Below are 288,358 nucleotides of genomic sequence, written 5' to 3' on the forward strand. Positions count from 1 at the left end.
CATTATTTTTAAAGGCTTGATAGCACAATGAATTTTTCAGTGGGAGAAACAGAACAGAAAGTATTTAAAAATACATGAGTTTCATATTTGATTATAAGTCACGAAGCAGCAGAAAGAACCAAAAAAATTGATAGCAATGGCAGCAGGCACCAAGCTTTCAGTCTTGAATTAATGAGGTTATTCATAATAGGGAGGGAGTGACATAGTGATTAGTTAATTACTGTGCAGTAACATACAATTAATGTACAACCGAAATTAGGATACAATGAATTAGACTGTCACATAATGCAAGCAACAAAACTTGAGAAGGAAACCTTGATTGCTGATTGAAGTTGTTATAACAGCAAAAAGTCTATTGAGATCACAATAGTTTAGCTATCAAACAACATGTTTAACTTGTGTGATCTGATTCCAATCTACTAACAGGACTGCTGCGGCAGAGCGTGGCTTGTGCATCAACTGCAGACTTATATGCATATGGAGCAAGTGAGATTTAGCCCAAGAAAGTTCAAAGGCATAATGTGAGGAAACTTGCATTAATTGTAACAGGAATTTTCTATGACTTTTGACAAAACTAATAGATGTTCAGCCTAGCTTAGTGTAGCAGCTGCTCTGTCATCAGCCCAGGGATGTTGCATCCCAAGCACAGCCTGGCAAGGACTGCCCGGGCACAAAGAATAGCTGTTACTGCCTGTGGATCACACACCAGCAGCTCCATCGCAGCCGCTCAGCAGGGTGGCTGTTTCACTGGACCTGCAGTCTCTTGCATGGGCGCCGTGGTAAGGAATGATTTTGCACGTGAGCTAGAAGTGTCTAATCTGTATGATCTTTATGTACCATAAAGCAGAAGGGCAGCTGCCAGGTCAGGAGCAAACGGTGTTTACCAAGCCAGTCTCTTTTCCTTTTGAGAGAGTAGGGCTCAGACAAGCTTCTATCATGTAAGGAAAGGAAATATCTCAAAATACACCACATCGTAACTTAGAGCTGCCTTGGCTCTACTCCAAGTCATGTCAGTGAAAAAAGCCTTTTTATCTTGTGTATATATATAAGCTATATATATATATAGTGTGTAAGTATATATATATATATATATATATATATAGTGTGTATATATATATATATATATATATAGTGTGTATATATATATATATATAGTGTGTATATATATAGTGTGTGTATGTGTGTATATATATATATATATATATGTATAAAATCATCTTGCTATAGCATGCTGCAGGCTGCACTGGAGCTGCAGGCATGGTAACAGCTCCCAGCAGTTGGCAGAAGGCTGAAACCCTTGGTCTGCAGCACAGTGCGGTTTACTCTATTGGCAGACCATTTCTACAGTGGTTCAGATAAGAGTTTGCAAGTGCATACATTTTTAACTTAGATTGCAGAAAACCGAGCTGATGTTATTGAAAGATCATCCTAGCCTCAAATTTATTATTTCTCTTTCCATTTAGCAATGTAAATAAGACTGATATTTTTGATATAAGATCTGGTTTCTATCCTAAGGAATTTAAAATCTGAAGTAGAAAAGTAATTTATAATAGTGTACATAAAGATAACCTTGAGGGAATTAGGTGAAAGAGAAAAATTAGAATAGGAGCATTTTGCAGAAGGTGCTTTATGCATGGAAACTCTGAAGTTATGGTCATTGATTTATCTTCTAGCGTATTTATTATTTTCTAGCATGTATTGCATTGCTGATATTTTATTTTAACTGGTAGTGCACTTTCTTGGGACATAGTACTTCATCCTTGTACTTCAGGTGAGTTAAAAAGATCAATAAATCAATAGCAAAAACATTTTTTAAAAAGGAAAAAAGGTATCATCAGATATCATAACATGTCACTTTTATGTCAAAATTATCAAAATTATCAATAATAATTTTGATAATAATAATCGAAGTTTCATAATAATAATCAAAATTATTATTGTTATAGGAGTCTAAAAATGCAACCACTTCTGGACAGAGACAGAAAAACACATTATTAACTGTGATAATTTGAAGTCTCTGACTGAAAGGAAAAGGAAGCTTTAATCTTAAGAAATGGTCAAGAGTTAGCAAAAAATCCTAGCACTTTTCTTTCCTATCATGGGCCCCAATTCAGTGAAGTACTCAAACATTGTTAATTTAGTTGCTCATAAAGGCTCTGCTAGGCAAGTGAAGTTCTCTGAAAGCCTTTCATTATGTCACCAGAAGCTGTACAAAAGTCACTAATTTTTTTCCAGGTCATTTCTGAAGATGACCCTTTTCGATAATACTGTGTGAGAAAGTTCACCTTTAGTAAGTGCTTAAGTCTGACCCTATTAAGTTGAGGGCAAAAGTAGCACTAAATTTAATTGCCCAGCATTGGTGACACTGGGAGTTGCAGCAGGAGTCTGAGGCTCCTGGACTGTGTGTGACCACTGGAGCTCTGAATCTTCCTTTCTGTGCTTTTCCATAAGATACCACAAAGATTTCAACAAAAACAAACATTTAGAAATACCCCCCAGCACAATGCAGCAAATTGTCAGCTTTTGTAAATTGTTTTGAAAACGGACTTCTTCTCTTCATGGCCTGCTGAAATAATTTTCATAATCAGATGTCTCTTTTTTTACCCAGATCTGGTTAAAATTCATACCATGTCAATCAACTGGATTTACCAAATCAGAAGAAGATTTGGGTTTCTTCAGCCTTATCTTGGATTTCTTTCTCTCTCTCCTCTCCTTCTCTTCCGCTGCTGTTCCTCTGAGAAATTAACTCAGCCTTTCAGTCAGTGAGAGAGCCAGGTTGGGAATAACAGGAAAGCCTCAGTTACTAGGAACGGTATTAGTTTATAATAAAGTGCTGATCCTTGAAATGTCATTTTCTTGTTTGAGGACATAAACAGCAATAGAAAATCAAGTACTCTGTTACTTTAAATGGTTGTCTTTTTAATATTTACAGTATTCTAATAAACAAAAATATCTCTGCTTGTAAAAGTTCATCCAGCAGTATTTGCTGTGAAAAAGCCTAATCATTCCATGATATTAAGCAAGTATGGAATTTCTGGTGTTCTGTGCTGTAGCCGAGGAGCAGGGAAACCTCCCAGTGATTTCCAGCCACAGGCTTCTCTCCTCAGCGATAAAGCAAACTATTTACTAATAACTATTCTCAAAGACACTTTTGACATGGGTAAAGCAGAAGAGCTTGCTGCTCATTGTCAAAAGAGCTCTCCACCTCGCCTTTTCCTAGAGCTCTTCTATGTAAGTCACTTATGGAGCCTATGGAAACCAATCTTTTCTTCTCGTCTCCCTCTGTGCCAATAAGTGTGTTTGCTCCAGGCAGCTGAGCATTTGCTGGCAGGTACAACGAGCAGATACTCACAAAGTAGCATTTGGGACTACAATTATTTATGGTACAAAACATGTCTAGTAAAATGGAGACTTGGTTAAAACTATTTTTGGAAGGTTCACAGTAGAAGTGAATGTCTGAGTGGAGGGCATTATATGTACAATGCTGCTGATTGCTCTTATTTACATTACCTTCTGCATTAGCTCTTAGTGTGGGAAGAGCTGCCTTGCTGGGATAGGTGCGATTTCAGGCAGAAGTGGACCTGACTCAGTGATGGTGGTCAGGGACGTAGTAAAATCTAGATCTATGAAACACACCTATGTAGTAATGCTGACTTATACAGGGCCTGTAAGTTTTTTGGGTTTTTTTTTAATTACTCATTTTGATTGATGTTGGTCTTGATCATTGGCTCCCAAGCACTGATGACATTTGCCCCATAAAGTAAAATATTAATAGAAACAGCCAATCTCAAAAGTTGGGTTTGTTTGTTTTTAATTACTTACCATTTCCATGGCTGAGTTTCAGCTCAGATCAAAACCCCTAGGGAAGATAATGGCTAATTTCAGAGGTCTCGAGTCCAGGATTTTGCCAACACTTTCACAAGAGACAAGTGGTATTTCAGGCTGAAAAAACCCTTTCAATTTCAAAATGTGACAAAACCTTTTCTTTTTGTGACATCATCCTGTGTTACTTTGAAAAAAAATTCCTGTGTTTCATATATTTTACCCTAATGACAAACTCATAGTAAATTGCTGTGTGCTGAAGAGCAGACAGGGAGTGAGTAGGGAAGGCTTCTGATGTAGTTTAACAAGAATTATTTTAAATCAGTTCAGATGCTGGTTTTGGTACAGCAAAGACCTGCATCATAAAATACAAAAAGGTCTGAAGGGCTTGAAACTTTACACACCACAAAATGTGTTCCGCAGCTCCATCAAATGTAAGAGTTGTGCCTCTTTCCACCCTGTACAGCTAGGAGTAGGAGCTGGAGTTCTATCTCCATTATTCATCTGCAGGAGTACAGATAAGACCTGAAGGACCATTTTCATCTCTCTGATGTGAAGCTTTAGTTCCTTCTTCTGGAAATGGCAGATCTACAGGCAAATTTGGAAATATTCACCATTTTAAATGTTCTTAATTCAACATGCACTGAATATGTATTTGGCTGGGTGGGCAGTAAAACATTAGTTACTGAAGCAGTGGTTATGTGGTTTCGTTTGAGGACAGAAAGATTAACAGTCAGTGATGATGATCCATGTCAGAAAACCTAATCCCTTGCCAGCACTCACTGGTGTTTTAGTTGCAAGTATGAAATTGCACTTGGAGTTTTGTGTTTATTATCAGTTCAGTCTGCTAGTTTCATCTTTGCTTATGTATTCTTAAATTAAAATAACAACAAAAAACACCACACCCAACCCAGTGGTTCCTTTATTTGTTCCAAGACATTAAACACAAAGAAATGCCATCACCCTGCCCCAGCAACAGCACTGCATCAGAGTTGGTTGTAAGTGCTGCTCAGGCTTCATAAAAATTTCAGAAAACCCAGTGTGTTGTTTCTTCCGTGTTTTGCCAGAGTGAGTCTGAAAATATTGTATTCAATTCCCTGAGTTCTGGAATAATTACAACGTGTCATAAATAGATGCCTGGCAACGCGCAGCTTCACTAGACAGAGCGACATCAAGGCTGCCCCAGGTGTATCTCCTGCACCGATGTGTATCTCCTGCACCGATGGCACAGATACAACAGGAGGAAAGGGTCCTGTGCCTCAATAGGCGCAGATATTGGCTCACATGAAAAATTATCTACTGTTAGGCAAAGGAAATATAAAATTAAATTATCTCGGTGAGTATGTAATTTAGAAAGTTTTAGTTATACATCAAATGATTATTTGAATAACATCTAGATGTAGGAAAGTCCTCAGTAGAGGTCTATGTATTGAAATAGAATTTCCTATGTATTGAAATAGAATTTAATATAAAAATACCATTTCAGGGTTGTGGCACATGGGGATTTGTGAGTTTTTGATGCTGTACATATGTGACTATGTGTCTCATATATGGGGGAACTGAGTGCAATAGGAAGGAAATATTTACCTTCTCAGAGACTAATGATGAGAGACAGCTGCAGTGCCCCCTTACAACAATGGGGAGTGTACTGAAAAAGTACAAGTTTGTTTAACATTGAGGAAAAGAACATACAAGATAAGATGTTGAGAAGTATTGAATGGCATTTGCACAAGAGGCTCCTGTACCATTTTTGAAAAAGTGCTCAAGTGGTTTCTTCTTTCCCTTTTTTCTCCATTTCTTAATGTTTCTATCGTACTCCGTCATACTCTGCCATTCACTTTCCTACATGATGTATTTTATTTTACAATGTTGAAGGAATACAGAGCGAGTTTTCTATTAGCTTTAAGTCTTCTCCTTTCCTTGCTGTGTGAGGGCAGTATTCCTCTCACAAGATATTTTAAAACAACTGCAATGGTTTTCTGGATAATTCCATGACTGAATGCCTGCTCATATCCACCCCATGTTTTTCTTAATATCTGATATTTTTCAAAGACTGGAAGGCAACATTAGACAGTAAAAAGAACTGACATTTTTGATTTCTCTCTCCCCATCTCTCAGTGGAGGAGGTAGCATTTGCGATCCCTGGGCAGCACAGCTGTTACAAAGCTTTATGGTGAATTGTCCTTGTTTACATTACTTCAGAACAGCATTTTTGTAAATCTTTTCCTTAAATTGTTTATTGCAGAGTCCTGTCTTAAACTCTGACCATCCCTACACACTAAACTGAATAGAGGGGCAGGCTCAATGCTTATGCCTCGCAGTAAGTGGGGTCTGGTCAGAGCGCTGTTGCTGATTGTGGGGCTTTTTCCGCTGATCTCAAGGGGCTGCTGATCAAATCTTTGTATACTACGGACTGGAGCTCAGCTTCTCCCAGTGAGTAGCTTACAACATCTATAGTATTTAGGAGTGTGACTTTTAACCTAGATGATGTCCTCTGCTCCAAAATGTTTTCTGAGGATGTTTTTTCTAACATCTCTGTTTTTCACCTTGATGTCAGTCGCTCAGATACATTTGTATCTGCTTCTGGCAGAGTTAAAGCTTCATCTCCTGCAGTCTCACTCAAACAAGATTTTTCTCTTTTCTTTTGGGAAAGGTAGAGAGGTAAGGTCCTATGCTTTTGTCTCCAATATTCTATTAATGCTCCTGGCCATTTGGGCACTGAGGCATGACTTTGTATTAAGAACTGGCTTACTATGCAATGTTGTTTTCTTGGTTTTGTATTTTTCCCTGCCTTTTTCCTTCTTGGTTCCCAGACTACTAAAATGTATTTTTTTGTGCAGTGGCATTTTTTTTTCCCGTTTCTTTCTCTTACTGATAGCACTTTAACTTCATTTTCAGTGAAGTTAAATTCTAAAATAGGTTATGCTTTAACATGGTAGAGGTACTACTATCTGGTGGATATTATATTATTTACCTCTGAACTTTAGAATTCTACAACACACCCTCAAATATTTTTCAGTTTTCTTGGACTTATTATAAAAGCCTTTTGCTTGGCTAAGCCATAAGTGACACATGAGCAGCTCTGTTGGACAGACCTTCCTTAGTCTTGTGAAAATGCAGCATTATTATGAAATGCCCAAACTGAGACCAGCCTCCTGCAAGGGAGCAGCAGCATGGTGGAACCATATGCTGATGTTTTAGGTGAAGATCACACTGAATTGGTTTTCTTTAACTGATTGTAGTTATTTGTTTGGGTGGGTCAGGAGCAATTATCACATTAGATCTCCCTGTTTCTTTCTATAATGTTATTTTCCTTTCTTTCTTTGCTCCTTTATTTTCCATCTTCTACTGGTCTCTGAGTTGCCATCTTCTTAAGTGTGGCTAGCACAGACATACTGATTTTCATCTGTTCAAAGAGGAGAGAAAGGTGAAGGAATGAAGGAGGGTTTCTGAGGAACTTCGACTTCTCCATAGTCCATAGGATTAATCTAGGGAACTGTGGAAGGCAAATGAATTTTTGTCTGCAAGCAATGGCTGTCCCTGATAAGACTCTATGTGGATAAGCAATAAAAGGTTATGGTAAAAAACCACAATGATGAAAGTTCTTGTGACTGTTGGCCAATTTCCACAGCAAAAATTAATGCAAATATATGCAGAAATGCCATCAGTTCAATCCTGTGCTCTAGATGCAGGAGGATTCAACATGGAAAGGTTTCTGCTGGTTTGAGATCATGTGGTGGGATGTCTTCAGATCCCCTGGCTACATTCACAGAATCACACACAATCACAAAATGGCTATGGTTGGAAGGGATCTCTGGAGATCATCTAGTCCAAGCAGGTTCACCAGAGCAGATCACAGAGGAGCACATCCAGGCAAGTATTAAATGTCTCCAGAGAAGGAGACTCCACACCCTCTCTGGTCAGCCTGTCCCAGGGCTCTGGAACCCTCAGAGTAAAGAAGATTCTCTTTGTGTTTAGATGAAACCTCCTGTGCTTCAGTCTGTGCCGCTTGCCCCTTATTCTATCATTGGGTACCACTGAAGAGTCTGGTCCATCCTATTGACACCCACTCTTGAGATATTTATCATCATTGATAAGATCTCCTCTCAGCCTGCTCTTTTCCAGGCTGAACAGACCCAGCTCTCTGTCTTTCCTCCTAAGCAAGCTGCTCCAGACCCCTCATCATCTTTGTAGCCCACTGCTAGACTTGCTGCAGTAATTCCTTGTTGTTTTTAAACTGAGAAGCCTTGAAATTCAGGATCTCTCCTCTGCTCATCAAAGATTCAGGAAGGCCAATGGACAGGATGATCTACTGGCTTGAAGGCTTCTCTCAGATAGCAAATTTCCTTGCAGGACGGCTGTCCTTTCCTGCAAGTTTGCTACAGAATATTTTTCCTTCAGCTTTGTGGTACGTGTTTCTTTCTTCAAACTGCTCAGAACCAGAGTGAAAATGAAAGCATGAAGCTGCAGGTGGTGCTTTCAGTAGTTTCCAGATACATACTTGTCTGCCTGAGCATACATTCGCTCTCTTACTCTTCTAAAACCCATCGAGCGCTATACTCAATGCAGTGAAGAAAATGTATGGTCAAGTAAAGCAATCAGTGTTATCTGAAGCCTACTGAGTCTTTGCCTTTATGCAAAACTGTCACTGTACCATTAGTATTAAATGGCTGGTAGCTGCTAAAATGTCTATAATCGTCACAAAGTGGAGACACAGTGAGGTTTCCTGACTTCTCTGCATATTCCAGCATCTCTGCAGTATATAAAAAGCCTCTGTGAACACTCACAAAGGGCTAGTGCCTCAGCTGAGGCCCATTGACTTCACTGGCGCTTTGCCAGCCTCCACTAGCCGAGAACCTTTTTTCTTGTGTTTTCTAAAGATACTATTGGGAAAACACTTTTGAAATCCGGTGAACAAAGTTTAGTCAATAAAAAATTAGAAAAAAAAAAAGAGAGAGAGGGAGAAAAAACAGCATGTGCAGCAATGGAATAAGTGAAATTGAATTCAGAGGTGAGTGAGTGCTGCTGGTGGATGTGTTTTTCTGTCTGATAATACTGACTTAGTAAAATGGGAACATTTCACAAAAATGCATCCAGTTTTATCAGAACACTATGGGAAATCACTGAAACTTTTTACATCAAAATTAGAATGTAGCATTTTGTTTCAGCTGTTGTGCAATGAGGATTGAAAAATCCTTCTGGCAACCAAGCAGTTTGACCCTTCTGAAAGAAAATACTTCTGCAATCTCATTTTGCTGTAAATTGTGACATTTCAACATGTTACTCAGATCTGGCAAGAAAACAAATGCCGAATTTCCTCATGGAAAGGTGATTTAAGACAACTTTAATAAGAAGCAGTTTTAACAGGAAGTATTATCTTAGAAAACCGTGAAAGAAATAGGCACGCTTTTTGTTAGCAGAGGTATGCATTACAAGTTAAATCCTCACAATTGCTTTAGAATAGAAAGTGATATGATATTAAACAGTAGCACAGCATTTCAAAAGTGTCGGTTTCCTCTGCCTGTGTTTAACCACCACAAGGTTCACATGGTCTCAGTCTAACTGCGCGACTCAGGAACCAGAGCATCAACATAAGCATATCTGACTTTTCTTAACAAATTTCTAGATTAAATATAAGAATGCAATAGGCAGTGTAGATTCAGAGGCAAAAGGGTGTCTACATCTGCCAGCCCTGCCAAGAGCTGGGACAGGAAGAGGGATTGTTCAGTTAACATCCTCTATGGACAAAATTGGTTGGGATCGTTTTCTGGAGTATTCAGCACTTGAGTTCCTGGTATTTTGGTGCTGTTTCCCCACAGTTCATTTTCCTGTGGGTAAACAGTTGTGGGAGAAGATAATACATCACCTCTGCACAGTTATTGATGCCAGAAATTTGATCTGTTCTCTGAGACAGGCTATGCTGGCAAGGCAGGTATATTTAGAGATCTTATATTGGACAAGAGGTTTTTTTTCTTTGAATAATGTAAACCATTTATCTTTTTTTCTCTGCCTCTGGAGAGAATATTTTCTGTAACTTAAAAAAGGCAATAAAAATACTGATCTGAGAATGACACCACACCTTGGAGGTGTGCAAAGTTCTCTTTGTACCAAAGCTACTTTGGAGTTGTTCCACTGGGAGATTTCCCTAAAAACTACAGGAATGGGCCCTCTGTTAAGAACAAAGATAAGTCCAAAGTGCACTTGCATGACCTTGTATTTTAAGAAGCTTCATTCACTCAATTTGGGGATTTATTCCTCCCTTCTGTATTGATAAAAAGTCTCTTTTAGTTCAAATTAAATCGATTTGTATTCATGGTACTATTTCAGAGTTCTCAACTCATAAGGATATTTGCATACTGAAGTGGAGCTGATTTTGTTCTAATTCCACTGATTTTTATTTCACATTTTTTCTAGTCATAAGGAGTAAAAACTTCTTTAGATCAGGGGATCATTATAGAGAGAAAGGATCTTAATATTCTCCTTCTGTTTCCTACCTGCGGTGTGGTGGGAAGATGAAAGTTAATCTCCAGCCACTCCACTGGGAAGAGTCACTGAAGTGTCATTTGTGTCTGTGAGCCCCACCTGAAACAGTAGGTGACGCATCAGATTCCTTCACTTAGTGAAATTTTCCTAATTAGTTTTAGTTTTGTGCATATTTATTTGGTAGCATCTAAATGTGCATGGCTTGGTCTGCAAAGGGCATGGAGATAAACAACAGTACAGCCAAATCTGCTGTGGTGTCCCTGATTCTGCATTCACGTCCCATTCTGTGCTATTGGCGTTTGTGCTGAGGGGGGTATTTGAGAAACTGCATCTTTCTCTGAGCGGCAGAAAGGCCACAGAAAATGTGCCGAGGCTTTTCTTCTGATAACCTCTAGGTGAGCAGTGGTGTTCTGGAGATAGGGCAGACTCGGAACCTGAGCTCTTCACACGCTGTCAGCCCTCAGGACTTGCAGCTTACACTGTTCAGACAGAATTTTCTGAAAATATCAGGCAGTCGTCGTCTTTGTTATCCTGTGTGTTGAGGCAGGAGGGGTGTTACTCATTTTGCTATGCTTTCTGTGTGTGCTTATAGTAACTGGAAAAAATCGTGGGCCTCAGTAAATCCGTTTCTGAGTCAAAACACTAATCCTGGCCTCAGTTATAGATATATAATTTCACAACCTGTAATGTCAGGGTATGAAAAAATTATGCAGGAAATGAAGGACTTCTTTTGTTCAAGTGTCTGTTCTGACCCCAGGGCCCATCATAACTACGGGAGACAAAGACAACTGTCTATATAAATATGTCTTTTGTTAATATGTATTACCTTACAGAGTTAAATTTACATGTATATATCTGTAATGATTATGCACAGAGTAGAACTCCCAAATGCTTTTTTTTTTTTCACTTAGAAGGATGACTCACAATTTCCTGAAAAGTAAACTTAAGCAATAAAATCTATACTTATCCTGAATTTGGAAAAAATTGAGGAATATGCAAGAACTGAAGATTTGCCTTGCTGCTTCTTCCTAAACCCCACTGATAGGTACGATACTAGATGAAAAAATAGTAGAGTGACCTCCATTTTCCTCAAATGCCTGCGCTTAGATTGCACTGATGCTTGCCCTCAATTAATGAACTCTTTAGGGATTATGCAAAAATCAAACTCCATAGTCCTCCACTTCTGCCCCCCTCTGCACATCCTAATCCCAGGTTTAGCTACAGTCAGATTGGCCACATTTACCCATGAACAACTGATAACGAGACCCCTGTAATACCAGGTCCCATAGTAACTCTTGAAGGCTTCTGGCATTCCAGCACCCATCAAGTTCTTCTGTTGCCCTTATACCTTGAGCCCAACCCTAAACTAGTTTTTCAGACAGCATTTAGATTTTTTATTTCTTTTCCTTTCAAAGTTGCACCCAGTTGGGTCAAACACACTGTTTTGTCCCCCAGGTGAATACAGCCTTTTTTAGTGATTCAGTCCACTGAATGCAGTGAAGCTGACCCACATTGGTAGGACTGTGCTCACCTGCAGTTTTCCAGCCCCCCAGAGGACACTTCTGTTTATCGTGCAGGCTCTGCTTGGTGCTGCTCTGGATTAATGAAGATGCATCTCCAGCACCGAGTGTGCTGCCAGCCTGGAGGAGCCCACAGGGAAAGGGAACAGCTCAGGGACAAACTGTCCAAAGAGCATTTTACAGTGGCTGTATAGATTTGTCCCTAGTGCTGTGATGCTGGACTTGTGAAAGTGTCAGAAAGTTGTTCAAGACTTCTGTTGGGTTTGGTGTGTCAAACTGCCTTCCAGAAAATATACACTGGTAAGCAAATGCCAGTAAAATTGCAGATGCAGAATGCATTCACATGTGTGGGAGGAGGAATGCAACCTCAGTATCTTTAGAGTATCTTTAGAGTATCACTGTTTTTGTAATTTCCTCCATCTGTGCCATTTAGTTGTTCTTTGGGTTTGGGATTTTTTTACCCTGTCTATGTTTTACTGTCTCCTTGTTTGATTTTTTGGTCTCTTTAGTACTTGTGAGTTACCTTTGTCAATTAATTGGTGTATAAAATATTAAGGGAAAAATTCAAGAAGGTGGATACAGGCACAGATACTCTCCATTGTAAGAAAAGGGTGGTGTGAGAACAGGGTTGTGCCTGTTTGGCTTAAATAACATCTCCATATTTCTGTAAAACTATTATGTAGACAGGCTAAATATTGGTTTTGGAGCTGATAGACATACAGATTAGGCTTTCCACAATGCATTGTCTCAGCCAGCAACAACAGCATCAAATTCCCCAGGCATTCAAATTATTTGTCAGCCCAGGGGCTGACAAGAGAGCTCTGTGGTGAAAAGTGTGCCCTTCTCCCAGGGCCCTTTTCATAGCAAGTGAAACCATTCAGCACGGCATGTGGATCTGGGAGGGCCGTGTCCTCTGGGGAATAAGGAGTAGGGCTTTGGCAACAAGCTTCTGATTGTGGATTTCTGTGCTGATTCTTTCTGAAGGTCATTGTTGATGGGAAGCTCTTTATTAGGATTTTATTTTGTCTTTTTAAAACTTTTTTTCAAAAAATAGTATTTTATACTTTTAGGAAGTAAATGTGTTTTTTTTATACCAAGACAGTTATCTCAGTCTGCGTCTATTGGGAGCTGATTTTTCTCCCCTTGTACTTCAGTTTTGTCCTTGACTCTTCCTTCAGTTTGGGTTCTATCACTAGATTTTGCGTAGAATCTGTATTTTGTATCCAGTAAGGCCTGTCCATGCTTGCTTTATTTTCTACTAGAAAATGCCCTTTTTCTAATTGCTTTTGTGATTAAGTGAAAACTATTACCTGAGCAGTTCTGATGTGAGCAGAGATTTCTGTGAATCTTACAGACCTAAACTAGCGTGTGGTTCAAAAAACAAGCTGACATGTCTCTTTTGAGACTATCAGTGTAGATACTTCTTGTTACTTAGGTCAGTCTTGAAGAAGCCCTCAGCAAAGATTGTTGGACATTGTGGTATTATGAAGATCTCTGGTCTCAGGAGGCTGCGTAGGATGGGACAAGAAAGTGTATGTGGAAGTTGCTACAAAATGATGCTTACAGTGAGCTGATACCATCTCTGCTAGTTAGCTACGGGCTGTTCATTACACTGCCAACTTCCAGTGTCCATCAGAGCCCTCCAAGGACATTATTAAAGGGGAAGAGAAGCTGGAGCTGTTTCTCTTGACAGAGGAAATAAATTCCCACGACTTTTGTCAGATAAACCCATTTTAAATGTGAAACTTACTGTTTGGTTAGCTTGCCATACTCTTGCCAACTTCAGTATATGTTAAATTTTTTTACTCCAGGTGTGTCCAAGGGGTGTGCGAATGCACTCTGCCACTCCTTAGGAAACAATCTTTTATTTTTGTTCCTTCTGAGGCTGCACGTTGTGTGTCAAAAATAACAGTTTGGTGGTACAGAGCAGTGTGGTGTGAAGCAGATTGAAACTTTGTTGACTTAAGTGCTTTCCATATGAATTCAGAGGACCGCAACCATCCCCAAAAAAACTGTCTTCATAAGCAAGCAAATAAATTTAAGTCATCATATTTTAAAAATTGCCATGTTTTTTCTGTTTATGCAAGAAAGTAGAATAAAAAGAAAGGAGCATTTTTGTTTTACTTTACTGCTAAGCAGACTGTCTGACCTCTGGCTGACAGAAAAAGATGCATTTTCACTGCGAAAGAACTTATTTCATTCAAAAGTGATGAAATGTCATTGCTGGAAAATGCAGAAAAGATTGCATAGGACAGATTCTGGATGGCTTGTGTAGGGCAGTGATCCCAGATGGCCCTCGTCATTTTACAGCATCACAGCAGTGTTCATGGAGGGGAGCAGGAATCTTGACGTCCGTGTCAGCCGCAGATACAACAACTGCATCTGACAGACGGGTCATTCTCTGCAGGCCTGCAGTAGGTCACTGCCATTTTAAAATTCTTGAGGTGATTTGGAATTGCTTAGCATCCACCACTTGATAGGCTGGCTGGTTATTAAGTTTAGCTGCAGACACGCTTTGATTGAAATATGTCAGCACTGAGTTGTGAACTGCCAAAGTTTGTAGTTGAGATAGATGATCTTGCAATAATCAGTTTTTTGGCCTGGGCACTGACCCCTCTGTGTTTCGAATTGCCTAAGGAGACCCGGCCATTCTCCACAGCCCTCCCAACCACTGCAAAATGCTCTGGCTGTTTACAAGACTTTAGCCCTAGTAAGCATTTGGGCTGTGGCCTCTCTGCTTTCTCTTTTAAGGACAACAAAATGAAATAACTGCTTCTCTCCTTTTGTACTTCTGCATGGACAGTGATTAACTCGCTGACTTTTCTGGACTTGTGCTTAATGTATAATAGCAGCTCTCGTGCTGTGCAAGTGCAGTTGTTTTGGGCAATTCATGCAAGAATGCTAGAGCAACCTTTTGTAGATGGTACTCTAGGCTGCTTGTCTGCTATCAAAGCTCAATTTGTAATCAAGTTCTTTGTGTCAGAACTGAATCTCGGCTTCTCCAGCTCATGTTGGTTGTCCCACTCTTTCTCCCCTGAATGTGAATTTAGATTTCTTCAGACCCAGTTCTTGTGCCAAAGTTTAAACAGAGAAGAGGACATCACCAGCACACAGGACACTTGCTCCTCTAGCCTGGTAAATGCTTCTGTTTTGAGGAGTGGTTGAGAGGTGATGACCAAACATAGAGTGCAGCTGCAACCCTGGTCTCTTAACTGCCTTTCTTTAACCACCAAGATATCTGAAGAAGAAATACCTAAGCTCTCCAAGTAGATTAAGTAATAATGCTTGCCTTTTTTTTTTCTTCCAAATCTTATTTACTGTGATGATTAAAGCTAAAACCATTGAGAGGACTTGACCTATGAACTGACTCTATTATTGACTAAGCCAACCGACTTATTTCTCACAAAGCCAAAATGCAACATTTGCAGATGTTGTGAGTGTTCAAGCAAGCTGGAATGGAAATAGGAAAATGGTTCCTTTCCAGCACTGTTCAGGATCAAAACTGAGCATTTGCTATTCACACTGGTCTATAATAGATTATTGGCTTTGGGTGTCTCTCGCTAAATGTCCTGTAATTCACCAGTTTCAGTTTTCTTCTTTTGCTGCTCATCAATTCTCCACACACATGGTTACCACTGCATTCATTCTCTGCAGTTTGAAAAAACAGAGACTGTATCTCAGAAAGAGATACAAACCTATACAAATTTACAGGAGACAGTGTAATTACATCAATAGAAAAGAAATCTGAATCAGTTCTTGAATGGACAAGAAACATTTTTCAGTAGTTAAGAAGTGAAGTCCTTAATTCATTATTAAATCCAGCTGTGCCATATAAAGGAACAGATTGCTGACATCTAACCAGTAAAATAAACCCCTATTTTTCATGGCAGTTGTGGATTGATGCCCCATGACATCTTCTAAAAGTCCAGGTCTAGAAGCACATAACCATAAATTGTTCTATTGACACTATTAGTAGCGCTTTTACAGATGTAGTTAAACTGCTGCAAATAAAATCTTAATTGCCTAATTTTGTGGAAATTATGGGCCTAGATCCAGGCATCTACATCTGCAGTGTGGTGTTTGGAAAAATGAACTTATACTTCATTCTGTAGCATTGAGAGTAGTGTGAATTTGAGTGCTCTGCAGTTGCTAAGTCAACAAAGTTAGAAATCATTGAGATTCTTGGGAATGAAGGTTGGGAGAGCCTGGAGAAAAAATGTCTGAAGGAGTGACTGGGGAATAACAGGCTGAGCTTCCCCGGTTTGCTTCTAGTCCCAGCTGAATAGCAGCTTTGCATCCATGGCCATGCCTTTGGGCGCTGGTGGTGTATGTCTCCTGCTAATGTTGATCAGAGGTAGGGGGAACCTTCTTCTCCCAGATGGATGTCTAGAAACTCATTTACCTGGCCTTTAAGAGGATTTTACAAAGCAATTGTTTTGTCAATTTGTGTCATAGTGATTTCCAATTATTCATAGCTCATTGTACATGGAGATCAACTGCTTCACTTCAGGTAATTAATTATGTTGAAAACGAACACTCACCCTCTTACATGGCTTGGTTTTCCCTTCTTTCTTCCCCTTGTCCCCACTACCTGCTCTTGATCTATACTACCACATTTTGATGGATTTGCTACATTTAGCAGCTTTGTGCAGTCCCCTTGCGTGGGGCTCCTCTGAACCCCATATGGACACTCAAAGGTTATGTTGGGAATGCTTTCCTTAACACTTAGACCTAAATGTTTTCATTTTCTAGGGCATTCACTAGAACAGTTTTCCCTTGGAGGAGTCTCTGGTTATTTGTGCTTGAAGCAAAAGTTAGTAAGAAGTCTATTGACCCTTTAAGGCACCAATATTCTGCTATTTGCTTGTGGTTCTTTACTTGATAAATTGTTAATTTAGGGTGAAATCATACTCTTTAGTGGCTCCCTGTTCATAAATCACAATCTGACATTTTTTCTCTGGGGAAAGATAGCTGTTTTCAGTATGCTCTGCTACCAGAACAGATGACAATATTAGTTTATCAGGAGAAACCTATGTTTTTAAAAACAAATCCTGATGCAATAAATTCCCAGCTGTCTGTATTGCTGCTTGAATATTTTTACTGCCAGACCATCTCTGTGATCTTGAGCTCATAAGCCTTTGTGTAGAGAGTATGATCAAATGGACAGAAAGGGGAAACCAGTATTTCAATTTGACAGTGGTTTACAATCTGCACAGGTACTGTAGCAGATTACTTACGCTGACGAGAAATCACACACCACTTTCAATTAAGCAGCATTTAATCAAGAATAAGATTTTACTAAAGCTGGAATCCAGTATTTTCAAGAATCTGTTACGCTGTTCTTGTTTTTAAATTGCTACCACAAAAATCGAGGCTAGATTTTTAGAGGTGTGTTTAGACCTTGACTCTTCCAGAATTGGAACTTTATGTTGTATATTGATGTATTGCCTTTCTAACTAGCATACAAGGCTCATTGAACTTGTGTGAGGTCCCTACACATGTGACTTGCTATTGCTCTTTGCAGGAGGAGAGAGACAGAGAAATTATAGGGTTTATCCTCTGTCTCTTAGATGACAGAAATGGAAATCTTAATCTCAAGCCCTTGTGCTTAACTGCAGAATGTCCATCCTACCTCGCTGCTGCCAAGAGAAAACTAAGAACCTCAGCCTGTGTTTTTTGCTGGGCTGTTGGTGGTGATACACCTGTGTGAAGAGCAGTGGAAGAAGCTTCTTTCCCTGCTCCCCCATGCATTATGCTTTCCCCGTCTGTGGCTGGGTGGGTTTATCTCTCCTCCTCTTGGCTACACCTTGCCAAAATGGCTGGGAGGTTGTGAATGATGGCTCAGCCCACCCAGCTAGCTGAGATGCAGATGTGTTCCTAGCGAGGTCAGCTGATTTTGGAAGGGAGATGTAATGCACTGAACCTCCTCCATGCTCCCACATGGGCCTGGGCTCCCATGGGCCACCAAAGTTTGAGCAAGCAGAGAGAGTCTTTGGGATGAAATCCTTGAGCATCCCATGGGACCTTGCCACCCATTTCTTCATTGTAAAACAGAAGCAGGGTGAGACGCAGTACTCCAAGCTTCATTTTTAGCAGATTTGTGTTCTCTTTCCTCAAACACTTCTTTGGAGAAAATTGGGGAGAAACGACCAAAAAGCAGGAGGAAGGAAGGAGAGCAGTTCTGCTTCTGACACCAGCAACTTCTGCGTCTATTCCTGCCCTTTCTGCCCCCTTCCCTGTCTGCCCAGAGCTCTGTTGCTCACACCTTCCTCCTCTGCCATTATAGATGGTGCTGTTGATGGGCTTGTCCGCAATGTGTCTTCTGTGTGTACACCAGGATAGAGAACACTTGGGTGCGGTGCTCTCCACTTTCCCTGTGCCCTCGGCCTGGGAGGGACAGGGACTCGGCAGCTGCAGCAGCAGTGCTGGACTCTTCAGTCATGCTAAACACATTTTTAAAAAGTAAAAACCACAGGTTCTTTTATATTCCAGTAGAGTACTGCTGGCGTAAGAACATTGTTCCCATGGGTCTGTAAATGTCTTTACATCCTTAATGTGTCTTTACCTCAGAGAAAACAGGCATGTGCAATTAATTCTTATATGTATGCTACTTGAGCATATTTGAAATCATGTGTCTGTATGTGCAAGGTAATTAATCTCCATTCCTTAGAAGTAAGAGAGCCAGGGAGGTTTTTTCCTTTTTGCAGTGGCAGGGTGAGGATTCAAACTTAGGGTTTTTTTTCCTCCCTATTCTGTGCTGTTTTTTCCAGATCACACTGCTTGAGAAAGCAAAATCCTCATATAGAGGACCTTCAAGCAATAAAAATGTGAATGATAAAGATGTATTTTAATGATGACCGGTATATAGCACAAATCAAGGAAAATCAAACAGCAATTTCTGATAATTCACTTATTTCTAGAAGAGAAATTGTTTTTCCGAAGGGTGCTGTCATGATAAGAGCAATAAAAAATGGTTGCCTATTGAAACTAAGACTCATGCTCCAGTGCAAGTTGCCTCATGAAAATAGTTTGCAGTATAGTTGATGTGCACTGGGTTTGGTTTTCTCTATGGCTGCCTGTTTAAAGTGTCCCTCAGGATAAGAACTTAAGTGTATGGTTTTAGGGTTTGCAAATTTTATTCACCAGCTAGAACCCTCTTCAGTGTTCAGAAGGAAATACAGGAAAGAGAGAAGGAAGACAAAGTGACAGACTCATTTCTGTGCAGTATCTTCTTTAATTTTGCTTCCAAAAAATCATTTAGCTCCTCAGAAATAAGGTTAACATGCCTAGGCAGTTTGATACAATTGCTGTTACTTACCACTCATGATGTAACTCATAAAAATGTCTTGCACCATTTATATGGAGTCTGTTGTACTTGACATAAAAAGGTGGAAAGAAGTTGTTTCACGAAGACTGTAGTTTGTTCCTCTGGGAGTCATGAAACTCAGTTTTCCCTGAACGTAATTAATATCTTCCCCATTATGAACTCAAGGAAGGTCCATATAGCCTGAAATGGCAGCAGACTAATTGTCAGAAGAGACACAGGGCTGAGACAATCATATGCTGGGTATTCATTTAGAAAATGAACTTCAGGAAAAATAAGAGACACTAACGTCAGGTTTTGTGGCTGTGCTCTACCACCTATGCAAACAAAAGATGTGACTTTCCCTGACCTACAGCGTTTATTTTTCGGTGCAGTGGGTTGTTTCAGCAGCATCACTATCACATTCCGATTGCACACAGGGGGCCAAAATCCTTCCTTGGTGCAATCCCCTTCCCTTAGCTAAAGGAGCGCTGTGGCTGAATTTGGCTCATGCTTTCTGTGAATTGGGGCTTTTTAAAGGAGATGCAACTATTAATAGGAGACATCAGCACAGCATTTCTGCCCCATCTCCCCAAAGTATTTTTTCTCAATAGTTGTGGACCATGGCATTTATCACCAGGAAGCTGTGCCCGTATTTTTGTCAAGTGTGATGCAGGCTGGCCAAAGCCTTCAAGAGCACAGTGTCACTGGTGGCCCACCGGAAGAAGCATGGCCTGCAGCAGCTGGGAAATCCAGGAGGGAGCTTTTAACCGTTACCTGTTATTGAAAAAGGGAAAAGTGACCAAATGGGCCTGATGTGGTTTGCATTCTGTCTGTGTGACAGTGTGGGGTGACAAAACAGTACATGGCCTTTGTGTGAAGCCTGGATTAGCAGACTGAAGTGACAGTGTAGTTCCAGGGAGGAGATACTGCGTGATCATCTACCAGAAACCTGAGAATGTTGAACTGTCTTTTATTCTTGGACATTGAAACATGGCCATGGCTGGCAGGCATAGCAGCACAAGGCTAGCCTGGATTGAGAATTTCTGCCAGGATATGGTAAATCTCTGGGGCTTTTTCTTTTATTTCACAGTAGGTCTCTCTCCTGGGCTACCTAAGTATCACATTCACTTTCCCAGCAGACAACACAGAGCTAGATGTTCTCCAGGTTTGAGTGCAGTGGAATGGTGCTGTTGCAGTCACTCTGGGGCTCATCTGCTGCCCCTTGAGCATATTCTGAGTACCAGTTTCCACTTTTATCACCATTTCTGCTTGGGGACATTGAACAAAACATTATTTAGTGTTTCATCAAAACGAGTTCTCTAAAGAGGTTTCAAACTTGTGTCTGATGTCTTCAATTATTAGACTTGACAGTTTTATAAGAGAATGTCTTCTCTCTGTTGTTCTGGATGAACCATTTCAGACTTCTTCAGGGTTCTCTTCCTGCTGACATCTCTGTGCAAGCATGTGGGAGTGATGTGATGAGCTAGATGTAGTTAAACCACAGTGGAACACTCCCCCAACCCTGAGAGTTGGTTCAATAACACCCAATGTATTTACCAATGAAGTGAGAAATCAAGGCCTTTCCTGTGTGTTCTGACCAATCATCTGAAATGTTTTAATCCCATGAAGGGGACTGACCTTTGACTAAGAGCGCTCTGAGGCAAGAGCTGGAAAGAAAGAGCCTGTGGTGTGATGTGATCTCTGCTGTCGGAGTCGGGAGCTCATCAGCACACAAAGGGAGCTTTGGGAGGACTGATCTGTGGGGGCAAACCAGGCGGGATGCTGGCATAGAAGTATGTGCTATTCCTCTCATTATAGCTACTTCTCCCTCCTATGAGTTCATTTTCTAGTTGCTACAGGCAATGAACTTGTGAAGTGTCAAAACTTCGATAGGTTGTAGCATCTCAATGTGGCATAGGATACTGAACATTCAGACCTCCCATGAAAGCCAAGGAGAGTTCAGCATATTTTCTTCAGAAATTAAGACCAAGTCCTTCATTTACCAGTTATCTGCACTTCTCTGGCATTGACCAAGTCTGCTGGTGTTATCTTATTAGTATAGGTCAACCAGCATTAATTGGTTGTCATGCATCTTGCATATTGAGCATGCAAAACGTGGACTGTCTTGCCAAGAATAGAAGCAGAGGCAAATTAAAGAGTGCTTATGTTGAGGTAATCATAAGATGCTTCCAGGTAATTTTAATAAATTAGTTGTTCAAGTCACTCACATAGCACTAAATTAATATGTCTAGAGCAATGTGCTGTATTTTCTATCAATCATTTTTTATTTTTCTTAATTATATTTCCCCTGCTTTAGCTGTTGCCTTCTAGCTGTGGAACCGTTATGCTCCAGCTGCAGTAGGTACAAAGATTAGAATACAAACAGTGCATTTAGCTCTCAGCAGGAGACTGAATTTAAAAATGGTTCAGTGAGTGAGTGCACAACAATGTTAAAAGTGGAGAATACTGCAGATTGAGGAGTGGTTCCGAGGATCCTCTTCAGCTAATGCACGAGGAACACACCCAGGGCTAAAGAGTATGCAGAGGAAATACAAAAGACAGTCCTGGATACCTAGTGGGCTATTTTAGTGTAGAAAATTGAGGCCACTTGGCTTTTACTAAACATCAGAGCTGAAAATTTTTAATAAAATAGGTTATTTTCAACATAGCACAGTGGTATTATCAGAAGACTTTGCAGCTGAAGAAGCCATGGGAAATGTCACTTGCATATTCAAAGGCCACTTTTCCCTTTCCCTGCCACCGATATGTCAAGAGCAATTCTAGTGAAGTCCAACCGATTAGACTGGCAAAGAACCAGTCTAGATTGTCACTTCAGAATATAAAGCCCTGATCCTGCAAATCTGTCCTGTCTTCAAAGAGAGCTTCTGAGATTCTATGCAAACTTAGAAGGTACCTGCACTGTGCTCTTTACAGAATTATCTTCTCCAGAAACATCCCTCCAAAACTATATATCTCAACATGTGTAAGATAGGATTGCAGTCCAGAGAAACAGGAGGTTCAGCAGAGAGCACTGAACGATATTGAATGTACTGACACAGCTTTATTAGTTCTTTCTTACTTCTGGAGACAATAACTTGGCAGGGCACATGTAGAGAGATTTGGAAAAAATCTGGGAATGCAATGCAGAAGCCTTGGCTTACAGCCATGGCTCATCCAAGCCCTCCATTGGAATACATTTTCCTTGGGTGTACTCCAAAGGGAGGGGAATGTCTGATGTGCTTGGGTTTGGGGGAGGGATGTAAAAGCACAAAAATTGCAAAATTGGCACAAATGTGCTGAAGATACGAGTGAACAAATCATTCTTAACTGGCACCAATAAAATCTTTATGATGAAATAGCTATATTTAGATTTCTTCCTGCTTCTCAAAGCCTTTCTGCTTGGTTTTATTTTTTCCCTTTTTCTGAATCTCCGAAATTTTATATGTTTTAATTGTTAATAATGTTAACACTGGGCTAGTGCATCCTTTAAAATAAAACCTACGTGTTGGCTGAGCCACAGCAAGTGTCCTAGTTTTTATAGTTTATGCATAATGTCAGCTACAGTGTTGCCTCAGTATCAAGGTCCAGCCCTACAGTCTGGATTTACTGTTTGCATTTGCTGAATCACTCTGTATTTACACGTGTTCTGTTGGGTAGTACGTATTTAGCAGAATTGTCTTCCTGTTTGTATATTTAATAATCTGGCTAAAAGTAAGATATATAAGCAAGCTGTAGCAGTCTCAGTTCTTAAAAAAGTACTGTTTAACAGTGCTTCACTGGCATCTGTTTAATTCAAGTGTTATGTTTTCAGTCAGATTGCATGATGGATGTTTACGGGAAACACCAACCTGGTTTCAGCCAAAGTGCATCTCGAGTTTGAGTTTTCTTTGCTGTTTTTTCATCTTGCAATATTTGGGAGATTTGGTTTGGTTTGGTTTGGTTTTGTTTTGTTTTGTTTTGTTTTGTTTGTTTTTCCCCCAGTGTGTCACTCTGAAAAACATATGAATTCTTCCTATCATGATTTCTGGCCATCTGTGCAGTCTAGTGGGGATTTCACAGGCTATTTCTATTAAAATTTGTAATTTCTTGCACATTTTCTGGAGGACCAAAGTTGTATAGGAGATTCTAGAGAAATGCATTTGTAGTTCTGAAGTGCTGAAAAGAAGAGCACATAGAGAACAATATGACAAAACAAAAGCTTAAGTGTCAGTAGATTGTCCATAAATAGTTGATAAAGCCTATACCTTTCTGTAAAGCAAGGCAGTGTGTGCCTACTATTAAGATGAAGTTGCCTATTCAAAAAGTAGATACAGGTTATCAAGACAAATATTTTAAAAGCAATAAAGTGAAAAGCCTCTCAAGAGAAAGAGTGGAAGATTCTTCACGCAGATCTTTATAAGATGAGATTGGTCAAAAGTAATCAGTCTAGGCTCGGAGCTGCACTAACGAGGTAATGGAAGACAGCCCCAGGTCTTTTCAATGTCTAATTATTATGCCTCCATGAATATTCTCCAAATTCAGGTCACTCAAATCATTAGGTGCTGATCACAGATAACGCTTCCTAGCCTATTTGCATTTCACACTATGTGCTCAAAGGGTTAGTGATTGTGGATGCAAATTTAAGAAGACTTGTGGATGGAAGAGCTCAGATAATTCTGCATTTCATTGAAGATCTAAGGCCACCATCTGTCCAATGTGCCCAAAGCTCTTAGAAGCACAAATCCTAATTTCCCACAAATGAACTGTAAGTGTTAAATTTTAAAACAATGGTTCCAATCTTCTAATTTTAAAGCTTCTAAAATTTCTATTCACAAATAGAAATCCTTCTTATCTTTCTAGAATTTCTTATACTTAGCAAGAATAAATGAACTGTTCCCACAGGCACAGTATTTACAGCTCAGCATATTGGTTGTTTCATGAGCAGTGATGAAACCAATAGATCTGTTGTTAATCTAACCCTATCTGGCTGAAAAGAAGTTTCAAAAGTAGAGACAACAGACCTGCCATTGCAATGTGAAGTTCCTAAGAACCAAAAGACTAGTTTAGCATTGTAAATCCTAGCATCCTGTTTCAAGAAGCACTTTGCTTCTTAAAGATAGTTAGGCATTTGTGATATTTGTGTTACATTTAGCTCCAAGGATAACACTGTTAATGTAAAATTCTCCTTTATGTGCTCTTGTTGCAGGCTGAGTATGGGCTCTGGTAATCCAGTGGCAGACGAAAAAGATGCATGTTAACCTACAGCAGTTTGGCTTCTGTTTCTCATTATTTTATTTAGCATCCAAACTAATTTTTGTACCTGTTTGCTGTGGTAGTTGTTTTTTAATTTCTTTCTTGCAGGTTTCTGTTGTGAGAAAAAAAGTTACCACAAGAAAAAAAACAGGTTTTGCGTATTTCTGGTTTAGCCAAATCCATCTCTCACTTCCATTTAGTGCTGCTAGCTCTTGAAGTTTATAGTGTGGCCCTTGTATGCAGAGCATAAAAGCAGCTTATATCAATTGGGAATACCCAGGGGGCTTCAAGATATGTTTTGAAACTATCTTGAAGTTGTAGTTTTGCTGTTCATCTCAGAAGTCTTTAGTAATTAAGTGAATGCAGAGGAAGTTTCCTGTAACAATTAACAGTAACGTGGTCATGCATCAGAGTGAGAAGATATCACAGAACTAATATTTACACTGCAGTCCTTGTTGAAGACCTGTGGACAAGAGAAAGCTCTGTAGAAAGTATAGTTGTGAAGCTAAACATTCATCAAAAGGTGACCTTGAGAGTTTTGGTGTTGAATTTCCATTCACGAGGTGTAGAGAGGTTATACAAGGAGAAAAGGTTTGAAAGGCTCTTGGCTGCCAAGGCCATGAGTGCAGAGCCTCCTAAACACCTATTGCAGTGTGCAATTCCTCACTCTCTTCCTCCGCATTCAACATGAACACACCAACCTGTATTTTCTGTTTAGAATAATAACCCATAAAATGCCATAGGTATCTATCCAGCTGCTCTGTCAAGCCCAGCTATCTTGTCTGTGGCCCTCACAGGGCATCATTCACTCCAATCATTTACAGCTTCCCAAAGCTCTTATTTCTGTTTTGTGACAGGTTTTATGGCTTCATTTCAGACTATGAGACCTCCCCAGGACTTACTGACTCATCACTGAATGGTCTGAAAAACAATAGATAGATCCCCCAGCTTGCTCAGCCAGAGGTCCAACATCTAACAATTACAAAATTGCATTATGCAGCAATTCTGCAATTGCAAAGCCAGGTGATGTCATGCACTGAGTTGCTGCCACAAATTGAAAGGATGCTTTGGAAAATAAGGTTCTGTGAAAGTGGGTACTGATGATGCCTTGGGACTGCAAAAGCTCGCACTCCTCTTTCAGATCTAGCAGTGAGGAATGACACAGTATCTTGAACGATGATCTGAGCTTTAAAAACTAATACAAAACTCGTGCCGGGTCCATTTTTTAAAACTACTTGAAACGTCATGTATCAAAGTAACTGGAAGCTAAGCTGAGGAAAAACCTTTTGTTTTTTGCTAAGCAAATTCATTGCAGCTTAACTGGGAAAAGTTTGCAGGAACATTTTTCAGTGTGAGCCTGTTGCCTGAATTTGTCACGTTTCCTGAATGTGCTGTCAAGATGAAAAATGTCACCAACACATCAGCTACAGAAATTCAGGAACATGAGAATTGGTTAGTTTGGGGTGGGGGGAGCAGTTCCCCCCCCTCCTTTTTTTTTTTTTTTTTAATGGGAGGAGCAGCTAGGGTTTTATTCCTCCTGAGGTTTGTGTCAGCTGCTTCATAGTTTGAATTAGGAGCAGCAGGAAGAGCCAAGTCAAAGCTGGAGATGGGCAGAATACGTACTGTTCTGGCTCTGCTGGAATCAAAGGGGTTTATTTCAGAAGAACCAATATGACTATTTGATAATCTGTCTATATGTATCACCTAATACTTTGTTAAGCTCTTTGTACTCCCAATAGTGTCTGGGGGTAATGGAAACCTGGCTTATAGTTAGTGCCATTCTTTGGTACTTTCTTGGTGTTTTAGTGTTTTCCTTTGGCTCTTTGATGATTTCACCAGAAAAGAGCTTGGAAATTTGCTTGTGAAATCAAAAGACTTTTCATACTGGCCTTCAGTGATGGCAGTGACAATCTGGGTCTGCTGCAAAGTCCTCCTCAGGGAAGAAGCTGCTCAAAATTGCAGAGTCACATAGGATACACTGAAGGGGAGCTCTCAGCATCTTTTCCCTCCCTTGCAACTGCTATTGGGACTTTAGCATTTATAGCCTACATGCATGTGTTCTGATTGACAAGACTCACTGAAAGAGAGATTCATTTTAACTGGGTTAAAATGAAAATTAGCATATACGTTTTTGAAATTGCTGGTGACTATCAGAAATAATATCATTATGTAACTATTGGGATAGTTTGCCTTTTTTTTTTTACTGAAAGGCCATTTTCCCATGCAGACCTCTCCTATCACTGTGAGAGGCATGTCACATTGGGGCTGAGAGGGGCAGAGGACCCCTCAGTGTAGATGCTGTAAAGTTAATCCTATCAGAAAGATATATTTGTCCCTTTTAACAGGGACTTTCATCTGAGTGGAGACAGCTGCATTCTGTAAATTGACTCTGAAAAACCTTCAGAAGAGTATTCTTCAATTATTCACTGGAAAGGAACTTTTCCTACTGCAGTAGCTATCATGTCTTTGACATAAAGTTGTGAGAGAGTCATGTTATAAAGTTCAAGTATCCTATTTATATTAATTTTTTCTGATTTGTTTCCTCTACCTTCTGATTAAAACTTGTAGCCACTGTGATAGAGGTGCACTGCTGGAGCTGCTTCTTTCATATGAAGGTACCGATAATGTCAGGAAAACAAATGGAAGAGAAAAGCTGTCTGATTGAAAGTAAATACTTGGAGCAGTTTCAGCAGTCCTTTGGGTGGGAGCTAATATAAAGTTGCTTAGTAAATCAGTAAACAAGTTAAAATGTGCACAAAAAAGATAAAGAAGTAGAATACCATCTGAAATGAAGGGCTCCCAGGAAATAAATCGAACAATCAAATATGTGAGGAGTTGGACAGAATCTCAATCCCCTGTGCTGCAGAAGGCAGACACGACTTTCCTCTCACACTTCCACATCTCTGAGGTTCTTGGCCTTGATTGTAAATATTTTGTAGTTCTGTCAAGACTTACTTAACCTTTATGGCCCATATGCCTTGATTACAGTCTTTTCACTGGAAGATTGAAAATAATTTGAATCGTCACCACTAGCACTGTATCAGTACTGCTATGAAGCTCATGCTTATGTTTGCGTAAGTCTACAATAGATGGGGATAACGATAATTTTAAGGCTTTCAGAGCTCAAGTTTTCCAAACTTTACCACATGTATTTGTTTCCACTAAATAAATCTGTAATAAAATTATGTGTCTAATAGGACTTAGACTTACAAAAGGCAAGAAATTCGTAGTTTAGTTTCTGTGGAAACTGAGCACTTGGAAACCCACTGTGCATCTTTGAGAAATCTGTAATAATGCTTAAGCTGCTCCTGCCCCATTTTTTGCATCCCTGGCAGAGTCTCATAGTTTGGATTTGGCTTATGTATATCTTCTGGGTTGTAGGAGCCATGTAGTGAGTCTTATTTCAAGTGTTTAAAGCTAGATGCTATTTCCCATATTTATCTTACTAGAATATTCTCACATTAAAAGTCAAAGCATTAAGATGGAAAAATGTTTCACGCTCATGGTTATGAAGTGTTTTCAGTACCACAACACAGTTTTACCTGCTCCCATGGATCAATCCAGCACTACGGGAACAGCAAACTCAGGTTTTAAGCAGGTGACCTAGGTGTCCTGTTTGAAGGCTTATAGCCAGCAGCATTGACCAACAGCTGTTTAAAACATAGGATTTTTACTTAGATCAGAAGAAAAAAACGGCATCGAACTCCATGTATGTATGGTGTTATCCAGTCTGGTGCTTCAGTACATGCTGAATGGGACAGGCCTTCCTCTTCAATCAGAGGAAAGGTCTAAGCCGATTTGCAGTCTTCTGGGGCTCACCTGCTTACTGGTAGAAGTTGCACTGGTGAACACTCCCAGCAGAAATATTGCTGCTCAGGAAGGCTGGATAGACACAGTTTTAGCAACAACATTTGCCCTCTTGGTATCTCTTTAGACTAGAGAGCAGTGTGTCATCCCTGTGTTCCCAGGTGCCCCAGAGCACGCACCAGCTCTGAGGAAACTTTGGCAGCATATACCCTTCCATGCCATCCCCCTGCGCCCTCGTCACGGCGGCTGTGCTGCAGTGTGCAGTATTTTGGATCTGACCCCTTAAAAATCTTTCTGTGTAAAATTAGTTTAGGTGTCCGTTTCCTGCTTTGTGCCTTGTCAAAATACCAGTGTTGTTTTGTTTTTCTTCACTGTGTGTGTATTTCATATATCTTTCACACTCCAGGCAAAAGTTGTTCAGCAGCTTGTCAAAAAACGTTCCGCTTTGCTGTCCTGTATCCTGACCAGCCCAAAGGGGATAGTGCTAGTCCCTGTGTGTGCCGTGCTTGCGTCAGCTCTGGATAGTGGTTGGTGACCCCTGTGCTCACCATATGCATCAGAAACTTTTTCTAAACCGTAGAATTAAACTTCTGTCAAGCACTATGTGAAGCAATCAGCACCACTGAGCAATTCTGCCTGGTTAGCCCTTAAGAAAAGACAAGAATAAATAATGAGTTGGGGCATTTCAGTCAGCCATAACCACGCTCTGTGAGCAAGTCAACAAGACTAGGACTGTGGCTGAAGCCTTTAACCACTAATACAAATCAATTTTGTCTCTTCCTCAAACATTCCATGATTTGAAACCTTTTTGAACAGAGAATGAAAGTTTACAAAATACACCCTTTCTAATAAGTTTAACAAAACTCTCACAGCAAATATGAGTGATACAGTCACGTTCTCTAAGCCAGTATGATTTTGTGCATAAAATTGTATAGGAAATTTAAATCTTCATGATTTGAGCTGAACTTGAAAATATTATAATTACAAATTATCTTTTAGATGTAGAGATGGGGAAAGGAATTCCTTACCACTTGCTGTCCTTTTTTTTTTTTTCCTCTTGCATTTCAACAGGCAGCAAGAACCTAGATAATATGTTAAAACTATGCGTAGGCTATATAGGTGAGCTATATGCTCAACACATCTTGCTTTCAGAGAAGCAGTTAGTATAGGACTGTCTTCTATTTCTACTGTTATTAATTGTAGATCACGAAGCCGTGGGTAAAAGGCTTTGGAAATTTATTCTGAGCATATGTGTATTCTTTAATATTGAGTATGCAGACTGGACTGTTGCAGTTTATCATGTCCTACTTATTTTGACCTTTAAACTGGCTAAAGTTTATTCTTTAATAAGAATTTGGTTCTGTGATTAAGGAGAAAATAATTTTGTCATAGGATAGCTAATTTGTAGAGGTTAGTGATCATTTCTACAAGTCTTTTTTTTTTACTTTGGGATCAATGAAATGTTTGTAAACCAGTTCTACAATTTCTGCCTTCAGAAGCATTTAATAAATAGTGTAAGCAAGGATAAAGCTGACAAGCTATGGATTGTTTATGAAGCAAGTTTTGAAATTCAGTTTTCAGACTCTTCCTGTATACTAATGAAAAATAGTTGGTTTTTTAGTTAGTTAATAAGATCAATCACATTCTACCTATTAGGCAAAACTTAATCAACGATCACATGGTGAGAGAAAATATGCTCAGTTAGAGAAATCTGCTTGTGCCTGCTGTTGCTTCTGTTCGGAGCTCCAGGCAAGTTTTATAGCACAACCCTATTTCAGTATCACCTGAACATTGAATTATCTACATTTTAATCAGATATTAGCCAAAACACTTGCTAAAATCTTGCAATAATTTAGTAAACATAAACGGAAGAGGAAAATAAATTTCTAGCTAAGTATTGATGTTTAAATTGGCAACAGTTTTCTGAATATCACTTTTTTAAATGGAAATGAATCTTAAAATAGGAATTTGTTCCTATGAGTACATACTGTTTCATGAATTCCTGCTTTCTTTGCAGATCTTTTTTGCTGGCATAAGAGCTCAGCTTATTATCATGTCCATCCTGTAATGAGAAAGACAATTCTATTTGATAGTTACTTCTCTGTTTTCATCCTGTCTGTTTCAGAATTAATGCCAGTTCCACAGACCTGGGTACTATGTTCTGACATACAGTGTCTGGGTAATCAACATTTGGAGATAATCCTCTCTGCTTCAGGCCTTCCATTCAATAATATGCAGAATGACAGAGAGCTTGGTGGCTTTGCCATTGTCGGGTTTTTATCCCTTCCTTTCTGATGATACACTTAACCCTCTTGTTATTTAATGAGTTTTTAATTGCGTGTCCTGCCTCATCTTGCCTGCCCTCTCTGTTCTGGGCTACAGCTCTGCTTGGCTCTGGACCACAGAGCGGTGGAGGTTGGGTGGCCACAGCCAGAAGTACGGCAGAGATTGTCACCCCTCATGGGCCAGGCACCTCGAGAGCTGCTTTGCCTGTTGCACATTAGGCTTTTTGTTTGCATGTCACTATAGCTTAGCTTCATGTTTTAGGTCTTTAGAAATCGTAGTGTGTTTAGTGCTGATCAGATTAACATGACAAAATTAATAAAGTACTTTAATATACAGGGAGAAGAGACTGAAGGGAATTGCAATTAGGGAGACAGAAGAACAAAGGCAGTCCTTAAATGAACATTTTTAGCAGCAGCTTAACATTATAAAGATTAATAGGAATTAATTTACATATATAATGCAATGTACAGAATGCATTTCAAACTGACTACTGATTCTACAAACACTACTGTTGTAAAAGAAGAGCTACATAAAATAGGCGTATCTGTTTTCTTCCCCTGGCCCAGTAAACATGCTTGACTAAAACTGCAGCAGGTGCCAGTCATTCCAAATGTTCTTGTGTCACGTGCCTTCATCTTGGACTGTACAGTCACAGCCATCCCACACGTTGAATCTGGTCTGAGTATTCTTATTTTATAGCTGATCAAAGCATACATAGTCATAAGTAATGATAACGCAAATAATCAACATCTGTGATAACACTGGGCCAAAACAAGGTGATCAATAACCTACTGGTTGGTTCTTCAGAGAAGTAAGAATAAAAAAGCCTAAGGAAGAACCACAGAGTAAGACAGTAAGAAAATAACTCATTTTATGTAAGCCGGCTTAACTAAGACAGTCTCCAAGCACGTGAACGTGTAAGCTTGAGCCCAAAACATACAGGTCACACTGAATAGGTTCAGCCTCTGTTTTCTCTGTTCCTCTGAGCATTTCCTGCTCATCTTTCTCAATGTAGTGTGCTGTAGTGATATACCTGTTATCTGCCCAGTCGTAATGTTTATCTATAGTGCTATAGGAAGGCATAAGTCTGGGGAGAACACAGTCTAAATCCAGACTGAGAGCTCTCCTACAACCCATCAGCTAGGACTAGGATTACAAAAAATAATATGGGATTTCCTGTACTGTCTGATTGAATTTTATGTATTCAAAATCATCATAATAAATAGGATGGTATTTTCTGTATTTCCCCAACATCTGCTGTTTCCATATGTGCAGACAAACAGCACATCCTCAAGCTGCAAACCTTCCTGACATGTATACATGATAGGAAATGTCACTTCATACCTTGTCTGCTCTGGATGATCACTAGGAAAGAGGAGAGAGAAATGCCTGAGCGTCAAAGATAAGATTAAAGATCTTTAGAAAGGAGCAATTGCAACAGATCAGCAACACCACCTTCCCTCATCCCCACGCAAGCTGCGTGCAGTGGGACATGCATTGCTGCCTCCGTCAGCCCAATGTAGCATGTAATTTTGCTCACCGGCTCGCACTATTCTGCAGCAGCTGCAAGCTGCTGTCGCTCTAGGAAGTGGAGGCAGGGGCGCTTGCACTGCAGTGCTGCTGTTGGTACACAACACAGTGAGAACTGCCAGGATGGGTGCCCACAGTGTATTTGTATGAAGCACACTGGAGAGCAAGTGGTGGGTCTGCTTTTGTTTGTATCTGGCCATCTGTGAGCGTCCTCGCTTGCAACAACACCCCGTTTACAATTAGTTGTTTCCACATGGCTGCCTACTGTTTCCAAATGCTGTCAGATGATACAGTAAAGGAAATTGGTCATTACAGTTCACTAAGTCTCCTTTGAAAGCTATGCTTTGCATGACATCTGCATGCTGAAACCTAAGACCTGTAGGAAAGCAAGGGAATGCAGACTTTAATTCTGAAATCAAATTTGAGGGAGAGGGTGTATTTTAGAAAAAGGGAATAAAATTGCATTTCAGAGTTTTTAGAGCTCCCGCTGCTTGTCCTGTCCTAAACCTGGTGCTTTTAGGGCTGCACTCCTGAGTGCAGACCAGCTTGGCAGCTGCAAACTCTCATCAGGTACAGTAGTGACAAAATTGTAGAGTTACGCAAGGTCCACTCTGAAGCCCTGGTTTAATCATATTGGTGCATGTTGTCCAGATAAGAATATTGGCCCAGTTCAGAATCTGGGTTTTACTGTGCAACCAGCAAAATAATCTAGATAAATTGTTGTGTTTTAAATAATTAGTTATTGACCTTTTTTCTGTATTCCATCTATGTTACCTAATATCCCAGTAGACTCTTGATCAAAGACCTACATCCTACTCTTGCAGGAAGGTGGAGTTGCCGGCTTGATGTGTCCTTCCCATTTCTAGCTTCAAAGGCTGCTCCTGTGCTTCTGCACTGGCATCAGCTGCCTTGTTACCCTGGGTGGAGGGTTGTATAAAGATGTTACACAAAGAGCAGATGAAGGGAAACTGGACACAATCTCGGGAAGCTTCTGGCTGACACACAGGATGGCTCATACAGCAAGAGGCATGTGGATAACCCTGAAGGAAAGAGGCAATAGTGAAGTGCTGCTTGTAGGTGCTGTTTGTGTCAACAAACGACTGATAATGGGTTTGGGAGAGTCAATAGATTTTACCCCAAGGCACAGATAACATGCCAGTATCATGAAGCACTATTCAGTGGTGTTGGAGTGTCTACAGAGACATTTACTATCTACAAAGACCACAGTGTAGCAAGGTGAAGGCTGCTGCACCTCTTTGGAGTTACTGTGTGTTTGCTTGCTTTTCAACAGTATTCATTGTTCTGTGATGCAGCTCAGTGTTTATAGATAAAAGCTGCTTTGAGCAAAATTTCCTTTTGGATCATCACTGTAAATATGTCCACAAGTCCCGGAGTCCCTTGTCTTCAGCCTCTGTGTACAACAGCACTTGGAGTGGTGGAGCTGTGGTGGTGCTGTTACACTTGAACGTAATAGCTATGGGCTCAATTTTAATTTTTTTTGCATTATTTATCATCTTAGACAATGTCTGTGGGTTCTTCAGGTAGCATGCTGCCCTCAACCATTTTCTACTCTGGAATAAGGAATCCCCCAAATCCAGGCAAATACAGAGTCAGCAGATTGATCCAAGTTTGATCACACCATTAAGAATATCCTGTCACTTACAAAAAAGGTTTGAGATTGGTTTGTTTGCTGCAGCTGGAAACCTTCATTTCATTACGCAAATTATTTCTCTGAAAGCTGCTAAGAAGGATTGTGGTCTATAATTAGAATAATACCCCACAGGATTACGTTCACAAATGTAATTATATAATCATTTAGAACTAAATTGTGCTGTGAAACTACAAGGTTTTTCAAAGTGGTACTGGCGTTTCTGGAGGGTTGTTTTCAAGATTTTCTGTTGTAAAGTAGTTGCCACGGGCCGATTAGAAAGACTTTCACTTCAACAGAGAGCTCCCCCCACCTGTCCCTATTAAAAGTTTGAGATTAATCAAGATTGGGGTTTATGTTCATATATCTGCTGTAATTCAGAGCCAGTTAGCAGAAGTGAAATCAGACACAGGTGTTTAGCTTTCAGTACTTACAGTGAGATGGTGTAAGTCGGAGTGTGTCTGTTGAAAGTCCACAGAGGAATGCTGTTTTACACAAGCTCTTTTGGTACTTTAGTACAATTGGTACTTTAGTATTTCATTCATAAATGAACAATCAGTTGGTGAAATTGTTCTTCAGGGACTGTCGTGTCATGGCTCTATGGCAGGGAGGCTGTGAGCTGCATTTGTGTCCACGGTGCTCTTGGAAGTGTGAATACACTGAACTCTCCTTACTCAAACCTGTGTGAATGTGTTGGTGCAGTTCATGGACGAGCACCGATATAATACAGAACTATTTTGGACTCAATTCATGTCATTGTTCTTCTGCCTGAAAGGGTGAAACATAAATATGAAATTTTAAGCAGTTTTAATGTGTGTTTTTCTACTTCAGGTTTGCAAAGCCCATTTTAATATCTTTACACTGTTCATATGGCATCTAATCACAACCTTTTATACATTGGTTTATTCATAGTGCCTTGTCTCTTGCATGGACTAAACAGTACCAGAAACTTTGCTTTGTGTAGCACAGTGTACTGAAACTCTAGAAATAAAAAGCAGTACTCTGCCATGTTTTATCAGGAATTCATCCACTGTCCTCTCAGGTTGCAAACCCCTGCTTACTGAGCCAATGGGCAGTAGCAGGGTAGACTAACGAGGAACTGCAATATTTGCAGCCTGAGAAAGGCAAATATTTCACGGAGTTCTCCAATTATCTCTGGTAGCCTCACACACTTCTAATGAGCACAAGGTAATCAGCCGATCTCTTCTAGTGTATTAATGAGAGACACTTAAAATTCTCCAGGATTCCTGCGGTGAACTGATACATGGACCAAAATGGATAAATAGAGTGGTTGTGCAGTTGCTACTCCGATGCCTCCCATACTCTTCTCAGGGCTGGTTGTCTTTGCCTGCAGCATGTTTTGTTGATGCCTTTATTGTATGCAAACTAAAGACACGCTAATTTTGGAATTGCAAGCGTGCTTGAGCAGCAGCATAATCTGTCTGCTGGGAGACTGAAATCATTCTTCCCCAAGACAGGATCCATCTCCCAACAAGGACTACTCTGCGTTCAGCTACTAGCTCACATCTCAAGCAGTGCAACTGGGCAAGAAATGGGATATCAGAAAATGCAAAGCTGCAAACACCAGCAGTTACCAGCTGGGCTTTTACTGTCCCATCCCATGTCAGGAACAGCAGGAGTATCTCAGGAAGCAGCAAGCATGGCATGAGGGCCATCTTCTTTGGGAGGCTTCTGATTAGCAACAGTAGCTGTATTTATTCAAGATTTTTTAAAGAAAGGACAGGAGAAGTTGTTACTCAAATGGACTTTGCCTGTGAGGTTGGAATGTACGCAGATTTGTTAATACCCAACAGAAACTTGGAAAGGAAATAGAATTTGAAAACATTCTCCAATCCAAAAGTCTGTGCCATAATGAAACCCATTTAGAAGCAGATGTTTATAGGAAAAAAATATCAGTCATTTGAAAATGTAAATTGACAGCCAGTATCCTTTCTAATTCCCTAATCTGCAGCTGTGCTAAATTCAAGCGTGTTCTTTTGGATGCTCAGGAGATTGGTACTGAGAGACGTTCTTCCATGTTTAGTACCTCCTGGCCTTAAAGTTACACCACATGCTTGTATCTGCTTGCAACTCATATTACACAGTTTTGTAGCACAGATCAGTTTAGTATATTTGTAATCATGCTAACACCCTCAGCTGAACCGTAAGTTCAGTTGGGGGACAAAATGCTGAGAGTCTGTTGTTACTGAATGAGAATCAAAGTTGCACAGCTGAGTTTTTAACTAGTGTCTTTGTCTTGTGTGTAATTAGCATAGAGATAGCCTAAAACAACTGCCTTGAACCATGAGACAGAACTGAAATGTCATTGAGGTTTTGCACTCATTTGGTGGCTGGCATGGGGTTTGGGTGGCATTGCAGCTCTCGGTGGGCAAAGATCTGCATGGCGATACCAGCCCAGTCACCTCCTCTCTGTCCCTGCTGGCTGAGTGGCGCCCTGGGAGTTTCAGTTCTCACAAAACACCAAGAATGTCAAAATTCTGTCTAATGTGCAAGCAAAAAGCTTCATCCAGCAATGCAGCAGCTCCCGAATTTGCTGCTGAGAAAGCTGAATGCTGAGAAGCAGTCAGAGAGAGCTGGAGTGCTGTGAGGCACCAGCTCAGAGTGCTGGTGTTGGAGCCAGCAAGGGCAGCAAACTGAGGAAAGTAAGGGGAAAAATAAATATTAATATGAGTGAAGTGTTTTGCCTATGTATAAAACCTCAGTTGTAATATTGTAATACCTGTTCCTGTGGTTTATGATGGCATTAGGCTCTCTAAAGGTTTATTATGTGCAGCTGGATGTACATTAGTCTATTTATTAGTCATCACAAGGTTGTTGACATTATTTCCACAGTGCTTTTACATTAAGAGCTTACTGAAATGATAGATTTATGTTAGGGTACTGAAGTAATTTCCTCATATCAAGACAGCTTAGAAATACAGGGACCTAAGCTGTTGCTGTAATGAATTTTCTGCCTCTCACAGGGATATTTATCCAATCTGTTCTGTAAACAGAGAAATTAGTTCAGACTTGTGCAAATGCTTTAATTACACTTAACTGGATTAAATGGCTGAACTCTGAGGAAATGGTGTTTCTTCAGACAAAACAGTTTGACCAGGTCATCAGAGTACATTTTAAATTCAGCCTGACAACTCTGGACAGAACAGGCCTGTATTAGCTGGGCTGCTGGTGAAGAAGCCGCTGGCCCTGAGCAGTTGCGTTGAGATGTGAGGATCTGTGACATGAAGGGCTGTTTGGTATTAGAGTTCACGCCATCTCCTCTCTTCAAGCTTACCCCTGTTGGACAGAAATTAGTCTTTGGAAACTGATCCAAATTGTGGCAGTTTCACAGTCTCTTTCTTCCTCCATAAGTGAACGATTGGCTCCAAAGGTTTTATGGTGAATATTTGCTGATCAATTTTCTAAAGGTGCATGCAGCAAATCATCTTAAAGGCTTCAGGTCTCATTTCCTTGACTATGTTGTGTTAGGTTGAGTGATGACTTTTGGAGAAATGCCAGACGGCGTTGTTGCTTTGGTGGCATCTGCCTGCCATTCCCCTTAGAGCAACCTCAGCTGTGTCCTGAGTGAAACATGCGTCCCCTTGTGCGCCGGGGATGGGCTCCAGGCAGCCCGTCCCAGCCACAGCTTCCTGCATCCTCCAAAAACACTCTTTGGCTCTGAGAAGGATTTGGTTTCTAATACCACCCTGTGCTAAGCTCCTCATTGAGTTGCTACAGCCAGCTCCCTGCTCAGTATGGTCCTTGCAGGATTATGTTGAGGCATTTCTATTTCATTTTTCACCTTATTGAAACCAAATATGTCTTTGACAGGGGTGTAGGTCCTGTTGCAAAGCCAGGACCAAACAGTGATGGCTCTAGCACCTGATTCTGTTTAACCCCCAGGAGCTTAGCATCCCCCAGCCTCCCTGTGCACTCCTCTGAGCAAGCGCCTGGGTTAGCCCTTGGCAGAAAGTTGCTCATTGGTGCTGACAATCAAACCTGAGTGTAAAGGAGCCACCTCCTTTCTTCTCAGATGCCAAAATGGGCATAAAAGCTAAACTTGATGAGTGTGGTCATGGACATAAGGTAAAATGACACCTTGCACTTACACCCTTTCTCACCTTCTCAGCATTCTTTATAGAGGTGGTTTCTGTGCTTTCCACAGATATGCAAAATGGCAACACTGTCACCTCTGTTATTTCTATATGCTCTAAAATTTACTTGTCATATGGTAATGCTCAGCTTTACTGTCTTCTCCACTTCTAGCCATTGCAACTCCCACTCTTCCAGCCCTTTTAGCCATTTAGAGGTAACAGCTCAGCTTCCGATTTTAATTGCCACTGTCTGAACCAGAACTACTGGAGAGCTGTGGAGTTTCTCTGGTTTGCTGGGGTTCCTGAGACCAGAATTCCTTCTAAACCACAACTGCAGCACAAACATCTTCATGGCATATTTCAGCAGTGTCTTTGAAATTTATTCTAATTAGCGCTCTCTGATAAAAATGAGTCTCTTATAAATATTATATACGCAGGTACATTTCAGGCACAGTAAAGCGGAAGAATTTGAAAAGTGATTGTATGGCAGAGGACAAAAATATGTGTACATACTCTGCACAGACCTTCTATTTTATGCGGTGTCTGAGAAGCTGCGTTAAGTAAAGTATATACAATTTTAGTACATCCACATATCCACTTCCATATGATAAATGTTGACTTCAATAATTTAAAAAAAAAGAGCTTTTATTTTTCTCAGTATTGTAAATATACTGTTGCTGCAAGGACAGCTGTGATCTTTGTTCTGTTTAAGGTTTTAAATAGCTTTATGCACATAATGGGAAAAGGCCAGGATTGTCAGATCCTGCCAGAAAGGAAATCAGCTATAATCAAAGTGTGGCACGGCATTACATACCTCACCATGCAGACGGTGCAGGGCTAAACGGAATCCGTAAATTCAGTATGTGTCAATTCCGTGTAATTTAGAGTTCACTGCAAGTTGGCCTTGAGTCTCTTTCGATTTAAAATATTCCTGATTTGCACTGGTGCACCTCAGGAGAGGGAGACGTCCCCAGCTTTTTTAATATTAACAGTGAGTGGAAATGCCATCAGCATTTATCATTCAAACTTTGCTGAATACATTACACTGCAGATCTCATTGCTCCTTTTGCAGAACGGGAGAGGAAGGGAATTGTGTTAAATACTTGGTGGTTGTGCCAGGAAGGCTCTCAGTGCTCCTGCTGCCCGGAGCAGCTCTCCCCAGAGCACAAGTCCTGTCCCTGCAGTACCACACTTGGCCAAGCAGCCTGGGCCGGTGCTGGGGCGATGCCCGGGGTCACCTCTGTGTGTGAGCTGTGCCATGAAGCAGTGGCTCGCACTGCCTGTTGGGAAACAGGCTCAGGCCTGTGTTTCCTAGAGCTCCTCTAAGTATTTTGAACAGTATTGTAGCCAGTGTTTGGTTTGTTTGTTTGTTTGTTTGTTTTCAGCAGAGGGAACAGCAGCAGAAGTTGGTTATTCCCACAGCACACACATAGGCACAGAGTGGGTTTGTCCTCCCACCTCTCAGGCTGGAACAAACTCAATGGTTTGATTATAAGAGATTAAGAATATGATGCTTCCCCATTGCTCGACAGCGTTAATTCCATTTATCTCCGTCGGTGCTAACAAGGACATGTCTGACTTCTGATTTGGCTTTGTTTGGGTTCAGCTCCCTGACCTTGGTTCCTTTTAATGTTTATTTTTGTGAGATAATTAATCCTCTTAGTGTATGGTACTTTCTCACCTCAAAAGTATTGTTCTCATTGTTATTCCCAGCCCTGGGAACATTAGTAAATATTAAACCGTAGCCCATTGCTTCATTACAGGGAATAGTGACCAGTGGTGGTAGGACACATGGAAATGGAACGAAGCTGCATCAGGGGAAGTTCAAATTGGACATTAAGGAAAGGCTCTTCACTGAGAGGGTGGTCAGTCATTGGAACAGGTTCCCCAGGGAAGTGGTCATGGCACCAAGCCCGCCAGAGTTCAAGGAGTCAGTCCTATGATTCAGGTTTAGGTAGTCCCATGAGAAGCAGGGAGTTGTACTCAATGATCCTTATAGGTCCCTTCCAATTTGAGATACTCTATGATTTTATGATTCTATGAACAGCTGGATCACTTCTCTTCAGACCTTTTATTTTCTCTGGGCTATGGCAGCTAAACTTCAGAGTTTAAGCTAGCATAGAGAAAGGACCCAGCTTTCTTTGCACTGGTTAAAGCCCATGTGCACATTGCATTAGCAAGAGCTTCTTGGCATCCCCCAGTTTTGTCAGGGAAGCTTCTCTGGGAATAGCAGAGACAACTAACCATCATCTGTCATGTATCTGATTGAAAGGGGGCCTTATTCTCCTTTCTTTTATGTCAACAGTTTGAAACAAATGAAAGGAACTGCACTGGCACTGACTAAGGGCTATTTGGAAGTCACCTGCATTGCTTCTTGTCCTGGAGCTGGTGTGGGGGGAGAAGGCTTTCAGGTAAAAACTCATTTCAGACAAGTAGAGGACTTTTCAGCACTTGTTTGGGTTTAGAAAGTGTAGTCACTTGTATTATTACCATAAAATAAATATCAGGAAGATTTTGAGAATTTTTAGTGAGCTACTAAATGCTAAACCAGAAAATGGCATTAATGAGAAATAACACCACAAAAAAATAAAAGTCACTGCTGTCCATTTGCACATAGGCACTGTCAGAAAGAGCTAAATATCAGTTTTCATAGCAAGATTGCTGTTTGTTGGTAAATCATTTTTATGCATATAAAGAATGCTTTGGGATTTTGCTCCCTTGTATGTTTATTTATGAAATGTAAAGCAGGCAGAAATTTTGAATAGTCCCATGGTATAACCCAGAACTGAAATGTAAAGATGCAACAAAAAAAAACAGTGGTGCTAATAATAGAAATGCAAGGTCTCTGAGGGTGAGCGTGGTTGGTGGGGAATGCTAGTGCTGTTGTAATCAGGAAGGAAAGGATTCTTCTGCTTCACTTCTTCCCAAGAGTTTCGGAAAGCTTTTTCTTTGTTTTAAAGTTGTACTTCAGAAAAAACTGATGGCAGTCACGACCTGAAGGAGCAGGGCAGAAACAAACCACAAATGCAGCAGCACTGAACGTTTCAGGGCAGAGCGAACAGCCAGTTTTTGGCTTCATGACATTCAGGGGCAGCTGTCAAATTTATTCATTCTAGGTTGGCTTTGACTGTGCCAACCTGCACAGGGCTGAAGGGAAGCCCTCTGCTACCTCTACAATAGAAAACTGTGACTTCCCTTAACTGATGATGTGAAGAGTAAACAAATTTACTGGCCTACAGCATCTTGCATCTTAGCAGCAGTGAACTAGCACAAACGCAATGAAGCTCCCCTGTGAGGTGCCTTTCACCCTTCCTCTTGGACTGAGATTCTTTTGTCGTATTTATTTCAAATTCCAGTAGCTTATGTGCACTCTTGTATCATACAGCTTTGCCACATGGAATTGCTTCTGTGTTTGTCTTTCTGGCAGTGTTTAATGCCTTTTTTATGTGTAGTTTTCTCTCCTTTCTGCTCTGTTCCTATTAGTTCTTCAAGCAGTCTGCCATGTCTCTCCTCTAAAAGTGGCATAAGCGCCTTAGCACACTAAGCCTTCATGGATGGTTGCTTCTGTTTCACTGAGTGGAGGCGGAGATGATAGGGCCCCTCTTCCAATCCTATTACCTCCTTGTACTCTTCTTATAAAAAGTGGGCAATGGGGGTGAGCTGTCCACAAGCAATGTTGTGCAGGACATCGGTACAGTCATGATTTAACACTATCATTCAGCAGATATAAGTCACTAAAGCTTTCAGCAAAGCTGTAGGGCTTAACCCAAAGCACTCGGAAACAAGATAAAAGCTTAAGCATTTCCTCATCTCACATTCGCACCTGAAGATATGTGTGTACTGACCTTTCATATTGCTGGAATCAGCGTGTAGTGAAAATCCCTCTGTAATTTAGTGCTACAAGGCATGCAGTCTGACTCATCTCTGAAAGAACATTTTGTCTGCCACTCAGGGTCCAGAGTGGCTAAGTGTATTATTTCTCTATAAATAAAAACACCTTATGAAAAGTGCCTTCTAGTCAGGGAAAGCAGGCATATTTGATTCACGTGGTTATTTTGTCCACAAAATACAAAAACTGAGGAACTGTGAAGTTGCTCTGTTATCCAGGTCTATACTTCACCAACTTCTGCTGTTGCTTCAGTCCCATTGAGGTGTGAGGAGAAGGGGTCTGTGCTACTCCATGAATATTTCACACTGATTATTTCACTTTTGGGGCAACTCTGGAGCATGTTGAAGCACACTTTGTTGGGAAATGTTGACCTGTTATTCCACCAAGAAATTGTGGCTATACAAAATGGCCCATCTCTCTCCTTGGGTCCTTTTGCCAAAGTTACAGCTGTATCCCTGTTCTGAGAGAAAATTAATGTCTCTCATCTTTCACAAAGGATGGTATGCTCCTAAATCAGGGTTTTTAAATAAACCTTGGATAGATTTTGTTCTCTGGCCTGTATCCTCACTAAGCACTAAATTTTATGCCTAATGGGGCTACTATACATCTCCATCTAAGCAGGACTAGTAAAACAATCTAAAATTATTTCAAACACTTTCAAGTGTCCTGATGACATGTATCTTCATATAGTTACTGAAGTTTAGTCTCACCAAGAGATGGAAAATCTTTTTGAAATTAGTCAGCATCCATGTGGAAAGTAATGAACTGCCTGATTAGATTCTGTTCTCATTATCGGGGTATGAACATTGGCAGGAGAAGCAGAACCTGGGCCAGACTGGGCTGTTTTCTGTAACTCTCACTTCAGGTAACTGCGCTGCATCTGAAATCAGTGTGGCAGGCGTATGGTGTTCCTGGCATTAGACAGTCTGCAAGGGGCTTAAGAACAGCGGGGCAGAAAATACGGGATGATGTCCCATTATGTAGGCAGTGGCAGGCTCAGCATTGAGCCCTGGTGTCATTTGCTCTCCATAGCCACAACTTTTATTTACTGTCGAGGTTAAATAATTTTTGGTAGCAGCATCCATGATCATCTGTTGCTTGCAAGTCCTCGGCTTTTCTAGCGGGGGAAATATATTGGACTAGTCAGGTTGTCTTCTGTGATACCTGTCAGTTTAAATTGTATGACCTTTTAGCGAGCTCTGGACCTCAATTGTCTAAGTCAATTTAATCATGTGTCTTTGTAAGGCTTCACAATTTCAGAGTTCTTTCAGCTGAGAAAACTAATTGAAAAAAGTTGGCAAATACTTCACTTAAGAGTAAGTAAACTTGGAGGATAAATATATCTTCTTCTACATGGATTTTCCTATATTGTTCAACTTCCTTTAGATGCCTTTTGCTGAAAATGTCCACCCTTAAAGCAGCCCTTTATCTGCATTTGACTGGTTCTCAGACACCAAGATCTGTGGAAAGTAATTAAATTAAATCTTTTTTCCTAATTGAATTGAGTCAGCGCGGTTGTTGTCCATTTCCTTTAGGCTTCGCAACATAGAATCAACTATTTCCTCTTGGATTTCAAGTCTCCTGTTTTCAGTCACAGCTTCAATGTGTTATATTTCACCTTTTCATCCCAGGAGTTCCTGTTTGCTTTTTCCAAACCATGGTAGTATCCATGTTTCTCATTCTGAGGAGAAATGGTCGTTTACTGTGTTCCTTTTTGTATATGAATTTCAAAAGACCCTCTTTGGGTCCTGTTTTACTTACTGTAACCATGTCTCGCTCTTCTCTGGGGCTTTTGGCTTGTTGCTAGCTGTAGTGGTGGCACAGAGGGGAGTATCTGCCACCCCCTGCCTTTGCACAGCACCCAGTGGCTCTTGCACTCTGCTGTTCCCACCAAGGGTGAAGGTTTGGTTTGGTTTGGTTCTTCCATGGCGTATGCAACACCTGGCTCAGCACTGGGGTGGCATAAGTGGGGACAAGGAATTTGATCCAATAGCACCTAATGCAGTGAGAATGGGAGCCAGGGGAGATGCAACTTGTTTTGCTCCCTTTCACCACTCCAGCTTCCTCAGGGAATCCTCCTGCCTTATCTTCATTCTGAGTTGCCAGTCCCAGTACAGGTTACTGAGAGTCACTGCACATTTATCAAAGGTGAATGGTGACGTGTTAATTTCAGCATAACTGAGACAAGAAGAGTTTAGTCTTCAGTTGCTAATGGTATCACCAGACCAACAAGAGCCCCTGGATATTTCTTTTGTTGGAAACAGGTAATGCTTACCAAATCATTTGCCACCTTCAGGGGTTGGAAAATTTCTAATCCTAAAGAAAGGGCCTGAGAATATAAATTCACTCATAATGCAATCTGAATCTCTGAGTCCTTGTTTCATAATTTATTAGATCACATTTTGACTTGTAAGAAGTGTCCACGTGGGTGAGATTGGGAGAGCTGTGGCTGTAATGACGTGCAGCACTTGTGATTTCACTCCATCAGCAATCACTCAGTAGCTGCTCAGCAAAGTGAATAAGAAAAGGTCTAATGTAATTGACAGTAAAAGGCCTCTGAGTTACTCCTGCTTTTCCTTTTAAAGTTTCTGATTACAGTGTAATTGCTACTCAGTAGCAGTCTTCAACAAAACTTCCATTTTTATTCATCCATGTATTTTTGGATTTCTAATGCCAAGGTTACTCAGGAGCAGCTTGGTAATTCCATGCTTGTGGACTCAGTATTGTATAGGCCACTCCTGTTTGTAATGAAGCTGTTATTTCACCATTCCTGGTACTTATCTAGCTTACTTTAGCAGAAAATGTGGCTTTTGACCTAGAATTCATTGATGGTAACAAATAGGATGAGGTTATAATTTGTCAACTGTGTTCACTGGGCACAGGTTTTGTTTCAAGTGTCTGATAGATTTCATGCAAAGTTTGGGAGCCAAATGCTTAACGAGCAGTGCCCCAGGTAGGCAGCTCATCACCTGCCAGTTCCCCAGCAAATAGATTGGACACAGTGAAGAAGATGCTGCGGTGCAGCAGGGTGGCAGGGAAGGACTAAGACACAACAGGCTGGGAGAAACTCTGTCTGCAGCTCTGGCAGGTCACCGCGCAGTTACAACATATGCACTTAAATGAACTTCAGACAAAGCACAGTAAAAGTTTCTCTCTACAAAGGCATCCAAGTGCAATGAATAAAGAAGATAAATTGTCTTTTAGAAGGATGGGAGTGTTTCCAATATGCCTAACAACCATTATGGTCTTATGTCAAGCACAAGTGGGGGGAAGAGGAAGAGTTCTCTTCTACGAGATCTTTTCTTAAAGGATATGATAGATGATTAAGGTGCACAGAAAGCTTCAACAGTATATACGTGAAAGTTCTCCCTGCAAGGGTTCATTGTAAAACAAATGCGCTGCTTTAAGGATAATGGCACGGTATTATTTATGTAGACAGTTTCAGCAGTTCCCAAAGAGGAGTAAATGCTGTAATCATACCCATAAAGGCCTGCCTGCTTGCTTGCACATTATTTGGCATTAATTTTAGTACAGAATAATTATCAAAGGAACATTTGGATTTATTATCTGTAAAGGCAATTTTAAATGAGGTATGAATTCAATACAGTAAGTGTTCTCTCAGCAGTGTGAATCCAAAATAGAGATGTCGTCTTTCACCCGATAAGTCAAGCTGTGCCTCGGCATATGGAGATTTTCATAATATATTCTATTCAAGAATTAGAAAGCAGTAAATATTTGTGAAAGTGATAATCAGCAACTGCTTCTGAGGGTGGCGATGATATACTGTAAGATTTAGAAATTAGTCCCTAAAGTTAGTGATCCTGCGTTGGATGCTGAAAGCTCGGCTTGGTTTTAAGGTCTTTTTGAAGAGAGAATGAGACAGGAGAGTGAGGTGTTAAATGTTAAGAATACAGTTTTAAGATGAGAGCCTGAGTTAACAATGCTCAGTAGTATGATCACCTGTAGTGAAACATTCACCTAAAATTCCAGTGCTGCCATTTTTCACCTTCTAAAAGTAAATGGATTAGGAGATGGTGCAAGCCATCTGTACTGCTGCAGACCGTAGGTTTTATTGGGCTATTTTTGATCTCACTGGACTAAACTCTGCTCCTGGTTTGCTAGATAGCATTGAAAAGAAGTGTCCTTTTCCATCTGTCCAAGCCAAGTAATTTATTTTGCTCTTCAGGATCGAAATGTGCTTTATGCCCTCATCACCTCCAAGCTTGACAGTGCTGTAATGGGCCTTACACAGTGCTAGTCAGGAACACCACGTTCAAGAATCAATTTGGATCACCCCACTTTTTTTATTAGAGTAATCCAAAAAAAGTGTAACACAGCTTTGCTTCGTGCACTAGTGCTTGCACAGGAACCTATGTCACTAGGAAAATACTGCAAGTATTTCCAAGTGCCTTTCAGCAATTGCCTCTCCTCGAGTGGTCTCTTGGGATTTGGGAAGAGTTCCCTGGAGGGAGCCAGTGGAGCCCACTCTGGTCTTTCTCCTGCCACTGTCTGTCAGGTCATGAATTTGCCTGGTTTTGAACAAGACCAGATATTCTTCTGTCTGTACAACTGCTTTATTTATTTACTTATCTATGTATTTATTTAACAGGAGTGGTAGTAGTCTGGGCTGACAAATGTTTTCCCGTCCACATAAAAAGGGCCTGCACACATGTGAAGTTAAAGAATGGGGTTGAGCAAATTAAAACTGGCAAGTGCTCAGGACTCAAACTCCGTTTGGGACTTTTTCTAGTAATAAAATTAACTTTAAAACCCCATGGGGCATCATAACTTTTTAAGTAGGAGAAGAACAGGGGTATAGTGCTCACAGTTCTAGAGGTAGACATGGCAAAGTAATTGATAGAGAATCAGTTAACTCATTTATCTCTCTTCTCTGTCCATGATTTGCCTATAAGTGGTGAAGTATTTCCCAAGTGGGTGATCCTCGCTACATCCTCACATGTAGCTATGTACATGTGAACGTCTGCTTACGTGGTGGTCGTTGTTGGCCTCCAGGAGGCAAGAGGCTACAGAAGTAGCAAAAACAAAAAGTCAGCAAAGACCCTTCTGTAGATGGTGCTGTCATGAGCAAGATATTGGCATTTGTCCCTAAAAAGCAGAGCCAACAAGTGGATTTGGTCAAGCCACCACAGAAGATAATGTCACCATGAAATGGGAAGGGCCTGGAGGCAGTTTGCAAAGAGGATGGGGGAAAACTGGTAGCTGGACACCTAGCTGGGATGGAAAGAGCAATAGGAAAGCTTAGGAGAGAAGGATGAGGCAGAGAACAAATGAGAACAACACTGCTTCAGTGAACAGGATTTGTGGCATCATAAAAAAATAAAGTAACAGTCCAGATTTTAATGTGGTGTTACAAGGTGCTGTGACCATGCTGATTTTCACCAGGGGAGGATCTGTCTCACTCCTTGTAAAGGGGCTGGTGGGCTCATCCAGCTAAAAATGTCCTGCTGCTCAGTGAGCAGCGGTGGCCCTGACGCAGAAGTAACAGGGGGGTGTCCAGTCACCAGCACTGTGCTGGAGGTCAGAATTAGATGATCATAATTTTCCCCTCTGGCTTTAAAGTCTATTAACAGCTATTTTATGCTGCTGATCATTTATCAGCACACCACAGACTTCAAGACTAGGACCACCATGATATACTTCATAGTTAATTTATTTCCATTAATTCACAGCTAAACTTAATTTAAAAGAATTTCTAAAAATTGGATTGGAAAGGAGAAAACCTGGACACCTTTCAGTGTAGAACTAGGGGGGTGGGAGTGGAAAGAAGAATTTCTAGAATTGTGAGATAGTGTGGGGTCTCAGATGCAGATGTTTGTTGCTTTTTTGTGGCACTCATACCAGCCTGTTCCAGGAATGCCCCACATTTCCCAGGACATGATAAGGAACATTAACACATGTGCCCAGAGAGATGGATGCTCAAGGCTCCTTCAGCATGGCCCCTTCATGGCTGAAGCTTTGCTAATGAAACACCTTTTGCAACAAGGGCTGATATACAGCTTAATTACTTCTCTTTGTCCTTCTGGTGGGTTATATTAACTGTTCCTGAAAACAAAGCATGTCCTGTCTCTTCTGCAAACCTGTCAGAGCTGAGATACACCGAGTCCCTTGGTTCACGTCATCCCTGGTGTGTGGAGACAGTAAAGTGGGTTCTGCAGATGAAAATGAGAAAGGTGACTTGCCCTGTAACTGGTGCCGAGAGGGAATGGAGACAGGCTTGGTGCAGGACAAAAGGAGTAACTGGTTGTACCATTTTCCTCTCTGTTTTGCAGAATTACTCTCTTTCTTCACTTTTTACCTTTTCTCATGTCATGACCTTGCTGCAATGTGGGGAAAAAGGGATCCTTGAGGAAGTGGCCTGGTCGCTTCTCCGGTGTAGCAGTTCTTCTCCTAGTGCTGCTTCAAGCACACAAGCTTCCAGGAACAAGGTGGTTTTAGCTCCAGGTTAAATCTCACTACACACCACATGGCAGGATTGTGTCATAGAAGGGTGGGGAAGTTCTTCTGATGATATAGGAAAAAGTAAACTTTTTTTTTCACTTGCGTACTTTACAGCATTTTTTTTTTCTGAAAACCTAATCTTCTATATCAAATTAAGTCAAATAATCCTCTTGTCACTATAAAAATAATTACCATAGCTTTTTGAAAAGAATGTAGGAAATAAAAGGGTTTGTTCTTTTTTTTTTTTTTTTAAATAAAAAAAAAAAACAGAGTTTTTCTTTCCAGAATTATTTTAATGAGCAGAACAGTTTTAGATTTAAGACTGCAATTAAGATGAGAGTACAGAAATGACCAGCTTTATTTTTTACCATATCTGCTGTTGTTGATGCTGTTAATAGGTTCCGCAGGCACTAGTACTAATTGGCCTAACACCAGATAAAATTAGATCTTCTTTTAGGCAGATATTTAAAAAGAAAAGAAATCTAGAGAGAGTAAAATATCCTTGTTTTTCAAGTATAAGAACTCCAGATACAAGGAATCAGCTCCTTCAGGTCTCATCTCAGTATTGAATGTTTTCCTCTACTTTCTGTCATCAGTCCAAGCTCTGTCTCCTCCAGCCCAGACTGCCCTGCAGTGCACCAAGCACAGAAATACCCGCTGTGGGAGAGGAAGCGAAGACTCTTAATCAATAATATCACTTTGCATCTCTTAGAAGAAGTAGCACTATTCTTAGTAGTTTTCCTTGTAAGTATTACTTATATTCCTGTGCTCTTTGGCACAGATCCATTAACCAAATGTACTTTAATGTCAGATTTATGACCATTACAAAATACAAACTGAATGAACATGACAAGGTTACTGATTGCTGAGACATGCAGGACCAGAGTTTTAATCCCCTCTGGGTGAAACTCCCTATTCCCTGTGCTCAAGCATTTTCTGTATTGGGACCATAAGCCCTTAACAAAGCTTCCCAGTGCAGTCCCCATGGGGAAACATATAAAGCTGAAATCACTGACTGTCACCAGAGCACTCACCCTGGCTACAGGCAGGGCTGCTCTTCAGGTTTGCCAAGGCCAGAGTGTTTGCGTAAATCAGGGCAGCAGGAGTTGACCCAATATTTATAGGGATTGCATTTTGAATTGTAAAGTTTATTTTCTCTTGTAAATGCTCATTTACCACTGTTAAACTACAAGGACTTTATTGCACTGTTACTAATTTCACAATGGGCCTGAAAAGTATCCTGAGATCAGTTCATGTTGCTTATACAGCCCTTGCTGCCTTGCCTTGCAAAGTGGCTGGAGCAAACAGGTTTGAACAATGACTCAACTCGCGTGCTGCTTCCCTGTGTCAGGACGTCTTGGTTTATTCCCCCGCTATGGCTAATGATGTCTCCAACATTGTCCATGCAGCTCTGGGATTTGTTTGTTTGCTTGTTTGTTTACAGCAGCAGCTTCAGCGTCACACAGCTGATGTGAAGAGAGCAAGAGTCTTTTGTAATTCCTTGTAGCTCTTTCAAGTACATCCATTTGTTTGACACTAATGCTGTTGTATATTTGAACAAAACACACAAGAACAAAGATCCCAGTCTTGAAGCCTTTGCTTATTCGGTGTCTGAGAAAGAACTTCCAGATGTTGCTTGTATATATTTAAGCTCTTTCAATCTAAATTTGAATTTCGGATCTAAAATCAGTGAGTGTAGCTCCCTACCAGAATCTGAAGCCCTGAATCCTGATCTGGAAAGTTTCATGATCATGTTGTTGCCCCCTAGTAGAAGCTCTCCTGAGATATTTTCACATCCAGGAGAGGATGCCAGCTTTGTACTCCAATTACTTTAAAATATTCCTAAGCCTCATCCTGCAGATTTATTAAAGTGAAGGATAAGTGACAGTATTCACATTGGGTTTGTGGCAAAAAGTCTCTAAATGCAGAAGCAAATTTCCCTGCTTCTCATGCCATCATCTAGCATCTCCCATCATTTTCTCTCTGCATAGTATCACTAATTTACTGACCTGACACCCTTTCTATCGTTCCAGTCCATCGCAAACTCTAAACATTATGCTTGTGTGTATGTTTTACTCCTTTATTTCTTAACTAGATGTACACAAATGAATACTGACTTCAGGTCTAATACCCAATTTACACAGATGCAAACGGGTTATTATGCCTTTAATTTGCAAACGCGGTTACTATAATTAAAGGCATTTGTGCTTTTTAGCCACACCATTGCATATGGCTTTAAAAAAAAAGTCTTCCTGAAGGATTTTTCCTCAGTAATTAACATAATGATTGAGCATGAGGTATAGAGCCACTCAGCAGGCAAGAAAGAGATATTAGTGTAAAATGAGGTATATCATATGGATTGGTAGTTGCATGGTCTGAACGTAGCCTTATTACCAAACTGACGTGATTTTTGCTGATTGTTTTGACATCATACAGTCCTTTCTTTTGGGTGATAGAGGGGAATCTTCAGGAGGACAAACATATAATAGTCCATAAATATAACATTCCTCATTTAAGTGATCTTTCCAAAAAGTAAAAACTTGGCCTAAAAATGCTTTAATACCGTATAATCTATTCCACTTCCTATGTAAAAGTAGAAACAGATTAAAAATTTCAATAATTTTGTGTAAAATATGCCTGAGCTAGTCATTTGTATGCTGGATTTCCGCTTGATGCAATATGAAACCGCGGAGATACCTTATCATACTCTGAAAGCTGACATTATAAGGCACTACTGAAAATATTGCAGAGCTTTGCATAGCAAAGAACATTCAGCCAAGTAGCTAGTGCGTGCCTTATGTTTTTAAACACAGACACCTTTGCTGCTTCAATGCTATTAGAAGTTTGGGAGACGAGCATCTAGCCCAAAATATTTATATCATTTTTAAGTGTCAAGGGAAAAGAAAAAATCAAAAATGGAAAGGAAAGAAGGAAAAAAATAAAAAGAGAGGAAAAGCAATCTAGCTGGGACATGCCTACATGTGAGACACCAGCCCGGCTACCAGAGAATGGGAAGCACGAGGGGATGCCTGGTGCTGCATGCAGCGGGGCTGGCTGAGCTCGTGTGGTCTCTTGTCATGGGGCATGGCTTGTAACTCAGTACCTTGCTCAAAATTGTGTTTATAACACTGCTAAAGATCAGAAGTGCAGCCTGCCAGTAGCTCAGGTAATGTAGAGTGCTGACTTCTCTCCACACCCACTGCTGGCACAAGAACTGACAAAATACACAGTAATAAAAAATGAGGGATCGTCTTTAAAAACAGCTGAGTTTCGTACAAGATGTGGGTTGGAGCTTTTATCTTTCTGCTTTGTGTAAAACTTGATACTTAAACTGTGGCTTCATTAGGAAATGCTATACCTTCAGATAGCTCTTGTTTTCAAACAAGATCTCAGGCTTTCCTGCCTGTTCTTTTCTGAAGCCTTTGGAACTGGATCCAAATTTCACATGGAATCAGAAATAGTGTTTACGTAAATTAAAAAAAAAAAAAAAAAAAAGTTTTAAAACATCTCCCAGTGGCTAAATCCTTTGCTTGCTGATGATAAGGAAGCACTTTTTTGCTACCGGTTTACTGCTGTTTTCACTGCTTTGTAAATCTAAGCTTTAATTTTTATTCCCATTTGTGCTTACATCCAAAGGTGTTAAAGTTGAACTATTGTAAAATTAATTGATTCAGGAAATATAACATTTTTCTCCCATCTCTGATGTTCACGTTGCCACTGAAGGAGGGAGAGAGATGGAAGGGGAGGTTTCTGAATGTTGTAGTGGACAAGCTGCTTGTTTTTTTCACTGATAAAGAGAGTGATTCCTTTAAAGTGGAGTAGAAAGATGGTTTGGGACTTTGGCCGTGAATAACATCACACGCGGCTGCACTAGGAGCGGAGTCGATATCACGCTTTGTGGGCCACCGAGTGCCTGGGAATGAATGCTTTATGATCACGTTTAGAGAAGGCTGAACCAAATCTAAACAAGCAAGAGAGTTTTGTATTCTGAAAACTCAAACCTTTGGAGAATGTCTTGTATATTCTGTGCTAATAAGAAGTGTAGTAAAAAAATGACTCTGCAGATTTACACAGGCACATAAACACATGGAGATGCAAAGTTGTATAAAACACAATGGAAGAGAGGAGGTAGATTCAGATGTGAATGCAAGAAGGAAAAACTAAACACAGTCAGACTGTTGAAGCCAGGAAATGAATTAGTACTGCATTTTTCTGCCAAACACAGAACATGCATCTCATTTTTAATTGTCTCCTGAGCCATGGGTATATAACTCAATAGATGTGATAAAAGGTCAGGGGTGTTTTAAGCTCCACACTGAAACAATAAAAAAGACAGAATTAATTGTCCTGAGACCTTTTGCATTTTGTAAGGGGGACAAATAAGGTAACTTCATTGTGGTAATTTAGACTTAACCCTGTCTCACGGAGTTCAGGGGCATATTGCCCTTTCCATGTCCCGTAGAGGACCAGATTCCTTCCTCACTTAAACATTTATGAACTCTTTGCTCAAACCCTTCCCAGGCAGCGCAGGAGGTTAGAGCTCACCAGAGCTGGCAACGATGCTGGTGAGCTTCAAACTATTTACAAATCTATCTGTCTTAATTATCAGAGTCTCCAGACTTTTATTTGTCTCTTGATACCTGCTGTTTTCTCAAAATCTGAATCTAATAAATCCCACTCCTCTGCCAGTAATGACAAAACAACAGGGGAAAAAAAAAACAGTGTTTTCAAAAAAGTAGAGGACCAGAGTCCACATCAGCATCTGAGACTGTAAGAATTTCTTCTCTCTGCAGACAGATTTACCTCCATCTGCAGAAGCTCCAGAGGTGGTCTGCAAAAATCATCATCTGATTCTTCTAGTTCATTGTTGAGGGCTCCATCTGTCCTTGTCCCAATGGCCATCTCAGAGGGCAATTCCCATGGCTGGCTGCCTCGTGCTGGCCTGTGCAGTGGCCTTCTCCCTTCTCCATGGCCTTCCTCCCTCACATTAAGCTTTCCCCTTTCTACTGCCTCCTCAAGATGGCTTTATACCTTTCTCCTTCCTCCTCCGGATTTTGCCCATCCTTATTCATCCACAAGTGATTACTGGTTTCATCTTTGGCAGTTGTAGTGAAAGCAAATATCTTCCTGGCACTGGAGGTAGCTCATTGCTGTCCTGCTGGGCTGTAACCCATTTGGGTGTGCTGCCAAGGAACAGTAAGTTTTGGTAGACTCTGTGTCAGCTACATGGCAGCACTCAGGGCTAATTCTGCTCCAAACTACTCCCAATAAATATTATTTATGACAAGCATCTTTTCCCAAGATGGTTTTGAAGAAATATCTATATGTTTATGGACACACAAACACATCTAAAGCAGCCCTGAGATATTTTTTTTTCCGGACATCTCTGTGCAATTAATACACATTTTTTAAAATTTCTTTTTTCTAACTATGGTCAGATACCTTGGATTAAATTTCAGCATTACTGTACAGCATTTCACTTATCCTGTTTAGTGTTGGAGTGGTGTAGTGCTGAGATAAAGTTACAGAAATCTGAAATCAAGAAGTCTTTTCTCGATTTTAAGATCTGCTCAGTCATCCTGAAGTCAGGAATTGTGCAGAAGGTATATCCTCTGGAAAAGGAGCAGACATCTCACTGCAGTCTGTTTATTCCACTATGTTTGCAAAATAGTCTTCCTTTCACCTTAACAAATAGAAGAATTAATGAAAGCTTTTTTTGGCACTCTGGCTATTACTTTTATATAGCCATCAAAAGGAAATGTGAATAGGATTGACAATTTCATTTATCTTCGCAATAGAAATGCAAAGTAAAGAATTTCTAGCAAGTTGTGCACACATCATAATAAAAGGGCAGCAAGAACCCCTTTCCCAGCCAGTACAATTTATTTACCTCTTTTCAAAATCAACTTCTTATTGTGTGCCTACAAATCAGTCTGCTCTGAATATGCATTCAAAGAGAAAGAAAACAGGACAACTTTGAAAGGGTATTACATAGGAAATTGCAAAATGTGCTTTATAATTACTTGGAAGTTTTGTCAAATTGGACAGTGTATTTTTGTGTGTTTCAATAGGGTATAAAACTGCGCTCGGCTGATGACCATGGAAAGGTGGTGTGAGGCTGGTGTGGTGCAGAGGTCCATTCCTTCTTGTAGCACCATCAGTGTGTGTGTCAGTCCCCAGGGAAGCTGTGACTGCCTGCACAGGCTCTCAGCTGCAGAGGGTAAAGAACAGAGGAAATGGTGACCCTGAGACAGAATTGTTTTGTGTGTGCTGTGATTAGACACTGTTATGTGGAAAAGAGCATAAGATGAAGGGGCTGAAATTAAGACTTTGAAGGGCTTGTTTTCCTTTATCACAGGAGCTTCTCCGTTGTGCCTGTAGGATGGAGTTTAGTAGCTGTCTAATGTGGGTGGCTCCGTAGATTCTAAACCACTGTTTAAAAATATCCAGGTTTTGTAGAGCAATTTGGAAGAAATGGCCCAAATCTATCTACGTCTACCATCTCTGTCCCACTCAGTCAGATACACAGGCGTGTTGGCCCTCGGTCACACACACACCTGTGCCGCACTCCTGGCTCATCCCAGGTTGGAAGAAGACCAGTGGAGTTATCTTGCTAAGATGGTTGGGTAAAGAATCCACTCAGTTCCATTAGCAGGCCTCACACCCTTTACATTTACTAATCATAACAAATGTAAATAATAATATTTATATAAAAAGTAGCCAAGGTTTGTTACAGGGATGGAAGAGAAACTTACTCCTTGGGTTGAGGGGACTAGTATCACCAAAGGTGAAGAAAGAATTACCCATGGGCACAAGCAAGGCAGTTGTTTAAACACAAATGCTATAGTGCTCACCAAGCACCTGCCAGCAAATTTCTGATAATAAGCCATGAGAAATAATTCATGAATATGAACAGCTGGGTGAAAAAAACAGGCTCTCCATGGCACTCCACGCTGGTATTTCCATAATGTCCTACTCAAGGAACAGATTGCCACCATTGCTGTTTACCTAAACAAAAGGTTTATGTGGTTCTTTGTCCTGCAGATAAGATACAGTCTCCACACAAAAGAGTGTTTAACTAAAGACTCACAAAACCTCCAGTCCAAAGGCAGAGAAAAAAACCAAAACATTGTTGAGTCCAAGATAAAAAGGATTTTTGGCATTCAGTTTGGCAGCATTAGCATGCGGCATCAGGAACACCTTTGTCATTCCCTCTGTCTCTCAACACCAGCACAAGTCAAATGTGGAAATAACAATAATTCTTTAGTAGAAACAACGCTGTGTTTTGTGTGCTTTCTCTGTCTGGCATTTCATTGAATTTGCAAAAATCTGACAAATCTAACCAACCATTAAAATGTGTAATAATGATGACAACAACCAAAAAAAATGTGCTTTGAGGGAGCATACACGTGTAAATGCAGATGATGAAGAAACAGAAGTAGAATTTCTGACTCATGATGAAGAGATTAAATAATGTGGTCAGACATTTTTAGTAATTTGACATTTATTCATTAACTTGTACTGTAGCATACTCCTATTTATTTTGAGTGCAATGGCAAAGTACAGCTGCACAGAATGAAGGCAGAGAGCTAGCTACAGGATAGTTTTAGGACAGATGGTATCCTAGATTTGTAAGAAGACCTTTCTATAATTAACAGTGGATTCACCCCATCCAAAACATTTGTTCGTGTAATGTGCCTTCATGTATTATCAGGGTTATACTAAAGCCTATCAATTACTTTGCAGAATTCGTAAAGATATAGGGATGTAATATATTTGGAGAGAAAAAGGTGAGTCATTAGCTGCATTTTTAATTTAAACAAATTTAACTTTACAAATAAGATTTTATCCCTAGGCTATCATTTCTAATTATGCATCTATATAAATTCATGCTATAGTATTAACATTTCATAAACTAGAAAAGTGGTTTTCAGTCTGTGTGGAATATTGTAGAAAAATGTCTGTGCAATACAACTCAATAGCATATGAAGTTACAGCCCAAATACTTGTTCAATGTTTTTGGAAGCAGCACTATGTCAAAAGTGCAGCTTTTTTTTCTATCTGGGTAAGCCACAAGTTCAAGTGCAATCAGGTAAACATTTTAGTCTTAGCTTAACTTCTGCTGTTAGACAAAGAGTCTGGAAAGCTATCAGCTATTGCTCAAGAAAAGGTCAGAAATAACTGCCAAAAAGACTGAATTTTTTGTTGCTGGATATATAGGTCCATCCAAGTACAGCCAAAAAAAACCCAACACAACAACTAAAAATATCTTGCAAGAAAAGCTAAATAAACATAATAATATCTCAAAACCATGCATTATTATAGCAGTTACATTGGAGGCAGAAATCTACCTGCCTTTTTTAATTATCTCTGCTATTAACTTTACCCTTGAGGAGGTGAGACCTTTTGGAGGCGCCATGAGGGTGGTGCCCATGGGCTGCAGCTGCCCCATGTTCAGGAGGCCACCACAGCCTCCCTGCCTGTGCCCTCACATCCCCGTGTCCCATCTGTCATTTCTCCCAGCTGCTTCCCAGGATGGTTGAGCACAATGAAAAATTTCCCAGAGAGCAAATATCTTCTGCTCTCCAGGGCCTCACTCTTCCTCTGTGAGCCCTGGCTGTTCTCTGGGGTGACAAAGACCTTCCTTTTATTTGGGGGGGGGGGTTTAGTTTGGTTTGGGGTTTTTTGGGAGTGTTTTTTGGTCTTCTGAACAAGTTCTCCTGTCCGTCGCTCCCCTGGATTGTTTTAGTTACCGGTAACTTTCCATGCAGAAAGCCACAGATTATTCCAGCAGATCCTTCTTGCTTCCCACAGCACCTCTCTCCTTTCTGTAGGGCCATGCTGTAACATGGGAACTATTTTTAAAAGGAATTAATATGATTTCTTTTAGCCACTGCTACCATCACCAACTTCAGGCCTCTGGTTTCCAGAAATCTGATTTTGACTTGATGGTATCACGTCGACAGAGAAACAATAGACAACAGAAGAGCTTCCTAATGCAAAAAATGTTGCTTGCTATTGTCAGGATTTTCAATAATCATTAGCTAATGATTCACTGTGATGCACTTCGCCAGAGTCTCATTAGCAAAGCAATCCTGCCTATTTGACTTGGCATTTCTCATGCACAAAACAAGGCCATGAAGTTGGACTTTAAAAAACACCTTCTCTGACAGCAGAAGGTATTTGGTGCAAAGTCATAAGAAGCAGTGAGGAATCATCACCCGTAAGATAAAATGATACTCTATCAAGTAGATAGTGCACTGCTGATAATCAATATAAGATGAAGCATGGTAAGGTTAGGATTTTGAAAGCCAATTAGGAATTTCCCGTTCAAAGCTATCTTTGAAATTGTGGGGGAAGTGTTCATAGCCAAAGCTGCATGTGCCATCCGAGAAGCAAACACAGAAAACATTTTGGTGAGGATTTGGCTTTTGGGACAAGGTCTCATAGACACAGCCAGATAGCTCAGGCAGTGCCGAGCAGCGTCTCCCCAGTGCAGGGATCATCCCTGGAGGGCTGGTCCTTGCCCTGTGCCTGTTGCCCTCATGCCGAGAAACAAGTCGTGCTCAGCTCCGGTGTGCGGTGGCCGGTGCTGGCAGCGAAGAGCAGGACTGGTGCGCCTCACTGCCCAGCTATGCAAAAATGCTTCTGACATTTCTCCCCATTTGTTAGAGCAGCCATCTGGCCAACAGACTTGTTCTGAGGTGTAAAGCACAGCTCAGAGAGACTTTATTGCTAAGAAAGATGCAATAAAAATAGATAAGCAGAAAACATCATATGTAGAGCTTTTGTACACAGAATAATAATGCTGCGAAAACAGACTGAACTTCCACATACGGTGGCTTAAGTTGGAAGCACTGGAATAGACCATGAGTATGCGTGCAGCTGTAAGAAAAATACTGATTTTGCTGGGACAGAAAACTTTAATCAGTGCTTAGAGTTTTCCTCACAGTATTCATCTGCTAACAGTATTGTGGCTGAATTCATTCTGGTTATCATCTTCATGCAGTTAACATCTTCATAACGGCTTCCCGGTTTCCTCCTGAAAACCTGAACTCCTCAGTAGCAGAAGCTAGTGAGAGGTGGCAGGATCACTGCTGTATGCAAAGAGCTCAAAGGGAGAGAACACATATTATAGTCAACTTTATACAGGATTATGAGGATTACCTCCTAAAAAAGATCAAAATGAAGCAGACCTTCTGAACACTGGAAATCACTATCTCTAACTGGCAGAGTAGTCAATTTATTTAAACAAATATCTATTTTTACATGGTGGATTAATTTCAGATTAGTGAAGTAAAAGCCTTAATATTAAAGTAGCTGTAAATATCTGAATTCTAGCAATTTTATAGAGTTGTTACTGCTTCTTTCAAATACCTTTCTGCTTAGTGACATGATTTATTCTGTGGCTAATCAAATACGTACCTTCATCTTCCCGTCGGTTGCAATATACTTAAGGTGGGCGCTGATCTGAGCAGGCAGTGGGTCCCTGGGGTTGGGACAGAATGTGCCTGGGCACAGCTGGGCCAGGCTGCCCGTCGGTGGGTACCCTGCCCGCCAGCTGAAATACCTCGCAAATGTCATCCATACAGCCCGAGTCCCAGAAACACAAATTAATTCTGAGCATGCTATGAAGCCTGTCCTTTCCAATTCACCTGGATACCTGCCTCTGTGTTTGACTGCCTGCCTGCGGTGAACTGGACATGACTGAATTACAGCTTGAGAAATAATCATGCTGCTCAAAAATCTTCACCGTGCAGAAGGCTTAAATCAGAGCACAGTCACATCTGAGCGTCAGGAGTCTTACCTACGTAGGAGACGAGGAAAGGGGAAACATATTTACGCGTCCAAGTTTTGTTATCTACATGTTATCGCCTAAATTAGCCTCCTGACAGTCAGTGGAACTTTCAGAGGGAAGCATCTGAAATCTAACACACGCTTACCCCTAAAAAACCCCACTTTGAACAAATGTATGTTGCAATTTTTCTCTAAAACTCTGCAAATGTAATTATTTCTCCATGAAACACTTTGTTAGAACTATTTGGTTACCTCTAAGAATTCATTTCATGATCATCTTTTGTCTCAGACTCTCTTGCGAGATGCTTTTGCAGATTAATTGCTGGAACTTGTGTATTTCTATGGTGCTCATTATCATTATTTTAAACTAGCAGAACTTTTTTATTTTTTTTGTAAAAGTCAAACTCTCCTGTGCATTTTCTTGACTCCATCTTCCCATATGTTCAATACTTCATCTGTGTATTGGGCTTTGTCTATAGCCAGTATTTTCTGCCCACCCTCTTTCCACATGACAAGCTCCTGTCTGGTGAAAATTGATTATTAGCTACCGCTCTGTTATGTACAACTCCTAGTCCACACCTACCAAATGTGTTGCTTAGGTTAGGTTTTGGTGTTCCCTATCAGAATCTGTACAAAGGGCTGATGCAGAAAACCCCATCAGAAGTTAACCAGTTCAGATCTTGGGAGAAGGGAGGTGAGAAAGGATTATTTTTAACCTCATTTCACTGAGAACACTGAGAAAAACATCAGGGTTCACACACAAAGGATGTGGAATCAAGAGCAATTTGCCTTTCAGTTCCCATCTTTCCTTTGCTTGTTGCAGCCTCCTCCCAGGTCTTTGGTGCCACATCCTCTTTGGAGGATGGGGAGCGGCTCCTCTTCCTGGGCCATTCGTGACCAAGGAAGTAACTTAAATCCCATAAATTCTTCAAATGTTGTTGGTCCTTTAGAGCCGTGCAACGCTTTCTCTTTTGGGAAAAATTGCTTTAGGCTTATGGGCTGCCAGGAAAATTACCCAAGAGAAAATTCATCCTGGCTAGGAGCGGGTTCTGACCTTCCCAGCCAGAAGCTGAGAAGCAGAGGGAGTCATCACTCGTGTTTATCAGTTTCTCAGGTCACTTGCTGGAGCGATCCCTGTTTCCAAGCCCTTAACAAGTGACTGCCAGCATCTGCCGGATACACCCTCTGACTGGTTTATTTCAGTTTGGGTGGGAAAGCCATTTGATTTTCTGGATGGATTTTTCTTTGGTCTGGGTCCTTCCTACCATGTCCATAAAATGTTAATATATCAACAGGCCATGGCCAAATTTCCACAGTGTCACCTCCTAAATCAGCACTTACTCCTCCACGTGCATCAGGCCTCCAGCTTTCTAACTACAAGGAGCACTGAGGAAACACTAGTGAGTAATTGATCTTGCTTGAACAAAATAGTCATTTCAATTCTAATTTAGGAGCCATAGTCTCTTAACAGTCTTTCTGAAACAGCAGGCAGCGGGTTGATTCACCAACAGACTGAAGAGATCCATTATTGACGAAAGGGTTATCTGCTAACTGAAAAACACACGTTCTTGCACATCCCTGTTCCACAAACACATGCTCGATGAAAGGGGTGCAGAGGTGAACCCCTCTCAGTTTGGCTGCTGCAGGGATGCTCTGCTGGCATCTCCATCCAGGCTGCTTTCTCCTGGTGCCAGCATTGCTGGGAGGAATGGGAACAGAGTAGTGAATCTGGCCCAAAGTTTCTGTTTATTTCATATAAAGAAAAGTAATATAAATTATTAAGTCAGAGCATCTGATTCATCGGTACAGCATGAGGTCAGGTGTTTCAGCTGATAAATGAAGACATCAACTTATTAGCCTAGTTTTGGCAGAATTATTAAGAGCATGTTTACTTTCAAGCTCATTAAGGGAGACATCTAAAACCAGAAGCATCCAAAATTAATGGATGCTTTTTGAAACTGTTGGCTTCAATGAGTTGTGTTGCATTCTTTTATTAAAAGTGGATAGGTTTTTGTGGTTGAGGCAGAGAGGAGCTGCAAATAGTTCCTTAGGAAATAAAAATACAGTCTTGAGCTGTAAAGGAAAATTAATTGAATACTTAAAAGCCTTTCTGCATGTCAGCCCAGATATGGTGTGTTTAATACAAGATGTTTGTGCCTAATCTGATTTTCCATGTTGAATGTTTTATATATAGCATAAAATTCTTGTTCTACTTGAACTTTGCTTTTTCTTGCACTCTCATCTTTTATGCTCTAGTATTTATTGGAAAAATGGGGTTTCTGTACATTTTCTGATTGAACTGATGTAACAAAGGTCACGATTTTGGTTTTATCAACTTGACAGATTCCCACTGTCAACACCTTTTCTCTTGCTGTCTCACTCACCCGTGATTCAAAGATGTAGCACATTGGCATGCTATGTACTTAAATCCCTAACTGACAGCTGCAGTAACTCGCATCTATTTGGAGTATTCCCCTATGTTCTTTGAGCTTAAGTGGCATTTATAAAGGTATTTAATATAGAAAACTCATATAAATCATTTTAAGCACAACAACTCTGAATACTGAGTATCTATATATGTACACCGTATAAATAGAGGAATATAGATCTATATAAAATAAAATGTATTTTATGTTAAACTGTTATTAAAACAATCGGTCGTGCTGAAAGGCCCCCAGGTGAGCACAGGCAGGGTACCCCTCGTGCCAGGGTGATCCCTGTGGTGAGGCCGTGGTGCTGCAGGATGCTGCAGGTGCTGCTGGCTCAGCTTTCTTCCTCACTTCTCCTGTGCGAGCAGCATCTCCTCTGCCACAGCCGCTTGTCTCTGTGTGCGGCCCAGCACACAGATCAGGAAACCTACTGCAACGCTGTTTAATCACTAATGTTTTCATACCAGCTTCAGCTCTTGACCAGAGGAATGCAAGACGTGACTTTCTAAGAGCAATGTTTTTTCTTCCAGTAGTTTATCAAGCATTTATTATTAATAAACAAACAGACAAATCAAAATGCAGTCTAAGCAAATAAAATTATTTTTCCCACCCCTAGTTAATCAGGCCTTATTTGCTTAGTATCTGTGATGTTGCAGTAATTATACTAATTCTTCAGTCATCCATTGAGTCTCTTGAAAAACTGGATAGATGTGACTTGAATTTCTAAATCTTTCTATTTTCTAGCTTTGTACGAGTGGAAAGCCTAGCATGATGTGATCCTGGCAATGCAACTAAGAAAAAGGAGGAACAATCTCAGCTTTTTTAAAACGTAAAGTTTTACACATGGAAAACATGTATCCTTCTTTAAAATCTTGCACAGTAGCTTCATCTCCTCAGCCTTTACACTGGGAGCTGGCAGCTTGCTGAGGCACTTACATTGCAGCTCACACAGAAACCTTTGCAAAACTGAGGCCTCAGCATTTAAGAGGCTGCTGCAGATCTTGTCTGATCTGTTGGTTTCTTATGTGCATTTTTTTCCATAGGAGGTTCTGGGAGTTCTTTGAGGTCAAATCTATGTCGGTTTTCTGCACAGGAGATGTTACTAGTTTATATGAGCCTGGTGAGAAGTACAAGGTACTGCCTAACTCAGCAGTGTTCTATCTTGGACTTAATGTTCTTTTTTTTAGTAACATTTTTAGTAGTGTTCTTTTTTCAGTCTTTATTAATAATATTTTTGTTTCAATTCCCTATTACTTATACTACTTTAAGAATGCGACGAATCAAGATGTTGGTAAACAATTGCTAAAAATATTTTGTAGACCCAAATGTGGAGTGTTTTGAGTTTTATCAACATGTTTCTCTTTCAAAGGATGATTATATTACTTTTTCCACAGAAGAGGGACGAATGTTAATTTATAAAGTATAAAATTTTACTTTATAATAATTATCTTTAAAATGTAAGATATCACAAGATGGTGAGCGAGTATAGTTTATAAACATCCTTCTGTAAGTTAGACATGTTACTCAGGGAATAGCCACAGTATGTAGGTAGAGACACTTCAGCGACAAACAATACTCGCCTCCAAACCATCAGACACTGCCAGAACATCTTGGAGTCAGAGCTCCTCATGGTAATGTTGAAGCCTGGCTGCTTCCCTGGATTTAGTATACTTCTGAAAAGCGCAGGATTTCTTCTAATGCCCAAGACTGAGCTGAGTTGTCTTTGTCTCTGGGTGATCCACCTCGTTCAAGCTCTTCCCAATAAATTTACCAGGTCCCTTTTCCTATGCAGGGGTTGCAGTGGAGGTGCAGCATCTCCCACCTGCTGCAGGGTGAGCTGATGAACGGCAGCCCCTCATGCTGATTGACCTGACAGATGACGATTTTTATTTGTTGTCCATTCTTACCATCTTATACTATTATCTAAGTGCTGGGCAGCCAGCATCATGTCTTTTATTAAAATAGGCTTGTACGCCTTAAATTTGAGATAAATATTACAGCGTAATATTTTCTGACTGCTTTTGATTTTATTGTAAGCACAGTGTACTAGAAGATGAGCTATTGTTGTATTATTATGAATATATGTTGCCCTCCCTTTCCGTATGTTCTTGCATAAATGTCTCATACTGTCAGATCATTTAACAAAGAATACCAGATAAGAAAGCTAGATAAAGTAGAAACTAAAGGCAATTAAAAATTCTGCTGCTGCATAAAGTGAGAGCAGCCATTGGAATAATCTCCCTGGGGAGACCACCGGTCGATTCCCCAGCACTGGACACTTTTAAGATTCAGCTGGACAGGGTGCTTGGCCATCTTGTCTAGACTGTGCTTCTGCCAAGAGAGGCTGGACCAGATGATCCTTGTGGTCCCTTCCAACCTGGTATTCTCTGAACTGTGCCTAGCCAGAACGCAGAAGTGTGCTTTCTACCTTAATCAGTTTCATGGAAAGTAAAATGAAGCTTTTTGGTGGAAATGCCACTTGTCCAGAGTAAGGATGAATAAACCAAAGAGACAGCACAGTTTGACAGTTTAAACCTTGAATTTCCTAATGTAGGACCAATCAAGTCTTTCCCAAACACTGGGTTAGATTTCTGCCTATCACCTGGATCCTGGAATAACTTCAAGGCAGTGCAGCCCATCGCTTGCAGATGGGAAACAGGAAAGTCATTGTGCAGAGTGAAAACAATCCAGACGTTTGAACTTGCAGCTTTTATGACCTTTTACAGACTTCTTATGGGAACACAACACACTGTCAGTTTGGTTTGGGCCTGATCAGGACTGGAATTCAGGAGGTGGGGAGAAGGAAAGAAAAATGCAATTATACCTCTTGATTTGATGTTAAACCAGTGACATTTTAAAGACAAGCGGGCTGGCAGTCGCCAGTGTGTTGTTATGAGCTACTCTGAGGCAGAAGCTCCACAGTGAAGGTCACTGTGCTGGGAGCAGAGATGTGAACATTTCAGCATTATTGTTCTCTTTGGCTTTTTGTTTGTTTGTTTGTTTGCATCCAAGATTCGCTTCTGCCTCTCACCCATTTTCCAAAGGCAATCCAGTTTCAGCAGCAGTCAGCACGCCAGGAGCATATTCCCATTCCTGGGGGGGCACCCAGAGCCCCAGAGTTTGCTTGAACGCTGCGGCAGCGCTGGCTGCTCCCCCATGGGGGCAGAGGGCCAGGGCTGCCCTCCGCGATCACAGGAGTCCTGTGTAAAAGCATTTATTTTCCATCAGTAGGAGCAAAACTGGCCTCTGACTATGAAAACTTATCAGTCTAATGAGGAAAATGAGAAAAAAAAAAAAAAGAAAAACTAACAAAAATCTAAGAACAGAGTGTTGAACAGGACTTATTTTTTGCCAGACAATTTAAGGCAGAGATGAACGTTGCTTAAATATGTTAAGAATGCCACGTCACATCAAGTATGTTACAGCGTTTTTACACCAACTCAAAGTAAATGTCTCCTCACATACGCTTTGTGTGTATAAAATGGGATATTTTTGCAGCTTTCTCCTTTTCAAAGGTGACCTGCACTGTTTTAATTTCTGAATGGATTAACTCCAAACAGCAGGGTATGAATTAAAGGCTCCTCAAGCAGCCATTAGGAAGTATTTTGGTTATTCAAATAATGGAGTTGCTAGTCATTTAAAAAAATTACAGGGAGAAATGTTCTTAAATGTCATCAGACACACAGTGCTGGAGCCGCTTATGGGATTTCATGAGTTGCTATAAAACATGGTCCAGCAACAGCGAAAGCACTCGCCCATTACCAGTCCTGTGAGTCTGTGTCTGCTTAAAGCACCAGATACTCATCTGCTGGTAATCATCATCACCTCCTGAGGTCAGTGATGCTCCTGCATTTCATCTCAAAGGAGGATTTGGGCCAACAGTGAAATATGAGGATGGGAGTAGGAGATGACAAAGATGACTGTCCCTCCAGGGGAATTCTGCTGTTTTCATCCAATGGTCCTTCCAGATTTCTCCTGGCTTCCCTGAAAATGTGCTCAGGAGCCAGGAAGGGTCTTCAGAGCTTCTCCCTGCCACCATCTCCTTAGGGATGGCTTAGGGATTAAGTCACATGGATAAAGCGGCAAAGACTCCTGTTGCCAGAACAAATGCCACTGTGTTTTGGCATATCCTAGAGCAGAAGCAATCTTCTCTACTAAAGTCTGACTCAGAAGTGGAAAGCTATGGAAATCCAGTAGGATTTCTCCATAAGAACAGCCACTTTCAGCTTGCCTAGGTGTAAAATATTGTTACCTATCTGCCACACAGCTTAATGTAATATCTGAGTGATAGTTACAGAAAAAAAAAATATGCTCCTCAACAAAACACAGCCTTCACTTTAAGCACCTGAATACTTTCCCTGATTTCACTGCATATTGCTGGTGTGGATGATGCTGCAGGATCAGCAACTGCAAAGGGAGCTGCTCCCTGTGACATTCCTGCCGTTTGTCGCCCGTTCGGGCTCTGAGTGCAGGCTGGTGAGAGCTTCTGTGCTCTGCAAGTCCCGTTTGCTGGCAGGATTGAATCAATAAGTGTCTTCAAATGTTGTTATGATCCTAAGAGCAAAATGATTTGCACAGAGTACTTGCTAGTCAGAGCAGAGCACAATAGCTCGCCATTATAGTTTTAGTAGAAGAGGAGAACATAAAGAGTCTTGTTATTACTCTAACTTAAGATGGTGAAAACCACACTCGTGTTCCTAATTTCTTACTTTAATTGAATACAAAGATATCTGTGCCTTGGTGTTCAGCTGCTACGTATAAAATCAAATGAGGTGGGTAGTAAATACAGTAGAACTGAAAGTTTAATGTTATAAATTGAGGGATACGTTCAAGATAAAACTGTCTTCACTTCAGCAACACTATTACAATAACAACCTTAGATTTATTAAAATGGAACTAAGTTTAAATGCATTTGCTTTTCCTCTTCATTTTTATGACTTTTTTTTATATCTAAGAAACAAAACATGAACTGGGTATTTTTACATTTGAAGCCTTTAGAAATTTCCCCAATGCTTCAATTTCAGAAGAAATTTTTAAGCATCAATTTTAATAAAATCTTAAGTAAGTTTTTCAAATACAATTTGTCGCTAGTAATTTTATATAAAAATTACTTCTGTATTGATTCTGCTTATCCATTAGGAGATTTCTAATCAATCCTGCTACTGAGGGCATGAAGTTGAGGAACCGCCTCACTAGCAGAGGACCCAGCGAACCTGTTCTTGGGATCTGACCCAAAGTTCTGCTGCTCAGCGGGGTGGCTGCTGGGTTTACTTCCTCAGGTATGTCTGTCATGGTTGCACCACACGGGGATTCCAGCAAGCGGGTAATTAAACTTGCTGCAGTGCTATATGGCTTCAGGCCATATGCGAAAAGAAATCATGATGCTTGCTTACTGCCTGGAACACGCTGAGCTTTTGGGTGGAAAAGCAAAGTGTGATTATTAGACTATTTGATTAAATGGTGTTTAATGGAACTGTAAAAGCTTTTATGATTGGTGGGGGCTGACTCCACCTGCCTGGGGAACTGCGCTCTGCCTGCTGGCAGGATTTAGGCTGCAGGTAAAGACTATGGAGGAAGGCAAGGAGCTGGTCTTCAGGCGAGTTGTTGTAGACTTACCAGAGGACTCTCGCAGGATTTAAATCATGATGTGATGGGTGGGAATGGCTGAAAATGCTCTGAAGAAAAACAATTCTAATAGGCAGTATTGATTTGATGCAGTTTCAGTATTTTTCAGGATTGTGTAAATTTAATTGAAACTTTCTGGTGGAAACCATGTGGGTGGGTTTTCCCAGAGGGAGCCAGCAGCTGGCAGGGCCCAGCTGCTTAAGCCTCCCACAGTCTGGCTGGCTGGACAGGGAGTGAGCTGGGAAGCTGGATACTAGAATGCATTTATAAAGTGGTCTGATTTAGTTATTCCAGAAGTGAATGTTTCTAAATAATTTGTTTCATGGGAATCTTCGTGTATCCAGCTTTGCGTTCTGATACAGAATTAAACCATTAAAAATATAAAGGAAATTTTCTGTGGATCATAAAACACACTTCCCCTGCCATCCCAGTGATTGAATGAAGTTGCAGCTGAATGAAGTGGTGATTTTTAATGGAATTTCAAGAGGAAATAAGGCAAATATTTTCGAAAGGCACCTCAAATTTATTAAAATACAGCTCTCTCAAATTACTTGCTGCAGAAATCAAACTTTGCTTGTCATTGTAACTCACTGTAATGCCTTTACTAACTTGACTTTTGAGTGCTTCTCTTTTCTAATTGGGACATTTGCCTGAGAAACAGATGATCAACAGAAACATTTTCTTTTTATGATACTGTATTCTAAACCAATAGCAGGGTTTGTGTTTTCCTTAATGTATTTTTAACAAATACTAAACATAGCGACTTTGGAAGCCTGGCAGAAACTGAACACTCAGGTCTGAGCACACACCACAAGAGGAGACCCAGACTTGGATCAGGAGCCAGCAAAAAAGCAGCCGGTTTATTGCTCTTCATTCAAGTACTTGAATTACGTCTAGAGCGAGCCCTGGATGTTGAGACGAGCGGGAGGCAACACGTCGAGGGTGCCGCCGCGACTGGGTTGAACGGCAGAGCTCCGGGGCGGCGGGGATGGAGGGCGGCGGGGATGGAGGGCGGCGGGGATGGAGGGCGGCGGGGATGGAGGGCGGCGGGGATGGAGGGCGGCGGGGATGGAGGGCGGCGGGGATGGAGGGCGGCGGGGATGGAGGGCGGCGGGCAGGGCCGGGGCAGCGCTGCGGGCGGGCGTCAGGCGGGGGCTCCCCGCTGTGGGCGGAGCGGTGCGCGGCCGCGGAGGCGGGGGCCGGGCCCGCGGCTGCAGCTGCGGCCGGGGCTGCTCGTCGCCCGGGAGGGGAGAGGCGGGCTCGGACGTGCCGCCGTGCCTCCTCTGTGCAGGGGTAGAGCACAAGCCACGACGGGAACACGCCGGGCGCTTCCCAGGCTCAGGGAGAGGAGGCTCGTCCCTGCCGCCTCGCTGGACCTTGCTGCGAGCTCCGAGAGCAGACTTGTCAGTGTAATGGGGCTCGGAGGGGAGCCCAGAGTCGCTTTCTCGCTTGCGGACAGCAGGAGCCCCCATTCAGCGCAGGGCAGTTGAATCCCGCTGGCGGCGGAGCACCGAGTGCCGGAGCAAAGAACCGGGACGAGATTTATTGCTTCATTCCCAGGAACGTCGCTTTCACCTGCGAGCGAGTTTGAGCAGCAGGCTGTGGATTTTATATTTGCTTCCCCACAAACCAAGGTTAGTCGGGTGGCTTTGGCTTTTTGGGAAGGAGCCCTGACCCGGCCCCACCGTCTGCGATGGATTGAGGCGCGCCCGGCTGCGCCCCGAGCCCGGCCACCGCCCGCAGCCCACATAGATGAGATGGAAAATCGGGGGCTCTTCTGCACCCTCTGTTACCTGATGTTCAACGCACCTCTGCTCTTCATAGTCACCGGTGAGTAGAAAACTTCTGCCTGTTCTCGCGGGGAGCCGCCGCTCCGGACACTGCTCGGTGGCCAGAGGCTGCGGGGCTCCGGGGCCGGCGGGGATCGCCGCCCTGCCCGCAGCCGCGCTCCGTCTGCTTGGCTCCTGCCGGCAACCGCTCCAAGTCCCGTCCTCCCGCCGCTTTTTCCTGTGGAAGTGTTGCTGGCTGGGGGCAGGGAGCGCTGCCCGGGGAGGGATTTTGCAGAACAAGGTGGCTCTGTTGCGGCCGCAGCTGCCGGCAGCGCGGGCTCGGTGCCTCGCAGCTACCAGTGCGGAGGGAAGCGCAGCCCGGGACAGTCCCCAGGCCGGATCAGGGGCAGGGGGACACTGGTGCCCCGGTATCCAGCCGAGAAATGGAAGGACCGAGGGGTTTTAAGGTCCTCTTCAAACTTTCCCTTTCCGCTGGAGCCGCGGCTGCAGGGTGGCAGGGACCGGCTCGGCCCCGGGTGCGACGTCCTGGATGCTCCGCTTACCATGCGGTCACCGGGCTATGGGAAACCCGTGTCTCAGTCAGCACTTAGCCCTTGAGCTGAAGCAGCTCACGTTACACTGAAAAGCACTGATCTTGTCTTTTAATCTCTTCCGTTAACCAGCCCTTGTAACTCTGTCTTCCCCTCCCAGCTACCTTTACTGAAGTTCCCAAAGATGTGACTGTTAGGGAGGGCGATGATATTGAGATGCCTTGTGCTTTCCGAGCCAGCGGATCCACCTCTTATTCCTTGGAAATCCAGTGGTGGTACCTTAAAGAACCAGCCAGAGAACTTGCCCACGAATTTGCCATCAGTGTCCCCGGCAGCAGGAACAAGGTAATACGGTACTGTGGAGATACATCTATTCATCTGGTGCAGTATGCTCAGAGGGTGATCAAAATAAACTCAGCAGTCCCAGAGAGGAGAGCGCTTGCTCTACCCAGTGCCAGTGAGTGGATGGAAGCACTGGTGTCCCCAGGCCCCCCCGGTGACAGAGGAAGACAGGGCATGCACCATGGCAGACTTCACCTCAGGAAAAAACATCACTGCTTTAAGGATTGTACATAGAAAACTATAAATGTCCCACTGGAAAATCAGCAACAAGGACTGAAGAGAGGCAGTCAAAAATAGCTGTAGCATGAAGTGGGGATAAGCAAAAAGCAGTGCTTCTGTGAGCTGCGCTAGGAATCATAAAAGATGGGAGAGCCTCTGCTCACTGATAGAGCAGAGAAAGGCACAAGGGGTACACCTCTCTCTGTTGGTATGTTAAGTACACATCAGTCTGCATATCCAAATGCACACATTTTCTTGGGGGTGCACGTACATGCCTGTGTCCATATCTGCAGCTCAGCAAGGCATTTTCACACAGTCGGATATAGTAATTAAAATGCATGAAGCAGAGTTAAACCTTGCGTGTCCTTTCCCTTCCCCCTAGGAAGCCACCTGGCATGAGAGTAGGCTCTAGTCTAAATTTTTTATCTGCATTTCTCCAACATAAACCAGTTCATTCTGCAGCCTCCTCCCAACACAAGACACCTTGCTGGTGCCTAACAGTGCTGTACAAGGAGTGAGGTAAAGCAGTATTTCCAGGCTGAGTTCCCTGACTTTGCAGAGCACATCATCCTCACCAGCCCCACGGCCCCTCTGCAGGCAGGCTGCCCCGTGGCAGCCTCCATGCCTGTGCCAGCTCCCCTCTCTGTGGCACGCTTGTTTTCCTGCAGAACTCAAATAGAGATGCAAAGCATATAGACACTGAGCTAATGCGCTGCCGCCTAGCTGGGAAAAGTGTAAGTCAGTTGTCAGGCAGGGAAATAAATCGCTTGGATTTAAATGTCTTCTTTAACCTTATATAAAACTGTGAGTTGCTTTTACAATAAATGATGACAGGGCATGCCTGGAGAATGATGACCATCTCCCTGGGAGGTGCATCAGTGAGATCTGAGGCATCACTTAGGCTTACAGTAGTTGGCTGGAGACAAAAAAATAACCAAGGATGAAACCTGCTGAGCAGCACCTGCTCCCAGGATGTTTCAGGTCCAAAGCTCTGCCCTGAGCAGTGCAGATCCAGCCTGTTCAAGCACTTCACTGCTGAGCTAATACTGCTGGTAAAGCATCTTCCCCAGTGACTGTCAGTGACAGAGCAGCACAGCATGCAACAAGCATTTCTTTGGCTGCTCTTTGCACCTGTGGTAAAGGCAGTGCTGCTTTGAACACCACAGGAGCTTTACCAAAACAGTGCCCCAGCTGAGCACTGGTTTGCTGCCTTCCCCATCGCGTGTGGAACTCCCCCCCTCAGACACGCATGGGCTGCATGAAAGGCAAACAGGGAAACTTGCATCTGTCCATGTCCCGTCCTTGCACTGGGGTGGGAAGATGATCATCTTCTTGATGTGCTGGCAGAGTTGAGTCTAATCCCCCTTTTTTCTGTCCTTTTAGGTATCAAATAAGGATGCAACTAAAATCAGTGTAAGTGCAGCTCGAGCTGGGTGGTGCACACCCCTCCTCCCATACACCTGGGATTTACCGCATGCCCCCTCCTTTCCTGACACGAATGCAGCTGGTCTCGCTGGCAGCCCCGCTCCTGCAGCACAGCAGGAGTATGGCACGTTTCCCCTCCTCGGTGTGTCCTGGCTTGGTCAAAACGTTACCATCTGTTGCTGATGTAGCAGTCACGTCTCACTCCTCTCAAATCAAGAGGAGGTGACGCTTGCCTTCCAGCCCTTAGCCACGTTAGGAAAGGACTGTGGGCCGGATCGGGAGAGAACTTTACTTTTTTCCCTGCCATCTGCAAACCTTAGTGGGGACCCCCTTCTCTCCTTGTCCTGCAGGAAACGCGCCCCTTCCCCGTGGCTGCGGGCCCGGGGTTGGCTCTGCCCCGGCGAGGCGGCCGCTGGGCGGTCGGCCCCTCTCCGCGGTGCTGAGCCGTGCGGGGCTGCCGGGCAGCGCCTCGGGCTGGGCTTTCTCCACGGGCCGGGGCGGTTCGTGCGGGACCGGGCAGGGGGAGAGGGGACTCCCAGGCTTGGGGTGGGCACGCAGGGGGGAGTGGCAGAGCGCTAGTGGGGAGGGGGCCGCAGTGGCGTGGGCATGATGGGGAGCAGGGCCTGATTGTGGATGGTCCCTTGGGACCCCGAAGTGGGTTTTAATGTCGGGTGCATTCGCTTTTGGGGGCTATTAGCCCGGGTTCGGTGCTCTGGACAGCAAAAGCCGCGTACCCGGGGCGGGAACGAGTTCTGCCGGGGCTGCACTCAGGAGAGCGGGGTCGCTGCTGGCGAAGGGAAGGGGAGGGGGTCCCCGGGGCGGGTCGGGGGGAGCCGGTGCCGCTGCTGAGGCGGCGCCCCGCGGTGCGCTCTCTTGCAGACTGTCCGCGTCCAGGGCAACGACATCTCGCACCGGCTGCGGCTCTCGGGCGTGCGGCGGCAGGACGAGGGCGTCTACGAGTGCCGCGTGGCGGACTACAGCGACGACGAGACGCAGGAGCACAAGGCCCAGGCGCTGCTGCGCGTCCTCTCCCGCTTCGCGCCGCCCGACGTGCAGGCGGCCGAGGCGGTGTCGCACATCCAGAGCGGGGTGGCCCCGCGCCGCCACGGCCCCGCCGCCCGGCCCACGCCGCCGCCCGGTCCCGGCAAGCGCCCGCCGCCGCCACCGCCCCCGGCCGACGGGGGCGACTCCGTCGCCAGCGCCACCGCCACCACCTCGACGGCCGCCGCTGCCTCCTCGGCCTCGCCGCCGCCCGGGCAGGCCGCCATCCTCCGCCAGCAGCACGGGTCAGGTAGGGCCAGGAGCCCCTTTTCCCCCTTATTCCCCCTGGCCGTGCCGCCCTGAGTCCCGCCTTTCAGTTTCGGGCCCCTCTGTCATAGACAGGCATGTTGCTGCGATGCTGAAGTTAAAGCTAAAACCAAATAACTACACTGGAATCTATAGCAAATTACTTAAATTATCCCAAAATCCAGGGCTCCCTGCCCTGCCTGAAGTCAGCACGGAGGTGTGGGGCTGGGGAGATGGGTGTGAGCATGGCTGGGACCTACTGCCTCCCGGTAGATGCTGTGGGAGGCCCCACTTTCAGAGCCCCCTGGCAGCTTTTCGGATGGGGTAGCTGCAGTTTCAAGTGAGTAAAATGCTGTGGCTGTTCTGCAGAGAATTACAATTGGCGAGTGGTTACAGGGACAGGCGTGGGGCCCATGTGGAGCAGGGTGCAGGTTCGGAAGGGAAATGTCAATTGCTGTGTAATGAGCTCCGCGTTGGAATTACTGGTAGGATAAGAATTGGAGATACTACATTCTATAATGGCTTGCAAATGTAAACACTGTGTTAATACTGATTGTCTATCAGTTAATACTGTATTAAGTTATTAATGCCACATTACCATATTACGGCTAGTTAGAGAAGGCTGTTGTAGGACTAAGAACACAGAGTCTTAAATCTACAGTGCAAAGGTATTTCAAGCCGTGTGGTGCTGCTATGGCAGGGCTTTAGCTCCCTTCTCAGCCACTGTCACTTGGTTAATGTTGAACAAATGTCCCTGTCAAGTTATCTGTGGAAGAAGGGAAACAATTTAATGCCACTGACTGTGCAGGGAAAGCCCTGAGCTCTCCTCTCTGCTGGGTCTCTTCTGACGCAGCTTCATAATCCTCACACAGGAATGTTCACACATCACCCTGCTACCTCTTCACACTCTCAGGGCAAACAGTTGCAGGCCTGGCTCACGGTAATGGAAATCAGTTGTATGTGGGTCACTGTGACCCACTAATGCTTTACAGCTGCTGGGTTTTCTCTGGCTACTCAGCTTTTTGCTGTTATCTGAATAATTTAGTTTCTTTCTCATGGAGAAATATGTGTGAAAACTAGGGTTTACTGATTATCATTCCTAAAACTAAGCTGGCTGTTCACTGGAGTTTAGTAGAAGACAAAGTGATAATTCCTGAATTCTAATTACAGGAGCCTGTGGGCATATAAAAAAGTTCAGTTTGCTTTTGCTGAATTCACTGACCACAGAAATTAAACTGAATGCTGTAATGCTCAGAATTTTCCTATTGGAAAGGTCTGCTTTCCTCCTAGGAGCCCAGAGCTGCTGGTTGTTTTAGTGTTTCCTCTTTCCACTCACCCGTGGTGACAATTCTTGCTGTGTTTTCCGTGCTGACAACACAAGTTCGGTTTAGGGTTTGCAGCACTGTGCATCCTGCCTACTGAACCCAGAGCTTATGTTGTGCCTGTGAACCAAAACCAGGATGATGGAAGTGCAAATGGGCTCAGTTCCATCTCAACAGATGGATGTGACTTTGTGCCGCCGAGAGAGCATGTCACAGATGTCTGTTAGGGCAAGACCCCCTGCCCAGATCATCTAAACTGCTGTCTGTTCTGATTTTTTACAAGCCTATGATTTGGGAATGTGGCACTGCTGTATCGTTTCCAGGCTGGATTAAATTCTGAAAATAAAATATAAGTGTTGTGGCCAGCAGTAGAGATAATGGAATGATTTAAATCAGTGAAAAAGGTAGTGGAATGCAGAAAAATATTTTGTGGGATTCTCCAGATGAAGGCTGATACTAAAGGGGTTACAAAACACGCTGAACCAACATTTCCCGCTGTGACATTTCTCCTGTGCACGCTGGTGTCTGTGAACAGTGCCACGCCGTGGCAGTTTCCATCCTGGGAGAAAGCTGAAGGCAGCGGAGGGAGCACAGGACTCCTGTTCTGGGTCACTGTACTGGCTTAATCAGGCATAACCCAGCAACTGCTGTTGTCTCCATACAAGGGAGGCAACTAATTTTGTATTTTGGTATGTTCCTCCGTAAAAATAACATAATTTTACTCTGCCTTAGTCAAGACCCCCTGAATAACAGGCTTCTACTTGGTTTATGGCAGTTTCCATACCTGTGGCAGTTTGGAGCTGCCTGTAATTACTTATCAATAAAACATCAGCCACAGCATGGCTCAGGAGATGTGCAGCTGAATAACTTGGCCATCAAAGTTCCTGATTCAGGTGTCTCTGGAGCAGAACTGTCTGAGACTCGTTACCACGCGATGTCTCTCTGGTTGTTCTGTGAAGCAGGTGGTTGCCGTCCCAGTCCCCATCACTGGTGTGTTTCAGAAAGGCTGTCTGGGCCAGGCCCTTAGTTTGAAGCAGAAAGAGAGAAGCCTGGTGAAGAGGAAAGAAATGGATTTATCTCCCCTAAATGTGAAGTGTTGCTCCCTACCCAGAATAAAGATATATGGATAAAATACTAATGTGGAAGCCAGAGTGATGAGGACATGCAGGGATATCACCTGCTTTTGTCAGGAAATCAGAGACTCAGGTCTCCAGTGCTGTCACTTGCGTTGGATAAGCACTAAACTTTCTTCAACATATTTTAAAAGAAAATGGCATCCTTGAGCTTCAGAGTGCCCTATTTGTATGTTAAAGTGGTGTTCTTCAGAGCTATTTGAGTCACAGTAATTATTTTTCTCTGTAAGTAATGCAGTCTCTTTATGGGAAATACTTCTTCTCATTTTTTCCCCTCTGTAAACTAGAGGTCCTGTTTCAAGTCCACCCCCTCAAGGCAGTGTCATAGCTAATTTTCCACGCAGTAGGGCCATCAAATCAAACCAAATCTTTGCTCACATAGGAAGTATAACAGTGCAGGACCCAACCCTGTGTTGCTGTATGAAATATATATATGCATAGTAGCATAATACATATACTTTGTTATCCTATTTCGAGCTCTGTAACACACACAGATAAGTACTTGCACCAAATCTGTGTGTAATAATTGAATCATCTAATACATTTACTTTCAAAAGTCTTTAGCATTTGTAAGTCTTTTCATTGTACGCGGGGATATTTCCTCTGTATAAAAGCAGAAATGTCCTCAAACAATGGACTTGCCATCAGTGATTAAGAAACACCCTCATGTAATGCACTGGAGGGCTCTGCCTACAAGCTGATGGCATGGCACCAGCCGCAGTGTCCTGCATGAATTGGGTTGTAATCCTATTTTCCTTGCAATAGAAATCTTCCCAATATGTTCACTGCATTAAGACAGGGCCTCTATGTGCTTGTATTCCAATAAATGTGATTACAGATCAAATGCTGCTTTCAGATGTGCCTGCAGGGCTCTTGTTGACTACAGTTGGAATCCCAGTCATGCGCCATGGAAAAACAGGATTGCCTACATCTTCTATTTGAACTGAAAAATGAACTTATTGGAATAAATATGCCTGTTACTGAGATTCTTTAAAGAGCACAGAGTCTCATCTGGTATCTCTACCAAATATAAATAGAAAATCCATAGTTTTGGACGTGTTACCTGAAGTTGTATTTGGTAGGAATTTGTGATCAACATCATAGTATACAAGGGAATAGATCCAGTGTAACAGAAAAATTGCCCAATATGCCAGAAATATTAGCTACTCAAACAATTGTATCTGTAATGGTTATATTACCATATAAAAACTTGGTGCTGTGGTCTCACAAGAGATCACTACTTGTCTGCTGGTAAGGTAGGAAAGTGAGAACAAGTTACTGAGGCTGCCAGGTTTAGTGCTATCAGATGAGTTGCTGTCCATATTGTTCTAAATGAAAAAAATATTTGTCTTTCCGTTTAAATACTTGTCTGCAAGTAGAATCTTTTGCTGCAGGAAAAAATCAGGGTGAACAAGTGACGGAGTGCATATGTTGTTAATGTGTTTGGAAGTGTTCCTAGTTTGTGCTGAGTGAGCAGGGGGGATACAGGAGCATCCCTGAGCAAGACACGTGGTGTCTGCGTCCCAGAAAGCTCGTAGTCCAGATGGACGAGATGGACGAACGGCAGGGAGAGCAATGACCGCCTTTGTTGAGTCTGTGGCAGCTGTTGAATTGAATATGAAAACTGAATTTCAGTTCTCTTAATCTTAAATCCAGTGCCTTAGTCATGAGACTAACTTTGTTATATGATAGGTGAAGTAATAACCAAGGATCTTCATACTGACCTTCTGGGAGGGAAATCAGCTGTGTTATCTCCTATCAAACGGTCTCCAAAGTGAGTGCCTGTGTATTAGCTTGGGGGCAATTTTTAGTTTAACTTCTGAGCAGAATGTAGATCAGACATTGCAGCTTCCAAAATCTCTTTTATTTGTTTGATCTCTAGCCTCACAGCTCTGAAGTGAAAGCTTTAAATAAAATAAACAAAGATGGGAGTGTGAAACAAGAAACTGTGCTTCATTATGCTTAGAGTGCTCTAGGAAGGACACAGAGAGCCTCATGTGTTATGCAGAGATGAAGTGTTCACAGCAAGGAAGAAAATAAGTCTTCACTTCACGCCAATCGCCCTCTCCCCCCCACAAAGCTTTTATGTCTGAGGCAGAACTGCTTGTGGGCTACATGGCCTGAGATGATAAAGCACCAGGGCCGAGTTCTGCAGTCCCTGGGCATGTGCAGCTCCCGGTGATGCTCGTAAGACCAGCACATCTACAGAGTCAAGCTGTGACAACCTACCTCGAGGCAGGAGACCGTGTGGCAGAGTGTCAGATCCCCGTGGTGCACTCAGAGGCAAAAGGTATTTTTTTTGCAGCTTAGAGACGGGAAAGTAAATGAACACGCTGTTTTCTGGAGTGTAACGAGCTGTCGCTGGTTGGAGGGGCCCTCTTTGGAGTGGCTGTGGTTGAGTCTGGATTAACTTTGGGTAAGAGTTTGAGTCTACAGCTCTCCTGGTGGTGTCAGAATTTGAATGACCCCGAGTGCTACTTTGAGAAACAGCCTGTGGAGCTTGTTTGCCTTTGATAGATGAACATTACACAAAACAGCAAGAAAGGAAAGTCTGTCTGTGTCGCTGTTCAGCTTAGGCTCCCTGCCTTTCCCACTCGGTCTGGTCTGGGCCCGCTTCACTCCCCCTGTGCTTTTTATGAGGCCAGGTATGAGCTCACATTCTGTTGTTATTTGTAGTTAAATGTGACCTGGGTCTCATCACATTTTCCTTTACATTAAACAAAGTAGCAAGACAGAGACCATAACTGAATTATCAGGCTGACCTCCTAAATGTCACTGGATAATAAACATGCAAGGAGAAGTCTCATTAAAAACACATCACTAGCACTTTAATATCTAGGCAAATTAGACTGGTCTGGGGACAAGTGAGGTCAAATATCTTCTTTTGTGTGTGTGTAACATGGACTAATTCTCGAAGTGGACAAAAGCACGAGCTGCAGTACTGTGTCACCTCATTACCTAGGGCAGAAACAAGCTGTGCCAGGGCGTTTTTGTACTGTGGAAATGCAATTTATTTGAGTAACCTCCTTTCAGTGGTTCCTGCTTGTTCCCCAGAGGACAGACAAAACTGTAGTAACCTATTCTGCTAAATCCTGTGCAGTGTCCTTGAAGAAATCTGAATATTATTTGAACTTCTTTACTATCTTTAAGTTACAGATGAAAAAATGTTTAAAAATATTGCTGAACACAATGAAAGGAGTATTCCAAGTCTTTCTAATGAATGTGGAAGCTGTACCTAGCACTGGTCTAGATTTCTATATGATTGATGGATTAGTGAGGGAAAATTAGAAATTTGCATGAGGGAAGGCTGAGCGCACCCATGTCTTTTTGTGCATGAACAAACAGCATTTTGGGCAGGAATATACACACACTGCTAGTTCTTTATGTACCGATTCAATAGATGCTTTGCAAAACGGAGCCTTAGTTTGCAGTACTAGCTGACTTAGCCTGTGTATTTTACGAGAGGCAGGTAATTGTTATGTATTTCCCACCTCTGCTACATTGATGCAGCTTTACTGATGTATAAAGTAACACTGAAGTGTGCTGTGGATGAGGCGGTTCCCTAACCCTTGACATGATGTACTTCGCAGTCAGCAGAAAGAAATGTCGAGACAATCTTACTGCTGGTACTAGTTCTGAGGAGGACAGTGATGGTGCTGGTCTCAAGGTGGAAAGCAAACGTGAAGTAGGATCTGCTGGGAAATGAATCTTACAGTTGTTATGTGAAGAAGGTGTTTGTTCTGTACATGACAGAGCCTGACAGGTCTGTGCTGGTAATAACAGAGGTTCGGGCTGGCTTTTGATGTGGCTTTGCTAAGGCAGCGAGGATGCTGACAGATTCACTATTGCTGTTTACTATGTGGGTTTTTTTTAATTAGATAATGGCAGAGCAGTCCCATATGTCAATAATAAACAGTTCAAGTAGGTTTGTATTGGAAAAAATAGGGTTGTCAAGAGAATGGTGTTATTTGTCACAACAGCAGTTAGCAACCGTGTATTTTATATTGCAAGGCTGTTATCAGTTGGGAGGCAATTTTATTAGCTGGAAAGAGGAGCAGTTTGGCAGAGCAGCAACTGTGCTCTGTGGAGAAGTCAGTGTGATCGCGGCGCGTGGATCGTTGTGCCGCGGCTGGAGCAGGAGCTGCGCTAACGAAGCTTGCACGGGGTGCAAGTGGTTGCCGGAATATCTGGTCTTAGCTGGCGCTGGCACGGCCGCGGTGGGACGCTGAGCACCCTCGCGCTGTGTGCGGCTGCTCCCCGCGGCAGGAGGCGGAGCACAGCGGGTCAGTCCTCTAACGGACATCGTCTTCTGGGCCTGTCATGTTATTGGTCATGTGTAAAATTCAGCAATCTGGTATAATTAGAACTACTTTACTACTTCATATATTTTAAAATCGGCGTTCTGATCTCAATCCCCCTCACTCTGGGAAGCTGGAGATTTCACAGGTAAAGAGGGCACTGAGGAACAACCCCTGTCCATGGTTTTTCCAAATAGCCCCTTTCTGGCTTATTCTGTGAAGTCTGACCTCCCTTAGATCTAGGGCATGTCAGTGTCTTTAGTTAGTGAATATCTAGCACATATCAATCACAGGAAAGGTTTGGAAGGTCTTTGTGGGTTGCTCCCAAAATGCCGTTGTTTGTTTATACCAAAAGGTGATCCTTTCTGTATGAAATTACAGGCGCTCCTTTTTTTCAGGCACTTGCTCTCAATACAGCCATTTTCCTTGTGTCATCATGTATTCTGCTAATGCACTTTGCTCCGTCCTTAAGCATGGACAGGGTAGGGTTATTTTTCAAAAAAAATCCTCAAATAATCTGCACTTGGATCTGCTTAACTTTAGTAACTCTGATTGGAGTGATAATTACAACTGCATTGGCAGCTTACTCCTAATCCTGATCACGTCTAAAAGATGGTCAAGTGAGACCTGCAGTGTCTTATTTACCTCGGGGTTGCAAATATTTACAACTTGTATCAATTACAGAATGTGAAACCTGTGGTTCCATCCAGTGTGACTTTTATTGCAAGTCTTTTCCTAAAGTGTTGACTTCAGGAATTGTGTGACCATATTGGGCTTGCCAGCTTTTTGCAACATGGCTTTTTAGTCCTCCTGCTTATAATGAAAAATCTGAGACCATGGCCCAGACTCTCTTCCAAGCTCAGTAACTGAAACCCCACTACCATTATTCTTCATTGCCTCATGATTTGGGTAGTTTGAGTTGTGCTTTTTGCTATTTGTATGTATCAGAATGCTGGGACTTGCACACGTAGTGCTGAGGAAGGATGTGTAGGGCTGGATGCTCATTTACCACCTGAACTACCACTAATGTAGTTAGCTATTTTTATATATGTTTTAGTTCAACATTCAGTTTCCAGCAAATCACACTACAAATAATTTTGTATCTCTCATTATTTAGGTGTCAAAGAGTAAATTAATGGTGCCTGGTTTTGTTAAGTTAGTTTTAGATCATGGAACTGCAGAAAGTTCTGGAAATGAAACAAATCCATACTTGCATGTTTTGTTTCCCTTTAATAAGATATTTGGTGAGGAGAGATCATCTCACCGGTACCAAAGCAGAAATTTGTTTATGGGAATGTACTACAAAGCAGAGAACAGCTGCGGGCCTCAAAAGAGAAAAGTTATCGGCTTATTTAAATGCAGACCAATATAAAGTATTTAAGCTGTATAATCTATATAGAATGAATAACTCTTTTTAAGTATTCAGGGTACGTTCCTATTCTACGTTGACCCTGCCTATAGCAGTGTTTCCTTTCGGAGGTTGTTATAAATTAGTGTTGGTGTTTTCTCGAAGCACGTACTGGTGTTTCCTGGAAGTTTTTCCAAGAGCGGGTGTTTGGAGTGGCGGGGAGGTTGGTTTGGCTGTCTCCAGGTGAGGACAGATCCCAAGAGCAGCCCCTCAGGGGCCCAGCTCCGTGTGGCTCGGCTCAGCTGCTGCTCTGCTGGGCACTGGTGGGGCACAACCTTCTCTCCACAGCGCGGTTTTCCCAGCCAGACGCGGTGTCTCGCAGTGAGGCTCTCCGTAAGGCTGCGACTGCTCCCTGCGTGTTTGCCTACCACAGACGGCAAGCAGCTATATTGAGGGAGAGTGTACCAACCGTTCCCCATATTGTGTGTCCCTGCTTCTTGTAACTTTAGTGGGAGATGAGTTTTTACCAGCCTCTTGACAATGCAACTGCATATTTTTCTGGTAACTTAAAAAATAGAAATATTTTTTTATAAAGGTAGAAGAATTTCTTGCTTTCTATGAACCTCCCTACATTAATCAAATCCACTAGTTTAGCTACCCCTCTTTCTGTTTGTTAGTAGCTGTGTTTAATACAAAAATGTTTTGCCCTGCAGAGCTGCAGCAACTGTCGAACTGGATCAGATCAGTTGCCCATCTAATCCTGTAGCTTATGTCTAATAATGTCCTCATGATTTAGGAGAAAAATGGAGGAGCCTCCACAGAGGGTAACTGAGCACTTGACTGATCTGTGTACCAATGCATGTTTGGAAGGGATTGTTTGTTCAGTTGAAACACTAAAACCTGTTGAGTTTCTAAAAATTAGGATAGGAGCGGCTTTCACTTGCCCTCCTTACAGGGTATTATTTTGGCAATTCACTTCTAAATATAGGCCTGAACACAGCAGTGGGTATCTCAAGACAGAAGGCAGACAAACGGTGAACCTCAGGTGTAACTGAGAAGACCTAAAATAATAACACAGTTCTACAAAAATCTGGCCAGTGTTTTCCACTTGCAGTGGTTCCAGTTTCCTGGAGAGTTTGAGGTCACAGTGTGGATCAGGAAAGAGGAACATCAGCATTTTCAAGAAGGGTGTGGAGGGTAATTCTGATAGTTTCACCCAGCTGCAAGAGATTTACGCTTGACCTTAAAAACCTTGATGGTGTGGACAAAGGATGAGAAAGCAGGATCACTAGCTGATACCTGCATGGTTGTGTAGAAATAAATACGTGTGCTGACTTCTGTGAGGCATTTTTCTTGAGATGTGTTATGGAAAGCTGTTCCAAAATTCGGTGAATCATAAATAAAAATGTGTAGTGGGTAGAAAACTAATTTTGGCCTTGTGCCTTCTAGGCAAGTTCAGTGATGAGCAGTGCCTGTAACTACAGTGCTTGTAACTACATGGGAAGTCACCATTGTCACGCTTAGCAACTCCAGAAGGCAGCTCAGGAGCTGTTGTCATTTGCGCCTGGCATGATGAGCCACAGCCAGCTGAAAGGAGCATTGGGGACCCCATAATTTAGTGGGTTTTGCATAGATTTCCATAGTGCCACATACTTCTTTTAACAAGAGCACCTCACCTTACAGATGTTGCGCTAGGGTTAGCTGGGAGAATGTGCTGAAGTTCTCAGAGGCTCTGGCTACGCTTCCATACACCAGCCTGGAGAATTAGCCCTTGGTGGGGAGTAGGAAGTTGAAGGCAGCAGTTACAAAGCTTCAGGAAAAACCCTGATAGCAAAACTGCAGTGTGTGGATTGTGCTGGAAGTATTTAAGAGTGGAAGATGGATATATGCAGCTTATAAGCTCATGTCTCAGACTGTGGAGTAATTCTAATGCGGTGTAGCTTATTATCTCTTCGGTTCAGTGAGTGTATAGTGACTTTAGTAATGGTGTCTTTTTAATTAAAAACTTTGAAGAAGCTCTTAGATCTGAAGTTTGGTAAATTCCCTTCAATTCAGTGGAAGTGCTCCAAATGTGTGTTTTATCTAGGAGGTTATTGCCTGTAATGATCCTAGACCAATAACCCATATAAACACCTATGTTTTCCGTAGATACAAGATCATAGAAGCGGTTTCTCCAAGAATATGTCTCAAGTGCAATCTAAAGTCTCTGGACTGAGGGCATGAGGCCATCTATATGGTCAGTTTTATCCCTCACGTCTTAATGAAATGCCAGGTTTGAGAGTTTTAATTGAACAATGTTCTGGAAGGAAAGAGGCTGATGGGGCTCTGCGTAAAGCTGGGATGGGGAAACATCTCGTGCCCCTGCCAGCTGGGGTCCCGCTCCAGCATGAACAGGCAGGCAGATTTTAGGTGTTATCTCATCTTTCAAGGAAAATAGGCTACTGATGTCTTTCAGCTTTTTATTATATGGGCCACTGCATTTTGCCACTATCTCAGAGACATCAAGGGACTTTTCACATTCTTTTTAGGAAGAAAAATGGGAAACTGCTGGAAACTGTGTTAAATATAGCTTGTAAAAGAACCATCCCATTTTTTCCACGTGTCACAAGTCACTTGGTTAATTAATATTTGTTTTCAACTGGATTAACTGTTTTAAATCAAACTTTGATGAATGCTGGCACAAAACAAATTATTAAATAGAAAAGTACAGTAAAACATTGTGATGTTGTAAATGGAAAAGGATGAGTGATGCCAGAGAGCAATTCACCACACACAAACAGAACAATTTGTTATTGTTCTGCTCAGTGTAGACTTTCCCTTTAAGCCATGTGTATGTAAATAATCTAAAAGAAAAATTGTAAATCTACGTAGTGATAAATAAGCTTTCAATAACAAAGCATCAAATGACTATTCAAAATATAAATGAAATGTTTCCTTGTGTCTGTAGTTTGTAAGTAACTGTGTACTCCTGATTTAAAGTCTCTGGCTAGAAAATCTGTTCTCAAATCTGGGTCAATCGCATGTCCAGATTCTAGCGGTCAAGACCACATTCTGTTTAAATTTACAAATGTAGAAATTTATTAAGTAAAAGTCAAGACTTCCAGTACTGCAGTAAAAGCAGAACTGAGGACACTAAGTCCAGCTTGTTTATAAACAGCATTACCCATAATGACAAGGGCTTGGGTTAACTAAACAGGGAGAAATTACTGCAAATCACATTTCTGGTCTACTTGTGTTCAGAGGGAGAAGTCTGACACTCTGTGTATCTGCTTCTGCTGCCTCAAGTCTTAGAGCAGAGTAACACCGAATCAGTATGAAAAAAAGAAGTTTGTATTTGGCGTTCAGTAAGAATAACTGCTTTTAAATATTTTTTTTAAAACAGATTTTATTTAACTGCTGAGATTCTGTTAACAGGCTCTGAACTTACATTCTGCTGTCAAATTAAGAAGATGGAGAATCTAAGTTAAAAACAATGACAATTTATACAAGAGGAAAATATATTAAAAAAAAAATGACTTTTGCATTAATTCACAGTCCTGCAGGGAGGTTAAAACTAGTACGTAAAGGTAAAAGTGGCAGAAGAATGATCTTGGTAAGCAGACACATAGCTACCGCCTGGAGTTGTGAGTCATACTGCTTTCTGTTCACACCAGAAACAATCCTCACCTGGTGTCCTTTGCAGCCCTTCAGTCCGATGGCTCTAAGAGCTCTTGAGCTACAAGAGCTCATTTCTCCCAGTTCCTCACCATTTCCACAGGAATTCCACCTTTAAAAGGTACAGGTTTCTTTTTGGTAAGTGCCAGCACGTCCTCAAACTCCAGCCCTGTTCATTGCAAGAACAAGTTCAGCCCTGGCAGGGAAAAAGGAATTCTCACTGCCCTCAGGTTTGAGCATAAAAAAAACCATTTGGGGCTGGTGGTTGTCTGTTCCATGTGCTGGCCAGGAACTGAGCTTCAGCAGGTGTTGTGCACTTTCTGCACACACTTCTAGTGTATTTTTGCAATAATTTTACAAGTTACTCCTTTAGTTACCTGAGTTGTGTTTGTTAATGATTTTCAGCTTTAAAAAGAAAAATCCTGTATTCATCTGAATGCTTTGCTGTTGCTACACAGGCAGTCTTAGCCACGTGTTTGTGCGTGCACAGATTTAATTAAAACCTTAATAACTAAATAATCTCCGCCCAGTCTAGGTTTCTGAGATAGCACTATGGAGATACTTCTTGAGTTCCTCAGTTGCACATACCACATTACTATGAACTATTTTTTATATTAGATAATAATACTCTAGCTTTGCTGGTGAGGTATATATAGATTACGAGGCAGCCTTAACAGCAAGCCCAAGAGCAGTGGTTTACTCAGGAACTGTTCGAGGTATTTCCTTTGATCATGCCACAGCTGACAGACTCACATCTCCCAGAGACCAAGACTAAAGTATTCACATTAGGGTGCCTGAAGTGAGTTTCCTAAATAGATGTGGCCTGATTCCTTTTCCAGAGATACTGAACACAAAAACTTTTTGGTTTTTTAAAGCCTTCACACTTTGCAAAGTGGCTCTGACAGTCACTTTTTTGGGTGACTGTCAGTGTTTTGAGCATCGATTACTCCTGTATGTAGGGTGTTCAGCACTGATGAAGCCTCTCCCCAGGCGCCTCTGTGCACTCCAGCTGCAGGTCAAAGCTCTGGCTCGGCTCCTGCAATTGCATTCAACCCTGTGGAAATGTCCCATGGCCACATGAGATGTCAGTCAGGGCCATGTTGTCATGTGACAAGGTTGGTGACAACTGCATATGCTAGTCCATGTCACGGCTTTAGAAAGGTATCACCCATTGGCACTTGGGACCCAGACAGCTGCTGCTGCAGCCCAGTCCAAGCCTTGTTTGCGTGGGCCTGGGCAGCGAGAAGCTGCAATCCCTTGTCTGGCAGCCGAGTGTGACCTGTTCCAGAGATGGAGCAGCCCCAGTGCCCCACACCATGCTGGTGGGTCCTGCGTTCTTGGCAGAGCATGGCCAGCAAACCTAGGCCCTACCACACAAGGGAGAGGGGCTGCACCATGGTGGCACATAGCAAATTCCTCTCTTTTTGGAGCAGGTAACTAGAAAATAAAATAACTGAACCAAGTATCTTCGTGTAAGTGGATACGAGGCACAAACAGCCTTGCTAGCTGCAATATGGATGTGGATGCCATATCTTGCTGTGTGCAAAGGCACCAGTGTCTGCCTCTACCTCCTCCACCTGCAGCCATAAGGTCGCAGGCACCAGCATTCCTCTGGTAGCACGTACATAACTCCTCCTCAGCCCTATATTGTGCTGCATACGCTTACCTCATAGGAGCAGGAGCAGTCTTGCCCTCCCCGGGCTTGGAAGAAATGACTGTAACAGATGTGTTCCACATCCGACCTCTGTTTTTCTGTAGCTCCCATGCACATTTTTTAATTTAAAATTCTGCTCTTTCCTATAAAAGGTAAAGAAGATGTCAAGGTCTTGCTGTTCCCATTCCAAATGAAATGGGTTCATGTCCTGTTAATCAAGGAGAACAGCCACAGCATTTGTCATTTCCCTTTAAAGTAATGGGTGGTTGATACCTGTCATTTCTCAAGAAACTATATACCAGATTAAGGTGTATTTATAGAAATCTCAATTGCTGGTAACTTGGCTGAAGCCAAGTTTAGGCATGCCATTAGTAATGCATAATGAAATGACCTAAGTGGCGTTAGATTTGGGAGGAGGAAGAGAAAGCTATTTGAGTTGGATAGCTTGAGGATGCTGTTTTACTATTAAAATTAAGCTTCTGACCCCTGGCTCTGAAGTGATAAAAATAAATCTTCCCGTATTTCTCTTCTGCATTTAATCCTCTATATTGGAAAAGATAAAGAAAAAAATCTCTTTCTCTCCCTTGTCTCTTTCTTCTCTAGGTACAGGACCTATTTATGCTACAGATCCGTTCCTATATATGTCCCTGTTAATACTGCATAAGCTTGTACATTTATTAGTAAACCACTGACGGACTACTTCCTCCACTCCTCAGCCAAACAGAAAGGAACCTATTTAAAAACAGAACCTGACAAAAAAAAATACCTACAGTTTTAAAGATGGACAGAAAGAGACTGAAAGAAGCATGATAAATTCTACGTGGGGGGAAAACCTTATTTTTGGGGAAGCCACAGAAAGTAAACCACATAGAATAATGCATCTAGTTTCCAGACTCTATGGTGGAAAGCCCTGCTCTGTGCATGGCACTTTTGATTTCTCTATTTTAATGTAATATTTCTTTTCTTTTCTAAACCTTTCCTCTGACTCTTCATTTTGCACGAACTGTTGAGCAGTTATCTTTATGACAATATGTAAAGATGTTGGGTCAAAGCCCTTCCTAAGAAAGGAAATATTTTTAGTAGATTATTGTGTTTAGGTTTTTTGGATTTCCTTTTTCTTTTTTAATTAAATTATTTCTTTTGGAGACATTTTAATTAAAAAGGTACATCTTACCATAATTAATATTCACTGTCAATAATATTTATTTTTAAATGAAGATTGGAAACAAGGTAAGACTTTTGTTTATAAACTGTATTGTATATTGCTGAATAACAGTTGAATAAAAAGATTTTGAAATAAAGTTTTTATAGATGTGTCTGCTTTTCCCTGTGTCCTGAACCGCCCTGAGAAGGCTTTGTGACTGTGTTTGTTCCCCACCTTGTCACAGCACAGAGAACTGAGGAAAGGTGCAGCACAAACTTTAAATGAGTGACTTAATACACACCCCCATGTATGGCCAAACCACAGAGCAGAAGGTGCTGACAGCTCGTCACAAGCTATAGCTGCATTCTCCTGTGGTAACACCAGTTTTCTCTGGGCAGTTAATGCAAGATCTGGTCAGATGGACAGTGTGACAGCGTGGAGCATTCCAGGTCAGTTGCTTTGTTTCCTCCAGGCCTCTTGGGGAAAAGATGAATCAGCCAGGAATGTTGTATTCCCTAGAGCCGCTCCTAGTATTTGTTTAAAATATATTCAGGTTTTTTTTTAATTACATAATTGTGTCACCTGTCTTACCAAGTGACCTTTCCTCTAATGAAGCAAAAGCCTTTTTTACAGTAAATACAGCAGTTATTTTTCTGTTCCAAAATGCTTGGATTTTAAGTGAGATAATAGGATGACTCGGTAAAGAAACATGACCTTCTTTAGCTGAATTTAGTGAAGTACTTTGCAATTTCCTGTGTCTGACTGTGATTCTTACCATTTCATTTGTGTAGCATTTTAGAAAAGATGGTAAAGTGACAGCTACAGCACCGGCAGGACTCGGCACAAACTGTGGAGCAAAAGCAGGATGTGCTGTTGCCTCACCTTGTACCCGAGTCCCCTTCTAGAAGGAGGGTAGGAAGGGATTTTTCAGCTTCTCAGAAGGTCAGACTTTTTCTAGAACTGCCAGTAATACTGAGGGATTTGTGCCACTCGTCACTAGGTGTGAGACCAAACCACATCTGTATTTCATACATGCTACTACATTATAGTAATAAAACGCCACTTGGGCAAACTCACCACGGGCATCCAAAGGTGTTAAAATCTTTGTAAGAATATTCATCCCTTTAATGCCAGCTGTAGTATCCCATACATTGGGGAATAATCCTTAATCATCCCCCAAAAAGCAGAACTGCTCTTCCAAAGAACTCAAGGGAGATGGTTGTTGCAAACCTTGAAGTGCATCAGTGTGAAACACTGAAGAGCATGGTCCTTGGCTTCCATACGCACATGGGAGGGAGAGTCTTTTGTAACCTGAAAGGAAAAGACAGGTGGAAAAAATTATATTAATGTTGGACCATGCCTAAATTAATCCCAGCATTCATGCCTGGGAACTTTTTGAAGGACAAGTATTCAATGCAGAGGTACACATGGAGTCCATAACATCATGAGAGCTTTAATCCTTCACGTCATGAAGCTGATCGTGAAAGTGAGACCTGCCTGGGTTTGAACCGTGGGTCCTCTGATGAGTTCTTCATCACTGCTGCTTTTTCTCTGAAGGGCAGTGCATATTCCAGTGACTCGTCTTCCTTCTAAGGAAGAGAACAGAAATTTTTCCACAAGAGAAAGAAGAAAAGTCTGCCTAAATGTATATCTAAACAAATAGCCAACGCCTGAAGCAGTGGAGCATGTGTATCTAGGAGTAGTTATGCTTCTATTTCAATGTCAACCACAGCTCAGCAGTCTCTTAGTAAACACATCATCTGCTTTGCTCTAATACTTTTGTTTCATCACTCACGGAGTACATTATGTCTTGAATTGCATACTGTGTGGTTTGCAGAAAACATGGGAGGAAATACATCATCTTGCATTTGTCCTTCCCTATGTAATGTAGCCTGTTACCTGTGGCAGCAACTGCAAGGTTTGTGTGCAGTGGCAGGAGCAGAATTATCAAGGTCTTTTAAACTTCAATCACATAAAAGGTGAAAAAATATTAAAGCTGCAACTAAAAATAACTTTTTTTTATCCATTCTGAGATCAGAATTAAGTGTGCTACAGTAGGAATAACAATTCTTATATTCCAATTCACTATAAAACCTCAGAACTACTAAACAATAACCTGAGGATTTGATGAAAAATCTTGTCTAACAAGAGCAACAGGCATCTTTTATTTCCAGTGAAGACCTGCACACATGCAGAGATAATTCATTCCCAGCACACAGGATAACCTCAACAAGGGAGCAGATTGCTGAGATAACCTCGCTCTACCTTTACCTTGGCTATATTTCTGCCTTCAAAAATGTGCAGCATGAGTCCTCTAGGTTTGGGGTGCATTTTTGCAAAATGCACAACTTATGTTTGGCACAGTATTTGGGTAGTGCAGGGAAAATAACTGGCTAGAGATAAGGCTCCAGCTTTCAGTACAGGATGTAGTCTTTAAAAAGCACCTAAAGGAATGCAAAACATTTTGATGGAAAAATATAAAGAACATGGAGCCTTATTGCTTATGAGCATGAGACTTCTGCTAAAACATCTGTCCTTTGAGAGAGCTCTTCTGAAAAGGGCAACTGCCTCACTTCTGCTGATTGTATTTACAAAGGGCAAAGTGAGGTTTTGCCGTACCCTTAATGGACCGAGGCTAGTGGCAAATCTTGCTCTTTCATAAATCTCAGCATTCCTGGTGGTGTTTGTTGTCAGAATCCATTAGGAATAAGTGCTTGTACTGCAGGGCTGTGGAGAGGCAGCGTGTCTCCTGCAGTGCCACGCAAAGAAAGTGGGGTGGGGACCGTCCCTGGCCCTGCACTGGGGGACAGCACAGGCAGCAGCTCCCGCTCACAGAGCCAGCAAGCAGCAGAGCTGGGAAACATGAGGGATGGCTGTTAGGGACCAGAGCTGAGTCATCTATAAAACAATCATAAGGAAACACACATTCTTCCTGAGAGAAAATCAATAGAACTTTGCACTTTTCCTTGTAATATTTCCAGTCTGCACCATCAGCCATAGTTTGCTCACAGTTATACAGCTATAAATTCACTGCGAGTTAATGGATTTCTACAAATATGAATGGATTTACAAGAGTGTAACAGAGCCAATGCTGGAGCCATGCACATGTAACAATACATGGAACAAAAGTAGTTTTACAGCACACAGGTGACCTTCAAAGTACTAAGTAAAAAGCAAAATTACCTTGTTCCTGGTATGATCCTATTCTGGCAGAACTCCCAAGGGAAATAACACGTGCAGTCCTGAAACCATCGCTGTGTGGGCAGGAGGGACAGAGACGCACCAAAGGGAAGACGGGCGAGCAAGCAGCTTCACACTGTGATGGAGAATGCAAAAGAATGTCTGAACATGTCATTTTTCATTTCCTGCATTAAACATTTTGGAGTCCCATCTCACTAAGTAAATAATGTGCTCCCAAAGTTTTGTGTCAAAACTAGGTTGGTTAATGTATGAGCTGCCGCTATTCCATTTGTTACTACACAGTAAATTTCATGCTTAGCCAGAGGCTGGCAAAGTTCATTTATTCATTATCCCCAAACTTCGGGCAGTTATTATTCAAACTCCCCTAGTACATCTATTTAATAAGAAAAGAACAGAAAATTGATGGGATCAAAAATGTTAAAGTCTTAATTAATGCTTTTAGCAAAGACTGATTGAGGGGGTTGGGGGGAAGTTGTTGTGAGAATATTAATTGGTAGCGTGAGTACGCTGCCTCGTGTTGCTGGGAGAGCGAAGGGCTCTTGACCAAGGACGCTCGGCACCTGCAGCCTGCTGGCCCATGGGGACATGGGGACACCAGCTCTGTCACCCCAGGGCTCTGCCACCAGCTAAGGGAAAGCCAGTGCTACAAGCCATGGGAGAGTGCTAAAATACCAACCAACATGTACAAATTATTGCTTATTAATAAAGAGAGTTATTAGATGGTAAAACTATGCCTTACAGCAAAGACATGGGATTATTTTTTAACTGCTTTTTGGGCTTTTGTGGTGTGTTTGTCCCCCAGCAGCCTTGTGGCACTGCAGACTATGGGTCTGTGGTGCACGGGGTTGGGGGCTTCGCTCTCCAGACAAATTTGGGTTTTGTTCATGCAGGAGCAGTTATAGCTATTCCATAGGAAAATTAAGGGGCTTTAAACCAAAGAGAATGAGACCAAGGCTGGAAGAAGCCCAGCAAGGCAGGAGGGCGGCCGTGAGGGATTCCTGCATCCCCCTGTCCTGCCCCAGAGTGTTCTCAGCACAGCCATGGGGGTTTGGCAGGGGCTGGAGAAGAGGAATGGAGGGGGGGTTGTTGGTTTTAGGCCATATTTCTAAAAGCCAGCAATCTCTGCTGAGTAAAAAATTCATATTATTATAAATGGAGCCAGCCACGGAAACTATGCAGTTCAGACCTGCATCAATGACAATTCAAAATAGAGCACTGAGCAAGATGGCTTTTTTAGGGCTCCATTCTGATGTCAATGAATGGATTGAAATCTCTTATTTTTCCTCCAGTGACTGGCAGCCTTTTAATTAGAGCAATTATGGATATTCCAAGCAAATCACAGTTATATTAAGAGTCAAATCGAAAAGGACTGTGCTGTAGCATTAGCTAATGGATTTCCCTATTTGTTGCTTACAGATTTGATTTCCCGTTATTGTTAAAATGTTTCGTAAGTCTTGTATGGATAATCATCTGTAGTTTAGGGTCCAATATCTTGAAAATAACTCCAAAAATGCTTACAATTCAACAGAGGGTTACACTTTTCCAATGAACAGTTTCAGAATTTACTCTGGGGAAGATGGGAAAGAGGATGTTAAGCTATTTTTTTTTTCTATGTTATGACCAGATCTGTCCAAAACTTTCATTCATCCTGGTGTAAATACCCCTGAAATAGGAATCAACAGGTAAAACTTTAGGAATGTTACGCAGGATGAAAAAACAGATGCCCACATAACATGGGCTCTTATTTTGGGATTTTTTGTGTCTTGAAAAGCTGCAGTAATTGATTGGGGGTTTTTTATAACTAGAATACAAATTCTGCATTACAAGTCTGAAAAATATTTAGAATAATAGAATCACAGAATTTAATAAGTTGCTCTGACAACTGAGTGAAGATCATTACTCATTTTGGGGTTTAGGGTGGCCTATGTAGTTACTAGGCAGGTGTTGATATTTAGGCTGCCAGCTGAAGTCAGCTGTTCAGGCAAAAATTAGTAGGATACTTTTGATTTCCAAGTGCTGTGTTTTTTATAATAGTTTTTAATTTCATTTTTTTAACAGTGCTTCTGTATTCATAACCTATGGTAAACATGAAATTTAGCTCTAAATTCCCATGGCAGAGGCTCTTTTTAACACATATGCTATAATTTATTTACACTTGTATTTCACTGCTTCCAGAGTTGTCAGAGTTGATCCAAGTGACTGACACCTGTCAGTATATCATTAATCAACTGTCTTTGCAGTTTTAAAAATGTGTCATCAGCCCCACAGGGAGAGCTGCTCCGCTGTTAGGATGGGTAGGAGGAAGGTCGGTGTCAGGACTTTGACACTCACCCTGGGTTTGCCTCATCCTTCCCTCCCAAGAAGAGCAACATGGTGGGTTGCTGCGGCCTAGATGTGAGCAGCTTGGCCAAACATTAGCAAAGGGTCTGATCACTAAATTACCGAATTACCCCTTGGGACATGTGCCGTCTCATGGTCTGTGCTCCGAGACCTGCTCTCAGAGAGTCAACTCTCTGGAGCCTCCAAAGCCTCACAAACAAGCTGGTGGAGACTCTTAATTTCTCAGCTTCCTGGCATCCCTGCAAAAGCCCTGATGGCAGGACGGCAGGGGCTGGGCTGCCGGGCTCTCGGAGCCCTGGCCGGTGCAGCTCAGGAAACCTCCTGCCCAGCATCCCAGTGCACAGCCCAGCCTCGGGCGCTCTGCCCCAGCTTCGAGCCAGCAAGGACAGTGGCAGCACAAGGAAAAGCCACCCGGCGGCTCCTGAAGGGACCCTCAAGTGCCTCAGGATTTAAAAGCCTGCACTCCCTAGTTAGTCCTGTGTCTCTGACAGGAATTAGGATGTTGCTGACACACCCCACATTGTTACACTGAACATGCATTGCTCTGAGCTCTGGAAAGCTGTGAGTACCTTGTCAGTGTGCCTGGCCACAACTAAGCCAAGCAGCACATGAGCCTGGGAGCTGCGCTTGCTCAGGAACATTGATAAATCTTTGGAAAAGGACATGGTGCGCACATGTAAATCTGAGTCAGGCCAAGGAATAACTGTATTGAGTGATGACCTAGACTGACCCATGTCTGTCAGTGATACCTGATACCCTGAAGGGGATGTAGCACTCGAGAAAGTGCACAGGAGAAGCTAAAGGCAACAAATTCAAATGAGACAACGAAAAGGTATAGTTTGATTAAGGAAACATCAGCTACTTTATGATCTTCACCAAATACACTCACATTTGTGATTCATTTATGCTAATTCAGTGCAAGACAGTAAAAATACAATCATTCAGTGCTACAAATAATGATAATAGTGTAATCCATTTATAGAGGCCTTGCATATAATTTTGACTTTTATAGTGGTATGAAAGTCTCAAGTTAGTTAAATGCACAGCAAGGTGCTAATTGCAACCCTGGTTAAAATGAACCTCAGTTTATGGTGAAGTCCCTTGTTGAGCTAATGACTGTATCTGAGCTAGCTGAGTCCCACTGAAGTCAGCGACAGACTCCTTACATTGTGACATCTTTTAATAATTAATAACACTGGCATTTCAGTCTCCAGGGAAATCGGCAGAGTTTGACAAGACAGGAAGACTAAAACTGAGTACATACCGGTGCGTTGATGCTGTTGTGGGTTTGTTGATGTGGCCACCTTGCAGTTTTTTCAGCACGTAGAGTCAGTCGGAAGCAAGGCACACCTCGCTGCCACCGGGGCTGGGGGAGCTCAAATGCCGGCAAATGGTAGTTAGTAACACACAGCAGGCACCTGTCAAAATCTGAACTGTAACATGATTTAATATCAAGAGTAAATGCATCTAAATCCAGCTTGTTGCAGTGTCACATGCGAGAAGTTGAACTTGTTTGCAATATTTTTCAAGAGCATAAAATCTCATTATTAACCCAAGAGTTGATTATTTTAACATCAGAGAGGTCTTATTCTACTTGTGCTATACTAAAGCATTCCACTAAAGCAAACCATCTCAAAATCAAACGCGTGGAGCTCTGCTAGCTTCAGAAAGTATTTGTCAACCCGGTCATAAATGCGTGTGGAAAAGGCAGCCTTGTTTAGGCTCATTACCCAGTGTAATTCAAACCTTGCCACTGCAGGTTTGGAGCAGAGCAGCATGAGGGAAAGCACGGCTCATGTTCCATGCCATGAAAATGCCACGTGTTCACACAGCACGTTTCCCTTCATTCAGCGCTCATCTGTTGCTGCTGGCATTTACAGGGCTTGGGGAAAATACCCCTCGCGGTGGTTGTTTATAGCTGAGAGTGCAACTGCAGCATGGAGAGGGAGGAGGCTGGAGAAGCTGCAGGGGCTATTTACCTAAGGACACTAAAACTCACCGGCCGTGGGGTCTGGGGAGCAGGAGATCATCATGCTGCACAGCCTGCGCAGGGAAATGTGCTCAGTCAGTTCTGCGGTCAGGCTGAAGCCATTTGTTTTTATTTCAGCAACACTCTGTGTTCCCAAAACAGCTGGATGGAGCTCAAGGAGACAGGTGAATAAGCAGCAGCAGCACCATTCGCCACTGTTCAAAGTTTCACTCTGCTCTAAAATAAGCTTTTCTCAGTGGAGAGAAAGTGTTTGGTTTTTTCTTCATACGCTGAACCAAGTAGCAAAATAAGGTGTTTTCCCAAATAAACTCACTGATAATGATTTTCGTCATGCATCCCTAGCTAATAGGGGTGTGATAAAGCGCATAACTCAAATGCTATCTAGCCTGAGGGCTTAAAGAAAAGCTTAACTCTGCCTGCAAAGCAGAGTGGAGACAGCTGATGTGACAGCTGCCTATCAGTAGACTGCAGGCTTCAAACGAGCAGGGAACAGAGGTGCACTGATTGCAGTTTAATTCTGCCCACAATCGTGCCCGCTTGGTTCAGTGTAGTTACTCAATGGCCAATAAGGCATTAAATAGTCACCATGTACAGCTTATTTCGGGAGAAAGTATTTTAACAGCACAGGTGACTACTGTGCATGCATTAAGAAAACCAGGACACAGTGTACCCAATTTAGTTTAGCTACAGTAAAATAATTGTAATAGAGCAATGCTGACCCCAACTACTGAACGGTGACACTTGGCTTTTGCTGCACAGGAGAGATTAGGTTTTGCTGGTTTGTTTTCCTCCCTCTCTCTTTATATATATATTTCATGTATAAAGCATATATTTAGTATTCAGATGTTTGAGAAAAAACCCCGACATTTTAGAGACAAAAGTGCCCTTCAAGCCCAGCAGCACAAACCACTGTCTCATGGAAACAGCAATTGCAAGTGGAAAATAGCCCCTGCTGTGCAACACCTCCACTTTGTTATATTGCAATATATTTTCTTGTTTTTCATGTGCCTCGTTCGTGTGACCCTGCCAGTATAAAAAAATGGTTATTGACAGTGTCTTTGTTTTTGTTTTATTATAATGTAATTTATGGATGCTGAAAGTCTGCAAGTTACTTGTACTTGACTGACGTTTCTCTGAGAGTCGAAAAATTGCTATGTATACTTGACTGAGATTAAAATGGGTAGATTGTGTATAGCTGTATCCTGCTTTCAAAGCACAGGATTGGAAGGCTTCCATTAAATTGTTATTTTCAGTTATTATTAGCTCCTAAATCAGTTAATATAATTTCTTTCCCATAATGAATGCACAGCATTGTAAGCCTAAATGCCATATTTTCTATTGATCTATTTCCACAACCTGTTTAGTGAAATAATTAAAATGATTTACAAGGCTGACCCAATATCTTAGTGGTTTAGTAAATCATGTTGCTATGTGAGAGACTCAGCCAGTTTTAAACTCACAGCTCTTGGCAGCATCGGGACCTCGGAGCGAGTGCCGCGCTGTGTCTGATGGTGCGCTCAACACTGGCCTGTGGAAACGCCTCCACCGATGCTCAGGGAGAATAAGGGCTCCAACTGGTTTGTTCATTCATCACCTCTGTTCAAAGCACAAAAATATTTTGGTGCAACCAAACCAGAGCAGAATTTGAGCTGCAATCTGAAGGTAATACATCTTCACTGGCAACTTTAACATCACTGGTTTCTACCCCCAGAGCTGACACCACATGCCTGTGCAGGCAGCAAAAATGGGGGCAACTGTGGAGCCTGGTATTTTTATATGCAAGACGATGTGGGAAATGATTATTTCTATCTTTTTTGGTTGTTTTAACTCAGAAGAGGAGGACAACTACAAACACAATTTCTCTTTGAATGCCAGGGTTATGGAAGGGCTCAGCTGGATTCAGTGCTGTCAAGACAGAGACACTAAGACATGCCCCAAAGTCTCTCAAATCTCTGGCAGTCCCCTTGACAATCTCCAGTGACTCCTCAGAGGCAGGAGGGAGGGCTTCACTAAGACAAACTCCCTGGCACAGGAGCCCCTCCTGCAACGATACGGGCTTTCCTGAGTCCTCTGTGTCTCCCACAGCTCTCACAGGCAAACACACAGGGCTGATAAAGGCAGGATTTAGGAAATATTCCCAGGTTTGTTTCTAGCTCACTTCCCTAACAGGGAGCCCTCGAAGCAGGGCCAGAAGGACATTACAGCAGTGCCTGGGAGGAGATGTAGCAGCCAGTCTCTGTAGCAAGAGTGCTAAGAACAACAACATTTAAAGTGTTATTACAAAAAGCCAGTAGCAACCCTCTTTCCCGTGAAAAATGTACATTTTGACAGCTGCAGTCTGGAACAAAAGGGACTGAGGTGGCTTCTGTGTGACCAGGGCACTGGTGGCAAAGTAAAGGGTGTGCAGCCAGGGCCAGCCCTCATGGGGATCGTGGCCCGGGGGTCCTGCCCTGGCCAGCCGCGCAGGGAGGACATCCCCTGGGGACACACACGCAGGCAGGAAGGCCACAGACCTCTGTCCTGGTCAACAACAGCAAGGACAGAGCCCATAGCTCTGAAATCAGTCAGCATTTGAGACACCATTTATAATGTCTCCACTTGCAATCCTGAGCAAACCTTGAACTTGCTTTCAGCATCTAGCACATATTTTTTAGTTCTATTATTTTGCATAATTATACAAAGAAAAGAAAAATGTCCTATAAAAACTTAAAAATTTGAAGACAGTTGTTGGATGCACTTTGCAGCAGACGTCAATATCTTCCTTCCTGACCCTAACCTGCCGCCATTTCCTTTTTGCTTTAAATGGACCTGTAATTTCACAATGTGAATTCAGCTGGAACTATTCTTTTCATTAAATAAACTTTACCTTTGCACTGACTGCTCCAGGCTCTGAAAAGAAACACCCCTTGCTTGTCACTGTTCCAAAATGTAGGTCTGAAATTAAAAAAGAAGTGTTGGTAAATGGGCTGTAATCACACTGAAGGGCAAGTGAGTATTCCTCCTCTAAGGCAGAAGAAAATAAAGGAAAATCTGCTTTGCCTTCTGCTGCATCAATGCTGATAATTTTACAGATCAGAGGATTTTTTTTAGGAAGAAGCCTGCTGTGCTCACTATGTGTTTCAGAGATGAAACACCTATAGTCATGCTCTTAATGCCACACTTGGAAGTGTAAATCAGGGGCTCATTTCTACAAGCACCCCGTGCCCAGCAAAACCCGGCGCTGCAGCAGCAGCCAGCCTGTGCTGTGGCACACACCACAAGCCAGACCCGGCAACTCTGGATTCACCGCAGGGCAGAGCACACAATGTTAATGGTATATTTATCCTCTAATGTGAGCATGAGAGCTGTGGGGATGTTATATAAGAGCTTCATGGTGATGATATGATGGAAATGGGATGAGAGAGTCAAAAAGCCCTCAGAGAGGGACCATAACACACAAACACACCCTGCTGTGCACACAGCAGGGTCACAGGCCCCTCTTCTGCATCAGGTGAACATCCCACCCACTTCAATGTCTGTCTGGCTTCAGAATTAGTTGTCTTCCAGAACAGGACAACCACAAACCAGAAGGAGCTGGGCAGCTCTGTCAATGGTAAGTGCACATTGCTAACGCTGCCGAGGTCCTGAGCAGAAATGCACTTGTTGCCCTGAGTCTAGACGTGCAGTTCTGTCAGTGACTACCAGCCACTTTACAGACAAGTCAGCCCCTTCCTGCACCTACCAAAGATCCTTGAGCTTTCTGCACTCTCAAATAACTGCTGTTCTTCCCACAGGTGTGATCTGCCACTGCAGCACTCCTAATTTCACACTCCTGTAACTCTTAGAAATCCTTTTAAACCTCACCAAGACAGAGAGACTCAAGCTATTTGCTAACTGGGGCTCTGCACTTGCTGAGCTGTGGCAAAGCAAAAGATCCCCCAGCAGCTGCCTGCAAATGCAGTTCAGGTCAGTTATAAGCCTGTGATTAGTTAATTCTGTTTAGAGGATCTGCTTAAATTAAACATTTTCTCTTTCCCATTCTCACCCACCGTTCTGTTTTTAAGAAGTATAAGGTGCTTATAATCTCTACCACCTGAAATAATCACTGACAGGATGAAAGCTCTCTCCCTCCCACCCCCACCATTTTTCCCATTGCAAAAATGTATGAATTAATCTCATGCTAAAATTAACATATATTGCTGAGGCAAATGAACTGGCATCTCCATGTATATCTATTAGCTTCCAGCATTTCCTGAGAGGGGCTTTCATTTAATTACCAGCCTGACAGGCTAGCTCACTCCAGAACTGCAGACGCATTTATTACTTTTATCTCCTTGGACACCTGCCTCTCTCCAGGGTTTAACAGATTTCTACTGAAGAGATGGACAAAATATTTTCTATTCCACCAGGTTATTGTTTCTTTAAAAGGCACTTACAAGAGCACTGGCCTCAAACAGGGGATTTTTGGTTGGCTTTGGATGGACTTTTTCTTTTTTCCAATTACCAAAGCAATGCAGCATTAACCTCCTCACTGCCCCACCACACACCAGCAGTTCAGAAGAAGTCAGATTACAGATAGGGAGCTGCTCTGTGCGGGCAGCTGACCGCTGCTTCTTAAGACCCTGCCTGCGGTGGGAGTCAAGATCCTCACGCGCTGTCGCTGCTCTTCATCCTCCCATGTATGAAAACATCAAGTGGATTTGCCGGGAGACTCCTGAGCACAGGGTCAGTGCCCTTCATTGCAGTCTCATGAGAGGATCAACCTGAATTCCTCTTGAAGCTTTGGGCTTTATATTGTCACCAGCACCTCTGTAACTGGTTGATAAAAAGCCGATGTGGATACAGGGAACATTAAAAAGAAAAAATGCTGCCTACATGCATCACCAGCCCAGTGTGACGGGTTATACATAACCTGCATGACTATACACTGCTCCCAAACAGCTGGGCAAAGGCACTGTCACCTCACTGCCTTGGGCAGCAGTGCAGGACACTGTGAGTTCAGGTGCTGACTGCAGCAAAAGGGACAACATGAGATTTGTTGAGCCAAGTTTCAACACACAAATACTTCCTACTTGTTTTCTCTCTGGGTCACACTACCTGAATTCATGAAGACACACATGTCCTACAGGCAGGATTCACGTGAGCTGGGTGTTGTGACAGATACATTCAAACCAGCAGGATCTAAAGCTACAGGGAGCCTCAGTAGTTGAAGCTTTCACGTGTGTGGACTCAGCAATGCATCCCTTTGGAGGGGTGCACACTGGCTCATTTTATTAAAAAGAATGGTTAATTCCTGACAGCCTAATTGTATTGCTTTGAAATAGTCTGGCAGGAACAGGGCCTGCTGATAGTGATGCCTTTGAGAAAGATGCCTCATTACAGAGGAAAAATGAGAAATTTTTATCTGTTTAATTAATGAACCTTTTCAACTTTCTGGGGATTTCATCCCGGTTCCTAACTCCAGGCATTGGCTGGTCCAAGCTGTACAGCAGACGCTGCCCTGCACAGCCAGAGCCTCTTGCTTCTCCATGGGCTTGGGCAGCAGGAACAGCCCCTGGGCTGGGGGGTGCCCTTGTCTGGACTCTGACCCCAGCACTTTGTGCTTAAACACTTTCTGGAAATGCAACAAAAGATGCTTCAGTGAAACATAAATTATTTTAACATAAGCCTTGTGCGAAAAGTGCCTCTTCCTTCCTGTCACCTTAGTCCTAGTAAAAACCGTTTCATCTTACTCCAGGGCCCCAAGGCCAAGTTATACACAGTGTATGTAAAACCCTTCTCTGTGTTTAGGAGTTCACTGCGTGTGGTCATAGAATCATAGAACAGATTTGGGTTGGACCTTCAGAGCTCATCCAGTGCCACCCCTGCCATGAGCAGGGACATCTTCACCAGCTCAGGTTGCTCAGAGCCCCGTCCAGCCTGGCCTGGGATGTCTCCAGGGATGGTTCATCCACCACCTCTCTGGGAAACCTGGGCCAGGGTTTCACCACCCTCAGTGTAAAAAATTTCTTCCTCATGTCTAGCCAGGATCTCCCCTCTTCTAGTTTAAAACCATCACTCCTTGTCCTGTCATAACATGCCCTTCTAAAAAGTCTGTCCCCATCTTTCTTATAGACGCCTTGACAGGTGGATGTCCTGGCCCTGCCAGAAGCTTTGGAGGTGACCAGAGGAAGCACCCTGGCTGCAGGGGAGCACGAACACTGCAGCAGCCACTGCGCTGCAGCATGAAGCGCTCAGAGGTATCGCTTCTCTATTGCACTATATTACAAACAGTAACATACAGTACGCAGTAACACATTTTTGGCCAAAACCTACGTACCATGGGTAAAGTCCCAAGTCAAGACAACCAACCATGTCACACAGGCTTGCAGAATTTGACAACCCATTTTTTGAGAAAAGCCTAAACATTTTTAATTAAAATCCACTATAATTGATTTTTGAGCCTCAAACCTTTTTATTTGTATTCCTTTTAAATTTTAATGAATTATGTTAATTTTATAGAGTTTAACCAAAACTGAATGAAATATATTAAACTATTCAATCTGCAATAAATCCAATTACTATTATTACTTTATAACTTATCATTTTAATACCCATTTTGCATCATACATCCCTGTCACATATGAGCCAATGTTAATTATGTTTTAAAATAAAATATTCAACAAGACCTAAATGAAACTCAAAGAACAGCAAAAGTAACGACTGTAAGACAGACTGTCATGGAATAATACATGAATGCAGGATGCTGGTATTAATTAGCAAATACAAGCTGTTCGGCAGCAGCAGTGGTGTCTGTCATCCTGACACGTGTAGATCGTACATGATGTCAGAAAGCACAGAAACCAAACAGCAGCTGCCGAAGCCTCAGTTCTCTGACTCGCTTCTGTTTTGGGGAGCAAGTGTTGCTTTTTCAGTGTTGCTCTGTGAGGCGGGGCTGGGTAGTTCTAGTTTGCAGTAGTTATCTCCAGGTATTCTAGGGTTGCTCATATTTTTAATATTTCAAGAAGGATATAGCTTCTTACTTTGATGTAAGAATATATTGGTGTTTTAACAAGTGGCTTCCTTAACTTGTGGTGAATTGAATGCCTTCAAAATCCTCTTTCCACTGATAATTTTACTGTGAGGCAGAAGAGGTGGGCGTATGGGAGAGCTGGAGTCTTGTATGCTAAAAAAAGCTGCAAACAGGGAAATACCTTCCAAAAGAGCAAAGAATTTTTAAATTTAGACTTGAAACAGTTAAATTATAACCACACAGAGCAATATGCACAGAAAATCCTCAGCAGAGAGCACCAAGAAGCCCTCGGCAGGCAGGAGGGCCGGGCACGGGCAGCTCACCCTGGTCTCGGTCTGCCCTCTGGTGCCAACAGCCTCAGTGACAGGGCCGGGGCTTTGCAGCCAGCCTGCCAAAAAGACCTACTTCTTTCTTGGCGTTCACTTTAAAACCTGGGGTTTAAATCATTGAATCATTTGAGCATTATTATTTGCCTTCTGATTTCTGTGCTATTAAGTTACATCGGATTTTGTTTCCAAGCTTCTTCTTATTTTCTTCACGTGCACAAAAAGTCTCTTTTGTTTACCCTTATGTGGTATTTGCAATTTAAGATGACAAGGAGCCAGGACTGTAAAGAAATAATGAACCTTCAGCCAGAAAGAACAGTATAGCAGATGAGGGGGAGCACAGCTCTTCCTAATCCATGACTTAAAAGATGAGATGACAAACAAGAAAAAATTATGGAAAATATATGGAAAAGAAACATTTGTGATATACAGGGCACATCAAAACACAACGCTCATCAACTGACCACAGCCATCTAAAATCAGTCAACCAGACCCATAATATGCAAGAGTTTGGGCTGCCACACACAAAACTTAGAAACGTTCTTCTAGCAAATCTACGCTGACATTAAATGAAAATGTAGGCCGCTAATACCAAATACTCTGTCCACCCAGCTGGCAAATGGCAGGTCTCATCCTGCCCACCCCACTGTTACCCCCAGACACAACCCTTTCCTAGATGGGTTTTTCCAGGGCACCCATGAGTACAGAATCCCTGGAATCGCACGGCGCAGGTTTACCAGCACAGGTGGGGCGAGGAGAGAGCAGGGTCCGCGGAGCAGGGTCAGCCCAGACGCCCAAAACCTCTGGCAGGGCTCAGCTCTGCGCCCCCCGCAGGGCCAGAGAAGATGTCGGTGGGAGCAGGACCAGGCAGCCACCCAGGACAGCGGCGGGACCTCTGCAGGCCAGCAGCATGATGCTTCAGCAAAGCCCTGGGAAAAGGGGGAAATGGCATCAGAGAGAGGAAATCAGATCAGAAGTTTCTAAACAGAAATTCTTTTCACAAGTACAGATGTCCCTGGGGACTAAATTCAGCTGCTAATGTGATTTGGTCAAGAGGAATAAACAATACTGAGAGCTCAAATGTTTGCTGAGACAGTCCTAGAGAATTATGATATTTATTTCTTGTAGCAATGACAATTAGCTAAAGTATAACAGTTGTTATGGCTGAGTCACTTTTTACACACATCAGTTTACGTACTTCCGCTCATCTCTCACTTCAGTTCATAATTACTCTCTTAAGACCAAAACCAACAGAGAAACAAACAAATAAAACCCCAAAAAGCACAAACAAACAAAAAAAACCACACACATAAAAACCCAAACCAAACAAAAAAAAACAAACAAACAACAAAAAAACCCCAACCCACCAAACAACAACATTGATCTTCTATTCTTGTATCACACAAATATCTCTAAATACTGGTTTTGGGTCACTCCGCATCTTAAGTTTTAGCTTCTTCTGACTGTTGATATAAAGCTCTTCCTAGAATTGCTCCCTCATTCACTCAGCTTTCCCCAGGACACTTACCTAGCCTGGCCTCACCAATTTTTTTCCCCATCACTGTAATTCAGCAATACCTACAGGTGCAGCAATATGGCCCCCTAGTGCACACAGTTAGATTGCTTCAATTTTGGGGTCTTGCATAGTTTTATTTTTTGTTATTATTTCTAGAGAGAAACAAAGCCATACATAGATTTAATAGAATAAGAAATGCCAATCCTGGTACCTATAACTTGGTATTAATAAAATATATGAGGGATCTATATCACTATAAACCTATTCCAAGGTGATTTACTTGAAGCAAAAAGCTTCAGAAGTCTAACACACTAAGGCAGAGCAGGTGATGCTGTACATTCGGAAACATGCATTATACTAATTTTGTTGGCGTATTTCCGTCTCTGAGCCTTCTTTTTCTTATCTAAAAGCTGTCTTTGCATATTCCATGTTTCTCAGTTCCTTCACCCATTCTTTTTCATGTTTATGTGATGAGAGTCTCGACTCCTGATGCGAAGCGTTCTTGCTGGGACACACACTAACGCACTCATCTCGCTCCCTCAGACATCATATCTGAAGATAAATTGGGAAATGAAGATGTAGAGCTGTTGGAAGAGACTGGCTTCCCCAGGCACCAGTTTAGCCTGGATCATTGGATTTACAACACCAGCGCCGCCAAAACTGATTTGACTATTAATCCCTGAAGTGCCCTAGGAATTGCAGCATAAATCCAGTGAAGGAGCACTCATATGGCCCTAAAGACCCATAGTGCTTATCCCGGTACTCCATTCATGAAAACTGATCTTTTCTTAGTAGCAATGACAACTCAAGGAGTCCGTGCTTTGTAAAACCAAGAGATCCGCTTGCTGTGGCAATGTACTTAACTGCCAGGAGGCCTGTGACACAAACCAACCGGTGCTCACACTTAATACTCTGCAGAGACAGGATCTTTGTTCTTTACACACATACAGAGATCTACAATTTCATTCCCTGTCAGGGATCACTTTAGTGCCTTTGTGCTCCACAGCAGCACTCAACAAAAACATCCTATTTCCTATACCCTGTCTCAGTAACTTGCTCCCTAAGTATCCTTTACCAAGCAGTGCTTAATTTTATCTGCTAAGCCATTATCCCCCGTGACTAGAATATAAACCTCTTCTGTATTTGGAGCACCATCATGTCTGTGCAGAGGGCAACATGAGCTGGGACTAATCTGGCAAGGAAAAGTAATTGGCTGCTCTGGTTTCAAAGTACCTCTGTATTGTCCAGCAAGCAAGACGCTGTCCTGTCCCGGGAGGAGAGAGGCAGCAACATATCAGAGGAGGCAAACCCCACATTTGTAAATCCTGAGCAGGGGAGATCTGCAGAACCAGCAAGGCAACAAAAGGTAGAAGGTGAGGGGGCTGCAGGATGGAAAGGTGGAAATGGGTGAACTAACATCCCTTGTGGGCACAACTGCAGGATAAGGGAGAAGAAATGAGGGTTGACGTGTCAAGGCTGCCAGTCACAATGGGTGTCCAGATTCTAAAGCAGTGCTGTTACTATGGGGAGGACACCAACATTCAAACAACGTCCTGTTGCTGGGCACCACTGAAAGAAGTCTGTTCCCATCCTCTTGACATCCACCCTTGACATTAATAAACATTTATGAGATCCCTTCTTGGCCTGCTCTTCTCCAGGCTGAACAGATGGAGCTCTCTCAGTCTCTCCTCATAAGAAAGCTCTTCTTACCCTGGCCTCCTGTGTGGCCAACAGCTCAAACGCGTAGCCAAGGCTGGTGTGCTGAGCACCTGACTTGTGCCAGGGTCAGTTTTGAGTAAGTTCCTTCGGGGCTGAACTTGACCTGGTCTCAAACAGTGCCCAGGCTCCTGCTCCCCTGGGCTGGCGGGCCACAGCAGCACCATCCCCACAGGCCCGCACCCGGCTGCAGCACCTCGGGGAAGCCCTGCGAGCTTTACACGCTATTTTCAGCACATCACAGTATCACAGTATGTTTGGGATTGCAAGGGACCTCAAAAGATCATCCAGTCCAATCCCCCTGCTGGAGCAGGAACGCCTCGGTGAGGTCGCACAGGAACATGTCCAGGCAGGTTTTGAATGTCTCCAGAGAAGGAGACTCCACAACCCCCTGGGCAGCCTGTTCCAGTGTCTGTCATCCTCACTGAGAAGAAGTTTTTTCTCAAATTTAAGCAGAACCTCTTGTGTTCCAGCTTGATCCCATTACCCCTTGTCCTATCATTGTTTGCCACCGAGAAGAGCCTGGCTCCATCCTCATGGCACTCACCCTTTATATATTTATAAACATTAATAAGGTTCCCCCCTTAGTCTCCTCTTCTCCAAACTAAAGAGCCCCAGCTCCCTCAGCCTTTCCTCACACGGGAGATGCTCCACTCCCTTAATCATCTTGGTTGCCCTGCGCTGGACTCTCTCCAGCAGTTCCCTGTCCTGCTGGAACTGAGGGGCCCAGAACTGGACACAATATTCCAGGTGTGGTCTCACCAGGGCAGAGTAGAGGGGCAGGAGAACCTCTCTGACCTACTAACCACTCCCCTTCTAATACACCCCAGGTACCGTTGGCCTTCCTGGCCACAAGGGCACAGTGCTGGCTCATGGTCATCCTGTTGTCCCCAGGACCCCCAGGTCCCTTTCCCCTACACTGCTCTCTAACATGTAATTTCCCAACCTATACTGGAACCTGGGGTTGTTCCTGCCCAGATGCAGGACTCTACACATAACTGAAGAGAAGCTGCTAAATTAATGCATACCGTGATTAAGTTACAAAAGACATACCCATCATTAACCAATTGACTTGACAAATGCTTTCTGACCGCCTGCAAAACGAGGGGATATTTTTCAAGTTTAAGATTCTTCTGCATGACAACAGGGAGACAGAAGATTGAGTAATACACTGTTTAGAAGCAGAGTGCTTAGTTTATATCTAACTAATAATTAATAGAGATATTGTAGGTAAGAAACCAAACAATTCTAACTAACATCATCAATTATTTTTAGTATATATTGTAGGTTAAAAATTTTTTTAAATTGAAATTAATATGCGTGAATATAAGCAACGCCAAGAGCATCCAGTCGTTGGAGCACTTACAGAGGATGATCTGACAGAATAAAGAATGCCTGCTTAACAGTATAATTGACTCTGCTGTTACGTTTGTTTCTGTGTTTCATAGGCTAAAAAAAGAAAAAAAAAAACAAACCAAAGCAAAAAAAAAAATCAGAGAAAAAACAACAACAAAACAAACACACAAAAAAAAAACAAACAACAAAACAAAACAAACACACAAAAAAAACCACAACAAAACAAAACACAAACCACACACGGCGTCGCCCCCGCTGTCGTCACAGCTGCGCCGGAAGCGCCGGCGGCCGCCGCGATGGAGGGTGAGTGCGGGCACCGGTGGGCGCGGGGTCCCTTGGCGCGGCCGCCCCGCCTCACGCTCGCTCCCGCCGCTCTGTCCCTGTCTCTGTCCCTTGTCCCTTGCAGGGGAGCTGTACCGCCGCCTGCCCTACCGCCGGACCGGCCCGCAGTGCCGCCAGGTACCGCCTGAGCCCCGGCCCGTGGGAGAGCCGCGGGGAGGGGGTGGGGGGGGGCGGGATTTTGCCAACCTGATACAACTCCAACTCAGCAGCGAACTCCTGATTTAAATAAAATTTAATTTTGTAAAGTGTCTTTAAAAATATCTTTAGCCTCAAGGATCAGAAGAGGCCAAAGCGTTTGTAAATGCCTTCCTGAAGCGCAGCATGCCGAAAATGAAAGATGAAGCTATCCAGGACATGTTGACTCGGAAAGCGGTGGTTCTGGAGCATTACTCCGCAAAAAAGACAAAGCCAAAGAGGAAGAAAACAAAAGGTTTTACTGCCAAGCAAAGGCGAGAAATGCGGCTTTTTGAAATTGAACCTGAACAGCAAAGGTAAGATCCTGGTGGACAACAGGATGACCATGAGCCAGCACTGTGCCCTTGTAGCCAGGAAGGCCAATGGTACCTGGGGTGTATTAGAAGGGGGGTGGTTAGTAGATAGAGAGAGGTTCTCCTGCCCCTCTACTCCGCCTTGGTGAGACCACATCTGGAATATTGTGTCCAGTTCTGGGCCCCTCAGTTCCAGCAGGACAGGGAACTGCTGGAGAGGGTCCAGCGTAGGGCAACAAAGATGATTAAGGGAGTGGAGCATCTCCCTTATGAAGAAAGGCTGAGGGAGCTGGGGCTCTTTAGTTTGGAGAAGAGGAAACTAAGGGGGGACCTCATTAATGTTTATAAATATATAAAGGGTGAGTGCCATGAGGATGGAGCCAGGCTCTTCTCGGTGGCAAACAATGATAGGACAAGGGGTAATGGGATCAAGCTGGAACACAAGAGGTTCCGCTTAAATTTGAGAAAAAACTTCTTCTCAGTGAGGGTGACAGACACTGGAACAGGCTGCCCAGGGGGGTTGTGGAGTCTCCTTCTCTGGAGACATTCAAAACCCGCCTGGACATGTTCCTGTGCGACCTCACCTGGGCGTTCCTGCTCCAGCAGGGGGATTGGACTAGATGATCTTTTGAGGTCCCTTGCAATCCCAAACATACTGTGATACTGTGATATTTTCTTTGTGTAGTAAAAGTGGGAAGTAGCTCAAAAGTCTGCACAAGCAGCAGCACATACACCTGGCTACGAAACCCTCAGTACAAACAGCAGTTTGGGGCATTTCACCATGAGAAAACAATCATTTTGTCTGTATAGCCGGAAAATTAGTTTGTCTGTTACTGGTCGTCTTTCCTTTTCTGTAGCTAAATATGACAAGAAATTAAACCCAAATACAGTCACCTCTGATTTAAGCTTTTGAAGTTAAACTGCCTGTGACCAGAGTCAAAACTGCATCGGGTTCCTTGCACTAATGCATGTTGAATAAAGCCCTGGCTGTTGCCAACCTGAAGTGAGGAGGAGAAATCTCCTTCATCTGAGGTGCAGCCCGATCCTCTAAAACACATCACTGGTTTGGTTGAGAGCGAGAAACATATTTAGTTTGTGCTTTTTTATAAAGCAGACCTGTTATTTGGAGCGGGTTACCTCATGGGCTGAGTTACGAGAGCAGCCTACAGAACTTATGGTAGTCTTAACTCTGTTGTTAATATAGCTTAATTATTTAAAAAAAATCTATTGATTTCTGAAGTAAGTTCTTGTATAATGCTTTTTTTTTTTCTTTTTACTGCAGATACGCACTCTTTCTACCCCTGCACGAACTCTGGAAACAGTATATCAGAGACCTTTGTCATGGGCTTAAACCAGATGCGTAAGTTGAGATATTTTAAAATTAGTGTAGTTTTGATGTAGTAGGTATTTCCTGTTTTACTGAGTTACTGCTAGGAACATCACAGTAACTCGGTAAGTATGTAAGTGTTATTTCTGTAAGCTTTGGCCATTATTTCAATAATTATTGTAACATTTTGTAAACCTAACTTTCCATATAATTTTGTTTCCCTCTTCTCCAAGGCAACCACAGATGGTTCAGAGCAAGCTGCTGAAAGCCGATCTCCATGGAGCTATTGTTACAGGTACTCTGCTTGTTTTCTTTTACAAAATCACCTGAAATTCAGTAGACATTCCTATATTTCAGGTGTTTTTAAAAATTCCTTTCAGTACCATCAACTCTCGAGTCACGTAGTTGAGACTGTATGTTGATTGATTCTTTCTCTAATGACCAATGCTAATTACTTTTCAACCACTCATTAGAAACCTGCTGGTAGTTGCAAACATTAGCTGCAAGTTTTACCCATGATTATTGTAATTGCATTATTTCAGAATATCGCAAAGGAGTCTTTAAAATCATGAGGCAACTGTAGAAGAGCAAAGAAACTGCCTGAATCTGACATTTTCTAATACATACACACTTCTGTTCTTTCAGTCACAAAATCAAAGTGCCCCACTTACGTTGGGATAACAGGAATCATTCTACAGGAATTTAAACACGTCTTCAAAATTATCACTAAGGAGGACAAATTAAAAGGTATAAGGTTTTTTTTCAGTGCTTTTCACAACTTGAATAATCAGAAATTTCTTAAACACACTATTCATCATACACCTCTGACTACATTGTTTTAAATAAGTGCATTTAGTTCTTTGCATAGAAGTCAGTCCTTACTGGCCATGTAGCAGTCCAATATCTTACCAAAAGCTCTCTTATTAGAAATAAGCAATTAAAAAAGATGTGGCAAAACCTCAAGTCTATGTGTGACTAATACCCCCTGGTATGTCAGTATGTTTTCATAACAGGGATTTATGTTAGTCCACTTTTGTTAATTTCTTTCCTTTTGCATTTTCAGTTGTTCCCAAACTTAACAATGTATTTAGCTTGGAGATTGATGGATTCATTTCCTACATCTATGGAAGCAAGTTCCAGCTTAGAGCAAGCGAGCGATCTGCAAAAAAGTTCAAGTTGAAAGGAACTATTGACCTATGATTTCATGGAAAATCAGAAATATTAATAGAAATGTCTGCTGTTGTCTTGCAGTTTATAGACCAGGTTTCCTGGCAGCTCCAAAATGGAATATTTGTAAAGCATTTCTTCTTACTGAAGAATGACATATTTGTTTTCGTTAAAGCAGTCTCTCAGACTGTTGAAGTTTATTGTATCTGATTTGTTATTTGTATATAACATTCTGGCTTTTATTAAACTTAACATGATTAGTATTGATTACATGGCTTCTGTTTCAATTTATAACCGTAAATTTGCGCAATCAAAATTACATCTTGTAACTCTGGGATAAATGTTATTGTTGCCTTCTGTATAAACTGGGTTTTATCTGTCTATTATATGCTTATAACGAGACTGTAGGTGATGACAACCGCTCTTTTGTATCCTTGTTCCTGGGCCAACATCAACATCTCTGCCTGGTGCAAGCATGTGCAAGTTGTTTCAATTGATATGTTTACCTCTAATATCCCCTTCCCTATGGTTAATAGTTGCAGATAACATGTATATGTGTGAAAATAGAAACATACTAAATCTGTAATGCAGCTCTGCAACCTGTTTGCCTACCAGCAACATACTACTTTAAGATTAAAATTGTAGAATTATTTTGATTGGAAGAGACCTTCAAGATCATACCGCTCAACTGTAAACAGTCACTAAACCATGTCCCTATGAACCAGAATCAGATGTGTCTATATTAAATATATATTGTCATGCCAGAGTGCAGGCAACGCACCACGGTACATAAGAGCACACAAAGCTACAAATTGCAAGATGGAAATGATCCCCGTTCAATCTTGTGCTTAAATTACCCCCCAAAAGTGTCTAAGAGTAGAAGCTTTTCCCAATTAATTTATATCCATGAAGAAAGAACAAGATGTGTTAAAGTTGTTAGACCCAAGTTATTCTGCCTAGTAATCCTCTGTGTTCTCTGAAATTAAATGCCTTGGTTTCCTGTGAGACATCGGAAGGGAAAACAAACAAAGTGATGAAAAGCATAAATCAGCAGAAACTTTCGTTTCAGGACAATTACCTAGTTTTAATTTTGCTCATAGCCTTCAGTGTAACATCTAATTAAGGCATCTGTTAAATGCCTATAATATTAAATTAATAGGGGGAAGCTAATAGAACTTTATTGGCATAGTCCGGTTAATTAACATTAAGGGTCTTTAATGGATGTCTTAAACAGACATCATCGATGGGAATGCCATACAAATTGGAATCAAGCACAATCATGTTTCATTGTGCTGTGAAGGACACACCATATGGACACATAGATGAACACAATACAACTTCCCATAGCTACTGGCATCTCCGTTTTTAAACTGTTTCAGCAACCTAAAAGGACAAATGCTGCCTAGCATTCCCCTTCGATAAATAATACCAAGGCACTCATTATTTACAGTGAGGAGTGCTGAAGAGATGTTCAGAGGTCTCCGGAAGGTAATCACATGCTACCAGCACATAAAGACGGCTGACAAACGAAGAATAACAAGAGAGCTGAACAGCCAACATGTTCAAGATGCCTTTACTGCAGTTGGTAAATCACCTGAAGAGGCCTTTTTGTAATGACTGTGAGGTGCTCCAAACAGCCCCATAAATCACTGAAGCTAAATTGCTACCACACACGACTGGTATCACTGCCTGCCCATCAGCTCCTTGAACCAAACCCCCATCCCATCTGCTTTCTCCAGCACACAGCCCTGTGTTCACCTTTCACTACAACACATTAAATCCCCCATTGCCTGTGAAGAAGCTTCCATAGAAACTGGGTAACATCAAAACCACCACTCACCAGACCTCCCCTGCTGATTCATGGCCCCCCCATCTCCTCATTAGTTGAGGCAGTAAATACTTAATAGATTTAATATTAGAAAATTGGAGATCTAATCACAGCTGTCTCTAATATGCCTCTTCCTTCATATGTTCAGCTCTGAACTGCATGCAGCAGAGACACGTTTTTCATTATTTTTATACATAAACTCTCACTAAAGAAAAAGCTAACCAGCAAATAATGAACAACAATCAACAATATACTGTCTCACTATGTTACATGCATTTCTGCTTTCCTATTACTATGTATATATGTATTTATAACCAATCCAAAATGAAACAATTGTAAACAATCTAGCTACTGGATTTTGAATATTTAAGCAAGAATGGGAAAACAAACAAACAATTTCTGTTTGAAACCTCAAAATAATTCATTGTAGCAAATGCTTGAAATTAAAGCCAAGTCATATCCAAGAAAAGACAGAATTTTCTATTTGAGGGTTTTTTATACTTCCTCTAAAAGATGGATTACGTAGCAATACAATGGGAATCCCCAAACACCTCCCAAGAAAGTCATATTAAATCACTGAAACCACAGCAGCATATAGGTAACGTTAACTCTATATATTCAAGCCATCCAATGTTTTAGAGAAGCATAGAGCGAACATAAAATTCTGATTCGGACTAGAGCCTTTTAAAATGAATTCTCAAGTCCTGGACAAGGTCACCCCTCCAGCAGACATCGTCTATTTTAATGTTTCAGATCTGGGAAGACTTGTGTCAATGCAAGAGGTTAGAAATAATTTCTAAGCCTCTTGCAACGTTTGACTAAATACCTCTTGTTAAACAAACCTTAAAATAATTTGGAACAGCAACACATTGTCCTTAATAAGTAGCTGCATTTTGCAAAGGAGAAATCCTGGCAAGGGTGAACAGTATTTTTTACTAAAACAGCGCCCCTATCGAACTGCAAAAGAAAGGGCAGGGTATGGCTATACAACTGCTTGTTCTGAGGTGTGTACATAAAAGGTACGCAAACCTGGCTTACCTATTTTCAACGTAATTTACAAATCTCAGGTTTAGAAACCTCAACTGACGGCACTGGTGGTGTTTTCTAATAGAAAGACTTTACAGTCTATCCTGGCCTGCTCCCCAGCCTATTTCTAGGCTATTACTTTCCCTCCTCCCCCCGACTTCTGCTAGGAACTATTCCCATAGCACCCAACTATTGCCAAACAACACTGATTTAAAACATGTTATCTTCATATACTCTCAGGCACTGACCAATTTTCTAATAACCATCACCTTCTATAGGCAGCTGAACAGCACGTTAAAGATTTGCAGTACAGGCCTGTTAATAGAAATCTCTTCCTGGTGTATTAATAAATTCAGTCTTATTTCTTTCAAGTCTCAGAATGAGCTCCTGGAGTCATGACATACGTGCATACTTTTGACTGATACACTAATCTTAATATATACAAAAATATTTAATAATATATTACAGTTAGAACATTAATTATATTGTTCATGTAATAGTTTTTGGGAAGTATGCTATTACCAGAAATGCCAAAGGACTTCGGCTTGACCTCACAAATTTTAAATCAATGACCAAAATTGAATATAAGTGCCAAAGTCCTCATATGCTTGTCAAAGGCAAAAGTTAAGACTTCAAAACCAAAACCTCAGGCATGACTGCACTCACTTGTCTGAGTCAGGGCTCCTCAGCTGAGCCACGAGACTCCAGGAGTCCCAGGCTTGCAACAGAATGTTTAGGGCTCCCTGTGTACGTGGGTCCAGCTGCCAACACAGACCTGTGACCACACTCTGGCCATACTCTATTGTACACACACTATCAGCCCCCAATGGACTCTGCTTCATAGCACTGTTATTCTGGGAAGGAGGGAAAAAACAGGATTTCACATTTCTCGCAACTGTTAAAATAATCCCATAAATCTGAATAAAATGATTTTTTTTTTTTTGGTGAAATTGTCTGCAACACTCTGCCATGCATATTCTTCCTCTAAAGAATTATTTCAAAATTATGGACTCGGAAATGTTCAGCTGGATAGTTCTTGGGTGGCTGAGGTGCTCACTGAAGAATTTAAATGATGTAATAGCGATTGAACACCCCATTATATGGCTGCCTAATTAATGTAAATGATAGTTATGTCTCACTCACAGAGGATTATTTTACACAGAGGAAAATCTACTCACTGCCACAGTAGCCATTTTGATAGTTTTTATAGGAGCAGTTGCATTATGGCTTCATTGAGTAAAAGGTAAGTAGCCGTCCTAAATAATGAAGATTGAAGGTTTAATAGTCCCAATAAAGAATCCTGCAGGTTTTTTATTTCAAAAATTAGAGTTTGATTGCAAGCGTATGATAATGAGAGGGAAAAGAGCACTGGCACGTGGAATCCTTCTGCAGCCCATGCTCCTTGGGAACTTTCATTTCTTCAGCACGGAAAGATAGAAGAATAAGGACAGAAAAAAAGAAAATAAGCTCTTCATGACAGCACGTCCAAGCTCCAAGCCTCTCCCCGTGACAACATCTCAGAGGATAAGGATATGCTGGATTGTGCCTGTAATACTCAGAAGGCTGACATTACTGGAACAGCTGCATTCGGCTGATCACGTACACAAATACCCTCAAATAATGTGAAGAGCCCAACTTAGACCCATTTTAGCGATGATATGCAGACATAAGCCAGCCTTGCAAACTTGTCTCAGAATTGTAGCCTATTACAGCAACTCTCCTTTGTGAGGCAATAGCCAAGGGACTCGGCATTTCTGTTACAAGACCCTATTTCCAAGGTTATATATCAGAGATTGTAACAGCTATAAAAATTCAAATGAGATTTAAAACTTGACATGAGCATTCTCACTTGGGATCTAGTATTTTTTAAGCAAATCTTTGCCAGGAAAGCTGAAAGTTATCCTGTTCCACTTGTTATTTTAGGTCTCTATTGCTATAGAATTCTCCATCTAGATTCTTAAGCACTCTCCATCACAGTGCCCAAGTATTCTCTTTTCTCAGCTGCATTTTTGGAATGGCAGTTCAGAGCTAGGACAATTGATTTGACATTTGTTTCTTCAAGCAGCAAACCTCCAAGAAGGGTTTTAAAAGAACTTCTGTTCCAAGGCAGCCACTTTTTTTTCAGCAGTAAAGCACCACATGTGTTCTAGCAAGTAAGAAGTGGCAACAATGTTAACGGTACCAATGACTACAAAACAAGCTGGCTGGGGATTTGCAAACAATCTCCAGATGTCTGCAAGAGATCTGATTTATCAAACATACTCTAAGCAAGATTTGCTGTGGGTTTGTATAATAGTTCCTAATAAAAGAAGTCTGTAGTATTTATTTACTGTCATTGTCAGTGAAAGGTGCTACCCTTATGAACATCTTTCAGAAAGGTGAGTAGATCCCTTCAGAATAATCCACAGGATAAGGAGAGAGCCACAGACCCTAGAAATCAAAGCTTGGAATCACCAGTGAGCAGGCTGACACGATGATGAGAAACTCTGGCTAGGCTTATTTTTGTGATATGATTCCCTTCCATACAGGAGCTGGACTGACATGAACACATCCTTTCCAAGCAGGTCTCCACACAACTCTCCCCATGGACAAGCGCTGCACACAAGTAATTCACCACTCATGTTAGTGGAAGAGGGGCAGAAGCACAGGCAGAAGCCGTGAGGCCATTAAACTCGTGTTCTCTCACCTTCATTCTCACAGTTCTGCCATGCAGTAGTTTGGACTGAAAACTAATTCTTCATACATAGAATATGGTGTCCATTATATCATAGGCTCAATACCCAAGGCGGGGGGGGTTGGAATACATACTTATATAGGTGCACAGGAGTAAAATAAGTGAAACACATGACCCATATTTTAATTTTGCATTTACAGTGCAATACCTCCTATTTGCAATGATTTGTAACAATCACTTTACGAAAACACTGCATGCAGATAATTACCTCTGTTACTGATTTGTTGCGGTGGTGGTTTGGTTTTTTTTAAAAAAAAAAGCAAAGTTGGGGCAATTCTTTAGGATTACTTAGAAAACCCAAGGCTTACCCAGAGAATGATAACATCTTCTAGTTTTGAACAATGACTTCTGTTTAAAACAAAGTTAGTTACTAAGGTGAACAGATTGAGTAATCAAGCTCAATTAAGCATGCGCAATATTCACTGTAACGACATTCACTGTTTGGTGAATTGATAAAACAGCTTTATTTTCTTTTGACTTCTGGCAGCCTACCTCAAAGAACCATTCATTCCTATTTCTACCCAGCTAGCGTGAAAATGTATCAATTTTAGCTACTTTGCCAAAGAGATTGTTGGAGAAGGGGAAACAAAGAAAAACATCCTACAGCTGCAAGCAGGAGACAATCTTGGCATCTACAGAGACATGGAGCTTTGATGGTACAGTCCACGCTCTGATCAAACGTTGTGTTTGTGTAGGAGAGAGGTGGTGTGTGCTTTGGAAGACAAGCCACTTCTGGGGACACACATAGCATGTTTCAAAAGACAGTTTTCTCCCTACGCAGCACAACAGTTTGTAGCTTCGTGAAAAGTACATTAATATCTTGTGACTTGGCTCTGAGGCACAGGTATTATTTTAATTCATTATTACTGTTGTTGCTTTTGTTGCAGCTAATATAAAAACTCTATAGAATTCTCCTCACCTCCTGCTGTGCCCAGAGCAACACATTTTGCTTTGGTACCAGAAGATGGAGCCACATGCTCACAGTTCTAAAGTGACTTTTTTCCTGTTGTGACAGAAAAACCATCCGAGAAGCAGGCAGTGCCTAGAAACTGCTCCCTTACCTTACGTGAACTTGCCTTTTTACTGCGTCTGTGTGAACTGCTAATCTGGTGCATGCTTTACCGTATGTCAGCTGCCTTTCTCAGATGTCTCCATAACAACTGAATTTCCCTTACTGCAAATATATTTTCTGAATTGCCTACCGTGTCAAAATGAAATCAGGAAACAGAACTAAACTAAAGCAGGCATTTCCAACTGCTACAATATCACACTTTTCATCTCCTTCATGAAAGGATATACTCTTAAAAAGGAAGTCGTACATGTCCCAATACCTTCAGTGTAAGACACTCAACTTCTCTTATTGTTAACAAGGCCAAACAAATGCAGATAATGTTTTCTTGTGCCCTAAAGCTTAAAAGTATGTGCTCATATGAGAGAATAGGCTAGGTTTGTACTCTGCAAACCCTTCGGCAGTCACTCAGAGCAGGACACACATTTGATGTGACTGAGACATGCCTTTGCCAGCAGTACACTGCTGCCCAGTGTGACTAGTTGCCACAGGGTAGGGCATGGTTGGTTTTTCTCACTATGTTGAAGGCCAGTAAACCCCTGGTTCTGCTTCAAAACCTACTTGCCAAAAAAAAAAAAAAAACAAAACAAAAAAAAAAAAAAACGAAAAACCAAAAAAAAAAAACAAAAACCAAACCAACCCAGTGGCAGCTGCTGTACTACAGCTGCTCCCACTCAGACCACGCACCGGGCAGTTCCCACCTGCTGCCCTGCGGATACATCCAGGGTGCAGCAGTGGCAGGAGCGTCTCTGACCCCCCGCAGCTCCACACTGAGAGGTGGTACAGCGAGTTTGCTAAACCTGCCCCTCAGCTGGCAGCGTATGCTTGTCCCACTGCATACAGCCACCTCCATGATACATTAAGATGAAAGGAGCCTTTGTAAAACGACATCCAAGAAGAGAAACCCTTCACTAAATGTATTAAAGCCTATTAGGGCTTTTCTTTGTTGGCTATTTGCTCCGTGTCAGCTGTATGCGCAGACTGCCTGAGAGAGAGATCAAAGCAAGATAATGGCATTCCTAATAAAGCCAGCAGAGATCTCTCAGGTAAAAATGTTTATTGTTAAAGAACACTGTCAGATCATTCCATGTCCTTTCCTGACCTGGCAATGTCCCAAGTTACTACAGAACTGCTTTAAATACACAGACTTAACTGTTCATTTTGCCACTCTTTCAGACTGATCTCAGGCAGCAGATTCTCATACACTTCCTTAGCACAATGCCAAAACCTCTTTATAACAAATCCTCCACCACAACACTTCACATTTCTCTAATGGGATATTAAAAATGAAGTCAGCAAAGCATTCTAGCAAAGTGGCTCACCAAACAAAAAGATATTTATTTTTTACAAAATTTAAATACAGGACAAAGCATGCTGCCTCTGTAACCCTGAATGCTGCAACCTGCTATCAGCAGTAGATATTCACACATGGCTTCAGCTCCCACCAGCCCTTGGGGAGCCACCATTTGATGGGGAAAGAAAAGAAGGGTGTATGTAACACCGAGTGGAGACCACAGCAGGTGGGATTGACACAAGTGTCATCCTCTACACAGAGCTTGTAGATACTACAAAAAGGTTTCACCATGTGGAAAAGCTGGAGTAACAGTATCTATTTTCAGATTTAATTGAAAAAATTGTACTTGCAAGTTTATGTCTCACAATTACTTAAAGGCACCCTGAGCGACAAATCTGAAGAAAAAGTCATATCAAACCTTTTTCTCCCACCATTTACTTCAGTACTGCAGCCAAAAGCCCAATTACAGTTTTGGTTGCCAGGATTTCTGACCAGTGTCTGTATCACCCTCTGTATGATTTTTGGATAATCACTTAAAAACCTGCATTTGCTTCCTTTGCCTATAATATATGAACAGTACTCAAAGTCCTCAGGGGAGTGCTGCATTTGGGAATCACTTTGTGGCTAGAAAAGCAGTCTGTAAAGGCATAAGAGAGCTGTGGGTTGGGAAGCTGCGACAGGACAACCCCTCAACATCAACGAAAAGGACTTTCATATTCTTGCCATTTGCAATCTGGGTCCTTTGCAGAGCAGCCACAGCTGTAGCAGTGGTCCCACTCAAACTGCAGGAGGTGGAGACATCTCAGTCCTGCACCCAGTGCACTCAGAGGTCAGCTGTGCAGCAAAACCACCTAAGGTGCCTGTACCATGCATCTACCAGGTTTAATCTGCATTAGACTACAAAACCCACAAAGGACACCCAGGCAGAACTTGTGTAGCATGCTAGATGTATCCCAAATACAGCACCTGCACTGTTTGTGCTCTCTCTACTCAGAGAAAGATGGAAGTCCCAGAAAGAAATACAGCATTCCTATTGTAGATCTGCACTGAAATGAGGGCAAGCTGAGGAAACCTCCAGGAGGAAGCAGAACAGGCCACGCTCACACTGCTGATTGACTGCCATGCCTGCAAGATGGACAAGACTTTGAAATCCTTTGTAAGGAGACCAAACATATCACTTAATAAAAACAAGGCATCCTACAATGAACCTCCCTTTCCCATATTTATTCCTCTCTAAACACAGCAGTGCACAGATTATAGGAAATGGTTTTACATTTAACTTCAACCCCAAGTGGTAAAGAAACGGATTGTATCTCACAATGTAAATTTGCATCTACCATCATTTAATGGATGTTTTATACATGCTATGTACTACTGTGTTTTTATGGAAAGGCAAAAAAATTACTTGGGAATTTGTTTTTAATTAAGCAATAAGGCTCAATGGAGTACTGCTATCATGCAATAAAACCACTCCTGGGGTGTTGTGAGGCATTTGGTCCAGATGAGTGCTTCAAATCACCCCCAGATTGTGATTAGATGATTACTCCCTGGAGTTAATATTAGATGGTTCTCTCTAGAGTTGTCTTACTGCTATTATAAAAAGTCTTCAACATGGGGAAACTAAGTAGCTTTTGTGCTTGAAGAAGATGAAGTTCGCAGTTTCGACTGTTGAGTGGCTGTCTGAGCTGTGTGGGTCCCATAGATCAATTCACCTATTTAGCATGCGTGAAAGATCATCTCAGTGCATTTCCTTGACCCAAACAGTTTTACAATTAAGTGGCTTGCTTTCTTCTAGGAGAGGGAAGGATATAAAGAGCAAACAATGCCAAAATAAAGCAATCCCAAGACAAGAAGCTGAGGAATTTGATTCTGAGATATGTATTACTGGCTTTATCTGTTTGTAGGGAATAATAAATCCTAATCGCTATTATGCTAATTGTATTAATGAAGGCTAATGCATGCAGTAGCAGTAAGAGATTCTCCCAAGTTGGGTGCATGAGGAGGTACACAGCCTGAGGCATTTGTGGGGGTTCCCAAGCTAATGAATTCAAACAGCTCAAACAGTACAGTGCCAAACTGTGGTGTCCTCCCCTGCCTCCCCCTGATCCTCTTCAGGGTTGAGGTTAGAGAAGAAATAATCCATTCTAAGACACACACAAAAACAAACAAGCAAGCAACAAAAAAAAAAAAAACACCACAGAAAACAAGAAACAAAGCTTCCTGCATATTTCAGTATATCATTAAGAGAGAAATCTCAGGAAAACATTAACTCTTGCAGGTTCTTCCACTCCCAAAAAGGCAGGATGGTGGCACATGTACATGGACAATTTTTGCACAGCTTGAGATTAAATGCAGAGCAGAATCCTCAACTCCTCCTTCAGATGTAACTCAACAGCCCACAACACACCTCTTATTTCACAAAATCCCTCTGGTTTCTCAAGCAGGCAACAATTTTTACACTTCACAAATTAAGATGTGATCTTTCACACATCCTCTGCACCCTAGCCTGTACCACATCTCATACCCTACACAGCCCAGGCAGCAATGCACTCTGTAAAAGCCAACCAACCTCTTCCACCTGGTAAGAAATCCCCACAGCTTCTCCTTCAGCTCAGCAGCTCTCCATTTAAAGATCCAGCCTGCCAATGGATGGGAATCCCAGCCAAGCTGAGGCTTCCTCTCTTGGTTTCCAGAATGTCAGCAGAACACCTTGAAAAAAAACACTGCCTTTCTATTTTCCCTTATATTTGAAGACCATGAAAGGAAACATAGATTTTCTTTTTTTTTTTTTTTTAATTTTCCCCTTTCACAGAGCTCTCTGCAATATGCACTTGATGCATAAAACTTCCCCAGGCAATCACAGTAGATGCCTTCCTACAGAAAAGCCACTGAATGTGAGGCAAGGCGTGGGTTCCTTACAAAGGGATGATTTTTCTTTTCTGAGTGACACACACACTCATCCTGGTCAGCAGTTCCAAAGAAAAGAGGCCAAAGCATCTTCTTCACATAAATAGAAGCTATATCCATGGGCAAAGCAGGGCTTATGAATGAAGCACTTTTAGATGTCTTTGACTAAACAGTCAATCACAGGTGAACACATTTACATCTTTTTAAATTAACTGATGATTATCACACTCTTGTTCCTATGCTTTTTTTTCCCCCCACTTAAATATTTGAAATGCCTAATCTACCTAAGTTTAATGTTTGAAATACCTAATTGTTCACCATGATTTATACTCTGAATATGAGATCACTGTTTAAATAGAATAGCAATGGTAGGAAGAGTTCATCTGAAGAACATGCACAGAATGATGTTATTCTGAAAGGAGCTGAGCCCAAAAGGTGCTATACTCCCTCATAGCATGGTGCAAAACGCTTTCAGTAGCCTTTTTAGACACACTTCTTTTTTCCACATGAATTTCATGCTTTTTTTTTTCCTCTAATATTACATTCCTCTCTGCACTGGATACCTGCACATTCTCACAGTTCTGAGATTTCATACTCTGTTACTTCTTTCTCACCTCCCCCTTTCATATTTCAACTAGAACCTGCTCCCATTATCTGGGAACACTACTCAGAACTAGCTGTCTGGCAGTATGCCCAACCTACTGCTTGTTCATCAGTGTGTACTCACCTGTCCCCCTCCTCTGAAGAGAACAAACTTCTGAACTTTCCCCGTCATACGTCCCTGTACGGGGCAGCTCTTGGGTGCAACCTGGAGACTCACGGCGACTGACCCACTTGATCAATCCACTCAGAAAATGAACATGAAGCTCATGCTGTTAAGGATGAAAGAAAGCATGGGTTAGTGACACAACCTGAAAAAATGGAGACTACGTAACCTGGATTTAAAAAAAAAAAAAAAAAGCCTTTTCCACTGAAACAATACTACTCCTCCTTTGCTTGGATCCGCTCACTTTTCAGCTACAAAATGCCCTTCAAACCAACAGCCACATTGGAGAAGCCACAGAGCTGCCATGGGACATGTGGCATTGGTGCTCTGGGAGGCACAGAAAGGGCCATCAGTGTGGGATGTTGAGGGTGTTTCTGCACTGCAAGGCACATCCATGGGCCTGTCAGCAGCAGCTTCCCACTCACCACTGCACATGCCCAGCGCCAGAGGTCCAGCAAGCCCTCCTGACATCCACCATGCTCCTGCACACTCTCCGCTTGACCCCACGGGCATAAATCACTGTATTTCCTTTGCCCATGGTTTTTAGTTTCAGGTTTTACCATGTCTCCTGCTCACAGTATACTCTATCATGCAGAATGGTACACACAGATGACTTCAGATTAAGAACATTTCAGTGACAAAATACCCTGAGTATTTTACAGTTAAGAGGGAGGATATAAATGGAACTACATATTACATGCTGATCCAAAACAGAAATTAAAACTCTTGCCAAGCTTTACATCAGATCTTCTAACCACTTCTGTGATTACAGTTACAGACCACTGTGAAGAGAACAAGTTATTAAAACTGAAATTGGCTTAGCAGGGAAATCCCTAGCATTCTTCTCTCCCACTGCATGTTTCACCACTGCTATTTATCACTTAAAATTAAGAAGGAACAAGCAAAATACCTTATGGCTTCACAGCACAGAGATCCACAGTCAATTGCCAAAGCTTAACACAAATACCAGCTCACAGCCTAAAGATAGCATGGGTTTGAAACCCTTATCCTAGTGCTGACAACCACATGTGTCTTCTTTTACTGGGGAGAACACAGCCTCTTCTTTCTTTTTCCTAGGATCCATCCAAGAGTAAATAATTATTACGTATTTATACACAGCATTTAGACTTAGCATCTGCTGTTTACCTGCTTTGTCACTATTTGCTGTTCAAGATTTCAGATTCAACTCTACCTAAAGGCCAAGCACAGCACTGCACATGTGATCAGCAGAACAGGGCTGAAGGTCTGAGCAGCGAAGGGCAAAGCACAGCAAACACAAAGGCTCTTGCGATGCAAACTTGCAACTTTAGAATCTGCAAGGCTGAGTAGTTTTGTGCTCCTTGCACACAGCTTTTGCAATTATCACTGAGATTTCTGAGCTGGGACATGACCCTGCGGTGAGGCACATGGGGCCATGAGTCAGGAGCTCTGGGGGATGTTCCTCAGTCTCCCAAGTGATTCACTCTGAGCCAGAGCCTGTTGCTGCTGAAAACAATAGCAAATAACCCATTATTCCTACTTCAGCAATCACACTGCATATGACCATATGTAACTCTCCAAGTTTTTAGTTTTACTTCACTTAAGGAGGGTACAAAACCTCAAACAGTTCTTAGAATTTATGCTGCACTTCAAAATCCTTAAAGTGCTGCATACATGCAGAGCACAGTACGGCCATTGTAAAAACAAAAGCACATTAATTGTGCATTGCCTCATTATGCAAAAGACAGAGGAGCAAGCAGGTTTCAAGGTTGATTTCAGGAATATATTCATAATTCTGACAATTATTTTGCAGCCAGGCTCCCAGGAACAACTCAGGAAGTGCCACCTTTCCACACATGGACCCAGAGAGGCTGTAAGGACACAACGACACTTTGAAACAGGTTTGCCTGGAAGCAGTTCCAGCGCATGTGGACAAGTGATACATGAGAAAATGATGTTCTGAAGTTTCAGTCTGAGTGGGGCTCCAATTTCTGCACCATCAGACTTGTAAGAACCTCATTTCTAAAGCACACGAGTGATGCTGGTAGTGCTTGAGACACAAATCAATCACGGCAGTTCATACATTTCTAAAATAGGCTGATTAGTTGAATCCACCAGGAGCCAGACCACACAAACATTCATCCCTCCATGCACACCACAGTCTCACAGAGCATAGGACAGAGATTATTCATGCTTACAAGTAACCCTTATAAAGAACACACGTTGATTTATTCACTCATTAAGTAATAGCAGTATTCCAAGTTCAATTGAATAAAATTTCCATAGCTAAAACCTGTCTTGTCCGCTGATGAAATGCCCCATGTAGTCAATTAGTTAAAAACACAGTCTATCCTTTGATCGTGGTGAGTTTTTAACATCCCAAACTGAATCTCAATATTGAATTTTATTCAAAATAATTTTATAAAATGCGTTGGTTTGGGTTTTTTTTTAACATGCACTAACCATACACTGAGCTCAAAATGGAACAGATGTTTTTGTTACTATTATAATCTAATCTTTTCCTGCAGGCTGTTGTAGTAATTTTGCCACTAGAAGATAATAAAAAGCCATTTTCTCCCCTGCAGAGCTTACCTTTGGCTGACTCAGCTGAGCAGCTGCAGCTTTCTTTACTTGCTTTGAAATTATTGCATCCCAGTTAAGGAAGATATTTCTGCTACTGAGAAACAAGTGGTTTTGGAGAAAATGCCAGAGGCAATAGATCAGGTAATGCAACTGGAGCAAGGTAAAGAGACTTTAAAAAGACAGTAACTTGAGCTGTGGCTTCTTCAAGTGATATCACAAATGTTTCAGTTTTACAGCCAGGGAAAAAATGAGCTGCTGAGCCTGCCTATCAAATAGCTCTTAAGGTTACGGGTCAAACTCTGAGTTTGTATCTCAATAAGGCATTAAAACAAGGATGTAGCAGCTTCCAAAACAACCACCCCATCGTCAGCTCTCAAATGCAACTGGTTAATACTTACTGAATGCCCAGCGCACACCTGGGGCTTCCCTTCCCTTGTGCACCTGCTGCCTGAACACACCTCCACTTCTGACCCAAGAGGAGGAAAGCAGAAACAACCTTCAAATCCCATGCTGTTTGGTCAACCTAGTGCTACGTTTGGCTGACACATAATGATCACTGCCCAGGTGACCTCACTGAGAAACAACAAGAAAAATAAATCAAAGTACTACACCTTAATGATAAAGACTATGATTAGGATAACATGCAAGCAATTTCAGAATAGTTTTAGCACAAAGGAAAACAAAACCCACACACAAAACAAACAAAAAACCCAACTAAACAAACAAAAAGACACTTTAAGAGTAATAATCTATGTCTGGTTAGATGTGAATTATCCTGGGAGCTAAGACAAATTCTGACATATTTAATCCAGCACATTGTATATTTACACTTAGCTTTATGTAAAAAAGCACTTTGTTGAGAATTAATTTCTAGGCTGGGTAGATCTGCCCAGGCCTGGCAGATTGCTCACAGGGCAGCCAGGACAGAGATAGCTGGTGTCTGAGCTCAACGCTGAATGGCTCTGTAGTGAGAATTGGTCTGCAAAGGCTCTGCCCCTCCTTCAACCGACAGACCACTCAGTCCTGCTTCCCCACAAGGACAGAAAAGACTCCAAAGCCCTAGAAAAAATCTGAAAATCAGTGCTCAGCCCAGCAGCCTGCCCTGAGTAGCGAGCTCTCTTCTCTCAGGTTTTCAGAAGTCTGTTAACAACCCCACAGCCCTCTCTGTAACTCTCTCACACACCACCAGGGAGCCACGTACTGCAATTAGCTTAGTCCACGCTCGTCAGATCATCGGACGCAAAGCATGAAGATATAAAGTCTCGTGGAAACTCTTCTGACTGCCCAAGCACTTCAGTTCTGAAGCACACCACGAGCTTCCCAGCCCACATTATTACCAAAGAAAATGAAAACCTGGAGAAAAAAAAAAACACATTTCTAATACTTTGACAGCTCCATCAGTTCCCATTAAATATAGAAAAGCTATTACAGAAAGCGAGCAAGCATCTGAATTATAGACCAGCACAGGCCTGGGTAGCCAGGGGTTGTTTTACAGCACCAAGCAGGGCCAGAGCTCCGCTCACCCACATCTCCAGGCCGCCTGCAGCAGGTGCTAAGAGACAACCACGGGCTGTGCTCGCAGGCAGCAACGGGATAGACTGTGGCACACGCAGCCACCGAGGAGGCACAGCCACGGCAAAAGACCTCCTTGGGGTACCCCCGAGAGCACCAGCCCCTGCGCTGACCGGGCGTGAGCTACGGAGAAAATGCAGGAAAAGCTTAAAGGCGCCTGAAGGGCCGCACACCCTGGGTCAGCCCGCGGACAAGTGCTGAAGGGCGCGGGCGCCCCGAGGCAGCCCCAGGGAGCGGCTCCGGCCCAAGGAGGGACTAACGGGGAACTGGCCCCGGCCCAAGGAGGGACTAACGGGGAATCGGCCCATGGAGCGACTACCAGACAGCGGCCCCGGCCCGCGGCGTGACCGGCACCTCCCGGCTCTGAAGCGAGAACCACAGCGGCTCGCGCCGGTTCCCGCCCTTCTACTACGCAACCGCGCACCCCGCCCCACAGCGGGGAGGCCCCGCTCGCGCGCCCATCTGGCGGCGTTTAGCCCCGCCCTTCGCCGCTTGCTCTGCTCCGCCATTGGCCGTCACCCAGCGAGGGGGCGTGGCCTCCCGCAGAGCAGGGAGACCGAGCGGCGCCCATTGGCCGTCGGGCGCGGGGGTGGGCGGGGCCGTGGGAGCGCAGGCCGGCCCGGCGGCGGAGCGGCCGGGGAGCGCTCGCCGGAGGCGGCCGGAGCGGTTCCGCGGAGGTACGGGACTGAGCGGGGTGGCGGGGGGACCCAGCGCAGCGGCCCGGCGGGCAGCTTGTGCGGAGGGGGAGAGTTTTGGAAGAGTTGAAGCTTTCCGCCGCCGGGCCGGTGCGGCGGGAGGGGAGCGGTCTGGCGGTTGCGCTCCGTTGCTCCGACCGCTGTAGGGGGGGCTGGGGGGGCAGTGCTCGCCGTGCTCGCCGTCGGGGGGACTCAGCCCTGCGGGGTTCGCCGTGCGTCCTGCCCGCCTGGGAGCTGTGCCCACCCGCAGTTTTCCCGTCACGCGTGTGTGGTGTCCCGCCCGCGGGGGACCCGCTCTGCAGCACCCTGGTCTGTGCATGGCCCGAGCGCCGGGCTGAGAGACGGCTTAGTTATTTTTTTTGGAAAGGACTCGAGTTGCCAAGTTTGACTATGTACCAAAACCACAGAAACTGATCCCGTTGGAAAGTTGTAAGAGGAATCCCCCACCTTTGGCCACACATGTCTTCTAAATGGCACATGGGCTTTAAGGCATCGGGAGTGATGGACAGTTCGTCTCTTGCCTTGGTGATCACCCACCCTCACCAGCACTCCTGTGTATGTCATCTGTCACAAGCCCTTGTCCAGCCAGAGCCTGTAATGAGTGACCTGGCAAAATGCTATGACCTTAGTCCTATCACCTCCAGCTCCAAAACCCAAGAGTTCCTTATGGGGGTCTCTGGAGAGCAGCCGGTCACCAGGTTGACACTGAGCGGTGGAGCGGGGAGCTGCCCGTGGAGTGCTGCCTCACTGCACTGCTGAGCATGTGTGTGTGGACAGCGAGCAGGGGAGGGGGGATGAGGCTCTTCCTTGAGTTTCAGGTTTTCCTTCTCCCCACACAAAGCTGGATGCCTCTGAGCCTGGGTGGCAGGTACAAGAACCAACTGATGGGTTTTGTAGCATCACTCTGAGCCCCTCAAAACCACTGGTCAGCTGTCCCCTCATTCTGACCCTGCATGCCCTAAGTCCTGGGCATGCTGAGAAACAGCAGCAAGCAGCTCAGTAACTTGACTAGTCCAAATTCCACCATGATTGGCAGCATTTCTCAATCAAAAGCCTGATATGGCAGTCATTCCCCAAACCTACGTGTACTGAATCAGGTTCCTCATGAGCACAGCTAGAAGGGGGTTGCCTCAGCCTGAGCCCCTTGACCCCAGTGGCCCAGCGGCTACAGCATGCCAGGAAGAAAGGAGAGGCAAGCCGAAATCCCCTTGGGCAGAAAAAGGAGAGGAAGTAGGTTTTTCTTGCCCTAAATGCCTGCTCTGGCCAAAAAAAATGGCTGTATCCTGCTTACTGCACTTGGTGAGGAATAGCTTATGCCAGCCCTAACTCCAGGAGAGACTTCTCAGCTGAGCAAAGCAGAAAGAGGGAGTAAGGGAGAGCTGCAGAGAAATGAGGCTCGGGGGATTTTCTGCCAGCAGACCGCAGCAGTCAGATCTGCTGTCAGCGCACTAATACTCATGGACCATCCCTTGCCTGTGGTATGCGTTAGGTATGCAACGAATGCCAAGACTGTCAGTTCTGTTTGACAGCAGGAACTGAAGAATCAGGTAGAACTGCTCACTGCTTTGCTGCACCTAAGCCTTAGATACATACAGACTTGAAAAACATACCCCAGACTCACTGACCCAGGAGCTTAAGATGAAATGCTCTGCCTGGCATGCATCAACATGGCTGTTTATAATCACAAGTGAACAAGTGCTCATTGTTAAAAAACGTGGCTTGCTTACTTCTGGAGTGGAGTGCCAAATAGTATTTTTTTCCTTTGAGTATCAGTTGTATGCACTGAGTTACATATTCACTGCATAACATTTGATCACATGCAGAACCAACAGATTGTGACCAAAAAAAAAAAAAATCTCAAACTTTGCTATGCCAAAATCTCCCATGAAAAGTAGCACATTAGTAAAGTGCATCTTCCCACCCTCATATCAACTCTGTTAGCTTCTGCTGCACATGGTGCATGTGCATAAGCATCACTTGGTAATAAGCACTGTGACCCTGCTGACCTGACAGGACAAACTTGAACAAACGAGAAAAAAAAAAGATCAAATAGGTTAGAATCTATATCCTCATTTTTATACCTTATCACTATTGTTCCAAAGGGAGAGGCTCCCAGTAAAGGGAAATTTACCAGATTCACATAGAATTCCAAAGCCAAACCAAGTATTCTTTGCAGTGAGTCACAATATTAGCATGAAATGGGTTTGCATGTGATTACTCAAGCTAAGTGCTATCTGGAACTTGAGGCAGGATTGATCTCACGTGTGGTGGGATGAAGCGAGTCACCCTCTGCAGACGGCTGTTTCTCCCCACTAACTGAAAAGGGAGCCTGTAGACAGATGCAGTTAGTTGTCCAAGTTGTCCAATGTGAATCCCACCCCTCCCATTTTTTCACTGCTTAGTGTGTGTTTGTGCTGTTCTCCAGGCATTTGCGCCTGAGGGGACAGAGATGGAAGAAAAACGCTCTGCTTTTGCTTCCCTGGGAAAACTCCTTTGGGAAATACCCAGGGCTGGAGCAGCAGCTGACAGTCTTAGCATGGAAGATTTTCCCAGGACAGAGTTAGCTTCTCTTTGGTTAACTCCTGGCATTTTAAGTACATAACAAACCAGAAGGTAGAAGAATAAGGACATGCCCTGCAGGTGGAAGCATGATGTGTAATGAGATCTGGCTTTCATTTGTTTCACGTTGCAGGACTGTGTTGATATCCTGTCCACCCTCTTCTCCCTTTGCTCCATGCAGCAAGTCCAAGAGCTTTCTGGTCCATATAGGGGCCCAAATCAATACAACAGCTAAAACTGTCCCAGCAGCAGGACTTGCACTCCTCTGAAAATGAGCTTATGTTTCCTGGCTCTTTGCAGGCATGGTCTTTATATCTGACAAAATGTTTTAATTTCCACTGGGATCGAGTACACAGAGACCCCTAGAAATAGGGTTGTCTCAAGTGCCATACTCGCTGGAGAGATCAGACCATGCTTCTAAAATACATAAAGTAAAAGTAAGTGACACAGGCTGAGATCTGGGACTCCATAACCCAGAAACACGAGGAAGCGAGACTGCTGGGAGCAGGATTAACTGCTTGGTTTATTCCACTTGGTGTTGCTGGTGCCAGAAATTCTTGACAGTGTTTTCTTACATTTGTGGCCTTTCCACACCAAACTTCCCAAGCTGTAATTTCAGTTTTTCTTTTTTTTCTTTATTATTTTGTGTGCGTATCTTGCTGTTTCACTTAAAAGCTCCTCATCCAAGGATTTGTTTGCAAGGGACCTCAAGAGACCACATCCCAGGGTAGGGATAACTCATATTCAAAGTCAGGGAGTTTAGTGTTCAGTTCTGGACTGTAGTTTGCCCAGCTTGTTTGTTCTTCAGACTGATTTGTGTATTTAAGAGGGAGAAAAAACACATTCTACATTGTTGTAGTATGGAATAGATTTGAATATATATCCTGCAGCAGAGCAGCTCCTTCAGTGTGCAGGTCCACTCCGGCTGACAAATCAAGGAAGGGAATGGAGCCTTTCTCCTCTCTTGAGGGCAAGTAATAAATCCTTTCACACAACTTCTGCGTGTCCATACTGAAACAGCAGGCTGGATGGGGCATCACTCCTGCCACTGCTTGTGTCATAACACCCCATCTAGCTGCAGCATGGCCCTGCTCAGAGCATTGCAGTTGATTGTAAATTCCCCTCTACACTGGAGAACATGCACATGAGTGGATGTGCTTGATGCTGTCCAACTCCGTCAAATCTATTCTGGTTCTTCAAGGCCCTGAAGATCCGTGTCCTTCCAGAAGGAAACTGGAGGCCTTGGGAGACCCTGGAGAAGCCAGCTCTTCAGGAGCACTGGCCACACAACTCTTCTCTATGAAAGCTAATTCTGCGGGGTGAGTCACTTCATTCAGGTCCCTGGGGCTAAAGCAATGCCTTAGCTTTGTGCTGGACATCCTAACCTGCTCTGTAGAAGAAAATTCTGGCAACTTGGAGGAGTTGACTGGTCTATCTGCCAGATTGCTCAGGCGAGAGGTAAATGGCACATTGCAGCCTGAAGTGGTGGTTCTGTGGTTTCCATCTGGCATACCGAAAGGGCGATTTGAGGTGAAGGGTAAGGAAGAATGTAAATCAGCATTGTCCCAAATGCACAGGACCAGGTGTGTTGTCCTCCTCCTCTTCCCTTTTTCCTCCAGCCTCCATGGCTACCGGGACTCTGGCCAAGGAAGACGGGGACAGTGGTGGAGAGCAGCTCTGCAGCAGTGATTCTGTGAACCGCTAACCAGGGCGACACACGTCCCTGTGATCTCGCAGCCGCCTCGTGACGGCTGAGCTACCTCTCTGGAGGAGGAAATGACTCACGTTCCTGCGGCCGGCCGGCCTCAGGCAGCAGCTTTCAGTGCCGGAGGGGCTATGTGCAATGAAAAATGGGACTTACAGCATAGAGCACTTTCCTTACGGCAGACTACCAACAGCAAACATCTGCTTTCACTTCAGAGTCACCTTTATCTAGGTTTCTCTATTAAAAACAAAACAAAGCAAAAAACCGCAGGCTATCGAAACCCCAGATGGTATGAGAAGGAGGGTGCAGAGGTGTGGGAAGGGATGAGCTTGCTGCCTGCCACTTCCCCTTCAGCAGAGATCAGACAATTTTCACAATGATGTGTCTTGTAGCTGGAAGCACGGGTAGCCCCAGCGTAACTGGGGTAGTGGAGGAAGGGCTTGACTTGTGTGGGTTTATCCACATAGCGAGTGCTTTTTTCTTTTTTTCTTCCTCCCGTTTTTGTCACGCAGGGAGAACCAGGAGAACAAGTGATACTGCACTGTTTGTTCCTGCCTCAGCTCTGGCCCAAAATGGTGTGGGGGGTGTGTGTCTGTAACTAATCCTCAAGACAGCAGGTGTGCCGTCAGAAACAGGAGGCTTGCTCCCAAGGCCACAGATCTCATCCCTCATCCCTCGTCCAGCCCAGCATCACTTAGCTCTCAGCATCAACAGGGATAGAAAGGGGGGATCCTGGTACCCTTCAGCTGTCACAGTACGGTAGTCCCTGAGCACATACTTCTACTTGGAGAAGAGCAGGTTTAGACCAACTGGCCTCCTTTACTATGGGCACACAGTTATACTGGGAAAAAGCACAGCTATAATGGAAGAGCTGGCTCTGCCTTCAAGGGCTTCCATTGCTGCAAAATGAACTCTCACAGTATAGACTGTTGCAAAGTGGGGTCATAAAGCTTGAAGATTTAATTTAGAAAGGTAACGAACTAAAGTGAGGAGTGGTAAGGGGATTACTCCTAACCTTGGGTTGCATTGGGAGCGTCTCACCTGTGCATACATTTGCTACTCAGCCTCACCCTGGTACAGATGTTTGCAGCTTCACCACTTCCCTCTTTATTTTCCTCTCCTCAGAGCGAGCTGGAGATGGTGGACCATCTTGCAAACACTGAGATCAACAGCCAGCGCATTGCTGCTGTGGAAAACTGCTTTGGGGCTTCCGGGCAGCCCTTAGCTGTGCCAGGACGGGTCCTTCTAGGAGAAGGGATTTTAACCAAAGAATGCCGCAAGAAACCAAAGCCTCGCATTTTCTTCCTTTTCAACGACATCCTCGTTTATGGCAGCATAGTCATCAGCAAAAGGAAGTACAATTCCCAGCACATCATTCCCCTTGAAGATGTCACTTTGGAGACGCTGCCAGACACCTTGCAGATGAAGAACCGCTGGATGATTAAAACCTCCAAGAAGTCCTTTGTGGTTTCCGCGGCCTCCCTCACGGAGAGGAAGGAGTGGATCAGCCATCTGGAGGAGTGCATCAGGCACCTGCTGACAAAGACGGGCCGGCAGCCCTCCACGGAGCACGCGGCCCCCTGGATCCCCGACAAGGCGACGGACATCTGCATGCGCTGCACGCAGACCAAGTTCTCCACGCTCACCCGCAGGCACCACTGCCGCAAGTGCGGCTTTGTCGTCTGCGCAGACTGCTCCAGGCAGAGGTTCCTGATGCCCCGGCTGTCCCCCAAGCCCCTGAGGGTCTGCAACCTGTGCTACAGGCAGCTGCTGGCGGAAAAAAAGAAGGAGGCGGAGGCAGATCGCAGGCAGCCGGAGCCGATCGGCTCTGCCATCCCAGCCTACGAACCCTCCAGTGGTGATGACAGCGACAAGTCTGATGACGACAAAGCTGAGCAGTGGCCAGCAGACACAGAGTTTTATACCTCAGAAGTATCCTGGTCATCTTTCCATAGCTGACCTTCTTGGGAGCTGGTGGCATTTAGACATCAGGAAGCCAACTTCTGGCCTCCAATGTGTGTCCTTCTTGATGTTTTCTCTGGAGGCTGTGCCTGGGAAGGTGGATCTTGGCCCCTGTGCGTGGTGTCTGTGTGGGGAGCAGAGATGGGGTTACCCCTCTTAGAGCGTGTCTCATACGACACAAGCACAGAGAACAACAGCTCGGTGAAGAGCAGGGACTGCAGCAGAGACCTGGGAATCAGCCTTGGCCAAATGAACTCACCATTCAGTGCCTTAGTCTTCCCGTCTGCAAAAACAGAACAATGCTAACTTCTTTTCTCAAATTATCTTTGAGATTGGCTCTTGGGAGAAAAAGGAGCAAGAAATCCTGGACTTAAACACACTTACCTGCTAGTGGTGTGTTCCTCGGTCGCAGTGAGGGGCACACTGGATGGCATTTTCCATGAGCAGTGCATCTACATCAGAAATTCTCATTGCAAGCCTGCCAGCCTGAGGGGTAGCCTCTCATCCCCACCTGGTAAGGTCTGCACAGGCTTCCATGTCTGCACCCGCGTCTCTCGGCTTCCTAAGCACTAAGGAAATGGTGCTTCGATTGCAGGGACCTCATATGAGATTTGGTGTGAGCAGCCTCAGCAAAGTGCTGAGCATCCAGCTCTCTTGCATGGAAGGAAGCCATGTTGGTGGTACTGGGTCAGGAGGGAGGAAGGAGAGGGGAAAGGGACAGGTACAATTAGACAGAGGAGTGAAATAAGGAGGGAGAGGCTTAACCACAGTTGACTCAACTAACTGCAGAGCCCCAGATCTCAAAACCAGGCAGTTCTGACAGACTACCAGCAGTGTGATGAACTCAAGCCTATCAGGTAAAAGGATAGCCCAGGGAGGACTTGTTAAAAGTGTTTAAAAATCTAGGAAAATGCCCCAGATTGAGATCCTATGAAGCACAGCACTTCCACTTCCCTCCCGAGCAGGAGCCCAAGACATTGAATGTTCATTTGTGGGCTCACCTCACATCTATCAGTCTCATGAGTCCAAAGTTAAGGTCATTTATATATTTCCAGGATTGGAGCCTGAGACTTTACAGTTAACTCAAGATCAACTTTAAAGTTCAAATTAAGTTAGAAATAAACTGCATCTATTCAAGTATTCTGTCATAATATAGTGTGGGAGTAAATACATCAAGAATCAGACAACAGCAATTGTTTTGCAGCAGACACTTCTACAAACTCCGTTATTACTTTTAGTATATTTTTGTATTATGTATTTTATGCTCTGGAAAAGGAACATGGCTAAGAGTACGCTGCCAATTGTACAGGCTGCTTCCTTACCATGACCTGTTCCAAACAGTGAATTGCCTGCCAGACTTAGGGGTTTTTAAATTTCAATTCAAAGTAATCGTTCTTACTGCCTTTTGTAAACTGCCACTGTTCCGATGAATTTGTATCACTTGACTGTGTGTGAATAAAGATACAGCCAACAGGAAGAAGCCAAGAAAATACAACAATAAGGCATCTTGTTATTTAACGAGAGCCTTAATCAAGAGCTGGGATGTGTGCTCTGGTTCAGGCCCAGCCAGCCAGCACGAGTTCTGAATCCTCAGCTGTGGGGTGAATGCTCTGGGTTTCTCTTTGCTGCTTAAAGGTAAGCGTGAGTAAAAACATTGCCCAGTCTGATGCTGCCTTTCTGTTTATACCATGTTATCACCCAACCGGGTTTTCCCAAGTGTTTTGCGATCCCCTGCAGTAGTCTGTATCGATCGAAACAGTATTTTTCTGGTGGGGGCACAGCTTAGAGCAGGTCAACAAACATTATGATCTAAGCAGATGGTTCTGGGTTTTAAAGCAATAAGTACACAGAGTTCTGTTTTTCCATCCCTCTCCAAGCTTAGTTCATAAATCTGCGCAGTGGCGATTGTTTTTATAATGACTCCCTCCCACCGGAAGGGTGTACATGCTATGCAAACAGAAAATGACCTTAAAAATAAACAGCCGTTAGAACGGTTCACAAGCCAAAAATAGCCCAGCTGCTAAACCCACATCCATAGCTGACATTCCAGTTCCCCGCTCCGGAGGCAAAGCTCCCATTTTCTTCCTAGTAACTGGCTCCAGAAATGTATTCCAGTTTTGAACCTACTAAACTACTCCTTAATTCTCTTGGAGATCAGCTTTTCTTTATCTTATGTGTCCAAAGGTCCTACTATTATCAGCCCCCAAAGAACTATGAACTGTTTTTATCCACTAATGAAGGACAGACACGCCTCTGACAAATGTCTTCTTGTTGAGAAAGTTTTTCTTAATCGCAGCAGAAAAAAAAAACAAACAAAACCCAAAACACCACACAAAACCCAGACAAACAAATTCCACCGAAACCAACCCAGGCTCTTTTTTCTGTCTGTACTGTGGTTGATGGCCTCTCTAAAAACACACATACCTGCATACCTTCCAGCAATGGGTATGTCCCTGTTCCTTACAGAAGGTGGGTGTGGAGAAGAGTCAGAGTGGAAAAGCCATGATACTCTTGTGAATAACGGAGAATAAGGGGGGTTCACATCACATACACACGCTGCTGCTTTGAAACGTGGTGTTTTGGATTCGAGGAGGTGCACATGAGCATTTGCACTTCCAGAGGATTTTTACCTGTGTGTGTTGCGGTGCTTTCTCCCAGAGCCCTCCCCATGGCTCCATGTAGCTCCCAGCCGTGCCGGCAGCGTCGGGGAATCGCGCTGCTGCCGAATGGGGAGATCTGCTGAGGCGGGCATGAGTTCAAGAAGACATTTCACATGGAAGCCCCAAGTAACCTAGTGATTCTTAAACTGTTAATGCATATGGTGAAAGGAGCCTGCCCAGGAAAACATGGGGAAATTTAAACAAAGCCTCTCCCCGTCTCTCCTGTTGTTTTATTAGCCAAGCTGGGGAGCTCAGCACTGGGATTAGAGCCCGGGGCTCCTGGCTTCTGGCCTGCTGAACACATGGGTTTTACATCACAGGCTGTGCCGTTACAGTTCAGCCTGGAGTTTTCCAGCATGATTCTGTCTCCGGCATATTAATGGGGCATTTCCTGATGTTTTGGGTTTTGTTCTTTTCTGACCTAAATGAATTACTTACCAGGGACTCATTCAAGTTTGCAAACCCATGCAACTAGGAAGAGCAGTAGCTTGAATGCTCACTTTGGAAAAACGTCTGCAGGCTGAGGATTTTGTGGGTCACATCCTTCTCCTGCAAGGCTCCCAGACACGATGCATAGGGATCAGTTGCCACAAGGGCTTCCTTGCTCAGCCCCTGCCTGTAGGTGTCATGGCCCAAAGGCCACAGCCCTTAGCAGCCATCCCTGCTGCGCACCAGCCCTGGCACTGCCTGGCCCTGGGGAGCACTGGTTCAGGAAATCAGATAGCTGAAAACGGCTCCTTCTGCTCCCCTAGGTGGAAACAGGAGCCCAGGCACTTTTAGAAAAATGCAAGTTTTTTGGCTCTCAGAAAAATGGTTACTTTTCAGGTGCGCAGGTAAGAGCTGGACAACAGTCCCCAAAGCTGTCAGGAGCAAGACTAGTGCACTGAGCACGGAAAGCAAAACCTGGATGTCAGTTAGCATCACACCTGCTGAAATTGGTGGGGGTTCTCCAGCAAAGAGATGGGAGCACAGAGTTAAGAGCCATGCGGTGAGGCAACCCTCTCCTCTCCAAAGTTGGGAAGGACAGCACTGCTGCAGCAGCCAGTCTCAAAAGCAGAAATAAAGGTAATGGGGAGATTTGCCATAGAGTCTTAAAAAGCCAATTGCAGCATGTGTAATCTGTCAACAAAACTGAACAAACACTGACTTCAGGCTTGGCATAATGACAGAGTGAGGAGTGCCCACTTACTGCTCACTTCCATCTGTCTTCCACGTCACTGGAAAAGTGTTTTGAAGTGATGAGAACAACCACTGCCTGGAACTCCAGACACACAGGTACACTGAATTCATTAATGGCAACTTGCACCTGCAGTAAATTTCTCAACTGTAAGCAGTAGCAACATCCGAGTTTAAAGCATCACCATTTAAAGCTCAACTTCAAGAAACCTCACCACACACAGAGAGATGAATCTTTATTTTAGGGGAAAACTGAAATTATCAGAGCAGTTTCACTTGTTTTTGCATACAAAAGAAGGCACGCCTGCACATTGTTCTACTTACAGACTTGTCATGCAAAAATGAACAACTGGCTGGGCTATTTGCAACATGGCCCTTGGAGCTCACGGTGCCACCTGCAGCCGGTGTCACCCCACAGCAGCACCAGCTGAGCAGCCCAGGGCTGCCTCCTCCTCACAGAAGTCAATGCTGGAATGACCACCCTAATCCCAAGGACGATACAATGGTGGCAGAATCAAACTCCCCATTTTTAATTTTTTTTAAAAGAGTAAAATTCATTACACTGCAAAAAGCCTGCTCTGGAAAGTTTTATTCTGAAGGCTTTATATCTGCCCCTAGTTCTTTGGAGAAGTAATCTGTCAGCAATGCTATCAACTTCTGCTGGAGACTGGCATTTTCCATGACAAGAGCAATCAGCTCAGATAAACCACTCCAGTCAAAGGGGCAGAGAATAACCATGGCTTCATCACACAATTTCTTCTTCTTATGAGGAGGCAATTCCAATAAAATCTGAGAGACCGGCTTGAGCTGTCCAGTTTCACCACAGATGCAGTCATGAAGTACTGCTCCTAGAAAACAGAGATGTTACTCTTCACCAGTTGAATATTAAAACCTGAAATTCTATCCACAGCCTTCACCAATGTCCCCACCTTTACTAGAAAGCAATGCAGAGTTGTGTATGCCTGTACTTTAACTAGGTTTATGCACAGTGTTCAAAGCTCCAAGAAGGATTTTTAAAGCTTTCTACATCCACAGCAACCGCAAAGGAACTCCTGACACAATCCAAGCTAATAGTGTCCAGCTAGAAATCAGAAACAAAATAATGCTCCTTCTGGCACTGGTCTCTTTAGGATAAGCTCTCCTACTAAATAAAACCATGCTCAAGGAAAACTCGTGACCAACAACTGCCTTATCAGTGCCATTAACCCATCACCTCTTACAAGACATTCCCAGAACGACACAGCTTTCTGCTTCTGTGCAGCTGCACACCACAGTCTCCCCTTCCTATGAACCCACCCTGCAAAAGGTGTCACAGACACCAAACCCACCGGCTCCTGGGCTGGGCCCATCCCTGCTCTCGTCTGCCAAACCAACACCCCCCGCACCGCCCACCCCAGCGTGGCAGGAGACGCTCTGGGCAGGAGAGTGTCCCTAGCTGCTCAAGGTGACAGCAGGGACACCATCTGCAGCTGGTGGCAGTGGCTGCTGCTGAGAAACCCCTGTCACACTCCTGCAGGGCTGTTCCCTTTCAAGGGGACACCAGCCTGACCGGCAACACAGGGGCAATCCAAGAGGAGTTCACGGGGCTGATCCTGCTGCCCAGAGACACGGAAACCCTGAGGGAAGGAAGGACTGGTGCTCCCAATAGAGGGGCCTCAGAACTGACTCTGTCCCCAAAATCCCAACCTGCAGCCACTGCTCCAAAAGACTCATTTCTGCACTCACAGAGATGCAGACTTCCATTAGACAAGAATTCCTTGATTTGCACCTATTACTCAGTTGGCAATTTTTCCCATGATACCACAGAAATACTTGAAAGCCTACAGTGGCTGAATTTGTCTTCAAGGAGCTTTTATGAGAACATCAATATCTGATTCAGGGGCACTTAATGCAAAAGCCACTACAAGTATCGATATCCAAGTTCCTCATTTCTTGAGACACAATTTGTTACATGATCGCACTTGTTCCCCCTAAGCAACACATCCACAATCCATTCTTCTCAGAGCAAGGAGTCCTTAGAAAGCACCATATGCTGCAAGATTATCCAGTGACCACTGCAGATGGAAGGTAATTCATTCTCTGATTGTTGGTGCATGGCAGCAATAAGGACAATCCTGGCTGTCCAGTCCCACACCTGGCCCAGCTCAGAGCCTCTCCCTTCACTCTGCTTGTCCCACACCTGGGGCACTGCTCTACCTCAGCAGGTGGGAACCCAGCTCTACCAGCCAAAAGCAAATGGTTTGTTAACAGCCTGTGCAAAGCATTTCAGAGCCGCCACTCTCCCAGCCTCCCACCTCTGCATGGGTTCCCCTCTGCAGCACAGGAGCCAAAGTCAGCAAGGCCACTGTCACCCTGGAAAGAAACACTGACATGCCTTCCTGACACACACCTCGTTTCTAAAGAGCCTACATGTGAAATGGCACCTTGTAGAGCCCCCGGTGCTGCACACCCCTTGCCTTCAACCCACTGCTGCTACACAGACTTGCTAGGGAGTTAACCACATTTTTCCATAGCAAAATACACTTACCTATAATCACTCCAGGTGGACCTGCCAGCAGACTTTCAATAAATGCTCCTGCTCCTGCACCTGCCAGGAGATGACGTCTTTTGACATCAGCTGCCATTGCGTTCTGTTCTGAGAGATGGCAGAACAGCAGAATCAAATAATCAACATCAATGGGCATCTTGGTCAGTCAAATCCTGGAAAAGATGTTTTAAATTATGTTTGGATAACTGCAACAGGGACTAAACGTTGCTGCTAAACAAACAGAGTGCAGGAGTCTATGAGACTAAATGGTCAAAGGTACAGTTGATACAGGAAAAAAATACATTCTCTTTCATTTCTGGGAAAAGACAATCCCACTTGGAAACACCTGAAGGTTACTGAATCTGAAAATGAAATCACAGGGCAGACCTGAAAAATCTGTTTTTATGACAAATTCAGAAGAATAAGCAAGGACAAGTACCAGCAACGAGACACCTAAGAAAGTTTCTGTCTAATTCTACAGTATATTGGCTGTGACTCAAGCAAATGTCGTGCGTATTCAGCATTGCACACAGCTCTGGGAAAAAGCCAAGCAGAGCCTCACTCTACTGCAACCAGCAGATTAGAGTTGACAAATCTGTCTCGTATTTTCTCCTTGTCTTAAATCTTGCCACGAAACAGATTTTTGTTTTCACATATCACTTCTTCTCCTCATTTTGTTACATGCTTAAATACTTACACGCTGATTTCTGAAGACAGAAGGGCACAGATTTCAGAAGGAGTCAGAAGAGAGACCTGGGACTGGGAATCAATGGGGGGCTCTGGAGTCAGGGCATCAGAACCTCAAGGGTGTTTCCTGGGATGCCTTTATGAGCCAGGCAGCCCAGCAATCTTTCACTCTGCATGGCTTTCTTAGCCCAAAGCTCTTTCGTACACTCCTCTAAAACTTTGCACACCCTTTGCATCCCTTCCCCGCTCCCCAGCGGTACCCAGAGCAAGCCCACTGGTCCAGACTCTGTGTCTGGGGCTACAGAAGTGGGGGAGCCTCCCAAGAATCTTTGCCCAGCACAGCTCAGATGGCAGGAAGGAGCCTCACAGCACTTGCAGGGGTGTCTCCTCTCCAATGAGAGGCTGTTTTTACTGGCTTGGCAGGACCCAGCTGCTCTCCCTGACACACTCCTAACACAGCTGACCTTATGGAATCACTCCAGCGGTGCAGAGAGAGGAGTAGTGCTGTGCATTAACCCTGCAAGGGCCTCTGCAGCAGAGCTTTCTGCTGCAGCTCATACAGGGGAGACACCCCCCAAACCTCAACGAGACAGGCTGGTGGCAGTCACACCTATCCTGTGGCCAGTGGAGGACTTGTCTCACTGGGTATCCTGCTTCAGCCACATATCTCCATTCTGCTAACACCACATACAAGACAGATACAACGCCAGCAGGCCGAGCAAGCCTCTGAGTCCATGCTGGGTCCCAACAGGCACTCGGGATGTCACACGCTGCAGCCATCTGTTTGCAAGGGAACAGCCTTAATGATGAGAGGTTCTACATAATCCACTAGTAAAGAGCTACAATGTTAATCAGAGGAGGATGACAAGTAGCCTGTCATGGTTTGCTATTTTAAGACTTCAGCAGTACCAGCGCTGTTCCTCTAATACAGCTGTCAGAAGTATAAAACGGGGTCTGAAATGCAGCTGGTGTAGCCCCTGAGCAAGGGCAGAAATGGTGTGCTGTGTGTGTTTGGGATAATACATGAAAACAGTATTAATGAACCAGAGCCAGAGTTCACCTACCCCAAAATCATGAGAAACGGCATGTAAGAGGCACCTATAGAGGGATCCTTCGCTGGTTTAGTCTCTCGTCAGCCCAAGGTGACAAGCTTCTCGAGGCAGCGGTTGATTCTGGACAAGTGTGTTTAATCGTCCTTGCTGCCACCATTCTGCCTAGTTGCTCTCTGAACACATTTTTGTTTTGGCACCCAAAGTATCTTTTGCCAACCACTTCCATGATTCCCAGCTCAGTGGGTGCACCCTGCCTTCTGTGCCATGGTATTGTTCCGCTGTTCACCTGTGTGCCGTTCACAGCTGCAACCAAAACTCTCTCAATTACTGTCTTTTCCAGGTTGAGCAGTTCTAAAGTAGCCTCATCTCCCTTTACACAGATGCCCTCCCATACCGTGTTATCTTTCTCTGTAATCTTCCTAGCTCTGCAACACCCCTTTTGGTTCAAGAATGACTAACCAGAGTGGATCAAGCAGACTGCACAGACTATTCAAGTTGTGGCTGTGACCTGGATTTATTCAGCAGCTTAACAACATCTACTGCCCTGTTCTTGGTGTTCTTCCCTGTCCCTCCTAACCTTCTCGTTCCCTTCTGACCTGCTGCTGAGCACTGGGCTTGTATTGTCAGAAATCTGTCCACAGTGACCACAAGCTCTTTCCTGAGAGAAAATAGGTCACTCAGAACCCAGCTCTGTGACTGCACAGTCAGCATTATCTTTCTTCTGGGGGTATTTACCAACACTAACCAACACCTACCGTTCCACTGACCGCTGGCTCATGTCGATGCCGGCAGCTGGCGGCAGGCATGGCAGTGCTGTGGGCAGGTGGCTTCATGGCCCGGAAAGTCTTTGCAACCCTCAGTTACAGTCAAGCATCATCTCTCTTCCTTGACATGTCAGCAAAGCATGTGAACACAGTGCAAACTTGATTTCCTTTGAGTTCAATACACACCAGTATGGTATTATACGTACAACATGGCGCCAGCAGCACAGGAACTGGGGCTCTTCAGTCAAGCACAGCAATGCTGGGGTGTAAGGCGGTGGCACTGGGACCACATCCTCTGGAGTTAGGAGGCAGTGGAGGACATATGCATGGGTGGGATGTGAGCTGCTGCAAAACACGAGAGCCACTTTGTTAAAAACACTTGGCATCATGCTGCTTTGCATGAATGTTGAAGGTTCCCAAAGATGCGCCAGGGTTAAACAAAAGACATGGGGCAGCTTTGAAGCTGGCTCAGCTGTTGGGGTGTGAGCAGCCTGTAGTTGGTTAATTGAATTCCTGGTTGCTATCTGAAGGCACCATCCAATTTTGGTTTATTGCATAACAATACAGTAAATTACGCACAGTAGAAATACATACCTTTGTCACAAGGCTGTGTGGCAGCCTAATTATTTATTATGAGCAGAGCACTTTGAAGACATAAAGCGCTACAAGAGCGCTCCTTATTATCCTCATGGCTACTTATCATTAGTGGCACGACGTGAAGGCTCAGCTTCGCCCTGTACTCACGGGGATGTGCTGCTGCCATTGTCAGCAGCCCCAGTCACACAGGGCCGGGCTGGGGACATGAAAGCCTGAAATTAGGATTAGACTCAGCAGCAGCGTAGGTTCCTGCAGAGTTAAACTTCACAGACAGCAGAAAGCCTCAAGTATGCAGGCGGCTGCCAGACAATGGGAGGTTGTTCGCTGTGGTTATGGAACAAATATTTTTATACACAGATTCCTGGAGAGAATGGCTGGGAAAAAGCAAGCTTGCCCCTTTTATGGAAACCAACAAAAATCAGATCCAAGAGCCTGCCTTGCCAGCACCCTATTTAGCATTTTATCGCTGACTTTTTGCCTGCATAAGCAATTAATAAACTGCAGTTGGGTCAAAAGTCTGTTATGTGAACTTTAGCTTGTGGACAGGCACAGAGCAGGCAGCTGATTCCTACTGATACTCCAGCAAGTCTTTCACTTTAATGCAGTATTCGCCTGTCTCCCGCCTTCTGGAGTGACTGGAAGCATTTGCTCCTGCAGTCTCTCTTTCCCATGCCCAAATATTACATTCAGCCATTGATGCTGTTTGTATCCTTCACTGCTCTAAAGGTGAGCAAGTCTTCAACTTAGGATTTCAAACATCTGGTTATGTGGATCTTAAAATTAACCTTGAAAGGCAAGGTAGAAAAGTTAGATAGCATCCTCATTTTGGCCTGGAAGAGGAGGATTTTTAGAGTCAGAGATGTTTGAGTAAATGCAGGTTGCAGTCAAAAGTCAGAGCTACTCTGGCTGCCTTTCTTGCAGAAAACTTCTGCTGGTATTAAACAGCACTGCCTGCCAGGGAGAGGGCAGAAAGGTAGAGGAACTATCCATTGGCACGGTTAGCTGGGCAAGAACAAAAGATCACATTGGAAGTGCATACAAATAGAGGAATGAGCTAACTTACTTTTCTGCATCAGGATGGGCTTACACGCCCCTGCAGCAGACACGGACCTTCTCCAGCTGGGAGGGAACAGCAGTGCCTGGGGAGAGAGAGTCAGGGCTGATGGCACCTCTGTCCCTGCTCCGCCATCTCTCTCACCAGGAACCTTCCCATCTCTGTGTTCATTCAGGGGCCAATTCTGACTCAACTGGGTGATTCTCTGGTTGTTTTGTCATAACATCTCAACACAAGAAGCTGCTCAGGGAGCTGCAGTGAGGTGCATTAAAAATAAGACCTTCCAAGCTTTTGTTTTGTTAGATCAATTTTGACTCCAAATTACAAAGATTATTCATAATATCTTATTGACTAATACAAAAATAACAAAGCCTTCAAACTGTCATCACATTATACATACAAGGGAATATCCGAGTGTGCTCTACTCCAAAGCAGCATGTCAGAGCACAGGAAAGATTTCATTTCACCCTAAATAACTCCTGCCCACTGATGCAGAGCAGGAAATGAGGAATACTGAACATTTACATCCTGGTAGACACTCCTGTGAAGAGTCTAATTAGTTAAGGTCAAACACCAGTGTAAATATTTCATTCCCCTGCAACAAAGAAAGTAGCTACTTTACACAACCTAGCAGTTCCCTCTTCATCCCGATTGCTGTAAACCTCTACTAACATTCATTACGTTCCTTCTTCTTCAATGCTCATGTCCCGACCGCAGGGTCTGAGCATGGTTAGCTGCATAATAGTCCTATTACATTTGTGTAACACACCATTTCCTATGGAGAGATTGCAAAGTGTTTAACAAAAAAGGCATTCAGGAACGAGATGGGAAGTTACTCAAGGTCACCCAGCAAACAGGCAGAAGAGCCAGCGAAGGTGATATCCCTTCTCAGGCCCAGCAAAATGGGCTTTCCACCAAGCCACGCTGATGTACCTGCTGACAGCTGAAGCCTTGTCTTTGTTGGAAGATCAGCAGTGACACTAGATGAAACTGCACCATTTTGAGGGAATTGCAAAGGTACAGATGTTCGAACGCAGCGTCTTCACCAAATGTTGAAAGCCGTAACGTTCATGTTTGCTTAAATCCTTCCTGCTGAACAGTCATCCAAAGAAACTAATGCCTTCATTTTTGCAGACTTCAGAATGATTTTATATATTTACCTCTTAGGCTCTTCTGGAATTCATAAATCACACTTAATGAGAAGTATTAGCACACGCTTACTGCAATTACATGATGAATGTTTGATTTCTGGCTTACAGCCTGAAAAATACATAGATTTCTGTGATCTCTAGAAAGGTAAAGATGAAACCTCATGTTTTAATTAGGGGCTAATAGCTTTAGTTCACTGCAATGCAAAGGCCTTTGGTTTCTTAAAAGCTTTCCAACCCAGCTGAAAGTCTGCCATTCAATTAGTCTGGAGTTATATATCAGCTAGTCAAGCAATGACAGTCTTTCTAAGAAGGTAGTGCTTTCTTCACAAGAGCTTTTACTCTGGGGAAAACAATGCATTTCTTTTACATGCTCTGGCTGCACCAGTGCTGCTAAACTGCTGCTGGAGACCAGCCTCAGCAGGTCCTACCACTGCAGCTACACAGGATTGAACCCTTGAGTCTGCCTGTGTTTCACTGGCGAGTGCTACTGGAGCCGCTGCAACACTGCGAGGAGAAAAGGGAAAAAGGTAATTTCCACATGAATCTGCATAGTCTTTAACAGAAATATTAAGATTAGTATAAATGCTGTGTGACCGGAAATATGTGCATGTGAAAGCACCATAACAACAATTAAAAGAGAGGCCTGTATGGACAGTGAGGGATGCCATTGCATCAAGCGGAGGAATGTGTTGCTGCTGTCAAGCCCCACACTGCTGAAATCACAGCACAGATAGTGGGACAGAGGCAGAGGTTGCAGCAAATCACATATGCCAGTCCTCCTTTTGATAGCCCAGCAGGCTAACAGGAAGACAACAGCAACAGGATATAAAAGATATCCTTAAGGGTAGAAAGGATTTGCCCAAAAACTTAGTTCGTAATTGACAATCAAGAAGAACCCAGGAGAGAAAGTGAGGATTTGATTTGTCCTCTGCATTGTGCACAAGCAATCCCAGTCAGACCACTTGGACAGGTATATGAGAGTATGGCTGTGTAAAATCAATTTGCTTAGTGACTTTGAATAATACAACCTTCTTCCCCTACCATAAGAACTTCCAGTTAGTTTTGTAACACTAATTTCCTGTAAACCAACCAAAAGGGAAAAAATACATGCTAACCACCATCAGGTTGCAGCCATCAAATTGCAGTCATCTGAACAAAACATGGATGCTCTCCGTAGCTTTTTGTTGTGCATGTCAAAGAGAATTTCACTTCTAAAGAAGAGCTATCCTGGCCCACCCAAGTCCTTTGCAGCCCAAGCCATCCTCCCAAAAGAAGAGGTGAGTGTTACTGGTGTGCTGGATGCACCATTCATCCGTGACAACTGGGAGCAGGTGACCGCAGCCATGCCATCCCACCCCACCCATGTCCCACACATATATGGCAGAAGCTATAAATCATGACCTGTAAGAGAGGAAAGCAGTTCTGCCAGGGCACAGTGGCCTGTGATCAGGCTACTGAGGACAATACAACACACCGCACCACTGGTACCATCTTAAACAATATGGTCAGAAATAATAAAATGTTAATAACAAACTGCTGGTAGTATCACACCCCACCGCTACCCTCAGTCAGCAGCCGTCACCCGCACAGCCCACCATTGCTGGCCGGTGGTGTCATTGCCACCTCGCACAAAAGCAGCTGAAGGGGAAAGGTGAGTGACTGCCCAAAATCATCCAGCAAACCATGGCTGCAGCAGACCGGTCAGCTTCCTTCAACAAACTGCCCCGAGTCTGGCAGCAAAGCACCTCTGGAGCCCACCCTGCTCCCCAGAGCCCCGGGCAGGGGAGCAGCCCAGGCCACCAGCTCCCCCCAGCAAGGACAGATCCTGCCCAGAGGGTTGCACAGCTACCTCCTGCCAGCAGCCCACGCAGCCCTCTTGGAGAGATGGAGGCTGTTGGGGAACATTCTTCCCCAGCAAAGCCCTCTGTAGGTGGAAGGAGAGAGGTTGTCCTTAGAAGAACTGCCCATGTAATGCTAATCCATGCTACTTTTCATAGTTTAGTAAGAAGTGAGAACTGATGTTACACACACAATGTAAATGGGTTGAGCCAAGAGCCACCAGACCGTCTTCATGAGGGCATGTACTCACCCTGCCGAATCTCAGCTCTGAGGTTCAAAGCAGCTCCCTGCCTGAGCCCCGTTTTGGCAGATTACTGCTACCAGTGAGGTTCTCACTGCCTGCTGTAAACATTAGCCAGTTAATGGGAACTCAGAATTATCTGCTTTTACAGTTCTTTGTGCTCTCTGGAACTGCTAGATGTACAAGAGATGATCCAGTCTCACCCAAATCACTCCAAATCAGGAGCAAATCTGGGTGTTATGGTGGGCAAGACAGCAAGAAGTGCTGCGGTGTGGATGTGCCTTGCACCAATCATTTCTTCAAAGCAATCTGGAAAAAGGAATAATTTCAGGGAACCCTCTTCCATAGCAGAAGGATTTCACCAAAACCCTGTAAAACCTCCAGTTAGTGAGCACTATAGCAACTAATTAGCCAGTGTCACAGGCGCTGTGCTGGCCACCATGGTGCACCACCCGAGCACCGGCTCCCTGCCCTTAGCTCAGGATCTCCATTCCAGTTCCCATGCTCCCCCAGAGCACTGAGCCCAGGAGCCTCCACCATGCCATTGGAAACAGGACCTTTAGGAGGACTGTGCTGTGACAGTGACCAGCAAAACACCAGAATTTCACAGCCCAATGCTCCTCGGTCCCATGGGAGCAGCGGTTACGCACGGGCCATTTGTACGCGAGACGTGAGCACCGCTCCAAAGGTGGATAGAGCTGTTAGGGGTGCAGACTTGAAGGTGACAAAACCAAAGAAATGCAAACTCCCCAAAAACAAGCAATTATTCTTTCCTCGCTTGCCAATCCGCCTCTGATCAGTCTTTGCAAACTGGCGGCTGCTCAGCTCACAAAATCCACTTGTCCTTCTGTAATCATGAGGGTAAAACCACCCTCCTCTGCCTGATTGTGTATTTTCTCACTATAATTAAATGTGACATGCAGCTGCAGTAAATATTTGTGCAGTCATAGCTCACATATGATAATCATCAAAAACCAACTTCGCCAGAGAATGTGCATGAATTCTAGTCCAGTCTGTAGCTAGGCTGATATTTCTAAACTAACACAAATTCATTAAAGCCAGAAATGTAAAAGTCCACTAGCAAAAAAATAACTTACCTTTCCTTTTAACAGGAAAAGATAACTGCTATCCATATAGTAAGGCCGTCTTGATAACCTGAATTTAAGAAATAATCTGATTGCCACTAGGTGGCACATCTCAATTAGTAATCTGTGCTTGAATTCGTGATTGCCTTTTTTTTTTTTTTTAATATTCCCTATCTTTGCTAACATAACACTTTGTAATCATGCTTGCTTTCTATTTTTAAATCAGACAGCTCTAAGAAAAAAAAAATTAACTAAAAATACACCATCTGCCTGTGAAAATCAAGCTTGATTCTGTCACGTCTAAACCCAAACCAGGTTAATAACCAGAATCACAGATGGTTTCTTTATATGAATATGTACATCTCCCCGCAGTGACTCTTTCAGCTGCTTCCCAAACCGCTGGCACGGCATCACCTCGTTTCCTAGGTGACAGCTGCGCCTCGCACTCAGCCTGGACATTACACGGCTGGGATGCAGCTCAGAAGGTTCCATCGCTGCCTGCGGCGGGTCCCGCACCGCCCGGGATGCAGCGGTGGGCAGGCACCTCACTCCAAAGAACAGCAACAGATGGGTACTGATCCATTCTCATGCAGCTCCTCTTTTCCTCAGATCATCAACTCTGCTGCAGGATTCTTTTAACTTGTCCAAATCCCCACAACAGGCTGCACACCAGATATCATTGTGACCTCGATACGATAGCACAGGGCTGTAGTCAGAGCAATAAAGGCAGAATTTGATCTTTCTGCAGCACTCAACAGTAAGAACTGACAGAAACCACTGAAATACAAACAACGAAACCACTGTGGGCTGCTGCGTTCTTTATCTCTCAGTACTTATGCATCAGGATCTCCTCAATCAGAAGCGGTTCTTTCCTAATTCTCACGTGTCCAAACACACTTTGGATGAACACTTGAGCTGACTTCTGTTCTTCTTCTACTACCATCAGTGAAACGTGTTTCAGACCAAACTGCAAACCTATTGCTACCACTTCGAAAACAGGTACCTGCCATCTTCTAAGAAGTTCGATGAGAACTAAACCTGTTAAATGATACAGAGAATACATAGAACTCAATTCACTTCTTCCTGGTTCTACTTCAGTCATCTGAAAACCTATGGAACTTAAAGTTCACTGATGTCTGAAGCCACCTTGAAACCTGCTAATGATCTGTTTAAATACTGGATACTGTTATAAATAAATTGAAGCCACCATCTTTCCCATGGCCTGCTTTGCAATCAGATGCCAACTTCTTTCATGTCTGCGTTTGAAGAGCTGATGAGAAGGTGCCGGGCTCCATCCCACTCTGTCATTCAATCACCTGCTGTTGTTAGCAGTGGATCACTTTGCAAACAGTGCGTTTAATTAGTGAAATAACCAGAAAATTGCAACTAAAAGTAACAGGGTACCTAAAAATATTTAGATGGATATACAGACAGTTGTAAAAAGCCAACTGCAGCGTGTGTGATCTGCCAACAAAACTGAACAAACACTGACTTCAGGCTTGGCATTATGACACTTTGACAGGGTGAGGAGTGCCCACTTACCGCTCACTTCCATCTGTCTTCCACATCACTGGAGAAGTATTTTTAAGTGATGAGAACAACCACTTCCTGGAACTCCAGGCACACATGTACACTGAATTCATTAATGGCAACTTGCACCTGCAGAAGTAAATTACTCAACTGTGTGTAACAGCAATATTCACCATTTAAAGCTCAACTTCCAGAAACCTCACCACACACAGAGAGATGAATCTTTATTTTACGGGAAAACTGGAATTACCAGAGCAGTTTCACTACATACAAAAGAAGGCACGCCTGCAAATAGTTCTACTTACAGACTTGTCTTACAATAATGAACAACTGGCTGGGCTATTCGGCAACGTGGCCCTTGGAGCTCACGGTGCCACCTGCAGCCGGTGTCACCCCACAGCAGCTGAGCAACCCAGGGCTGCCCCCTCCTCACATTTCAGCACCAGATCTTAGAGTTCATCTGCCCTACAGCAAAACACAGGCCTCTATGATGCTTCTTATCTATATGTTAATGAAAACAGAGGACCAGCTCTTTGGATTCAGTCAAGAAGCCAATGCTGAAATGACCATCCTAATCCTAGGAAGAGCACAACAGGGGCAGAATCAGCTCCCCATTTTAAATTTTTTTTTAAAAGATTATTCTTGCCGTGCTTTCCCATTCTAGGACACCATGAGCTACTACTCATGCACAGGTTGGTTACCTGTTGCTTTATGCCCTCCTTAGGCATTGGCTTCACTTATTACAGAAAGGAATAAATAACTCAAGAGTTACAATAAAAATGTGACAATAAGTAAGTAAGGATTGAGATCTTTGAGTTCACAGTAAAACTTAAAACTTTCTTTTGAAGGACTGAAGCAGACAGTAGGTAAAATTCTTCCAAGTGCCCTGGCTGCTTTGGCACCTACGTGTCATTCACAGAATAAACTTAAAGCACTTTCACAAACAGGATGAAATCTCCTAAACAAAACACCATGACTTTGAAAATTGTAACTAGTGATACATTAGTGTAAGAGAACTGTAATTCCCTTCAGTGACTTTGAATTCATTCCTACTACAGTGTCAGTACGATGCAATCATCTAATACTATCCTTACAAAACAAACAAATACCCAACCCCAAAACACTACTTACACCTACCTACATTCATAATTAGTATTGATAACTAATAATTGCTATGTTGAAGAAACAACTGTCAGAGTAAAATTCTTTACACTGTAAAAAGCCTGCTCTAGAAAGGTTTATTCTCTATACTGTATCTCTGCTCTTAGTTCTTTGGATAAATAATTCATCAGCACTCCTAACAACTTCTGCTGGAGACTGGCATTTCCCATGACAAGAGCAGTCAGCTGAACAATATCAGTCCAGTCTAAGTTCCGGAGAATAACAATGGCTTCATCATAGAGTTTCTGCTGCTCAGCAGGAGGCAATTCTGATAAAATCTGAGGGACCGGCCTGAACTGTCCACTAGTCATCCAGGCGCCACACAATCCACCAAGTGCTCCTCCTAGAAAAGAGAGAGAGATGTTAATCTTTACCTGTTAATGTTAAAACCTAAAATTCTATCCACAGCCTTCATCAACAACGTTCCCAGTGTGATGAGAAATCAATGCAGATCTGTGCACGTCTCTAACTAGGTTTATGCACCGTGTTGAAAGCACCAAGAAGGATCTACAGCAATCAGAAAGGAACTCTTGACATAATCCAAGCTAACAGCTTCATGCTAGAAACTGGAAACAGAATAACGCACCTTAGGGCACTGGTCTCTTTAGTGTAAGTTCCACTACTAAATAAAACCACACCCAAGGAAGGGAAGGGGCCTCAGAACTGACTCTGTCCCCAAAATTCCAACCTGCAGCCACTGCTCCAAAAGACTCATTTCTGCACTCACAGGGATGCAGACTTCCATTAGACAAGAATTCCTTAATTTGCACACTTTACTCAGTTGGCAATTTTTTCCATGACACCACACAAATACTTGAAAGCCCACGATGGCTGAATTCATCTTCAAGGAACTTTTATGAGAACATCAATATCTGATTCAGGGGCACTTAATGCAAAAGCCACTACAAGTATCGATGTCCAAGTTGCTTGTCTCTTGAGACAAGATTTGTTACATGATTGCACTTGTTCCCTCTAAGTAACACATCCACAATCCATTCTTCTCAGACAAGCAGTTCCTAGAAAGCACCATACACTGCAAGACTATCCAGTGACCACTGCAGATGGAAGGTAATTCATTCTCTGATTGTCGGCAGCAATAAGGACAATCCTGGCTGTCCAGTCCCACACCTGGCCCAGCTCTTTGTGTCAGTGGAAGTGCACTTGATTGCAAATTCACCTGGAACTGCCCTGAAACCTACTGAAGACCCAGGGTCATTTACCTTTGTCATATGAAAAGTTAAATCAGGGTCTTCTGGTTTGGTTGGGACACAGTTTTTGGTAGACTTAGTATTTCTTATTCTATATACTTATTACTGTATACTTTTAGTATACAGTAGTAGGTATACTTGTTCCAGTGCCTTCATCAGGTGCTGAAGAACACTGAGCTTGACTGGGAGACATTAGGAAAGCTTAAACAAACAAACAAAACAAGAAAACACATCCAAGAATAACTTCAGTGTTTCTCTTCACCTTGCTTAAGAATGAAGCCATTTACATTTTTACTTTTACTTCTAATTTACAGCTTACAAACTTCTTACAAAAGTTTAATTTCACCACTTTGTTCCTGACAACTTCAGGCATATGTTTGTCAAAAATATTATTTTTGGCTGTTGGTTAACTCTGAACTTGTACAAGAAGTAAATATTCAGCTCCATTTTGCACTTATGGTTATCACTCCTCACATATTATTTGGTCATTGTTTGTAATCCACCTTGCCAACCCTCACACAGGCATACTGCAATTCACTCCTATACCAGTGAGCCTGTGAAATCGCTGGAACTGCTCACATGAGCAAGGAGCATTCAAGGACCAAGGCCCACACAAATTCAGTGAGAAGACAGCTTTCAAACCAGACAACTCTTAATTCAAGAGCTACAGAGGAGAGACAACTCTTTACTCTTAGTTTCTAGCCTTCCTGTAATTTTCCATACAAGTGAAAAAGCTAAGTGATGGGGAATAATGAATTCCAGAAGAAAAAAATAAGTTCACCAAGAAGTGGATAGCAAGTACTTCTAAAATAGAGAAATAAGTATTATTTTTAATAAAATCATGAGGAAGATGATCCTCTCCCTTGCTAAGGCTGACTAAGAATGCTCATTCACCCTCACTTTACACACAGAATCCCACAGAATGTTAAGGATTGGAAGGGACCTCAAAAGATCATCTAGTCCAATCCCCCTGCTGGAATTCTCCCAACTGCTTCCTTCACTCTGCTTGTCCCACACCTGGGGCACTGCTCTACCTCAGCAGGTGGGAACCCGGCTCTACCAGCCAAAAGCAAATGGTTTGTTAACAGCCTGTGCAAAGCATTTCAGAGCCGCCACTCTCCCAACCTCCCACCTCTGCATGGGTTCCCCTCTGCGGCACAGGAGCCAAAGTCCACAAGGTCACTGTTACCCTAGAATGAAACGCTGATACGCCTTCCTGACACACAGCTTGTTTCTAAAGAGCCTACATGTGAAATGGCACCTTGTAGAGCCCCCGGTGCTGCACACCCCTTGCCTTCAACCCACTGCTGCTACACAGACTTGCTAGGGAGTTAAACACACTTCTTGTTCTAAAGCAAAACACACTTACCTACAGCGATTCCAGGTGGACCTCCCATCAGACCCCCTATAAATGCTCCTGCACCCGCCAGCAGTGCTCCTGAGCCAGAGTGTTTGACAGCAGCTTTCATCCCCTTCTGCTCCGAGAGATGGCAGAACAGTTGCATCACATTGTCAACATTGAGGGGCATCTTGGCGAGATCCTGGAAAAAGATGTTCTAAGTTATCTTTGGATCGCTGCAACAGGAACTAAATGTTGCTGCTAAATGAACAGAGTTCAGGAGTCTATGAGACTAAAAGGACAAAGGTACAGTCAATACAGGAAAAAAATACTTTTGCTTTCTCTTTCATTTCTGGGAAAGCCAAACCTACTAAGAAACTGCTGGAGGTTACTGAATCTGCACAACGAACCACAGGGTGGACCAGAATAATCTGTTTTTATGACAAATTCAGAAGACTAAACAAGGTCAAGTGTGGCAGATGGCCGCGCCACTGGCACCCAAAACCAACAGGAACCTCCAGGTTGATGGAGCACCATGGTCATGCCCACACCCCCTGGTTGACAGACAGGGCCTTTGGCCAATGTTATACTTGTTTGAAAGACTTCTACAGTGCACTGCCTTTGCCTCAAGGAATTGCCGTGTGCGTTCAGCATCGCACACAGCTCTGGGAAGAAGACAAAGCAGAGCCTCACTCTACTGCAACCAGCAGATTAGAATTGACAAACTTGTTAGGTATTTTCTCCTTGTCCTAAATCTTGCCACAAATCAGGTTTTTGTTTTCACGTATCACTTCTTCTCCCCATTTTGTTACATGCTTAAACATTTCCGCACTGATTTCTGAAGGCAGAAGGGAACAGATTTCAGGAGGAGTCAGAGGAGAGACCTGGGAGTGGGAATAAACAGGGGGCTCTGTATACAGGGCATCAGAAACACAAGGGTGTTCACATACAGGAGTCTGGGCTCAGCAGACACGTGAGATGACTCTCATTATCTCACTCACTATGATTCACCACGTCGGAGAGCCGACAACCCGAAATAGCTCTCCCTGAGAGTTACCGTAATCTGCTTTTCCCCAAACTGACTGACTTCCACAATTTCCTAAAATAACTGAATCCTTATGGATGTAAAAAGATGTTTTGGGAGCAAAGAAACCTGAAGCTGAGGCATCAGGTTCCTGCAGTGTGTAGAAGGTGCTGTCCGCAGAAAGCCACCGCATTACTCCATCCGCCACTGCCAGCACCGCGAGGTTTCCTTAGGGCAACGTGGCAGCTCGAGCGGCGCAAAGGTGATCAACTGCTCCAGGGTTTCTCTGGATAAATAAAAGACTCTTTCACTATTAGATTCAAGGTGCAAAGCGCTTCAGAGCGAAAAAACCACAGACCATAATGAAAACAGGAATCACACTGCTACCTGGTGGTGTACAAAGTGCTTTGAACACACCAAGTTGTAATAACCTGGAATTAAAAAAGCAGGTAAGCGTTCAATGGGAATTATCTCCCTCCAATAAGACTAAAGGAAATTTGAGGCCTAACCTGTCTAGACACTTAGGATATCCCACTTACCTGGACTGCCAAATTACAAGATATATGTGAAATACTGGCCATAACTCCTTCAGCCCTTAAGTTTTTTTAGACCCACTCAATGTCTTTTTAACTTACAAATTGAGGGTGGATTTCTTTTCCATTTCCTAGCCAGCTCCTCCATCTTGAGGGCAGTATTCAGAAAAGAGTGAGTTACAGGTCGCTTGCATCAACCAGCTGATATTGAAGCCAAAACAACTAGATTTGCAGTTAAGAAAAAAAGAGCTGACACTTGGAAAATAGAGCTTGGTCCCCTCTAGAGACACTTGGCACAAAACATCTCAGTGGTATCTCCAAAATCTGACTAAGCCTGAAAATCGAAGGTGCTTTCCCCAACTCACTACAAAAACAAATACCAGCTCACTAAAATTAATCAAAGTCTCCTGAAGATTTTAAAATTTATTAAAATCTTTATGGCTAAAATAGACTGAGCATAAAATGTGATTATAAACTCTTTCAAATAGCTGAAATGTAATTACAGTTCAGATATATTTTTTTATCCTCCGACAACGCCTATTTCGGGTTTACTATTGATGAAGCGATGATTCAGCTGCAATGTAACTTGGGGGAAAGAGAAATCGGCAGTCAATGAAGAGGTCAAGCCGAGCCCAAGGTTTTTAAGCCCCTCCTCGCCGCCCCCAAAGGCAGGGGGTGCCCTGCCAGACCGCCCTCCCCGGGGCGGCCCCGGCACCCGCCGGGCTGCGGGCCCCGGCCCCGCTCCGCAGTGCCGGCTGCCGCAGCCGCACCCGGCCTCTACGGGAATCTTTCCGGCGCCCGCAAACGCAAACCCCGACACAGGGCCGGGGTGGGGGGTGCTCCCTGGGCAGCGGAGCGGACAGCGGGGCCGGCCCAGGCAGCGGGCAGAGCCGGCGCCAGGCCCCGCGGCGGCCCTTCCTTCCTCCCTTGCCTCCCTCCTCCTCCCGCCTCCCGGCCGCCTACCTCAGCGGGCAGGGCCGGCAGCACCCGCGGCTCCCGGCTCAAAGGAGACCGGGTAGGACACGGCTGCGGCACCGGAGGAGGAGCGCGGCCCGGAGACCCCAGCGCAGCGCAGCCTCCGGCCCTGCCCACCCGCGGTACCGTTCCGGCGGTGGGGCCGCCCCGCCAGGGAGTGCCGAGCCCCTGCAGCCCGCCCGCCCTCACCTCCGCGCCGGCCGGGCCCGGGGCGCGCTGGGAGCGGGGCGGTACCGCAGGCCCGGAGGAGCGGGCCCGGCTCCCTGCGCTGCAGCCGGGTCTGCGGCGGCTCCCGCGCCTGCTCCACGGGGAGGGCGCGCAGCCCGGGGCGCGTTGGGCAAGAAGTGCCGCCGCCTCCTCCCGCCTGCCCCCGCGGCGGCACCGGCAGCAAACCGGCCCCGGGCCGCCCTGTTCGGTCCCCGCCCGGCCCAGGCCAGAGGTCTGACGGGCGTCACCGCTCCCCCGGGGCTCGGAGCTCGTTTGGGTACATAACGACACGCCCCGGGGAGCATCTGCTGCTCCGGTGCGCGGACACGGCCCTTGTGAAAACCATTACAAGGTGTCACAACGTTTCCAGGTGCTCTGCTCTGGGAGAGAACCGGGGGGAGGAAGAAAGGGACTTCTGCCACAGGATGCTGTTACCCTGTTTCCCCAAAAGTAAGGCAGGTTCTTATATTAATTTTTGCTCCAAAAGATGCATTAGGGCTTATTTTCATGGGATGTCTTATTTTGCCATGAACAGTCTACATTTATTCTCAAAGCATCAACATTTATTCAAATATGTCATCACATTCTGGAACATCATCATAACTCTCCAAACCCTGAATTCCATCCTGAGTGTCTCGTGACTCTATTTCCTTTAGTACAATTTGCCCCAGTTTCTCATGTCTAGCAGTAGCACTTTCCTTGAACGAGCACCTCTTGTCCGTGTCACCTGCTCTTAGCACACTGGCAATGCAAGTGGCAGTTGCCTGTCAGGTGTCTGCTTTTCTTGGTGAAGGGTCTGTCTGTCCTGCTGCATTCTGTTGCCAATTAATTTAACTTTTTTTTTTACATGTATAGCTGCCTGGACACGATTTAAATTGACTTTTTAAATGCCCTGTAACTAGGACTTATTTTTGGAGTATGGCTTATATTTTGAGCATCCTCAAAAATCCTGAAAAATCATGCTAGGGCTTATTTTAAGGGTAGGTCTTATTTCTGGGGAAACAGGGTAGGACAACCCTGGCCCTCATCTGAGAATATAACCTGATAATACTTTTGCATACTTTTCACGCAAGTTTATTTCAGTCACCAGCCCGGTAAAGTGCAGCGTGCTAGTCTGGTACAGCACCATATGTGATCAAACAGGCTCTGCGCTGAAGCAGCGCTCAACAGCTGTGTCACATATGGCTCCTGAAATATCACAGTTTCTCAACACCAGTATGATCTTTGGAAAGTTACTGCGTAATGTTAAAAATGCTGCCGTTTCGCAAGAAGAGATTATTAACAGAGGTTTTTGTCAGCCTAGCCCTTATTATGATTTCATTTCTGATTTAAGGTAAAGCATCTCCCCTCGGTTCCTTGTTGAGAAGATGAAAAAGCAGGATGAGGAAAAGAGGGAGGAACATAACTCACAATTTTTGTCCCTTTCCTGTGGCTGCACTGGGGACTTCTTAACCTCCCCAAGCTTTATACGATCACATAAAATAACCCTCTGTGTAACAACTCAAAATGTTACAGGTCTACTGGTGCTCTTGATTTTTATGATTTGAATGTAAAAAGCAAATGTAATTCCTAAAATGAGCAAAGATCAAAAATGCCATCTACATTTTAAAAAGTAATACCCCAAACTCCAGCTGTAAGCAGCCTTCCAAGGGGCAAAATTAAAAGCAATGAAGTCTGTCAACCATCAAAAGAGGGAATTTTTATCACTCTATCCTAAAGTGAATCATTACTTCACTACTCCAGTTAAAAATACAAGTTCTTAGGGCTACATCAGCAGGTATTCATTAGGTCTCTTTTTTTGCTATGGTAGAAGTTACTAAAATGAAAATGTAAAATAACAGTGCAACATGTATCCTTCAAGGATGTACATGCTGCTGCCAATCATGCTGTTCTCTCAGAGAAATCCAACTCTGTTGCAAAGTCAGTGGGAACCTGGTTATTGCAATGAGCTGGTTAAGCTGTGATTCTGTACGTTGTGAGCGGCCAGCACATGATGGCATGCCCGTTATTCTCCTTGGCGAGCATTAACCAATACACGTGAATCAGCACACCATACATCCCACCAAGCATTCCGTGAGCCCACGCAAACAGCACAGAAATCCTCTCTCCAGTCTCACTGAGGCAGCAAGACCAGACCTGCGATAGTTTCTCTCCGGCCCAGGGTCGGTACCCAGTGGGCTCCATCACCTGCAGCCGGCTGGGAAAGCGCGTCCTAAACGTGAGAAAAAGATGCGAGAAGGGACCGCACTGCTGGCTGTGTTCTCATCTACAGGGCTGTGTGTTCTGGCTGGATCTGTCACTGTAACTCCAGCCTGTATTTATGCATTTTAGCATCTACTCTTAACAAATAATTAGCACCTGAGATTAATTTTCACATGCTTTTTAAATTCTAGGAGCTGGTGACATGAGAGCTGTTCAAGGCGGTCCTGCTGTAAATCTGATCCTGCCAATAATCTCACTGTACTTGCTGGCCTCTTTTAAGTACTAGATGTCATTGCTATTCTGATATCATAGTTCTCTTTCTGCCCTTTATCAGCATTGATTCACTATTTAATTTCCTTTATCAGAATGTTGTGCATCTTTTTACTCTTCAGGTTGCTAGGTCTCTGTACTTTTAAAAATCAAGAGTGGAAAAAAAAAAAACCCAAACCTTTCATCCCCCAAAAGCCTCAAGTCATCTGTCAAAAGCAAGTATCGGAGATCAACTACAGCTTCTGGTTTGATGAGCCACTTGGCAAGTTTCTGTCAAGTCCTTCCCTAACATACAGCAGAACCCAGAATAACCACAAACCAGTTCGGGATGTCCTCAGCACGCTGGGTTCGCTGTGTAACTTCACAGCTTTTGACACAGTAGGAGACAAGCCAGGAGGTGCCAGGAACGGTTTCAGCTGGAGAGGGGCTGTTGCTACCAACACAATGATTCACTCTGGCTTCCAGCCTGCTCCTTACGGCAGCTCAAGAAAATGCCACCAGCAGCAGGCGCCGTCTGGAGGAACTGTCCAGAAATACCTGATGCAATTATGTGAAATACCTGTTACCTTCACAGGAAACCTTTATTTTTTTCTTAAGACTAGGCACTTAATCTTGTTGGACAGAAAAAAGCTGTTTCTCTAAATTTTCTTCTGTGCCAGGACTGAGCAACTGTCTGCACACAGACTTAGTTTCATTATGTCATCTAGTTGCATTTCTTTCTCCTTAAAACTTCAAATTTCTTTCTATGAAAACGGCAGGAAAAAAACATGCGAAACTTGAGGCATGTACAAGTAATATAGATCCTTTTCTCTAAGTTTGCAAAGCACCTAAGAATAGTCCTGAGATTCCCCTTTCTTGTCAACTTGGATATGAGTGAGGATGATTTAATTTATAATGTTACATCAAAGCAAGGACAAGAGAGGAAAAAAGAAGAAATGTCATATGTTCCCCAGAATTCGTGATGGGAGCGGCCCACAGAGAGGAAAGGGCATAGAAGATGTGACATAGCAGGTTTCTAATCATATCGAAGTTTAGGAGGGTAAGAGATTTCTATTCATTCCCTCAGAAGTCTGGGAAACCCTACTCTGCACTGAAGAAAAGCTGTTTTGCTTATCCCTGTCTAATGTCTGGGGCCCTAGACAATATACATCTCTCCCTGGGTCTATAGAGTCCTGATGCGTGTGCTCACATAGGGTCACAGGAATAACAGCAGCTGTTCTGAAAGTGTCTGCCACTTCTGCTTCATATTATGTTTATCATTTGAACCTTCCCTTCTTGACAACAACACAGTTCTATAACTTCTGAGTTCCTCATATTATACTTCGGATTACCAAGAAAAGGGTGAGCTTCTCAAGATCAAACAAGGCACAACCTGTATTGAAAATGAATATAAAGTAATGCTATAGCATTTAAGTCCTTAAACAGAACCACTTAGTAGGGAAAATCTTGCAAGTGCAGAATGGCTGTTTAAAAGGAATGACAATCTCTCTGGAACTCTGTGCAACAAGGAGAGGTTACATTTCTAAAACCAGGAAAACTAACTCCAATTTTCACCTATTAACACTCTCCACCTCTGTGCATGCAGGTATAAATAATTCAAGAAAAATTACCGAATCACTACAGGAAGAAACAGTAGCAGGTTACAGAGATCCACTACAAGCAAAGCATATGCTTGATGGCAAATCTTTTCCCCATTTCCTACATTAGATATTCATCAGGGTCTGACTTCTAATTGAATGCAAATAAAGGATATAACAGGTTTTTGCATATGAAGTGAAGATATAGAACATCTGTCTCTTCACAGCCTTTCAATGTACCTTAGGTGACATTAAGCAAAGAAGAGGTTTGCCTCATCAGCTTGTAGGAAACGGTGAATGTGACTGAATTAAATCATTCCCCTGCTGCTGTAAAAGGTGCTGCTTTGGTCTCCCTGCATACTCTCAGGTGATAAAGTGCCAAGCTGGGCAAAATCAGTTTCAGTGCCAAAAAGATGGACTACTGGTGCAGAAGGTCACAAAACACTATGAATTGCCTTATATCATCTCAGTCTTGAAAGATGATCCAAAAATATAGGCTGGCGCTTTGGAATAAAGCACACACTGCTAGCTAGCACTGTCCAAGCAAGCAGTTAAAGATACTTCAGGCTTATCCTTACCTGCAAACAGTATACCTGTCTTCTGCTCTTTTAGACTTTTATTATACTAGTCATTTATTATTTGGTTTTTTTACTTCTTCAGCAGCGTAATTCAGTAATTGTGTTTATTGCTACAGAATAGCCATTTTGTGGCCTTTTCAGAAAAAGCTACAGCAAATTTAAATGTAAAAGTCGGAGTCCTGAAATTAGCTTACATATTTATATGTTATAGTGTGTATGAACACTGAAGTGGAAATAAAATCCTGGTTAAAAAATAGATACACAGAATACCTTCAAGGTTTCCAGAGATGAGCTAAAAAAGAACCAATCTTTACAACCACTTCTGCCACTCATCACTTTTGCAAAATGTATCTAAGAACAGTGAGTGCATCTGAGGTTCCTTCAAACCTGTAATTAAAGGCCATACATAAACCAGACAAAGTTCAAAATCAGATCTAAAATGCGTATTGTAAATTCAGTTAAGGAACAAAGCATTCTAGTACCAAGGATGGAAGGATGACATTTGAAGCTGTCGGTAACAACAATGACAGATTTCCATGCTTGATACTATTCAGTGGTGTGAGAAATCTGTACCATAACCTGGTGCTCACGGAGTCTGAGAACAATAGATGTTCAGCTACATATAATTCTGGCCCCAAACACACGGTACTTTGGAGACGCAAAGAGTAAGCACGAACAACCTGACTTGGGTCCTTGGCCAATTTAACTTCCAACGTTACAGCACATTGACGAGTTCTGAATGAGAGCCCAAATTTTACAAAGCTGTTAAGACAAAGTTTCCTGTTCTTCAGGGAACACAGAACAATTCTGTGCAGCCTCTTCAGGTCTGAGTTGTGGTAACGTGGCAGGCAAGAGGGAGCTCGCAGTCCGCTGGGTAGCAGGCTGGGAGGGAACAGGCCAGCTTGTACAGTTTCCATTGCATGACTTTCTTTCCTCTTGTGATAGGTCGGTGACAAGATGACAAAAAGGTGAATTTGAATCACTCTCTTCAATGATGGACAAGATCCAAAGCTTCCAGAAGTCACTGCCAGTACTTAAATGTGTTACAATGGAATTTTCAGACCTACACAGTTTAGCATGTTCTATTTTAATGTTGCCACCGGGGCCACCTCTCTGCTTCACTTGCAGTCACAAGGGTGTGATTTGGGATCACATAATGCCTATGTGGCTACAACAGGGTTCTCTAAAGAGCTATCGCTGAGCTAAATGAGGAGCAGGGCAGTGTTTATACCATATTTGTAGCTGTCCTATAACATGATTTAGACTTTGGAAACAAAAAGAACTGGAAACTCTCTGCAAAATACAAAGAGGCCCTTTGCTGGCTTTCTGCAGACCTCAATTTGGGAACCACTGCCTTAAAATCATCATAAATGACTGTCTTGGGAGTAAAATGATGTGCATTCAAACGGGCATAATTTATAAAGAAGAGCTAATGCCAGTTGGCTTTACCTACAACGGCGTGCATATACACAGTCATGAGATTCAAGTGGCACTGGAGTAGAAAGCATTGACCAAGCAGATGAATAGCAAAAGGAAAGAACTGGGCAGCCCCTTCTGTATGATAAGTTCCAGGGGATCTTTCATTCTGCCCTAAGTAGACAAGCATTAAGTTCTCAAAAGTCTGTTGAAAAGGCTCACAGCAGGATGTGCCAATCTCTATAACATGGAAGAATAAAAGACTTGAGATTTTGCTGCAATTAGAATAAACAACTGTCCTTAATTTCTGTCAAACAGTAGATGTCTCCCTTTGCCAGTATTTGAAACGTGTGTAAAATGTTAGGGTCCACATCCACAGCCAGTATTATGACTCTCTTTCTCAGCCTACATTCCCATCATGCCTTGTAGAAAAATCCATGGGGGACGAAAGATAACACTGAGTCCAAGCCCTGAGAACAGAGCCCCATGAAAGCAACAAATTATAAACTCTACTGAGGAGATTTTCTTCAGAAAGATCACAGGTCTCATGCTTTAGTCATGGCCCGTTCCTTTGCCAGCAGGTTCAGAGGGAGGGATCTGTGAGAGCTAAGTGATTTCTTTCAAGTAAGCTGCTCACGATGACTACAGAAACCTCAAGGATTACAGTGCACAAACAATGGGAGAAAAGCTGCTTCAAATAATACACCCAGACAATGGCGTTGCCATTATGGTAGCAATGCAAAATATGGACAGGGATTTAAATGAAACGGGCGATATCTGTATACTTTGGAGGGCTCACGTATGCCAAATTTGGCAGCATGAGTGTTCACATTGCTTGTTGCTCCACCCCTTGAACAATGAGGCTAAACCCCATATGTGCAGGAGTTGGTAGAGCACAAGCAGTTCTGCTAATCACACTGCATGCAAAAGCAAAAAGACAAAGGAAACTAGTAATGCTTAGACTAGCATTGGGGAAATAATTAAGCATGAATGAAATATTGTATGTGGATTTGAAATGAATGTTCTTGGAAACAATTGTGCTGTTTCAGTTGTGCTGCTTTCCCCTCTAAGTTTCACAAAGTAATTTGCATGTCATTTAAATAAATACCATAAATTAGTGCAAACTTTTTGTTTTTATTTACATAAAACAAAATGCTCATTTCCATTATTGTTTGGATTACCTGACAAGAGTGAAAGAGGTCTGAGAGGAAACTCGTCTGTCCCCCAAATATGACAGATTTCTCATGCGTGAGTGAGCCAGAAAGCAGGACCCCATTTTTAGCTCTTCCTTACACAGGCAAGTAATGCTCTGTACTGTAACAGGTACTCGATCAGATCTTCCAGCGGGCCCAAGCTGGAGCTCCAAGCTGGCCGAGGGCACTGGTATAGGCTGCCTTGCATTTGTCAGGGTTTCATGGCCCTTCGTGAAAATAACAAAAGCCTCAGCACTGCTTGTCTGCTGGACAAACCTGCTTTTTCTGGGGTAGCTCAGCTCTTCGCAGCCAACACACACAGCAAACAACAACCCCACCGGTATCCTGAACTTGCACAAGCGACGCGAGTGCTTGGCAGCATCTGCAGCAGATACCCAGGGCACGTTGGGAGGTCAGGGCACTGTTAACTTGAGTTTCTCTGATTAATCATCTGTTTTTCTTTGAGAACTCATAACTTGCAAGGCCTACACTCTTCTCTGATGCACATATTGCTTTTACTTCCATTCAGTGTTAATCACCTGTCACCAATTTGATTTAACCTCTGATAAATATTTACCTTCCTTCTTGACAATTTATTTACGCTTCTTTCTCTGACCTCTTCTCAAACCTCCTTTCTCTTCTTACCCTTACAGAGGGTCAACAGCAGCCAATTCACAACCCTTAATATTCTGTGCACTCTGACAATTAAAATAAAATAAAATTATTGAAATACAGAAATCCAGAAAAAGGTGAGTGCAAGGTAGCCTAAAAAGTTAGGAAGGTGCATGTCTCTTTGCAGGATCATATGGGGCCTGTTGGCCACTGAAAACTAAGTATAGGTACCATCACCTGAAAAACCAAGTGACCTAACCATCTGCAAAAGACGAAATTGAATATCTAGCATAAATTTTAATGTTCTAGCCATAAGACAGTAGATGATCACTCAGGCTTCTGACCTGTGAAGACTGCCTGCAGGTTTCCTCCACAATGCCTCAGTTGCATCTTGTTGCTCTCTCCAGTCTAAGAGGGAACTCAACAAATATTCTCTCTTCTCACAACCCTGGGCTGCTTTTCCCCATGATCTGTTGTAAAATACACCCAACATTACAGATTGAAAATCAGATGAACTCATTATACAAATGTTCTTTTCACAGAAGAATATCCTGCAGTCTCAGTTTCTAATATATATATATAAATAAACTAAGGGATTCAACCCACTTCCCATTTTGGATATGAAGGCTTTTACTTTCCTGGACTTTGCTTAATGAGTCCAAAGTTTTGCTTCACCACAAAGGAAGTAAAATTGATTTGATCTAACTTCATGATTTCCAAATATCACTAGGGTGTGCTGTAGATCATGAAATTTCAGTAAAGCACAGTTAACAGTGACAAACCTAGCTGCTATAGTAAATATTTTAAACTAATTACAAACATAGAACCAACTCAGCAACGACTTAGATTCCTTATAAAACAACATACATACTCAAGAGAGGTAATGTAACAAGTTAATAATTTTAAAGAGTTTTGTTACACAGGCTTGGTAAATTGGGGGTAGTACACAACAGAGAACTAACTAGCGACAGGCAGATAATCACACACCTAAACTGCACATAGATAATGAAAATCCAGACATGCAGTTCAGTGGGAATAGAAAAAAACCTGGGACTAGAACCAATATCCATAACAAACCATGTAACAAGCAATAAGGGACTCTTTGTGGAAAACTTAATCTGAAAAAAAAATTACGAGACTAAGTCACTGGAACTCACAAGGGTAGGGCCTGGGGATGCAGAGTCAGGGGCTGAATAGTAATTATTTCTATCAATTAATGCTCATAAACAATAGTGCTGAAATTCCCAGTGAGGATAACAGTAGAACTGAACCAAATCCATCACAGGAGACTGCACCTATTGGGTATCAGCTCTCAGTCCAAGGGTGCCCAGCAGTGACACCGGCCAGGGGATACAGCCGCTGGAGGAAGGAAAGCGCCAGCTCCCGGCTCGGGGCTTCCAGCCTTTGCCACAACCTACACCCAACCAGCTGCTCAGCTCCTGGGCAGAGGCATCTTCCTGCTCTTGCACCTATAACTTCAGCCTGAGAAAGAAACACACATCCTGGCACACTGTCCTTCTGTGCCCATCACCTCCCAGTATGGGCATGGGAGTGGTGGTGGGGTAACAACCCGTGCAATTAATGACAAGAGGTTTTTAACCACAAGCTTAACTTTAAGCATATATATACACTAACAACCACAGACTCAAATGCAAATTTGAGCACCTATTTAAACACAAACAAAAGCTTAAATGGTTTACTGTGCTGAGGCCCCAACTGTCAAGACATAGCCAGTATGCCATAGTTAGTGGTAACCACAAACAGAATTATCAAGTGATGCTTCAGCAGGCTGCATGAACTGAGTTTGGTAGTCTTACACTATGAACCACGTATTCATTATTATAACAACTTGTATTACTATTTGTAGCATCTAGGGAACCCCAATCAGGGCTCTATTGTGTTACAGACTGTACAAGCACTGAAAAAATAGGATGGCTCTTATAATGAGTACATCACAGGCCCCACTACCATAATTAACATTGATTAGCATCGATGCAAACAGCATGGGAAGACAAAGATGAGGCAGTTTGGGAGCTGAGGTACGCTCTCACCCTTTAAGGTGGCTCCTCTGGTTCCCAACTGCAGAACAGAGGGAGGCTGTTCCAGTGGGGAAGGCTGCAGTCTCCAGTGCTCCCCGTTAGCAGCTCCCATGGGCACATTCTAGGACACAGGATTTAAAGGGAAATCTTTGTCACTTAGTAATCCAACCTCTATCACAGGCAACTACTTCACACAATCCTGCCCTTAAAATTATCAAGAACCACTACAAACCACTTTCCACCCAAGGCATACGTCTCTCTGAAAACACCCCAGGATGGCTGGAGCAGTTGGATTAGACTGTGTATCTACGCATCAACCTAAATACTAAAGCAAGCCTGCTGTTCGCTGTCACAGATCAGTAGTAGTGTGAAATGCAGTGGCTAGAAATGACCTAAAACAAGGATCAGAGTCAGACTTTCAGGGTATATAAATCAACTGAGGTCAAAACCCCAGTGCTGAGCTTGTTCCCTCATGGCTGAATGGGATATTTCCCCACTTCCCCAAGCCCCCATACCCAGCGTATTTGCCCTTCCCCAACATCACCGTGAAGCCATATGATTGCAACCACTACCACCAATTGTGATCAAAAAGGACAGCTGGCAACCTCTGATCTACTTAATGTGTTAGAAAAAGACCCCAAAAAGCCAAATTCGCTTTAAATGAAATCTCAAAAGAGTGACCTTAATGGACATAGAATGTGGAGCTGCCTGCAATAAAACCTCGTCCCTCCAATACACAGCCCTTGCTAGATCTATGATTATCATATGTACCTTCGCATTGCAGGCCCATGGCATTTTCCAAGGTTTGCCTTGGATACTAAAGCAGTTTTTCCTTTCCAACTGTAGGAAAGTTTGTCAATAACACTCTGATGCCAGCAAAAAAGATAACACGGATAGTGTGAAATCATAGGGGTGAATATTTTGATTGTATAATGAAACTACCTTTGTTAACCAAACGAGATTCAAGACCTTGGAACCATCCTCTCCCCAGAATGTTTCTGCATGTTTTTATTGTGTAACCTTACAAAATACAGACACCTTTAATTTCACTTTCACATCCGGTACCATGAAAAATATGTTAATAGAAAATACATTCACGCTAGAAATTTTGTTCAGTTCTCCACGACATCATTCATATCATAATCTAACCTGCAATCTGGTGTATCCTCAGAGTTGGTGCACATCTCAAGAATCCTCACATGCACTGAACTGAACACATACGCAAATATTTGCAGGACTATACTGTAGCCAAAATTTCAAATGCAATTGGGATATGTTTACCTGCCCAACTGTAGTTAAGTTCTGGTGTTTTATTACTTTGTGCCATTCTGGTAAAGTTTTTTTTGTGTCTCTTGTTTGGTTGGTTGGTTTGGTTTTGTTTGTTTTTTAAGATACTTCCTGTCATTTCCCTGTGAGTGAAATTTAATATTATTCTATAAAGCCTAAAAATAAACTCGGATCTGCTAAAGAATTAATCATTTCACTCCCAGGTTTCCACCAGCTGGGCTTGTCTGCTTTAGGTTTGACACCCTTGAGAGCTACAAGCCCAGCTTACAAAGATGAGCAAGTTAACATCAGAAAGATGGAGAGATCATTTTTTTTCAATCTTTCCTTTGCCAAAATACTGTCTGGGGTACTTATGACTGGAAGATATTTATTTTTGGCAATTTCTCACTCACTTATAGAACTGTACTTATGTTATTTGCAAATTTGGAGGGTTAACGTCCAAATACATATGCTTCTCTATGTGTATTTCTTTCAGGTTTGCTCATTACATTCATTAAACTATTTAATTCTCAAGGATCTACTGGAGATACAGTGAAGACCCCCTGAACGCCAGTTAAGAATAAACTTGTAATGAGAATAAATTACACACACATATCAATTGCTACAAGTCCCGTAAAGAGTGAGACCTTTCTACATAAACATCTGCTGCAGAATTAAATCTGATACATTAATAAAAGCCCTCCCCACCCAAATCAAACAATGGAAGTAGAACAGTTACCCGATCAGTTAAAAGAATAAACCTTTTAAATAAATAAATTTGAGCTACACCAATTTATGTCACTGTGGTACTTAAGGCAAAACCTTTTAAAGGAATAGATTTACTGTGCATACAGATCTCCACTGGGTATGCGTAATTATGCAAAGGAAAGGCATTACTTTTAAAGTGGATGAATGGCTGATACTTTTTGATTTACTGCTAGAAACAGAAAAATGGTAATGGCATGAAATAAGCATTTGCAAAACCGTTTTGGCAGACAGAAAATGTTTGATTTACCTAGGGCATCCATCAGGTTCTATATTTTAGATCAAAGTAGATAAATGGAAAGGCAAATGGATATTTGGGGGAAAAAAATATCTACCGCTCTTCCATCAGCCCTGCAAGTTAAGTTAAATGCTTGGAGGAGGAAAAAGCCCAAGGCTCTTTGGATGGAAGGAAGTCATGATCCATCACTGCTCTGGCAGCTATAGCTTTCCGTATTTACCTGGAAAGGTGAGAATTGCATAGAAATACTTGTAATTTTCTGGGCCTGATTTGGAGCGGTGATTTCAAGGCGGCTGGCAAAGCTCAACAATTCCATCTGACATTGGAAATGCATAATGCATACCCTGGGCCATATTTTCCTCTCAACTCCAAGTTGTTCACTCCCTTTTTCTCTCCTCTTCTGGCTTGAATTCACATTGGTGAAGAAAATATGTTCCAGTCAAGATACACACACTCCCCAAATCAAAACCCACTGCCTTCTCAGATACTTTCAAAAGCTGTGCAATGGGAAAGCACACTGATGGTAGGATAAGGCTTACTAGACTGAGACAAGTCAGGATACTGCAGAACCAAAAATCAGCTTCTTCCTAGAGGCTCTCAGTGAAAAGCATGACTTCTGAGTGTGCCACAATCTTGTTCTGAACTCCTTCTATACTGAAATGCATCACCAGGCACTATGTAGTGTATGTATTGTGCCCAGCCCTTAAAGCATCACTAGAGGTGTGGTACATGTGTTGCACAGATGGTCTGAACACACACAGTAAATCCAAGATGTTTGGGACACACTCAATTTGTTGTGCTTGTGAAAAGCCACAGGAGGGCACACACACAAGAGCCCCAGCTGCATCAGATTTACTGTGAGTGTGCACGCCATGTGCAGGGAGCGTTTCCATAAGCGTCAGATTTGCGATACATGCTCGGGAGAAAGGATTTGCCCACGTGCCGAGAAAATGCTGGCATTACTAGACATCTGGAAATCCTGACAAACATACAGAATCCTTGAAAATAACCTCTCAACAAGATGTCTGGCTGGGGAAGGACACATCTGGAGAAATTCAACATATGTCCCTCTGCCCACTCCATCAGGAAATAACGGAGTGGGATGTGGCCTTTTCAGCTCTCTCCACATCGTTATGAACATGAGCAACAAATCCATCAGCTACTTCTGCATCCTTTTACTCTATGGAGGGGTTGCCCGGCTCTTAAGCAGCCAAAGAGCAATCAAAACTGGCATCTTTTTCCCACACAGGTAAAAAAACAAACAGGACTTATAATTACACAATAAGAGAGAGCTGTTTGCTCTCTGGGATGCTTGCTTAATACATTTTTTGTTACAAAATTAGCGGGTATCTGCTCCTGCTGACATACATGACCTGTGTTTTTAACTCAGTAGCTTATCCTTGAACACTGAAATACTAGAGCAGGTTACTCAGAGAGGTTGTGGAAACTGCATCCTTGCAGATATCCAAAATCTATCTAGAACCTAAGCAACCTGTTCCAGTTGACCCTGATTTGAGCTGGGGGCTTGGACTAGATGATGCTCCTTCCAGTCTCCACTGTTCTGTAATTCTGTGATTAAGATCTTTCCCTTTGGTTTTGTAGATGCACTTGCCTTCCAATAAGTAATTCATTGATCACACTTCTACCATAGCCATGGGTATCACTGTACACAGAGAGTTCAAAGATTCTGCATTTGTGGAGTGGGCCAAACACACTGCAGTGATCAACAAAAAAACCTGACAAGTTTCACCAACAAGAGAGAGAACACAGAAAGACCAAGGACAATGCCAGCCCTCTGCTGCATTCCAGTGTCTGTGACTGGTAAACAGCCCTTATACATAAGGCTTTAGGTACACAGCTCCACAGATGAGATGAAAACCAGCTCATCTTCAGAGCAGGCTCAGCCAGCAGCATCCAGACCTTTTGTGCCTATGTAGCCTCCAGCTTATCTGTAGTTACGCCTCTCTGAAACCAACAGCACCCCTGCTACAGACTCACGTGTACATGAACCCTCCAAATCAAGACTCAAGACTCTAAGACCACCAAATGCAAGATGCGTGTAAACATATAACAGCCAATGTACCTTTGCGAGCTTCAGATTTGTGCACATCCTGGGATATCTGAAAGTTATACACTCTGTCTGTAGAAAAAGTCACTGCAAGGTTCCATGCAAGAAATAAAATAAGTGTTAAAATATTGAGCTAGAAGTAAGGCCAGACTGTATTTCTCCTCCTGTAATAAATCAGCACTATATGTATATATTAAATCCAATCCCTTGATGTGTCCAGTTTCAGTGATAAAAACTTAGCGAGGAGGGCAAAAGTTATTGGGTAAAGATCGATATGCTTTCTTGTTGTCCTTGATTGGCAATAATGCGACATTTTCTCCTTGACTGTAAGAGGCGCTTTTGTGATTTGGGAGCATAAAGAAATTCTGTACTTGACAGATTTATATAGTAGGAATACGCTAATGTCCTTTGACCCGCTTAAGAATAAATACGACCTACCAAATTGTCATTTTTATGGGTATTTACAACTGAGGCACTTTGTAAACCTAAGAACTAATATTTCCCAAAGGAAATCTGTGCTCTTGAATCTTGATAAATTATTGAAAAATACAAGCCACTACCAGCCCTACAAATTTCCTCTTCTATTTCTCCTATTTTTAGTTACATGGGAGTTGTCAAAGCAGATTGGACCACTGATCTATTTCGCTGGGTATGTTGCTGCAGCCATGGCTGGTGCTTCAGAGGAATCCAATAATATTTTTGGCTATTTGATCAAGGCTGTGTAAAAGAAAAAAATACAAAAATCTTTCCTGAAACATGAAGGTTTTCAGTGCCCAAATGAAATATTAGTCATATAATTCTTTAAGCTCTCAAATTACTCTTAGAGAAGTGTTACAAACTATAATTTCCACAGCCCAAATGCCACCAGCTGCATTTGCTCTCATGAACGCTCCAGTTGATGCTTTAAACAGATAATGCAAGGAGTAAAATAAGCCATCCCAATTCACCCAAGCCCCAGTGCTCACCACCTCATGGGTGTAGTGCAGATAACCTGCAAATTTCATCACTCGTTACTGACCACCTACATCCCTGCTTTCTTAATTCTGCAGGCTGGGTGAGCCAGAAGCCTTCACTGAGTGCCGTGTCTCAGCTCCGCTTCATCTCACCTACCCACTCCACTTGCCATGTACATTTCTTCCATCACCTTTATGCTGTGTCAACCTTCAGAATCTTCCTCTGGAAGATGACAGCACATGACTATACCTCTATAGCTTGGTCTTAAGGAAACAGAGGTTTTTGACAGGATACAATATTAATATTGTCATCCATAAAAGAGCAGTTGAAAGCTATTTCCTTTTATTCTTATTCTCCAGCTGAAAGTTGACAAAAAGTCAACACCATTCAGGACAGTATCTAACAGATGAGGCTTGCAGTATTTTTCCAGCAGAAGCTTCGTGTTTCTCCTCTTGGTTATATCTCTGTACAACAGTACAGATCCTCTCAAAGACTTTCAACACATCAGATTTTGACTAAAGCATCATGACGTAGTGCTCATCTCTACTTTTACTACATTTCTAAGGGCAGCTGCTTTTCTATTTTTCTTTGCGCATCTGTGGACAACAAAATCTTTTTTCTATCACAAGAATGTCTTCATTAAGGCAGTTTCTGCCTTCAGCTTATTCTTAGTCTTCTGCATACTGTAATCTATCTACATGCACAAGAAAGGCTCGAGAGGCGAACTGAAAAAGCAGGAAGCTGGAATAAACAATGAGGCAGGAACTGCAGCAAACTTGAGCATCTTTTCTTGCCCTTACTCTGCTGCCTTCCTTTTCATCCTTGTTTACTGTCGAATTTGGGATTCCTCCCACACTTGTATGAAACATTTCAATGTCCTCTGTTTTGTCACCTCATTCTGACAGGGGTATGACAAAGCACAGCTAGTACAGGGACCGCAGCACAAAGTCGAACAATTCTGAGTTTAACTACCATTTTGAACATTTCATTTCATATCAGATTGGGCAAATTGAAATATTTAAAATTTCTTGTATGATTAACTTACATTTTTACACTTAATTTTGTTTGCTAACTAATAAAAGGATCCTAAACACCCACTGCTTCACGAACTCCTACACTCTACAGCGGATATTCCATCTCCCTTTGAACACACGGTAGGGCAGAAGTAGAAATTGCATTTTAGTATACAGAAGGAAAAATCAAGGATGGACAAGGATTCAAGAACCTGGTATTAATACCTGCTTAACCTGGTATTAATTCTAACCTGTTTGTATTAACTAACACGGACCATGTGCTCCCTCGACATCAACATTTCATTTTTTTGAAATTTTCATCTGTTCCTCATTCTGCTTCTACGAGTGTAGATGTTATTTTCAGAAACAAATGCCTACAAGCAGAAGAGGAACACCCGATAACTCAGCATTCCACACAACCAAACAGCGTCTCTGTCCCGTTCATTTCAAGGAGAGTGACGGCCTCTGGAAAAAGGAATTATGAAACACCAACACTTGCTGTCTGACACTGAATTTACTTTATGAAACAATGAAAATTTGACAGTGACAGGAAAGAGGGAATTTAAACATAAACAGAGAGTATTCGTTTCAGCCCAAATTGGCAAAATCCTTTTTTGACATATTGAAAGAAAACTACCTGTTAATAAGATCAACAGTTTTTTAATCAAGATAATTACCCTACACATCTTTTCCATTCCTTAAGTGTTTAATAAGAAACATCTTAGGCTCTCCTTACCTTTAATTCTTCTAAAGCTTCAAACTGTAAGCAAAGAAACAGACTACATTCTGAATTGCAACCCTTTTGCCTCATGTAAAAGGCTTTCCTATTTGCATTGCAGAAAGACTTCCTCCTTCCCCCCAGAAAAATCAGTTTATTAAAGATTGGGGTGAAAAAGCTCCTGTTGCCCTCAACATTTCAAGTAGTAACTTTGCCAGCTGAAGAATAATCCAAGGAAAGCATTTCACAGGTCTGTCTGGACCCGAATGAGTGAGTGTCAAAGTCTTTTTGACAGATGGAGTCAGGAACATGAGTGCAGTCAGGAAACTCTGCAACATTTTCGACTTCATATTGACCAAGCCTGGACTCTTCAATAGAATACTCCTAACCAGCCACCATAGGAGAACAATGTGATTGAAGTTATTAGTCCTAATACAGGTTTTTAACAGACATCCTAAGGGAAATAGGGTTTTACCTCTAAAACAAGTGTTCAAAGGATCAAATAATTCTTGTCACTAACAGTCAAACAATGGTTAAGAGTAGGGAAAATAATTGAGAGAAATTCCATAATGCCTCAACATAAACAATTTATTGCAAGCCCCAGTTCTTATAAAAGCAAGAAGCTAACTGGGTGGGTTTCCTTGACACCTCCAAGGCAGGAATCCAAGAATCCTCTGAAGGATTTTATGTTCTGATGGTATTTCTGCAACGGGGACCATAGAGTGGAGGGTCAATTCTACTACACACCATGGCATGTTAGTCCCCAACAAAGAATATCTCAGGCCAGTTCTCCTCCATTTCTAAACAATGCAGCATTTAGGATGCATAGATAAGCACTGCAGATGTGCAAGAAAAAAGCCACAGACAGTTCTGTCCTTAAACTCAACTTCTGTGTTGTTCAGCAGAGCAAACACTGACGGGATGCTGGGGAAAAGCACAGGGAGCAAGGGAAGTTTATGTAACGCAAACTTGTAATCTGCTCTTAAACCAAAGAGCTGCAAATTCCAAGCCTGCATTTTGCTACAGTTATCACCCCTTATTGCCATAATTATCCTGCAAAACTTCAGCTTTCCTTTAGGAAAAAATGTCTCCCTGAGCACATATATCAGCAGAGATGATCTTGGAAACATAACCCAGGTGTGAACTCATAAAGTCTTCAGTGAAGAGGCTGCAAACAACCTGAAACTACAGCAAACATCCCCAATCACTTCTCTCAATAGAACCGTGCAATGTAGCACCTTGTCATTGACTTCTAGGTTTTGCTAAAGCCAAGTATTTTGGTTTTCCTCCCCCTTCCTGCTCTGCCAGGACCTGCCTGCCAGTCCTTTTATTCCTCCATTTTCCACCAGTGAGGAGTTTGTTGGAGTAGGTGCAGGAAACAAGAACTGGACTCCAACTTGTAATCAGGGAGTCTGCAGAGCCAAAATAATGGGATGAAAGAATAGCCTAGCAACTGGATTAGCTGTCTGTATGACACCAGGAAGAAAATATCTGGAAATTATCCATAAATATTACAAGCTTACATATTTTCAGCACCAAAATAGGTAGAAAAACATTTGGCTTACTAGGTCCAGATAAAAATATCTAAGTTTTACGAGTGGAATGAAGTTTTATTAAGACTTATGCATTGACTTAGACAAAGCGTGTTATTACCAGTGAATTTTAATTATCTATAACTTTACTAAGGAGACCTCTCTTTTACTAAGTAGTTTTCCTGTCCTAAAGGTCATACTGAATCTTCACGTAAAGTCACTTTGTTACACAAACGGACACTTACATTCTCTCCTCTGGTTTATTCAGTTAACAGCAAGAACTACATGTGATGTTCAGGTGGGCAATTATTGCTGTATTTTCACAATCTATTTTCAAGTTTTTTCTGCTCAGCACAGAATGGATGTGAGTACTATGCAAGAGCACAATCTGAGAGAAGGAAGAGAACCAACAAGAAAGGGAGGCCACTAGCTGACATTTTAAAAGGGCAAATCAAAAGCAATCAACACCCAACAAAATGTTCAATGTAGGATGAGGTGATAGCTCAGGATATACTTAAGATACTGTAATGAGGCTAACAAGTGTGTGTTTTAATGTAAATTAACACAAGATAATCTCTTCACATATTTAAGTGATGCACTTCAAATTAATTAATACATATTTAATACAAGTCTTCTTGAACAGCTGTTATTTACTTCTGGAGTTTCTACACATTAGCACTTGCCTGCTTTGTTCTGCTCTGAAGTTATTCATGCTCCATAGTACTTTAACAACTTGGGCTGTAAAAAAATTGAACAGTCTTCCCAAAAGAGACAGCCTTTCTGATAACTTAATATTTTTACATTAAATATTCAAACACTTTCTGAACAAAAGGTCAGATTCTTCTTCCAGCATCTGTGTGAAACAGGCAAGCAGATGCTTAATGCTGCTAGACAAACACTTTCAGCACAAAGAATGATAAAGTCTTGGTGATCAGTCACATTTCCAGGCTTTAAATTAGCTTTCCTCTACTTCTGTTCCCTAAATTCTGCACTTACCACTCATACGTAACAATGCAGACCCAAGTTATGGTCTGATCCTTCCATAAGGGTTACACAGTGGGGTGTTAAATGAAATCCTGACAGTGAAAGTGCTGTCTACAGGATTCATTGCATGTCATGAGTATTACAGCAACTCATTAGCATTTTTGTCTTACAAAGACTACCATGTATGACACCATCTCATTCAGCCCCTGCATGCAGCACTGAGGTAGTTCTCACCACCCCCTCCATTCAGATGAGAGCCCATTTGAGTTCCAGTCACTTGGGAGTTTTTAGGATGTGAATGGGTAGAAACCAATTCAAGAAACATGCTGGTAACACATTATATTTTCACACAGTGATGATTGTGACTTTTGGCAACTGTAATCAGTTTCTTTAAAAATAATTATCGTCACTGAACAATCTTTATCAGTGTATTTGTTGTAGTTTTCAGCTGACTACTTGAAGATGTTTACTCTTCTTACGGCACTAGAGCACTGGCTAGTGCTCGTTGCTTGCATGTTTACTGAGAATAAATTTCAAAGTCAGTAACAATTGTAATAGAAAATATCTGTTGGGACAACAATCATTAAATCTTCTGCGCAATGATGTATGGAAATATATGCAACTTGTAGAAGGCCTGAAAACAGTCCAAAACACACAAAGATAAAAAATATGTATGCTACTCATATCTAAATTCATTCTTTTTTTATTTAATGTGATGTTTTTCACAATAGAGGATGTAAGAGAGAACTCATTACTCAGGCTGAGAATTTAAAGACTAAACCAGATCACAGAATGATTTTGGCTGGCAAAGAAGCTTAAGATCATTGAGTCCAACCATTAACCTAATACTGCCAAGTCCACCACTAAACCATGTCCCTAGGCACAACATCTACACATTTTTTAAATACCTCCTGGGATGGTGACTCCACTTCCCTGGGCAGCCTGTTCCAGCGCCTGACAACCCTTTATGTGAATAAATTTTTCCAAATATCCAATTTAAACCTCTCCTGGTACAACTTGAGGCCATTTCTTCTCATCCTGTTGCTTGTTACTTGGGAGAAGAGACCAACACCCTCCATGCTACAATCTCCTTTCAGGTAGTTGTAGACAGTGATAAGATCTCCCCTCAGCCTCCTTTTCTCCAGGCTGAACAGCCCCAGCTCCCTCAGCTGTTCCCCGTCAGACTTGTGGTAACCATGTGGGAGACAGACTGATCTAGAAAAAAGAAACCTGAAGAGAAGACTTAATCTCACAGTGTGATGTTCTGGAATCACCACCATGTTAATTAAACTAAATTTCTTGAAAATCTTTCTGCCTTTGAAAGGAGGATGTATTTTTTGTTCAGAGAAGTATGGGCATTCTGCCAGCTGACACAAAAAACGTGTTCGTACACTTGCTTTGATATCTACAATATAACTTTCATTAGCATCAGCAGAAGCCTGAGACAGAGATGTCAAGGAAAGAGAGAGAGGGAAATCCCAAAGGACAAACTGAGCTCCCAGTCCCCAGGAATGAAAACATATGCCCACATTTTATACAACCATGACACTACAGGTATTCTTTGGGTTATTTTAAGCTTCCTTAGAGCTAAAAGATCAAATTCACGTGGAATCTTTTACAACACACACAGTAAGACTGTCGTATTTTTCCTCTACATTTCACAGGAAAAATGAAAATCTGTGTTTGCTGTCAGCTTTGGTAGAAAGGTTTTCATCATAATTACACCTTGTGTAACTATGGAAGGCAAATGGAAGGAACCTGGCAGTTTTTAGCACCACTAATATCAGTCTGAAGAGGTACAAAGCTGTAGGAGCTTACTAAAAAATAACAAACCTTTATTAAAATTTCTGATTTTTGGAAAAACATTTTGATTAAATTCCAACTCTACTTAAAACGTAATTAAACATTTACATTTATTCTCTAATAAGTACTGTAAATAAATCAATTGCCCAATTATATTAAAATTTTGTATGGTATACAATTACTGCATTTTTGTAATAAATGCACAATTCTAATGAAAAAATAATGATCTTGAACTTTAATAGAGCCCTTCATTTCAGGAGATGAAAGCGCTGTACATTCATTTATTATGTCTTACAACCCCTTTGTGATGTAGGTACTATTATCATCATTTTACAGATGGGGAAACTGAAAGGCTAATTAACTTGTCCAATTTACAATACTCTTAGCTGTAAACTTAGGGCATCCTATTGTACTCGGAGGCAAAACAAAACTCAGCTCACCTGTGATGAATATTTGCTACAAATTCTTAAAGCTCCATAAGCATTTTACTTATAGGAGAGAACGTATTACACAAGCCTTTGGAGAGTTGGTTTTGCACTGGCGATGGCTTTGAGAGCCACAGAAATGTGCTGCCTAGAAACAAACATCAGAGCACCAGTTTATTGTAAAGTGTCACCATGTTTGCCAGTTAGTTACGGAGATGATTGCGTTTTCATTTAATGTTATTAGCCGTTCAAGCACAAGTCTGTGCATTAATTCCGTACGCTGTATCATACTGCACTTCTACACACACAGAAACACTATTTGCTGGCAAATTCATTCTCGCAGTTTACTTATGTGTTCCATAAACTTCTTTACTCGGTCAGGATCAACACCATTTGCCCAATAACCTTCTCTCTTGAAATACGAACCTATTATTAGAGCGTTTGCATCCAAATAATTCCTCACATTGTCCAGAGTCACTCCAGATCCAATCAACACAGGAATCTTCACAGCACGTTTAACCTCTGAAAGAGAGAAAAAACAAAACTAGGGTTAAGTCCCATCCTTGAAATTCTATTAAGACTCTAATTTGTGTAGTTTTTCAACAATAGAGAAAGGTGAGTATCAAGAAACTCATTATTTCTTCTGCTATAAACCAAAACAACTTCTCTATAAAAAAAACTGTTAGCTCTGGACAGCTGTTAAGAAAAATTTCACTTTTATTTTATTTTGCTTTCGGTTGTTGTATGAAACACTGCAGAGGAATATTCCTGGCCACATATCAGAGGATGGTTTCAGTGGTATGGAAGTTAGGTCTTGGTACCTGTACCCCTCTCTATTCTTAAGGAACAAGATTTAAGCAATTTTAAGTTGAACTGGCTGGCAGAGAATGTGCTGCCTTTTACTATATTCCTTATCCCTGATAAGAAGTTTTTGCACAGCCGGACCAGACCCTTTTACTTACTGTGATTGGTACTATCAGGCTTAGAGGCTTCATTGTGCTTGCAGTACTACACATACACAGAAAGGAGCTCTTGTTTACTACTGTCTTGCAGTAGCATCCAGTACAGATACCAGGCAAACCAGGTCCATCACCTTGGCAAAGAATTTACTGATGCCAGAGTGACCGTGTGGGCTCCCACGCCTCATCTGGAGTCTCAACTGTGTTCTCGATTTCCCTCACCTTAAGATGTGAATAATCATCTCCTCCAGTCTTTCCATGAAGTAATCAAAACACAGCTACGAGAAGAAGATGATGCCATTCTTGTTTCCATTCATTGTGTCAGCTCAGATTATTTTTTGCAGCTCTGGTGAGATCACTACAGTGGCAGAACTGTGCTCATTACAATTCTTCAGTCATCAGTTTAAATCACAATAATGGCAATTTGACAGGTGTGTATTTTGGCCAGGTCTCCTTGCTGAATTTATGCTATGCTGACAACTAGCAAAAGATTTTCAGTGAAGAAACAAGAAGGGCCTTCTTCACAGGGAACAGAAAAGGAATGTGTGCTCTACTTCATGATAGATTTCAGGGGTTTGGAAATAGGAAAGCAAGTAGTGGTTGTATAGACTACATTGGTAGCTCCAGCTAGAGTACCAGAAAGCAAGAGATAGTACTGATAACTACTACTTCTCTTGCTATGAATGGCAATGGAACAAAAAAGCCAATTATTTTTTTCTATATACAGTATGTCTGTCTTAATTATCTGACCCTTTACCTTGTTGCAAAGGGACAAATAGACAAAACATCAAAACAGGGCTCAAAATGTTACACATGCATTTCATTCCTAACACACAGGGGTGGATTTCAGCCCACAGTTCAGGTGGTCGTGTCCACTGTGAAATGTTTGTGCATTCCCACAGAACTGACTGTTCAGAGTTACCATAGTTCACATTTTTTAGAATAAAAAACCAAAAGGGGATGGCTGTTCTAGCCATGGAAAGGTTCCCCATAGATAAATAAAAGGTTATTAGAGTATTTTCTGCAGAATCTGGGTTGGTACTAGCTCTGGGAAAAAAAAAAATCCCAGTTCAAGAATTACTAAGTATCCCTCTCACCCTTTTGCTTCAAACTGACCAATCTAAGAGTCAATCATAGGACTGGATGCTTCATCCCTTTCTTACAGAGATGTTGTGAGGCATTACTTCTGATCTTTAAAAACATAAACTGCTTTAATTGGTGATAAGCTGAAGTAAGATGGTTAGAGTTTGAGGTAACTAGGGAAAGCATACATATAAAAGTCTGCTTCAAAACACTGTTTAAATGAAGTTCCATCAGAAGCCTAACTTATTAATTATGCTTCAGGGAGGACTAATTATTTTTCACCTTCCTACCTCACTGAAGAAAGGGGATCAATTAAAATGCTCTTGAATCGGTTTTTATGTCACATGCTCCACCATTTTTCCATCTAGGAACAATAACTCCTTCTTACAAACATTTTAACACAAAAATAAAACCATCCCACATAGTCCTTATTGATTTTTATTTTTTTTAAATGAGATGGATCATGCATATATGATTAAAACTATAGTTATTTCTATGCATATTTTATATTCTTATAGTCGCCCTACTTACAGCAACAAAATAACTCATTTTTAGTTATTTATAGCATTATTACTGAAATCCTGTTCTAGAAAAATCAGCATTTTATTTATATAGTATCTACATGCTTTTAGAAATATATCTGCTTTACATAGATACCGTTGCATAATTACGGTACTACAACTGACCAGAGATTTGTACAACAGTACTTTACTGAATTCCCAGAGGAATTGCGTTCTAAGTCAATATTTGTTTTCACAACAAGTGTATAAGGAACATCAGCAGGTAATTGTTTTAATTAAACAGAGCATGATCACACGGGTGTAAGACAATAGCTCAGCCCTACTAGGCAATGAGTAAAAACCAATGAAACCAAAGACTGCTGTGAAACTATAAAAACCCCCAAAGCTTTCCAAAGTAGCAAGGTATCCAACTCCTGCTGCGATCCAAACAAGACACATGGAGTCCACACACATCTCCTGTGCTGGAAATTTATTCAGATTGACAATGTGAAGAACAGCAATGAGAGTGCTCCTTCTGCAATAAGCCTGGGTTACTTAATTCAATATGCTACAGATGCTGCTTTTAAGTCATTTACAAGCATATCAAGGCCTAAAGTTGATTAGTAGAAGGTGATTCGTCTACTGTCTGCATTAATACAAATTCTAACTTGTAAAAGAAAAATAAAGCAACAGCAGTGAGATTTGATTTTGCGTGGCAACGTTCAGTCATTGTCAAGATGTCTCTAAACACAGAGCTTTGCCTTAAATCTCTCTCAGCTTTCCTGACTTTCCTCTTCTGATTATATTTGTTTTGACACAAAGAGAAAAGGAGACAATTTTGTGATGTTACAATAACAAGATCCTAAAGTTTATGCAACTTGCACATTTCCCTATTTCAATAAACCGTAACTAGAGGGCACTGTGCTCTTTCTTGTGACTACATCTGCAGACACGTCTTTAATAAGATCACATGAAATAGTGCTTGGTTGCAAAGCACAATGAAAGCATTTGAACTATGGTATGCACAAGTTACATGAAATAATGGCCAAATGCTCCTAGCTTGAAAACAATGGCAAAGAGCAGCGTAAAAATGAGCACCACTGTGCAAATAACTTGCTCGACTACTCTTCTTTAACAGCTTTTTCATATGCAATAATCACTGCAGCGTGCAGTACTGTACACAACACTATGTTTATGATAATGCTCCGCTGTAACACATTTTAGTTTTTTAATTCAAAGGATGTTTTCTCTGTCATTAAATCTAGGGCTCACAAAAGTACAGATCAGAGACTCGCATCTCCTGTTTATCTCTGAGGGTACCGCAAGGGCAGCAGCCTCTATTTTTGACCCAAATGTACCATTGAAAGGTAAGAGGGTGAACCAGTCTTGACACCCCTTTTATGAACAATAATTAAGGAGGCGACAGTCACAGAGAGCTGTTGGGTTTCACGATGTACCCCATTTTCCACTGGATACTGAGCTGAGACCATTTGCTTTGTTCACCCAGATAACTAAGCAGTCAATACACAAAGCTTAGGTCACTTAAAATACAGCTTGGATACAAAACAGCAGTTATACCCCAAAGAGAAAACCTGAGAGATCCACTCTCCAACCAAAGCACGTTTCACAATGTAGCAAACTGGAACAAACTTCTATAACCTCTTAAATGAAAATATGGTTTATTAAATAAATTAATTGTAATTCAAAATGCACAGCTATAATTTCTGCTCCTCGGTCACCTGAAGTTTGACTTTTAGGCCTTGTGCTCCATCGACCACTGATGCCCGGCCTGCCAGCCGCTGCGAGGAGTGATGCCCGCGGCTGCCGCTGAGAAGACGGCAATACAAACAACAAACAAAACCCACTGAAAACAGTTCTCTGGCTTGACAGGGAAACACTCATTTCCCACACCCCATCACAAATCAGTCAGTTCAACACAAAGGCAAAACCACTTCTATATTACTGCACAACAAAGCTAAAGACATGACAAAAATCTCATCTGTCTCTTGGTTCTGCTTTCAAGAAATGCTTTGCAGCGTGATGAAAGGTGCCCAATTGTGTGTATCATCGTAATACAGCACTTCCAGGGCTGCATAAATTCGTGAAATGCAAAATTTCACTCACATCAACACCAACTTTGTAGACTGTATATCTAATTCCTTTTAAGAACATGCTGACATAGATATGCCTAATTTGTCATTTCCTTATACCCTGGAATATTGATTTTTAAGTTCTTCCATTAACTGTTTTAAGCCAACATCCTTCTTATAAGAGGGCCTGCTAATGTCCAGACCCCTGTATATTAGGCAAAATAAATCTGTGATCCACAGATTCTTGCTTTCATAGCAGAAATCCAAACATAAAATTAATGTGTGTAGTTCATTACAGCTGCCAGCTCTGACTCATTTTGTTCTTTGGACCCAGAAAGAGAACAAGACTGAGACTGACATGTTTGTCCACACGAAAGAAAAGCAGAAGCCCCGGTGCTGTCTGGTTGGAGTCCCGTGGTGAAAAACCTGTGGGCCCAGAGGTCACGTTCTGCTCTCTGACAAAGGAAATCAGTGAAGGTTGCACGTGCATCTGTGAAAGCAGAATTTAACCTAGGATTTTGACCTAAGACTTATCAAATACCTTTTTAAATTCTTTAGTCTGCATTAAAGGTGGAGGAGGTTTTGATTGCAGTTAGGGCTGGAGCTCTAGATTACTGAAATTTTGTAGAGTCAAAAATATGCCTCGCTTTCAGGGTCACCTGTTCCATGTATCATTCCAGTTTACTGTACCAGAAGACCCAACTAATTCAAGAGTTCAATATTCACACCAAATCATCATCATCTTTTTAACATTGGTGATTGAAGCATAGTCGTTTATAACCTATTTAGCAAAAGTTTAATATGTATGAAATAAAACCCCATTTTGACAAGCTCAACATTCATTTTAAATGCTGTTAAGTGTATATGATATACGTAAACCCCTGAAAACATTGAATGATTTCATATTATTTCAAAAGATTTTTGAGGTCCAGGTATCTATGGCAAGTATGCTTCTCACCCTCATCAGCTAACGTGAGTTGAATACAATTCACTCTGCACTGGAACTTCAAAACATGTGAGGTTTAAACATGCCAGCAAAAAATACAACCCGAAAACATACACATTCTATTTTAGGTAGTTAGACCCTCAAATTCAAGTCATTAACCTAAATTTAAATTAGTGATGAATATCAAATGCCCCCATAATAGAATTTTAACTCTAGCATGGGGGTAATCCATTCTCATGAAGACAGCCCAAACTTATGCCAGTATAAAAATATGAACAATTTTATAAAACTTTTGCAAAGGTCAGAGTTCTTAGGTCAAATGACACTCTTAATGAGAAGTCCACACCATTTAAAATTTATTTTGATGTAATATCTTTCTGTCTACCAATTAACCTGTATTCTTCCCCAAAACCTTCTAAGCAGTATTTTCCCTGATATTCCTATTTGGCTTGTTTTCTTATCAAAATGCCTCTTTTCTTGTAGAACTTCCATTTTCATTGTGAAAGACAAAAATGCTTAACTCTTCAATGGAAAAGATTTGTAGTTAGTTAGTTTTCTAATAAGGCAGCTAATAAGGTAGTTTAATCTTATATTAAGACATTTTAGAAACAGAACAGCCAGGGTTTTTTACATATTTTACTTAGGTTTTTTTTACAATTTTTTTTCATTAAAGCCTCAGCATCATTCAGTGTTATAAAAGCTTGAAATAATTTTCATTTTCGTCCTGCCGAACTGTTGTTTAGTACCGTATGACAGCCAATCTGACTAGCCCCTTAGTGCACGTTAGTTCTGCTGTATCAAATCAAACCTTACAGTGAGACTCTCTTTCCTTCCGTCTTTATTTCTTCCCTCAAGGAACAGCATGTCTACAGATTTATTTCTACGTGACTCCAGAAGCTGATTCCTTCCAGTGTTGGCTCTCACCTGCCAAGTCCTGCGGCCGGGCGGGCAGCCCGGTGGCCGTGCCGGTCAGCACCACGCCGTCCGCCAGGAAGAGCTCGGCAGCCGCCGCGGTCTCGGCCACGCTGACATCAGCCGTCAGGGCGTGCGCACTGTCAACGGCAGGAACGGAGCCTGGGGTTACTGTCGGCACACACATTGGTTTATCCATCTTGGTGGATGCTTAGACCGCATTTCTTCATCCTCCCGGCTGCCAGAACAACCAAAGGCAGGCTTTGTGAGGGAGGGTAAGCATCTGGTTTTAAAACGGGAAGTAAAATTGAGATACGAACGAGAGGAAAAAAACCCAACCTTTTCCATCAGGGAACCATGATTGATTGGTCTACTGCTCTGGATCACCCATCTCTGAAGAGTGATTGCAAAGTGTGAGCCACCAAGTGTTAATTGAGACAGCTGCTTACACGAGGAGCACCTGTGTTTCAGACATGTTGAGCACACGCAGCTCTCCGACTTCAAGTGGGAGCTGTGGATGTGCAGTCATTCATAAAGCAGATTCTGTTGCCTAGAACAGAATTAACACCCTCCACTTCATTTCACAAAGTTCAACTAGCAGAAAGTACAGTTATTATTTATATAATCCCAGGAATCATCTTACACAGCAGTTACAAACATCAATTACCAGCTTTTCAACAGCGGTCTTTGATATACGGGTGACACACTTGGACTAAAACCTATAGCAACAATAGCTTTTAATTTCAACAGTTCTGAACTTTGAAAGAATTCCAGCCATTGCTGGTTTGACACCTGACTGTTGTTTCTGTATTTCTATTTAAGTAGAAAACAATAGCTATGGCCAACACAATGGGTGGTGATGGAGCCAACCTCTTTCCTGGACCAGCCTGGGTGGACAATGCTCTGCCCACATTCCGAGGCAGCACCCTGAAAGTAGCGTGTGGAGGGTTGCTGTAACACAGCAAGTACACTACAAAAATGATTTCTCCCCATTCAAACAACAGGAGGCAAGCAGCTCTTGACAGGCATATTTTTCTACATGAAAAAATTCAACCAACAAGTCCTTTAACATTTCCTTCTCAGCTTACAAATCTGCCTGAAACAAAAGCTTCTTATTCTTTCTTAAAAAGCAAACCCTTTGAACAACAGAAAGTATAATCCAAATATTAATACATCAATTGTCAAGACAAAGAAAAGAAACTCTATGATGCAATAACTTTTTTTTTTTTACAAAAAAGTCTAGTCCAACATATTTTTATATGTTTATATATACACACACATACATATATACAAAGAAATAATCAGAAAGAAACCACTCTGAAAGGACCTTAAAAGCTTCATTTGACCATGCTGCATTGTTTCCTTTCTGTTTTGAAATTTATTACCTGTTCATTAGGTATTTAAGATCTTCCAGACTTGATTATTCTCATGATTACCCACATACTACACACAAATATTTTAATTAGGTTATTTAGCATGTATAATACATAACACTTGAGCAGTTCTTCTGGAGAAAAAAACCCCAAAGAGTGACATCTAAATAGCTGAAAGTACCACATGACAGTTATGATAAAGTAGCAGCAGAAAAGAAAGTGGATTCATCTGTCATAAGTTCCTTCTGTTTGATAATCATAGAACATAATCCGTACATAGACAGCACTGATTTAAGTAAAAGAAACCGGTATTATTGGCAGGAAAGAGAAAAGAAAATAGCTTTTTAAAATGCCAAAATATTATGATTGGAATGCTTTTATATGGCAGCTGCTTGCATAACTAAAAATAACCTTGGATGCCTTGCCTTTTTAAACATAATAGGCATGTACACAAAGTCTCACCTAATCCACATGTAAAACTTTTACAGTCTGCATTTAACCTGGAGGTTAAACAATTGCAAACTTCACATATGCAGCAACCTGCAGCTTACAGGTGTAAATCTATTTTAAAATGGATCCTACAATAGCACTGCAAGACCTTGCTTGAACAATAAAGTTCACTCTATATAATAAATAGGCAATATATCATAAATAGACAATAAATAGGCATTAAAAAATCAGAAAATGGAGAAAAATATAAGATCATTATTACATTGATATTTACATGAAATATTGCTTGTATTTACCTATGTTTCTTTTTAATATCAGCGAAAATCTGAATGTTCTCTGCTCCAATTTGTTTTCTGTAACGTAGCAGGTCACCTGCACAGGCATTTATAATCCCTTCATCAGCAACATGAGAAAACACAAACCCTTCCGCCCGGATAAAATCAAGACCTGAAAAAAAAACAAAACAAAACAGTAATATCTTAGCTAAAACTGAAGACTGAAAATCAGAAATCCTAAAAATTAACAAACCCCACCTTACCGCCCCTCTTATTTGACCCCAACACAAGTTGCTCTACATGCTCTAGGGCTAACCAACCTTGCTTTTCCACATATTTTTTACATTCTCTATTTTCACCAATATTCTCTCCGACTTCTTTCCATCTTACCACCTTCAGCTCACGTCTCTCCCCCAGAGCCCACCGGTTCTCTCCTGTCCCCACGGCTCTTTCCCAGCCCCGGTGGGTCTGTCCCCATGCAGCTCACACCACTCTCGCCCTGACGCGCCACTGCACACGTGCTGGCAGAGGAGCAGGGGGTCAAAACACGGCTCCGTTGTCCTAACAACATGTCTTCGCTCCAAAAAGGGTCATTAACTTGGATCTCTCCCCTCTTTCCAGGTACTCTTTGATTGTATTACTTCTTTCCCAACATCTACCCTCCTGAAGTTGGTCATTGGGTGAAAAAGCAACAAGGATGAGGACACAGAGGAATAGCATTATGTCTTCTCTCTTTAGGAAATTAGGCAAGAAAACAGCCTGTGGCACACTATATACAACCTGTTTGACTCTCCATCTGAATGTAGCTTGTGTTGTGTACAGAGTACCACATGAAATTACTTTCAGATCTGTGCCAAAGGTACAAAAATATATGGTTTGGGAAGAGTGAAACATTTTCCACTCTACTCCAAACTGAACTCCAACCATCAACTCTGCCATGTCTTAGCAACATGGTTTCCACTGTATCCATTTATTTTTTGTGCTAGGAAGGTTTTATGGGTTGGATGCTGAAGAGGAAGCTTAGAAATAGCAATGATTTCACACAGGACATTCATCTACTCTCAGTGCCACCCCCCCAACCCCAGCCTTGAAATATCTGTGTCGAAATCTGTGTCCTATTGCAGTTAGCAATAGGACAAGGGGGCATGGGCTTAAACTCTACCAGGGGAAATTTAGGCTGGATATTAGAAAGCAATTCTTTACAGAGAGAGTGGTCAGGCATTGGAATGGCTGCCCAGGGAGGTGCTGGACTCACCGTCCCTGGAGGTTTTTAAACTGAGATTGGACATGGCACTTAGTGCCATGATCTAGTAAACGGACTAGAGTTGGACCAAGGGTTGGACTCGATGATCTCTGAGGTCTTTTCCGATCCAGTCAATTCTGTGATTCTGTGTGAAATACTGAAGCTTTGGGGTAATAAGTCCACAGTTGTGAGGCACAAGATTGAATTCTGACTCCCTTTCTGTAATCCCCTGTTCTCTGTCACTTAAGACAGGTGTAAAAGCTCTGCACTCATCTTGCGCAGCTTTTGCTGCTCCTTCAGCTTGCTTTAGAGGTCTCCTCCAAGCCCTTCTGAAGCTCTGCCGCTGTTCCAGCTTCACAGTCAGCTGCACATTTAATGAGAGCTGATATTACACCAAGAGAACCGCCGCTGTGACTGCAGCCATCAGGGATGCGATCCCACCCACCAGAGAACAACAGAGGCCTCACCTTAGCACGTTTCAAATATAAACACAAACGATCTTTAAAATGTATTTACCAAATGACAAGGTGTCTGTTTATTTTGAAATTTCAGTTGCATTCCAAAAGCCCTGAAGTTGCAGAAACAGAAGCTGATGTCTGACAGAGAAGAGCCTGTATTGCTTAGCAACACAGACTCCAGCTAACAAGAAACATCCCAGACAGGTGCCAAATCAAACACGAGCTGTCCTGCGCCTGGAGATTCATGGGTGGAAAGCATGCAGTGTTCTCAGGATCTGAAGACAAGTATAGTTACCACTATAGTTACCAAGTATAGTGCCACAAGTATAGTTACCAGCACTAGTAGACATTGGGCAGTAAATACAGTGCAAATAACTAGATTGACATATCTGTATCGAGGAACAAAAACTACAGGTTCTATTTACATCATCCAAGTTTACACTGCAATTCAGCGTTAAATAACAAAAGTTACTTCTCTAACCATAAGACTATCGATGAGTCTTGAGATATGTTACATTTTCACAGCAATCATAGTATCTAGCTCAGGACAGGGGCTATTCATTGAGTCATTTCATTCACTGAACTCACTGCTTACAGGTTTTTTCTTGATGCTTCGTTTCTGTTTCCTTAACTCAGTAATTTAAGACTTGCAGCTAAACATTAGGATTGTACTTAGTTTAACAAAGCTGCGCTCTCTATCTGGGTTTTTGAAGGCTGTGAAAATAAAAATTTTAACCAACTGTAATAGGTGCAGGCACCAAATCATTACCCTTCTGTTTTATGAAGCCATAATCAGATTCCACTAATGAATTCATTTTTATGCTCATAAAACTGTGAGAATTATACTATTGCTTACTTTCACATTTGGCAAGTTGAAAAGTAAAAGCCATTGAATAGCTAATAGGCAGTCCCATTTCTGACTTATATGGGAACAAAACAGTTTTGTAATCTCACTGGAGAACAAGAACAGGAAATTTCCAACGAAACCTAATAAATAGAACTTCAAGACTATGTTAAGAACATGGAATCAAGTAACCAGCCACTGCAGAGCCTGTTGAAGAAACTGGAGCTTGTCTCTTTTTCAGAAGTTAGCATTACTCCACTTTAATCCTACTTAAACAGCTTTGCCTAAACAGCTGTGGAGGTCTAACAACTGTAGAAAAAAGCTTTCTTTTTTTCCCTTCCCATGATAATTTATGATTGAAAGTAAAAAAAAAAAAAAAGACAGACTGGAACACCTCTTTTGCTGGGCAAGAAAATATTGCAAGACTGAGCTGATAGAGGAAATGGTACTTTTACTTTATCCACCTTAAATACTGCAAATGTGCATCTCACTGCATATTGACATCACAAAAAAAGTGAATTGGCTGCAACCATTGAGAAGCCCTTTCTCAGGTATGTTCATTCTTTGAGTTATAAAGCCAAAAGGAGCCGGGAGCTTGGATTTACTGCTTTCACAGATACGGGATCTGGCCTCTGCAAGGCAGCAGCTCCTGATTGCTGCTGAATTTTGGACTTCAGGCAAATGTCTTTGCCTTCACACAAAGGCAAGATGCTGCCGGTAACTTTACTGGTGGTATCTTGTTCTACATGCACAGGAAATCCTGCCTCTCAGCTCTTCTTGCCTTCCTAATTCAAAAAGAATCCAGAAGACTGATTTTGTGCTGAAAATGAAAACCCAGAGAAGCACCGACTCCACCTGCTATTGATGCAAGAGGCACACGATTGCCATGCTGCAAAGACCCATCATCACTCAGAACATCACCTTGCAGCAGCTCCTTCCACACTCGGCAGGAATGGCAGGCCTGGGAGAAGCGTCTCCAGTGGAGCTCAGAGCAGAGCCCGCAGTGCCCGCTGCCTTTGCTTCACAGCACCCATGGGTGCTCCCAGGGCATGCACACCCATTGCAGTTCTCAGCTCAGCTGCGTGCCCCCACCGGAGCGTTAACACAGTGACAGTTAAACAAAAAAAGCAGTATGAAGTTTTGCCCAATTGTATCCCACCTTAAACACTATAATGGGCTGTAGCAAGTGAATTCCTGTGGACGATATCTCTGCTGATGGGGGAGGGAAAGGAATGGTCTCAGACGGCTAAGCTGTTTTTATAATTAAAAAAAACCCGTGGAGATATCTGGGTACCTGGGATATCATTGGATATGAAGCATCACTTAATCAGCTGCCAACTGTGTCATTATCCTTGATGAAGACTAACTCAGAAATGGGATTTTAGTAACATGATCCTTAAAGTAAAAGAAGTGCACTCTCACAGTCAGGTGGAGGTGCAGTTAGACCAGATGGTTATTTTAAGTTCCTTCCAACTGAACTATTCTATTCTAAATCTACGAGATGACATAAGATAAACTTAAAAACTGAGCCCCTGAGGAGTGTAACACAGGCTCACCCAGGTGTAGAGAAGTTACATTCTCTAGTAGACCTACAGTCCTTGCTCCCAGGCACCCAGATGGGAGCTCTGGCCAGAACGCAAGAGCAGAATGTGCCTGTGGCCCATGTGCCTGGTTTTCCACCCCATGGAGTCAAGACACAACAGAGAGGAGTACCTAGAATATCAGAAGTGTTCCCATGCATCACTACAGAGATACAGCTTTGGGGACTGTTTTATGCCTCAAAGACCAGCAGATGGCCAGGCCAATATTTCTTGAAATCCTTCTTCTCACCATTAACTTTGTCTCCATTAGGTTAATGATGGGTCAGTTACGTTTTTCTTCTCAATCACTGCTACATGCTGGTAATGGAGAGCATGCAGAATGTGCAAAATAATAAAGGGAGCATCACCAGCATACGGTCCCTGTATTACAAATGCTCTGCACCTCCTCTGCAAAGACCTACACTGACAGGTTAGAGCTAAGCAGAACATCTCACTAATGCAAGGGAAAACACAAATAGCAGCTGAGGGCTCTTGTGCAATTCCTTTAGATACAAGAGTTTCCTCTAAGATGAACAGTGCTGCACAATTAGCAAACTTTCTAAGAAAGAAAAGACGCGTAATTTGGAACAACAAACACCATGAGTACATGAAATTAATGCAATGGTTAACTTCAGGAAACAAGACACCCTGGTAAATAAGTAAGGAAAACTAAACACTACACCTAAATCTGACTCAGACTTAGTGAACAAATTGTGGGCGTACCTGAGCACTGAGAAATGGTAACCAGTAATATTTGCTAAACAAAAATAAATAAGGGAGCATTTGTATTTTTATTTGCTCAGAAAACCTGCCTATACACATCATTCTCTTTCAACCTCAAGCAGATGTAGTTAATTATATCAGAAACTACAAACAGGAAATTATACACCTCTAAAAAACACATGGTACACCTGTTAATAATGAACCAATTGAAAAGTAGCTGTAGCAAACAAATTCTGACTTGCTTCTCCACAAAGAACATTTTAGGAAAGAAGGAAGATAACAATGTCTTTGGAGAATGTCATTAGAATGAACTGTTGTTCTGAGAATAAATATTTGAAATTAAGACGGCTTCAAATCAAAAATATAAATACAAAGTTGTACTATTCTGTATTGTCTCCATGTTTTGCCATCCACAGCTCCTTAGAGACATCACTGTATTTTAAATTAAAATGCTACATCAGAAGAATTTGAAAAAGTGAGCAGCAGAGGACTTCGGTATTAAGAAAGGTGTGACATGAATCTCCCTCACTGTTTGTGTATATAATTACACTAATTTTTGAGTGGGATAACATTGCCATATCTGCCCTTAGGAACAGAGGGAGATCCGGCAGCTTTCATCACAACCTTTGAGGACAACAGTGGAAGCAGAAGATCAGAGGCCGCGGGGCTGGTTTGTGGGGCAGACAGAGGGGAGGATGGGCCCTGCAGTGAGGCCGGGGCAGGAGAAGCCAGGGCCTGCCCTTGATGGATGCCCTTGGGCAACCACCTCCTTCAACCCCAGTTGGGCTGAGCCAAGAGCATTCAGTGCTGGTGTAACAGTCTGCAATAACCTTTTGGAGCTGGGAGGGTGTTGGCAACAACTGTTTTGGTTCAATAGTCGTTTTTTGATAACACGAGGAACTGCTTGTTTCTGTCAGAAAAGCAGAGACACATCAGTTCCCTTTTTCCTCAAGATCCCCCACTGTTTTCCTACTGCTGCCCATACCTTTGCTGAAGCACCCAGCACGAACACGTTTTTGCTGGCATTCCTTCCTTTAGGCATCTAATTGAATAAATAAATGCTTCCTAAACAACCAAATTAAATAATTAAAAAATCCTCAGCCTTCTTAGATCCCCTGATTTATTATTGTTATTTTCAGATTTATCCAATACTTTGTCAATATGCAAGGAAAATTCAGTAATTTCATCCATTACTATTAAGCTACCTACAACACATTTATTAGCCTAACCGCATGTTGCTGATGTTGAGCTCCTCCTAGTCACACTGTAAACCTGCTGACTTTTTTTTCCCCTCTTTACAAAATAAAATTATTACCTTCACCTAGAGACCACTTACAATCTCCCTGTGCAGTTCTCTTCAGAACAGTTATTTCTACTAAAGACAGGAGTTTCCACAGGGAAAATAAAACGACTGCATAGTAGCAGGAGATGCTTCATATGCTTTTTAGCTAAAATGCCTTCAGCAAGTATTTTTTGTAGTGAAAGTATACAGGGCTTGCTTTATTAATAGCCACCTATTAAAATTGGATTGACATTAAAGTCGCTACTAAGCTGCTACAGAAAAACTACTGAAAGGCTTGCTACCTGCAAAGTAGCACTCGCTTTACTATGGTTTCGCTTAAAGTGATTTTCCTTTCTTTTTGCTTTCCTGTTCAGTGAACTTCCCACAATCATTTTTAGCGAAGTGCAGTGAAATGCATTAAACATGGGCCTTTCCTAGCTGGTATTCTCCAGTTACAGAGCAAGCAGTGCACAACAGTAGTAAGGCTGAGAAAACCCAAGCCTTCCAGGAATTTTCTCCCTCATGAATAATTGCTGAGAAGGAAGAGAAATACATTGTTCCCACACTACATCCCTTATTTAATGATCAATTTTGCTCCTAAAAGGGTGCATAACTCACTAGCAGTTTGACTATTGCTTTTAAAAGTAAGATGTGTAAATATTTTTGTAAATGCCTACGTACCTCCAGCATCCTACACACATACAATCCCTAAAAACTAAATCTGGATTCTGTTAGCATCTTTAAGTTTTCCTATAGGTTATATTGCGGTAATAAAAATAAGGTTTTGGCAGTTTGTCAAGCAGCTAGATACCTTGAAAAGAGCAACTGCTGATTTTAAAGCACTCAAAACAAATCCGAGTTCAAAACACGACTACTAACAAGAATTCTCCCAAGAAAAAAGGAATTTAAGACTTCCGCGTATTCAACATACTTAAAACTGTCACTGTGGATAAGTTACCCTACGTTATATTACCTGAAGTATGGTTTTCAATTAATACCAGCATCTTTTAGTTTTGCATTCTTAAAAAATTCTCCCTGATTATAAAATTTGTACATTCAAAAATGTACAAACATACTGTAATCACATACACAATTTGGGTAAAACCAGAAAATAACTCTCAATTTATGAAGTATTTAGGAAGTACAAGCCTTCCATATTAAACCAGCATCCATCTTTAAATCATGGAATGTTACACATGAAAAACTAACATTGCTTCAGCAAGCAGTAGGAGTAGAAAGGTTAGCAAGTCTAGGATTCATGCAATAAAGACACATTAATTTATATTTAATTCCCCCAAATGCAATTTAATTTTAAGTAGTTTGGCTAGCTGTACACTCAATTTTTTGTTATTATATAAAAAGCTTCATTCCATCCATTCATTAAAAAAGGCAATGAAAACTTAGTTTTAACAGATAACAGTAGTAGCAACAACATATAATTAGATGCTGAAACAGGATGCTAAACCACAGTGGGTTAAATTGATCCTCAAATATAATTTAACTGAAGTAAATAGAGTTACACCAAAGGTGGCTTTTAGACATGAGAAGCTTTAAACTAATCATTATATTTAGACAGGTTTCACCTAGAAAGCTGCAGAAGCAGCCTTGGGATTTTCAGCTGCCTCTAACTGAAGCAGTGCACGAGTATCATCTATTATAATCAAGCAGGCATCTTTCTCAAAATCTAATTTCTGCTTTTTCAAGGTACAGTGAGCTTTTCATGTCTCATTTTTCATGGTATCTATGTTAGTACAATGCACAATTTGCAGAGAGTAAATGCCACAGCAAACAACAGCAGTAACTGATGAGTCATTTCTATTACCTGCGGCAAGCGCAACCGCCATCGCCTGTTGATTCGCAGCACACAGGACCTGGACGCCCAGCGCCAGGCGGGGACACGTTTGTCTCACCGCAGCGCTAAGAATCGTCATCGCTGCTGTTACTTCAGGCCCAGGACACAGCGTGTAAGGAACATCATGCATGTTTTCTACTATCAAGCCATCCTGTGGAGATTATTATAAAGAAATATGATTAAACATGGAAAAAAGGAACTTAGCAAAGATGGCTAGTTTAACATTACGCTGTTTTGTATTAAAACACACACAAGTTTAAAGGTTTTTCTTCAAAGGAAGGATTATCTACAGTAAGTTGTGTTGATGCACTTATAGAAGTGCTTTCATCAACAGCATGGTATCTGCTGGGAAATCACGAAGATAAATAAATGTGATTTTAATTATACACGCATCAGCCAGGTTCCCTTTGATCCATCCTAAAATGTGAACTACAGGTGAATGAGTTAAATCTTATACCTCATTAAAAATAGTGTAGAGTCAATCTTCAATTATCGAAGTGGAACACAGCATATTGAGTGTGTTTGGATAACAGAGAATTTAGAGATAATCAAGGCAATTTTCAATTCAATTCATGTCAGAAACTAAGTGTTATTTTGGATAAAGGAATTTTTTTGTTTGACTATTATTTAGCCTATTTGCAGTGTGCCTAATACCATAGTATTAACTATTGATATTTCTCCCATTCTGAATTCAGAATTACTTGAAGGCAGATGTTGCTATTTATTATCTACTATACCTCTCACTCCACACAGACATACTCTTAGCAAACAGTGGACTGATGATAAAATATTGTGCTAATACAATGTATGCAATTTATTGAAAAACCTTTGTGCATTATCCCATACCTTGTACTTTTCCAATCATTGTATAGTATATGCCAAAAAGTTTGCAATAAGTGCAAATCATATATAATTTTGTCAAGGAAACATGAAACATATCTCAAGCCTGATGTTTTGCATTTGCAGTGAGAATGTTCAAAACAGCTAAAAATTTCTCATCTGCTTCAATCTAAAAATACAAAAAAGTTTAACAGATGTATTAATTGTATCTCTAAAAAATTAATTCTGTTCTCTGGAGTTTAATTACACATCTAAATCCTTTAAAATGAGGGGTTTACATTTCAAAGATATTCTAACTGAACCAGAATGGAAAGAAAAACATTTGGGAAAAAGAAATACCACTAGAGATGAAACAAGGAAGTTTGGTTAATAATAACAGAGAGAATCAGGAAGGGGGACGAAAAAACAAAAAGTGTTTCCTTTTTTAAAAACTTACATATGTAACGCTGCTTTAAATTTGTTGCAATGTAAAAGCCCTTTTAGCAGTAAAAGATAAGACAGTGTATAAAATGCAGTCAGCATTTAATGGCTGAATTACAGGCTAAGCCCCAGACATCATAAATGAACGCCTAACATGGAGAACAGAGGAAACTGAGAATGGAAATAATCCGGTGGAGCAACAGTCAGTCCAAGCACAACCCACATACATTCAGTGCACCAGGGTACAGCTGCACTAACCAAATGACTGACAGCAGAGTATTTAAATACACAAAATACATGCTACCTTAAAAATGACACAACTTATTAATGGAAAAAGTGATCTAATATAAGCACTAGACCTATGCACTAATTGGTGCCATTCATCAGCATATTTAATTACAAAATTCCTGTCCGAGAAAACCTCAACTAGGCAAAGGAAAACTAGATATGATACCTAACCAAAACATCTGCGCTTAATTTTGTTTCTATGTCCAATTCAATGTATAATTTAACATCCACACTTTCTCTACTTGTGATGGGAGTTATGGATTTGCCATATGACAAATATGACAACCAGTCTTCAGAAAAAAACAGAGCATTTTCAGAAAGGAAGAAAGTCACAAACTTTTAGTCTATTTCTCTGGAATGAGGTTGTGACTATTCCAACAAAACCGAACTGACCAAATGGTCATCTACCTCAGGCACAACTACTGAATCTTTCATGGTACCAACAGAAAGTGAAATCCCTTGGACTTTTGTCCTCTGTACACATATTAGATCAATCTACACAAAACTGCAAACTTGGTCAGTAGCAGTACGTAGCAAAAGGATTAATGCAGGACTATAATATTTTAACAAAACAAACCAAACTCAAACACAACAAACCCTCAAAACCAGGTCATTTCTTGAGGGCAAAAACCTAGAAGACTTTGGTCTTTGGCTCAAGAATGCTCTACTTGGCAGAACTCACCAAAAACTGAACATCTGAGAAACTCCAAGCTTACCATAAGGGCAAGGAGCTGGGATCTGCAAACCAGAAGCCCCAGGCTTTCAGCAGCCAAAAAATCAACCTCAATAGGACACACAGGAAAAAAGATGTCAGGGAATGGGAATGGGGCTTCAGATGCTCAGCTCCTGACCAGCCATGGAAAGAGCCAAAAAAGCAGAACAGGCTGGCAGAAGTCCACAGGTATTCTGCAGTGAAACTGAGCTTCCTTTGAATTGCTACTACTTTGATAGCTCAGGATTTGTATAAAGCAAATTATTCCATTAGATACGTTAATGAATTAATTCATTTAAAAATTAATTTTAAACACTAGCCATACTACTGTGCATTAAAAGTACCTGATTGAATTCTAGTTCAAAATGCAGGCATATGGGAAGATTCCAACATTTCTCTCTCCCTTAAACTTACTATATTCACTTTTCAGCAGTTTTTGCTTCCTAGGGCCTCAAGGTCCCCAGTTACAGCGAACATTTTTGGTATCACTTTAATAATGCGTTATTCTTTTGGTACCATCTGATAGACTATGTTCTTTTGCATATTATGTTTTGTTTAATTAAAGAAGAACAACATATGTTCTGCAATACAGAGAACTGAATTACAGATGCATCAACTCAAAGCTTTCCTTCATATTTTATATAAAAATATAACACCACAGATTTCTATGTTTACTGAATTGATATGTATATAAAACAGACTTCAGTGCTATCAGACAGCTAAATCAAATGGTGGAAAGAAAACAGTCATGCTAAATTAAAGTTCTTGAAACTTAAGCTTATGATTTAGAGGTCTATGGGAATAGCTACTATACAGAAATTTTTTTTTGATAGTACAAGATACACTCCAACAAAAACCTTTTGTGCTCCTTTTCCATTGAATATTAAGATAACCTAAGTGTTGCTTATATATAATAGCCTTGTTATAAGTAATTCTCAAACAATATATTTCCTTTTTACTTTAAATGACTTCTGAAGTACTATGTATGTGCAAAGTGCCTCTTGTATCACAGTCAGCTACTGGAAAATAGGTCATTTAAATAGCTCTCTGATTATATAGAAAAATAATTTCCTTAGCTTTATTCCACTTATAAGAATGACCTCTCAAAACACTTCAGTTGCACGCACACATAATATCCCAGCAGGAAAGCCTCAAAAATAGTCACAACACTAGAAACCACAACAGGCATAACAACCATACAAGTTTTAACTCAGCATCTAACTTCTCTAACTTTTTCCCCCAGGATAACTTTAAGCCCAGTGTTTCCCCTAAGAGAAAGACTTTACCTGCAGACACATACATACTAACACAAGGCTTTGCAAGCTTAAAACAACTATTCATTCCTACAGGAAGAAAGGAAGCTTTAAGGAGGCTTTTGCACCATATGCATTATTATACAGGTTCAGGTGTGCTCTAAGATGATTACAACCTTTCCCACCCCACAGCCATGTGCCCCTTACACAGGAAACCAGGTGCCTTTGCAGAGCATTTATTTGCAGTGCCCAGGCACAGCTGCCTTGCAATTCCTTTAAAAACTCCACCTCCAGAGCAAGAGATTACAGCCTTAATAGATAAGTAGATATCTTATGTTCTCCTGCATATACCATGGGACACAGTTGTGGGGAGGTTTGTCTGCTATTTTACTCCACTGTAATATAGGTAAGATTTGAAATGTTAACCTTTGTGATCCAAGTAATAACCACCTACATGTTTCTGTGCAGAAATACTAGTTATTAAACTCCAAGTAATTTGAATTCCAACTATTATTGTAGATATAATAGACTCAAATATCTTCATTTTCTAAAGGCATCTATATGTTTGTATGTATGTAAAATATGTACTAGCAACTCTCCTTCCAGGTACAGAAACAAAAGAAGAGTCAGGAGGATCAGAATAACAAATTTTGTGTGGTAAGGAGCATCATAATATTTGCAACTCAATGTAGTATTATAATTTTGGGATATTTTCTTAAATAAAGTAGCCTTACTTATGTAACTCTGTCTTTAACATCAGCTACACAAGTAGCTACAGCTAGATAACAGTAACTAGTAGTGAAGTGATCTATATCAACAAAATTAGAGGGAACCTGGACTTTACTTTCTGGCTGCAAAGTAAGCATTACCCAGGTTGAACAGAATGAATACAAGCCTATTTGAATATATATTTTGCATTTTTCTTAAACAGATACAAACTGGAGGGATCATAATACCTCATAGCTTGCTGCTTATAAAATCTTGTCTGGAGAATTTCATTGTTTAGCAACACACAAGTACAAAGCACAATACATTTTGAGCACAGATGGCTTCCTAACTGAGCACTCACTTATTTTCATTACTGTGTTCTAATATCACAAATCTTTCATGTTTATTATGTTAAGCTGCTAACGTGCCAGACAAGTCACCTTTTTCTGAATATACCAGGATTTAAAGTGCAATGCATATTGAATGAGCAAGATCATATACTTTAATGTTAACACCGATTCAAGCAACTTGAGACAATATGTAAACATGTAGCAGCAGCAAGATAGTTACATATCTTCAAGGCTGTTGAAGGTAGCACTTGGAACCTCTGTCAGAAGAAACACCTGTGGAAAAAATCTTTACATTTCTAGCTCTTCTTCCACAAGAAAAACAGACAGCTTAACAGTTCGCTTGGAGTACTAAGGGGAAAACCCAAATATATTCCCATTACAGAAGCAGGATAGTGAGTTCAGAAGAGTGGTGATCTCTGTGCAAAAGCCAGGAAGCTCCTGAAGTATCAATCACGAAAACTTGCGTTTCTCATAAAGTACCAGGGAAAACAAAGCAAGTGAATTGCAAAAACTATGAGGCAACCATACTGGTATTTATGGAAGCTCTCCCGATTATCTCTGACTTGTTTGTCACATTGCTGTAACACTACTGTGTACAGGCCTTTAGAATGAAGATTGGTGTGGAATGTATACTGATGTTCTTGTGACTTCTACAGGAAATAGACTAAGTGTAACTTTGGGCCTTGAATTTCTCCAAAACGTGTAAAGAAATGACTGCACTCCCCTCATCTGATTTAAAAATACATTCAAGTTCAGAGACAGCAATGAGGTAGGAGAGAAGGTAAACCAGTTTGACCTGGAATAGAACTTACTACAACTGTTAAAAAGACAAAGTATAAAACCCAAATTAAAATTGTTTGTTAGTAATGATTCTAAAGTTTGTCTTAAAACTGTTAAAGCTTTGTGCATGTGAGCAGTGAAATGCACTGTTTCTGTACCCTCCCTCAACTTTAGAGGTACTTGGTGTTTTCTCCTAGATGCTAAAAGCTTCAATGTGTAGTTACATAAGGGAAATGGGTAAACAAGCACTGGGATGTGGGGCAATGGCTTTAAGAGTTACCACTTGTGTAACCACTTCCTCTAACACAGGAAGACAGAGACTAGTCCTTGCCACTCTTCTGATGTAGATCAAATCACATTATACCTCATGTTGATACTGTAACTGTAAGGAAAAAATATACATTCACAGTATAGAACACAGAGCTATTACACACCTGTTCTTTCAACAGGCATGCAAAGGAAGAAAACTTACCCATTCTGTACAACCTGCCGTTATCCTAACTGGGTGGACATCTTACATGTGTTCATTTGGGTCACAGGCACTGAAGCCTGCCTATGTGAATATCATTCTTCAGCATGGCTGTTCATCGTTCCAACAGTTCTGTTCTCTGGATTCTTTCCTAATTTAGCTTTACTAGCACTCTGCTCATAACCTACTTTTTGTAGCTTGTCTTGCATTTTAACCTTGATGTTCTATAATTTGGACTAAGCTCTTATATTTTTTATTCAGCCTGTAAAGTATCATTCTAACTTATGCCATTTAAAAGATTTCAACTGGCTTGTTATTAAAGTTTTACAGAAAACAACAGCTCAGAAGAGTGGCAACTTGTTCATTTAAGACATTTTCAAACCTCAGACACTAGGACACCACCTTACCATGCCAGAGAAGTACATAATACTGTAAGCCGGTCAAAGAAAAAGCACATCAACACCTGAGGACAAGGTGCAATGAAATGTTTAAAACATATCTGACCTTTCAAAAGGACATACACTCTGTTAAAATCTACTGACCTATGAAGATTACTACACTACTTTAGGTTGAACAGCAATTCAGTACCTGCCTCCTCTTGCCTCTGGCTGAGACTGACCTTTTGGGCATTCTATTCTAGATGCACAAAGCAGGCGTGCTTGCTGCCAGGGGGCTCAGAGAGAAGGGTTGAAGAGCATAAAAAGGGCCAAAGTTGTTTTATTTTTTTTAGTCCCTGAATAATCTGTGCTGCTTTGTTACAGACACAAATGTGGGACAATTCTGCAGCCCACAAGTGACTGAGGTTCATATGCAGTGCCTCAGCTGTGTGCATGGCATTCCTCTGTGACTTCATGAAACCAGAGCACTGTACAGAGCTAAAAATATACAGCCAGATATCTAGAATGCCAGCAACCATCCGTGTTGCGGTCAACTTTCCTTTTTTCTTACCCTTAAATTGACCTAATTATTAGAAATTGATGGTGATCCAACTTAAGCAACTTGAACAGCACAATTTGCCCCTACACTTTTTCCTTTGTTTTGGGCACATGTGATGCATATTTTAGGTCTTGTAATCTAGAAGGCCTAATCATTATGCTGAAATAAAAGATGAGGAGTTAAACATCCTCCTAAACAGTGTGTTTTAAGATGCTTTTGATGAGTTATAGACTCAATTTAAAATATTTGCTATACAGAAGTAGCTTCGTGTAAATGCTGCCATAGGAAGAAGGAAACCAAAACTTACAACTCCAGCATCCCTGTAAGCTTCTGCCTCTTGACAAGCTTGGTCAATGATCTGGGTCAATGGAAGAGAACTCCTTGGTGTCCCTGCAAGAATAACACTGCTTACCCCAGGACACACACAAACCAAAACTGCGTACAGTAACAGCTTTCAGGCAGGACAGCTATAGAGATTGGCACACTGAAATAGGGAGAAACAGGGTAAACTTACAGCAGCCGTTTAGCATCGTGCCATTGTGGCATCTCGTTCCTTAGCTGAACTTGACAGACCTGTTGTAACCATTCAGCTCGTAAATCTAATTCACAAACTTAAGGAATATCTGCTACCATCTCTTATTGCACCAAGTCTGCTTGTTATTCTTGTACATATTATAGCTTGTCCTGCATTACTGATGTTCCACACAATGCAACCTACAGCAAGACCAACCTCTAGGTCTGCAGAATACTTATGCTAAACACCAGTCAATTTAAAATTAGTTAAAGCTATCTTAAACCCTAACCTTCAAGATTAATTGTATCTGGTCTTAAGTATAAGTACTTCACAGCAGAAATTAGCACACATGGGTTTTGGTGGAGTTCAAGGAGTTTCCCTTAAGATCAGCTCCAAAGTCTTTCCTGACACTTGGGCTCCTAAAGCCAGGAGTCTGAAATGGGGACTGTGAAGAGCCTCTGACAACTGTGTTTGATGATTTGATTTAACAGCGTGGGGAAAGCTGCCCATTGTGCCTGGAGGCTGCTTCTGGGGCACGATGAGCTCTGGACACCAACCCATCACCGGGAAGGTCACCGGCTGTAATCAGCTCTGCTACCCTGAGCCGTGGGAAGGGCGGACGAGGAGGTCAGGGTGGAACAGACCCTGCCTGTGGTCTGAGCTTCCCACTGCCCCTCAGGGCCTGTGAGAGCTCTGTCCGACACCCACCCTGGCCCAGTGCCTATTCGTGTATTTTCCTCACCTGAGACACAGCAGTGAAGAGCTCACTAAAACAGAACCCTTGCTTCCTCAGCCCAGCTCCCAACACAAAGCGTCTCCTGCCTCCTTTGCCCGTAGAGAGAGGAGGCGCCCGAACCTGCGGCACTTCGTGCAGGGCGGAGGGAGGGGCAGGGCACGGGCTGCGGGGAAGCGGCCTTTGCTCCGCAGCCGGGCTCCCGGTGCCGGCCCCGGGGGCTGCCCGTGCTCGGCAGGCGCCGCTTACCTGGCAGCGCTCCCACGTGCACCACCCCGACCACCGCCGCCTTCAGGCGCCCGAAGAGTGCGGGCAGCCGCATGTCCTGCGGGAGAGAGGAGCAGAGGGAGGGGACCACGGCCGGTCAGCGGGGCGGGCAGGCCCCGGACAGCCATGGCGGCGGCCCGTTCGCGTTCCCTCTGGCGGGCAAGGCAGGGCAGGGCGGCCCGGCCTCTCCTGTCCGCTCACCTCAGCTCACCCCGCCGGGATCCACCTGCGGCGGCCGCGCGCGCCACTGCCGCTGCCGCTTCCGCGTCTGCTCCGCGGGCCCCGCCCCCAGTCCCGCCCCGGCCCGGCCCCGCCCGCCGGCCCCGGCGCGGGATCCCGCGCCCCGCGGCGCCCCGCGCGGCTCCCCCGGGCCCGCCGCGCCCCGCCGCGCGCCCCGCCGCGCCCCCCGCAGACCCCGCCCCGGCCGCGCGCCGGCCTCCGGCGCTGCGCGCGGGGCCACGTGTGCGGGCGGGCGGGGAGGCGGCCTCGCGCCGCCCGTTTAAATGTCCCGCGCGGCGCGGGCCGCGCTGTGCGCAGGGACGGGAGCGGCCGCGGTGTGAGGCAGGAGGCGCCCAGCGGAGCCCGCCCGCCCGCGCTCCCGCCCTGCCCCCGCGCCTCGCCGCCGCCAGACGGGCACCCAGCGCCTTCGCCCGGGAAGGTCCGGGCCTGCCGGCGCGGCGGTGAGTGAGCGAGTGTGCGGGCACGAGGCGGCGGGCGCCCCTGCCGCCTCCTGGGGTGTCTGGCTGCGGGGTGAGGGGAGCCGGCGGGGCCGGTCCGGGGCTGCGGCCGCCCTTTCTGCGCTGTGCGCCCGCGCCTCTGCGGCCCTTTGTGGGGGCTGGGGCCCGGGCCTGCTCGGCCGCTCCCGCACGGCGTTCCGCTCGCCCCGACCCGGCCCAGGCGGGCACCATGCGCCGGGAGAGGTGAGTCTGCCGGCCGCGCTCTGCGCGGGGCCCTGTAGGCCGAGGTCTGTCACACACCCCTGGGGGGGCTTCCGCGGCTCCTTCAGCCTCTTCTCTCTTGGCAGCGACTGCGCGGAGGAGAAGGCTCCCGCCAAGGGGGACGGGTGTGCGGAGGGCGCCATGCGAGCCCGCAAGAGGAAAGCCGATGTGGCCACGGTGAGTGCGGGCCCGGCCAGGCGGCCCAGCCTGGTGCTCGCAGGCCAGCGCCTGCCCCGCCGCTGGGCTTGGCCTCCGGGCCCTCGTCTCCTTTTGTTGGGTGGCTGGGGCCCATGTGGTGCTCTGGGTGTTGAGTGGGCCCTGGGCTGCTGCGGGCCTGTGATCCTGATGGGCTGGGCGGGTGTCACAGTGACCAATGGTCGCTTGTCCCATGCTTTGTACCCCTGAAATTATGTGTTGCTCTTTGTAGTTCTTACAGGATCCGGATGAAGAGATTGCCCAAATGGAGATGACTAGAAAAAAGCAGTATGAAAACCAGGTAACTCATTTGGCTTTAGATCATACTCTTGTAATCGTACTCAATCCTCTTGTTATTTTGCAGTACCTTATTATTACAAACATGGTGCAACACAGATACCTCCAGCTATATAGCAATGGGCAAGGTGGACTATCAACCCTGGCTGCTGAAGTGTTCAAAACACTTCAGTTTACACATGTTGCTTTGGAGCCTGTGCAAGAGATGAGGCCTGATCTGGTCTAAAACGTTATGTTAATGCTTTAATATAGTCAGCCGTCCTAGGATTGCAAGGGTGAACTTTACAAAAGCTTTAATGTGCATTTAGACCTACATGGAGGGACTCTGCATTGAATTCTCTAGAGGGCTGCAAGCATATAGTCATGAGCTTACGTGCTCTACCTTGCAAGCCAAAGTATGAGACACTTAAGCATCCAAACAGAATTGTCTCTTGAGGTGATTCTCTTTGCAGTCATGTTTCCACTTGTGTGTCACCTGGGAGAGAGGAAAGATCCCCCTTCTACTGTCAGCTCTAGTCCCATTGGCAAAGGTCATTATCAGAAACAGAAACTGAGAGGTTCCTGATTACAACTTTGAAGTTTATACCAGATGCTAATGGGGACATAAAATAAGCTTCATTTATCTGCAGAACAAAAGGATAAGTCACTTACCTGTCAAAATCAGACCTGCGGTGGAGGTTAGTAGTGACCATTGCTGGTTTTGTCAGCAAGACATTTAGAATTATCTGAGTGACAAAGTCAAAACTAGCCCTAGTAGTGTGCTCTAGTTCCCTTAGTGCCCCTTCTATATTCTTCAAAACAGCGATGCTATTGATATCTCTATTGGATGCTATATCACTGTGTGGTAATAAAAATACTATGCTTTTGTACATAGCAATGCCCACGCTAAACAGAGTCGCCTGTTTTTTGAAATAGGTTTATTCTCATCCTTTTATTTCTGCACGCACACGCTTGGGCAGTCGCTGTCACTGGGACTTCAGCCTCTTAATGCACATGCAGGGTGATACTTAAGCTGCAAAAGTCACAACTGGGGAGTACAGACCGCGCTCATTTTGTACGCAAGGCTGTGCATAATGTGGCACATCTAACCAGAAGTGGCAGCTGGAAGTTCTAAGACTAAAGTGCTACCATAACAGATGGGCATCATTGTTTGGAATGGCCTCTGCTTGTTGCAACTGTGTATACCAGTTATCAGTCAACATATTAAGCAGGGCTCAAATGGTGAGCATTTAATGAGGGGATCTCTCCTTCCCTTCTGTCTTTCTTTTGTGCAGTATATTAAACTAATTTCTCACTTCTGACAAGGAAGAGCTGCCCGTCCTTCACCACAGCTCTCTCCTTTACCAAAAGATTCGTTCTGTTTGAGCTGAGCAAGGGCTTCTTGTGTGTGTTTATTGCATAATAGTAAGGTGTTGTTAAAAAACTCTCAATGGGCACTCAATTGTACCTTCTTCCAGAAAGGCAGTGGAAAGAAACTTGAAATAAATTTTGCATACATTGACCTTCCACTTCGAAAATAGATAGTCTTCCAATTTTATGTTCTTCTTTGTGTTCCTGGTCTGGTGGCCCTTCAATGTTACTTCAGGAATGATAGGTAAATTAAAATTTAAATAATTTAGGGAGTAGGCATCCAAAATATTTACTTGGGAGTTTTTCAAGTTAAGTTTAGCATACTGTTGGGATTTGGCTCTTTGATTCTGTAAACCATAAATAAAATGGGTACCTGTGTATCCGTTGCTACATAGAGAAGGTTTTTTGTTGTGACAAAGTAGCCAGATTGTTACAGATCTGTTTAAAAAAGCTAACATTTGGCTGCACAGCAGCAGCTCTTCAGTCTATGGTGTGACACAAGCTATTCTCTGATATAAATTGCCATGGGCCACTAATGAGAATATGTTTACGATTCCAGCAGCAGTATAGCAGGCTTGTATGATAGCCAGTGCGGTAGTTATTCTGTTGAGGCACAGCAATTCTAAAATGCAAGTAGCTATAAATCCAATGCAGCCTATACCACATGACTTCTACATTAAATAAATTGTTTACTGACGCTAGTTTATACACAAGGCAAAATATCGTAGTCACATCCCACTTTACGGCATCTTCATAGTCAATTCATTAGTTTGCTTCTGCTGAACATAAGGCCTGAGTTCTTAATTAGGATGCCGTTACCCTTTATGTGATGAAAGGGTGGCTATATCATCAGGTTTGTGACAGCAGAATATTGCATAAATTCTGTGTTTGAATTTAGAGAACTGGCACTACTGTAATTCTGCTAGCAATTCTCATATTAATTCTGGCCACTTTCTGTGGATGGATACACTTCCAAGGCTCTGTGTAAAACAAAATTCATCTAACTAGATTAGAGTCTTCTATGCAATTGTGACACAAATACATGGCCACCTCCATCTAGAGTGGAGAATTGAAAGTTCGCTTCTTTAGATGAAACTAATTAACATTTTCAGATGAAAATAAGATGGAGTAAACTATCAGGAAATAGTTTTGATCAATTTCTCACTAGACATTTTTCCAGAATCTGGACTTACTGTTGTCAAAATTTTCCACTTAACTGGTTTGAAAATATCCTCAAAAAAGTTTCTTTAGTCTAGGTTATTTTTGGAGGATCCAGGTTGAAATCTTGACTTGGCCTTTGTCTGGGGGAGGACAATATTCAGTCTCTTTAGAAAATTTAAAGTAGTAAAAGCTCCTGTGCTATTTGGAAAGAGTTGCATCAGCTTAATAATGTGAGTTGTTCTCTCTCATATATTAATTCTGGAATCTCTTTCTGATGGCAAAACCCACTAAGCTTCAAACTAATGCATTGTGTCAGTGAAAAATGGCTAGAATTATAGTCTTACTATTTCTGACTGGCAAACTAAGGCTGGAGTCTATTAGTTGATATCAATATTTCTCTTCTACAAGGTGCTGCTTTTTAGGGTGAGACAAAGAGTCCTGTCCCCTTCCTCTTCCTGTGTCTTTGATTTCAATACTGAAAATCCTCTGACCTTGCTGTTTGAATGCAGTTCTGGGTCACCGTCTTCCTCTGCGTTCCTGCTGCCCTCCTTGTCCTCAGTCTGTGGAAGTTTGTTCTGGTGGCTCCCAGCTCACGTGGAGATGCATGAGTGTCTCAGCAGCTTGCGTTTTAGTGGTGGCTGCTTCACCAAAGGCTCTGCCTGGCCTGTCACCAGTAGCCCCAATGGTTGCTACCTGCTCCGTTTTGTGTCTGGCTTGTATGCCTGAAGGATTTCCAAAAGATCTGTTTAAATGAGCGTTAGAGATATTGGTGAATGATGACATGCTGCTGAAAATGGAGGTGTGGGAATGTTTGAGCTTTAAAAATAACCCACCTCTGAAATCCTGGCTTTTCGTTCTTTGGAGCTGTGTGGGCTTGTCTGCTCTGATGGACTTCTTTGGTCACCTCCCTTCTGCCCTTCTCGGTGCTCCTCCTCCTGTCTTCAGTTCAGTTTCTCCAATCTTTATCTTGTTCTCAGGTCTGAGATACAGATCTGTATCTCTGGTCAGTTGTTCCTGTATCTGGAATGTTACTGCAGTTATCACCAAGCTTTCTTGCTAGGTTCCATATAGATTTGAAGAGTCAGTTTTCCCCACTGATTTTTGGCTTGCATCGTGCTTCAGCTCCTGTTTGCCTCAGAAGTAAACCCAGGACTGTAGGATTTCCTTCATTAGGCTGCACAGATTCTCTATAACATCTCCTGCTTTTTGTCAGCTCACTGCTTTATGGTTGGCTCTGTCCAAGCCCAAAGGAAGTTCTTCATGGTTTCCTCACACCTTCCCCACCTTAAACTGTTTCTTTTTCAGTGGTTGCTCCTGTTTCCTTACAGTTAGGGTGTGATGTTGTGCAGTTTCTTGATACTATTTCTTAGTTTTGGTTGAATGTCTCGCTGAATCTGCTTGAAAGACTTGAGTCTGATTAATACGCTCATTCCCTCAACTAAAATATGTGGTCTTCCCTCACCTACACTTATTCAGACTCCTGTCTCCCTTCCAAATAGCTTCTTTCTTTTGAGGGCCCTGCGCATTTGTTTCCTTCTCGTCTGAAGCTCAGCTAGATTCTTTTGCTCTTGCTTGCATCTTTTCCTCAGTCATCTTGGTGAGTGACATTATCTAGTCAAAAACTTTTTTGCTGCTTCTCAAAACACCCAAGAGGCTCTCGACCCTTGATTTATATTTCCTTATAGAAGATCAGGGGTGGCAAAATCTCTTAAATCAATTGTCGTTGCTGCTGCGTAGTATGTGAGGTACCTGCCTTGGTTGAGAGCTCTGTGGAGCAGCTCCCTTGTCCTTCAGAAGCTGGTGGTGTAGTAAGCACCTTTAAATATATGTTATATAATTTACTGCTTTTCTGTTGGTTTGCTGATTAACTGATAAGACAGCACTTCTCTGAAGGCTGTTGGCAGCTGGGCTTGCCGTGCAGTTTGGAGGACAAAGTGTAACTGAAGTCTAGTTTTGAGGGAGGACAAAAATTAACTTAAAACAATGCTGATGTGATACTTTCCAGACTTTCAGTTTGTCAGGAGACTGTAATTTTTAAGATAAAAATGCTATTCCTTCTTTTTGCATTCCCCCACTCAGATTAAATTGTGGCATGGCTTGGTATGTAGCTATGCTAGGTTTCAATGTAAAGCTTGAAGAAAAAAAACTGCCCATCTGTGTGTCAGTAACTCAAAGCACAAAGCAGTCTTAGCTGCGGGTGAACTGTGAAACGTGGTTTCTGTTTCATCAAGTTGGTGGTTTCTGTTTCTGAAGCCGGTGCTAGGAGGTAGCCATTTTGGTGGAAAGCGATGTCATTTATAGCAAGGACAGGGCAAAAATCAGGTGTGAAGCTTCCTGGCAAGAAGCAAAGTTTCATGTAAAGCATTTTAATTGCTAGCACTTGATGATTCTTCAGATTTTTTTTTTCCCCCCACCCTCTTAAGAACCATAAGGGAGTTCTTGTCCCTTTAGTGGTGCAGAACAGATCAGTTTGCAGCAAAATGGTAGACTTCACTGTTAAGCAGAAATGGCAGATTTTAATTTGCTTAGGCATGGTGACTTGGGGCTGGTTCTGTATTCTACCAGAAAACAAAACAAGTAGTATTTTCCTGGGGAGTGTGTGGAGTGTACACCAAGATGTTGTTTAACAGAGTTAGGCAGGAGAAAAGTAAACTTAAGTTCTGGTCCAAACAAAAGCAAAAGAATATGATGGGTGAAGAGTTGGATGTCTGATGTTTGCATACCTTGGCAAAATTCTTTATATGAAATGGTCAACTTGATACTTTAGTGGACATTGCTTAATATGTACTTGCTTTATTCTGAAAACAATTGGATCGTAACTGCGTTGTTTTTTCATCTTAGCTCTGCTAGATGAAAGAGTAAGAAAGAATTTCTGTGGACTACTGTTTTTCTCTGTTCATTGTTAAGCTTGCTTTGCATGGAACCATGACTTCAGGTGTTCCATCTACATGTTCCTTACCAGAAATCCTAACCTTGTATTTGAGTTTTGAAGTTCCTTCTGCTTATTCTTTACCTGAAGGCACACATATTTTGCTAAAAACAAAGTGCAACATGACAGTAGGAGACTCTGACTTGGATATTCTTCCATGAAACAGTTGTGGTCCTTCAAAACGAGAACAGGGTAGCAACATCCCTCTGCCCAGCACTGGTGAGGCCACACCTGGAGTATTGTGTCCAGTTCTGGGTTCCCCAGTGCAAGAGAGACTAGAACATACTGGAAGGAGTCCTGCAGAAGTCCAGTAAAATGAAGCATTTCTCCCGTAAGAAAAGGCTGAGGGAACTGGGACTGTTTAGCCTGGAGAAGAGTTAGGGAGATCGTATCAATTGTGTATAACTACCTGAAATAAGGGATACAAAGAAGATGGAGCCAGGCTTTTTTTCAGTGGTCCCCAGTGATGGGACAAGAGGAGATGGACACAAACTGAAGCACAGGAGGTTCCCTCTGAAAATGAGGAAACACTTTTTTTAGTGTGAGGGTGACCAAGCACTGGCACATGTTGCCCAGTGAGGTTGTGGAGCCTCCATCTCTAGAGATACTCAAAAGCCATGTGTCCATGCTCCTGGGCGACTGGTGCTAGGTAGCCCTGCTTTAGCAGAGGGGTTAAACAAAATGACCTACAGAGGTCCCTTTCTGTCTCTAACTCTGTGATTCTGTAGTTTTTTGTCATAATTTCTTCCTAATGACATGTATTTTATTTACAGCTAAAATGATTATTTGAAAAGACATAGTGCAAAATCTTGTGTTTCATTTAACAGCCATCCTGGAATAACGTTCACAAAAATGCCCATATGCTGCTTCCTACTCCAGATAAAGATGATGATCCAGTTGGTGTTGATTACTCTCCCTTTATACATCTGAGTGTTGTTCAAACTAGAGCTTCACCATTACCAGTTCTAGGGTAAGTGAGCTGTTTTTCTGCTGCTTGTCTGCCTGAATTTTGTCTTATAATTCAAGACTAAACATAGTGTTCTGTCTTAGCTGGGCAAACAGAGATGACGTATGGAAAAACATGATGAAAAAAGAAGAGACGTATGTGAGGGATAAACTTTATATGCAAAGGCACCCTCTCCTGCAACCTAAGATGAGAACAATCCTTCTAGACTGGCTAATGGAGGTAAGCTTTCCCCTGCTTGTGAGTATTTCAAGTGTGCTTTTCTTGGTGTATTAATAACTTAATGTATTTATTACAGTTATCTTTGGATAACCCATTGGCACCAGACACTTGTCCTCGTCTTAAAGTTTGTCAAGAATGGCATCAAACTTCAAAAAAATATATATATGTAATGGCTGAGGTGATGTTGTGCAAACTGACAATGTAACCTGTTATTCATATAGATTGCGAGTGGATAATAAATTTATTCTTAAAGCTCCATGATGTAAGATTTTAGGGTCACACTGCAGAAAAAAGCTGCACAAATGATTATGAAAGTCACTGTAAGAAGGAAGGTGTGGCGGCTTAGAGATCGGATGTATCTCACAACCCGTCTAGCCATTATTGGCATGCAGAATGTGCTACAGTTCTTCTCTCTGTATGTGAGTCTTTTTTGCTGTTTGGATGACTTGGTGACATGGTCTCTGTTCTTAATTTTAAAGTATTTGTGAGAGTTTTCTCTTTTGAGGTGTTGTAATGGTGCATCTTCACAAAAATGAGGAACCGATGTTCTGGCATTGTTAGAATGTGTGCTTGCGTTTCCTAAACGGCTTTGCTCTCTGATCTCTTTTTTTGGTAGATACTGTCGTGGCTGTCACCTTGTGTCAGAGGAAACTGTTCAACTTGTACTCTTAGTTAACATGTTACTTCACAATAGCAGTGAAGCAAAAAGCCAATATGAATTTCATGTCTAGCTCTTTTTCTTGGTAATACATCTGTAGCATCTATTTTTGACTCTATAACTGTTCTTGACCTTTTATAATCTCTAATGTCTCTCCAGGTTTGTGAAGTCTACAAGCTTCATAGAGAAACTTTTTATTTAGCACAAGATTTCTTTGATCGGTTCATGGCAACACAACAGAATGTTGTAAAAACACTATTGCAGCTTATTGGTATCTCTTCTTTATTCATAGCAGCAAAGCTTGAGGTAAGTATCTCCAGCTTTACTTGAACATAAAAATGTGAATGGACAGACAGCACACTTATTGTACACTGGATTAATTTTAAGTTATTACTGTTTGTCTTTTAAGAGGGCTATTCTTCAATCTGTTCTTCACCAGCAAGGGATAAAAGGCCTTTTCTTTAGGATGTATAAAAAACACCTTGATGTCAATTATGATGCCATCTTAGTGGTGCTATAGTAAGACGTAAGGTGTGTTGTACTGATCCATCAGAAGTGAAAGGTGAAGGCTATGAGCAGGAAATTTGAACAAGAAATCTGGATATTAAAGGCAGAGGAGAATACCATGAGTTAGGGTGGGGCGGTTGGTTCTTTTTTATTTTATTTTTTATTTTATAGCACATGTAACTAGTTACAACCTATTCCACAAATTAAATACTTGATCTCCTGTCTTTCAGGAAATTTATCCACCGAAGCTGCACCAATTTGCCTATGTTACAGATGGAGCTTGTACGGAAGATGAAATCCTCAGTATGGAATTGATCATTATGAAGGTAATATTTCAAAGTGGAATTAGTTCTACTTCAGTTTTTAAAAATGCATAGCATGATCAGACTGAAAGCAGAGAGCCTCAGTTAATCTTATGTTCTGCTAAGAGGCACAATTTCTCTTTCTAATAAGAAAACAGTGTTCTCTAGGTAACAAGTGATTTAAAGCACCCACCAGTGTGTGTGTGTGTGTTAACAAAATGAATTTTTCCCCCACCCTATCAGCAGGAAGAGGTACAGGAGAGGATTAGATTTGTGTGTTTCAAAGATGTCCTGACCAACTGGAGTTGCAGTTTCTAGTCTGGAGTAAATAGAGTTTAATGGTTTAAGTTAGGAACTCTTTACTAACACTGAAGTCTTGTGCATGTCTACTCTTTCAGGCTCTTAATTGGAACTTAAATCCACTGACAGTTGTATCATGGCTAAACATTTACATGCAAGTTGCATATTTAAATGAGCTTTATGAGGTATTGCTGCCACAATATCCACAGCAAATATTTGTACAAATAGCAGAGGTAAGGCTGAATTCTTCCTTCAAATGCTATTTCACCTGGGAGAAAAAGTGTTCTTGTGATAAACTTACTAAACATCTGTTGCTTTGTAGCTCTTGGATCTCTGTGTGCTGGATATTGGCTGCTTGGAATATACATATGGAGTACTTGCAGCTTCTGCTTTGTATCACTTCTCCTCATCCGAGTTGATACAGAAAGTTTCAGGTATTGGCATTTATAAACGAAGTCTAATGTGTTTAGAAATGTTGAGTCTACATTCAGGCAGATAAGCATATGTCTTGTCATCCAGGTTATGAATGGTGGGAGATAGAGGAGTGTGTAAAGTGGATGGTTCCGTTTGCGATGGCTATAAGGGAAGTAGGAAGCTCCAAACTTAAACACTTTAGAGGTATAGCTCCTGAAGACTTGCACAATATACAGACGCACGTAAACTGCTTGGATTTGCTGGTATGTATGTGGGTAATTATGACTAAAATCTGTCTGTAAAATCCCATAAGTCTTGTTTCTTCTTTGGTTGGAACATACAGTAAACCTAAGTGAAACATTATCAGATTGAGATGGTATTCAGGTGATAAAGGCATAATGTTGTACTCCCGTTCCAGAGTTCTTGGGACAGAGACTTGTCTTGGGACTGGCTTGTTGAGGATTTAGTTTAAAAAGGTGATTGTGATTTAAGCCTCTTATCTCAAATGGCAAACCATTACACATTTCTACTCTTTAGGTTACTTCAAATACCATATGTTAGACCTTTGTAGGAAATACAGGTGATGCAACCTTGTCTGATGAAAAAGAGGAAATACAGACTGATCTTGTGGGACTGTTACATGACAGTGGTGGTTGACAAAAAGTTGAGCAACAGTGGTTTTTAGGATAAGAAACTCACAGAGGATCAAAATGTTGTCCAGCAAATTGGAGTTCATGTAAGCTGTGGTGTGTGGGGTTTTTTGTTTTGTTTAATTTAGGTTATTTAACTGCAGAAGAGGTTAAAGCTCTTCTTGTTCAGTTGCTTCTGAATTTTGCTTTCTTGAAAGTACAAGCACCATAATGCTGATCATCAGATTCCAAAAGTTAATACTGTAATACTGATCTCTTGGGGTTCATACTCACTATTGTGTAACATGTGATTTATCAGTTACTGTTAGGGGTCCTAGATGAAAAGATACATTTCCAGATCAGCAATCTATCAGGTTATAGAGCACTCAGTTATATTGATGTGTTGCATAGATTTATCAAAGTGTAAATATTTCTTTTCTTGTGCTTTCAGGACAAAGCTCAAGCAAAACAAGCCATATTGGCTGAGCAAAATAGGACTTCACCTTTCCCCACTGGTGTCCTTACACCACCACAGAGCAGTAAGAAACAGTGTTCTGGACCGAAGCCAATATGACTTTAGAAACTGTTGACAGACAGTTTTGCTGAAGTGCCTGTTCTGCTGGTTCTAACTCCTGCTCCATTATGGAAATGCTGCCAGTGAAGTTCATAAGCTTTTATGGAATCTGAAAAGGAAATCTTTTTTTCATGACAGAAGAATTTTTCTATTTGAAATATTTTATTGAACATTAAAATATTTTAAGTAAATGGATCGAGTACACCAGCCACTTAAAAGAACACCGAAGAGTGCTCCAAATGCTGCTATGGAGGGTGATGCTTGATGTGACCAACTGTTCAGAAAAAGGGCTTGAAGTTTAGATTAGTTGCTGTGTCTGCTTGTCCTTTGGATAATCTGCAGTCATACTGTCCCCTGTTGACAAATGTGCAAAAAGTGCTGTGGAAGACAACATTTCAAAGCCTCTTTTTTCAAATGGTTGGCTTACAACTTGATGCCTTTTCAAAAACTCTTTACTGTAAATGCTGCTATGTCTCTGTGTATCCATTTTTAATAAAAATGCTGTCTAAGACAGCCGGTTTTATGTATATTCCTATTTTTCTTTTAATTATGATCAGCTAAGGTTTTTCAGACTATGACCACTAGTAGTGTGGGAGTTGGGGATCAATAATGTAGTAACTGTTGTTTTATTTATTTACCACTACTGGCTTATCAATTAAAACTTCCTTTTTGGATACCAAGATAAAGTTGTCATGTTGGGCTACTTGGATTTCCCTTAGCCAGATGCAGGTGGCTGGGGAGGGGATAAGAAACATGACAAGTATCTGGGGAATCCTTCCACAACTCACTGCCTGATGATATTGTGAAATTCTTGAATCAAATTGTCTGGATTGTTACGCTGAATGGCATGAAGTGATCGGTGGGAAAAGCTTACCTTTGCTTGAAACTAATCATTTAAACTTTAGGAGTTTGGCATGTCTTTGACAAGTAATTGTCCTCTGTGCAGAACTCAGTTCTGGAATGGTGTGTGCCTTTTTGCAGGAAGAGTTGTCCTTGACCTTTGGGGAGTCTGAGAAGTCACAGTAAGATGCTTTATGGGAAGTGATGGTTCTGGAGAAAAGAGGAATAGCAAAATAAATGTAAAAACTGTTGCTTGTTTTTTTCATCATGTTCACTTTGAAAGACTGTTCAACAACACTGAAAACTTTTGTGAGACGATCAGGATTCATCACGTTCTCCTGTAGATAACTTATATGCTACAACACTTATATTTCAGGAAGCTCCTACTCTGCTGTTGGTTAATTTTTCTAAACATTAGTTCCCAGCAAGGCTGCTTTTTATTTTTAAGTTATTCTCCTTTTTACTCTTCCCTGACCCAGTATTCTGATGAATGTTAAAGCTTTAATGTAATAAAAATGCCTATGGTAACTAATGGTAAGCAAATTTTTTTGTGCTGCTGGCTTTTATTTTCTATTTGCAAATGAATGGCTTTAAGTTCAGTGCTAACAAAACAAGTGTAAATGTTAGCTGAACAAGCTTGGTGCCAGTTCAGAGAGGTTTTAATTTCTCAGAAAACTGGAATGTTATATTTGCTTATTATTGAAGGAGTTTGTAACGCTGAAGGAATTGCTAAGACACACTTTGATTATTTGTTCTTAAATTTAGAACACTAAATGGGGGGCGGGAGGTCGGACAATAACCCTCTAGGCTTAATTCTGAAATCACCAGCCAAGCTTTGGTACTAGTCCTTTTAGCACTTCTCAGTGCTTAGTATGTGTTAAATCTCTTTCTAAAAAAATGTTTGAAATAATAAAATTGTAATTAGCCTTTTATAAAGAAAATGTAACCCCCATTACATTCGTTCAAGAAATGATCTGTAATAGCATTAATCTGATGAACTCTCTCAGTTTAAGCTAAATATGTGGTTTTGGTTGATACCTAGGAGTGAATGCAGGTATTCTCTGCATTGTCTGGGCTGTGTGGGAAACCTGTATCCAAGAGATATGTGTCTATGAATGAAACTTCAGATAACAGGCCTCTTTCTAAATTGGATCTCTGCTTCAGATGGTAATCCTGCTAATTTTATAACTTTTTCCCCATCTCCTGAAAGGTCAGCCTGCTTTATTTCCCTGGGAAGCAGCCTGGTCAGAGCGAGGAGATGTCACCTGCCCAGGTAGGAACGCAACCACGTGCCAGAGATGCGGTCCTTGCCAGCAGCAGTGGCTTATCTTAAAAGCTATTTTCTTTTTCATCTTTGCTTTAAGAATATTTGCTTCTGGTTGTCCTGCAACACATCTGGATACTTGTGCCTGAGTATGCTGTCTTTCTAGGATAGCTTGTAAAAATTATGCACTGGTTGCTACAGGCTGAAAACCATCTTAAGGAGGAATAGTGCAGCTCATTTTAAAGAAGATAGTTGCCTCCATTGGAGGAACAAACCAAGCAAACAATAAAAAACAAAACCCTGGACCAACCTGGAGGCAAATTTATGGCAGCTGGGGAGAAGCAAGTGAGCAGTTCTGCTTGGCTAGGAAAGAGAAAAAGGTTTAGTGTGTTTATGAGTGGGCTGAAGTTTGTGCCACCAAGATGAGCTAACATCAAATGATGTGTCCCTACCTGCTGTGTCTGACTTGAAGCCACATTACCCTGTGCAGTGGGGAGAGGGCTCTGGGGAGGACGGCCCCGGGGAATGTCTGAGGCTGCTGCTCCTGGTGCAGGAGTGCAGGGGCTTGAAGGCCCAAGGAGCCCTGAGAAAGTAATTTAGCTGTGTGCTGCTGCACACTCAGCTGGAAACTGTCTCTCCCTTTAATAGCTACAGACCAGCATAAAGCATGCTGCAAAGTAAATTGAATTCTGCAGTAACCCAGGTGGCATGTGATTATCTTCCTCCTCCTGAAAGGTTTGTCATAACTATGTATCAAAACCTCACCTTGGCCTGAAAGCTGGGGACACTGGAGAAACTTTGAACAAGAGAAATGAATCAATTGCTAATTTTGTATTACTGCTGTTACAAAATTGAAAGTTGGTGCTACCTGTGACCATATTGAAGGAAATAGCCCCCCAATGAGCAAGCTGAGGCTGCGGTTGTGAGCTGGGGTTGGGAAGGAGGAGTGCTGGTGAGCAGAAAGGATGAAGATACAAAACTGCATCACGAGTCTGCCAGATGCTAAGCTGTTGAAAATGCTGTAGTTAACTAACAAGAGTTCACAGAAATAGTTCTGCGTAGCTTGTCTCCCATGGAGTGGTAGGATGATCTGCCTGTGGCTATCTGTCAGTTTCTAGGTGTCACGTCAGCATGTCTTGGTTCTCAGGAATTACAACAGGAGGGCTTTTATTACATCCCTGCTTGCATGAGGTGGAGTTAAGCAGCCGGTGTGAGTTCAGCAGAGTGCTTGCACAGGTACTCAGCCAGGCATCCCATGGGAGCTGCAGGCTCTTCAAGCTCTCTTGACCTGGCTCAAATTTCTCTCAGTTCCTGGTTGCTGTTTCCTTTGTGTGCAGCATGGCTGGCTTGTCTCATAGCAGCAGCCTGAGTTTAAGGCAGCTGGCTCAAATGCTATTCAAGTAGGCTGTGAAATCAGACCATGGTGCAAGTGGACAAGGCTTATTGTAGCATTGCGTCTTGGCAGGGAGGCATCAACGTTAGGTTGAGAATTGCTAAAAGCTACAACTGGCTTTCCTCTGGGTTTTGATGGGACTAACACCCAGTCTGGGCACTGCAAGGTTAGTAAAAGTCTGTTAGGAAATAGTCAGGAGGGCAGTATGCAGTGCAGCAGGGGAACTGGTTGTGCACAGGTTGATATTGGATGGACCTGCTTTACGTTGTTTGTTGGTATAAATCCTCTCCTGTTTGGGGAATGTGCTGCTTCTAGGTGTTTAACAAAATTTATTTAAAGCATCAAGTTACTCATACCCGCATCTTCCAAATGTTCCTGCTCCACAACTTTCTATCCCCATAAAAGGGAGATGCACACACTGTGAAATAATACAGGTTAACTCTGACTTTGTCTAGTCTTGAATTTGTTGGGGATTAAGCACAGCTCTTCCTTGCTGGCAAGGCTGAGGTCACCTTCACCTGGGCTCTCATAGACTCTCTGAAGAGATCTCCTGCTTGGACTTGACATGTAAATCGGTGGTTCAGCTCCATGCATGATGCCTGTGGTAGGAGTCAGCACGATGAAATCAGCAAGGCGAAATCAAAAGATCGAATGTTTGTTTTTTTTATAGATTATATACAGTAAAATTCCATGAAATGGAAAAGATACTGGGATTAATCATGAGCTGAACTATTTTCCTGACAGAGAAAAGCAACAAGCCTAAATATTTTCTGGAAAATCATGCGGCTAAAGGCTACACCACAGACATGATTTCCTGGTACTCAAAGCATATATTGGTATGTTGTATTTTTTTCCATTGGAGGTAGATTCTTCTATTTTCAATAGGGTCAAGTGTCCAAAGTAGCTTGTGTACAGGTGTGAGCTTTCAGAAGGAAACGTGAAATCCACGAAAGCCAAGAGGGTGAGACTGCTGCTGGCTGGCATGAGCAGGCAGCACACACCGCTGCACTCTGGAGCTGGGATTGTTGCTTTTTATCTTAAATACGGATGGAAGAGGCCTCACATAGAACTAAAAGTAAGTGGCTTGGCTGGAAATAAAGCATTCACTGCAAAGTGTGTAAAAACGTGATAAAGCTGTGTAGGAAAGGCTTTGGTTTGTGCTCCTCTCTGCCCCCCAATGCAAAAGGAGAAGCAGGGACAGCTGTGATTTGCCAGGTTATTGTGTTCAGACTCCAGTTACATGAACTTATCCATTGCATGCCCTGCGTGTAACTGGGATGAATGGTTTGAGTGTTCTTGGATTGAAGCCCAGAGTAACAGCATCGGACAGAAAAGAGTAATACGGTGCTTTATTTTGTAATTCTGAGTAAGGTGTTTGGATTTTTTTTACTTCAAGGGGAGTACTCTATCAAGATACTAACCTCTGCAGCTGAGTACCTCAGCCCAGTTTTTCTATATGTTAAGAATCATTGAACATAAGAAGAGTTGAAAGATAATAGGTATGGATTTTTTTCACCCCAATATTAATCTTCTAAGTACTTTCCAGATGTCAATGTAATATTTGGACTGTATAGCTCACAGTGGTTTGGTGGTTACACTTTGGTTTAAGGTTGGTCTGAGAATAAAAGAGTTGCTTTCTCACCTCAGCCAAATCTGCAAAATGTTGCTTTCATAAAGCTGATGTTTCTGGGCTCACAGGAGACATCCACTCTTACCTACGCCAGAATGATGATGATGTTATTTGGGCACAGCAGAATGCATGTGTAAAACTTTTTTCATCTTGGTTTGGGAAGTCTGGTTGTCAGCCACGGGCTTGTGAAAGCAAAGAAAAATGTTTTAATTTAGGCCAAAATCTTGCAGAATGAAGAATGTGCTGAGGAAAGGTTAGCTGATCCTGTGCAGTTTTATTAGTATTCTGAGCTTCAGTCAGGAGATTAATAATTGCCACAGACAGTGTCTCTTCATATTAAAGTGTCTTCACATGAGTAGTTTGGGTGAGTGCAAAAGGACTGCAAGGCACAAGCAAGCTGTCTTGTCTCGCCCCAACTGATAATGAGTCAACACTTTAATATAAAGAAGAGACAGTTGGTAACAGTCATTAACATAACAAAGTGCCCTATAGATCACTCGAAATTCATCTGACTGCTTTTAAGCAAATGTTTTCCCCTGAGAAGTGGCAACAGAACAATTTGTTGAATGTTTCACTGCCTGGGCCACCCTGTTCTGCTGGGAGTGGAAGAGATGCTCCTGTGGGCCGGCTGGTCTTGAAACCTCCTAATAGAGGATGCTATTTGTTTGCAGTGGCAGCGTGCTGATTTTTTTCTTTTTTAGCCTTATTTCCTATCAAAATTGGACTCATGGGGTTTTTTTGTGTGTTATTTTGTTTCTCCCCTTCCCTGTCTGTTGGCTTCCTCCATTGGACAGCTTCAAGAAGATCTGACTTCTGCTAATATACGTAAGAAGAAACAGGAGTCAGTCAGGCTGCTGGTCCTCCATGTGAAGAAGAGACACAAGCTCAGCGGCCATGCTCTCTGCTTGGCCAGACCCCTGGACAAGTGACAGCTGGGGCTTCTGTGCTGGCAGGATGAAAGGTGGGAAGCAAGAGGGAAGAGGGGAGGAAGGGATGAGGGAGTGTAGCACTGGCAGCCATGATGTACATCTGGCATTGAAGAGTGCTCAGTAGAGGCTACAAGTAGGTTCAAGGAAGGAGGAAATGCCATGCACAGGAGCAGGTCTGTTAGTCTGGTGCTTATGGAGAAGTTTGATTGACTTCTTTACGTACTATCATGCTGGGACAACACAAGAAATGTATTGGCTGAATGTACCAAGAAGCCATTGTGCACCTGCCCAGAAGAAGCTGGTTTTGTCCTTGTAACTTGCATATGGTCTGGAGCCATGGTCAGACTACAGGTTTCTCCTGCGGTTTCTGAGATCTGCCTGCCTGTGGCAACAGGGCTGGTGTGTGCTGGCAGTTCAGCAGGTTTAGATCTTCCTGCCTCCAGGTGGACTTTGCCCCCCAGCAGCCTGCAGAGACCCCCTTCCTGGGACAGACGGAATGGAAAGGTTCGACTCCAGAAGGTAAATCGTGGGAGCTGAGAACATGTTGCTGGCTGGCAGATGAGTGGTACCAAGGGTGGAGATACCAGAGCAACATGGGGGAAGTAGTTTTGAGAGGCATGACTTCACTGCTGATACTTGCATACATGACTTAGAGTGCCTGCAGATGGGTCACCACCACGAGGGCAGCTGCAGGCACGTGGGACAGTGGCTTTGGGGTGGCTGTGTGCATTTTGGGACCTGTTGCTCACGAGCATGAGAGAATTCCCTGACTCTCTGCCAGCTGTTGGTGTTGGAGGGAAACTGGAGGCACCTCTTCCACTTCTGCCCACCCTGCCAGGGTAGCTATGCATGCCAGACACTCGTCTTTGGGGTGCAGGGGGAGCATGAATGTGTCGCTTTGTGCCGGGCTGTGCTGGTGGCCGTGTGCTCCTTCAGGGATGCGAGAGCGGGTTGGAAGATGTGCGGGTGGGACCTGTTTGGGGAAGGGCAATGGCGGGAGCAGCTCAGTGGCCCCACACTCATTGACTTAATTGGGGCTGCGCGGCAGGGCTGGAGGAACGCAAGATGGCCGGGATTCTCACGGCGTAGGGAGACTCGCCGGCGACAACCGGGACCCGGCCAAATCATTAACGTCAATTAAGTACAGAATGTGTAGATTACTGACATGTTATTGTTAGGGCTCTAAAGGAAATATAATTAATAAAACTCCGCCAGCCACACCGAGAGGCAGCCCTTTGTGTTCCCTGTGCCTTCCCCTGCCGGCAACGTCTATCTCCTCCTGTAGCCCCATGCTCCTTTCAGCAGCCTTGGACAGCATTAACATTTGAATTAACATAAAATCACTTTCTGAAATCTGTTAACATTCATACTGTTGCTGTACTTTGCCTGATCACTGCACTTTTTCTGTCGGTTTGAGCTCGGTGAGTTTTTTCAAGTGATACCAAACATAGACATATTATGCTGCAAAAATCACGTATTTGTTTAATGATTTCCCATTGGTATCTTTGTTGCTATGAACTAAAGCATTAAATAGAAGCTAGCACATTAACGCTTTGTTGTTCTACATAATAAATTTGAATATCCCCGGATGAATATTTTTAACAGGAATTTTCTGAATAAAATGCATACGTGCCAGGGTATTAGTAATTACTTCAAATTGGTTTTTGACATTTAACGTTGACATCTAAAATATCTCCTTTAATTTTTGGTTGCCTCTGCAAACAGAAGGGATGGCATTCGTCCTGGGGAAGGCTGGGTGGACAAATAACACTTCTACTCATGATGAGATGAAAAGCAATAAAGAAAATGTGCTAAATGTCAACAGTAAAGCATATCTTCTCTTCATGTGTTATGAAGAGAATATACCCCAAAATGTGCCTACACACAAAAAAAATCCTTTAAGTGACTTAATATGTTTGAATATTAATGGTTTGAATGTTAATCCATTGCAATTTTTTGAAAATTGGTTATTCAAATACATTATTACCTCAATAAATTCTCTACGGTCACTGTGGTAGCCATAGTATGAAAAAAAATAATAATAAATCTGAATTTACAAAATATATCCAAAACTGCATGGTTTTGCTGAGAGAAACAAAAGATGAAGTATATATTATCTAACTTGGTCTATTTTGTCCTTGCAGGAGTTGCTTGTCTGAAAAACCAGCAGATGGAGTCTGTTGGAGGACACGAGGGTCTGGCAGCAGCCTAAGAAACCAGCTTGATTTCATAAGCGAGCGATGACTGAAAAGCTTTACCATGGGAGATGCAGTCTGGAAACCTCTGCTAAGGAAGCTGATGCTGAAGCTTCTGCATTTGCAGAAAGCAACTTTGCTGGGAACCTGGGTGAGTGGCTACGGGATCCTGTGCCCCTGGTAGAAGGGATTTGGCCAGCAGCGGTCAAAGGCGGTTTCTACCCCTGCTGCCGCTTTCTGCTGGATGGTGGAAAAACCAACAGGCTTTGGTTTCAGCACAGCCAGCTGGTATTTTTCAGCGTTAGCAGCTTTGCATTCAACTGCACAGAAATAGAGGAGCGAGGGTGTTCAAGGGGTCCGGCAGGTGTGCTCCACCACAAGCTGTCCTGGGATATCCGTGACAGACAAGCATTGGTGGCCTGGGGGGAGCGGGGAGGTGGGTTTTGGGTGTGGGAGGGCTCTGGGAGCCACCCCACGGCACAGCCACACTGCAGGACAAAGCTGCTGGGGTGGTCTGAAGGGAAAATGGATGTCACGCTCTTATCTTTCTGCACAAGGTGCCATTCAACACTGTAACAGGTCTGAAGGCAGGCTGTGACGTGTCATGTCAGAGAGCATCTCCATGGACGCTTGGGTGCAGGAGAGGCCAGGGCAGAGGCTTGTGTGTGCACAGCATCAGTCGGGGTGGGAAAGCCCCCTATCCCTTCTCTTCTTAGTTTTTACAACATTTTGTTGAAATAATTATGATGAAAATCATGAAGCACCTCTATACTTTTGTGTCCCTGAGTGTCTCTCATTATGCACAAACACATGTCTTTGCCCCTGAATTCCCTGGGTTTTTTAAGAGGAAGAGGTTTGTTATTTGCAAGTGTCAGCAATTGCTGGGTTCTTTGCATGGAGATGGCCTTTGGGGCAGCAGTGTGGCAAACCCAAGTGAGAAGAGAGAATACCTGTGATTCCTGAGGGCTCCCCGACACTGTGCCATAGCAGAAGAAGGGTCATGATCAGGGACTTTGCAGCCAGCAGGACCTGCAGGAGAATCATAGGCATTGCTTGTGTCCCACAGCTGCAGTGCTTCAGGGGTTACGTAGTAATAGCAGTAATTCTAGGCAGAAGAGTGAATGAAGACTGCTCCACCTTTGACTTTGTCCATTCCCATGACATCTATTGCTCATCATTTTCAGCTTCTGCTCCCCTCAAGGCACCTCTCATCTGTGCCTGACGATCCTCGTGTGGGCATCTGGGAATGTTACTGGCTTTTGAATTTTTTTGGCTGCATTGTGACTCAGCTAATAGCATTCGACAACAGTAGACCTCGGTGAGGCAAAACTTGATAAGGCTGATAGAATACCGACCCATGTAAATCAATGGGAATTTTTGCCATTATTCTCTTATTTCATTTGAGCTCTTACGACCACAGTAACCTGTGCATCCCTTCTTAGATAAATGATGCATCCATGCTGCTCAGTCACGTGTGTTGTCCAAGGACAAGGAAAGAAACCAAATGACTCTTGAGTCCCTCAGGAGCCCCGAGAATGGGGACATCACAGCTGTATGCCAAGGAGCACACCCAGGCAATGAGTGCAGCGCAGATCCCCCCCTTTCACAGGCTGCAGAGTCCCGACACAGGGACCGACCCCAGGGTGCTCTCATCCAGCTCAGAGTCAGGCATCTCTGTAAGTTTAGGAATACAGAAACGCGATTAACTTCTCTGCTCAACCCTCAAAAAGCTGAGCACCCTAACTGTGAATTACAGCCTTTGCTTTCGTATCTGCAGCTGAGTTTGACATGTGTAGCTGCAGCTGGCCCTACCTCTACAGTTTTATTTGATAAATCTGATTGATGAGGGTTTTTTTAATTCCTCTCAATCTCTTTAAATTAAAAAAAAAAAGAGGGAAAGAAGTTGAAAAGAGATGTAATTGCAAGTAAGCACTATAGAAATCTCCAGCCAGCAGGCATGCTTCAAAGGAAACAGAACCAGCCTGGACCCTTTAGTTGCTGGTGAGTGAGGGCTTCAAATGTGACAGCGTTTTAATTTTGATCCCTACCAAAAGAGCTTAATTGGGAGATACTGGGGGTTTTGATCCCTATGGCCTCTTCAACCCGGTGAGCAGAGGCTGCTGTTAGCTTGGGTTTGATCAGTAACAAAGAAAAGTTTCCTCCTTGAGGGGCGAGAGCACTGCTTGGTACCGTTAAAGCCCTGATGCTACAGAGCAGCCTGGCTGGGCCATGTGGTGCTGTGAGCCCATCTTTCTTGGGTTCTCCTGTGCTTGCCATGGGCACCAGGCAGTGACAGGGCTCTCCCCTGCCTTTGTATGTAAATAACTTGTCCGTGTCCTTCTGTTTGCTCACACCACAATGCAGCTGCTGCCTGGGCTTCTGGGCATACACAGGCAGCTGCCTGCACCACCTCCTGCTGCCTGTCCGCATCAGCCCCCATCCCATCCTGTCCCATCGGTCCGTGCCCCAAGGAAGGGAGACCAGAGAGCTGTGGCTTTCCTCTGCTTTCCCATCACCTTCCCTGGCACATTCTCCTGCAGGGCCAGGGAATTAAGCAACTTATTTTCATTAGTGTCAATGCACCTCGCACCTAGCTCTAAACTACCAATTAAAGTTATCGATTCCGATCAGCAAAGGTACTAAATTCCAGTTGGAACTGAAAAAGCAGGTACTAAACTTAAGGAGACAGTCGCAGCCATGGATTAAAGCAACTGATTTATCATCTTTGTATCTTTACAAACACTAATCCTCAGGATGTGGGTCTGCACCAACTCCTGTGTGTTTGGAATCTCTTATTTCACCCGAGCGGGACAGATTTGAGCTGCGAATCTCAAACTGTCACCCTTGAATAGCTATCTTCCTCAGAAACTGGTTGACTTTTTGGTTCAGCTGATTAATTCTACAGGATGATTAATTATTGTGTAAAGATAATTTTGTGTTTATCAGTTTGGGACTTGAGAATTTATTCTTTTATTTGATCCTGCAAGCACAGTAGTAAAGTGTCGTAATTTTTCACCAACTTCTGCTGTGGATTCTCATGTGGCTTTTCTCGGTCTGCTCACTGTATTTAGTCCTTAGCTTGTGGCGTCTCCATAAGGCATTATCAGTCCATACATCTGTGCTGTGAAGAAGGCATTTAACATTTTTCTGTTCTAATTTCATCTGAATGAAGGATGCATCCAAACAGGTCACTGCCAAAATTAATTGATTGTTAGGATAACTTGTCCTTAGACCTTAAAAACAAAAAAAAAAGCTTCATCCTGTCATAGAGTTGATTCAAGAGGCATGAATGTCTGCATTCCTCTGCAGCAGGAGTGACCTGTGTCGGCTCGATGCATAGTGCTGGTTTAAAAAGCTAATAGTATGGTTGAACTGAGAGTGAGAAAGAATATGAAAGAATATTATAATTGTTCATAACAGAAATTTCTATAATTAAAAATGGAATTCTCTGGCATTGGAGCAGAAATAGCAATTTTCTACCCAGTGAAGCTCCAAATTATTTTAGAGGGAATTAGATGTATTCTGCTGGACTGCGATCACTCTGAAAGATTTTTTGATGCTAAACTGTATCTGAATATTGGAAAGAGTAAGCTGTGTTGTAGTTTCACTTGCTGCTAGCTTGGAAGTGGAAACTTCAGAGACAAAAGTGTCATAGCTTTTGTATTTGTTACACAGTTACGTTCTCTCTTGGCATGGTTCTAATGTGGGAAATACCTTCTATAACCATTGTGTAGTCTTGTATGCACATTTTTCACTGTGTTTGAGCCAAGATAGCAATTGGCTTTACATGCAGTTGCATCCTGAGAAGCTAATTCTATGGGCTGGTGGTTGAAAGGTGCAGGAGGTTCCTATTACAGGACAGGCAGCTCTGAGCAGCAAAGACCTGCGGGGGATTCCTAGATGGGACATCTCTCAGTTTCCCCAACACAACAGCAAAAGTGAAGATACCCTTTTCTTTTAATTTTTTTTTCCCTATTTGTTTTAAATTGACTTGTGCTGTAATCAACTGTTTCAGCATAACCTCCAGTGCTTTTCTGGCTTTCCCAAACCTGATCTTCCACATGCCAGAAGGCTGCCTAGATGGGCTCTGGAGATAAAGGCAACAAAATATTCGGGATATGTGCACATGCTGGCCCCAGCATTAGGTTGCCCTCTAGTTTTATCTCCACTTCAGTTCACTCCAGGCCTTTGCCAAAGCCCAGTTTGTCTGAGCAGTGCTCTGGTGTGTCTTCCAGGCTGGGAGCCTCGTGTGGTCACACCTCAAATATCAGTCCTAAGATAAACTACAGTTGTGTGATTCATTTTACTGAATGGGGCAAAATTCAAGTGAACACTTGTTTGCGTGAGAAAACTTGCTGGCACGGTGACTCCAGCTCAGACCCATTGGTACGTAGTGCTGGTATTTCTGGGCATGGCTGAGCATCCTTTGGAAAGGTGGCAGAGGGACCAGCTCCTCTGCCTGAGCTTGGCTGTGGTATATTCAGTGTAAATCATAAGAAAGCGATTGGTGTTTGTCTCCATTAGCTCTGATATAAATATTGCTGTTCTGCCCTCGCAATTGACAGTGAGCGTTTTTCTGCTCGCAGCCCTGTGCCAGGCACTGACAGGCTGCTCCAGCACAGAGGATGCCTGACCCGGCCTCTGACCTGGTGCTGGGGAGAAGGAGGTTGAGTTTGTGCTTAATGTACTGGGCGGGCACCCAGGGGAGCCTCTGCAATTCCCAGTTCTGTCACAAACTTCTACAATGGCCTTGGATAAATCATTTAATCTCTCTTTCTGCAGCAACTCTCCTTTTGGGGAGAGAGGTGGGAGCAGCGATAACAGCCACCTTCATCTTGTCTGTTTTTAGGGCATGTTTTTAATGAAGTGTGGCACCAGACATCTTCTGTTTACCTCTTTGCCTTCTCAATACAGGTGGGTTTTTACTTGGCACCTAAGACTTAAACTCACACCTGACCAGGGCTTGCATGTAAGTTGGGGCAAGGTGATAAAGCACATTGCTGCAAGAGCCCATTGGTATTTCTGGTCCCTCCGCCTCTCCCCTCGCTGCCCATGCCCTGCTTTCCCCAAGGAAGCTCTCCAGCTGTCCCCTGATGTCTGTGTTAAAGCAAGAGACAGCCAAATGCTGCCCTACCTAGCAGCATGGGGAAGTCAGGCAAGGGAACATATTTTACTTACAGAGCTGACATAATTGTTTAAAGCAAACAGACAGCTCAACATTTTTGCTAACTTACAAAATCTGGCATCTCCGGAGAACGTGTTTGGACTCAGCAAGGCCATTTTCACAGGCAAAGCATTGTCATTAATCTGCGTGTTTGGCATTGCTGCTGGAGAGCCTCCTTTTTGCTCTGAATGAGATGTATATTCATGGACTGAAAGTTGCCCAGTTTTGTTTTTATGCCGGCCGCATGGTTTTGATGGGGCGGGATCTCCGTGCAGGCGCTCGGCTCTCCCAGCTGCACCGGCACAAAAGCTCTGGTCACTGCTGCTGGATCGCCCAGCAGAGTGCGAGCTGTGATTGTATCCAGGCCAATGCAATCATATCACCTGCCAGTCTGGGGAAAAATAGGGTCTAAATACAATGACGACTGAATGATGTGGTCAGAATTAAAAAGGATAAACAGTATCTTTCACTTAACGAGCTCTGTTTAACATGTGAGAAAGCCACACATGCTTTATCTGTATTCTGACCAGCGAGGACCCTTACTCAGACTTCATATAACAATTCATCACGGCCGATTTGTGCAAGGCATATTTGAGATGTAAGATGTGTGACTCAACCTCTTTTATTCCCTCATTAATTTTCTATTCTGCCTGAAATGGGTTCTTACAGCGCTCATTGCCAGGGTATGAGCGCTGGTGAAAATGGGGCGTCAGGATTTTTGCTCTTATTTTTGTCGCTGTGGTTGGATAAAGGGGCAGATGTACAAACACCTGGGTGAGGCGGGCTGGGTGTCCTGAGTCGTCAGCACCTACTTCTCCCTGTGACTGCTGCCATGCCAGTGCAAAGCTGATAATAAGGGCTGGTCATTGCTGTATTGTTAACAGCATTTCTAAGAAAATTGGTGGCTGAACAATTGGAGTTTAGATTTTAGATTTTAGCTCATGTTGATACTTTTGAAGACTTCTCCTGAAAGTGCTTGAAGATCTGGTTTATTTGGTCAACTTGGATGCGCACCTGCTGAACTGCATGAACTACATGCAAATCTCATGCAGATTTGCTTTTTCTGTCCCAGTTCTTCTTGCTCTTTCAACACTTCTATACATGCTTCTCACTATATCTCTGTATTGTGTGCTTTATATATCTTTCTGCTATGATATGTATTAACTATTCAGACTCCCAATGGCCTCAGAAGATGAACAGCTTTATCTATAAGATTCCAGTAATAATCCATTTGTGTATGAAATGTGTTCTTCAGTGCATCACAGAGGGTTGGCATTATCTGGTAGCTGCAGAGGAGGCTACGGGCAGCTACTGTGTTCTGAGCTGTGCCTCGGGCTCTCCCACTAACTCCTGACAAGTCACTGAAATTCCTTGCAGTTTGCTGTATCCAAAAGCAGACATTTCTGAGCTTGAGGAATGCACAGGCTGCTGTGTGGCTTCCTGAGCAAACACCTGCAAAGCACCCCAACCTTTGAGGAAGTGCAACCTGTAAGTTCATACGCTCCAAGCAGTGATTCCAGGCACCTTAATGGGACATGTGGTGGTGGGTGGTGTAAGAGAGCTTGGTGACACCAACCATGTTGTGTGGAGGTGTTAGAGAAGAGCTCACCCGCCCTCTTGCAAATCGCCACCTCTGATGGAAATGGGCTTTTCCAGGTGTTTCGGGTAATGCATGTAGCAGCACAGCAGCTCACTCCAGCATGCAGTGGTGTTCTCCAATTATCATCCACTGGCCTCTGATTTAATTTCAGATTATCTTAGTCCAGGCAAAAAAAATGCATTCTGTACCAATCAAGAAGTATAGAGCACACAGTAAGTACAGTTCAAAAGCTGCATTACCCTTATCTATTAGTAACGATCAATTAGCATGAAGGTCAGTGGGTAGCTTGGAAATGAGTCAGATAAGAAGGGCAGAAGGAGGATTGAATGGAAAGGAAATTCTTGATTCATATTCGGCGTTTAAAGTCATAACTCTGTAACAGTGGGGGCGGAGGGTAGCGTTAAGTAGTCCTGCTGTCACACTGACTCAACCAGAGCATAAATCACGGTGAAGAGGCTGCTGTGGCTTTTTTCCTGGTGCTAAAACATCATATTGTAGCACAGAAGGGATCATCACAAGTTGCAAGAAGTCATCCTTGTTCTCCAGACCACTCTGAGAATCCCACAGTGGTTGCAGGGAGAACAGAACCACCCCTGATGCCCATGGCTGGGCTGTGTCACGCAGCCCTGGTGGGGTGGCCACTGCCACCTCGGGGAGGGGACCTTCTCCCCAGGCCAGGTAAGAGGGAGCTTCCTCAGAAGACACATCAAAGCTGCTCTTGACTATGAGAACTGATGTCTGAGGCAGCTTCTCTGCATTAAAACAGACAAGCAAACTGTGGCGTCTTGCCACAAATTTCAGACAGGATGATATGATCTTTCTTGTTCTCTCAGGTTTATGTATCCCAGGTTTTCACTGTTGCTGTGGGGCAGGTTGGTGGATGGGTAAAAATAATTCTGTCTCTTTTTGCTGTGTGAAGTTTATTTCTGCTCATTTCTCCCACGCAGACGTACATATACATGTATGCCGAGGCTTAACAAAACATATCACCTCTTTCTGTGCTGGGTGTGTGAAGGAATACACGTGCACTGTGCTTCCAGCTTCTGTTCCTGAAATACCATATGTTCTGGCCTGCAAGCTTAAAATGTCCCAATGAAGTGATGTCTTAGAGCATGAGAGCACTACATGACGGGTTTCTTCTCTGTTCTCTGGAGGCTAATTAATCCCCTTAAAATAGAGAGATAGTAGTGAAATGGGTGCTCTTGGTACCAAGCAACTGCACTGCCTGTTGAAGATGATGAAATGTAAGTACAAAAGAGAATAGGTAGGGGTAGGTTAAAACCAGTGTTCCTGCCTCTGACAGTTTACTTTGATGAATGCACTCATTCACTCAGCTTCACCATTTGGATCCTGCATAATCAGAGATAACAGGCGGATGGTTTGCATGAATAACTAAGTTTGTCATGTTTAATTTTCTTTAAAAAAAGAAACAGCAGTTGCTTTACCCTCATCCTTCAGGCCCAATACATATTTATAAATTGTCAGGAAATGAAAAGCCTTTTAACAGCACGCAACAAGCATGCAAAGCTATCAGGAGAAATAACTGGGAGAGCAGCAAGTGCAGGAGCAGCAGCCGCCTGCAGCTCAGGCGCGCTCACCTCGCTTCGCCTGCGAAGGTGATGTGGGCAGGGGATGCTGAGCGTGTTGTCTGAATTATTAGGATGTGTGGTCACCGGTATTTGTTTTGTGTTCTGCAGATGGTGTCTTCTGATGATGTTGTGCAACAAGAAGCATTAAAACTGAAAAATACAATACACCTGTGTTTGGCAGTGAGTTGGTAATTCAGCGACTGACTGTGCTGCTTAGTATTTGATAAGGTGCTTGCTTTATAGCATCCATCCCATCACTGGCAATTTCTTAAAAAACACAGAAAGTGCAGCTGGAGTTTGCATGGAGCAAAATGGTGGAGGAACGTCTCCTGCAGAGCAGTGCTCCCAGCAGCCACGTTGTCCCCTCCAAAGCTGGTCCCAGCTGCCCCAGGAGGAGCACATGAAGGTGAAAGATGGCTTTAATCCAGGACTAGCCCTTCCCAGCCTGTGTCAGGTGTAGATGTGGGCATCGTGACTGCTATTGAACACTGCTAATGTTACAATTAAAAAAAATCCAGTCTCTTTATTGAGCAAATGATTTCTGCAGAGAATAGTGTGATATATTAAAATGTCTGTGCAGAAAGCTCCCAAGGGAGAAATTCAGAAGAAGAAAGATTGGATCACTAAAACTGAGAGAGAAACCAGGAGTTGCTAATGTCAGGCTGAAGGAAGAAGACCAAATCTAGTTAGAGGGTCTTCTAACCAGCGTGGCTTTTTCCATAATCATCCTATCAAGAAGATCTTTGCAATGGGTGACCTCTGACTTCAATACCAATATATATGTCACCAGACACAAATCCCTCAAGAGCTAACTCAATGATATTTCAAGTAAAAACTACTAGGCAGAAGTGCAATCTGATTATCGGCGTGTATGCAGCCTGGGAGGCGCAGAAGATCTATGAATGCTGAAGCCAGGGAGAAACTCGGTGCAGGAGCACGCTGAGTCCCCTCCATCAGTCCTGCTGGCTGCCCACTGCTGCCCCTCCAGAAGTCCCTCTGGTGGCATGTGGCATGTTACAGCAGACCCCCAAAGAAAAGGAAACTTGAGATCACTTTGCTGGGTTTTAATTTGACTTTAGCATCATTTTAAACAATCTTAGAGTTGCTTTAAATTACAACCAGTTTATCACTCCCTGAAAAGCCCCGGGTTTGTGGGCAGAGTGGGTGCCAGGGTCACTCGCCCTCCCCAGGGAGCCGGAGTCCCTTGGGCGCCATCTGTGCTGTTTGTGAAATCACTGCTGAGCAACACGGCAGTGAAAGGAACTGCGGATATGAACTTGAGTGGGGTTTTTTGATTTAATGGTAAAAATGATAAATCTTACCAAAAATACTACTGAGATTAAAAGTATTATGTGTTTGCCACTCGTAGTCTTCTAGGGAATAGAGAATAATGCAATTGCAAATTCAAAACCACAAGGGCCTGTAAAACTTTGTTTCCCTGCTAAAAATGTCTTACGGAAAAATCTTTAAAGCATCAGTCCCTCTCTTTTTTATAGACTTCACTTCACCCAAGCGCTTACACACATTCTTAGTTTTCAACGTGCGGGCTGTTGTAACGATGCTACGGGAAGAGCACACGTCTGGAGCACTGGCATGTGGGAATGTTTGGCTGGACCAGCCCATGGCAAACGCTTGTGGGAATCTGGCAGAGGGTGGGTGTGCGGAGCCTGATTCTCATTTATGGCGAGGCGGCTGTACGCGGCTCCCCGGGTGAGCGGGGCTCTTGCGGCGACTATAAGTGTGTGTGAACGCTAAACCATGTAATCAATTTTAAATCCCCTGAAGTTATCCCAAAATAGTCCCACATCAGTATCATGGGGCTGGCAGACCACAGGCATCCATGTGCTGCGCTCTTGTCCTTCCCTGCGAAGCTGCTGGTGGGTGTCCCATGGCTGTGGTGGGACGATCTCCAGTCGCTGCCTTCCCACCCTGGCTGCTGCCCCATCCGTTGCCCAAGGGGCTGCATCGCACCCCTGCGCTTTGAGCATCTCATCTGCTCTCTGGGCTGGAGAGCTTGGTCTCAAACAGAGACATTAACATTTCTGTTAATAGGGATTTCTGTGTTGCTACATAGTCTGAATTGGCCTCTATTACTTATTAATGAAAATCCAAAAGTGCATGTACTTAAGACCTTGCTTAGCTAAGGGGAGTCTTCTAGGGCCAATTTGTGTCCTATTTAATGACTAATGGCTATTGAGACATAATGTCCACTAAGCAGATATCACATCCTATTTAGTATTTAGTGTTTAAATATTTAATTAATTAAACACTGCCAAATATTTAATTAAACGCCATCAGAGCCATCCTGACACTTCCATTATGCATAATGCAAAGGAAATCAGGGCTTTCCTTATCAGCCCCACAAGTAATGCAAATTCAACCTTACCCAGAAATAGCTGGGGTCTGTGTAGCCAAAATACCTGCAATCATACACAATAGAGAGGGCTGTTTTTTAAAAAAACTTCTTTTTTTCCCCTTTGGTTTCAAATGAGCTGAGCTAAATGTTTTCTTAGTAAATCAGGCTCTGAAGTGACACGTAGGCAAAGTGGTGGTACTGTATGCTGCACTGCAACAAGAATACTATGCTTGTATATTGACTTTTAATTATTTAAAAGTAAATGACTGCTACTTAGCATGGCATACCTGCCAGCAGTTTACACTAGTTTTGCTTAAATATTTACTCTGCTATTCAATAAAAAATGAGTCTACTGAAGCAAAAAATGAGAACCTACCATATCACATGGTCCCTCTCCTACCTGTGGCATGCCAACTTCACACAGATTTATCCACAAAGAGATGCTAGATTTTGATGTTCTTCCTGTACTCAGCCAAAATATGGGCTTAAATTTTCCAGTTAGGTTGCCTGCTACAAACTGGGTCATAATTATCTGGTTTTGACATTTGTTTTCATTTTTACTTGGGAAAACTTGGCACTTAGAAATACAGAAAACTTCAAATCCCAGTTTCAAAATCTGGACACCCAGCAGGTACAGAAACATTTAGGGCTGAATTGCTTATTTGAATATTTTATTACCAAGCTCCATCCTCCGATGCGTGCTGAAGCTGCTAGATCGTGTTTCATCGTTTCCAGCCTGTGTGGGGATGTCTTATTTTAATGCTCCCACATGGGATCTCTTGCTAACAAGGAATGTGGCTACCAGTTGGAGAAACCATTAAAGTGACATCGTTTTTATGCTTGGATTCAATCCATTTATTAATGAAATGAGGATACATATTTTGGTCTTTCTTTAGAGGATCTTACACAATCTTATTGGCTGCTCTGGCCAAATTATCTTTCACTGTAAAGAGCTGATGTTCCACTTGCTCAAATTGGGTTTTACTTATATAAACAGGCAAAAAAAAAATTGGACTCACACTGTAAAAAGCCTCTATTGTTAGGACCTTTATCTCTCAAGTTCAGTGATGCTTCACGTTGTCCGTTTGCATTTATTGAATAATCAGTTGCCTGAATAGCCAGGCATTTGCCTACATCTACAGGCTGCTGGGATGTTTTGAATTTTCATGTTCTCCTGCCCACCCAAGCAATAACCTCAAACTAAATTTGTTCCTTTCACTTCTCTGCTCCTTACAGCTTTTTAAACAAAGGTATACGGCCACACATAGTAGGAATAAAACGCCATCGTGCCCACGCTTTTCCCAAAAATGAATGCTAAATCTGAGCAGGATGGAGGACTCATCCACCTCATTTAATGTAACAGATGCTTGATGGTCTTGCTCGATGTAGGTCATACCTTTTAATTAAGTTTTACTTTATTCTCATATGTATACATATAACCCCACATAATTCATTTAAAGCGATCTGTGTATCAAAGATGCAGAGGTGGCAGGGAACTGGCAGCTGTGAGCAGAGAGGGGAAGGACAGGGATGGTGGGATGCTCGTGTCTTTGGTCTTGGTCCTCTCCCCAGCACTGTAGGCTCCCAGAGGGGGAAAGCACCAGCTATGGGGAGAAAGCTGGGCTCTTTGGAGAGGAGCTTTCCCGGCCAAGTCAGGGCTGGGGACGCTCTGCCAGTGCAGCGTGCACCCGCTGCACTCGCCGCACTTACCCAGGGACTCGGTCCCAGCTGCAGCTGAGGCCTTTCTGTGCTCATTTATTATTCAGCACGTCTTGACTGCTTAATTGAGGAGATGTGTAGCAGTCTCTATTAGCGCGTGAGCTCTTTGGAGGGGAAATCAGTGCGGACAGTGATTCCATGTTTGCATTTTCACTTTATAAAGAAAAACTCCTTCAGCCATCTGCCATCAGCCCGCAGGTCCCCAGATACAGTTACCAGCCGCTGAATGTTGATGGTGCCCTGTCTGGGTTTGCATTGCTGATCGTGCCTTGTAGCTGTAGCTAAAACCAGCCCTGCTTGTCCCGCACAGCTGCAGGGGCCTCCTGCGCACCCAGCCCCCAACACACCCATGTCTGTGGTGCCCGACGCCACAGCTACTGGAGAAGGGCTAATGCAGGGCTTGTTTGTGCCTACACGCCTTGTGGGAAATGCCTTCTTTTCCCCCAGCAGGAGAGAAACCTCTCTCTGACTGTGGCATGTGCGGTGGTCGAGAGACCTTCTGTGCTCCAGCAGTGTCATTGCCCCAGCTGTGCTTCGCTGCCCAGCTTCACCTTCGGCTGAGAGCTTTGCAGGTCGCTCCTGCTCCAGCCTGCCTCCCCTGGAGGATCTGTTCCCGCGAAGTAGAGATATTTGGGATACAATTTTCTCCTGTTGCTACGTTTAAAAGATCTCAACAACATTAAGTTTCTTATCGCATCAGTAGCACACCAGCAAGCTGTGCTGAGCGTGGCAGAAAAGGGCATTGCTGGGTGGATGGCAGAAGTGGGTTGAAACGGGGCAGAGCTCTGAGCAGCGCACACCTCCAGGGAACCCGAGTTACCGCCTGGACACACTCTCCTGTCGCCCCAGCCCTGCCAGGAGACGTGTCCCTGGCAGTCCTGTCCCGCCGCAACGCAAAACCCATGGAAAGGCAATTCACCCCACAGCCACCTCTTGGCTCTCCGGCCCGGGGCAGCTGCGGGCGGGGAAGGCGCAGCAGGGGCCGGGCTGTCCCGGCAGAGCCCCCGCCCGCCGCCCGGCCCCGCCGCCGCATTGCAAAGGGTCTGCTGCCACCTCGTGGGCAGCTCCCCGTGCTCCCCGCCCGGCCCCGCCGCTCCGGCCCCGCCGCTCCCCGCCGGCTCCAGCATCCTCCCGCCCCAGCATCCTCCGGCCGCGCCCGCTCCGCATCCTCCCCGCGGCATCCGCATCCTCCCGCCGCACATGCAGACCCGCGCCCGTACCCACGCCGCTGCATTCCCACCACCCCAAAATAACAAGTTTCCCTTGTTAATAACGAGTCACCCCCCGGAGAATCCCACCTGCCTCTGGCCAAGCCACCCAGTCCGGCCCTGCCTCCGCACGGACACCTGGAAACTCTTGGTCTCTCGTGGGATTCTGTTTTCCACGCGAATAAAGTTTGGATTTCAGTCCCCACAGAGTGTGAGCAACTCAGAGAGGCACAACCAACGTGTCCTGTAAAACAGCTGCTGCAGCTGTGGCTTAGGATTGTCTGTGTCACAGAAACTAAACTGAAGTAGCTCGTTGTGTTTTGTGTAAATATGCAAAGCTTAAAAACTTTTCACTAATTTTGGATTAGTGTTGTTTTCCTACCCCTGCCCAGGTAGGTGAAAGGCTACTGGAAACACCATGTTTTTGGCCGTATTGGTTTATGGACAACAATTTTGTGCTTACACAAGGACCTGAATCCATATGTAGGTGGAAAAGCCCATTTTTTTCTCTCCACAGTTTCAAAATGTATATATTTCATTATCTCACAGAAGATTTTATCAGGCATGTTGTTTTCACTGCACATCCTGACTTAATGCAATGTGGCCTACAAAAATTAGTCATAACACAGTACATCAGCCAGGAAGAGACAAACATTTCCATAAACCGCATGTTCCATCAGCACGTTGGTGCAACCTATGGGCAGATGGTTTTGTCCAAATTCAGCGGAAGCACATGTTTTCCAGATGGCTCCATGTTCACAAATAATGTATTCCCACACAAGTCTGACCCAGACATGGGTCAAACTCAGTTTTGAAGCAAAGGTATATTAGTAACAAATGTGCAGTTTTTTTTCTCCCTGCCCCATTTCTGGGTGAGCACGCTATGAACCATTGGAAAGAAAGCTCCGTATTTCTAAAAATAGGCTCTAGAATAACTGAAGAGCCATCAGCTTTTATTCCGATGTGTTGGTTACCAGCTGCTGTGGTTGAGCACAGTGCTGACCACGCTGGGTGAGCAGGGGGGGCCACGAGCCGCAGGGTCTGTGCTCACCCCAGGCTGCTGCAGCCCTGGGAGGCCCCACGAGCTCCATGAACAGGGCGAGTGCTTGGTGGGAGTTCAGCTGACGTCCTGCTTCTGGGAAGCCCATCCAGCCACAGGCCCCACTTTGCATGAGCGCAGTGCTTTCTGTGCACAGTGCTTGTCTCCCAGGAGGTATCTTTGGGGCACTCACCAACTCTCCAGCCTTGCCCCCCATTTTAAAGAGGCAAAATACCAAGCGGGTGCGCTGCTCTGGTCATCACTCAGCACTGCATACCGCATTCCCCAAGGAAGCTGGGCACTGCCCCAGCAGGGCCAGTGGGACCTCCAGGCGATACCGGGGAGGTGCACAGGGGCCAGTAGCTGTAAGGCCCCCATTCCTGGCCCCCCCTACACTGTGTCCTGCGAGTCAGCTCTGCTCCTCGCCCTGGAAATGATTGTCAGTTGATCCTTCACTACTTCAGTGATGCCGATCAGCTTTTGAACTGCTGTAAATGAGGCCAATCAGCATTACTTTCGTTTCATTACTTCAAGAGCTTACTCATAAATTTCCTCTTATCCTGCTTCCCCTTTGGTCTGGAATTAGCCACAGCACTTGCTACAAGCTGCTGTACCCAGTTCTCCTCCACTGGAGCCGTTTGATCTTTCCTAGGTTTAGTAATCAACTGGCAAACACACCTTATTTTGTTTGACTTGAAGCAATACAACTTCTTGCCCATTTTTTCTCTGCATTGCACACACGGTGCTGCTGGGGAACAGGGGACAAGCTGCAGCACTTAACTGACCTCAGTATAACACGGGAGAGAATGAATTGGCAACAAGTCCATAAAATAATTAACAACATCTTTAATTTAGCTGTGTGAATTTTATGACTTGGATGTTAAAAGTGGGGAGGATGGATTTAATTGCAGACGAACGGGTGGGTCCCCCCTGTTACTGCTAAGCAGCCCATGGCTCAGCGTGCAGAGAGGATGGGTTTGACAGCAACATTCTTCTGGGGAGAAAACTAGCATGTTTCTGAAAAAGTACAGCAGGAATGTAAATCATTTCCCTTTTCACACCATTTCATTGGTGTTGGGGTAAGTTGAAATGAGGTGAGGGTTGGCTCCAACCATGCTCCTGCCCAAAGTGCCCCAAAGTGTCCCTGACTTGGATGGTTGGTTCAGGGAGCTGTGGCAGCTCTTCCAGCCAACAGCAGTTAATTAGAACCAGGGTGGGTGTAAAATAGTTGCAACAAATGCAAAGCCCTTCAAACGTATTCCCCTCTCAGGAGAGAGCACAAAAGGGTCATTTTAAGAGATATTTTCCCTTTATTTTCCTGACACAAGGTAACCTAAGGTGCTTTCAGCAGAAAACGGGCAGCAACTGTAATTTTTTTTTTTTTTTTTTAAACAATTAATTTTGCATGAAATGCAAGTTAAAAAATTACTTGCCATCTTAGTTTTGGAATCTCTTTTAAAGGATTGATGAATAAAATTAATATTGAAAGTCTTCAGAGCAAATTATTTGTGCGAGTGCCTGTACTTCTGGTGCTGAGCTTGAGCCTCCCTGGCCACCGTGGGCAAGGCTGGTGTGGGAGCTCTTAAAGGCCTTCCTTCCCTCCCTCCAGTCTCCATCCACTTGCCCTGTTGCGATGGACCATTTCCTAGCTAAAGACAAATGGCTCCACCTGTCATAAATTACAGATTTTTCTGGGGATTTTAAAAATTCGTAGCACCTGGAGGAAACCAAAGCTGCCCATAAAAGAGTCCTGTGCTCTTATGATGCCTTTTGGGGCTTGAGTTCTTGCTCTACACCTCTTTGTTTTGCAATCTCTGCTTTGGAGTAGACCCAAGGCAAACATTATTGCTTTGTGCTGTGCTGATGCTGGAGAGGTAAGGTGTGATCTCATGTTTTCTCTGTGTGGATCTGTAGGAGTCATTTGGGGCAGGAAAGCAGCAAGTGGGAGCCTGGTGCTTGCTGTGTGTGAGGGCTGGGTCTGACAGTGCTGGGAAGTTTCCTGCCCTTCTGCTGTTGTAGTGTGATGGTCTTTCCCAAAAAGCCTTTTTTTTCAAAGTGTTGCTGTGCACATGTGAAGTGAGAGCTGGAGCGCAGGCTGTGGGCTCTGCTCTGGCCGTGCTGCTAAACCACGTGCCCAAGGGAAGCAGCATCCTGGTGACTCCTGTTTATTATGTGTAAAATGGGGATAATAATAACCTACGTCACAGGGGTGTTGCAAGACTTAATTAATTAGTGTTTGCAAAGAGCTTTCAGATAATTGGATTAGAGGTGTTATATTAACACAAACTGTTATTGTTATTATTTATTTATTATGTACTTGTAGAGTTCATCTGCGCAGGATGTTTTTGCTGAGTCTAGCTTGCAGATGTAAACAGAAGCGATTGCATGAGTTAAAGGGAGCAAAAGAAGCAAATTCATGTTTTAGTTCTCGCTTGTCACCTCCCCAAGGCAAATACACAGAGGCTGAGCAACAGTTACAGAGAAGTTTTGAGTGGTGCCTCCTGCTGAAACTGAGAGGATCTCTACACTTCTGGAAAATGCCCAGAAAATGGGGTGGGGGAAAGGTTCCACATTTTGGGAGGCTGTGGTACAGCATGGCCCAGGCTTAGCTTTGCTTCCCAAGTGCCTTTCACCCCCTACTGACAGGCACAGGCTGATGTGGAAAGGGACTGATGTGGGATCCCTACACCCATGTGTTCATCCCTGGGTGAGGTTTGCTGCCCAGCAGCAGCTGGGCGTGGGAAGTGTGCACTGTTATGTGTGTGGCTTATTGAGGTTGGGTACCCTGGCTACTTTTTTATAAGTTGGAATACATTTTTAGGACTCATCTAAAATGGAAAGACATGAGACTAACAGAAATGGTCAGTGGAGCGGCTCTGTGGGGATCTGGTGCTGTGGGAATGGCTCCTGTCATGCTGGGTCATGGCACGATGTGCACCAAACCTGCACTTGCTTGCACAAAAATGAAGTTATTGGTTAATATGTAAAATATGCTTCCTAGAGCTGCAAATGCTTTTCTGACTCCAGCTTCTCTAGGTAATTCACCCCTGAGGTGAATACTTGGGTCAGAGTTAAATACAGCTGCTTTGGGATTTTGTGGGTATGAAAACAGACTAATTTGGTGCATAAGTCATTTTTAGTGCACTAATTTCCTGTTTTACATGCAGAAATGGTCCATAAATGGCAGAGAAGTCTTCAGGAAACTAAGCCTAAAGCATCTTGTTCAGATAGACTGAATGCTGGAATCTTCCTTGAGAGCATATTATATGAAAACTCTTGGTGCTTCACTGGTACTAGAGACCAGCAAATCTTTATCAGTGGATAGCTCTGCATAGGTTATTAGTTGTCCCAGGCTTGCATAGCTCTGTTTTTCTTCATTAATATTAGGCTTTTATCCTTTCAATTTTTTTTTAAGAGCTCCAAGTCCGCAGCTGAAGATCTGAAGTCTTTCTTCATTAAAAAGAACAACAACAAATACAGTCTGCAAATGAGATATTTAGGGAAACAGAGCAGGAGCTGCTGTGTCTGGAACCAGCAGCTCTGGGCTAGCTCTTCTGCTGTGTCCTCAGGTGCTGCTGCAGCATCTCCTGCTCTGTCCCAGGGCTGGGCACACCTGGCAGGCACTTGGTCCTGCAGAGGGGCCAGGTGCTGCCCCACAGCCCACCCGTGCCCCAGACACTCACATCTGCCAGCAAAGCTCCAATCTGAATCCACAACAAAGGCTTTTTGTCTGAATCACTGTTGGATTTGCTGATTTTGGATTTCACTGACAGAATTCTGCCTTGTGTAGTTGTGTCCCATACACAAGAGCAAAGCTTGTGCTAATGATGGAACTAGAGCTTTTTGGGCACCTTCTGCCTGAACAGGAAGGCATGTGCCAGACCTTAGACTCCTCTCTCACCTCTTCCAGGCCCTGATGGAAAGGCAAGCAGTCCGGGTTAAAATCTACCAAATCACCTTGTTTTGATGGCTTAGTCTCGACTTCCATACATATGGTTTGGGGTTCCCTTTAACTGTGGGAACTTTTCGCCTTGAAGAAAGACCCCAGAGGGAGGGACTGTCACATGGCAAAGGCACTGAGATCTGGAAAACTTGTGAAAGTTCTGAAGAGCAGCCAAGTCTGCAAGAAAAACTTGAGGGTAAAGTTCAGTTCTAGTTGCTGGTTATCAGCAGAGGTGAGCCGTTGGCAGGGGCCTGGGTTAGGATTTCATCACACGGTGAGTGAAGCAGCCTCCCCATCGGAGAGGCACTGGCCCACCCTTCAGGCTGTAACCCATTCTTCTCATCTCCAATTTATTGGCTGTGCATCACTCTGTGTTTTCTCCAGCACATCGCTTAAGCTTTCAGCCATGTTCTACAACAGCCTGCAGTACGGATTGTGACATGAAGCAGTTGCTGCGTAGATGGGATCCCGGGGGTAGCACCAGTAAGATGCAGGTGTGGAGGGCTGGGGGGCTGGCTCGTGTGCCACGCGGGCAGAGCAGCAGCAAGTCCGCAGCAGGATTGGCGTGCCCAATTTATGGCCATTTACATGTGAAATTGCTCTGATCTAATTTGCATATGCAGTCATAGTAATCGTGGGCCAATTAAACTTGTGGTTCACAAAAATCTGGGCCTGAAACCTTTACAATTCTTACGAACATACTAATCTGAGTGTATATGTCACTTCATCAAATTCATGAAACCATAAATTGCTCCTGTCTGGCATCGCCAGCTGCACGCGGGAGTCGCTGGGGCTGGGCTGAAGGAGCCATCGGCCCCATGCAGCGACTGGGGAAGATATTTTTAATGAGCTCTTCCCTATTCAAGGATTGAATCAGCGCTGTTAGGATGTCAGTGTAAGATTCATTGCAATATCTATGGGAGATTTATCTTTATGCTTCCATTTTTTTTTTTTTTTTTAAATGCTGTTGTCCTGGAGGAGTTGTTACAATGTCAATAAATGTGTCATCTACATTTGTTAGTGCAAATGCAGTTATAAAATGTCAGAGATTTGTCTTAAGTTTTTTATTTCTACCTTATCATTGACAAACAGAAGTGGCTTCAAAATGGGTGGTGTGATGGGCCCATGGGTGTGTGGGGAGCGAGCCTCTGGACACCCTGTTTCCCTGCTGAGGTTTGGGTGGTGGGGTATTTTGGGTCTCTGACCACATGATTGGGATGGTGAGGGACTGTAGAGGTGGCATCCCTGGGCAAGCGGAGCTGGCACTGGGTGCTTTCCCCGGGTGCTGCACTGGTACCGCCCCAGGAGCTGCCTCCTCCCCATCTGGAAGCATCTGCAAGCACCCAGAGAACTTCTTACCCCTGTAAGAGCAGATTTGAAACATTAGTCTGTCTACTCAGCTTTAATTATCCTCTTCCTGACCCAGCAAGGCACATGCTCAATACCTTATCCGGCCTTCCCGGAGGACACCTACTGTGTCTTCACCTACCCCTTTATGTAGTTCAACTTCTCAGGCACATCCTGTGAATTTAGCAGTGCATCTCTGACTAGTTGGTGTTGGAGTAAGGCTTTATCATCGCCAGATGCTGTTGACGACTTGAGGTTTGGCTTTTATTCAGTGAGAAGAGCTCTAGCTATTGAAGCACTGAGTCTGGGGCTGGCTATCGCGGAGCCAGATGGTTTTGTTCCAAATGTTTAAAATCTATAAATCTTTAATCTATAAATTCTGTTGTCACTATGAAAATGATAGGTTAAATTTTGCAATCCTCACAGATAGTTACCCTCTGAGTAGATATCATCAAAGATTAAAAAGTCATTATTTCTTGGCTTTTTATATATTTTTCCTTCGTCATTTTTGTGTAAGTTCCTACAGGGGAAAAAATATTCTAAGCTCCGAGTTGAAGAACATCAGAAATGAGCCTCTCTGAACTGGAATTGAAAGATTTTTTTCCAGTGCATCACTCCTCTTTGGTCTAAGCTGCAATGTTGAAGGCCTTGGTGTGTTTGTGAGATTTTTATTTATATTCCAGCCAACCACAGATTTCATTCTCTCGAAGATATTTTACACATTTTGCAGAAAAGCAGTTACTCACTTAATTTTTACCCTTGTATTTCTGGTTTTAGGTCTCTAAGCAGCAATATTTTTCTTCTCCCTTAAGTCTTGGTAGGGGCTCTGGTGTGGTAGCTCATTGCCTGTGGTTGACTGTTGAGGTTTAAAGGCACCGTGCTACATCTCTGTCACCTACATAATTTTTGCAGAACAATGTGGTTTAAAAACCTTGCAAAAGTCATGTTTCTGCTCAGACTTAAGCCAAAAGGCAAGAGGTTTCTGGTGGGGGATGTCAGGATGATCTGCCTGCCCTGCTGCAGGGCTGAGCTGCAAACAGCTGACATCAGGATGTGTCATGTGCATAAGGAGCTTGTGGTTTTCCTTGCTAACCCTCCATTTCCCTCTCTACTTTGTTTTACCTGGTCCGTATCAGTAAGAGAGTCTTGTACCAGTGAGACAGTCCTTTCTGCAGGGATAGTCCTGCTATGGAGCAGGTTATACCAAAGGCAGAGAGAATGCATCTCTGGAGAACACAGCTGAGAGCCAGAAAACCTGATGCTTTTAAAGCAATCTCAGTGTCTTTTATACCTGATCAGTTATGGATTTGGGAGATAAGAAACATACCTTCTTGAAAAGAGAAATACTGGATTGTAGGTTGCTGAGGGAGCCTGGAGTAGCTGGACTAGCAGATCTGACTCAGAGGCTTAGTTCAAGGAAGAAAGGTTTGTTAGCCTGCACAAGTCTAAATGTTGTCCAAGTGTCAAACCACATTTTTGTGCACACCTGAACTACCTGCTGCTCAGTGACTGTTACAGATAGCATGGGGCTGATCAGCACCTGATGCTGGGCTCCAAAAGGTGAAAGTGGAAGAATAATTACAGGCTACTCTAGAAGTCTGAGCCTGAGAACTTAGCTGCAGTCACAGAACAAGTCTGGGCTCTTATTCTACCACCAAATGATTGCTTTACTTCTAATTGTATGAAGTTAAATTTTTGGCCACCTAGCAGAGTGTAGTATTTTGAATACAAGTGTACATATGTGCTGTGCTGCAGCCAGGGATGTGCCTGTTCTTCCCACGTGTGCTGCCAGGGCAGGTCCTGCTCCCCTGCCCAACTCCTGCCCTGCACAGGGGGAATTCCTGCTCACTTTAACCAGCCTCTCAAGGCAGCTGCTTACAATGAGCTCTTGACGCTAGCATTTTGCTCCAGCATAACTTAAAAAATGTTAGGGACAAAGCTTTCAATGTATTTGCCTGAGTTTATGCAAATTTATTAAAATTAATGCAAATTGCAATCTATTGATTTATTATTATTTTTTTTAATTATATTGGCAGGCATGAGTGAGGTAGAAAGACACTGCACTGATTTTTCACTATCTTGCATCTTTTCAAGCACTTTACTCTTGTGCACAGTGAACAGAAGTGTCTGAAACTCTGTTTCATGCTCACTTCATAGAGGCCAGAAAGCTGAACACACAGCGGAGACGAACTGACCCCGAATTTATTAACCATTTTGAAAACGAAAAGGATTACTGTCACCAAATCCGCATATTGGTGAACAGAAAACACATGCAAAGGGGAGCAATTTGTGCTCAATGTGTGAGAATCAGAACAGTAGTAACTTGTGTATGCTGGCAAGAGCCAGCTTGGGAAAAATCCCAGGAGGGGGAAGAGGCATCAGGCAGGCGGGGAGGCTTTGCCAGAGGTGCACGGCGAGCCAGCAGCTACCACAGCAGCCGTGGTGGATGGACGTGGGGAGACCTGTGTGTTGGGAACACTAGCAGCTTGTTGTAAGGCTGGGAACAGAGGAGAGGCAATGGGTAAGGGCAGCCTCTTGGCCAGGGCACGGACCTGTGGCTGAGTTGCCCAAGCCTGAGGATAGGCATCTGAACCAGAGCTGTGGCTGTACACCCCAAAGCTCTGCTCCTCCTTGGCTTGTGCAGGGGGAGGAGATGCGGCCCTGGCCCCCAGCTGTAGCTTGTAGCAAATGACTCAGTAGTTTATTTTTGAATTCCTTTTTAGTTTACAATAACTGGGCTGAACCTTGGATTCTATGTTTCCTCTCTATGTTGTTTTTTGAAGTCTTTGTTATAGAGTAATAGTGTCTATCAATCCCACATGGTTTTTATTTACATGAGTTTGCTAAAGGGTACACAAAAAAGGTGACTCTTGATGTATATAGGGCGGGCAGGTTGGGTGGGTGCTGGTGGGGGTGTGATTGCTGCCAGGACTTAGCTGCCTGCTGAAGGGCACCAGCCCTGGCCTCTGCTGGTGGGTCAGTACACAGGAACATGCCTAAAGCTTTTTGACAATTTAACTGTAGTTTCTTTCTGTTTGTTTGAAAAACAGTCCTGTGTTTTCTTTATACAGTGGAAAGAGTTTCCTTTGCAGTTGGTTTGAAGCTTGGGGAGTACAGCACAAATCAGCCTCTTTCCAGGGTCCTCTGGAAGGTTGCAGTGAGGAGCCCGGCAAGTCCAGGAGGTCACTGGCTGAGGTTGTGCAGCAAAACCCAGAGAGCCGGAGCAGCTCTGGGGCTAACGCTGAGCTCGGTGTCACAGGCAAGCAGCTCTTTCTGTGACTTTCCCATTGTTATGTGGCACCTCTCACCTTGCTGCCCATTCCAGCCCAGCTTCTGCCAGGTGTGGCTGGGGACCGGTGCCACATGATGGGGGCTTGGTGACCTGTGCAAGCGTTGCAGTTCTAATACATTCCTTGATGGATAAATATCTGCATTGCAACTAGATTATGATTTTTTTTTTTTTCTTCAGAAGTCCTCATAGAAATGCTTCAGGGGGAATGGGCAGAGAGGTCAAACTCTGTCATCTGGGAAATTGCCTTTCAGCATTGGAGTGCCACAGGAAAGGGAGGTTTGCCCTGTTTCCAGGCTGCATGGGCTCCTGTCCAGAAGTTTTCATCACTATTAAACTTTTGTGGAAAACTGAACTCAAACATTTGAGTGGGGCAAAGCATGGGAGACATGTTTGGTGTCCTCAGTGTAACAGATCACTGCTGGACATGGTGAAAATAACACGATAAAGAACTGATGACCTCTATCAGAAATGTTAATGGAACATTTCTGTTAGAAGGGAATTACATGGTCATGTTTGTATGGCTTTTCATAGGAAAGTATTTCATATTAATTGGCTACAGTACAAATCTTAGGATAGTAAATTCCTCCTCATGTCTGGTTCTATATAGAAATCAACGAGGTAGAGCAAATTTGTTGCTAACCTGCAGCTTATACAGTATTTCATTTATTGGAGAGTCTAGTTAAATCCTAAACCTGCTGTTATATACCCTTTTATGGAGCAAACACTCAATGCTCTTCTACTGGTTTAATATACTATTTGCTTAATGGACCATTGACATAATCATTTGATATAGATCCCAGTCATACCACGTTACCAAGCCATGATATATTAATATAGCCACATATTAATGGTGGAGGGCAAGCATGTTATATTATTATCCATGACCAATTAGTTTCTGTCTATCTTAGGGACATGGTTATCCAGGTGTTTGTCTTTACAGGCCTGATTTTTAGAAGCCCGAGTATTCCTGGCTTCCATTGAAGTGAATTGTATTTCTTGATGGATCCATGATTCAGGGTTACTCATAGCCCTCTGTCTAATGTAATCTGTAAGCATGTCACTGTAATTGTATATTTCCCCTTGCAGTTGGAGGTTTTTATGTTTAATTATTAACTGTTTTCTTCCTTTTTTTTTATCCAATGGATAAATCAAATAAGGCTTTTCTTCCCCTTTTTAGCTTTCTACTTGATCAATCAGAAGATGGCCTATAAAGTCAGACAGGATTGCTTATGTCAGGAAAGCATGATGCTTTACAGATCTTCATTAATATAGATGCATTTAGTTGCTCCCAAGCAGAGTTATTGTGCTACAGTTACGGTACCTAGTGTAGAACTGTACAGCAGCAAATCTGGTCTTTCTTCTTTCACCTCCCTCATGCTCAGATTATTAATAACAATACGAAAATATGAGGGACCAGCATGCAGATTCTGCTCTTTGTGGGATGCCAGCAGAATTAAATGATCATTATAAATAGGAGGTGAAATTGGCATTTTATCTGTCTCATACACTGTAATTAAGTAGCTGATTTCTTCTTGATGTGGCAGAAATAGTGACTATAGAGAGAAGAAGAAAGGGTAATAGTCTTCTCGATCAGTTCTGGGAGGCTGTCTTATGCAGAAAAATAAAGATATAAAGTATGGAAAGTGCAAGTGACCGGGGAACAGAACAGTCAGTTTTAAGGACTAAAATAAGGGGTTTGATTTGCAGAGGGATTGAAAAGGCTGGGATGCTGAAATGTTTGGGTGGCAGAAAAACAGGATGGGATGGTCTGGATGCTCCAAGCGCTGGAGGCCGCACGTCTGGGCTGAGCGGAGGAGGAAGGAACTCGGATACATGAGGAGCTCAGATGGCTGTTTGGGAGTAGATATTTTTAATATTCTGGACTCATTTTAACATTCAAATTCACATCCAAAAATAAAGGAACAGACTCCTTGAGGAAAAGCAGGCAAATTTTTTGGGTAGTTGCTGAACATTTACCAGAGAAACTACCCCCTGCCCATCTCACCTGCTCCTATAGTGATGCTTAGAGGGAGCAGCCAGGCTGCTCTGTGTAGCAGTCCTATGTTTAGCCCGAGTGATGAGAGGCACCTCCTGTGTGAAAACTGTCCTGTGTTCCCTGCTAAAGTCCTGCCTGTTTTCCCTCAGGTATAATGGGGACTCATAAGAGTTCCTTTACAAGAGGCTCTACTAAGCATCTTCAGCTGTGTACTTGCACAATGTCATGTGTAGATGTATGTTTCATGCTTGCTAATTCAGCAAGTGCAGTGCACAGGATAATGTAAAATCCTGTAGAAAGTGTAGTATGAGAGAATATAATTAAAACTATACGATGTGGCTGCACCAAGTAACCAAACTGAGGTCTTGAGGGAAACCTCAACTTTGCCAGTTTTTAGCTTCCTGTGCTTGATTTTTGTAGCACTATCATTTATTTCATGTTGTATTTGTAAATAACTTTCTAAGCTTTTCAGATGTAGGAAATATCCCTTCCTTCTGGGGAACATACATCAAGCAGGATCTGACAGGCAGCGAGAGACGAGGCTGCTGCAGCTCTGTGCTCCCAGGTCCAACCAGCAGCAAGGCTGAAGATGTATTCCCAGTAGGCACTTGCATACACCACATATATATATCTATATATGTACACACACAGCTGGCAGCACAGATCAGGCATGTATAGAGCACTCGCACAGATGCAGGCACCACCAACAGCTTCATCTTGCTCCATCCATGGCTAAGCAGGAGTGAGGTCTGCTAGTGAGGATGTGTGTGTGTGTGTATAGAGATATCTATATCTACACACGTACAAGGTGTAACCCTACAGCAACTGCACTCAGACGCCCCTGGAGAGGACGGCATCTCTGTTCCCCGAACCCTCTGCCGGGTCCTGCCCGGCTGCTCCACTCGCAGAGTCCTCCTGGACCAGCCCTGGGATGGAGCCAAGACAGCCCGAGTCCTTCTCTGAGAAGTCCTCGAGAAGGCTGGGGGAGGAATAAGGATGAGCACAGATTATCACGCTCAAACTTAGACAACTGGCAGCCATATGTGTAAGCAAACAAAGTTTTACTACTTCTCTCTAAAAGAGATCGCTTTAAAAGCTTTATTTTCTTGCCAGTTGGCTAAGAAGCGAGCAAGGAACAATAGATTCAAGCTGAAATAATTTGCATTTATGATGAAGACAAGGAATATCTACCTTGCATTTCCCTAAAAAAGAAAAATTAAACCCCATTTTTAATTAACTGATAAACTATTAATCAAATTTTTGCAATGTTAGGTGACACATTATTCATTTAGATAGAATGACTGTGAACTTAAACTAATCAAATCTGATTTGCCCACATATGCTTGATTGAAATACATTTTAACTAGCATATACAAAGAGAAAATCTTGGATTTCTTACCTAATCTTCAGAGTATACTGCTGAGTTAATAAGGGCAGTTTTTTTAAATGAGACCACCATTTCTTAATCTGCATATCAAAATCAAGAGCAACTTAATTGCAAAACACATATTCCTGAAATCTAATCATTATACTGCTTTAGGGTATTTTATTGAAGCATGTTAAATTATGGACAGAATATTAATGATGAAGCTAATCAAACCCAATTAGTCACTTCTAACAATAGTCACATAAATATACAAGTCAGGTACTAAAGTACTGTAGGTACGGTTTTAAAGTTTTTTTTAATATAAAATTTATGTGGTATATATGAATTATATACTCGTTACTTTTAATCTAAAAATCTAGGACAAGTCATTTCAAAGAAAACATGATATGCCAGAAGACAATGGGACTTGTCCCTTAGCATTAGAACTGACACTCCTGATTTTTGAATATAGAAATGTCGCTCCGATGTGAGGCTGATGGGCACATGGTTAATAGGAGAGAAGGGCAGATCTGCCCAGGCTCCCCGATGTGGTAAAACGGATGCACGCACACAGTTGTCTCTCCTGCTTGTGCTGTGATTACTATGACTGCACAAACCAGTCATCTGCACGAGCAGTCTCGTCTCATGCTGCAATGTACAAGATTTGCATATGCTGCTATAATAATTATAGTATAGAATAATTACAGTTGTATTGTTTCTGCATTAAAAACCAGCATCTTCCTTTAAGCTCAGATACAGCATCTTGCAGAGATTTAAGCGTAATGCTTATCTTTATGCTCATTCCATTTGAGCGTACTTTGATATTGATATTTTGGGTGGCTTTCAGTTTGTTTCAGCTTCCTACTTGATAATTACATGAGGGCAGCTGTCATCTTACTTTAGGTCTATCTAGTCTATCAGAAAAAGCCCACACAATGCAGGGGTCACAAATGACCTTCTACTGATGTGTCTTTTGAAGGATGATGTGTTTTGAAAATCAATTTAAATTGCAACTCTTACAGTTTCCATAATTATTCAGGTCACATAAAAGAATGACTTAACGTATTTATAACCCCTTTTTTTGCACTTTCAGATTGAAGGACATGTATTTTCTAATTTGTAATAATCTAATTTCAAAAAGGGGTTTCCATAAATAATAGGTGTGGTTTTAGTGCCAGACAGGGAAGCCCTGACAGGATTTGTGATGCTGTCAATGCCTGTGGTTGTGCTGTGCCAGGGAGCAAACAGAGTTTTCCTCCTACGAGCTGTGATTGCTGGTGGCTCAGTTGTGTCCCTTCTGCATGGTCCCATGTGGAACTGTCACAGGCCAGGTGAGGCGAGGGTGCTGGGTGTATATGTGGGTGCTTGTGCTGGTCACCAACAATACCATGCTGGCTCTTGTGTTCAGAAAATAGCTCTATATCAGATATCCAGGCTACCCCTCCAGAAGATGCTGGTGGGGGGAGCAGCCCTGTCCACCGATGACCAACAGTGAGCCCTTGCAAACAGTCTGTGATGACACTGGGATCTGCAAAGGGTTTTCTCAAATCAGTGTAAGATCAGTTGAAATCCACTACTCAGTGAAACAAGAGCTGCTAGAGGCAGCACTAGAGCTTTAGATTTAGACAAGATTTAAACCTCTACCTGCTACGCAATTCCAAATTGGCTTGTCATAAGTAGTGCTCATGTCCACAAAAGCAGGCTGAGAGACCAAGGGCTATCTGAACTGACACATGCTTGTGTGCTTTTTATTGTGAGTATACAGCTTTTTCCAAAAGGAATCAAAAGCTTCTGGCAAGTTTGAAAAGGGAGATGACTGATACTACATTGCAAGTGGTGAAATTAAGACTTCCTCTACTCCTTCATAAACTCTTCTGGAAACCTGCCTATGCTCTGAAGGCCACAGGCTGTTTTATTCTATCTTTTGTTATAAAAGGCAGATTGAGAAGTGACTCAATTATAATATATAAGCACCTTCATGGGAAGAAAATACAGGATACTAGGGAGTGTTCTCACCTAGCAGGGTAATGTGTCAGATGAACCAATGTCTGAAAACTGAAACTGGAAATAAAGCGGCCTTTTCAGGGAACTCACTGGAACCCTCTGCTTGGATTTGTGATGGGTTCTACCTGTCTTGGTGTCTTCAGACCATCGCAAGATGTCTCTGAATGATATTCTTTAATGGAAGCTGTCATCCGAAGTATAAGTATTAACACAAGGGTATTTTGGTGGTCTAGTAGCTCTTGCTGTGTGAGTTGAGATAGCTGATCTAATAGTACTTTCTTGCCTTAACAACCTCAGAACTATGTATTACAATTCTTTGTATGGCACAGTTGAATTGCAACAAATATTTAGTGATGTCTTTTGAGTGCAAGAGGAAATTACTGGTTCCTTGATTTTTTCAGTATTTCAGTTGCATAGCAAAGCATTGTCCCAACCCAAAGAACGCTTGCAACTAAATAATTCAGTATTCGTTTCCTCTCATTCCTAAATAATATCTGCTTGCTCCTATTATTGCTACATTAAGAGTTAATATTCTCTGAAGTCTGAGTTTGTAGCATATTGCAAACATACTACAACTGTATGTACTCAGAGGGTGGCTGCCCTCAGCAAAAGGGACAGTGGTGGCCTGTGCAGTCCCATGGACAAGGGCACATCTGTCTGGTGCAGACAGTTGAGTGTTTGGAGGTGCTGAGGATCTGCCCTGGTGGGAGGGAGCAAATCCGATCATAGTGTAGGGCAGTTTGGGGGAAGATGTGCTTCAACCACAACTTACTATAGTGTTTTATAAGAATAAAATGGGACACTGCTAACTAGTTAAAGCTCATTAGCTGTGTGGTTATTACATCATGCCTATACTGGAAAAAAATAATCCTCTGCTGCAGCTAAACTACTTCAGCATGGCTTGAGTACAGCTCGGCTCTCGCGGTGTGACTCTTTGGACCCAGCAAGCTGCGTATAGTGGTATTTGAATTTATCAGTGCTTCAAAAGAACATTAAAATTTAACAAGTACATTTAACTAAAAAATCTATATCTAAATAGCACGGAGGTAGTGATAAAAAGGAGGTAATACAGGCTAAGATATTGCATTAACTTCCCTGTGAATGAACCTTTCAGACAGAGTGGAGCCAGGTTGAAGTCACTCAACCATTGCCAGTTTCTTTACTTGGAGCCTGTGCCTCAGTTTAGAGGGGTGTCACAGCCTCTTCAGCCTTAACATGGTGGGTGATTTTTTTTGACAAATAGGGCTAACCTCAAACCCAGCTCCCCACTTTTTAGGCTACTGAACTCTTTGCTAGTACTTTAAAGGTATTTTGCTACAAGAATATTATTTCTGGAAAGGTTTTTTTTTCCTCCCCAACAGGTCAATCAAACCTGGGCAAGAGCATAACCAACCCAGGTATTATTCCAGCTTTATCAGTGACTTTACTAAGGTTAGTATCCATGTCTGTAATAAGTGAATTTTATCTATTTTAGGTGGGTGCAAATTCTTAAATATTAGAAAAGTAATAACTCCCTGTAACTTTGCATGATTCCTTGAAAGTGTCTACTGCAACAAGAATGATGCTTGCCCATTGCTAGCTTTTTCCCTCCTCATGCTCAAAGACATCCAAAGTGCTCAAGGAACAAAGCCCTGATCCCTTGAATTCTTTTAATCAAAGATGGAATTAAAGTGCTTAACACAATATTGTAGGGCACTCTGCAAATACTGAGTCACCACAGTGAGTTGTCAGTTCTCCTATAAAAATTACTGAAAACCATTATTGTGATTTATTTCCCTGGCAGTATATCTAAAAATAAAAACTGGGCCCAGATTTCCTCAAAGCCTCCACTTCTCAGCTGTTTCAAAACCGAAAGTCAATAGTGAGAGCTGCTGCCTGACAGTTTTAAAGCTCTTTTCCTGTGCGAGCCAGGGGAACGCAGCATTTACGGTTCCTGGGGTGTGCAGCAGTGAGCTGAGTGTGGGCATCGGCGTGGGCCGTTCTGTCCCAGCACTCCTGTACTGCTGTGTTTCCACACACCTTCAATCTCAGAAAAGCACTGCAGAATTGCAGGTGAGGTATCTTCCTCTCTTGTAAGAGTCTCCTCCTTGGCTTTGGGGTGACAGCAAGCTTAATTAGAAGGGCTGGCTATCAAGAAAGGCTGGAGAAGGGTTTGTTGCTGCTTGGTGTGCTGCTGTGTACAGCTGTGCGATGAGTGACAAATCTTCCTCCTGAGAGCAGGGCATTGATAGATGTCTACACCCAAGTTTCCATAGGGCAGACCTGTGGGCTATAAAGATTTGTGTGCACTTTCTTTTGGGGACATACGGGTTAAAGGAGAGACTCAGAATAAAAGCCTGACTCTATTGAAATGAGTGGCAAAACTCCCATTCACTCTGGATTGTCAAAATGATCTGTAGAGCCCCCTAAGATTTGTGTTCTGTTAATAATTATTACTTCTACATAAAAGTAAGCTTCTATATTTAAAACTTATAACTTGGCAACCACAAAATGCACATGTCTATAATGAATAACTGTGTGAGCCTATTACTCCAGCTCTCCTCCATTCTCATCCCCTCCTACGTTTTACCTGCTATTCATCTGTCCAAATTTCAGACTGGAAGGTCTTCTGGGCAGAGACCATTTGTTTTTTCTGCTGGCACAGCAAAGCACCTCTGTGGCTCTGTGCTAAACAGGCAAGTATTTTAAATCTGGGGAAACAAATGTTCATGCGTTTGACAATTTCAGAACATGAATGCAAGTGATCAGGCATGCGTGTCTAGAGATGTGCTTTCTACATACACATATTGTTTCCTTTTAAAGACATCTGCATCTATTGAATTCCGTCCAGAATTTGGCCTAGAAGTTTACCGTTATTATGCCTCAATCCAGCAAAGCATGACTGTAGGGAGACTTAAAATTAAGTATACATGTAAGTGCTTTGTTGGATGGAAGCCTTAAAGATTTTGTGCATTTGTGCTCTTGTAATTTTAAAATGAAACATATTATTGAAAATCTTCAGTTCCTTATTCTGTCACTTCCTCACTTCTTTTGATTTATTGTATATAAATATACATCTCCTAAATTCTAGATCCTTTTGGAAAAACATAACTCAAAATACATTGAAATCAAATAGTAAAAATAGTATCTGCTCTTCACTGAACTACAATAATATCCCCTCTGTTCATCAGCATTACTTTTGTAAGCAAACAGAAGTTGCACTGTCACGGCCTTCCCATGTCAAAAACTTGTTTTAGAACACAGCCTGGCTATTTTTAGCAACAGCAAATGTGTCTGCTCCAAAGTTGGGGCTTTTTCCCACAGAAACAGCCCTAACCTACTTTGCTTCCTGAGCACAGTAAATACTGTTGCATCTCCCCCTCGCTTTCCTGAGCACAGTAAATACTGTTGCATCTCCCCCTCGCTGAACCAGCACCACTGATCAAACATCTTGTTGAGTGGGTGCTCTGAAGTGTTGTCCTTCCAGTCCTGCCAGCACGGGCAATGATGTCTTGGCTGTTGCTGGGCTTTCCTTTGGGCTAGCTACAATTTTCCATGTAAGTTTTAAAATATAGAGATGCTGCTCAAGGATGCCTGCTAGCTGTTGCTGTAGCAGAGCGGACCAGGCGTGCACAGTACTTTGAAAGAGAGCTAAGATGGCCAGGCAGTAACTTTCTTGCAATGTAATGCAATAAGTGCATGTAAACACACATAGATTAAGGCTCAGCTTGTAAATTGATATGGTGCCCAGTTCAGGTGGATTAAAATAGTTTATATGTCTCCAAAACTATTAGTCAACTAGATCCATTCCATTTGATATGCTGAAGGATGTGGAAATACCTGTTTATTTTTTGCATAGGAGCCTAATCAGTCCTGATTTGTTGTGTTGTATAAAATCACATCTAGTTGTATATGTGTCCTGAAAACACAGATGGCATCTTTGGAAGCATACGCCTCTTTGGGGCCCGCAACTGCTAGCCTAAATGGTTGAGGTTATCTCACTGAGATTCACTCAAATATTTGTAGTTTACATCATTCCACACAACAAATGCATTTTTTAATTTTTTTCCCTCCTTTTTCCTTTTTTCATTTTTTCTCCTTTTTCCGTTTTTTCCCCCTTTTTTCCTTCCCCCCCCCCCTTCTCTTCTTTCTTTTTTTCTCCCTTTTTATTTTTTCTCCCTCTAAATAGTAATGAGAAACATCTAGTGGCAATCTTCAGGGGTCAGAAAATAGAAAGCTAACTGACTTTGTTTTATTTTCTAAAGATGCTGTGTGAAATCAACAGTGGTAAAAAGCGCTGGATTTACAGGACTGAGCCGAAAGACCTCCGCTTCAAGTGCCACCTGCAGTGGTGGTTTATGAGATGAGGTTTGCTCTCCTAGAAGTTATAATGAGACCACCCAGCCCCGATTACATATGCCATGGATTAGAATTCAGATGGTAATGATTTCTCACTATTACCAAGGCCAGATTGTGCTACAAGTCTCCTCAGCCTAGAGCCTCCAGAGGAACTCTTTGACAAGACATCTGAAATTTGCCCTTGAGGAGAGCCCATGATCATGGAAGCACTTCCACCAAAGCCATGAGGACTGTCTCAGTAATTTGGATTGCATGCTTAAGAAAGGGCATGCAGGAGTGAATTGTAATATGCTTTTGGTTATGTAGCAGCAGAAGACAGTAGTTTCTAGCTTCCTTCAGTTTGCCATAGTCCCACCCCAGTTGTTTTCTTAAAAATGAATGTAATGCACAATATATTTTGACATTTTACTGAGAGGAATTAAACAAAACTGGTAGGATATCAGGGAAACCAAAGATGTATTTAGCAACAAATGCAATATTCTAGAATAGAATAAATGTCAAGAAACTAAATAAAGGGTGAAATGAAAAGGAAGTTGGATGATAGGGAAACAGGCTTAAGCTTGTCAGGGAAATGCCCTGTTTTCATATGAGTACATCTGCTAAAGTATATAAATAAGTATATGTAAATATATGTAAATAGTTCCCTGAAGTGAATAAGAAATTACAATTAAAAGGATAGACAAAGTTATTAACTGAAAGTAATGATAAACCAAACCTTTGTAGTTATAAGCTTTACTTCAGCTCCAGAAACTCAGGTAAAAAGTTTGAGAAGCAGTTTAAGGCTGTGATGCTGGCTTGCTGCAGTCTAGAGAACCCACTTCTTCAGGAGAAATGCCACTTTATCACTTTGAAACAAGACAGTGTGAAATACCCAATTAGCAGGCACATCTCCTTTTGGGCCTTCAAACTGGAAACCAAAGGAACAGCTTTCTGAGAGTTTAACAGTGTCAAACTGGCTGTCTCTGCTACAGCAAAAAAAAATAATGGTATATGACCTGCTCTTGATCAGTAATTAGCAGAAAAACACACCCACTAACAGAGTAGTTAACAAGGCTGCTTCTGGTTGAGAATTCTTCATGGGTCTGGTCCAGGTGGCTCATGTCTGAACATGATGCATGACCTGTATCCAACACACTGTCATGAGCCAAAGTCTGACAGCCTTCTTTTAGCTTGTGAAAGTGAAGTGCAGACCTTCATGCAAATTTTATGCACTGCCAGCTTTGGTTTTTGTGTGTAGTGTGTGTGCATGTTTGCTGGTGCCTGTACTGAAGAGAGTTTGTGTCCAAATGCTAGAAAAGTTGTGCATTTGCATTGGGAAGACCCTTAAATCTGCTCCCTGGGTCTGTATGAACACTGCTCTAGCTCTGCCACCCTCGTCAGCACCTTAGCAAACGAGTACAGGAGTAAAGTTTTGGAAAAAGACATCCTGAATGTCACAATCTTCTTTTTAATGTAAATGGAAATCTGGTACTGTCTAACAAACTAAAATAACAAATTTCATAGTATCCCTCATAAAAAACCACTCAACTTGATTCTGCTTTCACTTATGCAGGTATAAATCACCACTGAAGTCAACAGAGTTATACCAGCTTTAATTCTGGTACATATGAGAGGAGATGGAGGCCCTTAAGGTATTCAGCTACTCAGGCTCTCTTTACTGATGTACTGCCATGATCAGAAAGCTCTCCTCCTTTACAGAGAAAAGATGAGGGGGGAAAAACAAAGTGACACTAATCTTTTCTGAGTTAGGCTTTCCTCTTGGGTGTGACTACATGCAGAAGAGCTGGGACTTCCAGGTGATACTAATCAAAGATGGCAGAAGCAACTACAAAGCATACAAATAAAGCCGCCAAGTTTCATGTATTCAACCAACCAGGACAGTGCTTGTGGTACAAAGCTGGGATACAGTCAGCTGTGTTGCTGCCAGGGGCCTGGAGCGTTATTGCGTGATAGTAGCATAAAAATAAATTATTATTATTAGCAAACACATAATAAGATTAAAACATATTGCATACTAATAGTTGGCTATCTTGCCTTCTAAAGATACCACGTATTTCGCATAGATGCCTTTTGGATTGGGAAATAAAATTTCTATAGGTGGTCCCACCAGAAAGCTTATAGCCTGCCCCAGCTTTTCTCAAATACCTGCTCCCTTGTATGTGTGGTAATGTGTATATGTGTGTGCACACACATGAGTAATTTCTGACTATCTTCTGTATCTTGACTGAGTCCAATATGCACATTTGGGCTCCTCTTTGTCACTACCAATGTAGAAATGCAACATACTGTATTGATGGGTCTTAAGGTCCAGTGGCTTAAACCTTAATGTAACAGAAAATCAGGCTTCTTGCTCTTTCTGCAGAGGAGAAACAAATGAACATCAACCTACTAAACACATGATCCTGCTGAAAAACTGAACCTGAGGGTGCATCAGTTTGGTCATTCTCAGATATCACAGTGTTGAAGATGGGATAGTTGGGTGGATGGATGGCAAGGGTAAGGGCAAGTTGGTGACATGGAGCAAATAAATACTTAGCTGTCACCTATTGCCCCTAAAACTACATTTTAAGCCTAAGTTCAGGTGTTTAAGTACCTAAGTGAAAAATGAATAGTGTGTTGGTGTCAGCCCTGAAGCTTTGTACGTTTCTCTAATGAGAAAAGGTGGGAGAGAGGAACATGCTAATGTCAGTATTGTGTGCTGATGTTTTGGACCAACAATGACTTAAAAACCTTGCTTGTTCTAGGCCTGGACAATGGAAGGTGTCTAGTAGTTTGACTCCATTGTCATCACCCAAACGCAAAAAATAGTGGCCCTTTAAAACTGATTGGACTGAAGGAGATGCAGGCTTTGACTATGGTTCTGCAAGCATTGCAGAGCTTCACTCCTCTAACTAGTTTCACTGAGCCCAGAGGGACTGGGAGGGAGTTTCATGGCCATATTTTTTTGCAAAATGAGGCTCCAAAAGGACATATCTGCAATCTTAAGAATATTTGTTAAAAGTTAATAGTGGTCTTGTTCAGAATAAAACTTTTGGATAGAAAGAAATTCAATTATTGCTGGTGGAGCAGAGACAGTTATTCTTAAATATTTGCTGGTGTACTTATCCTCCTGGCAAGTCACAGCAACAAAGAAAGGTTTTTAAAAGGAACTTGAAAGGTGCTAAAAACTTCAAAATGAGCATGCATGGTGAGTGTTGCATCCAGAATTATATAAAATTCTAAGATGGACCTACTGTTTTGGCATTTTGATTATGAGTTGGGTTTAACATGAGAATACTGAGGTGTGTTTTTTTTGTTCCAACTGCAGCAATATCTTTCACAAACTGTCCATTAGGATTAGTGCCATGCCTTGTTTCAAGTCTTGTAGTGAGCCATGTAGAAAGCAGCTTGCCTACAACCACAGTGATGTACTATGGTGTAACAGTTGTGGTTAAAAAACCCAAACACCTGAAAATATTTAGTTCAGAATCAGAGCCAAGAAAAAAAAAAAACCAAACAATTCTAGTATGTTGATTTCCTGCCTGAAGATGGAGTCTGAAATTCTCCTGAAGCAGATGAGGGAATTTTCTGTTGGGGAGTTCATTTGCTATTCATGTTACAGACTGTGTGCTGACAACAGAGGTGGTCTTTGTAGGTTGCATCTTGTTTTCTAAAGATGCATTCCTCCTGCAGCAGGTCTGTCTCAAGATCACTTACTCTCCAACTTGCTAACGATAAGCTCCTTTTTGTCACTTTTCCCCAGTCCTGTTACCTGTTTTCCACCCACTCTAAATGCAACTGTGCTTCTTTGTGTAGCTTTGCATGTACATGCACACACACGTAAGCTCCAATGATGACCTGGTTCTTAACCCTCTTGTCCTCATCCATGACTTTTTATTGCAATCTATCAATCTATGTTTTCAGCCTCAAGTTTCTGATCTTGCAAAACAGGTGTTTGTTTGGTGGTTGGTTGTGTGTGGTTTGTTTATTTATTTATTTATTTATTTATTTATTTATCTATCTCAGCAGAAAGACTGGCTGGGGGGTTTTCCCCCCATCTGTCTACTCTTTTTGTCCTCTTCTTATTTTCCTTTTCCCTTGGCTTTCTCTGCTGCAAACTTAACCTGACCACTCCAAAACTTTGCTTCTAATCCTCTGTCCTCACAGATAGAGTTGATCCAATTATACCAAAACCAAGGATACGATACTGATCTCTCATTCTCAAAAGGCCATCCAACCTAGCTAGGCTGGGTTTTGATAAGAGCTCTGCCAGCAGCCACATCTTCGGCTACAGAACAGGCGTATCTGCTGACTGCTAAGCCATCCACTTGGAAGAGAACGTGGCAGCTTTGCTTGTTTGCCTTTCCCCACTTAATTACAGAGAGTTCTCCAGAGTTTTCCCCAAGGTTTTATGAAAATCATCTGGTAGGGCATCTAAAAGATTTAATGTAGTAAACAAGTAAACAAAAATCTGCAGCTTAGAAGTCCAAATTTAAATTTGATTTACTTTATATTTCATAGAGTTTCACTGGTGACATTGGTTTTGTACAGGTTGTAAGTGCAAAAGAATGTGACTCAGAGACAGGCTTCGTGCTCCTCTTTGGCAAATGCCGCATCGCATCTGTTTGTCACTATTAGAATGATTCTTTGTTGGCAGATGAGAAACAAAATGTACAAAAGGATCCAGTAAACTATTCCATACTATTGTCACTACAACCGAACATACACAGTCATTTCTCTGATAATGATGCAGCCTCTTAGTTTGGCCAACTCTCAGAAGTCTTCAATGCAATCGTGATATGAAATTCCTACTTTGTGGCTTCTCATTTGTTAAATGCTTTTTTGTTACATCAGGCAAAAGAATAAAATCTTAAGATATATATCTTTATGTTGTACATCTGTTTTGTCCTCCAATTGAGTTGAGGTGAAATAGGATCAAATTAGAGCATTTAAAAATGATGTGTATTTGTAGTATCTCCTCTGCAAGCCCTGATAACTGGAGAAAAGTTTAGAAGAGGTTCTAAGCAGGCTGAGAGTGAGCTATTTACTATGAGCATTTAGAAGGATCACAAGATTTGTATAACCTATTTAAACCTGAGATATTCTTTTGCTGGTGAGCTATTTTCTGTTGACAATACACAGATGTCTCTTGTCCACTCAGAGGACCCAGAATCCCTTGGTGACAAATGCGTGCCAGAGTTTTCAGCTAACTTTCAATTATTCTTGAAGATTATGGATGTAGTTATTTCATAAACCAAACTACCCAGCTGCAGTTGCAAATTTTTATATGCAATATTGGAAGCTGTATTAAAGTCTGGCTAAAAGCTAACTTCCAGCTTGAGTAACCATGCTTTGAAAATTGTTTCTGAATTCCTCATCTGTGGAGCTTTAACAAGCTCTTTAAGGGGGATGGGAACCTGCATTTAGAAAAGTGCACAGCACATACTGTGTCATGTACATAACATAAACAGTTGTTTTGTGGTGTATACAGAGTTAGTCCTGCTCACGGAAATGCTTCTTTTGTAGAAGGAAACCATTGATATGAACATAGGGAAGATGCAGCTTTTTACCTCCATCTTAGGACATGTCTACCAGTCCCCGACGCCCCTCTGCTTCACTGGCAAATATATATGGTGGGTGTTCACAAACCCCTGTTCGCTTAAGGGAAAGGTGCAGCAGTAAACACAAGGTCGGTCTATAACTGAACCCGCCTATGGGGTTTTTAGTAAGTAGAAATTAAAAATACACCAGGTAGAATTGCAGCAGCCAGTCAAGCACCAGGGAGGTTCCTCAGGTCTGCAGCGGTGCTGTGACCCAGCGTGCTGTTCAGCATGGCTCCGTGCCATTAGCAACACGTTACTTTGGACATGTCTAATGCCATTCACGAAATCAGCTAATGAGTTTACCGCACATGAATTACTCCACGCTACTCCAAAAGTGGCTGTCTGCCACTCTCTTCCCATGCAGTAACTTTCCCATCTAGGCAAGCCCAAGCGCTGCTCCGAGTGATTTCAGGGCATCTAAAAATATTTTGCAATCCTTTAGGTCATAATAACCTACTGTTTATTCACTGCCAGACGTCCTGACAATGTAAACTACAGAGCAGGCAGCCCGAGACCAGTTACTGTGACATCACCTCCCTACTCTTAGAGCCATGTAGGTGTCTATGCATATCAAGGGTTATTGTAGGCTGATCAAAACACTTTATAGATGATGGTTCTATTTTCTGAACCAAGGCCTGTGCTCCCAACACGTGCAGGGCCAAGGGCCCCAGAGCGCTGTCAGGCCGCGGCAGCGCCGAGCCGAGGCCCAGGCCGTGCCCCTGGGGAGGCCGCAATCGCCCCCGGGGGATCTGCCCGACCCCATGGCGGGGGTCGGGAGGCGGCGGCCGTGCCCCCCGCGCTCAGCCCGCCGCGGCGGCGGGGGGAGCCGTCGGGGCCGGCGGCAGCGGCGCCGGGCAGGGGGTGGGGAGCGCCCGCCTCTCGCGGCTCGCAGCCGGGTGCCTCCCGCGGGCGCGGCGGGCCGCCTGGCTGGCTACCCAGAGTGCAGCAGGCAGGCGGCGGCAGGCGGCGGCCGGCACCGAGCTGCCGGCGCTCTCCCGGCCCGCCGGCGCAGCGGGAGCCGGGCCCAGGCGGCGGCGCGGCCCAGAATGCGAGTGTGAGATGCTTCTCCCGGCAGCGGCGCCCCGGGCCCAGGCGGCGGCGGCCCCCGCGTGGATGCGGCTCTGGAGCCGGCGCTTCGCCCTCCACAAACATTTCTATAGGACTCATTCGCCCTGCTGAGGAGATCGGCCCGGCCCGGCCCGGCCGCCTCTTCCCCTCGCTGCCCCCTCCGCGCCGCGGAGCGGCTCCGCCAGAGACCGCCGGCCCGGCCCGGCGGGCATGGAGGCCCCCGGCGGCGCCTCGCCGCTCAGCCCCGAGCTGGTGGGCCGCCTCCGCCAGGAGCACCAGAAGGTAAAGGCCGCGGCCGCCGGGCCGGGCCGCAGCGTGCGGAGGGGGCGCGGGCGGGGGGATGGGGGTGCGGCTCCGCCGGGCGGGGGGGGTCGGGGAGGGGAGCCCCCCCCCGGCGTGGCGGGCCCGGGGCGGCACGCGCAGGGGCCTGCGTGCGGCCGGGGGCACGTGACGGCGCTGACGTCACGGGTGGCGGTTGAGGCGGGTCGCGGCCGTCGCGCCGCGGCCGGGGGGATCCGGAGGAGCCGTCGGGGGCAGCGGGAGGCTCTGCTGCGGTGTTGGCAGCGACGGCCGTGCCGAGATGGCCTTTGAAACGACGGGCGTCGGGCCGATGAGCGGGAGTTGGCAGGAGCGGCCTTGTGAGCGCTGGGGAGGCACCGGGCCTGTCCGCGCCCGGCCTGCGGGCTGAGAACCTGCCCTGACGCTCCCCGGGGACCGTTACAGTTACATAAGCGTAAAGCGTGTGTACGCAGCTCTGCCTTGAGCGCGTGGTTTTGTCCCTTTTCCCACGTGCATGTGTTTTTTCCAGTCACCTTTCTAAAACCTGGGCCTGCAGGTAGGCCCGGCACAGCGCCTGGTGCGTGTCTGAACTGGGGCATCTCATGGGCCAATGTGAAGAGTGGATGTATCAAAACTTAATTGTGACTTGCCTTAAGGAATACTGTTTACATATGAAGTGCGTTTGAAAGAGCCAAACTCTTCTGTGAAATGATTCCCGAGAGTTCAGAGGCTGGTTTCACCTGTGGCCGTAGTACAAAACTTGAGACATCTTTTCCTGCGGATCACACTCGTGATCTAAGCCCTTCTGTAAGCAAGTTTAAGACACAAACACTACCGAAAGGCTCTCCTAATTTAATGAGTGTGATTCTGGGCTTGTAGGTCCCAGCCTTGCGGTGGCCTCTGTGAGTGCAGGAGTCACTGTGAAGCTCATGTCATGTGCGCTGGCACAAGTACATTTGCCACAGTCTGCACGCTTTTCCATTTTTCTGCTCATTTTTCTCATATGAACAGGGTTTTTTAAAGCTGTTTCTGAAACACTTTAAGGCTTCTCAGTTATAACAGAGGACTTCAGTGTGCATTGCTTTGTCACACGTTGGTTCAGTTACGAGTAAGAAAACTGAGTAACTCACATGTGGTCTAAAAAATGAGGGCATGCAAAAATGTGTGTACTTTGAATAACACACTAGATCTTTACTAAAAGATTTACGTAACCAACTGACCATTAATCTGGATGAAGAGTAAGAGGATCTGCCAGAGCACTCTGCATTGTCTGTTCTGCACGGATAGTAACCCATTATACCGATAATTGGTGATAGTAACGTGTCTGCTTGGACTCCTTCAGTTAATTTTCAAGGTGGTAGAATTTAGTGAAGAATAAATTCTCTGGTACATTAGTGTCAGTCAGGCCTGATGTGTAAGCGGATGTCTGTCGTAACCATGTAGAATTATTCTTGGTTCATGGCAAGACCTTTCTGTAAGCAAGTTTAAGACACTTCTTAAACTGCTCCAGTGGAAAAGAGGCCCAGGAGACCATTAATTAAGCCTCTGTTAGGCTGATGTACCAAAATGATATTTTATCTTAGGGAAACTTTACATAATTTCTGCAAATTGGTTAAAAAAAATTGAACACTTCAGTTTCAATATGAAATTATAGTAAAGAACTACACATCTTGGTTACAATGGAGTGTCATGATGAAGATATAGTAGACTTTTCCTCTGTGCAATGAATATATATAATTGTATTACAACAGTATTTTCGGTTATAAAAATATTGTATTTTAAGATGGAGGAGGTCTTTCCATTTCAGCAGCCTCTTTTCAGAGATTCATATCTTTCTCACAAAATTACTGAGTTGAAGGCTTATGTTTTGGTCTTAGCACGAAGATGAGGGAGAATTAGCTAGCCGGTACTTTGGTAACCTAGTAATCGTAGGATGAGCACTGTAACAAATAGTAAAGTTATTTAGCCAGAACTATACATACATACATATGTATATATATATTGGCATTTAAGCAGGCACATCTATTTCTTAAGCAGGCACATCTATTTCTTTTAATTACTGTGATGTTGTGCTGTCTCAGTGACACTTAAGTATAAAAAAATCTATTTATTCCTATTAGTCCGAAGGCAGCCTTTCGTGTAGTGCTGAAATACAGCATTATATGCAGAATTAAAGATAATATTTGAATCACGGTGGATTATTTTAACATCCAGGCCTTTGTACAACCCTGGTTCACCTACAGGTTTGAGCTTTTAAGTGCTAAAGAGCTGCCCTGTAGAACTCATGAACTGAGGCTTCCTTCCTGTTTAAAAATATTAAAAGAACAGGATGTTCATGACTTTCTATCTCTAATCTGATTGAGGCTGCAACTTCTGAGTTTAGGACCCCTGGTGAAAAGTAATTTTAATTCTTGTTTAGGACTGCTTGCCTGTTGGACAGATTTCATCTTGTTAATTTGTAGTGATAGTAAGACCAAACTGTTAAAAGCAATTTTCAGTGCTCCCACTAAAGGCACTTTGTATAAAAACATGACTTAGAATGTGTATCTTGGGGATAAATTATAGAAGAATATCTAGTAATTTTCATGATAAAGACCATCATTGGAAGCACAGTGCCTGCGTAAAGTTTTGAGTATTTCTGTAAGAAGAATGTGATGTATGTATCATGGATTACTTGCAAAAGCAATATATGTTAGCTGAAAATACTGTGTTAAATCTATTGCAAGTTAGTACAGAAATTATAAAATGAATATTTAAATAGGTGGATTCTCATGCTATAGAGCCTGCGTTTAAATATAATATTTGATATACATTTACGCCTACAATCAAATGGGTTTGGATTACTAACTGATAGGAAGTTGACAAGTTGAATCTATGTAATTTGGTGAGACTTGTGTAACCAGTGGGCTGATATGTTCTATAGTTTCTGAGCAAGGCAATGAAGATATGTGTAATGGGAGACATTAGAGAACCAATTAGACCCAAGAGACATTTGTCGAGTGCAAACACAGGCATGGAAAATCTAAAGGATTCCAGTGTGAGCTGGTAACGGGATTTTTTCTTCTTTTTCATAGCACTGACAAGCACTTTCTAAAAATTTTCCTTCTAGGAAAATTAGGACAGGGAAGTGACTTTCCTGTCACTCATCATGACAACAAAGCACAATTAGATTTAGTGTAGCTATTATTGTAGCTCATTGGCCAGTGTGTATTATGACATATTCTTAATTTTTATGAAATTATATGTTGGAGCTGTATGATCTTTAATTTCCAAATTGTTTTCAAGATCCTGGTTACTTGGAGTTTTTAAAGTTAAACAACTTGTGGGTTGGTTATGGGGAAACAAGTCACAGAATCCTACACTTATGTCCTTTTAAGTTGTTTTCTTCCTACACAAATTACTTCTGAGGCGGGCTGCTTCTAAGTCTATCTGTGCTATGAAATCAGCAGCTTGTCAGTTTTAAAACTGTTTCTACAGTCTGAAAAAGGGCAGTGAGACTGAGTGGAGTCTGGTACACTTCACACTGCTGCAGGAGCCCCTGGAAATCTGGAATCACTTGCCTGCAGGCTCAGCAGATGTGATTCGGTGTGCTTTCCAGTGCAGCATCTCCCAGGGTATTGCACTTTTTCCAGCCTGCATCCAAGTGAGCAGAATCTATAGAAGTCTGGGTATGAGATACCAGTGCAGTAGGACCTAATTTTGGAATGTAGCTGTTGAGGAAAGTTAACATAATATCTGAAGCTCGGTTTGACACACTCCTTTTTAAAAGGTACCTGGACAATAACCTCATCAGAAACCTGTGATGACATCCATTCCAACCTGCCCAGTGCTTTTTTGTAGTAGCAGGTTCCACTAATGTTTTATCTTGTGCTGCTTTCAAGTAAAAGGGCTAATTCAGTCATTATCTGAAAGCTTTCAATGTAATACTTATTGTTCCTCCAGTGTTAACTGATCATCGCGTTTACCTTTTGTAGTGAATATTTGTCTCTGTTCTTATTAGTATGAAAAAATACACACTGGTTTATGTAGGATCAAGAATTGTGAAATAAACTAACAGATCTTAAATATTTTTTAGTGGTACTTGAAGTGAATCTATTCACAAACACATTCATAGTGCATTTGCCTTTATTCTGGAGAGGATAAGTCTGTTCATCTCCTGCCTCATTGGCAACTAAGATATGCAGATGAGATTATATCCACAAAATCTAAACGTTAATGATTTGTGCTGCTCTTATATGTGTCTACAGATTTTGTGAGTAGAAGCAGTGGCCAGGGCACTGTTTGGGAATCATCCTTAGCTTCTCCAGCTTCTTGGCAGGTCTCCGTTCCAGAAGTCACGCTCATAACCTGTATTCCGAGATCAGCTTGGGTACCCCCTGCCTCATTTATTTCTTTCCTCCTTTGCAATTGTGAACTTCTATTTTGTTTGAATCTAAAGCTCCAGTCTTGCAGAGAAGCTAGTTTGGAGCTTGCCATCTTGAAGCCTTCAGAGCAGCAAGTACACTAAGACTTCATTTTTTCTTGGTGGGGCTTTAGGACACTGGGCTGCACTGTGCAGCTGCTGGTTTTGTGGTTCCTCTTGGTGTTAGCGTAGGCTGCAGTTTCACTGCTGTAGAAAGGCTGAATCCCTCCACCATGTATGCACAAGCAGTTATGATCAGATTGCTGTGAGGTAAGAGGAATCCAGTGATTTGTGCCAAAATGGTCGTGTCAAATGCCAGCCCAGTGTGACAGGGGACATGCAGAGCCAGCAGCAGGTGAAACTGGGCTGGCCCTTTGAGCCATGGTCATGCTTGTACCAAGTTAGAGCTGCTGCGAGCAACAGTCTCAGTCACTTGTTCAAAAAATTTCATTAATGTTCATGTGAGTTATCCAGGAAGGAGATTAATATGTTGAACAACTTTTGAATCTTGGTTTTCGTTGCAACTGCTTGGTTCTGCTTTTGAGGAATTTTAGGGTGGCACATTTCTGACACTGCCCAGTGACCTGGGTTGGGATACAGCTAAAAACCAAACTTTTATTGCTGATTTTTTTTGCTGCTTTTTTTCTTCCTGGGTTATTTTTCAGCCAGTGTGGTTCCCTGATGTGCTTGATGCTGCAGCAGCTCAAATGTGTGCCAGTAGATTATGTTGGGGCTGGAAGAATAAGGCGGTGGGATTGAGTAGCTGGGGACAGGGAGGGACGATGACTAGTTCATTCAGGGCTGCAGCTGCATGTTGAACCACAGCCTGAAGGTATGTCTATGAGGCAGGTGCCAGGGCTCATGGCGGTTTTAGGCTAGTTAACTCCGGTATCGCTGGCGGCATCACTGTTGCACCATAGGCTACATAAAAACTGGCAGAACTTGCTGGAGGTGTTTGGTGGGTGAGATCATGGGAGCGCCATGCTCACCTTGGCCGGCTGCTTTCTCAGTACCTGAGCTCGCTTTGATATTGTACAGCCACATGAATATATTTACCTGAGTCAGCTAAAACATTAAGTTACGAGTTCCTTAGCTCTGTCTCCAAATGAAGTTACATGACATGGCTACCGCTCCCTCCCAGGAAAGGCGATGCCTGGCTCCAGTTTGTTCCTCAGTTGATTCAGAGCTAATTAAACTCACTAACTCAGCGGAAAACATCCTACTGCCTTTGGGGTTTTTGCTGGGTTTGTGAGTTGAAGTGACTCCCAAAGGGGACTGACAAACAGCAAAACCATGTGAAGTTGTTGGGAACTCATGGTTGCAAGCAAGGTGCTGGCTCCTGGAAGCCGGGCTGCCTGTCCCATGGCTGCCGTGCTTACGTATGTGTGTGTGCACTTACTGCAAGGGAACTGCAAGTTGTTTGTCTGCGGGACATGTAACCACAGCAGTGGTCACAACATAAAATAGGATTGAGAAGGCAGAATTTCCCAGCTGGCAAAGGAGAGATGAGGTGTTTTCTGTCTGCTTTTTAATTCTTAGATGTCTCAAATAGAATTTCTAAGCTCCCAGAAAAATTTTTGGTCAAAACTTGATTTTTATTTATTGATAAATAAAAGTTATATACTACTTTTTCTGCAAAACTGACCCACTTGTGTGTATATAACTAATATACAAATAGTAGATCTTCACTTTCTTTCTTGTAGAGAAGGGTAAAAATTGTTGTTATATTTTTAAATAAGATTTTTTTCCTTTAGAAATAAATGTTTGCCATGATGAAAATTTCTTTCAGTCTCTCTTTTAATTCAGTATTCTTTCCAAACATTTCTTCAGAAGGCAAAGATTTGCACCCAAAGGGGGATTTATGTTAATACTTTGTTGAAATGTAGTGTTTTTGAGTAATATGATTTAATAAATGAATATGAGAGCTCAGAAATGCTTTCTTCCTTTTTCATTAGATCATACAGTATGCCAACAGACTGAAGAACTTTTAATAGTTTTATTTCATTTTTTGATTGAAAATGGGGCTCTAGGAAAAACAATTGTGCAAATGTTAATTCTGTCTTTCTCCATCAGTGATTGCTCTGTTTTAGGCAAGTACCGTGTAGTTTCCTAGAGGAATAAATGAAAACTCATTTTAAATGTTTATTTTGCGTGTGTCTTGTTACATCCTTGTTACCAAGAGCTGATTAAATATTTGACCACCCATTAGCGTTCTTCTGTAATGTAAAGTCATATTGTGAACTGGTTATTTCATCAGTAAACTTTTAGGGTTTTGGGGAACGACAGAGAAATCTCATGCATGAGTTGCATGGCAGAGTGGGCTTTGGTACTGCAAACATTTACAGATGGAGGCAGCTCACATGTGTGTATCAACTGCAATAAATACTTGAATGTAGAAGGTTAAGCAGTTAAAACTCTGCAGAGTTGGAGTCATCTGAATTAGGTCAGTAGTGGAAACTGTCTTGGATTTATCATGAGCCTTGCAAACGTGGCTCTGCATTTCAGAAAACCAGTGTACACTTCCACTGTAACTTGTGGAAGGTTCTGAACAACAGAACCAAGGTCAAGACTGAGATATTTACACAGCCCCAAACAGCAAGGACAGTCTCCTGAAGGCAAATCGTTGGTTTTAGACTTTATTAGACCTTTACTTTAATTACCACCTCATTACTTGCTCTGCTTCCACAAAAAGTATTCCATACTGTCATTTTCCCCAAGTAACTGGAAGTGTGATTGAAAGGGATGTTTAAAGTGAGACTTAATTCAAGATTAAATAGTCACAAATTATATTATTGCTACATGTAAACAAATTACTTGCATATCTGATTTTATTCAGATTACTTTTCAAGTGGTAAATAATGCTTTATCACTTATATAGTGCTCTTACATCTTTAGAGTGCTTTTCTCACATTAATTAATCATCATTAAACACTCTGAGGTGGGTAGGTTAATACTATTATCCCCATTTTGCAGATGAAGAAATGTAGACTGAGAGGTTGTGATTTGCTCAAGGCCATATAGAAGAAATAGAATCAGAGCTGGGATTACATCTGTGTCCCTGGCTTCTAATTTCAGAAGACCAGCCAGATTGTGAGGCACAGTTTTGAAGCAAAATACTCAAGTGTGCCTGTAGAAACAGCACACGTTTACTTGGCCCCTTAGACGCCTAACTTGTGGTTTGTTTAAACAGAAACTTTGCTTTTGTGCTGTGCTGCGTATATTCCCATTCATACCCACAAGTGTAGAAATAGCCTCTTAATTCATTTAGGAACTCTTCCTAATCTAATAGGGCATTTTTATTTTCAGCATTTTTGTTGAAATTAACTTTCATCTTAAAAACACCAGTTTCTAGTTCTTTCAACTTGAACATCACTGTGTGATGCGGATACAGCAGGTTTAGCATCGGTATCCAAAACTGTCTACAGATGATACCTGTACCAGCTCTGTTGCTTATAATTTTTCATGAGCTGAGACATAAATAAAATTCTGACTTGGCAGTTTGCCTTATTGCTGTTCAGAACAGATGAGAGAGAGGAGAATCGCCCTCAACGTGCTAAAACCATCACCTTTGTAGGCAGTGCCTCGCTGCTTAGGAGAGAGAGACATTCGCACACATGCACTGCACCTTGGAGAACGACCTCAACAAAACAAAATAGCCTTGGACTGGAGAGGAGAGCAGAACCATTTGTGCATCACCTTGATAATCAGAAGCACCACAGAAAATTATATTCAGCTGTTAGTAGTGGGAGCACGTGCAGAAGCAACAAGTACAGAAAAACTAAGTGGAAGAAAGGGGTGCCCTTGTATGTGAGGGTGAGGACCTGCTGGGGAAAGGTGGGTGATGTGAAGAAGGTTAGAGACGTGTGGGCATGTACAGGTAAGAGTCAGCTTTGTGCTGCAGTGTCCTCACCTGTCTTCATTCCCAGGGAAACGCTGCAAGTGATGGTAGTGCCTGGCTACTGAGTTAGGAGATCTGGCTTCGGTTTCCAGCCCCATTGCTAGCCAGGGTTAGTGATGAAGTTACTCAGCCTGCAAAATCAGTGCTGCACTCTTTAACTCATGGAAAAGTTTTTGAGCTCTTCAGATGGAAGATCCCAGAGAAGGTAGGATCTAAGCAGACTGGAAAGAAAGTATTGCAGATGAAAGGAATTTTCTGCCTTGAAACAGCTAATGAAGTCTTTGATTGAGTGATATGAGTTGTCTGGGAGTGATTTGGAGTCAGTGCCCTGTGCTCAGATTGGGACAGTGGAACACCTGGGAAGTGACTGTAGGGCTAAAGCTGACCCTCCTGCTCTGCTGAGACTCTGTTTGTGAAACCGAGAAACAAGAGATTCCCTAAAAGCAGCAACAGACGCTTCTCTTTAAATAGTTCAACCGGTTAGCAGGGGAGCAGAACCAACGTGTCATCTCCTGCTTTCACGGTTTGGTTTTTACTCCAGAAGGAATTGCACGTGGGGTCTTGGGGCCAGAGGTGTGCTCTCCCATGGGCACTCAGGGAGCTCCCAGCTATAGCTCTGTCCAGCCAGAGGCTTGAGAAGCACTAAGTTTTAACAAGTTGCTGATGAAGAAAATGAAGGGAACAAGGTATTTGCCCGTTTGCTTTCTTTTAAGACCATGGAACATGTTTTCCAACAGTGGAGCTTGTTTTGATAACCTCAACCGTGATTAGGTAACGTTAAATTTGCTGCAAGACTAGTTTAATAAATATTTTAGTATGCAGATAAGCCATTGATAGCTGTGTGCATTCACAAACTCTTAAGTTTTTATGCCTGAAAGGGGAGAATTCAGTTTATTGATACCGTTTCCACTACCATGTCTTAAAAGTAATGCATAGTTGGTGGTTGGTGGCACTAGGTGTCCAGACAAATTGAACCCAAATGAACAAACAAACAGGTCATTTATTTTGTTTACCCTGAAAGGAATTTTCATTCTTTAATTGTAACTCTAGATATAAATTATGTGTGGAAGATAGACTAATGATTTTCCTGTGTTTGATTAAAGGCAAAGTATCAAAGATTTGTTTATGTATTTATCATCTATTTGTTTCTTTGCTGTGATAAGATCAGTTGTTATCCAAACAGTGGGACTGACCTAATAAAGGACATATGCATAATTGATCTCCATCTGTTTTTCAATATTTATTCTCTATTTTTTAAATAGAGTTCAGTTCCAGAAGTGCAGCCCGAAATATTTTTAAGGTGGTATATTTTAGCACTTCTGTAAAAGGTCTCAGTTTATGCTGGCTACTGAAATGAAAATGTTTGTTGTTGGTTCCACCCTTTAGTATCCCTTCAAGAGAGATTATATCAAAGAAGAAGAATTAAATTAAAATTGATTGGTGTTATTGATTTTCCCTTTTTTTTTTTTTTTTAAGGGGATAAAGGGTGATGGAAACGGCATACGCCTATATGCTGTTTTACTGATGGACTATTTTTTAAAAACATAAAAAGCATATATGCCAAATTTACATATTTACTAATTAAAAAAGCTTCCTGGAAACATTAAGTAGACTATCTTCTGTAACCTTTAACATTGTAGCTAATGGATACAGCCTCGAAGATTTCATAGAGGGTCCTCTAAATAATGTAAATGATTATGAATATGTAACTAGTTAATATGCAGCTACGAAAGGATTATCATGTAGAGGTTAATGAACATGCTGCTCTTATGGTTTGCAGGGCTTTTCTTTCTGTGCTTTTAGCTCACTTCATGCATGGAAAGTCATGGATTGGGAACAGAAAGCTTCCTGCCTTTGCCACCTTCATCTGTATCGGGGCAATCAAACTGCAACGTTTTGAAAGGATTTCATAAACATTTTTGTGTGCTTAATTGCATTGTGTACTTCGCAATCACTACCAAGTCTGAAAGAATGAAGGATATTGATAGAATAGGCTCTGGCTCTTCTACTTTTTAGTGGTGGCTCCGTTGTGTGTCAGCATTGTTACCAAATGCTGCAGAAACTTTACTCTCAAAATGGGGTTAATATTAATAGTATGAATTAGATTTCTGAGTTGGTGTCCCACATAAGTCAGTACATTTATTCTTAACCTTAAAAACAGTTAGCTGGCATATTAAAGAATATATTTGCTAGGCATTTGATTTATAGGAGTTTAAAGCAAATGATAAATTTAAACTTGGCTTATGCAGGACGAGCTACCTGGCTGAATTTCCTGATGGATTATGAAATAGCATAACCACAAATGTAGAGCTGATCCTTTTCATTTAAGTACTTTACTCTGTTTAAAGAATTATTAGCTCGCAAAGTAGACCCATTTTTTTTTCGCTCCATATGAGTAGGAAGTGCAGGGTCTGAGATCTGTTCTGCAATAGCTGCACATATGCTAAATAAAAAAAAAAATTGTGTTTCTTCTGTTGTTTTGAAAAAAGAAAAAAGAATTATCTGCTCCAGTGATTTCAGTGGTACTTGAATGTATGTTATTGTTTTCTCTGCAAATTTACTCATTAATTGCTTTCAAATGTTAACATAATTTTGGCTATAGGAAAAAAACCAAAGTTTGTAGAAAAAAAAAAATCTAGAAAATGCTTATCTCGAGAAGATGTCTAGACATATTTAATTGCATCATGGCTTCATTGCATTTCGTATAATTGAATGAAATTGTTTGTGGTATGTTTTTGGTAACCATTATTCAGAGATCAGAATATGTTTCGAAAGACAAAATCTCCACGTAATTGTGGCAGAGAAGGTCACAGGTTTCAGCACCTTGTCTGTTTGCTATATCTGTGTAGTCTAAGAGACACACAGTTGAATAAGATTTTCATTTTAACAGTGCGCTTTATTTTGTAAATTATTTTGGATCTCTTGGGAAAGCCTGTGGCATAAAGAAATAAGGGAAATATTCACATTAAAATGTCCTCTTTTTTTGACACCCAGAGAGAACAGAAGGGAAGACAGCAGCCCATAATGATGTAAAATATCCTTGCATTTAAACGCCACAAAATTAATATGTGCTTTTTCAGATTAAAACGGCCAGTGGGAACGTTGGTTGATGTACTGATAAAGGAAAAAATGGTTTTGGTGCTGTGGTGTTCATTTGTTTTTGTTTTTTAATGAGTATGGAAGTTACATTGATGTGTTGCTATAATTTATGTTATTTTCTTATTCTGCAAACGTTTAACAATGGAAATAGATCTGCAGATTGAACAAACTACTACTTATCTTGTGTCACCTAATAGTTATGGAGCAGGTATTGTACCAAAATATGAATTGAAAAGCTGTGATTTTTTTCCTGTGGTTATCAGTCTGCATTAGTGTGTGATAAAATGTGCAGCTTAAGAACTACCATTCCCATGCCTTTGCACTGACAAATAAAAATGTATATAGAGACACCACCAAATCTGTAAAGCTACTGTTCTAGTTTCTGATGCATTGACATTGCAGCTGTGTGCTTAGCCTTGTTTTTTCATGAGTAGTTATCTGTTTTAATGACAGGTGGTCAGTAGCTGCCAAGAGAAAATCCAGCACTGGTAAGTGAAAAATGTTTGATTACATGCCTAAAATACTGATGAGTAACCTAGTTGTATTTTAGTAAAGTACTGCAATTATTCTAATGACAGCCAAATCCTACTAGCGTGTTTTGAGGGTTATAGTTAGCGATAGCTCAGAATTATTGCAGTGTACTCACTTTAAAGTGTATATGTTTTCCACTGATACTATTACTTCAAACCACGAATATACTGAACCTTAGTGTTTATACTTCTGTTATAAATATCCCCGAGTAAACTTGTGGGATGAATGCTGAATTTGCTTGGTTGGTGAAAAGATACTCCCAGGGTGGAATTAATTATTCTTCTTGTGTTTTTTTCCTAACTGTGGAGCAGGTGAGGAAATTCTGCTCCCACCTGCCCCAAGTGTGCTAAAACAATCTGAAAGTAATGTTTTCCTCTTTCTTTTCCCCCAGTAGAATGTATGATAAAGCTTAGTTTGTTGTGCTTAGAAAGAGATGGTTTGTTATGTAAAAAATTATCTGTGGGCACTTTTTTCTCTGTTGGCAATCTATGGTTAATAGAAAACATGCTTAGTAAATAACACTTTTGTATGGCATCTGAGGAAAATGTACATTTAATGGTGAATGAAATCTTATATTATGAGTTACTGTGAGATATAGCAGTTGATCTTACAGATAGCAAATTACAATATATCCATGCTGTGTTTACCATGATTTTACTGAGAGAACAACAGGAGCTGTCTTGATTATTGTCTGCAGGGTTATTGCGGAATCGCAGCAACTGCCCCTTTAGTGGTGAGATTAAACCTTTGGTTATACACCATCAAGCATATAATATTTTAAATTTATTTTAAGAGGCTTTTTTCTTCATGCCTGAAAGATCTCCAAGCAAATAATTTATATTTAGTGTGTATCAAATATTTTTAGTTTAAATGCACATAGGCTGCAAGCACTGGATAAGAGGAAAAAAATCAAGGCAATCTATACACATCATCATATTAAATTCTGACTATTGGCTCGCAAAAAATAATCTAAAACTAATATGTTTCATTTATGTTTAAAATTCAGAGACTGCATTAATTTTCAATAAGGGAAATATTATTGAAGTGCCTGCTGGTGTTGCTGTGGTGAAGTCAGCACACGTATTTTCTCAGAAGCTTTGTGGTGTCACTACCAATTTGGTCCTGTGTGGAATTCACAAAATCATAGCATGTCCTGAGTTGGAACGGACCCACAAGGATCATCGAGTCCAACTCCCGTCCCTGCACAGGACACCCCACAGTTCACACCGTGTGTCTGGGGACGTTGTCCAGTCTCTTCTTGAACACTGTCAGGCTTGGGGCCGTGACACCTCCCTGGGGAGCCTGTTCAGTGTCCACCACCCTATGGGTGGAGAACCTTTTCCTGATGTCCAACCTAAACCTGCCCTGGCACATCTTCCTGCCATCCCCTCGGGTTCCGTCGCTGGTCACCAAAGAGAAGAGCTCAGCGCCTGCCCCTCCTCCTCCCCTTGTGAGGAAGCTGCAGCCACCATGAGGTCTCCCCTGAGCCTCCTCTTCTTCTCCAGGCTGAACAAACCCAATTCTGCATGTACACTCTTTCACTAAGAGACAGTATTTTTGCAGAAGTAAACTCATTGACAAAAAGCCTTAAAATTCAAACAGATTTTTCAAAGTTTGGAAAGCTGTGACAATTATTTTCTCTTACAAAGATGGCTGAGGTTTGTGGGGTGGGGTGGGATGGTTGGCTGTGGCAGGAGTTGCTTCAGTGTCTGCTTTTATGCAAACTCTGGGCATGGCCCTGTGAACTTGGGGATTTTGAGCACAGAATGTCAAAAGGAAAACCTAACTTACTGATATCTTTTATGTAGAAAAGCAGTTTATACAGCATCCATACAATCTTTACTTTATAAGAAAATAATTTAAAATTTAGTACCCTTACTTAGATCTTGATTGTGCAAGAGCTGAGTGCTCTTGTTTCAACTGAGTAATTTGTTCGTATAAGACCTTTTAAGTAGTCAGTGACACAGAAGAATGTTAAATAGAATTGGGTGAATAACAATAGGGTTTTAAAACGCTCAGCTTCAATATATTTCCATTAAATTATTTTCTTTTTCATTTTTTAGTACACTTCTTGAAGTGTATTTCTAAAGCTGTGAATCTGGTAATGGGTCTGGTACGGGATTAAACATCTAGACACGCGTTTCCCCTTCTAGGGACACATTTGTAGCTGGAGCCTCAATGTTCATCCTCCCCGTTCCTTTTGGCTGTTCATTGTGGATCGAGGCTGAGCATGGGGCTGGCACACCCCAGAGCTCGGGGGCTGTCAACTGTAGGTGAGAAGGGAGGTCAGCTTCCTTCCTTAAGTAATGCTGTTTCAGGTCAATTAAGGATTGATTTTAATTCTCTTTATCTCGACGGTCCAGTTCCAGATGTGGCAACACTTCTAGAGATTCCCACGGTTTGATCAGCAAAGAGCCGTAGTCCCACTGAAAAGAGGAAACATACTTTGCTTCATAAAGCAAAATAGGTTTTAGCGGGTGATTTATGCTGTACTGTTCAGTACAGACTGTTCAGTAATGGGCAGCAGTCAGACCTTAAAAGCAGTATCTTCTTTTTAGATTAGTGAAGAGATGTTGAGTGACTTTCAGCTGTGAAACGATGGGAACATTTAATCCAGCTGTGACTGGGAGGATTTTTGTATCATTCTCTTCCCATGAAGTCTTCTCTTGGCATTTGAGACATGGGCAAGGCCTTTGGCTGGGGGATGGTGTTCAGTTGTCAGCGAATGGTTGGAGCCCATCACTGCCCATTCCTCAACTACAGATCTCTGGCAGGCAGAGGCTGGACCCTGTAAATATCATTAAGCAATCGATTTTTATTGGTGACACCAAGTTGTCATTATATTGCTTCCCCCAAAAAACATCTTAGTGAATTTTGTTCAGATTCATGAGTTTGTCCTTCCTCTCTGAAGGAAGTGAATTGATGTGGGCAGTGGACAAAGAAACTTGCCTAAGATGCCTGGGAAAAATCTGCTGTCAAACCAAAGCAGCAGCAAGGTTCTTCTGTAAATCAGTTATATGGAATATGGTTTTAATGTCCAAGTTGCATAGAAACCTGAATTCTCTTTTTCAGGACCAGTTCAGCAACTTAAAGTATAAAGTACTCCAGGTATAAAGTAGGGCGATTACAGCAAAGTTGAGCTATGGAAGCAAATAAGTCAAAACATAGGAGTATCAGATAATTTTTTATAAGGTATACTGAAGATTTCACTCTGCTTATGAATCTAAGAAAATCAATGCTAATATTTTGAGAGTTGTGTTATCAAGTCTGACATTCATTTTTCAGCACGTTTATAGATTGCTTTCCTGAATCATCCTCAGAAAACCTGTAATTTGCATCTTGGGTCAGCTTTGTTAAACGTGCTGCTCTGTGCTTTCAGTTGCCTTTTTATTGCAGAATTTACTACCACATATATGTTTACTATTTTGAAGTACAAGTAAACAATATCATCAAACCTGACATTTATTTGCCAGCTCCTTCATGCAGGAGCTGATTTCTGGCCTGTTTTGTCCCTGGTCAGGGATTGAGGGTAGGATGGAATCCTAGCGGTCGAGCCATCTTTCAGGCATGTTGACTCTTGGTAGGAACACAAAGTTCACATGAAAATCAGAATTAATTAAAGTTTTGCCCATTTACATCAGCTCAAACCACGGTCTTGAATCCTTTATTACATGTGCTACTTTGAAGAATTTGCCTCTTATAAAGTATAAACTGGATTTTCAGTTATTTTTCTGAATATTGATGGTGGTATAACCATTGAAATTGAACATGGAGTGAGATATGCCAAATCCTAGTGAAATAACATATTCTTTGCACCATGCGTGATCTGAAAGAATCATGCCCCTATTTTAATACACATTATTCTAAAATAATCTAGCTATTATATTCGTCATCCCAAGTCTTTTATTAAAAAGTTTAAGAGTAAAATAGTTTATTTTTTCTGTATTTTTTGAGTGTTGAATCATTGCTTTTAGATATAAAATTAAATCATCTTGAATTTGTCAACAGGAAGAAGGTGGAGAGCGATTATGAGGCTCTTCAGGAACGACTCAGTACGTTGCCCGATAAACTGTCCTACGATATCATGGTATGTATGCTGGAGAGTTAACACAAGGAAATGGGCTAAAATTTTCATTAACTGAGGTATCTGCACTGGCAGTGAGGTGTTATTCAGGTTGCCACAAAGTACTTAGTAATGTTACATTTATTATGATTATAGTTAAGTCTTTTGTTTCTTTCTCTTTTCTTTGAAATCCATTGCAAATTACAATGTTACTGACAACTGATAACTGATGACATAAATGCTAACACAAAACCTGACATGTTTGATATGTAAATCTATTATATAGAAAACTATAATTATGGCTGAATTACAGTACTTAGTCATTTCCCAAGAAGAAAGTGGCCGTAGTATTTCCTGATTCATGGAAATAAACCCTAGAACATTGATTTTTACATAAAAAGGTGCTGCTAATTTTTGTTTCACTGATCTTCACATTGACATAGTAATCTTTTCTGGTGCTTTGAATCTTCCCTAACAACTGCAGAGCTCCCTCAGAATTTTGAATTCACCAGAATTTTGACCAGATTGGCTTTTCTTTCTTTCTTTTTTTACCTCCTTCCTTCTCAGGTCCAATTCAAGATAAATCTTGGAAGGGAGGGAAGTTCTGCTCTAGGTAGCTAAATGGCTAATTTCAGCACAAAGTGCCTGATGACTTTCTTCCTTGGCAGTCTGGCTCAGCACATAGAGTTGAGTTGTAAGATGGCATTGGAGTATTCCTACCATGTGGGAAAAGAGTGTTTCCCTTTCCTGTGCTCATGATTCAGCTCTGGATTTTATGTGTGTAGTCCCACCACCATGTGTGTTTGCGTGGCCACATGATGTAAAGCAGAAAGATTGTGTTGTTTCGAAGCATAGAAAAGAAACTGTTTTAAAAAAGCTAGATAGAGCGAAGTTAAAGGAGCAATGTCAGCTCACATCTGCTATTTTGAATGTATATAAATAGTTCCCATCCTGTTAGCCAAATGTTTTCGTATGTTTTCAATTTTGCTTTCTGCATTTTGGGGGAAGAGTGAACAGGCAAATGGTGCAGTCTGCTACTTGAAATCCAAGTCAGGAAGGGTGCACGGGTAGGAAAAGCACATTCTGCATAGGCTTAACGTCAGGATCCTGCCTGCGGGAGAACTGTTTCAAGCATTGGTACCTCCTTAAGTTGGGGAAGATCATTTTCCAGGGAAACATCCACTATGCCAAGCGCTCTGGTTCACCACAAACACGATGAGAAAGCACGTGGCTGTCCTGAGGAAATGAAGATGGCAGCGGAGGAATAAAGTAGAAGGAACTGAGACAAACTGGTTGAGACAGATCTCTTTCTACCTTAAGAAAGAGAAAACTTGACATGGATATGGTTCTTGGGTTTTTGTCACCTCCATGTTAATTGGATTTTGATCTCCTAATTCCTTTGCAAGCAAAGCCCAAAGGTGGGTGGGCAGGTGGTGGTAGGTCCAAGGGTAAGAACTCAGGAGACAACAGTGAGGACGGCCAAGGCTTCTTCTCAGCAACAGCATTGTCTGTAAACTGTGGGCTGTGGAAGGTGTCTTAATTCAAAAAATCAGTGTAAAGGCATGGTAAAATGGGGGTTAAATGTTTTAAAAAGCACCTCTTGAAGTTACAAATGATGTTTCTGGCCAATGTCCTCCTGTCTAAAGCATTCTGGCTTTATGTGTTGTTCCTCTGCCTGGGGAGTCATTAGAAGATGGGCACTGCTTGGTGGAGCATCGCCTGAAGGCTGAGGTCTGCATCGTGGTGAAGGATAAACCAAAGAGAGATTAAGCGCAGTCTGTGATCCTGCCAGTAGCCCTGCAAATTCACACTGAGGTTCTCGGAACTTACTATTAGCAGGACAGGTGTTGAGGAAAGCAATTCCGTCTTTGAGTTGACCATACCTATTTAAGTATCTTAAACATTTTAGCAAAGCTAAACTCGCTTGTATATGAAATGAATGTAGTCTGTATAACAAATATGTAACTCATCTAAATGCTAATATTTTTATTATCAAGGCTTGCATATTACAATTAAGTGAATTTGTTTTCCATGTGAGCATTCAGCTATACCATAGTTTTATATCATAAAACAACTTGTCTAGTTAAATACCACTTTTCTGATTTTGTAAGTACAATACTAAATTCAAATGGATCTGGTCATTTGAATATTTATGAAGGGTTAGTCATTAAATAACTGCTGTAGAATTTTTATTTCTTTAACTCTGTATTTCACTATTAAAAAAAGATTAAGATGAATGACTGTCTAGGTTTTATTTTCATTAGTGGTTTTCAGCAGTTTCTTCTGTGTCTTTGACAGGTACCTTTTGGTCCTCTTGCCTTCATGCCAGGAAAACTTGTCAACACCAACGAGGTTACTGTTCTGCTTGGGGACAATTGGTTTTCAAAATGCTCAGCAAAGCAGGCGGTTGCACTGGTTGAGCACAGAAAAAAACGTATGTATGTTTCTGAACATAAATTGATAATCAAAATTATGTATCTTTGTATTAATATATAAAAGTAGCAGCATGTACACTGTTCTGGTTTTTTTGTGAGCTCACTGACAGAAGTCCTGTTCAGATATAATATCAATTTAGTACCTCATTTTCCCTTCACTTGGTATTTTATTGAATATGTCTAATTTTTTTTAAACATTTAGCCAGAACTTTTTCTATTGACACATCAGCTTAAGTTACCAACAAGATCAGTCAAGATTTGTTCATTAGTTTATTATACACAAAAGTAAAAGAAGAGGAAACAGCCCAAACTAAAAACTCCCTTTCACTTTTCTTTAATGTGAGAAATGCTGTATTTTCTCCCAGAAAGTGAACATCACATTGTACTTTTGCTCTTAGTTACTTTATTACCTGTATTCTGTTCGCTTGTCTTAGCTCGTATTTCTTTACTGCCCTGTCGCCTGTTTGTTTCTTTCTTTGTCTATATCATTTTCCATCTTTCTTCTCTACACACACTTTACTCCTCTTTGGTGGGTTTTTTTTGTTTTGTTTGTTTTTCTCATTTTCTGCTCAGCTGCATTTCTGCCTCTTGCCATCCATGTTCCTTTCCACTCGTGAGGAGAGATCCACTGGATCTCCCTTCATCAAGAGCCATTGGTGATCTTGCATAGCAGCACATCACAGAGGCAGAGCGGCAATTCGTGGCGATTCCTATTGAGTTGGTGGTGAGATCTTGGCTCTGAAGAGCCAGGACCACCAGCCAGGACCATCACCAGCCTCTGTATCATAGCAAGAATGAGAGCCTAAAATATCGAACGCAAATGTGAAGGAGGGAGAAGCACAATCAAACAGAAAATAAATTGGTACCTATTAGCTTTTGCTATTTGCTTCAGATAAGCATTTGAATACGTTATTTTCAATTTGTTTTTACCTGTAATTTGTCTCATTCATACATGAGCACTCCCTGCAGCTTCACCCTGTGTGTGTGTTACAACTACCGCAATTGTTGACACTGGAGTTTGGAGTTCAGCTACCCATGTTGCTGCCTGCAGCGCAATACCTCACAGCTTCCCCATCTGAATACATTGTTTGGGGTTTTTTTCCAATTCTGTGCGAGCAATACTTCTGTAAGAGAAGGTTGTGTGTTGTGGGTTTTTTTTAAATTCATTTGCTGTATTCCTTTAAAATATTCCTTTATGAAGAACATCGCCAAAAGTATGTAATTTGTATTTTACCTATTATCTTTCTCAATCTGGTTCTCCTGACACAACTTTGCAATTTTCTTTCTTACTGAACTGAATCTACGTTACTTATTGTGACTCTTGTGAGATCCCAGGTCCATATCTTTTTCCTCGATTATCTGATATTTTTTTCAGTGCTGCAGAATATTTTTGTCACCGTTACATCCAGTGAAATCATTTGACCTTTGCATAGTAGATGTTTGAACATTAAGTAGTCTGCTGGGAGACACACAATAAATGCTGGATTCTTTCCTTTATGATCTTTTAAATTGCATTTAAAATACGAACTCAGAAATACTGATTTCTTTTAAAGCAAAATAGTCATTGGTGCTGGATATAAACCTTCCATTCAGCTGCTAGTTCACTTCAGCTGTGTGATGGCTGCCAGTGGGAGGCTCCAAAACACTGATATTAACTAAAAACTTTTTATTTCAGGACTATTTTCAGTTTTGGATGATAAAAGCCGTATTAGTAGCTCTGATTCTGAACAAAAGAAGTCATTCATAGATACACTTTTCTCCTTTAAAAAATACAACTGACTTAAACTCCTTCAACCATTTTCTCACTAAATGAGAGCAACTTAGAGGAGGATATTGGAGATTTTATTAGTTTATTCTAACTAGAAAAAAGTTATGTACGTGAAAGACCTGTAGGCCATTGCTGTGTATTGTGAATTGGCCACTTGTGGCACAAATGTGGAAGCCTGATGTTTCACAAGTGTTAAAAGTCTGTTTTGTGTATCGCACTGTAGTTATTTTCACAGGTATAATTTCTGATTTCACTGGCATTTTGTGAGCATAGGGGCTTCATAGTTTGCGGGGTGATCTATATTGGGTGCTATCATTACATTGACACAACATGATTTGATTTTTAGTACATAAGCTTTTTGTTTTGGACATAAACATTGTGAGTAGGTGACCCTGGAGAAGAGGCCGTGCTCACTGCAGGGGCCGGCACTGCCAGCGGTGCCCGGTGGCCCGACTGCCACTCGGAAGCTCCTGACACAGCCAAGCTTTTTAAAGCCTGTGCTTAAGGCCAGCGCGTGCTTAAAGGCTTTGATACATAGGAATTGGGGTCTGGACAGAGCAAAGAAAAGCTCATGCTGAAATCGCTTCCTGAACAGAGAGCTGGCAATATTTGTTGATGGTTTGTTTCTTCAGTGACCTGCATTTTTTTTTGGTCCAATATTACTCTGTTTAATTTAGATGGGAGTTATTTTTTTCATAACTAGCTGGTCAAATCCGTTCAGATAACCGAAATGAACTTAATTTCATCGCACTAATAATTCAGTGCTGTAACAGAAATGAAGAGTTATAAGGAAATAAGTGCAAGACACATTTTCACTGCTTGTGTCCCACTGTCCGGAGTAGTGAGGAGTGGGACAGCATCCGTTTGGGGGTTAAGGTTTCTAGTGGACCTGGCTCTTTGGGTAGAAAAGGGTAAGTGATTGCTGTAACTCACTCGTTTCTTGCTGCTTCTGGGGAGCTTTCTTTATTGCCTTTGACTAGTTTTGTGTGGTCTGGCCATGGAAGACCTCTGGTCACCCAGGGTGACCCTCTTTGCCTTTGAGGACACCACTGCCCTAACAGTTAATTTAATCAACATTCACAGAACACGTTCTTTACAGTTAGATTCCTTCTGTGTATGTTGGATGCATAGAAGAATGGACAATATGAATTTGCATGCTTAAGCAGTAATAGTGCCAGATAAATCAAATATCAGTGAGTATAAAGCTTTGGAAGACGGGGGTGTGAGTATAACGGCATGGAAGTTAGGGGTAGCAATAAGAGTATGCTAGATACAAAAGCTTTAAATCTTACTTAGTACTAATTAGGTCATCTTTTTTGTCTTAGTAGTTTTGTTGAATTTGCTTTTTATAGGAGAATAAGTGAAAAAATGTTTGCTTCTGTGGAATAGAGAAATGTCCAGCCACAGCAGATTAATTTCTTTGTTAAATTTTATTTAATTGAAAGGAATAATTGAAGGGTGACTGTACTGAATTTTAAAAGTAGATGCACTTCAGCTGACACAGCTGTAGAAAGCCCTATTTTGGGGATACATTTTTGTTTGCTTAGCTTTTGATGCAAACTGTTCAGCATTGTGATTGGTTGAAATGTATTTGGTAAAATTTGGGACAGTCACTCATGTCAAATGTTACTTTTTCATAAAATATTGATCGTGTCTTCTTGAATAATATTTGAGATGCAGTAGATCTTTAATTTGCCGCCCATTTTGGTGACAATCCTAGATGTTCAATTAGTTCCAAAACTGTTACAAAATAAATCTAGTGAAGTGTATGGAATTGCCAAGTATGTTTTTAATTGTTTTAAATTTGTTGCAGTTTGTTAAACCAGGTAGTACAGGTAACGGGAAACACTTTACACGTGTGTTTGTGTGTAAAAGTGTGAAGAAATAGTGAAGTAGATTAAAGGATATGCACACCAAATTCCATTATAATAAAAGAAATTAGCTTTTTAAGTATGTCACAGTTTAGCACAACAATAATGCAATTGTAGTTTTTTCTCTTACAATTATCTTGCTTAAGGTACTTCATAATATTTCTGTTCTCCTCAAGGCAAGACTGTATTGTCTCAGAATTCAAAGAGGGAATAAAGATTCTTTTTGTGAATATGGGATTATATTTTTTACGTGTTTGTGATGATATAAATTACATTTTTTCTCTATATCAGTAATCGCATTAATTCTTTAAGATGGGAAATTTTTCATTACAATAGTCCCTGTGGTAGTTACAATAGAAAGAAATTAAATAGATTTTTCTTGTAAATATTTGTGGATTAATTCGGTGTGCTAGGTATTCCAAGTGTCTAAACACTTTAAAAGGTGGGAAATTAAAACATGCACAGAGAACTAGGAGTGGTTTTATTGTGTTAAAGATTTATCAGATAGCAAAAAATCCCACTTAAAGGAGAATCGTTGAACTACTTAGCAATTGTGTCTTCGGTATATGTAAGAATACCCTTGCAGTGTCATGCTGCAAATGAATTCATGAAATGAAAATACTGATTACATTAACATACAGTATTGTGATAGTACCCAGTTGTAAATTGCAGTATGTAACCTTTAATACAAATATTTGTGTCAATCAAAATTGACCGATAGCTTACTATACAGGGCTTAAAAGATACCATTGTTTTTAATAAATAAGATGATCCAGGCGGATGAGGACCAGTTTGAATTTGTTCCTTATCAGTATTTCCAGAAAAAAGGATATTGTCTCCAAAATATATGAGAGGAAGGCTTTCCATTTCCCATCTGTGCTAGAGTGAGGCCTTGAGAGGTTTTAATGTTTCATCCAAGGGTGAAAATAACTTCCTTTATATTTTAAAGAATGTAGCACAAACTTGCCTACACTTTTTTGGGGGAAAAAGAGCAAAAAATGCAGGCAATGTTACCAAAAAATCTAGCTGTTGCTTTTCTTTATTAAAAAAAAATATATTTTTCTGCCCTTTTTTTTGCACGCTGGAGAATTTTCTTTCACTGTGCTTTCAAACATCTTTTTACTGTTTTTTTGTGATTATCGTGTTTTAGTTTGATAACCTCCATCAGTTCGTTCCTTACCCTTGTTAGGTTAGGGCTGGTTCGGTGGAGTGCTAAGTGCTCTACATTTGCTCTGCAGTCCCCAGGAGGTGTTTGGTTTCTCATAGGACCACAGGCTCGGTATTTTAACCAGAACACAGGGAGGGAAGTAAGGAGAATACATGCCTTTCTATGAGTTACATATTGTGACTCAAAGAAGCCCCTGCCTTTTTGTAATTCTTGCTGGGCAACAGTTGTATGAACACCACCCTTCTTCATTTAGGAGGAATTGGAATGTTTTAATACAATTCTAGCAATTACACAGGTGCGTAAACCTGAAAGAGAAATGTATTGCATTTCCTTAGTCTTCCTAAAGCCAAATTATCCATACACATTTCTACAGATTTTGGTACTAAGGGAACATGGAAGACAGAATGAAGGTTGCCTTTAAAAGGCACAAAGCTACTGCACAAAGGGTTGCATTGCATTTTAAAGAACTAGTGCAGTTGATGTTATAAAGAATGAATTTATTTATGTTGTTGCAAGCACAAAGAGAGCTTAAATCCGTATGCACAAAAAGCAATCGGAATTCTCTTTTGAATCTTAAAACAAATGAATCTCTACAAAAATGAACAGAAAAGAATAGAAAAACAGAGAAGGGTATTTTGAAAAGCTCTTAGTAGATGCTGCTTTCTGCAGAACTGCAGGTCTCTGCTTTCAAGTAACTTGTGATAGTTTGTTGGAAAATTATTGGCTAAAAAATGTTTTGTTGCAGATTAAATATATATTTATTGAAATGTCGTTAAAAAGCCTCAGAGGATTGATCTATTTATGCCTCTTAAAAACAAGAAAATAAGTAGTGCAGTTGAAATAGCATGCCCTAACTCAACCCATTAACAATACTTGTATTTGTACTGTACCACTGTACTTTTGCAAGGGAACACCTTCCATCTCCAAATGATTCAGCAGCGGAGTATGTGCATTAGATTGTGTGATACTTTACCTCCAGCCTCAGTAATATTAATGTGCTGCGTTCACAGACTGCATGACAGGTATTCTTGTTTTGTTTGGGGGTCAATTGTCATTGTGGTAGAAGTGGCCGATCTCAGATTTGGCAGCACAATGATGTTCTGTGGTTCCCCCATGAATTTCCCTTCTGCACCTGCCGTGGGACAGTGTCAGCTCAGCTTTGCCATGGTGGGGAGTTGGAACGGCTGAGGTGCTGCCGTCAGGTGCAGGTACTCACTTCTTACTCTGGAGGAATGGAGCTGCTGTTAGTAATTGAGGTTGGTGGTTGTTCCCTGCCTTGTATAAACACTCTGTGTGTATATAACCATCTTGAGACTGGTTACCTTCCACTTGAGAAACGGTGTTAGACGATGGAGAGATCTTAACTCTCAGTCTTAATTGCATACAAAATTCTTTGTTATACTTAATGTAAAATTTCTGTCCAGTCATCTATCCTCAAAGGAGATTATTTCCTTACTTTCCAGTCTTTTTCTTCTATGCTATATCCATGAGACTCCCCTGAAGAGTAACTGAGCCTAGCAAGGTAACCCAGGCTTCAGCTTCATTTCAGTTTGTCCTGTTTCAAAAAGTCTGACTTTTCAAAATAGATCAACCTGTTCTCACTGTTCTTGTCTGTTCTTACTATTTAAATCCCAGTGTAACACACAGTTTCCAGAAGTAACTAAAATAATGTCTATGATTCCCCAAATCCTTATAGACAACACTCCAAGGACATTAATGTCAAACTCAGATAATTAAAATTTGTATCCAGCCAAGCTAATTAACCCATTAAAGCCAAAACGCATAGATGAGAATTTGTGTCAGTTTGGCATTAGTACGTTGTCATGTCTTGTAAAATCTGGCTTCGGTGGACTTCATTTCAACAATATGAACTATGTTCCCCAATTATATTTTTGCTCTACCAGTGTATATGTAGCAAGCAGAGGGCTGCTGCTTAAAAATGGCTAATCACGGCGTAAGGAAAGCCAGTCAAGTCCTTTCAGACTAATAAGGGAGCTGGGAAAGAATAATCTAAACGTAAAGAAATCTTGCTGCCTGTAAATATTCAAAGGCTGCTCTGCTAAGGAAGTGCACATATCCCGATTTCTGATTAAAATACCTTTTGCTTTTGGTGGTCCAGGAAAACAGTCCTGGACTCCAGGAAAACAGTCCTGGACTCTGGCTTGTCTGTGGCACTGAACGGTTGTTCCAAGCGGTTTAGCTGAGACATATAAATAGGAACTACTCGGGTTCACCTGAAAGCCATGTCAGACTTTTCTCAGGTTATTGGATGTGACAAAGTTGGGCAACAGCCTCTGGTTCAATCCGTCTTAAAAGGCTCTAAGAAGTTTAAACCACAGGGTAGTAAGAGGAGGAGACTACTCTACTGATAGTTTTCGGAGGGTCCCAATGAATTAAAAAGCCCCTGTAGTTTGTAAAGTTAATTGTTTCTCGCTAGATACAGTACATTTTAAAATGATGTCGGAGGCTTTTAGGATGCATAGTGGCAGGTTTAAAATGGGAAACCCTGAGCTTCCCTTGCAGTTGGGTGCATGAGCTGTTTTGCAGGAGACCCCTTCTTGCTGAGGACCAGGCTGCGGGAAGGTCTCTCCTTTGGCCAGGGACATGGGGATGGAGTGTCATGGTAATCTCAGCTGGCCATCCTGTGTGGCCCGAGGCAACTCACTTAAACTGTCTGTTTCTTCATCTGTAAAATAGGAGAGAGTAATACTTAACCTCCCTCACAGAACGCTGGGCAGATTAGTTAATGCTCGTACAGCATTTTAAAATAAAACACAGTGTGTAACTGCTTGGTGTCTTTACCTAACGGAGCAAACCAACGTGCCCCTGTCCGGAAAGCAGCATCGTAAGCTGGTGCTCCAGAAGCAGCGTAACCTAGATGGCTGTTGAACAATATTTAGATATATAGGCAATGACTGAGACACTCGTGGTGTTTAAGAAACAGCTGAGCATCACATTTACTGTGAATGTAAAATAAAAACCTGAGGACAATTGGTCTCAAGCTAGATGTTTATGTGTATTGAGACTACCTTCAAGAGCTGAAAGCACAGATGGGAGCATTTCCTATGAAAACTTGTCTTTGATTTGGACTTTGAAGGGTGTGTTACACACCAAAAAAAGCTGTGGACGATGTTGATAGGAATTAACTGAAGAATAAAAGCTGTGTGTGGGAAATGGTCGCTGCTGTGTCCGGTGGAGGATGAGGTGGCTCTGGAAGGAGCTGTGTAAGGGGAGCAGGACCCTGGTTGCGTGTGGAAGGAGCTGTGTCCTCTGAGGGGTCTGTGTTGGCACCGCTCAAGACATCAAATATTTTTTGGAAATAGTATTTCATCCAGTAGGAAGTGCAAATGCAGAGCATTTTTCAGGGGAGAATCTAAAGCTGTTAACTACACATTTAACACATAGGTTATTGTTTGGTTTAAAGGCTCATGCTTTTGAAATACCCCAAAAGTCTGAGCTGTGTCTTTGTGCTTCTTGTTGGATAGGATGGACATTTGCTTGAGTAGCCGTTTCCAAAATGCCAAATGTTCTTTATAAACTACATACTGCAAGTAATATAGTTTTAAAGAATTGTATTTGATGCACTGTGAACTATCAACAGGGAAAAAAGCACACAATACTGAATCTGTTAAAATGAGGATGAGAGCGTTCTCAGACGCTTGGTGGTAGTTGTGTTTTGCCTCGGCTGTTTCCTGCGTAATTCCCTCTTCTGTGTGTGCAGAGGGAG

The 288,358-nt window shown here is 42.6% G+C and overlaps 7 protein-coding genes, 1 long non-coding RNA gene and 1 other non-coding gene across 20 annotated transcripts in view; 6 read left to right on the forward strand and 3 right to left on the reverse strand.

Annotated features, from left to right (window-relative positions):
- Positions 1 to 68,014: 68,014 nt before the first annotated feature.
- VSTM2B (V-set and transmembrane domain containing 2B) lies at positions 68,015 to 87,241 on the forward strand. The gene is made up of 5 exons (XM_065029262.1): positions 68,015 to 68,757; positions 69,408 to 69,592; positions 71,192 to 71,221; positions 72,113 to 72,524; positions 86,533 to 87,241. Exons 1-5 carry the CDS (start codon positions 68,685 to 68,687, stop codon positions 86,619 to 86,621), a joined length of 789 nt encoding a protein of 262 aa, XP_064885334.1. The 5' UTR covers positions 68,015 to 68,684; the 3' UTR covers positions 86,622 to 87,241.
- Positions 87,242 to 106,752: 19,511 nt separating this feature from the next.
- On the forward strand, positions 106,753 to 110,100 carry POP4 (POP4 homolog, ribonuclease P/MRP subunit). Its single transcript, XM_065029263.1, has 7 exons — positions 106,753 to 106,812; positions 106,916 to 106,968; positions 107,119 to 107,342; positions 108,622 to 108,699; positions 108,900 to 108,961; positions 109,312 to 109,413; positions 109,730 to 110,100. Exons 1-7 carry the CDS (start codon positions 106,806 to 106,808, stop codon positions 109,864 to 109,866), a joined length of 663 nt encoding a protein of 220 aa, XP_064885335.1. The 5' UTR covers positions 106,753 to 106,805; the 3' UTR covers positions 109,867 to 110,100.
- Positions 110,101 to 126,154: 16,054 nt separating this feature from the next.
- Positions 126,155 to 134,002, forward strand: PLEKHF1 (pleckstrin homology and FYVE domain containing 1). The gene is made up of 2 exons (XM_065029266.1): positions 126,155 to 126,268; positions 131,676 to 134,002. Exon 2 carries the CDS (start codon positions 131,688 to 131,690, stop codon positions 132,507 to 132,509), a length of 822 nt encoding a protein of 273 aa, XP_064885338.1. The 5' UTR covers positions 126,155 to 126,268; positions 131,676 to 131,687; the 3' UTR covers positions 132,510 to 134,002.
- Positions 134,003 to 136,569: 2,567 nt separating this feature from the next.
- LOC102091399 (uncharacterized) lies at positions 136,570 to 142,968 on the reverse strand. 4 transcript variants are annotated; one of them, XR_010465980.1, is made up of 3 exons: positions 141,370 to 142,968; positions 138,876 to 139,048; positions 136,570 to 137,196 (listed from the first exon to the last, which is right to left on the reverse strand). It is a non-coding gene; the product is annotated as an uncharacterized LOC102091399 (transcript). The 4 variants fall into 4 exon arrangements; XR_010465979.1 differs by lacking the exon at positions 141,370 to 142,968 and adding an exon at positions 139,573 to 141,329; XR_010465981.1 differs by lacking the exon at positions 141,370 to 142,968 and adding an exon at positions 139,263 to 139,535.
- Positions 142,969 to 149,082: 6,114 nt separating this feature from the next.
- C13H19orf12 (chromosome 13 C19orf12 homolog) lies at positions 149,083 to 155,421 on the reverse strand. 2 transcript variants are annotated; one of them, XM_065029265.1, is made up of 4 exons: positions 155,305 to 155,421; positions 153,737 to 153,893; positions 152,614 to 152,785; positions 149,083 to 150,379 (listed from the first exon to the last, which is right to left on the reverse strand). In XM_065029265.1, exons 2-4 carry the CDS (start codon positions 153,749 to 153,751, stop codon positions 150,114 to 150,116), a joined length of 453 nt encoding a protein of 150 aa, XP_064885337.1. In that variant the 5' UTR covers positions 153,752 to 153,893; positions 155,305 to 155,421; the 3' UTR covers positions 149,083 to 150,113. The 2 variants fall into 2 exon arrangements, with proteins under 2 accessions (XP_064885337.1, XP_064885336.1); XM_065029264.1 differs by lacking the exon at positions 155,305 to 155,421 and adding an exon at positions 155,104 to 155,278.
- Positions 149,083 to 202,136, reverse strand: LOC102098201 (uncharacterized protein F13E9.13, mitochondrial). Of its 6 annotated transcripts, XR_010465977.1 has the most exons (9): positions 202,017 to 202,122; positions 201,798 to 201,873; positions 200,609 to 200,691; positions 193,516 to 193,696; positions 185,585 to 185,735; positions 183,478 to 183,605; positions 177,402 to 177,497; positions 152,614 to 152,785; positions 149,083 to 150,379 (listed from the first exon to the last, which is right to left on the reverse strand). XR_010465977.1 is itself a non-coding variant. In XM_065029260.1 (8 exons), exons 2-8 carry the CDS (start codon positions 201,868 to 201,870, stop codon positions 163,591 to 163,593), a joined length of 762 nt encoding a protein of 253 aa, XP_064885332.1. In that variant the 5' UTR covers positions 201,871 to 201,873; positions 202,017 to 202,136; the 3' UTR covers positions 155,864 to 163,590. The 6 variants fall into 6 exon arrangements, 5 of the variants coding, with proteins under 5 accessions (XP_064885332.1, XP_064885333.1, XP_064885331.1 ...); XM_065029260.1 differs by lacking the exons at positions 149,083 to 150,379; positions 152,614 to 152,785 and adding an exon at positions 155,864 to 163,640 and having other exon boundaries at positions 202,017 to 202,136; XM_065029261.1 differs by lacking the exons at positions 149,083 to 150,379; positions 152,614 to 152,785 and adding an exon at positions 163,647 to 165,330 and having other exon boundaries at positions 202,017 to 202,136.
- On the forward strand, positions 197,376 to 199,647 carry LOC110355887 (uncharacterized). The gene is made up of 4 exons (XR_002408867.2): positions 197,376 to 197,464; positions 197,665 to 197,715; positions 198,773 to 198,885; positions 199,346 to 199,647. It is a non-coding gene; the product is annotated as an uncharacterized LOC110355887 (long non-coding RNA).
- Positions 201,829 to 214,638, forward strand: CCNE1 (cyclin E1). 3 transcript variants are annotated; one of them, XM_065029253.1, is made up of 11 exons: positions 201,834 to 202,495; positions 202,840 to 202,930; positions 203,181 to 203,249; positions 209,513 to 209,655; positions 209,736 to 209,871; positions 210,689 to 210,835; positions 211,267 to 211,362; positions 211,737 to 211,871; positions 211,961 to 212,072; positions 212,158 to 212,315; positions 213,133 to 214,638. In XM_065029253.1, exons 1-11 carry the CDS (start codon positions 201,942 to 201,944, stop codon positions 213,253 to 213,255), a joined length of 1,764 nt encoding a protein of 587 aa, XP_064885325.1. In that variant the 5' UTR covers positions 201,834 to 201,941; the 3' UTR covers positions 213,256 to 214,638. The 3 variants fall into 3 exon arrangements, with proteins under 3 accessions (XP_064885326.1, XP_064885325.1, XP_005514473.2); XM_005514416.3 differs by having other exon boundaries at positions 202,356 to 202,735; XM_065029254.1 differs by lacking the exon at positions 212,158 to 212,315 and having other exon boundaries at positions 201,829 to 202,495.
- A 46,310-nt stretch (positions 214,639 to 260,948) lies between these two features.
- URI1 (URI1 prefoldin like chaperone) overlaps positions 260,949 to 288,358 on the forward strand; it is a 42,341-nt gene continuing 14,931 nt past the window's right edge. The window contains exons 1-4 of the mRNA XM_065029268.1: positions 260,949 to 261,399; positions 273,249 to 273,283; positions 277,335 to 277,413; positions 279,688 to 279,823. Of these exons, the coding sequence (XP_064885340.1) occupies positions 261,328 to 261,399; positions 273,249 to 273,283; positions 277,335 to 277,413; positions 279,688 to 279,823 (322 nt within the window). The 5' untranslated portion in view covers positions 260,949 to 261,327. The remainder of the gene's footprint in view (positions 261,400 to 273,248; positions 273,284 to 277,334; positions 277,414 to 279,687; positions 279,824 to 288,358) is intronic.

The sequence above is a fragment of the Columba livia genome, chromosome 13, assembly GCF_036013475.1.
Source record: "Columba livia isolate bColLiv1 breed racing homer chromosome 13, bColLiv1.pat.W.v2, whole genome shotgun sequence".
NCBI classification, from domain to species: domain Eukaryota; kingdom Metazoa; phylum Chordata; class Aves; order Columbiformes; family Columbidae; genus Columba; species Columba livia.

What these genes read in the sequence shown, in the direction of transcription:
- CCNE1 (XM_065029253.1), top strand. Translation starts at nt 201,942, where the DNA reads ATGGCGGCGGCCCGTTCGCGTTCCCTCTGGCGGGCAAGGCAGGGCAGG. An exon ending in TTCTAGACTGGCTAATGGAG is followed by an intron (nt 209,872 to 210,688) that starts GTAAGCTTTCCC and finishes ATGTCTCTCCAG; the next exon opens with GTTTGTGAAGTCTACAAGCT. An exon ending in GTTGATACAGAAAGTTTCAG is followed by an intron (nt 212,073 to 212,157) that starts GTATTGGCATTT and finishes CTTGTCATCCAG; the next exon opens with GTTATGAATGGTGGGAGATA.
- POP4 (XM_065029263.1), top strand. An exon ending in CCATGGAGCTATTGTTACAG is followed by an intron (nt 108,962 to 109,311) that starts GTACTCTGCTTG and finishes CTGTTCTTTCAG; the next exon opens with TCACAAAATCAAAGTGCCCC. An exon ending in TAAGGAGGACAAATTAAAAG is followed by an intron (nt 109,414 to 109,729) that starts GTATAAGGTTTT and finishes TTGCATTTTCAG; the next exon opens with TTGTTCCCAAACTTAACAAT.
- LOC102098201 (XM_065029257.1), bottom strand. Translation starts at nt 201,870, where the DNA reads ATGCGGCTGCCCGCACTCTTCGGGCGCCTGAAGGCGGCGGTGGTCGGG. An exon ending in CTTACAGGGATGCTGGAGTT is followed by an intron (nt 193,697 to 200,608) that starts GTAAGTTTTGGT and finishes TAATCTCCACAG; the next exon opens with GATGGCTTGATAGTAGAAAA. An exon ending in GATATTAAAAAGAAACATAG is followed by an intron (nt 183,606 to 185,584) that starts GTAAATACAAGC and finishes TGCCGTTGACAG; the next exon opens with TGCGCACGCCCTGACGGCTG.
- C13H19orf12 (XM_065029265.1), bottom strand. An exon ending in TCCACCTGGAATCGCTGTAG is followed by an intron (nt 150,380 to 152,613) that starts GTAAGTGTGTTT and finishes TCTCTTTTCTAG; the next exon opens with GAGGAGCACTTGGTGGATTG.
- VSTM2B (XM_065029262.1), top strand. Translation starts at nt 68,685, where the DNA reads ATGGAAAATCGGGGGCTCTTCTGCACCCTCTGTTACCTGATGTTCAAC. An exon ending in TCCCCGGCAGCAGGAACAAG is followed by an intron (nt 69,593 to 71,191) that starts GTAATACGGTAC and finishes CTGTCCTTTTAG; the next exon opens with GTATCAAATAAGGATGCAAC. An exon ending in CCGCCAGCAGCACGGGTCAG is followed by an intron (nt 72,525 to 86,532) that starts GTAGGGCCAGGA and finishes TTTCTTCTCTAG; the next exon opens with GTACAGGACCTATTTATGCT.
- PLEKHF1 (XM_065029266.1), top strand. Translation starts at nt 131,688, where the DNA reads ATGGTGGACCATCTTGCAAACACTGAGATCAACAGCCAGCGCATTGCT.